We start from the raw sequence: 288,358 nt of genomic DNA, 5'->3' as shown, positions 1-288,358 counted from the left end.
TTGAGGGACTTTTTTGGCTCCATTGATCTTTTTTTGCTGTGTTTTAGGCTAGTAATTGACACTCTTTTGCTGTTAAAAAAAATAAAGGTCAGATAATTTCAAGTCTGGTATGTCTGTCACACGCCTCACCTATTTGTGGGCTAAAAATTGGGGGATTTTTAGGGCTGCATTGACCTGTTTTTGTTGTTTCTTAGGCTAGTTATTCACACTCTTTTGCTGTATAAAAAAATAAAGGTCAGATAATTTCAAGTCTGGTATCTCTGTCACACGCCTCACCTATGTGTGCGCTAATAATAGGGGCATTTTTGGTGCTCTATTGAACTGTTTTTTCTGTGTCTTAGCCTAGTTATTCACACTCTTTTGCCAAATATTTTAAACTGTGGTTTTCATGCACACGGATCACATATTCACTGCAAAGTAAGGCATTTGTAGTGAACGTGCAAAATATTACAGTGCATCTAAAATGGGCAAGGCACGTGCCAAGGGACAGGGAAGTGGACGTGATGATGATGGTGCATACAGAGGGCAATGCCAAGGACGCAGGCAAGCTGAAATTGGCCCACAACAACACCCACATCTTCTCGTTCGACCTTCCTGTCACAAATACTAGGGGACCACAGCAGCACACCACTATTAAACCTAGAGCAGTGTCAAAAGGTTGTTGGTCAAGTATGGACTGGACTGCCGTGAGTCTGGACTGCATATTCCTCACCCTGATCCTCTTTCCTCCCACCATGCTGAGCGCCCGGAGACAACTGATCCCACACTTGGACTCTCTGAAGAGCTATTCACTTTTCGATTTAGAGATTCGGGCCTCTTTCCCAGTGCAGTTAAAGTGGGGAAAGAGGAGATCGCATGTAGCGATGCCCAAATATTTGAGCAGTCACGTTCACACGAAGGTGATGGTGGGAACATGTCACAAGAGGTGGACGATAATGAGACACAATTGCCCAAAAGTCAGGAGGAGGATCAGGATGCAGAAGTGGAAGACAAGGTGTTGGATGATATAGTAACTGACCCAACCTGGCAGGAGGACATTCAGAGTGAGGACAGCAGCACACAGGGGGAGGGAGGTGTAGCACCCCAATAGGCAGGAAGAAGCATTGTGTTGGCTGCAGACAGAAGACAGACAACTGTTCCCCGTAACACCAACACGACGGAAGTTGCCAGTACAAGTGTTAGGTCTTCCCGAGTCTGGTTGTTTTTAAAGACTCTGCCGAAACCCCAAACAGGTCATTTGCACCACCTGCCATGCCCGCATCAGCAGGGATAGCAAAACTATCAGCCTGACCACCACCAGCATGATCAGGCACATGGCAGCAAAGCACCCGACTTTGTGGGCCGAATCCCAGGGTCCAGGAACAGTGTCTGCAGGTAACACCAATGCTTCTTCTGCTGTTGTGCGTGCAAGCCAATCCCCTGTACATGGTGCCTATGAAGATGCCTCCTGCCCCTGTTGTTGCACACACTCAACTAGCACCATCATCAAGCAAGTCCACGTCCTTGTCCCAGCGCAGCATTCAGTTGTCCTTACCCCAGTCCTTGGAACGCAAGTGGAAATATGCTGCCAACGCCCCACAGGCCACACTGCTAAATTAACACATTTCTCATCTGCTTGCACTCGAAATGTTGCCTTTATGGCTCATGGAGAAGGAAGCTTTTCGTAAAATGATGGCGGCGGCCATCCCAAGGTCCTCGGTTCCCAGCCGCCACTATATCTCCCGTTGTGTCGTCCCCGCATTACACAAGCACATGTCCCACAACATTAGCCGTGCCCTCAAAAATGCTGTTACTGAGAAAGCCCACCTAACCACAGACACGTGGACAAGTGCTTGTGGGCAGGGATGGTACATCTCACTGATGGCACACTGGGTTAACATAGTGGAAGCCAGGACCCAGTTGGACCTTGGGTTGGAACATATCCTCCAGATGCCGAGGATTGCAGGCCCTACGTGAATCAGGGTTGCCCCACAGTCTATAGCTCCTGCACATTCTCCTCCTCTTCAGCCTCCACCTTTGAACTGACCATATCATTTACAAGCTGAAAGCACTGCAGCACTGTTTTAGCCAAGCGGCAACAGGCTATTCTGAAGCTAATATGCTTAGGTGACAAACCGCACAATGCTGAAGAGTTAAGGACAGCTCTGAAAGAGCAGGCAGATCTGTGGCTGACACCGCTGAACCTACAGCCAGGCATGGTCATGTGTGACAGTGGCCAGAACCTAATGGTGGCTTTGAAGTGAGGCAAGCTCACACACGTACCATGCCTGGCCCATGTACTTAAGCTCGTGGTCCAATGGTTTCTCGAAAGCTACTCTGAGCTGCCAGATCTACTTGTCAAAGTACGCCACCTATGTGCCCATTTTAGAAAGTCAACTTCAGCTTCTGCCACCCTTGCTGTGCTTCAGCAGTGGCTGTACCTTCTGGCTCACCGACTGATGTGTGATGTTCCCACACATTGGAACTCTACACTGCAGATGTTGGAAAGGATTTTTGAGCAGAAAAGGGCAGTTGTTGACTAACAGCATCAACAAGGCCGTCGGTATTCAGTCCAGACTCCATATATAAGACCTCAGGAGTGGACATGGATGTCAGACATACAGTATGCACCATCCTATAAAACTTTGAGTACTCCACCACGATGGTGAGCAACGATGATACCATAACCACACTTCTCTGTGTTCTGAAACGCTCTCTGCTCACAATCAAAGAGGATGCATGGCAGGTGCAGCATGATGAGATGGAGCTAGGAAGAGGGTGACTACACACAACCCAGCCTCATCTCATCCCAGCATGGATTGGGTGACAATGAGGAAGAGGAGGAGGACTAACAGGAGCTACTTTCATGTGCTATAGACAGTACTATAAGCATGACTGTCATACCGTCTGTTCAGCGTGGATGGCCTGAGGACAGGGAGAAGGAGGATGAGAGCATGGTCAGTCATCCTCTTGGTGAGGACACAGAAGTCTTGCCTGTTAGCAGTCTGGCACGCAAGGTTGACTTTATGTTGCGCTGCCATTCCCGTGACCCTTGTATTCTCAAAACTTTGGGTGACATTCATTACTGGTTGGTGACACTTCTAGACCCACGCTACAAGGAGAACTTTCAATCTCTTCTTCCAGAGGCAGACAGGTGTATTATAATGGTGCAGTACCAGAAGGCCTTTATGGCAGAATTATTAAAAAATCTGAAACCGCTGGCGGCAGAGGTTACAGTTTGTTGGACAACCAAGGAGTACAAGCGAGAGAGACGCAACTGCAATCCAGCAGAGGCAGGGTAACACTGGTAAAGTTCTGGGAGAGTTTTCTAAGACCATCACATCGCTGTGGCCCTGAGGCATGGGGTACTCTCACAAGGAGTGCAAAGTTTTGGACGATGGTGAGGGAGGAACTTGCTGACCATACTAACATGCTCCAAGATTCCTCTGTGACTTATAATTATTGGGTATCCAAGCTGAACACGTGGCATGAACTGACTCTCTACACCTTGGAGGTCCTGGCCTGCCTTGCTGCTAGCATTTTATCAGAGCGGGTTTTTAGTGCCGCTGGTGGAATTATAACTGATAAGTGCATCCGCCTGTCAGCTGAAAATGCTGACAGGCTGACACTTATAAAATGTACAAGGGCTGGATTGGGCCAGACTTCTCGACACCACCGCATGATAACAGCAAAACATAACCTTAAATACAGTATCTTTTTTTAGGAGGTATATTCACATTCACCTCTTCACACCCACACATGGGTATACGCTTCCTGATTTTGGCTATTTGCTGTTATCCTCCTCCTTCTCCTCATGCTCATCATCCACCACCACTATATCACCAAGGTGAACGTGTTCCGTGATGCAATAGCCACGTTATTGTTTTCAAGGGTGTTTATGATGCTGTACAAAAAATGTTTACGCAGTATGTTGAGGTGTACTCCCAAGGGGGAAATGTTTAGCAGCCTGTAAACTTAGTGTATGGGCATTATAAGTATAGGAGACCCGCTCCTTTAAACTGGGAAAACATTTTTTGTAGGTCATCCTCCACATTTATTCCATGGGGGAATGGGGTGTGTGCAAATTTGGGGCAGGCCTTGCATTCACTTCATGGGCAAACTTTATGGGAGTACCAAATGACTAATAATGGAAACTTTGGTTTCATATGGCCGTCCAGTACCTTGGTTCAAAGGCTTATTGGGGTGCGTGTAACTTTGTTGCAGGGCAGGCCTTGCATTCAATGCATAGGCAAACAGTATGGGAAGACCAAATGAACAATAGGAACTTTGGTTTCATGTGGACATCCAGGACGTCATTTCAAAGGGTTATTGAGGTGCATGTAACTTTGGGTAGGGCAGGCCTTGCATTCAATGCATAGGCAAACAGTATTGAGGACCAAATGAATAATGGGAACTTTGGTTTCATGTGGACATCCAGGACCTCTATTCAATGGGTTATTGGGGTGCGTCCAAATTTTGAGCAGCCCTGCCACTCACTGCATATGCAATAATAGGAGTACAAAATGACTAATAATGGGAACTTTGTTTTCACATGGCCATCCAGTACCTCTGTTCAAAGGCTTATTGGGGTGCGGGCAACTTTGGTGAAGGACAGGCCTTGCTTTCAATGCATAAGCAAACAATATGGGAGTACCAAATGAATAATGGGAAATTTGTTTTCATGTGGCCATCCAGAATATCAGTTCAAAGGCTTCTTGGGGTGCAAGTAACTTTAGAGCAGAGCAGGCCTTGCATTCAATGCATAAGCAAACATTATGTGAGTACCAAATGAATAATGGGAACTTTGTTTTCATGTTCAATGGGTTACTATAGAGTGTCCATATTTGGAGCAGGCCTTGCAGTAGGTTCAAAGGCTTATTAGAATGCGTGTAACTTTGGGGCAGGGCAGGCCTTGCATTCAATGTATAGGCAAACTGTGGGAGTGCCAAATGAATAATTGAAACTTTGCTTTCATGTGGCCATCCAGTACCTCAGTTCAAAGGCTTATTGGAGTGCATGTAACTTTGGGGCATGGCAGGCCATGTATTCAATGCATAAGCAAACAGTATGGGAGTACAAAATGAATAATGGGAACTTTGGTTTCATGTTGCCATCCAGGACATCTGTTCAATGGGTTACTATAGAGTGTCCAAATTTGGAGCAGGCCTTGCATTCACTTCATTTGCAAACAGTAAGGGAGTACCCAATTTCTAATAATGGGAACTTTGGTTTCATTTGGCCATCCAGAAAGTCTGTTCAATGGGTTATTGGGGTGTGTCCTTGTTTTGGACAGCCCTACCACTCCCTGCATATGCAATAACAGTACAAGAGACCCACTGTTTAATAATGGGAACAACAAATCATAGCCGGTTGATGTATCTCTAAGACTACTGAGAGCCGACTGCTGGTCCTATAAAAATAGGCTTTGTGACTTTCAGAATCCCTCTTTCATAACTGAAACAGGATGTGTCTGATGATGTGTTACACACCACATGGCCAGATAAGGTTGTAAAATGTTCAAATGACATTTCCCAGTGAATGCATTTCTCTTGGTTGAAAGCAATGCTAAAGTTGAAATCGCATCAAAAACTCTACGTGTGAACATAGCCCAAGTGGTGGAGGAACATTTTTGTTTTGGGTTATTTATTTTGCCGCCTTACATACAAATCATTACCCTGGAAAGGATGTTCCTTAACATATTTCCCAGGAAAATCCATTTTGGTTTAGTTTTTGTATGTATTATTGTGATGAGCCTGTATATGTGGCGTAAGTCTCTGATAACATTGTTCACAGCTGTGACCTGGGAGTCAGAAATGCTTCCAGGAGTCTTCCCCATGATGTTCCCATGTCATTTGAGCACTGTTCCCATCGATTTCTGACATTTTTTAACCCTAAAAAGACACCCGCAAAAATGCTCGGGTTTCCCATAGACGAACATTGGGCTCATTGCTCGGGTCAAGTACCCTGAGCATTCCAATTTGCTCGACCCGCGCATCAAGCACCCAAGCATTTTAGTGCTCACTCATCACTAATTGTAACTGTTTGTGCAGTGGGAATTTCATTTAGCACAATCTCCCAATCTTCTTGACATTTATGTCCTTTAGAACGTCCTGTCATTGGACTTTTCCTACCCTCTTTCAGAGTTCATTAAAATCTGCCTTTCTGAAGTCCAACCTTAAAGTCTGAGTCCTTGCATGCCGTCCTCTTCTTGTAATCCAAAAGGATTGCATAGTCGCCCCTGTCTCCTAAAGGCCCAGCCACCTTTACTTCCTCAACCATTTCCTCCCTGTTGGTGAGAGTTAGGTCCAAGATGGCAGTTCCTCATGTGCTCTCTTTTCCCTTTTGAAATATAGAGTTGTCAGTGAGAGAAGATAAGAATTTTATGAACCCTTTACTTTTGTCAACAAATGATCACTATGTCATACTTCTTTTTTATAACAAAGACATCTAATGTTAAAACAGTTCATCCATATCTTCAGTCTATCCAGGTGGCCTATAGAAAACACCTACACTCTAGTCATATGGCTAGGTGTGGGTGTTTGGAGAGTGACCCTTTATCTGAATACAAGAAAATATGAAAGGACTGATTCATCAGGACTGGTGTAGAGCTCGTCTTGCTGGGGTATAAGGCTCTAAATTAATTAAGAGGCATAGAACACATAAATTTGGTGTCAGAAATGCTACTTAAGTCAAACAGTCAGGCATGGCAATGCTTTATCCTGTCCCAGCACCCCAGCTTGGCCAGCCCTAATGCAGAGCCAGTGTCAGTCAGTGACATGGATGCGGTTATAGCCGCTGCTCTCGATAGTCACTGGACCCTCGCCAGCACCGCCCCCACTGACTAGGAGCTGAATGCTGATGGGGGAATAAAGTTAATTTTCTCCTGACAGAGTTCAACTAAATGTGGGCTCCGGGCCATTTAACAACGTCATTAAATATGGGGTTAATCTGCAGGTTAACAGTGTTTTTTTCTGGTGACAGGTTCCCTATAAAGGGGTTCTTCAAAAATGAAATATAAATATCTTTATAGACATAATTGAAGTAGCTGACACCATGGAGTCTACTTCATATTATGTCTATGAGGTTTTTCTCTGAGAAGGGATGTCCAATCTTGGCATTCACTTAATCTGGGGTTTATCAACTGAGCCACTGCATTATGCATCAAAACAAGCATGACTAACAAGCAGTGGCTTCTTGTCTAATAGATTTGAATGGTCATTCTTTTCGATAGCTGTGTATAATACCTTTTAGTTTCTATAGTGAACACTAAAGGTAAAATGGGCAGCTGACAGCAATTTTCCCTAGCGAAATTAGCCCTCTTTGTGGGGTCTCATTAGCAGGTTTCAAATTATGAAGGACCTGGCACCAGGTCAAAAGTGGATAGTTTTTGTTTTTATCTAATTCTCACTTCTCCCCTGAGGCTGCGTTCACACGTAGTGTTTTTTTCGCTGCATTTTTAAACGCGTGATTTTGCGGAGAAATTGCAAAAAAACCATCCCATGCAATCCTATGGGATTCCGCAATGCTGTGCTAATGCTGCAAATTTTTCAGTGGCGGAAAAATACACAGCATGCTCATTAATTTGGCGGAATCGCGGCGATTCCGTCCACATACGAATACACTGTTCTGCTTACTTTTCGCATGTGGCTGTGCCCACCATGCGAAAAGTAAGCAGAACATTTGTGGATGGTACTCAGGGGGTGGAGGAGAGGAGATTCTCCTCCAGGCTCTTGGTACCATATCCCTGTAAAAAATAGAATTAAAATAAAAAAATCATCATATTCTCACCTTCCAATGTCCCACACAGCGTCCCCAGGCCTCAGTGATGCATTGCGATAATGACCTTTGATGACGTCGCGGTCTCGCGATACCGTAGCGGTCTCGCAAGACCGCGACATCATCAAAGGTCGTTTCGCAATGCATCTCTGGGAACGGGACCTTCCGGAGCATCGCAACGATCGGGAACGCTGCGCGGGACATCGGAAGGTGAGAAAAACACCATTTTTTATTTTTTTGTTATTTTTAACATTAGATCTTTTTACTACTGATGCTGCATAGGTAGCCTCAATAGTAAAAAGTTGGTCACACTTGTCAAACACTATGTTTGACGAGTGTGACCAACCTGTCAATCAGTTTTCCAAGCAATGCTACAGATCGCTTGGAAAACGCTAGCATTCTGCAAGCTAATTACGCTTGCAAATCGCTAGTTTTTCCGTGGGAAATAGGCGGAAATTAAAATGCGATTTGCTCGCATATTTCCAGCGGAATGGAATTCAGGAATTCCCGTGGAAATCTCCGTGGGAATTCCGCAACGTGTGCACATAGCCTGAGTGTTCTGTTCCTTTTTTTTAAAAACCACCATATGGTTCCAGAGACATGGGCCTTTCTTTTAATGCTATTTTTTTGGTCTGTATCAAGGAGGCATGGTTCATAGGGTAATTATGCAGAGCAGCCTAAAGACACAACCTAGAGGATCCTGTGAGCCACACACCTTTGTAAAGACCATACAAAATTTACATTAAAAAAGCCCCATATCTCTAGAATCACATGGTGGATTTTTGAAAAACAAAAAAATGGAATACTCAGGGTAGCTGCGGGAATAGAACTAGAGCAAATTCTGTCCACTTTTGAGCTAATGGCAGATCCTTGTTAAGGCTGGGGCTAAGCAGCAATTTTGTCTGCAACACAGTTGGTGAAAGTCTTGCTAGATCTCGCTGCTATATTGCAACCAAATACAATTGAATGGTTCGCATTTGATTGGATCAGTTGGATTTTTTGCGATTTGCTTTGTGGTCACATTACTCTCGTGGTCACTATGCCACCACATTCTCTTGTATTGCACTGGGATGTAGCAATACTTAACAAACTTTGGCCTCTTGGCCAATGTCGCCATATAGCCTAAAGGTGTTGTCTTTGAAAAGTCAAACTTTTATTTCCTGACTGATATAGGAAAAAACTTCAGTAAAAGCAAGCATAATAAAAGTGAGCAACTTTCTCACATACTCTTTAAAGTTACATGAAATCCAGTGTACCTACTATTGTCCTTGGAGCAATACAAGTCAGATTGACTTATATACTTGTGTTCTGATCGTGTACTGTTTTTAAAGCGATTTGTCAGATTTGAAATAGAAAAGTTAAGGAAATAAATACTGGCTGCTCCTAATGGTGACATAAGCGATAATATAAGAGGCTTTTGAAGAAGCATATATATTTTCACAAGCTTTCTCCCTGCTGATGTGACAGATCAATAACCTTTTTTTTGAGCAAGGGGAAAACTATTCCATTAAAATTCACATTTTGTTTGTAAATCTAAAAATACTAGAGTGGTTTGGAGTTGCATGAATTTTATTCTGGCTGAGTGCAGGGCAATGGGAAGAAAAACATTAGTAAAAAGCCATTTTTCCACCTTGTCTGTGGAATATATATAGCCTGCATTGCAGATGAAATTACCGGCATAAATAATACTTGATATTACTTATTAAATGTGTGCAGATTATTTTCTACACTGAAAAGAATGACTAGCAGTATGTATGTTAGAAAATGTGCATAAGTGGAACAAAAACTAAGAAAGTACAAAAAGCAACCAAAATATCTAAAAGCTTAAAACCTTGGGGGATAATGCAAAATCTGTAACTGGGGGCTACCTTGAGGTTTGGCTTCACATTGAATTAGGGACGTGAATGAATGACTTGGTGGCATCAATATTTTGTCTGTGGTGTGCCGCAGCAGGGGGAAGCCCAGGAATGTGGAAAGTTGAATATTTGAGGCATCTGAGAGATTTTCCAGTTGTCCACAGAATTTGGGAGATCTCTCCTTTTTTGGTAGTCTCCTGGACATTTCAGTAGATTATGCAAGTACATTACCATATAGTTCACCGGCAGAATTTCACTGAGGTGAATTTGAACTGCGGTGAACTTGCCTCTGAACCGTGAGATTTTGTCACAATGCTAGCAGGGATCTCATCTTAGCGCCGCTACTAACCTCTGGGCTTGATGTCACCTGACAATAGAAAGGTGACATCAATCCCCCCAATTGCTGTGGTCTGGACTCATTCTGGGTAAACTACTGTTTGGGTGTTAGGGGCCTCTGTGACATTTACACATGAATACTTTGCACTGATATTTATCTTGATCAATACAGCTTTCCCAGATCCCATTCTAAACAACTTTTTTGACTCTTCATCTACCCCCGGCCTACCTTCATGTCTCCTCCTCTTGTATATAATATGTATCTGTCTAATCTGTTTTTATTGTTCTTTTGATAATAAAGTTTATGTATTATTTTTATTTGTAACTTGCTGCTACTCATTTTTCTCTTAAGTCCTCAAAATGGTTCTACAGGAAGTAGTTTTTTTTTTCTCTGGGGGCACTCAACTTTATTAGCATTCCCAAAGAGACACAAATTAGCCCGAAAAATGAATAAAACCCCCCCACCAAAACTGCATCAAAACTGCAACAAAAATGCAGCTTCTTTCCTGCCAAGAAATCAGGTTTTGCTGCAGAGAAAAAGGAAACAAAAATGCCCATTGTGAACTTAGCCTAAGTATCAGTTATTTTTTAGGCTCACCAGGTGACGTGGATCCTCTAAGCCCCAGGTCCAGGTTGGCACAAAGACTCTGGGAGTTCATGCAGAAAGATGCATGGCACAAGGGCAGCAAGGACTTGGCACACTCGAGAATCTCAGCATCATCACGACAGATGAAGTGGAACTCAGTCATCATGGAAACTAGTAAAGCACAGTATGATTGGAAGGTGGTGCACACCAAACATAGCGGTCTAGAGACTCCCAAGTAGGGATGAGCGAGTAGTGAAGTATTCGGACTCGCTGTACTCGTTACGAGTACCTCCTAATAATCTGGTGCTCGTAGCGAGTAGCAAATCCAATGTAAGTCTATGGGAAATGCGATTAATGGGCTGTGTGTGTGTGCTGGGTTGGGCGGCGGGGACTGTTCAAAAGCTGTGCCGGGCTGTGCGGGACTGTGCTGGCCTGTGGGAAGACTGTGTCGGGCTGTGCGGCACTGCGCGAAGACTGTGCTGGGCTGTGCAGGACTGTGCTGGCCTGTGCGAAGACTGTGTCAGGCTGTGCAGGACTGTGCTGGGATTTGCAGGTACCGTGCGGGGCTATGCCGGGCTTTGTGGGACTGTGCTGGGCTGTGCGGGACTGTGCTGGGCTGTGCGGGACTGTGCTGGGCTGTGCGGGACTGTGCTGGGCTGTGTGGGACTGTGCTGGGCTGTGCAGGACTGTGCTGGGCTGTACAGGTACTGTGCGGGACTGTGCTGGGCTGTGCGGCACTGTGCCTGGCTGTGTGGGACTTTGCGGGACTGTGCAGGTACTGTGCTGGGCTGTGCAGGTACTGTGCGGGGACTGTGCTGGCCTGTGTGGGATTGTGCTGGGCTGTGTGGGGACTGTGCTTGGACTGAGCTGGGCTGTGCGGGGACTGTGCAGGCTGTGCCGAATATAGTGAAATACTCGCCAGGATTCAAGTATCGTGACTACCACATTACTCGCTGAGTACTGAATCCTAACAAGTATACTTGCTCATCCCTACTCCCAAGGCACAGGTGTGTGTGTGTCAATGTAAATTGGTCTAGAGAGATGATGTTATTGATCTAAACCAGGCAACCTGCAAAACCCAATGTGGAGCACAATAGAGGACAGCCGACCCTGGAGAAGGGAGCTAAGCCTGGGATTCTAAGGACAGGTGTGTAACATTAATATTAATGTTGTCAGAAAATGTTTAGTAGCTCTGATCCTGAGAGAGAAAGGACCTGTAGCGTCCCATTGGAATGGAATGATCATGTGTGCTATCACTCCATTCAGGCAGTCACATAGAGAATTAATTGAGCAGGGGCAAGCATGCATGGCAACTGCTATATTTTGATGGGGAATTTCTAGAGATTGATTGGGTCCCAATAGTTAGACCCCTATAAAACTTTTCACCTGTTTTTGTGTTGATGATAATGTTTAAAGGTAATCAGTCAACACGAAATGTGCAACTAACCTGCAGACAGTGTTATTCTGCAGGTAAATAGTGTTACAATGCTGCCCGGCTGCCTCTCTGAAAATAACGTGCACATTGCAGCTACATTCTCCGCTTATAGCATTGATCACTATACTGTGAGCCACGGCTGTAAACACACCCCAGAACTTTGATTGACAGTTGACTCTGCAGTACATCTGTACCGTGCAAGCTGTCAATCAAAGTGGGGGGCATGTTTACAGCGACGACTTATATTATAATGAGCGGTGTGCTGTGAGCGATGACTGTAGTTGCTCCATGCATGCTTCAATGACTGAAAGCCGGTGGCTCCAGGGAGAATATAAGTTAAAACACAGCTTCCAAATGGTCCAAAAAATATTTATTTGATCATGGATAAAACAGACTGTGACAGGCAAGTTCACATGATCATGTAGCAGCTACGCATTTCGAGCACACTGAGATGTTCTTTGACAAAGCTGTTTTGCAAGCATATAAGATCACTTTCTCCCACCAGCCACAATATTGTAATGTTGTTTTACTGCATATTAACCCTTTATCTGCAGGAAAATAGCATTTGCCAAAATGGCAGGTTCTCTGTAATACTTGAAATAAACCTTACAATTATTTTCATTCAGAATAACACATCTATAGCACTACAAATAATTGGTGCCGAGCTTATTTATAGAACTTTTCTCCATTGCTTTAAACTGTTAGGGTGTGTGCAGACGCTGCGGAATCCGCTGCGGATTAATCCGCACAGATTTTGCAAAAACCGCAGATAAACCGCAGGTCAAAAGACCTGCGGATTATCTGCGGTTTTGCCTGCGGTTTGGTCCTGCGGATTCACCATCTCCACAATGGTGGAGATAGGAACCCGCTGCGGATTCCGCAGAAAGAATTGACATGTCACTTCTTTCTGCGGTTTCAAAACTGCAGGAAATCCGCGCAGATTTTTCCGCAACGTCTACACAGCGGTTTTTGTTTACCATTCATTTGAATGGTACTGTACACCGCAGCTAAAACTGCTGCGGGTCCGCAGCGGCCAAAACCGCTGCGGAAACCGCAGCGTGTGCACATACCCTTAGGCTCCGAATCATCAAAGTGATTACACCAGAATTTTGACATAAAGGTGTGCTTCTAATTCTACCACAATTTTGGAAAATCTCGTCAATAAATAACAACACGCACACATCATGTGAACATGGCCTTACTGTTCACGTTTCAGCATTCTCAGTTGTTAATGGTGTCATAGTAGTTGTACGTCATAGCATTTAATGTACTTTGCTTTCACCCAAGAAGACAATAGGCACAATACAAGTGCATAATGCATGGTGTAATTTCAGACTCTTGGGTTGAGTGAAAAATCTGTAACAGGGCTCATATCGACTCATTTGCCATTTTGATACTTGTGGCATTACCTCACATGTGGCAGAGAGACTTTAAAACTTCTTCGAACATCATGACCTTGATATAATTCTGCGTTTCAAACACCTAACCAATGCCTTTGTGCACAAAAATTCACATGGTGCAATTTTTTTTTATGTTATCGTTTTCTTATTTTGTACATATCTTTCCAATGAATGTTCCAATTTTAAAAAAGTCACAGTATAGCAAAAGTCTATGGCCAGGTTTAGGCTGAATTTAGACATCCGTGTATCATGGTCCAAGTACAGAACGTAATGCATGGACTGACCGTGGAGTCTCTTGACCTGAACACGACAGCTTCATAGGGATATATGAGGTGGCTTTACAGTCCAGAACAGGAGACCTGAGCCCAGTTAATGCATTCAGGTCCGTACTTGGACCATGATACATGGACGTCTGAATTCAACCTTACTACTACAACTAGGAAATGATGAAATTAAAATGTTGCACCTAACATAACATCGTACAGCGGGCATAACACAGTGACATATTTTTATTGCGTGTGTAATACAGGTACAGATTTCACATTTGGGTTACTTCTAACTCTGTAACTTTAACTGAAAAGTCACTTTCTGTTCAGTGTTAACCCCCAGATCAATTTTTGCCTTGTTGATTTTAATGGCGCGATGAAAAACCATGGAGAATACAACCTGACAAACGCAATCGATAACCCAGAGAAAGGCATTTAATATAAGGTAACATTCTACATGATACAAAGTGCTTGCCGCTATGATAACTAACTTACCGGTATTATGGTGAAATAAAAATCTTTACTGTAATCTCTGAAAAGAAACAATGTGTGGCATTATTCTTTGTAGGAACTGTAAGGTAAATCTCCATGGACTGAAAATTGAATAGGTATAGGAGCATTGATTGTAAAATCTCTTATGTAACCTCTAACCCATGCATTTTCTTTTTAAATCTATAGAACACAAGTTAATAATAAAGCTGCTTCATATTAAAGAGCATTCAATATTTTTTATGGACATAAATATATATTTTCCCTGCAGACATATAAAAGTTTTGATAGTCAAGGGAAAATCCGCTCCTCCTATGAACGTTTTTAAGGGGTTTCCACCCAGAAATGGGCCAAGTGTGTTGTGAAAATAACAAATAGCACATACTCACCTACCGACTCCACTTAATTTCTCTGTCCCGTTGACTATGTTCCCTGACGGTGTCTTCTCCTTCTCTTGTGGAGTTGTCAGAGTGTGACCGCTGCAGCCAATCAGTGGCTGTGTAGGTCACTGCTGCAACAATTCTGGCAGAAAAGAAGAGGAGCCCGGCAGGGGATCAGTGGTTGAGTATGTGCTATTTGGTATTTTTATAGCGCACTCGACCATACAGTTGATTTCTCCCAAGACAATAACAGAGTCACAATGTTTTAATAAAACTCTTATGGATTATTTGCAAGAAATACCATGCTGATTTTTCCCTAAAGGGCAGATACACATTTTCTACTCATAATTAAAAGTCTTACTATGATTCTACTGTATTGCATAACTAACAAGAAAATATCTAACTTTACTTTTTCTTAGAAGATATATCCTTTTCTTTTTAATATCATTAAAGTGGACAAAGGTTCTGGAGAGAATTTGCTAAATTCTGTTTATGTCAAAGCTTTCGTAATATTATTTGTTATCACATTAACCCACTCTATGAGTATCATGGCAGTCCGATAAACGATGAATAGAGTGGTGGAACGCATGTTCATCTATCTCTCCATCGTAACACATTACTTTAGAGCTTTGTCATTGGAAACAGTGGTGGTCCCAACTATGGGATCTCCAGTGTTGAGTAAATAATCAGCTTTGTGATAATGTCAGGGAACTGCATTATCTGGCATGCTAAATTACACAATGGTTGGTCATTACATTTCCCAATGGGATGCCCCATCAAAATTTGATTTTAGGTTAATTCCATTGATATTGGCACAATCTGGAGGCGATTAATGGGGTTATCTGGGACTATTTAACCTTTCTCTTACAGCTGGTGAAATAATTATTGAATACATCACCAATTTTCCAAGTAAATATTGCAATTGACATGAAATTCTCACCAAATATTCGTAACAGCCCATCCAATCCACACAGGCAAAGAAATCACCCCATAAATGTCCATAAATTAAGTTATGTGTAATTAAGTTATTTCACCCACTCTATGTCCTAAGAATTTACATGCAAGTTGTTGCTTACTACCTGTCTATTTTGCCCAGAGCCAATCTCTGCCGGCTCAGAGAGGTTCAAAGGTCCTGCTGGCAATTCTGTGGCTTCCGGTGATGTCACATTAAAAGAGCAGCTGTTTCTCTTCTACTCTGCTCTGTTGACAGTGCATGACTGTCGATATCATGCTACTTGACAGCCGGCTCCCTACTGCATAACTTCAGCTGGCTGTCAAGCAGCATGATGTTGGCAAGTCACAATCCATCGACAGAGCAACCTGGAAGAGGAAGAGCTGCTCTGTTGTTGTGAGGTAGCACAATTGTTGACATTTCTTAGCCCCATGAAAAAAAAAATACTCCCAGATAACATGTTTAAAAGCAATAAGGTCTTTTCTTTCTAAATTCTTCATGACCTGTGCCTGTTGTGTGGCATAAATATGGAAATATCATTCATAAACAGTAATCTTAATAGACTATCTTTGTTGAGAGCCACATTGATGATATAACTGAGCTACAAAAGCTTTGATGTAAAACAACAAATTCTACAAATGATCCATGAACAACATAGTTTTTTTCTGTTGGAGGAAAGAAAGATATAGAAAACTGTGTTACTATGGCTTCTTGGCGTGACATCTACTGATTGCAATGCACATTATATGACAGTAACAAACTATTAGAAAAGCACAATACAGTAAATGTATACAATGGAGAATGGGATCTCCTTCAAATGTCAAAGCCCGAGTCCTTCTATATATGTCTCCCTACTCTACCACTACTACTCTACTTTATATTGATGTGTGATCTATTTTGCTTTTGCAACTTAGTGCTCGGAGATAATGAAAAATACCTAAATGTCCAGTTAGGATGCTAACTCAACACGCACCAATTCTAAAGGTCCATTGAATCAGGAAAGTTTTTCCTGTCCCTTACTTGAGCACTAATTGCTATCCCTAGTATTCACTCTACTGACTTTAGCTTTCTGCCTTGAGAGGAGCATTGCATTGCATTTAAAACTTCTTGAGCTGTCCAGTCACTCTCTACAAGGAAAAGCATACCCCACCTCTCACCGAGCCAAATCAGAATTTCTGCTTTGCACTAATGAGGAGCAAACACTCCGAAACAAGTGTCTGAAACTAGGATTCTTATCCTACATTATATGGCAAGGCTTGGTTAAAGGTCTATATTGAATTTTAGAATTTCTACATCCAATAGCTGGTATTAGAGGTCCCATCTTCTTCCTCTTCGAAGATGCTATTTTCTACAGTGATTATTCTGGGGACACTGACCTAAGAATTCTGCCAGAAAAGTCCATACCTCCTTGTAAAATTGATTGGGTAGAATTTAGGATTGAACTTGTGTTGTTCAATTATTTTGTATTCAATGAAAATTCAAATAATAATTTTAAACACTCAACTGGACTATGACGCTGACCTTCGGCTCGATCTGACTACTGACTCCAACATCACTGCTACAATTTTGCTGGAAATAAGTTGGAATCTGACTACTTCAGTCCAAAGTTCATTGCAAAGGGTTCCTGTTAAAGAGTGGTAGAAACTTTTGGAGTCCACACCCTCTAATGTCATATTTACTTTATTCTGCTGCCATGGTTCCTTTTATTGGGCTATTCCTGAGCTTGGTTCTGTGGGAAATCTTTTCATAACTCTTCTATGATATTCCATGTACCATACGTTTGAGTACTAAAAGCACCATTACACTGTGCAATGAATGGCATCCATTGGTCCATTCATAGCACTGGACACTTACACTTGAGTAATACTAATGACAGGATGATTTCTTGCAAATTATATGAAGGCTCTGACATGCTCTAAATGGTCCTTACTACCTCTTTCCCAGACGTGCTCTATAGGATTAAGATCTGAGAATGTAAAAGACAGGAAATCAAGAAAAAAGCGCTGCCATGTTCCTGTAGCTAATTCATCACTATGCAAGCTTTGTGACGTGGTGCATTGTCCATGTATAGGGTAAAAAGATGCAATTAAGGGATGCACTTGGTCAGTCGCAATGCTTAGCTAAACCCTACTGTTCAAAGGTGTAATCATAAGTTCCCAATGACTCAAGGTAATCCACATTATTCCAGCTCTACCAGCCTGAACTGTTTACAGCCGAATGGAAGGGTTCCTTGACTCATGATGCTTATGCCAAATTCTGACCCCCATCAGTATGATGCAACAGTAATCTGGCTTCATCTGCCCAGACAATGTATTTCCAATTTCTCCACTGGAGTCTTGCCATTCAACTTCCGTAAGACATCAATGGCGCTGGAACTGGTGTCAGCTGTCATAGCCTATTCATACTAAGGTGAAAACGATTCTTGACATTGACCTTTCTCTCCTTTTAATGACTTGCTAAGTCCACAGAATCCCTTTTCTTTAAATATTTTTCCTTGAGCACACTATTGTCCATACACCATTGGACGAGAAAACTTCAGAAGGCATTTATTTTTATAATAAAGATACTGATCCATGAAACACTTGCTCACTTGATTTTCTGCTACACTCAGGGGTCCCATTTCGAGTTTCCAAAGCTCCAATCGTAAATTGGCCAATATCCAACAAAAATATTGTGTAGTTATATATGATCAGTTTTTAGTTCACTGTTTTAAAGTCTTTAAATTCTTGTAAATGCTTTAACTTCCAAAGACATACTGATAGGGAATTTAAATTGTGAGTCCCATCGGCAACAGTGATGATAATGTGTGAAAACTGTAAAGTGCTGCGGAATATGCTAGCGCTATATAAAAATAAAGATTATTATTTATTTATTAACTTTTAGGCTATCGAATGGAACATTTTTATCTTTACGCTAGATTTCTCCCTCATTTTCCTGCATGATTTCCCATTGATGCATGTAAGATGAATAGTATTCTAGCATTCCTATTCAACGTTCTGTAAAACTGCTTTCCTATTCCCAGTGATTTGTAGTCTGCAGACAATAACATTGCTAACACATGAATACTAACTTAACATTTTAATTGGTCCCTTAACGGCTTGATTTTAATTCTTGATTAAATGTTAGTCCAAATTTCAGCCCTTGCTATGATTTTAACGTTGTCACTCTCATGTCAGCTTGTTGATCCACAACTAGTTCCCAGGGAAAACTAAAGCTGTAATTAAGGGGCCACCTAGTGCCACCGAACAGATAAGAACTCTACATAAGCCGTCCACCTATACACAAATTAATTGCATTTGAATAAGAAACCTGGATTCTATTTTTACCATAGAAGTTAAAAGGAATTAGTCAGATTACTACTTGTACTGTTATTCTTATCATTATGTCTAGTTAATTAATGGCGGGGCATAAAATTACAGGTGTGTGTTCTGCTCGATTTGAACAGACGCCTGTTTTGGCATCAGTGTTATTATGGGTAAACACAGGATTTAGAAAAGATGAATAATTGGCCTTAATAATGTTTGCTACAGCATACATAATGCATTCACATTAAATATGAATGTTCCCTAGAGAAATACCTATCATTTTATAGAGAATGAGACATTGTTAGACAAAAAAATGAATCTGTAATAAGGAAACTTTTAGTATTATTAACAGAGGTAATGTGCACATCCTCAGAATGCAACAGAGCTTCCTTGTATTGGAGTATTAATCATCCAGCGTGTTGTCTGCTATTTACTGATCTAAAGATACAATCAGAATGCAGCACTGGTCATAATACATCAGTGGAAATTTATCCAGTAGTAAGAAATAAAGGAGCATAGCCGAAATTAGATCTCCTTCAATACTCCCCTCTTATCTCCTCTTCTAACAATCGCATACAGGATTTCTCCCGCGCATCCCCCCTACTCTGGAACTCTCTACCACAACATATCAGACTCTCGCCTACCATGGAAACCTTCAAAAAGAACCTGAAGACCTACCTCTTCTGACAAGCCTACAATCTGCGGTAACCACCGATCCACCAAACCGCTGAACGACCAGCTCTACCCTCGCCTACTGTATCCTCACCCATCCCTTGCAGCCTGTGAGCCCTCGAGGGCAGGGTCCTCTCTCATCATGTACCAATCATGACATGTACTGTTTAAGATTACTGTACTTGTTTTTACTATGTATACCCCTCCTCACATGTAAAGAGCCATGGAATAAATGGCGCTATAATAATAAATAATAATAATAATTAGGAAATGAAGAAGGATAGCCAGTATGGGGAAGTGAAGAACGATATCCAATGGTAGGAAATGAAGAAACATACTGTATCCAGTAGTAGGAAATGAAGACGCATATCAAACAGAAGGAAATTAAGATGGATAGCCAATGGTAGGAAATAAAAAGCATATCTTGTAGTAGGAAATGAAGAAGCATATCCTGTAGTAGGAAATGAAGAAGTATATCCAGTATGAGAAAATGAAGAGACATATTTAGCAGTCATAAATGAAGAAACATATCCATCAGTGAGACACGAAGAATCATATTCAGCAGTAGGAAATGAAGATGCATGTACAGTGCTATCAAAATTAACAAGCATATCCAGGTGTAGGAAGTGAAGAAGCATATCCTGTGATAGTAAATGAAAAATCATATCCAGTAGTAGGAATCAAAGAAGGATATTAAGTCATAGGAAATGAAGAATGATATCCAGCAGTAGGAATTGAAGATGAAAACCGAGAAGTAGGAAATGAAGGAGCATATCCAGTAGTAGGAAATGAAAAACAATATCTAGTAGTAGCAGCAAAAAAGAATATCCAGCAGTAGGAAATGAAGAAGCATAATTAATACTAGAAAATGAACATTCTTTCTATTATTTGATGACTATCCAGGCAAAACAAAATGATTTTTTTTCTATGGGTTCATCTGGTGAGGTGTATACTCTAAACTGCAGGTGAGGGTGAGCATCACAACAGATCAAAGTTGATGGCACAGGAGCAGGATTTGCCTGATGGCAAATGGAACAACAAGGACCATGACAGCAGGGTCTGCTGAATGGCAGGTAGACGAGCAGAAAAGGGAACATCACAGGCACAGAGACAGTAATGACACACACAGGAACTCACGATGTACACACAATTCAGAACTTACAGCATTAGTAGTAGTGTGAACAGCTCTAGAGAAAAGTTCTTTATGTGTACTACAGAAGACGGGTTGGTCGGCACAGCAAACAAGTGAATATGACACTGACACCAGTGGTGAATAAGTAAATTAATGTCTAGAGACAATACACTCTGATGTAGAAATGTTTTAGTATGAACAAGTGCAGAAACTAGCTCAATATACTTACAATAGACAACAGGTTAATTGCAATGTTATCTAATACTCAGACACACATGAGTGTCTGAGATGGGCTTAAAGAGCCTTGGGCGATGACGTTACTGGAATTCACCAGGCAACTTCTGAAATACTGATATAGAGCACAGCAAAGAATAGCAGCCATAGCCGAAGGGAGCAGAGGCTGGCTGTGGAGCTGAGACCAGTGCGTAACAATTTTATTGATAACCAAATTATATTGCCAAAAAATATAGAAAAATAGTACAGAAACTTCCTGATAAAATGGCTTCATGCTTTATTCTTTTTGCATTTGCACCTATTTTGCCTATAAGTTCTTTCCTAAACAGGTACCCAGCTCAGCAGTAAATCTTTAGTGTTTGCATATTTGGTATATTCATGATAGCTTCTGTTGGAGAGCTCATTTGTACACTTTTCTCCTGTGGAGAACTGCCATTAAAGCGCTATGCTCAGTTCCTTTTAAGGACGGCCAACACATCTCCCAGCTTACAGAAAACGACTCGTTGTGGGCATGCTTTGTGTATTTTGCGTTACTTAGACAACAGATAGGGAAGGCGCAGCTGTTTTGTCACTTATTATGAACTAGCTGAAGAGCCCGGCGTTGCCTGGGCATAGTAACCAACTGTGGTTAGTTATAACAAATTATAATGATTTTATTGCACATAAAAACCGTGCATCTAATCCTATCCTGTGTGATACTGACTGCTGAGCCGTGTATCTAATCCTATTGTGTGTGATACTGTCTGCTGAGCTGTGTATCTAATACTATTCTGTGAGATACTGTGTGCTGAGCTGCGTATCTAATCCTATCCTGTGTGATACTGCCTGCTGAGCCATGTGTCTAATCCTCTCCTGTGTGATACTGACTGCTGAGCTGTGTATCTAATCCTATCCTGTGTGATACTGACTGCTGAGCCGTGTATCTAATCCTATCCTGTGTGATACTGGGCTCACCCTGCAGTCTGTGTCAGAGGGTGGTCTGTGTTGGCACGGTAATAAATTGTGTTATTTCCAGCTTTACAGAAGGACGATAACACCATAGAAATGATAAGAATAATAGGCCTCAGTTACCACAACTGTCTACAAAGAAAAGAGTTGCTGATAGCAACCAATCACAGCTCATTTTTCATCTTTTAAACAGCTCTGGGACAGCGTGGCGAGTTTTGAGTGGCAACTTTTGTGTTTCGACTTTTATGTGGAGAGGTTGGTGTATGTGTGGTGAAATGTGTGCTGAGGGTGGTATATGTGTTGAAGCACGTGGTAGTGTGTGGCGCATTTTGTGTGTGTGTTCATATCCCTGTGTGTGGTGAGTATCCCATGTCAGGACCCCACCTTAGCAACTTTACGGTATATACTCTTTGGCACCATCGCTCTCATTCTTTAAGTCCCCCTTGTTCACACCTGGCCGCTGTCAATTTGCCTCCAACACTTTTCCTTTCACTTTTTCCCCATTATGTGGATAGGGGCAAAATTGTTTGGTGAATTGGAACACGCAGGGTTAAAATTTCGCCTCACAACATAGCCTATGATGCTCTCGGGGTCCAGACGTGTGACTGTGCAAAATTTTGTGGCTGTAGCTACGACGGTGCAGATGCCAATACATACATACACTTTTGCCCAATTATGTAGATGGGGCAAAATTGTTTGGTGAATTGGAATGCGGGGGGGGTTAAAATTGTGACTCACAACATAGCCTATGATGCTGTCGGGGTTCAGACGTGTGACTGTGCCAAATTTTGTGGCTGTAGCTGTGACGGTGCGGATGCCAATCCCAGACATACATACAGTGCCTACAAGTAGTATTCAACCCCCTGCAGATTTAGCAGGTTTACACATTCGGAATTAACTTGGCATTGTGACATTTGGACTGTAGATCAGCCTGGAAGTGTGAAATGCACTGCAGCAAAAAAGAATGTTATTTCTTTGTTTAATTTTTTTTTTAAATTGTGAAAAGTTTATTCAGAGGGTCATTTATTATTCAACCCCTCAAACCACCAGAATTCTGTTTGGTTCCCCTAAAGTATTAAGAAGTATTTCAGGCACAAAGAACAATGAGCTTCACATGTTTGGATTAATTATCTCTTTATCCAGCCTTTTCTGACTATTTAAGACCCTCCCCAAACTTGTGAACAGCACTCATACATGGTCAACATGGGAAAGACAAAGGAGCATTCCAAGGCCATCAGAGACAAGTTCGTGGAGGGTCACAAGGCTGGCAAGGGGTACAAAACCCTTTCCAAGGAGTTGGGCCTACCTGTCTCCACTGTTGGGAGCATCATCCGGAAGTGGAAGGCTTATGGAACTACTGTTAGCCTTCCACGGCCTGGACAGCCTTTGAAAGTTTCCTCCCGTGCCGAGGCCAGGCTTGTCCGAAGAGTCAAAGCTAACCCAAGGACAACAAGGAAAGAGCTCCGGGAAGATCTCATGGCAGTGGGGACATTGGTTTCAGTCAATACCATAAGTAACGTACTCCACCGCAATGGTCTCCGTTCCAGACGAGCCCGTAAGGTACCTTTACTTTCAAAGCGTCATGTCAAGGCTCGTCTACAGTTTGCTCATGATCACTTGGAGGACTCTGAGACTGACTGGTTCAAGGTTCTCTGGTCTGATGAGACCAAGATCGAGATCTTTGGTGCCAACCACACACGTGACGTTTGGAGACTGGATGGCACTGCATACGACCCCAAGAATACCATCCCTACAGTCAAGCATGGTGGTGGCAGCATCATGCTGTGGGGCTGTTTCTCAGCCAAGGGGCCTGGCCATCTGGTCCGCATCCATGGGAAGATGGATAGCACGGCCTACCTGGAGATTTTGGCCAAGAACCTCCGCTCCTCCATCAAGGATCTTAAGATGGGTCGTCATTTCATCTTCCAACAAGACAGCGACCCAAAGCACACAGCCAAGAAAACCAAGGCCTGGTTCAAGAGGCAAAAAATCAAGGTGTTGGAGTGGCCTAGTCAGTCTCCTGACCTTAACCCAATTGAAAACTTGTGGAAGGAGCTCAAGATTAAAGTCTACATGAGACACCCAAAGAACCTAGATAACTTGGAAAAGATCTGCATGGAGGAGTGGGCCAAGATTACTCCAGAGACCTGTGCCGGCCTGATCAGGTCTTATAAAAGACGATTATTAGCTGTAATTGCAAACAAGGGTTATTCCACAAAATATTAAACCTAGGGGTTGAATAATAATTGACCCACACTTGTATGTTTAAAATTTATTAAAATTTAACTGAGCAGCATAACTTTTTGGTTTGTAAGATTTATGCATCTGTTAATAAATCCTGCTCTTGTGTGAAGTTTGAAGGCTCTAACTTATTTGCATCTTATCAAACCTGCTAAATCTGCAGGGGGTTGAATACTACTTGTAGGCACTGTACATACATAAATACATACACACCCACGTTGAGCTTTATATATTAGATAACGTGAGCTTATATTTCTCCTACTTTGGTAATAGAGTGTAATAATGGTAATTAGATGACTGCTGATCCTTCCCCCATATGTATGCAGCCAAGCTGAAAAGTGTTCTCTACTAAACAGGAAATTAGAGTAATGTTGGTGCACAGCAATATACAAGTTTCAAGTAATACTTTGAGAAGACATCTAGACATTAAAGGGAATCTGTCACGAGAAAAATTGCTATTAACCTGCACATATGGGGTTAATCTGCAGGTTAATAGCGTTCTGAACCTACCAGGAATCTGCACTGAGAGCCCCACTGCCTGGAGGAAATGAACTTTATTCATTCTGGTAGTATTCGGAGTTCAGCCTGAGGGGTGACACCGGTGAGAGTTCAATCAACATTCTGTGTGTAGTGAGTGGTGGCTGCAACTGCACACCCTGCACTGACTGACAACCAACCCTAATGCTGTTAGTCAGTGCCAAAGGCCTTTCAATATACGAAAAAAGAACTCACTTCAAAGGGCAATGCTATAAGAATAAAAATGTGTAGTTAAGAGTACAAAAATTCTTACCATGTCTAGTTATGCTAGGAGCACAATATCCAAATTAGCCTGTAGTTAAATGAGTGTCTGCCAGATCTCCCCTTGCGCAGGTTCCGCTTGTGGGTTTGTTATGCAGATAGTTAATAGTAGTGAAGTTAAAAGGATGGGAGTCATTGGTTGGTGCTCAGTCCATACAGAAGATTGTCAGGTGCAAGATGAACTTTATTGAGAGTGCAAAAGAAAAAGGCGCTTCAAAGACGAACAGTCTTCTTTGTTAGATAAGTTATACCACTTGGTGTAACCTGACCATTTTGTGATGAAGAAGAAGGTTTGTCTTCAAAATGTGTTGTCTTTCACTTCCAATAAAGTTCATCTTGCACCTGACGATCAGCTGTATGGATTGAGTGTGGACAAACTTCCATTTTCTCAACTTCACTACTACTACCTACTGGCCCATGTAAGAAGACCAATTCTATTAAAGACCTCTGATAGTTGGGAGCCCTATTGGTTATATTGCATTGGGACCCATGAACTTCAAAAAGATAGTCCACTGCATTTTTATTGATGGCCTATTCCTAGGCCATAAATCATCATGTACTTGTCTAGCAGGGGTTGCCATGCTCCATCACGCCCCACACCCTTTCTCACCCCAGCCCAACTCCATTTTGTCAGAGGTGAACAAAAATGCCAAAAGTTATGTTTTTGTGCAGCTTCACATTGTGCAAAAATTTTGTGACTTTTCAAAGTTAGTTATGCTGCTTTTCTGGCCTAAAAGCTTTGATGAATAGGGGTCATATTTTTTAAATAAAATAATTAGAAAATTGCCTATTTGGCATTTGTTTATCAAATGACATCAAGCTGTCTGAAGATACAGTGATCTTTAGGGTTAAAACAAACACGATAACCTCATACTGCAAATGCAATAATGTTACACGTGCAATGATGACAAAACCTATGATGTCATAGTTATGATGACATTATAATGGTTCATCTTATTGATATTGCCAATATAGTATAAAAACAAGTGATGACGTCAAAGGGCTGGTGTTTTGATGTCACCCTTCATAATGTCTTTGCTGCTGTGAGTTTAAATATTTTTAATATTACTGTTTACTGAGAAAATTGATTAAAAGAGATTTTCTCATCGTCTCTGCTCAGCAAGATCTTCTCATTGCTTAACTTAACTCCTTTACCCCCAAGGGTGGTTTGCATGTTAATGACCAGGCCAATTTTTAAAATTCTGACCACTGTCCCTTTATGAGGTAATAACTCTGGAACGCTTCCATGGATCCTGGTGATTCTGACAATGTTTTCTCGTGACATATTGTACTTCATGTTAGTGGTAAAATTTCATTCATATAATTTGTGTTTATTTGTGAAAAAGCAGGAATTTGGCTAAAATTTTGAAAATTTCGCAATTTTCCAACTTTGAATTTTTATGCCCTTAAATCACAGAGATATGGAACACAAAAAACTTAATAAGTAACATTTCCCAATTTTGGAACCAACATTTTTTTTTTTTAGGAAGTTATAAGGGTTAAAAGTTGACCAGTGATTTCTCATTTTTACAAAACCATTTTTTTTAGGGACCACATCACATTTGAAGTCACTTTGAGGGGTATATATGATAGAAAATACCCAAAAGTGACACCATTCTAAAAACTGCACCCCTCAAGGTGCTCAAAACCACATTCAAGAAGTTTATTAACTCTTCAGGTGCTTCACATGAATTTTTTGAATGTTTAAAGAAAAAAATGAACGTTTAACTTTTTTTAACAAAAAAATTAATTCAGGTCCAATTTTTTTTATTTTACCAAGGGCAACAGCAGACATTGGACTGCAAAAGATATTGTGCAATTTGTCCTGAGTATGCTGATATGAAAAATGTGGGGGGGAACCACTGTTTCGGCACATGGTAGAGCTCAGAAAAGAAGGAGCGCCGTTTGACTTTTTCAACGCAAAATTGGCTGGAACTGAGATCGGACTCCATATCACATTTGGAGAGCCCCTGATGTGCCTAAACAGTGGAAACCCCCACAAGTGACCCCATTTTGGAAACTAGACCCCCCAAGGAACTTATCTAGATATGTGGTGAGAACTTTGAACCCCCAAGGCTTCACAGAAGTTTATAACGTACAGCTGTACAATTAAAAATTCAGATTTTTTTCCACGTAATGATCTTTTCACCCCCAATTTTTATATTCACAAGGGTAACAGGACCCCAAATGTTATTGTGCAATTTGTCCTGAGTATGCTGATACCCCATATGTGGGGGTAAATGACTATTTAGGCACATGGCAGAGCTTGGAAGGGAAGCAGCGCCATTTGACATTTTTGGCTGGAATTGAGATTGGATGCCATGTCGCGTTTGGAAAGCCCCTGACGTGCCAAAACAGTGGAAACCCCACACAAATTACCCCATTTTGGAAACTAGACCCCCAAAGGAACTTATCTTGATGTGTGGTGAGAACTTTGAACCCCCAAGGGCTTCACAGAAGTTTATAACGTACAGCCGTAAAAATCAAAAAATCATATTTTTTCCACAAAAATGATCTTTTCACCCCCAATTTTTATATTCACAAGGGTAACAGGACCCCAAATGTTATTGTGCAATTTGTCTTGAGTACGCTGATACCCCACATGTGGGTGTAAACCACTATTTGGGAGCATGGCAGAGCTCGGAAGGAAAGCAGCACCATTTGACTTTTTGGCTGGAATTGAGATTGGGCGCCATGCCACGTTTGGAATGCCCCTGATGTGCCTAAACAGTGGAAACCCCCCAAAATGACACCATTTTGGAAACTAGACCCCCCAAGGAACTTATCTAGATATGTGGTGATCACTTTAAACCCCCAAGGGCTTCACAGTAGTTTATAATGCCCGGGCGTGAAAATAAAAAATCATATTTTTTCCACAAACATGATCTTTCAGTCCCCAATTTTTTTATTTTCCCAAGGGTAACAGGAGAAATTGGACCACAAAAGTTGTCCAATTTTTCCTGAGTATGCTGATATCCCATATGTGGGAGAAAACTACTGTATGGGCATATGTCGGGGCTCGGAAGGGAAGTAGTGATGTTTTGGAATGCAGACTTTGATGGAATGGTCTGCGGGTGTCAAGTTGCCTTTAGAGAGCCCCTGATGTGCCTAAACTGTAGAAACCCCCCCACAAGTGACCCTATTTTGGAAACTATACCCCCCCAAGGAACTTATCTAGATGTGTGGTGAGCACTTTAAACCCCAATTGCTTCATAGAAGTTTATAACGCCCGGGCATGAAAATAAAAAAATCATATTTTTTCCACAAACATGATCTTTCAGTCCCCAATTTTTCTATTTTCCCAAGGGTAACAGGAGAAATTGGACCCCAAAAGTTATTGTCCAATTTGTCCTGAGTATGCTGATATCCCATATGTGAGAGAAAACTACTGAATGGGCACACGTCGGGGCTCGGAAGGAAAGTAGTGACGTTTTGGAATGTAAACTTTGATGGAATGGTCTGCTGGTTGTCATGCTGCCTTTGGAGAGCCCCTGATGTGCCTAAACTGTGGAAACCCCCCACAAGTGACCCCATGTTGGAAATTAGACCCCCCCAAGGAACTTATCTAGATGTGTGGTGAGCACTTTGAACCCCCAAGTGCTTCACAGAAGTTTATAACGTAGAGCCATAAAAAAAAAAATTCCACAAAATGATATTTTTGCCCCCAATTTTTTATTTTCCCAAGGGTAGCAGGAGAAATTGGACCCCGAAAGTTGTTGTGCAATTTGTTCTGAGTAGGCTAATATCCCATATGTGAGGGTAAACCACTGTTTGGGTGCATGGCAGAGCTTGGAAGGAAAGGAGCACCGTTTGACTTTTTCAATGCAGAATTGGCTGGAATTGAGATCAGACGCCATGTTGCATTTGGAGAGCCCCTGATGTGCCTAAACAGTGGAAACCCCCCAATTCTAACTCGAACCCTAACCCCAACACACCCCTAATCCTAATCTCAGCCATAACCCTAGCCCTAGCCCTAACCCTAGCCCTAAACCTAACCCTAACCCTAATGGGAAAAAGGAAATAAATACTTTTTTTAATGTTATTATTTTTCCCTAACTAAGGGGGTGATAAAGGGTGTTTGATGTACTATTTTTACCGGGTTTTTATGTTTGGCAAAGACGCTTTTTATTGTGAAAATAGTTTTTGCATCACCACATTTTGAGAGCTATAATTTTTCCATATTTTGACCCACCAAATCATGTGAGGTCTTATTTTTTGTGGGACGAGTTGACGTTTTTATTGGTACCATTTTCGGGCATGTGACTTTTTTTGATCGCTTTTTATTCTGATTTTTGGGATGCAGAATGAACAAAAACCAGCATTTCATGAATTTCTTTTGGGGTGTGTGTTTACACCGTTCAGCATGTGGTAAAATTGATAAAGCAGTTTTATTCTTCAGGTCAGTACAATTACAGTGATACCTCATTTATGTCTTTTTTATGTTTTGGTGCTTTTATGCAATGAAAACAATTTTATATAAAAAATAATTATTTTTGCATCGCTTTATTCTGCGAGCTATAACTTTTTTATTTTTTCGCTGATGATGCTGTACAGTAGCTCATTTTTTGCGGGACAAGACGTTTTCAGCGGTACCATGTTTATTTATATGCGTCTTTTTGATCGCGTGTTATTGCACTTTTTGTTCGGTGGTATGATGATAAAGCATTTTTTTTTGCTTTGCTTTTTATTTTTATTTTTTAAGGGGTTCACTAAAGGGGTTAACTAGTGGGACAGTTTTATAGGGCGGGTCATTACGGATGCGGCGATACTAAATATGTGTACTTTTATAGTTTTTTTTATTTCCAAAAAATGAATTTATTAGGGAATTTTTTTTAAAAATTTATTTAGGGACTTTTTATAAATTATTTTTGCATGTAGTTTTTTTTAGCTTTTTTACTTTATTTTATTGTCCCCGGGGGGGGACATCACTATCTAGAGTCAGATCGCTGATCTGACACTTTGCACAGCGCTGTGTCAGATCAGCGATCTGACAGGCGCTGCTGCAGGCTTTCTCAGCACTGCTCTCTGCAGTCACTGAGGAATCCGCCTCACTGCAGGCCCCCGAAGGCCCCCACAGCCATCTTGGAAGCAGGGAAGGAGACCCTTGGAGCAGCACAGCACATCGTGCTGCTCCAGGGGTCTCAGGGAAGCACTCAGGGAGCACCCTCCCTGCCCGATGCTTCCCTAATCTCGCAGTACACTGCGATCATGTTTGATCGCAGTGTGCCAGGGGTTAATGTGCCAGGAGTGGTCCGTGATCACCCCTGACACATATTGTCGGGTGTCAGCTGTGATAATCAGCTGACCCCCGGCCGCGATCAGTGGCGCTCTCCCCGGGGCGCCGCTGATTGAGCTGACGCACTATCTGTCCCCGGTCTTATGGGCCCGGGTACCATGGACGGGATAGTACGTCTGATGTCAGAAAGGGGTTAAAGGGAACCTGTCAGCAGAACTGAGCAAAGTAACCTACAGACAGTGTCGGGTCAGCGCCGTTATACTGATTAAAATGATACCTTGAAATCTGTCTTGTGGTTGTTGTTTAGTCTTTATTTTCAGTTTTGGGTTAATGATATGCTCCTGCCCAGGGGAGGCCTGTGAGGGTTCTTCATGTGGTGCTCTGATTAGGTATTCATAATGCAGCCTGGACTTCTAGTTGGAGCTATTCGCCCATGGAACTGCTGTGGCCTGTAAGGAATCCTGACATCATCATCTCCTCTAGGTCTGTGTTTTGTGTGGTCTGGGGTGCTGGACATCAGCGGTACTTTCAGCCCAAAAGGTACACATAGTGACCTTCTCTTGCTAATGCCATTCCTGTATAAAGCTGGACTTTCATGTTTAAGTGCCGAGTGCATTCCCACCTTTATGATTGCTGGACTTCTACACTTTAGTGCTGTGTGCATGCTCATTCTTAGTATCACTGGACTGCCTCATTAAATGTGGTGTGCTTACTCATATTTTCTGCTGGACTCCTATGTTTAGTGACTTGTACACAACTGCTTTGTATTATTGTTGGACTGGTTATATTAGCAGTCGTGCTCCGCTCTTCAGTTACTCTGGACATTTCTATATTGAGCTGTGCATTTGTTACAATTGCAGGAAGTGCTCTGTTAGTTTTGCTTTACTTGCATCATTCCATATTGTGTGCTGTGCTATCGTTACAATTGCAGGAAGTGCTCTGTTAGTTTTGCTTTACTTGCATCATTCCATATTGTGCTGTTTTCGTTACTATTGCAGGAAGTGCCCTGTTAGTTTTGTTACACTTATTAAATATACATATTTGCATAAACTTTGGTATCAGTGTCATGTTATCCCACACAATCAGATTCCGTAGTACCTATATAATTGCTACAGACATGTTCAAAAAGTTATTCAGTGAGAAAAAAATCAATTTGAAAATGGCGCCCGCCGCACCTGCGCAGTAGCAGCTATTGATATATATAGCTATGATCTGATAGCTGCTACTGCGCACGCGCCGGCGGAACATCATCTTACTGGAGAAGAAGAAAAATCCTCCTCCAAGATGGCGCCGCCCGCACCTGCGCAGTAGCAGCTCTCGGAGATATTGCTGCTTAAGTGAGCATTGACTTGTATAATGCATCTCAACACGTGTGCGCAGAGCATTACTCCCATCATTCCTCCGTGATCAGCAATACATGTGGGACGCCAATCTTAACGTCTTGCACCTGCAATGTACACCTCTGGCAAAAATTAAGAGACCACTTCCATGTGTTCAGTTTGTCTGATTTTTCTCTTTATAGGTATATTTTTGAGCAAAATGTAAATTGTTCTTTTAGTCTACAAACTTCTGACAACATGTCTCCGAATTTCCAAGCAATAAATTTCATTTTTTATTTCTGAAAAGGAGAAATTGTCAAAATTTAAAAAAACAAACAGTGCTTTCAGACCTGAAATAATGCAAAGAAAACAAGATCATAATCATTTAGAAATAACAATACTAATGTTTTAACTCAGAAAAAGTTCAGAAATCAATATTTTGTGGAATAACCATGATTATTAATCACAGCTTTCATGCATCTTGGCATGCTTGCCACCAGTCTTTCACACTGCTTCTGGTGCAAAAATTTAAACAGTTCTTCTTTGTTTGATGGCTTGTGACTATCCATCATCCTCTTGATTACATTCCAGAGGTTTTCAATGGGGTTCAGGTCTGGAGAATGGGCTGCCCATGACAGGGATTTGATGTGGTGGTCTCTTAATTTTTGCCAGAGCTGTATGTAAGGTAATGATGATCTATTTACATGCTAATACTAGCCATTGGCAGCTACACTCTCACCCCTGATGAAGCCACAATTTTAGTGGTGATACCCATGAGATTTGTTCACCCCACTGTCTACTTGGATACTGCTATTTCAGGTATTATAACTTTGTCAACAGTAAGTCACTTTTAAAGTGTTTATTAGGCAAGATGGTATTAGTATTTATTGTATGACAGATAATCAGCGCCCTTGCTTGTATATATATTTCAATTTCTTTTGTTATCTTGAACTCATATGGTGATTCTTACTATCTAATTGTTGTTATTGATCACAATTGGGCTTTATTGGTCTCTAATGGTCTATTATCATCTCTGCTGGCACCCACTATATACAGTGCCTTGCAAAAGTATTCAGCCTCTGTGGAACTTTTCACCCTTTTCCCACATATCAAGCTTCAAACATAAAGATACCAAATGTAAATATTTGCTGAAGAATCAACACAATTGTGAAGTTGAACAAAATTTATTGGTTATTTTAAATTTTTGTGGAAATTCAAACTGAAAAGTGGGGCGTGCAATATCATTCGGCTCCTTTAACTTAATACTTTATTGCGCCACCTTTTGCTGCGATTACAGCTGCAAGTCGCTTGGGGTATGTCTCTATCAGTTTTGTACATCGAGAGACTGAAATTTTTGCCCATTCTTCCTTGGCAAACAGCTCGAGCTCAGTGAGGTTTGATGGAGATCATTCGTGAACAGCAGTTTTCAGCTCTTTCCACAGATTCTCGATTGGATTCAGGTCTGGACTTTGACTTGGCCATTCTAACACCTGGATACGTTTATTTGTGAACCATTCCATTGTAGATTTTGCTTTATGTTTCGGAGCATTGTCTTGGTGGAAGACAAATCTTCGTCCCAGTCTCAGGTCTTTTGCAGACTCCAAAAGGTTTTCTTCAAGAATGGTCGTGTATTTGGCTCCATCCATCTTCCCATCAATTTTAACTATTTTCCCTGTCCCTGCTGAAGAAAAGCAGGCCCAAACCATGATGCTGCCACCACCATGTTTGACAGTGGGGATGGTGTGTTCAGGGTGATGAGCTGTGTTGCCTTTACACCAAACATATCGTTTGGCAATGTTGCCAAAAAGTTCGATTTTGGGCTCATCTGACCAGAGCACTTTCCTCCACATGCTTGGTGTGTCCCCCAGGTGGCTTTTTGCAAAGTTTAAACAGCACTTTTTATGGATATCTTTGAGACATGGCTTTCTTCTTTCCACTCTTCCATAAAGGCCAGATTTGTGCAGTGCACTTCTGATTGTTGTCCTATGGACAGACTGTCCCACCTCAGCTGTAGATCTCTGCAGTTCATCCAGAGTGATCATGGGCCTCTTGTCTGCATCTCTGATGATTCTTCTCCTTGTTTGATGAAAGTTTAGAGAGACAGCTGGGTCTTGGTAGATTTGCAGTGGTATGATACGCCTTCCATTTCAAAATCGCTTGCACAGTGCTCTTTGGAAAGTTTAAAGTTTTGGAAATCATTTTGTGTCCAAATCTGGCTTTAACTTCTCCACAACAGTATTATGGACCTGAAGAGCAAAAAGGTTTACCCATCCAGGCCTCCAGACAAATGCAATATCAGGATGCAGTGGACCCATATAATTAAGATGGCAACACAGGTGCAAGAATACCGATGAATCAACCGCTCACAGCCTACCAATACATGGAGGGGGAGGTTGCCTGGTATGTTAATGCACAATTAAAAACTTGTATGCGGCGCTGTTCACACTATGGTCATACACAGCATCCAGGCCAGCCTAGTAGTGACACCCTTCTGTTAGCTCAGGCGGGCTGCCCAGCGCTATCAAAATGCATGCCATGTGAACAGACACCGCAGTTTACAAGACCAAATGGAAATCATTTTGTGTCCAAATCTGGCTTTAACTTCTCCACAACAGTATCACGGACCTGCCTGTTGTGTTCCTTGGTCTTCATGATTCTCTCTGAGCTTCAAACAGAACCCTGAGACTATCACAGAGCAGGTGCATTTATACAGAGACTTAATTACACACGGGTGGATTATATTTATCATCATTAGTCATTTAGGACAACATTGGATCATTCAGAGATCCACAATGAACTTCTGGAGTGAGTTTGTTGCACTGAAAGTAAAGGGGCCGAATAATATTGCACACCCCACTTTTCAGTTTTTGACTTTCCGCAAAAATTTAAAATAACCAATAAATTTAGTCGAACTTCACAATTGTGTTCCACTTGTTGTTGATTCTTCACCAAAAATTTACATTTGGTATCTTTATGTTTGAAGCATGATATGTGGGAAAAGGTTGAAAAGTTCCAGGGGGCTGAATACTTTCGCAAGGCACTGTAATCTTATTTTCATAATCAGTGGAGATCTTGTTTCATATCAACTTGATCCTGCTTAAACTTTATAGCCAGTTGTGCTTCTTAAATGTTTTCATATTGTCTACCCTTGGTTATTTGTTTATATCTCAATAAATATGTAAGATTTTATATTATTTGGTATGTCCCTGTATTCGCATATTTCTTTTCTTTTTTCTTTATATTTAATTTTATGTGCCCGTGACGTGATCGCGGGCTGCCAATGGGTTGCTATGTCAGCAGGGGGTCTGTTGAAGACGTCTATGTTAGTCATTATGGAACTTCTTTGAAACTCTGCCTGTGGTCAGGCTTCAAAGGAGACTGTGATTTTTATTATATGCAGCAATGCACCTGTATCGTCGCCATCTTTACTACATGGGTTTGCTGCATCCTGCATTGATAGTGCATTTGTTCGGAGACCTGGGCAGTTAAGGACTGCTACACCTTTTGTGCTGTACTAATTCTTGAATTTTTGGAGGATTTTTAGTCTTCTTTTTGTGGCTTTGCTATTAAGTTTAGTTAGGCCTCGCAAGCGTGAGGACCCTTGGTGTAGGTTGCGAGCTTGCATATCTTGGCCAAAATATCGACCAATACCTCACATATTTATATGTATTTTCTGCACTTTATTTTTCAGGGTGCAGTCAAGCTCGGCACTTTTGGTCTTGTAAGCTTGGGTGTCTATTCACATGGGATGCATTTGGATAGCGCTGGGCAGTCTGTCTGATCGAATAGTATGGACATCACTAATAGGCTGTAAACCAGAAACTGCGCATTACCTGCATGTGAACAGTGCCCTATACAAGTCGCTTTGTGCAGTCATATACTAAGCAATCACCCCTCCATGAATTGGTAGGCTGAAAGTGACGGTCTATTCAGTATTTTGCACCTGTGTCTTCACCATCTTTACTACATGGGTATGCTGCATCCTGAGAGTGCATTTGTTTGGAGACCTGGGCAGGTAAGCAGTGCTGTCCCTTTTCTGCTGTATTAATTCTTGGATTTTTGGAGGATTTTTAGTCCTTTTTTATGACTTTGCTATTAAGTAAAATGAATGGAGTCATTCAAAAGTACAACTCAGCTTGCAAAAACCAAACCCTCATAGATCTATGTGGACAGAAAAATAAAAAAAGCATGAAAGGGAGGAAAAAGGAAAGCGCAAAAATGAAAATTTGCTGCGCAGTGAAGGGGTTAATTTTATATAAAACAAGAACTGCATTTATACAGTATGTGATAGAAAAATACCATACAAGACCATTTTCCTGATGATATAGGGAAGTTATTTATTTCCATGTGCTAGGGCCTAGTCAGCATTCAGCTTGCTCTTTAATCATGGTTAACGTTTTCTGGTAGATAATTGTTAAACATCAGAAAATTTATGTTATTTGGAAAAATAATAAGCCTTTGTGGCGTGAAAAATCAATAGAAACTAGGGTTTTACTTTATATCATAGCTGGAATATTCGCTGTAATTTTTCTTAATAGGATTATTGGAGAACAGTGTTTTTTTCAGTATTCATGTGGAGGATAAAAATTACAGCTCTGTACAATTTATAATGGTGTCCATATATCGTGTCATCTTAAAGCAATAATACAATATAAAAAACTAGTCACATTGTGTGCTGGTTTTTATTGTTTTTGTTGGGTTCCATAGCGCACTTCATAGAATAAAAAGTTAAAAGAAGAAATCTTTTATACACAGGACTGTGGAAAAGTTTTAGGCTGGTGTGGAAAAAATCCTGTAAGGCAAGAATGCTTTCCAAAATAGAAGCTCTAATAGCTAGAGTTGAGCGACTTTTGGTTTTTTAGGGTCGCGTTTCGTTTCGTGAAACCCGACTTTTCCAAAAGTCGGGTCGAGCAAGATCGTCCGATTATAGGGAAAAGTCGGGGTCGTCCCGAAACACGAAACCCAATGTAAGTCAATGGGGAATAAAAGTCGGCAGTGAGAGGAGGACAGGAAACACACCTACAGTGCCCATTTGAATGCCAAAAGCATCAATTCTTCTTTCTTAAGCTTGTCAACCTTAATTAACTTCATATTACAAGTTACGCACTGAAAAATGGGGGTTATTTGGCTACAAACTGTGGGGGGGGAGGGCTGGCTCCAGGTTTTCATGTGCCCTGGGCGAAAGAGCGCCCCTTTAACACATACCACAACTCATCATGCTCCGATACGGCAGAGAAATATCGGTATAGTACAATGAAAAATACCTCACTTTTTACATCTCATGACGAGGCCCATCTATTTCTCCATACAGAATCATTGGTCCCATATAATGTTTGAAACAGTATATGATGAGCTCCACATAATGCTACAGTATATGTTGGTCCCCATGGATGAAGCTCCACTGTCTTATGGGCCCAAATAATGCTCCAAACATAATGGGCCCCATTTCTAATGCTCTAGTGTATAATGGGCCCTGTAAATGCTGCTCCAGTGTCTGATGTCCACCTTTGGAATGTTCCAGTGTATGGTGGGCCCCATCTATCATTCTCCAGAGTATAGTGCTCCCCAAAAATTGCTGTCCCAACATTGAAAACAATCAAATAAGTCTCCTCGCTAGGGAATCCCTGTACTTGTCTGGACAGGTGCTGTAGCTTGCTTAACGGCTCGCCAGCCGTTCTCACGCCCAGTATGGATTGCACGTGATTGCACAAAGGTTAGAAAGGGTACCGTATCCCTGGATAACATGTATGGATAGCGTACACATTCAAAATATATGTCTATACAGCATGAGGCAGGCTCAGACGGTGTTAGGCCCAGTATGGATTGCACGTCATTGCACAAAGGTTAGAAAGGGTACCGTATCCCTGGATAACATGTATGGATAGCGTACACATTCAAAATATATGTCTATACAGCATGAGGCAGGCTCAGACGGTGTTAGGCCCAGTATGGATTGCACGTCATTGCACAAAGGTTAGAAAGGTTACCGTATCCCTGGATAACATGTATGGATAGCGTACACATTCAAAATATATGTCTATACAGCATGAGGCAGGCTCAGACGGTGTTAGGCCCAGTATGGATTGCACGTCATTGCACAAAGGTTAGAAAGGGTACCGTATCCCCGGATAACATGTATGGATAGCGTACACATTCAAAATATATGTCTATACAGCATGAGGCAGGCTCAGACGGTGTTAGGCCCAGTATGGATTGCACGTCATTGCACAAAGGTTAGAAAGGGTACCGTATCCCCGGATAACATGTATGGATAGCGTACACATTCAAAATATATGTCTCAGGAGGCAGGCTCAGATGGTGTCAGGCACAGTATGGATTTGACGGCCCAGATTACACAGAGGAGGAGCAGGGAGAGGTAAAGATTGCAAATGCTGGGGCCCTGCCCAAGCAAGGGGGGCCCACTCGTGGGCGTCGGTACTGGCACTGGGCCCCTCATAGTACAGCGGTGTGTCTGACGGCGGGTGTGCACCACTGCCGTCAGAGACACTTGATTGCACTATGAGGGACCCTGTGCCAGTGCCCGCGCCCAAGAGTCGGCCTACCCACCTGTCCAGGGCAACGGCACTCGCACGGTGTCGTGCGCTAGGTGGTGACCCCGGCCATGGGGGGGGAGGCAGCACAGTTAGGGAGTTTTAGAAAGTGGCATATGTTGATGTTGGACATTCAGCTGATGCAAAAGGCGAAATAGGTGAAGTACCAGGAAGAGGTGGACCAAAGCAAGCCATTTTTCTGTCACCCTATGTGTCATCAGGGGAAGGTGGGACAAAATCCTTGGAAACCCATGCGTGGTTCATTTTAATGAAGGTTAGATCATAAACATTTTGGGTTGACAGACGGGTCCTTTTTTCTGTAAGGATTGATCCAACTGCACTGAAGACTCTTTCCGATAGCACACTTGCAGCTGGGCAAGCGAGCTCCTGTAAGGCATATTGGGCCAATTCAGGCCAGGTGTCCAGTTTAGCGGCCCAATAGTCAAAGGGGAATGACCTGTGTGGGAGAACATCGATATGGGAGGAAAAGTAGTTTGTAACCATAGTTGACAACTGCTGTCTCCTGTCACTTTCCATCGATGCAGTATTACCAGTTGTGTGAGCGGTATTTGAAAAATCAGTCCACAACATTGTCATGAAACCCCTGTCTCCAATGCCACTTCTGCTGTGTGCACCACGAACACCTCTGCCAAGTTGCCCCCGGCCCGTACGGCTCGTGTGAGAACCATCACCGCTGCTGTGTGCTGGGAATGCCTCAAGCAACCGATTTACCAGAGTTGCTTGTTTATTAGCCAATATTAGGTCAAGGTTCTCCTGTGGCATGATGTTTTGTAATTTGCCTTTATAGCGTGGATCCAGGATGCTGGCCAACCAGTAGTCGTCATCGTTCATCATTTTGGCAATGCGGGGGTCCCTTTTTAGGATCCGCAAGGCATAATCTGACATGTGGGCCAATGTTCCCGGTGTCAATGATGCACTGCGAGTGCTGGGTGGAGGAGCACTTTCTGGCAAATCCACATCCCTCCAGTCACACACAAACCCTGTACCAGACCTTGCCACGCCAACATTTTCACTTGCCCCACGAGATGCATCCTCCTCCCCGAAGTAATCATCCCCATCATCCTCCTCCTCCTCCTCCTCTTCTTCCTCCACTTCGTCCAGGAGAGGTCCCTGAGCAGACAATGGCTGAATGTCATCAAGGATTCCCTCCTCCTCTTCCTCCTCATCAACATTGGCTGCAGACGCCTGCTCCTTAAGGTGCGTCAAAGTTTGCATGAGCAGACGCATAAGTGGGATGCTCATGCTTAGGATGGCATCGTCTGCGCTTACCAGCCGTGTGCATTCCTCAAAACACTGAAGGACTTTACAAAGGTCTTTGAGCTTCGACCACTGCACGCCTGTCAACTCCATGTCTGCTCTCAAAGTGCCTGGCCGTGTATCCTCCCACAAATGCATTATGGCCTGCCTCTGCTCGCACAGCCGCTCCACCATGTGCAGGGTGGAGTTCCACCTTGTTGCAATGTCGATAATGAGGCGGTGGTTGGGAAGGTGGAGCAATCGCTGCAGCTTCTGCATACGAACGGAGTGTACAGGCGACCGGCGGATGTGCGCGCACAGTCTTCGCACCTTCTGGAGCAGGGCTGTTAACTCCGGATAATTTTTGAGGAAGCACTGCACCACCAGGTTCAATGTGTGAGCCAAGCAAGGTATGTGGCTGAGTTTTGAAAGGGCTATGGCTGCCACAAAATTACGGCCGTTATCACTAACTACCTTGCCTGCCTCAAGATGTACACTGCCCAGCTATGACTCAGTTTGTCGCTTCAAGTACTCGGCCAGCACCTCGGCGGTGTGTCTGTCGCCCAAACACATCATCTACAACACAGCCTGCTGACGCTTTCCACTAGCTGCTCGATAGGGGGACACATCGTGTGCAACAGTGGCAGCTGCAGATGGAGTGCTCGTACGACTGCGCTCTGTGGACGAGCTTTCGCTTCTGGAGGAGGAGGAGGAGGAGGAGGAGGGTGGAACGCCTACAGCCAACTGTTTCCTATACCGTGGGCTAGGCAGCACTGTCCCACCACCGCTGTCCCCTGTGGACCCTGCATCCACCACATTAACCCAGTGCGCAGTGATGGACACGTAACGGCCCTGGCCATGCCGACTGGACCATGCATCAGTTGTGAGGTGCACCTTTCCGCTCACTGACTGCTTGAGTGCATGGACAATGCGGTCTTTCACATGATGGTGGAGGGCTGGGATGGCTTTGCGAGAGAAGAAGTGGCGACTGGGTAGGTCATAGCGTGGTACTGCATAGGCCATGAGTTCGCGGAAAGCTGTGCTTTCCACCAACCGAAAGGGCATCATCTCAAACGAGATTAGTTTGGCAATGTGGGCGTTCAAACCCAGTGTACGCGGATGAGAGACTGAGTACTTTCTTGACCTACTCATAGTGTCTGGGAGGGTGAGCTGGACTTGAGAGCTGCATATGGTGGAAGTAGCGGTGGACAGGGCGGACTGAGAGAGGGTTGATGATGGTGATGGAGTTGGTGTTCTTTCTGATGGCCTAGAATCAGTCTTTCGTTGATATAACAGTGGGATTCCCTGACTGCTGTGGCCTTGCAACGACACCTCAACATTTGCTGCTGTGCTAACCGGTGGGCTTACAGTGGGGGAAACAATGTAGCGTTGCTGACTACCTTCGTTGTGATCAGTTGCACATGTGGCACTTGAGGTTTGGTGTTGTGTCCACGCTTGCAAGTGCATGCTGGTTAAATGTCTAAGCATGCAACTGGTATTCAAATTTTTCAGATTTTTCCCTCGGCTAAAGGTCTTTGCGCACTTCTTACAGATAACCTTGGCCTGATCATGAGGATTTTGTTAAAAAAAGTGCCACACTGCACTCTTCCTACTTTGGCAGACATTTTGCGGCCTAGCACGCTGTGATCTTTTGACCCTCTGGACAAGCTGTCCAGCAACTCTTTTGATGTTTGGAACCTGTCTTTGGAGTGCTCCGGGCCTGCCAGATAACAGCTGTTGCGATGTCGATGTCTGCTGTGGATGCTCCTCATCTGAGCTATTGGAAGCAGCACCCTCTTCCCCCAATGGATGCCAATCTGGGTCAACAACTGGGTCATCCATCACCTCCTCTTCTATGTCATGTGCACCTTTCTCTGTGTCACCGTGTATGGTGGTATAGTGTGCGGGAAGGGGCACCTGAGTCTCATCAGGGTCAAAATCTGGCTCTGTACACTGCGAGGACAATGTAGTGCTCTGAGTGAATGTACCAGCAGAATCATCCATCAGCGGCTGTGCATCAGTGCACTCCATGTCAGACTCATCTTGGCCTGGGTAATTCACCATTTGACTTGATAATCCAGGCATGGTATGTGAAAACAGCTCCATGGAGTAATCAGTAGTATGGCCTGCGTCATCCTTCAATCTTGGTTGGGGTGAAGGACACAAGGAAAGGTGTGGTTCATGAACATGAGCCTCCAATGACGACTCAGTGCTTTTACTTTTTACAACTGAAGAAGAGGAGGCGATAGAGCTGGAGGCTGAGTCAGCAATGTAAGACAAAACTTTTTCCTGATGCTCTGCCTTTAAAAGCGGTTTGCCAACTCCTAGAAAACTAAGCGTTCGAGGCCTTATGTAGCCAGACGATGACGCAGGGTCAGCACCTCCTGCATTCGGTCCTATTTTGCTCTTGCCACTACCATCAGATCCACCACCAACACCATCATTACCAGCTGCCAACCCCCGCCCAATTCCACGGCCTCTTCCACCAGCCTTCCTCATTTTTGGTAGAAATGTAGACAAAATCCAACAAACTATATAGTAATGTAAAACAAGGTAAAAGGTGTCTATAGGACAGGGGAGATTTAGAATTTCTGCACACACTTGTGGACAGTGGACACTTTTGGATTGTGTGAGGCCCACTGATATCTGAGCGCTATGTGACACGCTCGATGGCACAGCTGCCTGTGACCAAAGTGACGAGAGGATAATGGAGATTTTGAATCTCTGTGTACACTTTTGGACACTGGACACTTGTGGATTGTGTGAGGCCCACTGATATCTGAGCGCTATGTGACACGCTCGATGGCACAGCTGCCTGTGACCAAAGTGACGAGAGGATAATGGAGATTTTGATTCTCTGCGTACACTTTTGGACACTGGACACTTGTAGATTGTGTGAGGCCCACTGATATCTGAGCGCTATGTGACACGCTCGATGGCACAGCTGCCTGTGACCAAAGTGACGAGAGGATAATGGAGATTTTGAATCTCTGCGTACACTTTTGGACACTGGACACTTGTGGATTGTGTGAGGCACACTGATATCTGAGCGCTATGTGACACGCTCGATGGCACAGCTGTGACAAAAGTGACTAGAGGATAAGGGAGATTGGATTGCTTTTAAAAAAGCAGTTTGCGGAGCAGTGGGTAAACAGCAATGCCAGCGTGTCAGGAAGCCTTAGAAGGCAGCCCAACAACCAACACCACTGATACACCACAATATAGCCTCCCCTTGCACTGCACACACAGTGACTTGTGTGTTGTGCAGGCCAAATCGCTAGCAGCAGAAGCAGTTCTTTTGTCTTCTTCACTGCCTAACGCTCTCCCTACAGAATCAGCAGCAACCTCTCCCTATACTAAGATCGGCAGAAGTAAGATGGCGGTCGGCGTGCATGCCCTTTTATACCCCCTGTGACGCCCACCAAAGCAAGCCAATCACTTGCATGCCCTTCTGAAAGATGGTGGTGACCCATGCCTAGGTCATCACGTTGCCCACAGTGTCCGTGGATCCTGATTGGCTGAAAAAGAGCGCAAAACAAACTTTTGAAACGCGACTTTGGCGCGTAAGTCGCCGACCTCGTGGCCGACCTCATCCTAGGGTTGGGTTTCGTTTCATGAAACCCGACTTTGCCAAAAGTCGGCGACTTTTGAATTTTTTCGACCGGTTTCGCTCAACTCTACTAATAGCTTATTTATAGCAGTCAACAAAATGCAAAGTGGATGGACTAAAAGAGAAATCTAAATCAAATCAATATTTGTGACCCCACTTTGCCTTCCAACCACCATTAATTCTTCTATGTGCTTGTGACGTAAACACAGTTTTTCAAGTAACTTTGCATAGAGGTTGTTCCAGACATCTTGGAGAACTGACCACAGATCTTCTGTGGATGTCAATCGTACAAATCATTCTGTTTAGAATTGAGCGAAACGGGTCGAAAAAATTCAAAAGTCGCCGACTTCCGCCAAAGTCGGGTTTCATGAAACGAAACCCCACCTTAGCGTGAGGTCGGCCACGAGGTTGGCGAGCATCGCGCCAAAGTCGCGTTTCAAAAGATGCTTTTGCGCCCTTTTTCAGCCAATCAGGAAGAACGGACACTGTGGGCAACATGATGACATAGGCAGCGGTTACCACCATGTTTGTGAAGGGCATGCAAGTGATTGGCTTGCTTTGTGTGGCGTCACAGGGGGTAAAAAAGGGAGTGCACGCCGACCACCATGTTACTTATGCTGATCTCAGAATAGGGAGAGCTGCTGCTGCTGCTGATTCTGTAGGGAGAGCGTTAGGCAGGGAAGAAGATACCAAAAACTACTTCTGCTGCTAGCGATTTTGCCTGTACAACACACTAGTTACTGTGCAGTGTAAGGGGAGGCTATATTTCAGCACATCAGCTCTGTTGGTTATTAGGCTGCCTTTTAAGGCTCCCTGATAGCTGCATTGCTGTTTTCACACTGCTGAGCAAACTGCTTTTTTCAAAGCAATCCAAATTTTATTGTTTAGTCCTGGTGAGTTACTGAGCGTTCATTTTTTCACACACCGTACAGCGGTGTACGCACATCACACAGCACCATGTACCGGCTGTTATCACGGCCAAATTGAAGCTATCTATGTGTGACTCTGTAAGAAGAAGCCGAGGAGTTTGTCCGTTCTTACAGACCTACACTCTAGGGAGATTCCAATTCTTCCCAATTCTATATACACCTTGTAGTTAGTCATACACTAGTCAATTTCTGCCTGTCACATTGCGGTGTAATCTGTCCTGGGCCTGAAACAATAGTTCAGCTGCAAAATTGAACCCATCTGTGTGTGACTCTGTAAGAAAAAGTCGAGGAGTTTGTCCGTTCTTACAGACCTACACTCTAGTGAGATTTCAATTCTGCCCAATTCTATATACACCTTGTAGTTAGTCATACACTAGGCAATTTCTGCCTGTCACATTGCTGTGTAATCTGTCCTGGGCCAGAGACAATAGTTCAGTGTCCTCCAATCTACAGTGAGATTCAAATTCTCACCAATACTATATACAGCTTCTGCTTTCTCATACACCAGACAATTTCTGCCTGTCACATAGCGGTGTAATCTATACTGGGCCTGAGACAATAGTTCAGCGTCCTCCAATCTACATTGAGATTCAAATTCTCACCAATACTCTATACAGCTTCTGCCTTCTCATACACCAGACAATTTCTGCCTGTCACATAGCGGTGTAATCTATACTGGGCCTGAGACAATAGTTCAGCGTCCTCCAATCTACATTGAGATTCAAATTCTCACCAATACTCTGTACAGCTTCTGCCTTCTCATACACCAGCCAATTTCTGCCTGTCACATTGCTGTGTAATCTATACTGGGCCTGAGACAATAGTTCAGCGTCCTCCAATCTACGTTGAGATTCAAATTCTCACCAATACTATATACAGCTTTTGCCTTCTCATACACCAGCCAATTTCTGCCTGTCACATTGCGGTGTAATCTATACTGGGCCTGAGACAATAGTTCAGCGTCCTCCAATCTACATTGAGATTCAAATTCTCACCAATACTATATACAGCTTTTGCCTTCTCATACACCAGCCAATTTCTGCCTGTCACATTGCGGTGTAATCTATACTGGGCCTGAGACAATAGTTCAGCGTCCTCCAATCTACATTGAGATTCAAATTCTCACCAATACTATATACAGCTTTTGCCTTCTCATACACCAGCCAATTTCTGCCTGTCACATTGCGGTGTAATCTATACTGGGCCTGAGACAATAGTTCAGCGTCCTCCAATCTACATTGAGATTCAAATTCTCACCAATACTATATACAGCTTTTGCCTTCTCATACACCAGCCAATTTCTGCCTGTCACATTGCGGTGTAATCTATACTGGGCCTGAGACAATAGTTCAGCATCCTCCAATCTACATTGAGATTCAAATTCTCACCAATACTATATACAGCTTTTGCCTTCTCATACACCAGCCAATTTCTGCCTGTCACATTGCGGTGTAATCTATACTGGGCCTGAGACAATAGTTCAGCGTCCTCCAATCTACAGTGAGATTCAAATTCTCACCAATACTCTATAGACCCTTTACCTTGTTTTACAGTACCATATAGCTGTTGTTATTTTGGGTACCTTTTTCAAAAAAATGAAGAAGTATGGTGGAAGAGGTCGTGGAAGTGGGCGGGGGTTGCCAGCTGGTCCTGATGGTGATGTTGGTGGTGATGCTTCTGCTGGTTGTGGCAAAAGCACAATAGCACCTAAGGCAGGAGGTGGTGAGCCGGCGTCATTGTCTGGCTCCACAAGGCCTCGTAGGCTCCCTTTTCTGGGAGTAGGTAAGCCGCTTTTAAAGCCGGAGCTTCAGGAACAAGTTTTGGCTTACATTGCTGACACAGCCTCCAGCTCTATCGCCTCCTCTTCTGAAGTTTCAAAAAATAAAAGCACTGCGTCATCAGTGGACATCAGTCAGGAACAGCACCTTTCCTTGTGTCCTTCACCCACACCAAAAGTGAAGGATGCTGCAGGCCACACTACAGATTACTCCATGGAGCTCTTTTCTCATACCATGCCTGGGTTATCAAGTCAAATCGTGAATTCCCCAGTCCAAGATGAATCTGACATGGAGTGCACTGATGCACAGCCACTGCTAGATTTATCTGCTGGTACATTCACTCAGAGCACTACATTGTCCTCGCAGTGTACTGAGCCAGAATCTGACCCTGATGAAACTCAGGTGCCCCTTCCCGCATATTATACCACCATACACGGTGACACAGAAGAAGGTGCACATGACATTGAAGAGGAGGTGATGGATGACCCAGTTGTTGACCCAGATTGGCATCCATAGGGGGAAGAGGGTGCCGCTGCCAATAGCTCAGAAGAGGAGGAGGAGCATCCGCAGCAGGCATCGACATCGCAACAGCTGTTATCTGGCAGGCCCGGAGCAGTCCAAAAACGGGTTAGAAAAAGCAAAAGAGTTGCAGGACAGCTTGGCCAGATGGTCAAAATAGCACAGCGTACAAGGCCTCAAAATGTCTTCCATAGTAGGAAGAGTGCAGAGTGGCACTTTTTTCAACAAAATCCTAATGATCAGGCAAAGGTTATCTGTAAGGCTGGTTTCACATTTGCGTTTTTTTGCGCTGGAAAAAAACGCATACGTGCGCATGCGTTTTTTCCCCTATATTTAACATGGGTGCGCATACCTGCGCGCTGGCATGCGCACGTATGCGATTTTCATGCGCTGCGTTTTTTTGGGGTGTGCGTTTGTATTTTCCAGACGCAGCATGTTGCATTTTTTGGCCCTGCAAAAAAGCGCATGCGCACGTATGCGCACGTTTTGCGCTAAAAATGGCCATTATAGCCTATGGATGCGCATACGTGCGCACTGGCATGCGCATGTATGCGTTTTTTTAGCGCTGCGTTTTTTTGGTGGTGTCCACTTGTTGTCCTAGTTATAATCTTCTAAAGTAAAAAAAAAAAAGTCTATATAAAGGAGGTGCCTGCCAAAACTCTGCCACTACTACACTGACAGATTGGAGAGCAGACAGTCAACAAGGAACCCATCTTCTATCAGCGAAGAATGTGAGTATATTACATTATATGCCTGTCCTTTTAAATTATGTATGTACTAATGATTTTTATTATTTTTACATGCAGTATGTCTTCAGAATCCGAGTATTCCCCATCGCGGCAGGAATTGGCGCAAGCAGACCGTGAGGTGATTATTTTCGTGCATCTGGTAAGTATATCTGCTGCTTCTCCAAATCTCTTACGTTTTTTTCAACTTTTTTAAGACATCGTCATCATCATCTTCTGCGGACGGGACTAGTGAGGGCGAAGAGCAGGAGCAGCGAAGCCAAGTCCCGGTGGTGATACGGAATGTATGTATCAAATGATTTGTAATGTTCTTTATTTTTTATCTTCTATTTTTACTCTTTTTTATGTTTCTTTTTTTGTAACTTTTTATTCAATTTAAATTTGATTATTCTAATGAATGTGTTTTGTCTAGGTTCCACAACGGGATGAAGACGTCTACCTGGATAATGAGCAGCTCATCAGCCTGGTCCAGGAGCGTTCGCCGTTGTGGGACAGCCGTGACCGGCTGCACAAGGACATTGTGGTGACCCGGCGGCTATGGAATGAGGTGGCCGCAGCGTTGATGGATGGCTGGGACAGCGCCACAGCATCCTCCAAAAAGGCGTTTAGTGAGTATTTCCCTGCTCTGTATTGTGCCGCAGTGACTGTTGTCCTTGACGGCACTGTTGGGTTTCGTGCTAGGCATATTCTCCAGGTCCTTCCTCGGACGTCCTCTGACCCGTCCCAGCCATCCGACAGCCAGGAAGCACCTTGCAGGTCAACCACACACACAGGTGGTGACCAGGAAGCTGGGCCATCAGGTGTTCCCCTGTCCCAGGTCTTTGCCACTGGTTATGCGGGCACTACCCGCCAGCGGCAGAGGGCCTTGGACAGGAATGTCTTGCCCGAGTTTATGCATTTGAGCGAGGCCTTTAATTCCAGCCTCAAGTCACTGTCCGACAGAGTTGAAAGCGGTTTTGCACTCATGGAACGTGGTTTTAACCACTTTGAACACCGCTTCAATTCTGTAAAACAGCGCCTTGACCGTCTGGAGGCCGACCTCAACAGACCAGCACACCATTTTTTTAGTAAGATTGAAAAGGGCATGGCAGAACACCTTAGTCCTGAGCAACAGCTGAATGTGCTGCAGGCCTGCAACAATGCTTTCTTGCAGGCTATGCAGCATAATCGGTACGGTCAGCAGTCAGTGGTGTCATTTCCACCTGTGCCACCATTGACTCGCTTCACCTCACTACCGACTTGTGCTGCATACCACTGCACGGACACCTCTATTCAAAGCCAGGACACCCACCGTTACACCACCACAAGTCTGAGTGCAGCTGGTCACTTCACCGACACCACCATGGCAAGTGCTGCTCCTGTCTGGAGCACCACCGCCACTCCCATGCATGCGTGGAGCTCAGCCACCACTAGGCAAACATGGAACAGCCCTGCCGCTACAACAACATGTAGTAGCCCTGCCACCACCACTCTGCAAACCTGGACCATCACTGCCGCCACCAGTCCTCCTGCAAGGACGAGCACTGCCAACGAAGAGCAGCAGCAGCAGCCACCTCAGCAGCAGCAGCCACCTCAGCAGCAGCCACCTCAGCAGCAGCAGCAGCCACCTCAGCAGCAGCAGCAGCCACCTCAGCAGCAGCAGCAACCACCTCAGCAGCAGCAGCAGCCACCTCAGCAGCAGCAGCAGCCACCTCAGCAGCAGCCGCCACCTCAGCAGCAGCAGCAGCCACCTCAGCAGCAGCAGCAGCCACACCAGCAGACGGGGGACCTACATTCAATATTTGCCCCTAGTTCAAGGCGAAATCTATCAAGGCGGGCATTGGGCCAAAGTCGGTCCAGGCACACAAGTCTACGGCGACATGCCATTACAACTAATGTACCTGAACAGATTTCCTCTCCTCCAAGTGTTCCTAGTTTAATTCCCTTAACTGGACTACCTTCCCCCACAAGTTTTGTTGCCCCTTCCCCTCAAACACCGTCTTCAACTGCAAGTGTTGCATATTCCCTGCACACCCCCAAATTGAAACCATCTGCCCCCAAACGCCGGAAAAAATAATTTTTTGGTTTATTTTTGTGATTAAAAATAAATTTACATTTGTGGTTCACCATTACAAAGTTTCATTAATGTTGTTTGCGCCGCTCACACACACTGATGGGTAAATACATGTTAAAAACCAACCCAAGGCCTAGTATAGTCATATGTGAAATAACACGGACTAGTATAGTCATACCAAGGCCTAGTGTAATAACTCTAGTTTTACCAACTTGGATCTGGTTTCATGAAAAGCAAACTGTTGAAACTTGTCTTAAAAATAAGTTTCTTTCTAGTTTCACCAGTTTGTTTTTTGTGAAACAAGATGCTAGTTGTTAAAAATCGAGTTATTACAGTAGGCCTTGGTATGACTATACTAGGCCGTGGTATTTCACATATTACTATACTACAAGCCCCAAGGCATACTATACTCATATTTGAAATACCACGGCCTAGTGTAGTCATTACAAGGCCTAGTGTAATAACTCTAGTTTTACCAACTAGAATCTGGTTTCATGAAAAACAAACTGTTGAAACTTGTCAAGTTTCACCCGTTTGTTTTTCGTGAAACAAGATCCTAGTTGGCAAAAATCGAGTAGGCCTTGGTATGACTATACTAGGCCGTGGTATTTCACATATGACTATACTAGTAGGCCCAAGGCCTACTATACTCATATTTGAAATACCACGGCCTAGTATAGTCATTCCAAGGCCTAGTGTAATAACGTGTAAGTTGGAATGGAGCAGATTACATTCATCCACTCAATGCTGACTTGTATTCCCCATGGACTTTCATTGGGGTTGGGTTTTGAGGGTTGTGTTTTGAGAAAATCACATACTTTTTTTTCAACTAGTTGCACAATTTTCTCTTGAAAAAAAATGGTTTCCTGATTCATGGCCTGCAGCTTTGCTCGTTCCAATATATTTCACGCAGACTAGCAATGCTGCATTTTAACTCATATGTCTATTTACCTGCCCAGGTGTGTGAACATCAAAAAATTCAGTTATACATGGGAAGTTTTTTATTTAATTGGAGTTTAAAAAATATAGTGCACTCAGTTATGGTATCAAATAAGGTTTTTTATTACCATAAACAAACAAAAACATTACACCATTTCATCTTGCCAGTGCACCCGTCCTACATCAGAAATAAAGTAGGCCGCAAATTGGTCCCTCATTTGGCCAACTTCAACGGATGACCTGAGAGTGTGCTGAGTGAATTCAGGCAATGGGTTAGGAGCATCATCGTCCAGTTCAAAGGTCGGGTGCTCTTTAGCCATCACAAAGTTATGTAGAACCACACAGGCCTTCACCACCTCATCGACTGTTTCAAGTTTAAGATTAATGGCCGTGCCCAGAATTCGCCATCTGGAGACAAGAATCCCAAAAGCACACTCGACAGTTCTTCTGGCCCTGGTCAGCCTGTAATTAAATATTTTTTTGGTGTGGTCCAAGTCCCGGCTGGAGTAGGGTTTCAGTAAGTTTCCGCACATTTGAAAAGCCTCATCGCCAACCATTACAAAGGGCAGTGGCGGAGCTTCGGTGTGAGGAAGAGGCCGTGGCATAGGGAAATTAAATTGGTTGCCATACAACCTCCGGCCCATGTCTGAGTTTTTAAAAGCCTGTGAGTCATTACCACGGCCAAATGCTCCAATGTCCACTGCTACAAACATACATCCGGCATCCGCAATCGCAATGAGTACTATTGAAAAGTACTTTTTGTAATTATAGTACTCAGATCCCGTTCTTTGGGGTTTGATGATCCGTATGTGTTTACCATCAACAGCTCCCAAACAGTTGGGAAAATTGCATACTGTCCAGAATTTGTCAGCAATTTCCATCCACTTTTCAGCGGTGGGCAGGGGCATAAATTCTGGACAAAGAACATTCCAGAGAGCCCGGCAGGTGTCAGCAACAATACCAGACAAGGTAGAGATTCCAATACGGTACTGGAAGTGTAGTGAAGATAGGGTTTCTCCAGTCGCCAGGAATCTGTGAACAGACAAAGAAGTAAAATTAATATTTATGTATATTATTTTAAAAAACTATAAAATAAAATATTAGTACATTCACGAAAACTAATTACCCAAGGTTTTGAATACTAAGTTTAAAAAAAAAACATCAGACCGCACCCCTTGGTTTTTAAAACATACCGTAATGTCACCAGTAGCCGTTCCTCAGGAGGAATCGCACGACGGAGCTGTGTGTCCTGTCTCCGGATGGATTGTTGGACACGAGCAAGCAAATCCATGAAACTTTCGTGGGACATCCGGATATAATCTGTAAATTTCTCCGGGTTTGACTGGAGCTCGCTGTAGAGGGTGTGGTATGCCCCACGGCTCTCCCGGAGTTCAACAATCGGATGTATCCACATACGCCGCCGTCTTCGCTGCCTCTCTCTCTTCCTTTGTTCATGGCAAGCAACTGCATACGCCTGAGCCATCGCGATGTCCAAATCCAAGTTGAAGTGAAAACTCTTCCAGCGCAGATCCATGGTCACGAGAAGAATCAAGCAAATGTGAAGAATACTGTAGACAGGGTCTATATATTAACATACCACACCCACAATGAAGTCCCATTGGTCTTGTGTGTTGTTGAATGGTTGTTTTTTCTTTTTTGTTGGGTTTTTCCAAAATCTGTAAAAAAACGCAAACGCACAAAAAACGCATACAAACGCGCAAAAACACTGCGTTTTTTTCCTGCATGCGCATAAAAATGCTTGAAAAAAACGCAGCATTTGTATGCATTTGTATGCGTTTTTTCAATGCGTTTTTTTGCGGGAAAAACGCGCTGCAAAAAAAAGCAAGTGTGAAGTGCACAAAGACCTTTAGCTGAGGGAAAAATCTGAGAAATTTGAATACCAGTTGCATGCTTAGACATTTAACCACCATGCACTTGCAAGCGTGGACGGACTACCAAAACTCACGTACCACATGTGTGACTTCTCCCAAAGAAGGTAGTCAGCAACGCTACATTGTTTCCCCCACTGTAAGCCCACCATTTAGCACACCACGAGCAGCAAATGTTGAGGTGTCATTGCAAGGCAAAAGCAGTCAGGGATTCACAATGTTATATCAATGAAAGACTGAATCTAGGCCATCAGAAAGAACACCAACTCCATCACCATCATCAACCCTCTCTCAGTCCGCCATGTCCACCTCTAGTTCCACCATATGCAGCTCTCAACTCCAGCTCCCCTTACCAGAGACTATGAGTAGGACAAGAAAGTACTCATCCTCTCATCCGCGTACACTGGGTTTGAACGCCCACATTGCCAAACTAACCTCGTTAGAGATGATGCCCTACCGGTTGGTTGAAAGCGCGGCTTTCTGCGAACTCATGGCCTACGCAGTACCACTCTATGACCTACCCAGTCGCCACTTCTTTTCTCGCAAAGCCATCCCAGCCCTCCACCTTCATGTGAAAGACCGCATTGTCCATGCACTCAAGCAATCAGTGAGTGGAAAGGTGCACCTCACAACTGATGCTTGGTCCAGTAGGCATGGCCAGGGCCGTTACGTGTCCATCACTGCGCCCTGGGTTAATGTGGTGGATGCAGGGTCCACAGGGGACAGCGGTGGTGGGACAGTGCTGCCTAGCCCACGGTATAGGAAACAGTTGGCTGTAGGCGTTTGACCCTCATCCTCCTCCTCTAGAAGCGAAAGCTCATCCACAGAGCGCAGTCGCACGAGCACTCCATCCGCAGCAGCCAGTGTTGCACACGAGGTGTCCCCCTATCGATCAGCTAGTGGAATGCGTCAGCAGGCTGTGTTGCAGATGATGTGTTTGGGCGACAGACACACCACGGAGGTACTGGCCGACTACTTTCAGCGACAAACTGAGTCATGGCTGGGCAGTCTACATCTTGAGGCAGGCAAGGTAGTTAGTGATAACGGCCGGAATTTTGTGGCAGCCATAGCCCTTTCAAAACTCAGACACATACCTTGCTTAGCTCAAACATTGAACCTGGTGGTGCAGTGCATCTTCAATAATTAACTGGAGTTAACAGGCCTGCTCGATATGGTTCGAAGACTGTGCTCACACATCTGCCGGTCGCCGGTACACTCCAGTCGTATGCAGAAGCTGCAGCGATTGCTCCACCTTCCCAAGCACCACCTAATTATCGACGTTGCAACAAGGTGGAACTCCACCCTGCACTTGGTTGAGCGGCTGTGCGAACAGAGGCAGGCCGTAATGCATTTGTGGGAGGATACACGGGCAGGCACTTTGAGGGCAGACATGGAGTTGACAGGTGTGCAGTGGTCGAAGCTGAAAGACCTCTGTAAAGTCCTTCAGTGTTTTGAGGAATGCACACGGCAGGTAAGCGCAGACAATGCCATCTTAAGCATGAGCATCCCACTTATGCATCTGCTCATGCAAACTTTGATGCACATTAAGGAGCAGGCGTCTGCAGCCGAGGTAGATGAGGAGGAAGAGGAGGAGGGAAGCCTTGATAACAGTCAGCCATTGTCTGCTCCGGGACCTCTGCTGGACGAGGTGGAGGAAGAAGAAGAAGAGGAGGAGGAGGATGATGGGGATGATTATTTAGGGGAGGAGGATTCTTCTCGTGGGGCAAGAGAAAATGTTGGCGTGGCAAGGTCAGATACAGGGTTTGTGCGTGACTGGAGGGATGTGGATTTGCCAGAAAGTGCTCCTCCTCCCAGAACTCGCAGTGCATCATTGACACCGGGAACATTGGCCCACATGTCAGATTATGCCTTGCAGATCCTAAAAAGGGACCCCTGCATTGCCAAAATGATGAACGATGACGACTACTGGTTGGCCAGCATCCTGGATCCACGCTATAAAGGCAAATTCCAAAACATAATGCCACAGGAGAATCTTGACCTAATATTGGCTAACAAACAAGCAACTCTGGTAAACCGGTTGGTTGAGGCATTCCCAGCACACAGCAGTGGTGATGGTTCTCACAAGAGCCGTAGGGGCCGGGGGCAGCTTGGAAGAGATGTTCGTGGTGCACACATCAGAATTGGCGTTGGAGACTGGGGTTTCATGACCATGTTGTGGACTGATTTTTCAAGTCCCGCTCACACGATTGGTAATACTGCATCGATTAAAAGTGACAGGAGACAGCAGTTGTCAAGTATGGTTACAAACTACTTCTCGTCCCATATCGATGTTCTCCCGCACAGGTCATTCCCATTTGACTATTGGGCCGCTAAACTGGACACCTGGCCTGAATTGGCACAATATGCCTTACAGGAGCTCGCTTGCCCAGCTGCAAGTGTGCTATCAGAAAGAGTCTTCAGTGCAGCTGGATCAATCCTGACGGAAAAAAGGACCCGTCTGTTGACCCAAAATTTGGATGATCTAACCTTCATTAAAATGAACCATGCATGGATTTCCAAGGATTTTGTCCCACCTTCCCCTGATGACACCTAGGTTGCCAGAAAAATGACTTGCTTTGGTCCTCCTCTTCCTCGCACTTGCCCAATTTCGCCTTTTGCAGCAGCTGAATGTCCAACATCAACATATGATGCCATTTTGTAAACCTCTCAAACTGGGCTGCTCCCCCCCCCATGGCCGGAGTCACCACATAGCGCACCCAACTATGCAAGTGCCGTTGCCCTGGACAGGTGGGTGGGCCGACTCTTGGGCGCGGGCACTGGCACAGGGTCCCTCATAGTGCAATCAAGTGTCTCTGACGGTGGGGGTGCACACCCGCCGTCAGACACACCGCCATACTATGAGGGGCCCAGTGCCAGTACCGACACCCACGAGTGTGCCCCCCTTGCTTGGGCAGGGCCACAGCATTTGCAATGTTTACCTCTCCCTGCTCCTCCGCTGTGCAGTCTGGGCTGTCAAATCCTTCACTGGGACTGCCACTACAAATTTGTTGAACTGATAGATGATGGTTAAGACATAGCTATGCCCTGTCCCGCTTGCCGGGCTCTAGCTTCAGATGATCAATGGCTTCCATTTCTTATGGACCTCGACTCACAATGACATGCAGTGGTGGTTTATCATCAGCTTTCACAGTTTTCCTACTCACAGACGCGTGACATTCCGGCGCACATTTTTAAATGTGCCCTCTCATGCTAATCCCATAGAATCGCCTACGGCCTGTGGCTTCTGTCTTTTGCGCTCCAAAGTTACGTGACAGATCATGATAGGCAGTGAGCAACATGTTTACATCTCTCCCTGTGATTAAAATTTGATGGAGATGAGTAATGCTGATGGGATCAACAGTACTGCGATACAGCAACACTTTCTTCACAAAGTTATGTTTTCGCTGTCTCCACGCACAAATTAATTGAGGGTCAGCATCGCCTCTGAGAATTGTGACGGAAGTTTTTCCTGTGATTGTTAATTCCTAGATTTCGGCAATCACTAGACTTGATGTCAGTAATTGTATGCATCTCATTTCCTATGTCGGAGAGGCTAGACTGTCTTACTGAGACAGAAATATATATGAAGATTTAAAAATACCACCAAAAGTGTATACTGTTGTGCACTTCAAAAACATTTCCTTTTTTCTACTTTTTAGATTGTTGTCTAATCCATACTGAGAACACGGAGATTTTAAATGTTTAAACTATGCTATATATACCTGCTATCCAGTGATAATGTACCCTTTCTCACCTTTGTCCAATCACGTCTAATCCATACTGGGCCTGAGTCCGTCTGAGCCTGCCTCCTGATCTATAGACATAGGTTTTTAATGTGTAAACTATGCTATACATACCTGTAATCCGGTGATATATTACCCTTTCTCACCTTTGTCCAATCACGTCTAATCCATACTGGGCCTGAGACTGTCTGAGCCTGCCTCCTGATCTATAGACATAGGTTTTTAATGTGTAAACTATGCTATACATACCTGTAATCCGGTGATACGTTACCCTTTCTCACCTTTGTCCAATCACGTCTAATCCATACTGGGCCTGAGACCGTCTGAGCCTGCCTCCTGATCTATAGACATAGGTTTTTAATATGTAAACTATGCTATACATACCTGTAATCCGGTGATACGTTACCCTTTCTCACCTTTGTCCAATCACGTCTAATCCATACTGGGCCTGAGACCGACTGAGCCTGCCTCCTGATCTATAGACATAGGTTTTTAATGTGTAAACTATGCTACATATATACGTGTTATCCGGTGAAACTGTACCCTTTATCAACTTTCTACAATGTTGTCGAATCCATACTGGGCCTGAGAACGGCTGCCGAGCTGTTAAGCAAGCTACAGCACCTGTGGTTTGGACACGTAATTTTTTCATTTTGTCAGGAATGCCGGTTAGGCCTAATTCCGTAATTGCGGTTGACATGCACTTACTGGGAAATCATCGTTCGCGGGGAATAATTTGAATCCCAGATCCCCATCACTAACGGTGTTCAGCGGGTTATCAGCACCTGTAAGCGACAAAAGCTGGTCCTTTCAGTGTAGCGCGCATGCAGTCCCGGACATGTAAGGGCATGATAGACCTGTTATTGCTCGATCTCGCGTGCCAGAGCCTCGTTTATCCCTCTAGTGAGCTTGACGCGTACCGTGGGGGCATGCCGGAGTCTCGGTTGTTAATGGAATAAAGCTGAGCAATCGCTAGCACAACTACAAACGGACATACCACACCACACACAGAAACGACAAAGCTTGCAATCTGTCCATCTTTTCTGTAGCTTGTATAGTTGTGGTTTCCCGGGTGGAGTCCAATTAAGCCACAGGCTCCACTCCTGGTGGTGCCCTTTTGGACATTCCTTTAAGGTTCAGCTTTGCAATCATACAGCCCCCAGAAACCAAACACTTTGCCTTCATGAACGCTGTTTGGAGGTTCGTGGGAATAACGCCGCCCCATCGGCAGTTGCCATAATTTATTGGTGGGCAGTCCGACGGTATATGATCGTGTTCGATTTCAGAATTTTTTTTTGGGGGGGGTTTGTATTTTACATTTTTATTCCAGCCTTTCTTGACTTCATAAGGGCATGACAAGCCTATATCTGTGTCTCCTCCACTTCCTATTTTTACTCCTCCACCTCTTTTCTAAATGTAGTTGCCCTTTTCCATATGTTATTTTTGTCTTCTGAGCATTTTGTCTGCTTTGGGACACCTTTAAAGGTGTTTTGTAATTGTTTTCTATATGTTTGTATGTGTTTGTGTTTGCCTGCCATTGTTTTGAATGGGGTTCGACGGTGTTCTTCGAACGTTCGATGAACATTCGACGAACTTGCCTCCTGTGTGACGAACCAAAACACTAGCGGGGTGGCTCAACACTACTCCTGATATATCGAAGTACATTGTTAATGTTTAAACTATGCTATATATACCTGGTATCTTGTGATACTGTATCCTTTCTGCCAGGAATTACTCCTCCAACCAACACTCTGAGTGTATCATTGACACCTGGAACATTGTCCCACATGTGTGATTATTTCTTGCGGATCTTCTTGTTATATTGTGGTGTGATCCATCCTGAGCATGTGAGTGTCTATGGGTAGCTCCTGCTATTTAGATGTACATTTAAAAATTACCCCAACACTGTATACAGCTCTATGCTTGGGATACATTACCCATTTACTGCTTGTTATATTCTGGTCTAATCCAAACTGACCAAGTGAGAGTTATTTTCTGACTGTGGAAATAAATACTGAAATTGACAACAATGACACCTACACTGTGTACAGCTGTACTCTTGAGATCAATTACCGTTTTACGGCTTTTTAGATTGTGTTGTAATCCAATACTGAGCCTGAGAGTGTCTGTGTGTGCCTCCTCAAATATCTACGGAGATTTAGAATGTTTAAACTATGCTATATATACCTGCTATCTGATGATACTGTACACTTTGTCTAATTTTTATATTCTTGTCTAATCCATGCTGAGCCTGTGAGCGTCTCTGTGTGACTAATGGAATATATAGGGAGATTGACAATTATCCTTTGACTGAATAGAGCTGTACGCTTCTGATGCCATATATCTGATGTTATTTTGGGTCTATTTTCTGCAAAATTTTGAAGTTTGGTAGAAGACGTGGGCGTGGGGGGGCCAGCTCGTGCTGATGGTGGTGGTGCATCTGCTGGTAGTGGCAAAAGCACAATAGCAGCTAAGGCAGGAGGTGTTGAGCCTGCATCATGGTCTGGCTCCGGAATGCCTGGAAGGCTACCTTTTCTGGGAGTAGGTTAACCGCTTTTAAAGGCGGAGCATGAGGAACTGGTTTTGGCTTACATTGCCGAAACAGACTCCAGCAAATATGCCCTCCTCTTCTGCAGTTTCAAAAAATGCAAGCACTGAGTCATCAAGTGCTGGCTCCTGGTCAGGAAGGACCCCTTTCCTTGTGTCCTTCACACCCACCAAAAGTGAATGATGCAGCAGGCCACACTTCACATTAGTCCATGTAGCTCTTTCTATCATACCATGCCTGGGTTATCAAGTCAAATTGTGAATTCCCAAGTCCAAGATGAATCAGACATGGAGTGTGGGTGGCCAGCCAGGGCAGTGGGGTTAATTGGTACCAGGCCGGTGTCTCACAGGGATGTGTCACGGTGGTGGTGACCCGTTCCGTGGCCCTGGGCGTCCATGCAAAGGGGTGAATTACGTTTATAGGTTAATGATACATGATGCCACCTGTGGTTTCTGATTAGATTGACCAGTGCTGCAGTGTCGCTTCTCTGGGACAGATGTTGTGGTGCAGCTAAGTTGTAGAAGCCCTGCACAGGTAGGGCCGTAGTCGCAGGGCAGATGAAAGAGTTGGTAGATGGTGTGCAGTGCAGGATGTAGCAGAGCCGTGTGCCAGGCGCAGGAGAAAGATGACAGACACAGTCATGCAGTTCCTTTACCTGTACTTAAAAAAAAAATGTGGTGCCCAAAAGGCACTTACTTGCTTGGTAAGTGCCGTCCAGGACCAAGAGTACAGATGGAGAAGGAGTTGGTCAGCCTGGAAGCCAATTTGGAATTCTCTCTCTGCAGATAGGTAGTGTGGCCTTCGTTCTATCTGAGATATTCGCAGTGCTGAGTTCAATGAAGTTCCCCCCTGTTGACTCTCTTTTGAAACTTTCTCGTATGGCAGGCAGCCATAGCCTTTTCCTTCTGGCTCCCACACGTCGATGCTGGGGCCTCTGAGCATTAGTTTGGTACAGAGCATTTACAACTGCTACTTCCTCCGGTTTCGGCTGCAGGAACGTCAGTGTCCCTACAAACTCAGAGACCGGAATCCGGACCATGCGCTCCAGCTAGGAGTGAGCCTTAACTCTGCTCATCATCCAGCTCCCCTTCTCACGTCCACACACTTCCCCTTCCCTGCACAGAGGGCCCTACCTTACCTCCTCCCGACCACAGAGAGCAGCTCCTTGGCAGACAGGTTCAGAGGTCTCCCTGCAGGCCTGGAGTGGGAAATGTGTTGTGTGTTGGTTGAACTGCTAGAGAGATCCTTCGTTGCTCCCAAGCATGACATCACACTCCCTTGGAGGAAGGTAATGCCACTGTGGCGACCGTACTCCTGGGGACGCCACAAGTGCACTGATGGCCAGCCACTGCTAGATGATTCTGCTGGTACATTGACCCAGACAACTACATTCCCCTCACACTCTACACAGCTAGAATGTGACCCTGAGGAAACTCAGGTTCCCCTTCCCGCATATTATACCACCTTACAAGGTGACAAAGAGGAAGGTGCAGATGAAAGTGCAGGTTCCTTGAGCAGGTGGGGGTGGCATACTCATGGGCGATGGCACTGGCACAGGGCACCGCATAGTACGCAAAAGTGTCTCTGCCGGTGGGAGGGCCTAAACAGCCAAGTGCAGTGAGATGGAAGATGGGGACGACAAGGAGTTCAGAGTAGTGCAGGGATTCCCTAGCAAGGAGACTTATGTAATTGTTTTCAATGTTGGGACAGCAATTTTTGGGGAGCACTATACTCTGGTGAATGATATATGGGGCCCACCATACACTGGAGCATTCCAAAGGTGGACATCAGACACTGGAGCAGCATTTACAGGGCCCATTATACACTAGAGCAGTAGAAATGGGGCCCATTTTATACAGTATGGAGCATTATTTGCGCCCATAACACAGTTTGTTCTACACTGTATACAGCAGAACGCTTCTGATACAGTAACCTTTTTTGCTATTTAGATTCTGTTGTAATCCATAATGAGCCTGTAAACGTCTGTCTGTTACTCTGGCAATATATTTGGAACTTTAAGATTACCCCAACACTGTATACAGCTGTACACTTGTGTTACATAACCCATTTACAGCTTTTCATATTCTTGTGTAATCCATACTGAGCCTGTGAGCGTCTGTGTATGTCTCATGAAATATATATGGAGATTTACTGTTATCCATAGACTGTATAGAGCTGTACGCTTATGATACAGTACCATATATCTGCTGGTATTTTCGGTCCATTTTCCAAAACATGAGGAAGTATGGTGGAAGAGGATGCGGATGTGGGCGTGGCGGGCCACCTGGTACTGATGGTGGTGGTGGTGCATCTGCTGGTAGTGCTAAAAACACAATAGCAGCTAAGGCAGGAGGTGTTGAGCCAGCGTCATGGTGTAGCTCTGGAAGGCCTGTAAGGCTCCCCTTTTCAGGGAGTAGGTAGACTGCTTTTAAAGCTGGAGTATCAGGAACTGTTTGTGGCATACATTGCTGAAACAGCCTCCAGCTCTATCGCCTCCTCTTCTGAAGTTGTAAAAAATGCAAGCACTGAGTCGTAACTGCAGGCTTCTGGTCAGGAGCAACCCCTTTCCTTGTGTCTTCACCAACACCAAAAGTGAAGGATGTGGAAGCACACACTTCAAATTACTCCATGGAGCTCTTTTCACATACCATGCCTGGGTTAATTAAAAATAAAGCCCATCATGTACTGGAGCAATGTAAATGGGGCAGATCAGACAATGGAGCAGCATCTAAGGGGCCCATTATACACTGGAGCATTACAAAAGGGGCCCATTATATATGGAGCATTATTAGGGCCCATGATACACTGGAGCATCATCCATGAGGCCCATCATGTACTGGAGCATTGTAAATGGAGCAGATCAGACACTGGAGCAGCATCTAAGGGGCTCATTATACACTGGAGCATTACAAATGTGGCCCATTATATATGGAGCATTATTAGAGCCCATCATACACTGGAGCATCATCCATGAGGCCCATCATGTACTGGAGCAATGTAAATAGGGCAGATCAGACACTGGAGCAGCATCTAAGGGGCCCATTATACACTGTAGCATTACAAATGGGGCCCATTATATATGGAGCATTATTAGGGCCCATGATACACTGGAGCATCATCCATGAGGCCCATCATGTACTTGAACATTGTAAATGGGGCAGATCAGACACTGGAGCAGCATCTAAAGGGCCCATTATATACTGGAGCATTACAAATGGGGCCCATTATATATGGAGCATTATGTGGAGCTAGACATATACTGTATGGAACATTATATGTGACTAATTATTTGGTATGGAGAAATATATGGGGCTCATTATCCTGTATGGCGCACAATGTGGTGGCCATAACACTGTATGGAGTAATATACTGTCCTGTTTTTGAGCTATTGTACAATTTAAAATAGATCAGTCATGTCATGTAAGCAGTGAAGTATGTGTCATTGTACTATACCTATATTTCTGTGGCGTATCGGAGCATCATGAGTTGTGGTATGTGTTAAAGGAGCGCACTGACACTCTTTGGCCCAGGGCACACGAAAACCTGGAGCCAGCGCAACCCCCCCCACAACTTTAGCCAAATAACCCCCAGTTTTCAATGCGTAACTATTATTAGGATGTAAATTAAGGTTGACAAGCTTCAGTTATAAGAATTGATGTTTTTGGCATTGAAATGGGCACTGTAGGTGTGTTTACTGTCTTCCACTCCCTGCCGACTTTCCTTCCTCATTGACTTGCATTGGGTTTCGTGTTTCAGTCGGCCTCCGACTTTTCCCTATAGTCAGCCGATTTCGTTCCACCCGACTTTTGTGAAAGTCGGGTTTCATGAAACCCGATTCGACCCGAAAAAAGGCAAAGTCGCTCATCTCTAGTCTGCGAGTGTCATGTCGTGTTTGGGGAACCCCTGATGTGCCTAACTGTGAAACCCCCCACAAGTGACCCCATTTTGGAAACTAAACCCCCCAAGGAACTTATCTAGATGTGTGATCAGCACTTTGAACCCCCAATTGCTTCACACTAGTTTATAACACAGAGCCATAAAAATAAAAAATCATATTTTTTTCCACAAAAATAATATTTTTTCCCCCAATTTTATATTTCCCCAAGGGTAACAGGAGAAATTGGACCACAAAAGTTGTTGTGCAATTTGTCCTGAGTAGGCTGATACCCCATATGTGGGGATAAACCACTGTTTGGGCTCATGGAAAGGAAGGAGCACCGTTTGACTTTTTCAACGCAGAACTGTCTGGAATTGAGATCAGACGCTATGTTGCGGTTGGAGAGCCCCTGATGTGCCTTAACAGTGGAAACCCCCAATTCTAACTCCAACCCTAACCCCAGCACACCTCTAACCCTAGCCCTATCCCTAACTCTAACCCTAGCCCTATCCCTAACCCTAACCCTAATGGGAAAATGGAATTAAATACATTTTTTTTATTTTATTATTCTTCCCTAACTAAAGGGGTGATAAAGGGTTTTTTTTATGTTTGGCAGCTGTCTGTGGAAACTGTTTGGGTAAGAATACAAGGACAGAACAATGGAAAGGACACCATTGTAGGCATTTACTACAGACCGCCTGTGCAAGCTGAAGATATGGATGAACTATTTATGCATCAAATGGCCAAGTTCTCCAAAAAATATGACATAGCTGTCATGGGAGATTTCAACTATCCAGACATTTGTTGGGAAAGTCTCAGGCAAAACTAACAGGTCAAGGAAATTCTTTTCATCTCTTGCTGACAACTTTATCTTCCAAAAGTTAGGGGAGAAAACAAGGGGAACTGCTACCTTGGATCTAATCCTTATAACCAGGGAGGAAATGGTTGAGGAGGTAAAAGTGGCTGGGACCTTAGGAGGTAGCAACCATGCTATTTTAGAATTTTGGATAACTAGAGGAGGAAGACCTGTGAAGACTCAGACGTCAAGGTCAGATTTCAGAAAGGCAGATTTTAAGGGATTCAGAAAGAGAATTGGAGGGATCCAATGGCTGGATATCCTTGAGGACAAAAATGTCCATAAAGGATGGGAAATCTTGAAAAATGAAATTCTCAAAGCACAATTGTTAACAATTCCGAAAAGAGGGAAGAATAGGAAGTGTTTAAGGAAACTAGGATGGATGAACACAGAACTTAAGCACATGCTAAAAAGGAGGAATGAAATGTTTATTAAATGGAAAGAGGGAGGCATATCTAAATAAGAATATAAAGCTGTCTGCAGAACCTGCAGGGCACAAATCAGATTATCTAAAGCTGACAAAGAATTGAGGCTTGCAAGAGTCATCAAAAGCAATAATAAAGGATTTTGGGGATATGTCAAAAGTAAAAGAAAAGTCAAAGATGCTATAGGATTTTTACAGGATGAAAATGATAAAATGGTAAGACAGGATGTTGAGAAGGCCGAACTTTTAAATTCCTATTTTGCATCTGTTTTCTCTCAGAAAGGAAATGTAACATCAACTATTCTTCACTGTCCTATTAAGGGGATAGAAATTTCCAGGATATCTATAAGTAGAAAGCTAGTGAGGAAACACTTAGCTAACCTAAATGAATTCAAGTCTCCAGGTCCAGATGAATTACACCACAGAGTACTGAAGGAGATAGCAGAAGAAATTATTGAACCCCTCTCCATAATCTTTGAAAATTCATGGAGAACAGGAGAAATCCCAGAAGACTGGAGAAGAGCAAATGTTGTTCCTATCTTCAAAAAGGGGAAGAAGGTGGACCCAGGCAACTATAGGCCGGTGAGTCTGACTTCTATACCAGGAAAGATCTTTGAACAAATTATTAAACAACATGTATGTCAGTACCTGGATAAGAATGAAGTGATTAAACAGAGTCAGCATGGGTTTGTAACTAATAAGTCATGTCAGACTAACTTAATTTCCTTCTATGACAGAATCACTGATTGGATGGATCAGGGAAATGCTGTAGATATAGAATATCTTGACTTCAACAAAGCATTTGACAAAGAATCTCACACAATCTTTATTGAAAAAATGACTAAGTATGGAATGGACAAGGCAACTGTTAGCTGGACTCATAACTGGCTCAGTGATCGGACCCAAAGAGTGATGGTAAATGGCTGCACATCCAGTTGGAAGAATGTCTCAAGTTGGGTATCACAGGGCTCTGTCTTGGGCCCTGTATTGTTCAACATCTTTATCAACGATTTAGATGAAGGAATTGAGGGTAAACTGATTACATTTGCTGATGACACAAAGCTAGGAGGGATAGCTAATACTAGAGAAGAGAGAGGATTCAAAAAGATATAAATAAACTGGAGCAGTGGGCAGCAGCTAACAGAATGGTTTTTAACAGGGAAAAATGCAAAGTACTACATCTGGGCAATACAAATGAGAAAAGCATATACAGAATGGGAGGAATAGGGCTAAGCAACAGCACATGTGAAAAAGACTTGGGTATACTAATAGATCACAGACTGAAAATGAGTCAACAGTGTGATGCAGCAGCAAAAAAAGGCAATTGCAATTCTAGGATGTATTAACAGAAGCATACAGTCTAGATCACGTGAAGTCATTATTGCCCACTACTCCTCTTTGGTCAGCCCTCATCTGGAATACTGTGTCCAGTTTTGAGCGACACATTTTAAAAAAGACATCAACAAACTCGAGCAAATTCAGAAAAGAGCGACCAGAATGGTGACCAGTCTGCAAACCCTGTCATATGAGGAAAGGATGCAGGATTTGGGAATGTTTAGCTTGCAAAAGAGAAGACTGAGAGGAGACTTAATAACTGTCTACAAATATCTCAAGGGCTGTCACATTGTAGAAGGATCATCTTTATTCTCATTTGCACAAGGAAAGACTAGAAGCAATGGGATGAAACTGAATGGGAGGAGACACAGATTAGATATTAGAAAAAACTTTTTGACAGTCAGAGTGATCAATGAGTGGAACAGGCTGCCAAGAGAGGTGGTGAGTTCTCCTTCAATAGAAGTCTTCAAACAGAGGCTGGACAGATTTCTGTCTGGCATGATTTAGCGAATCCTGCTTTGAGCTGGAGGTTGGACCAGATGGCCCAGGAGGTCCCTTCCAACTCTACGATTCTATGATTCTATGATTCTAAGACGCTTTTTATTGTAAAAATAGTTTTTGCATCAGTATATTTTGAGAGCTATATTTTTTCCATATTTAGACCCACAGAGTCATGTGAGGTCTTATTTTTTGCTGACGTTTTATTGGTACCATTTTTGGGCACATGACATTTTTTGATCGCTTTTTATTCTGATTTATGGGACGTAGAATGAAGAAAAACCAGCATTTCATGAATTTCTTTTGGGGGAGGCTTTACATCGTACTACATGTGGTAAAATTGATAAAGCAGTTTAATTCTTCGGGTTAGTACAATTTCAGTGATACCTCATTTATATCTTTTTTTGTGTTTTGGTGCTTTTATATAATAAAAACAATTTTATATAAAAAATAATTATTTTTGCAACGCTTTATTCTGCGAGCTATAACTTTTTTATTTTTTTGCTGATGATGCTGTATTGTGGCTCGTTTTTTGCAGGATAAGATGACGTATTCAGCGGTACCATGTTTATTTTTATCCGTCTTTTTGATCACGTTTTATTGCACTTTTTGATCGGCGGTATGATGTTAAAGCATTGTTTTTTGCCTTTTTTTGAAGGGGTTCACTAAAGGGGTTAACTAGTGGGACAGTTTTCTAGGGCGGGTCATTACGGATGCGGCGATACTAAATATGTATGCTTTTATTTTTTTTATTTACAAATAAAATAATTTATTAGAGGTTTTTTTTTAATGTATTTAGGAATTTTTAAAAAATTCTTTTTACATTTGTGTTTTTTTTTTTTGCTTCATTATATTGTCCCAGGTGGGGACATCACTGTAAAGTGTCAGATCACTGGTCTGACACTTTGCAGTGCATTGTGTCAGATTAGCGATCCAACAGGCACCGAGGAGGCTTTCTCAGCGCCTGCTCTCAGCAGGCACTGCGAAAGCAGCCTCCCTGCAGGACCCCGAAGGCCCCCATGGCCATATTGGATCCGGGGGCTTGCTGGGAGGAGGCCCTCGGAACAGAGTGATCACATTGCGCTGTTCCAAGGAGCTCAGGAAAGCACGCAGGGAGCCCCCTTCCTGCGCGATTCTTACCTGTGCCCCCGGTACATGTAATCATGTTTGATCGCAGTGTGCCAGGGATTAATGTGCCAAGGTGGTCCGTGACCACCCCTGGCACATAGTGCCGGGTGTCAGCTGTGATGATCAGCTGACAACCGGTTGTGATCAGCGGCGCTCCTTCCGTGAGCGCCGCTAATCGCGTGTGACGTACTATTCCATCCATGGGACTTAAGTCTCAGGTCACATGGACGGAATAGTACGTCCAATGTAAGGAAGGGGTTAAGTACAATGCAACAAATGAATTATACCAAAGATTGAGCAGGCACATAAAAAATGTTGCAGGGTGATAGGCAGCAGATGACACAGCAATCATAGTTGTAGAGCTGTACCATTAATAAATGTTGCAGGGTGATAGGCAGCAGATGAGACAGCAAGCAGAGTTGTAGAACTGTACCATTAATAAATGTTTCATGGTGATAGGCAGCAGATGAGACAGAAAGCAGAGTTGTAGAGCTGTACCTGTGTGAAGAGAGGAGGTGGATGCTAATTCCCGGCCGTTGAAATAACTGCAGCTTTTGTATACTTAGCTGCAGGCATGCTTTGCTGCAGAGGGACACGTGCCAGACCCCACATTTAATGACAGAAAGTTTGGTTTTGAACATTTTCCGTCCTACTCCACCCCAACAAATCATGAAGGCTATCAACCAGTTGTTCTACTGCAAAACACTGGGAATGCATTCTAGTTTTAAATGGAATCATTTCACACTCATCGTATTTCAGGGCAACCCCTGCACCAAAGGTTGTGATTAAACATTACAAAGTAAATTAAACATCCTCCCGTTATATCCGCTTATATTATACTGTGCAGCTCTTATTGTCACTTTTATTGCACAGTACAAGAGAAACGTAATACAAAAATGGTATTACAAAGCATAAAAGAGAAGCAGCAGTGACAGTTTTTCTTGGATACATAGAAAGCGGTTGCAATTGTGGATTCACACTTCTTTTTTGTATATTGCACACTAATACTTTTTTTTCTGTTATAATGACGATTGAGCAAAAGCTGTTTTTACTAAATGGGGAATTTGTAAAATGTGTCTGGAATGCTGAATATAACAAGGATATTTGCATCTGACTATTTTATTCTACATTGTTGTCCAGTTTTTATAGGATTTTGTTTTGCACACCCTGCTATGCTAGATGTCAATGTATAATGATCTGTGGTTGCGTGTGCACAACATCCTGTCTGATTAAGGACCCCCGATTAACCAGCTCTCTCTTGGTGGGATCAGGTGTTTGCTTGAGTAAACTACTTATAGCTTGACATTTATTCTACAGCAGCCACTGCTGGAAAAGTTTGGTATTGCAAGATGTCCATTCATGCAGTCTTCCAGAGCATGAGCCACTCTGTGCATTGACTCTCCACACTGGTCCCATTTATGTCCCTAGTAGGGCATATAAAAAAGGGTAAAAAGAAAACACCGTATGCATTACTAATAGGTAGGTGCTCAAGTAGGTTCACACAACGTTTATAGATAAAAATAGACTTAGCACTCAACTTAGTTATGAAGTTTTAATAAGGTCAAAGTACTCAACAAAAAACGTTTCGGCCACAATCGTCCTTCCTCAGTTACTACAGAAAAATAGAAATAATAAAACAAAATAAAATCAATAACCAAATATTGTGTATCATAATGCAAACAAAAGTATTTACAACATGAGAGAGAACAGGTCATACATTATTGTACTTCAAGTATATGCAGAGTATTTCCAATAGTCTTAGCTTATGGCTAGTAGATTGGTGGGAAATGGTACAATTTGAAAGTTGTAATGAAAAAGAGAAATATTAAGATAACCTACCAGACTATAGAGGGAGGAGGTGCCTCCGCCCACAAGAGGTCTCTGTCGTTTCTTGCACAGACTCTATTTTTAGACCTCACGGTGTAGTCAGAACTCTGATAGAGCTGAAAGGGTGACGACTTGCATGAGCAAGATCCGTTGCCATCCTTAGAGCTTTGTGCCATTGGGATGACCACCCCAGAACATGGCCTACAAGTCCACCACTGGGTGATCGGAGATCAGTGGTTCTAAGTGCAGCACAGTCAGGAGCAGGAATGCTGATATGTGAGGCAGAGATAGATTCCATCTCCAGGTTCACTGGTTAAGTGAATTAGATACATCATATTAAAACAAAATATATTATTATTGTGGTCTCTCTCCCCACTTCCTTTCCAACTTGGGAATTTATTTGTTGGAAATAATAATAATAACAATTTCTAAATACATTAGTTAGACACCTCAGCGGGGTGGGCCCATTCTGAGTTTTGTCTACGCCCCCACTTAGGTTATATATTTCAGCCCAGAATGCCCAATATTATAACTGTAACATTCTAGTGTGCATCTCAGCTGTTGTACTGTACCTGTTGCCTTTCTCTTTCATAGCTTTCTCATGACACAACCAGGTTTGAAATATGCATTTAAAAGCTTATCCTGCAAGGCATGCAATGACAACACACCGCTCCTGGGACATCCTTTATTCATTGCTCTGACATAGTGTATCCAATAATACCAGATAATATAGTGTATGCCTTCACAGGTAGCAGGCCTTTCAGCACATCCATTGACTTCAGAGTATACCGCCAACGGCTGTCCAATAAATCTTTTTATTCTCTTCACTGAGGAATGGAAGACACAGATCAAAAATATCCAAATTGCAGCCTGTTGACAGACTGGTAGTCTATTGAAATAAACCTGGATTATCTTCACTGGGAAGGAATTTTATTTGATGTATGTGAATCCTTCAGAATTTTATATCAAACAATAAAATACAAGTTAATAGAAGTTTGCAGAAACAATGACAGTCGACCTTTTAACTCCACAACTTCACTACAGCACTGGGATGTATTAAATTTGCACTGGAAGCAATGGGACGCCGTCCCTATTTTTTTGCACTACGTGTGTGAACAGAAGCAAATCAGCTTCAAATGCAGACCTGATATTGGACACATGACGAGTTGTTTGCCTCCCGCTTGTGCCAGGCCATCTTTTAGTTGTATGTTATTACGTAAATGCTAAGAAAGCCTCATGCTTTATTTATAAGCCAACTAAACTGCAGTCACCATGGGCTAAAGTGAAAAATTTGAATTGCATTGCTGCCTTAAAGCCACAGAGAGAGACACTTTGTTTGCAAATGAATTAGAAAACTTCTGTTAGAAACAGACATGTTAGCATTTACTGGTATTTCCTAGGTGAAATAATTAAACTTTATATGCCTGCGCTAAAATATCTGTGAACCCAGATGTTGAATTTACTCCTAGCAATCAAAGAATATGTGATTTTCAGATTTAAGAAATTGGGCTAGATTATAAATGATGGTATGAAGCCATGATGTAGATAGGTTATCAATATAAGATCGGTGGGGGTCCGACACCTGTCGAGTATTTCAGATCAGCTCCTATTCTTTTCAGTAGGTGTCGGCCGCTACACACTGTAAAGAGAACACTCAGCGGTCCAAAATGGGAGGTTCCCTGGAACCAAAAGAACGATAGGTTAAAACTTACCCTCTAATCATACAGAATTAAAAAGTAGGCCGAATGTGCACATATTAAAATAAGTCTATTATGCTTATGTGGGTTGGAAGGGCCTCTCTACCCGAAATGCGTAACACTGATGAATTTTTTAATATGTGTACATTTGGCCTATTTTTAATTCTGTATGATTAAAGGCTAAGTTTTATCTTACTGATCTATTGGTGCTGGAGAGCATCCTATTTTAGACCGCTGAGATAGTTGGCCTGGTAGCCAGTCCAGTGCATACCCAGTGTGCCAGAACACAGAATGCCTATTTTGGAAGTTTCCCTTGATAATTATCGTTAATATCAGAATGATCAACTGAACTAACCCGTTTTTCATCATTTTAGTGTACAGAGAAGCATTGTTCCCCTCTGAATGTATTCTTTACACCTGGAGGTGGAGGTGTAGAGTTTCAGACTTCCATGTTAGATTGATGACATATCCGAAGCTGATATATTAGACCACACTACCGTCTGCTATGATCCAGCTCTGATGTTCATGTATTATTTAATTTAAGTAGTACCAGGATTTTTTATGCTATAGACACAAAAGTGCTGTATAATGACCCCAAAAATAGAACATTTTGTCCATTCTCTGTTGAAATCTATAAACTGCAAGAGAAATTAATTTCTTTTCCACCAAAATTGGTATGCTTGGATTGACTGCCACAGCCTTTGGCATGTAAAGCCCTTCCAATAAGCTATTTTTAACCCCTTCACTACCAAGGGTGGTTTGCACGTTTACGCCCGGGCCAATTTTTACAATTCTGACCACTGTCCCTTTATGAGGTTATAACTCTGAAACGCTTCCATGGATCCTGGTGATTCTGACATTGTTTTCTCGAGACATATTGTACTTCATGTTAGTGGTAAAATTTCATTCAAATAACTTGCGTTTATTTGTGAAAAAAATGGAAATTTGGCGAAAATTTTTAAAATTTCGCAATTTTCCAACTTTGAATTTTTATGCCTTTAAATCACAGAGATACAGCACACAAAAAACTTGATAAATAACATTTCCCACATGTTTACTTTACATCAGCACAATTTTGGAACCAAAATTTATTTTTGTTAGGAAGTTATAAGGGTTAAAAATTGACCAGCGATTTCTCATTTTTGAAACACCATTTTATTTTTACGGACCACATCACATTTGAAGCCACTTTGTGGGGTCTATATGATAGAAAATACCCAAAAGTGACACCATTCTAAAAACTGCACCCCTTAAGGTGCTTAAAACCACATTCAAGAAGTTTATTAACCCTTTAGTTGCGTCACCACGTGGGCGCCGCAGATCGCATTAGACGTAATATTCCATCCATGGGACTTAGGGCCCAGGTCACATGGACAGAATATTACGTCCAATGTAGGAAAGGGGTTAAACAGTACATCACCAGGTCAAAATTGGTCAGTTTTTGCTCCTATTTTATTCACACTTCTTTCCTGAGTATTGCACATCATTTTTTTTACATTTCTGCCATACAGTTCCTGAGATAGGAGCCTTTTAAGTTAGTGCTAATTTTTATCATGTTTACGAAAGGGGCATGGCCCACTGGGTAATAATGTACAGCAGAGTAAAGCCATGCCCCAGAGTATCCTGTAGGCCACGCCCCATTGGTAAAGACCACAAAAGGTAGCATTAGACAAAAAGGTCGATATCTCTAGAACCATTTGGCAGAATTTATAAAAAAAAAAAAAACGTAACAGTCAGGGGAGGAGTGGGAATGAAATAACAGCAAAAACTGGAGACTTTTGACCCAGTCACAGGTCCTCTTTTTAAGTTGCAGCCACATAATATTTAGAACAAGTATAAACTGCACAAAACTTGCAGCTTAACCTTCCCCACATTCACATTAGGACATAAATTCACATATTTGGCATCGCTGTTTCTGTAAAGGTCCAATCTATCAATATATATAGTTGTGGCCAAAAGTATTGACACCCCTGCATTTCTGTCAGATAATACTCAGTTTCTTCCTGAAAATGATTGCAAACACAAATCCTTTGGTATTATTATCTTCATTTAATTTGTCTTAAATGAAAAAACACAAAAAGAATTGTCCTAAAGCCAAATTGGATATAATTCCACACCAAACATAAAAAAGAGGTTGGACAAAAGTATTGGCACTGTTCGAAAAATCATATGATGCTTCCCTAATTTGTGTAATTAACAGCACCTGTAACTTACCTGTGGCACCTAACAGGTGTTGGCAATAACTAAATCACACTTGCAGCCAGTTGACATGGATTAAAGTTGACTCAACCTCTGTCCTGTGTCCTTGTGTGTACCACATTGAGCATGGAGAAAAGAAAGAAGACCAAAGAACTGTCCGAGGACTTGAGAAACCAAATTGTGAGGAAGCATGAGCAATCTCAAGGCTACAAGTCCATCTCCAAAGACCTGAATGTTCCTGTGTCTACCGTGCGCAGTGTCATCAAGAAGTTTAAAGCCATGGCACTGTGGCTAACCTCCCTAGATGTGGACGGAAAAGAAAAATTGACAAGAGATTTCAACGCAAGATTGTGCGGATGTTGGATAAAGAACCTCGACTAACATCCAAACAAGTTCAAGCTGCCCTGCAGTCCGAGGGTACAACAGTGTCAACCCGTACTATCCGTCGGCATCTGAATGAAAAGGGACTGTATGGTAGGAGACCCAGGAAAACCCCACTTCTTACCCCGAGACATAAAAAAGCCAGGCTGGAGTTTGCCAAAACTTACCTGAAAAAGCCTAAAACGCTTTGGAAGAATGTTCTCTGGTCAGATGAGACAAAAGTAGAGCTTTTTGGGCAAAGGCATCAACACAGAGTTTACAGGAGAAAAAAAGAGGCATTCAAAGAAAAGAACACGGTCCCTACAGTCAAACATGGCAGAGGTTCTCTGATGTTTTGGGGTTGCTTTGCTGCCTCTGGCACTGGACTGCTTGACCGTGTGCATGGCATTATGAAGTCAGAACACTACCAACAAATTTTGCAGCATAATGTAGTGCCCAGTGTGAGAAAGCTGGGTCTCCCTCAGAGGTCATGGGTCTTCCAGCAGGACAATGACCCAAAACACACTTCAAAAAGCACTAGAAAATGGTTTGAGAGAAAGCACTGGAGCCTTCTAAGGTGGCCAGCAATGAGTCCAGACATGAATCCTATAGAACACCTGTGGAGAGATCTAAAAATGGCAGTTTGGAGAAGGCACCCTTCAAATATCAGGGACCTGGAGCAGTTTGCCAAAGAAGAATGGTCTAAAATTCCAGCAGAGCATTGTAAGAAACTCATTGATGGTTACCGGAAGCGGTTGGTCGCAGTTATTTTGGCTAAAGGTTGTGCAACCAAGTATTAGGCTGAGGGTGCCAATACTTTTGTCTGGCCCATTTTTGGAGTTTTGTGTGAAATGATCAATGTTTTGCTTTTTGCTTCATTCTCTTTTGTATTTTTTCATTTAAGACAAATTAAATGAAGATAATAATACCAAAGAATTTGTGTTTGCAATCATTTTCAGGAAGAAACTGAGTATTATCTGACAAAATTGCAGGGGTGTCAATACTTTTGGCCACAACTGTAGAATTCATTAACCCCTAAAGTAAACATCATAAAAAAAAATCTGCTGCCAGAATTGCACTTTTCTTGGTCACCTCACCTCTCTAAAGAAAATACAATAAAAAGCAATCTAAATCTTTTATGTACAACAAATTGGTCTCAATAAAAATGTCAGCTCTCCATGCAATAAACAAGGATGTTCTCAGCTCCATCAGCAGAAAAATAGAAATCTTACAGGTTTGGAGACATAAAGCAAAAAAAAAAATTGTTTTAGAAATTAAAATTGCTTTTCATCAATTAAATAAAAAAAAAATAAAATTGATGCAAGTTTGGTTTCGCAGTAATCACACTGACCTGGACACCCATGATACCAGGTTATTTTTACGGCACAATGAATGCTGTCAAAACTACGGTAAATGCAAAAAGAAATTTTTTTCATCATTTCATCTCTAGAGTTGAGCGAAACGGGTTGGTCATATTCAAAAGTCGCCGACTTTCGCTGAAGTCGGGTTTCATGAAACGAAACCCGACCATAGCGCGAGGTCGGCCACGAGGTCGGCAACCAGAGCGCCAAAGTCGCGTTTCAAAAGATGCTTCCAGCAACCTTTTTCAGCCAATGATGGAGGACGCACACTGTGGGCAACGCAATGACATAGGCATCGGTCACCACTATCTTTGAGAAGGGCATGCAAGTGATTGGCTGGCTTTGTGTGGCGTCACAGGGGCTATAAAAGGGCGTGAACGCCAACCGCCATCTTAGTTATGGCAATCTTAGCATAGGGAGAGCTGCTGCTGCTGAGTCTGTAGGGAGAGTGTTAGGCAGGGAAGAAGAACCAAAAAACTGCTTCTGCTGTTAGTGATTTCCACTTACAACACAACACTTTGTGTGCAGTGACAGGGGAGGCTCTATTTTTGTGCATCAGCTCTGTTGGTTATTAGGCTGCCTTATAAGGCTCCCTGATAGCTGCATTGCTGTTTGCACACTGCTGTGCAAACTGCTTTTTTAAAAGCAAAAATACTTTTCTTCCTCTTTTCTGCACAGTTACCAAGGGTTCATTTTTCCACCCTTTTGTGTGTGCACTGTGCAGCAGTCCTGCTTATTAGGCTGCCTGCGTCCATATTTGGACTGAGAACATCATTGTCAGCGTCCTCAAATCTGTAGTGAGATCCAAATTCTCACCAATCCTAGAGACACACTCCACCTTGTCATACACCATCCAATTTCAGCCTGTTACATTGAGGTGTAATCTCTACTGGGCCAGAGACAATAGTTCTGCGTCCTCAAATCTATAGTGAGATTCAAATTCTCACAAATCCTATAGGCACCCTACACCTTGTCATACACTATCCAATTTCAGTCTGTTACATTGAGGTGTAATCTCTACTGGGCCAGAGACAATAGTTCTGCGTCCTCAAATCTATAGTGAGATTCAAATTCTCACCAATAGTAGATACACCATCTACCTTGTTTTACCGTACCATATAGCTGGTGGTATTTTGGGTACATTTTCACAAAAACGAGCAAGTATGGTGGAAGACGCCATGGAAGTGGGCGGGGGTTGCCAGTTGGTCCCGATGGTGGTGGTGGTGGTGTTGCATCTGTTGGTAGTGGCAAAAGCACAATAGCACCTAAGGCAGGAGGTGTTGAGCCTGCATCATCATCTGGCTCCACAAGGCCTCGAAGGCTCTTTTTTCTGGGAGTAGGTAAACCACTTTTAAAGCCGGAGCTTCAGGAACAAGTTTTGGCTTACATTGCTGACACAGCCTCCAGCTCTCTCGCCTCCTTTTCTGAAGTTTCAAAAAATAAAAGCACTGAGTCGTCATTGGAGGCTCCTGGTCAGAAACAACACCTTTCCTTGTGTCCTTCACCCCTACCAAAAGTGAAGGATGTGGCAGGCCACATTACCGATTACTCCATGGAGCTCTTTTCACATACCATGCCTGGGTTAGCAAGTCAAATCGTGAATTCCCCAGTCCATGATGAATCTGACATGGAGTGCACTGATGCACAGCCACTGCTAGATTTTTCTGCTGGTACATTCACTCAGAGCACTACATTGTCCTCGCAGTGTACTAAGGCAGAATCAGTCCCTGATGAAACTCAGGTGCCCCTTCCCGCATACTATACCACCTTACACGGTTACACAGAGGAAGGTGCACATGAAAATGAAGAGGAGGTAATGGATGACCCAGTTGTTGACCCAGATTGGCATCCATTGGGGTAAGAGGGTGCCGCTGCCAATAGCTCAGAAGAGGAGGAGGAGGATCCGCAGCAGGCAGCGACATCGCAACAGCTGTTATCTGGCAGGACCGTAAAATGTGTTACAAAATCTAAAAGAGTTGCAGTACAGCTTGGCCAGACGGTCAAATTACCACAGCGTGCAAGGTCTCAAAATGTCTTCCATAGTAGGAAGAGTGCAGTGTGGCACTTTTTTGAACAAAATCCTAATGATCAGGCAAAAGTTTTCTGTAAGAAGTGCGCAAAGACCTTTAGCCGAGGGAAAAATCTTAGAAAATTGAATACCAGTTGCATGCTTAGACATTTAACCACCATGCACTTGCAAGCGTGGACGGACTACCAAACCTCACGTATCACATGTGCACCTGCTCCGAATGAAGGTAGTCAGCAACGCTACATCGCTTCCCCCACTGTAAGCCCACTGGTTAGCACAACACTAGCAGCAAATGTCGAGGTGTCGTCGCAAGGGCAAAGCAGTCATGGAATCACAATGTTATTGCTACGAAAGACTGAATCTAGGCCATCAGCAACACCACCAACACCATCACCATCACCAACCCTCTCTCAGTCCGCCATGTCCACTGCTAGTTCCACCATATGCAGCTCTCAAGTCCAGCTCACCCTACCAGAGACTCTGAGTAGGACAAGAAAGTACTCATCCTCTCATCCACGTACACTGGCATTGAACGTCCACATTGCCAAACTAATCTCGCTAGAGATGATGCCCTACCGGTTGGTTGAAAGCAAAGCTTTCTGCGAGCTCATGGCCTACGCAGTACCACGCTATGACCTACCCAGCCGGCACTTCTTTTCGAGAAAAGCCATCCCAGCACTCCACGTGCATGTGAAAGACCCCATTGTCCATGCACTCAAGCAATCAGTGAGTGTAAAGGTGCACCTCACAACAGATGCATGGTCCAGTAGGCATGGCCAGGGCCATTACGTGTCCATCACTGCGCACTGGGTTAATATGGTGAATGCAGGGACCACAGGGGACAACGGCGGTGGGACAGTGCTGCCTAGCCCACGGTATAGGAAACAGTTGGCTGTAGGCGTTCGACCCTCCTCCTCCTCCAGAAGCGAAAGCTCGTCCACAGAGTGCAGTCGCACGAGCACTCCATCCGCAGCTGCCAGTGTTGCACACGAGGTGTCCCACTATCGAACAGCTAGTGGCAAGCATCAGCAGGCTGTGTTGAAGATGATGTGTTTGGGAGACAACAGACACACCGCGGAGGTACTGGCCGACTACTTTCAGCGACAAACTGAGTCATGGCTGGGCAGTCTACATCTTGAGGCAGGCAAGGTAGTTAGTGATAACGGCCAGAATTTTGTGGCAGCCATAGCCCTTTCAAAACTCAGACACATACCTTGCCTGGCTCACACCTTGAACCTGGTGGTGCAGTGCTTTCTCAATAATTATCCAGAGTTAACACCCCTGCTCCACAAGGTGTGAAGACTGTTCTCGCACATCCGCCGGTCGCCCGTACACTCCAGTCATATGCAGAAGCTGCAGAGATTGCTCCACCTTCCCAAGCACCGCCTAATTATCGACGTTGCAACAAGGTGGAACTCCACCCTGTGCATGGTTCAGAGGCTGTGCGAACAGAGGCAGGCTGTAATTCATTTGTGGGAGGATACACGGGCAGGCAGTTTGCAGGCAGATATGGAGTTGTCTGGTGTGCAGTGGTCGAAGCTGAAAGATCTCTGTAAAGTCCTTCAGTGTTTTGAGGAATACACATGGCTGGTAAACGCAGATGAGGCCATCAAAAGCACTTATGCGTCTGCTCATGCAAACTTTGACGCACATTAAGGAGCAGGCGTCTGTAGCCGAGGAGGAAGAGGAGGAGGGAAGCCTTGATGACAGTCAGCCATTTTCTGGTAAGGGAAGTCTCGTGGACGAGGTGGAGGAAGAAGAGGAAGAGGAGGAGGATGATGGGGATGATTATTTTGGGGAGGAGGATGCTTCTCAGAGGGCAAGAAAAAATGTTGGCATGGCAAGGTCAGGTACAGGGTTTGTGCGTGACTGGAGGGATGTGGATTTGCCAGAAAGTGCTCCTCCACCCAGCACTCGCAGTGCATCATTGACACCTGGAACATTGGCCCATATGTCTGATTATGCCTTGCAGATCCTAAAAAGGGACCCCCGCATTGCCAAAATGATGAACGATGACGACTACTGGTTGGCCAGCATCCTGGATCCACGCTATAAAGGCAAATTCCAAAACATCATGCCACAGGAGAACCTAGAGCTAATATTGGCTAACAAACAAGCAACTCTGGTAAACCGTTTGTTTGAGGCATTCCCAGCACACAGTGGTGGTGATGTTTTTCCAGCAAGCCGTAGGTGGCAACATGAAAGAGGTGTTCATGGTGCACACAGCCGAAGTGTCGTTGGACACAGGGGTTTCATGACCATGTTGTGGACTGATTTTTCAAGTACCGCTCACACGACAGGTAATACTGCATCGATCGAAAGTGACAGGAGACAGCAGTTGTCAACTATGGTAACAAACTACTTATCCTCCCATATCGATGTTCTCCCTCACCGGTCATTCCCCTTTGACTATTGGGCCAGTAAACTTGACACCTGGCCTGAATTGGCACAATATGCCTTACAGGAGCTCGCTTGCCCAACTGCTAGTGTGTTATCTGAACGAGTCTTCAGTGCTGCTGGATCAATCCTGACAGAAAAAAGGACCCGTCTGTCGACCCAAAATGTTGATGATCTAACCTTCATTAAAATGAACCATGCATGGGTTTCAAAGGATTTTGTCCCACCCTCCCCTGCTGACACGTAGGTTGCCAGAGAAATGGCTTGCTTTTGTCCTTCTCTTCCGCGGACTTCTCCAATTACTCCATTTGCAGCTGCTGAATGTCCAACATCAACATATGCCAATTTTTACACCTCCCTAACTGGGCTGCCTCCCCCCACAGGGCCGGGGTCACCACCTGGCGCACGCACCCGTGCGAGTGCCATTGCCCTGGACAGGTGGGTGGGCACACTGTTTGGCAACGGCACTGGCACAAGGTCCTTCATAGTAGAATCAAGTGTCTCTGATGGTGGGGGTGCACACACGCCGTCAGACACACCGGCGTACCATGAGGGGCCCTGTGCCAGTGCCGTCGCCAACGAGTGGGCCCCCCCTGCTTGCTCAGGATCACAACAATTGCAAAGTTGAAATACTTACCTCTCCCTGCTCCACCGCCGTGACGTCTTCCGCGTTTCCTGACAGTGACATTCTGGTCAGAGAGCATGATGACATCACGTCTGTGCGCCCTCTGCCTAAACAGTCCAAGTGCAGTGAGATGGAAGATGGGGACGAAGAGGAGTCCAGACTAGTACAGGGATTCCCTAGCGAGGAGACTTATTTAATTGTTTTCAATGTTGGGACAGCTATTTTTGGGGAGCACTATACTCTGGAGAATGATATATGAGGCCCACCATACACTGGAGCATTCCAAAGGAGGACATCCGACACTGGAGCAGCATGTACAGTGCCCATTATGCACTGGAGCATTAAAAATGGGCCCCATTATATATGGAGCATTATTTGGGCCCATAACACAGTGGAGCTTCATCCATGGGGACCAACATGTACTGTAGCATTATGTGGAGCTCATCTTATACTGTTTCAAACATTATATGGGACCAATGATTCTGTATGGAGAAATATATGGGCCTCATTACTCTGTATAGCGCACTATGCGGTGGCCATAATACTGTATGGAGTAATATACTGTCCGTTTTTGGAGCTATTGGAGAATTTAAAATGGATATCAGTCATTAGATGTAAGAAGTGAGGTATTTTTCATTGTACTATACCACTATTTCTCTGCCGTATCAGAATATCATGAATTGTGGCATGTGTTAAAGAAGCCCATTGACACTCTTTGGCCCTGGGCCCACGAAAATCTGGAGCCAGCCCTACCCCCCCCACAACTTTAGCCAAATAACCCCCAGTTTTCAATACCTAACTATTATTATAAAGTAAATTAAGGTTGACAAGCTTAAGTAATAAGAATTGATGTTTTTAGCATTAAAATGGGCACTGTAGGTGTGTTTCCTGTCCTCCACTCACGGCCGACTTTTCTTCCCCATTGACTTGCATTGGGTTTCGTGTTTCAGTCGGCCTTCGACTTTTCACGATAATCGGCCGATTTCGTTCGACCCGACTTTTGAGAAAGTCGGGTTTCATGAAACCCGACTCGACCCGAAAAAAGGCAAAGTCGCTCATCTCTATTCATCTCATTTGGATTTTTTTCTTATATGTCAGTACATTAAATGGCAAAATAAATAATGTCAATTACAAAAAAAGCTTTAGCTGTAATAAATAAGCCACTATATGTGTATGTCACTCGAAAAAAAAAATATAAAATGATGGCTCTTGGTAAAAGGTGTGAAAAAAACAAAAATGAAAGTATAAAACCAAAAAATTTCCAGTGCCTAAAAGGGTTAAACTGTGAATTACAATGCAGCAATACAAAAGCTTTATCATGAAATATTTAACTACATGTGCAGCTAGTGAATAATGTGTCTTCAAGTACACAACACAGCCTAAACACCTTAACATCAATTTACACATCACCATGTCGGGAAGAATCACCCAGGATGGTAATAGGTTTTATCTATTGCTCAGCGGAGGTGGAAACCATGATAGATTGTTTTTCAGCTAGTGTCCTTTTGGAGCTGTCTGCTTTATACTGTCATATCTTGTTGACACACAGCAAAATATTATTTAACACTGCAAAAAAAAAAATCTTCAATGAATATTATTCTATTTTCTTAAGTTTCTGTCCTATAATTTTTTTTTTTACTATTTTTTATTCTGCTGTGGAGGTAAGAATACTGGTAATTATTATTAAATGGGATATCTAGGACTATTTTTTAACTATGGACCTAAAAACTAACAGGCAGGTTAGTTGCTAACTAACAATATAACCTACTGAGTGCAAAAAGAGATACTGGGATCCAAATAAACAAAAACACTATCAAAGTCTATTAGCAGGTAGTACTACAAAAAATAGTATAAACAGTGGTATGCCTAAATAGGTGACCACTTTAGAAATCCACAAATAATTTTAGGCAGAGAACAGAATAAAAAATATTATATACTCCAATATTAAAATAGCATATATTCTCAAATCATATGGACAGTTACATAGAATATATATGGCTAACACATACAAAATATGCTAGACATTATTTAAAAAAATAGGTATCTACTGTGGATTGCTAATGTGGTCACCTATTTAGGCATACCACTGTTTATACTATTTTTTGTAGTACTACCTGCTAATATACTTTGATACTGTTTTTGCTAATTTGGATCCCAGTATTTCTTTTTGGACTCAGTAGGTTATACAGTATAGGTTCTTTTGAATGATGAAATTCTATTTGTATAGGGGGCTATTAAAGGGAATCTGTCACCAGTTTTTTGGGTTACCAGGTAAAAATATCATTCAATTTAGTGTCCCCTATGCATTACACAAGTACTTTTGATACCCCTTGACTCCCCATGTATGATCCATAAATACCGTTTTTATTCCTCCCATTCTGTATGTAAATATGCTCAGTCCGGTCTGATGGATGGGGCTTATTGTCCGTCTCTCCCCCCTCCTGGTTTGCTCTATGCATTCCTTTCGGGGCATTTCTGCATTCGCGTAGAGTTTTGGCGCATGCGCATTCAAATGGCCTCTCGCGCGTGCGCAGTATGCTTTGCTCAACTGCGGGCAAGCATAAAATCATTATTGATTTCATTATTTACTTATTATTTTACTTCTGGGCCATAGAACGCCATGGCGTATGCCTGCGCATGCGTATTAATGATTTTATGCTTTGCCCGCAGTTGGGCAAAGCATACTGCGCATGCACGATAGGCTATTTGAACGCGTACGCGCGGAAATCCTACACGATCTGTGATATTCATAGAAATGAAAATGTACAGCAAGCCAAGCAGCAGGGGGAGACAGACAATAAGCCACACCCATTGGACCAGACCGAGCATATTTACATACAGCGCAGGAGGAATAGAAACGGTATTTATGGATCATACCTGGGGAGTCAAGGGGTATCAAAAGTACTTGTGTCATGCATAGGGAACACTAAATTGATTGATATTTTACCAGGTAACCCAAAAAACTGGTGACAGATTCCCTTTAAATGTTCTATAGTTGCTAACTACCTGCCTGTTCTACCCGATGCCGGTTCAGAGCATTCACTCCTGCCAACATTTCAGCTGTCCCACATCAAAAGAGCAGCATTTTGTCTTCTAGGCTGCATTGTTGATGGGGCATGACTACCCATATCATGCTGATTGACAGCCAGATCTCCACAGTTAGGCACAATGGAGCTAGCTGTTAACCAGCATGATGTCGGTAGTTATAGCCTGTCAACATAGAAAAGCTAAAGAGAAGCCGCTACTCTATTGACATTGTAAGGGAATGAAGGAACGTACTTCCCTTTGTTCCTCCCTCTTAACAGGTTCTGATATAGTTTGCTGTAATGTAATGTATAGTTAATATTATTGTTATGGTACTGCTATGCTTATAGTGTATTACCACTCATATGGAAGGGCATTGCTACACCTATTGGTGTATTACCTTAGAAGTTAAATCTATAATGTGTATATATGTTCTGCTATGTCTTTATATATACTGTCTTATATCTTGTTGCTGCTATGTACATAGCTTGTGCACTGTGGTTTATAGGGAGAACGTAGTACCTTGATTTGGCCACAAGAAGGGGAGGGATTTCGGCTCACACACTTCTTAGATTAATAGACAAGTCAGGACATGTTTAGCTTAGGAGGGGCTTGCTGTAAGTTAAGCTGCAGGATATCCTGTATTGAGTCAGTCGGGCTAGGGAGCTGAAGGAGCTCAGTTGGGGCCAGAGAGCCCCTCATCGTACAGAGGGCTAGTGCCCTGGAGACAACGCAGTGGCCCCGTAATATTTGAAGCTTAAGCCCAGCCATCCATGGCCAGTGCAAAGAAGACTGCAGCAGTGACAGCCGTAAGAGCAGTGTCAGTGCAAGGAGACGCTGGTGCTCTAATTGTGTACACAGCAGAAAGGATGGGCAGGTCACTCAATGTTGAGTGCATAATTTGTGACTTTGTTGTGTCATATCCTCTTGTACTACACATTATGTTTGGGATATTGACAGCACTGTGCTCCTGTCATCTGTTTGTAATTGACAACTGATTGAAATAAAGCCATAAAAGAACTGAAACAACTGCCTAAAGATGAATTTCTTTAAAGGGGTTATGTAGGACTATTTTTCTACTACAGGCATAAAAGTTAACAGGCATGTGGTTGCTACCTACCTGCCTATTTCGCCCGGGACCTATCTCTGCTGACACAGAGTGATCACAGACCACTCCTGCCGGTGATTCAGCAGCTTCTGCTGATGTTACGTTGCAAGGGAGGGCCAGGGCTGTAGTCATGGCTGCACACTTATTCATCTCTGTGCCCTGGCCTCCTCTTACATGAAAATAATGCCCATTAATCAGCATACCTGTGTCTCCAGGTCCAGCTGTAGCAACAGGACAGGTGACAATAATTGTCAGGACTCGAACCCTGCAGTTCTTGTGCACCAGTTGGCAGCTGTTCCCTCTGAACTATTCAGCTTGCTAGACAGTTCTGTGCTAACCCAAATACTTGTGCTTATGTTGCTTCTGATTGTCTACACCCGGAGTTCCTGAATGGCTCCACTCTGATTTAACACCTTATTTAAATCTGACATTGCTGTCATTATCCCAGTGCAGGTTGCTAAGCTGCATGTCAGGGGTTAATGTCTGGAGCTCAGTGCAGGTTTTGACCTGCACACCTGGGGTTAATGATTGTGGCCTCTTTTTGGTTCTGGGAGAGCTTCTTAAACCCCTGGGAAGCTCCAATCCCTGTCAGTTATACTTTTGCCTTTGGCCGAGTGTGGTGACCTCTGTGTGCCAGTTCGTTGTTATAGCTTGTTTATATGGTTCTGACCCGGTTCCGTTCCCCGCTGTGAGTTTGCCTGTTGATTCTGTACTGCGCTTCCCTCTCTGTGTATGACTCATTGCCTGTCATCTGACTACTCTCTGCTCGCCCCTCTTGAACCTTGCAGCTATCTCTGTGTATGACTCATTGGCTACGTCCTGACTATCCTCCCTGTCTATGCCCCTTGGTAACTTTGTCTCGCAGTTACCCTGCTAGGAGTTATCTTGCAGCTCCTATCTCTCTGGAGTATAGGCCACGCCCCTAGCAGTCTCTTGCTTCAGGTCCTGCTGCTCTGAAGTACGCATCTACTCGACTGCTGCCCGCTCCACAGGTATCTTTGAGCACAGTTTGCTTTACTCAGGACACGCACTGGCTCAGTGAGCAAGTTCAGTGCGGTGTTCCTGACATTATAACTGACCTTGAATTTTTTTTTTCTCCTCACTTCTGCAGCATGGATCCAACGTGTGCTTTATCTGAGCAGGTGAATTGCTTGACTCAGTCCCTGCAGAAGCTTAGTTTGGAACACCAAGCTCTGGCCCAGTCCCAATGGCGGGTTGAGGACTCAGTTCAGGGGGTACTTTCCGCAGGCTTTCAGCAGGTAGGGAATAGAGATGTCATTTTAGTCCCACCCGAATCCCCGGTTAAATTGCCTGATAAGTTTTCTGGTAACAAAGATGAATTCAAAGCATTTAAGGAGGGCTGTAAGCTCTTTTTCTCTTTGAGATTCCGCTCATCTGGGGATGAGAAACAGAGGGTGGGGGTGGTTATGTCCCTGCTTAGGGGGTCCCCTCAAGTCTGGGCATTTTCGCTTTCCTCTTCTGCCCCTGAGAGAATGTCTGTGGATGCGTTTTTAGAAGCCTTAGGGCTTATTTATGATGAGCCTGATAGAGTGCGTTTGGCTGAGGACAAGGTGATGAGTGTCTGTCAGGGGGAGCACTCGGCTGAGTGGTTATGTACTGAATTCAGACGTTGGGCAGCTGAGATTTCTTGGAGTGATGCCGCCCTTCGGGGGCTGTTCCGTAGAGGCCTATGTGAATGTCTGAAGGATGCCTTGGCACTCCATCCTCCACCTGACTCCCTGGAGGATGCCATTGGGTCGACCTCCCAGGGCTGTGGGGTACTCGGTACAAGGCCGGTCTCTCAGATGGGGATGTCACAGCAGCAGTGACCTTGTCCGTGGCCCTGGGCGCCCATGTAAAAGGGGGTTGAGTTGGGAATAAAGTCTATAGATGAATAGTTTGTGACGCCACCTGTGGTGTTCGGCAATTAAGGTGTTAAGCCGATGCTGCCTACAGATCCTCTGGGACTGGTGGTGTGGTGCAGCCAAGATGTTGAAGCTCCCCACAGGTGGAGCTGTAGTCCCAGGGCAGTGTAAAGGGGATGATAACAGGGAGACGTGGATGGTGCAGAAATGTAGCAGTGTTGAGGATGTTGGCGCTGGAATGAATGGAGGACACAAGGGCTTGTAGTTCCAAAGCTATACTCACAGTCTGTAGTGAGTACAGGTGCCTGCCTCCGTGTGGTGTCCTCCGGGTCAGGGGCCCAGTCAACCCCCAAGCAAGATGGAATGCTCCCTTCCAACATTCCGCCAACATGTGCCTTTCTGAACGTCTCCTCTATAGCGCCTTTGAGTGAAGTACTCCCAGTACTGAGTTACACAGGAGTTCCTCCTGTCAGATGTTCCCAAGAACTATACTTGTACGGCAGACAGCTGTAGCCTGTTTCGGGGACTTATTACTTCTAAGTCCCGGCTCACTATCAAGGTTGCTGCTGTGCCCTCAAGTCTTAGATGGGAGTAGTGCATTTACAGCCCACTACTCCTCCGGTGTCTGCTGTAGGACCCTTAGTATCCATACAACCTCGGGGACCGGGCCCCGGCCTTGTGCTTAGAACTTCTAGGCAGGGTTCTTTCCTAACCCATGTCCTCTGTTCCCTTTTACTCCTACGTTCCGTACTCGTCTTTCCTTCTTATGGAAGATCAGGTTTCTCTTGAATGTCTGTCTCTCTTTCTTTCCTTTCCCGTGCCAGCAGACCCAGGTCACTGTGATCTGCTGCAGCACTTCCTTCTCCCATCCCTCTCCCAAAGATCTTCTCTCCTCCACACTCCACTGACTGACTCTGACTGACTCACTGACTGACTGAACTCCTAACCCTTCCCGCTCTTTCATGTATTCTAACTCCACCCGCCTCCCAGCACGTTTCGTGTTCCAAGCAGGGAGCCGCCAAAGGTGCTCTGCTGCACTCCAAGCAGGGAGCCGCAATGTGACTTTGCTACACTACTTTGTGATGATGGGTGCAGGTGCTGGAGCGTGGTCAGGAGCTTCCAACTTACCTGGATGGTGGGGTACCACACCTCAGGAGGAGGTGCAGTACCTCTGTGGCAACTGAACCCTCAGGGGCGCCACACCATGACCCAAGTGGTTCACATGAATCGCAGACTGTAGGCTAGAGGCGTTATGCAACTGGAAACATCATTATTCTCCAGTGAAGATGACACCCGGACTCTTCCTGTGGCTATGGAGGTGAGCGCTGTCACCTGTGAGGAAAAGGAAAGAAGACGCCGCCGGGAGAAGCAGTTGTGCTTCTATTGTGGGGAATCTGGACACTGGAAGAAGGACTGCCCCTTCTGTCCATCATCCTCCAAGATGGCGGGAAATGACTAGGTCTGGGTAGTAGTCGAGGAGGCTACCCAGACCTTCAGGTACAATTTTCCTCACGTGCAAAAATGGTGCTGCAGGTGGAACTGGAACTTGGTAATGGTCCGGTTCAGACTACTGCTTTTGTTGACTGTGGTTCTGCTGTGAACCTGATTGATACCAAAATTATAACTCTTAATAAGATAGGGACAGTCTGGCTTCAGGATCCTGTTAAACTTGTGGCAATTGACTCGTCCCCTCTTACCCAGGATGGTATCTGTTGCAGGTCTGAACTTTTTTCTCTAAAAGTGGGTTCCACTCATGTGGAAAAACTAAGTTGTCTTGTGCTAGATAACTTGCCTGCAAGACTGGTACTGGGGATGCCTTGGCTTCAATGCCATAATCCTACCATTGATTGGGTTACAGGGGAGATCACTCAATGGGGATGCAAGGATAAATGTGGTAACCTGGGACATCTTGTTAACGCTGTTAAATCCGTATCTGTGTCGTCTGTCGGTCTGGAAGGTATTCTGGAGTACCTGAAGGATTTTGAAGCCGTTTTTTCCGAAAGTGAGGCTGAGGCGCTGCCACCACATAGACCCTACGATTGTGCCATTGCTTTAGTACCCGGAGCCAAGTTACCTAAGGCTCGATTGTTCAATTTGTCTGGGCCTGAACGCCAAGCCATGAAGGAGTACATAGTCTCCGCAAAGGGCATATCAGGCCTTCTGTGTCACCTGTGGCAGCAGGATTCTTCTTTGTGAAGAAGAAAGATGGTGGTTTGCGACCGTGCCTCGACTTTCGGGAACTGAACAAGATAACGGTTAGGAACACTTACCAGCTTCCCCTCATCCCAGGCTTATGTAACCAGTTAGCTGGGGCCCAATGCTTCTCCAAGTTAGATCTTCGGGGGGCCTACAATCTGATAAGGGTTCGGGAAGGGGACGAGTGGAAAACTGCGTTCCTCACATCAGAAGGACTCCTTGAAAACCTGGTTATACCATTTGGGTTAACTAATGCACCCGCTATTTTCCAGAATTTCATCAATATTGTGTTTTCTGACCTATAGGATGTTTTGTTATTATTTATTTGGATGACATTTTGGTGTATTCCCCGGACAGCCAATCTCACTTGCAACATCTACAGACAGTTCTCCAGAGACTTAGGGAGAACCAATTGTTCACTAAATTGGAAAACTGTTCGTTTTTTGTACAGGAACTGTCTTTTTTGGGGTTGATTATGTCCTGTGAGGGGTTTCTTATGGATCCTAAGAAGGTGCTGGCAATCGCTTACTGGGTTCAGCCTTGAGATCTCAAGGGGCTCCAGCACTTCTTGGGATTTGCAAACTATTATTGGAGATTCATTAAAGGTTTCTCACAAGTGGTTAAACCACTCACGGATCTTACCCAGAAGGGCGCTGATGTAAAAATTGGTCTGTACTCGCTAAGGAGTCCTTCTCAGCTATTAAGAAATGTTTCATGTCCTCCCCGGTGTTGGTACAACCAAACCCGTCCAAACCATTCATTGTGGAGGTGGATGCTTCTGAAGGGGGGGTGGGGGCTGTGCTGTCCCAGGGTCCGGCCACCCTTACCAATCTCAGACCCTGTGCCTTCATATCCAAGAAGTTCTCTTCAGCTGAGGGAAACTATGATGTATGCAATAGGGGACTTCTTATGGTCAAGCTGGGTTTTGAGGAATGGAGGCACTTTTTGGAAGGGGCGGCTCACCCTATCACGGGTGTCACGGATCATAAAAATTTGGCATACCTTGAATCTGCTTAGAGGCTTACTCCTAGACAAGTCCGTTGGTCACTTTTTTTTTCACGATTTCAGTTCTCCATTACTTTTCGACCAGGGTCCAAAAATGTTAAAGCGGATGCCCTGTCCAGAAGTTTTGACCCAGTGTCTCCCCCTGAGCCGCCGTAATCCATTCTTCCCCCAGGGGTGGTAGTGGCGGGGGTCTCATCTGAGTTGGAACAAGAAATTCTAAGGGCTCAGGCCCTCGCTCCGGCAACCAGGCCAGGGGATAAATAGTTTGTTCCAGATTTATTGCAGCTTAGACTTCTGCAGGAGTTTCATGAGTCTAGGCTGAGTGCTCATCCAGGTATCACGGCCACTAGAGAGGCAGTAGCCAGGGGTTTTTGGTGGCCTTCACTAAGGTCCGATGTCAAGAAATTTGTTTCTGCTTGTGGTGTGTGTGCCCATTCCAAAAGCTCGCATAACCGGCTGGCTGGGGTACTCATACCGTTACCGGTTCCTGATAGGCCATGGACTCATCTTTCCATGGATTTTATTACCGACCTTCCACCTTCCAGGGGCAATACCATGATCTGGATGGTGGTGGATAGGTTTTCTAAACAGGCCCATTTCATTCCCTTGGCAGCATTACCCTCAGCAGAAACATTGTCAAGGTTGTTTATGCAGCATGTGGTCCGATTGCATGGGGTACCCCTGAATGTTGTATCTGACAGAGGTGTGCAGTTTATGGCCACATTTTGGAGGGCGTTTTGTATGAAATTGGGCATCTCACTCTCCTTCTCGTCGGCATATCACCCGGAGAGTAATGGTCAGATAGAAAGCACCAATCAATCCCTGGAACAAATTCTCAGGTGTCTGACCTCCACCAGACAGGAGGATTGGTGTGATGCGTTACCGTTGGCGGAAATCGCTTTTAACAACCAGGTGAGTCAGTCCACCAACATGTCCCCATTCCTGATTAACTATGGGTTTCATCCGCATTTTGGGGAGTTTTCACGGGTGGATTCCGGTTGTCCAGGGGTAGAGGGGTCCGTTCAACTGTTAAAAAACCTCTGGGCTGAAGTCCTGCGTAATATCTCTCGGACCCAGGGGAGGTACAAATATTTTGCTGACAAAAAGAGAGCCTCGGGAGACATGTTTCAGGTGGGAGAGAAGGTTTGGCTATCCACACGTAACATCAACTTAAAGGTACCATCAGCTAAGTTGGGACCAACGTTCATTGGTCCGTACGAGATTATGGAGATAGTCAACCCAGTGGCATATAGGTTGCGTCTCCCCGCCTCCTTTAAAATATCCAATGTGTTCCATAAATCTCTGCTGAAATCCGTTGGGTCTGTCAAAGAGGACTCCGAGCCTGTTGTTCCTCCAGTACTGGTGGAGGGTCAATTGGAGTATGAGGTCGGGCATATTGTGGACTCTCGGCGGGTGCGCCGCTCTTTGCAGTACCTGGTCCACTGGAAGGGATATGGACCAGAGGAGTGCTCATGGGTCCCTGCTCGCTCTGTACATGCAGATCACCTGGTTCAGGCTTTCCATGCCAAGTACCCGGGGAAGCCTGGGGGGTCCAGAGGCCCCCCGTTGAGAGGGGGGTACTGTCATGATCCCAGTGCAGGTTTTTGAGCTGCACGTCAAGGGTTAATGTCTTGAGCTTAGTGCAGGTTTTGACCTGCACACCAGGGGTTAATGATTGTGGCCTCTTTTTGGTTCTGGGAGAGCTTCTTAAACCCCTGGGAAGCTCCAATCCCTGTCAGTTATACTTTTGCCTTTGGCCGAGTATGGTGACCTCTGTGCGCCTGTTCGTTGTTATAGCTTGTTTATATGCTTCTGACCCGGTTCTGTTCCCCGTTGTGAGTTTGCCTGTTGATTCTGTACTGCGCTTCCCTCTCTGTGTATGACTCATTGGCTACATCCTGACTATCCTCCCTGTCTATGCCCCTTGGTAACTTTGTTTCGCAGTTACCCTGCTAGGAGTTCTCTTGCAGCTCCTAACTCTCTGGAGTTTAGGCCACGCCCCTAGCAGTCATGTGCTTCAGGTCCTGCTGCTCTGAAGTACGCATCTACTCGGCTGCTGCCCGCTCCACAGGTATCTTTGAGCACAGTTCGCTTTATTCAGGACACACGCACTGGCTCAGTGAGCAAGTTCAGTTCGGTGTTCCTGACAATTTCACTCCCTTCCTTACAAGATTATTGAGCTTCCAGCCACTAGTCAACCTTCCTTTCACCTGCTTCTTATCCTTATGATTCTTCTGCTGCTCCATGTACTGATCCCAGGATAGTCCTGAATAAGCTGTGTGCTGCTCTTTTAAACTACATTGCTGTTCCAGTGTACCGACTCATTGGCTGCTAGTGATGGGTGAGCAATAAAATGCTCACGTGCTCGTTGCTTGGGTCGAGCAAATTGGAATGCTCGGGTGCTCAATCCAAGTAAAAAGCTCAAAGTAAGTCTATGGGAAACCCGAGCACTTTTGCTGTGACCTACCTCCCCGGGGGTCTTTTTAGGGTCTAAAAATGTCTGAAATCGATGGGAACAGTGCTGAAATGACATGGGAACATCATGGGGAAAACACCTGGATGCATTTCTAACTCCTAGGTCACTAGTGTGAACAATGTTGTCAGAGTCTTATGCCACTTGTCCGGGCGCACAATAAAGCATACAAAAAAAAAACAAAAATGATTTTCCTGGGAAATATGTTAAGGAACATCCTTTCCAGGTTAATGATTTGTATGTAAGGCCAAATAAATAACCCAAAGCAAAAATGTTCCTCCACCACTTGGGCTATGTTCACACGTAGCGTTTTGAATGCATTTTTCAAATTTAGCATTGCTTTCAACCAAGCCAAATGCATTCACTGGGAAATGTCATTTTAACATTTTACAACCTTAGCTGGCCATGTGGTGTGTGACACATCATCAGACATATCCTGTTTCATTTATAAAGGATGGACTGTTAAAGGCGGAAGGCAGACTTTAATCTTCTTAAAGGGACAGCAGTTTGTCCTCACTATTCTAAGGGTCCCGTTTCACATAGCGACGCACCAGTGATCCCGACAACGATACGACCTGGTAGGGATCACTGGTGCATTGCTAAATGGTCGCTATTAAGCTGCCAAACAGGTAGATCTCTTCAACGACGCACCAGCAATCCCGACAACAAAGCGACCTGGTAAAGATTGCTGGTACGTTGTAACACAGCAGCTATTCTGAACGATTCCAGCCTGCGTCCCTGAGTACTGCGTGGCCAAAGAGGTCACGCATCGGCTTCAAACACAGCAATGCATGCTGGCCAGCAGGATGCCGATGATGAAAAAATGGCCCAGGACATTCAAGCAACATCAGCGATATCCAGCAGGGGCGCCGGTCGCCGCTATGTGTCACATGTAGCGAGATCGCAGGCGAGATTGCTGTTGTGTCACAAAATGGGTGACGCATCAGTGATCTCGCTAGCAATCTCGCTATGTGAGACGGGGTTTTTAGAGTGCCATCAGCTGGCTATGCTTTGTTGTTCTCATTATTAAACAGTGGGTCTCCTATACTGTTATTGCCTATGCATTGAATACGAGGCCTGACACAACTTTGGATGCACCCCAATAACCCATTGAACAGACATCCTGGTCGTGTCACACTGGGCCAGTCACTCCATGACAGTGCATGGGCAGACAAACATTTCCCCCTGGGGGGTAGACATCAACATACTGTGTAAACTTTTTTGTTACGGGAATCCAAAACACCCTTGAAAAAAAAGCCATGGGTGTTGCATCACAGAACACGTTCACCCTGGTGATCTAGTGGTGGTGTCGAAAGAGACGTGGAGATTCGTCTACTTAAATTCTTTTCCAAATTTAAAGGAGCGGGTCTCCTATGGTTGCAATGCCCATACACTAAGTGTATGGGCTGACAAGCATTTCCCCCTGGGGGGTACACATCAACATAATGTGCAAAAATTTTTTTTACAGACATCAAAAACACCCATTAACATAATAATGTGGCTGTTGCATCACGGACCACTGTCACCATGGTGAGATAGTGGTGGTGGTTGATGAGGATGAGGAGAAGGAGGAGGATAACAGCAAATAGGCAAAATCAGGAAGCATATACCCATGTGTGGTTGTGAAGAGGTGCATGCAAATATACCTCTCAAAAAATGACACTGGATTTGAGGTTATGATTTGCTGTTATCATTCCGTGGTGTAGAGAAGGCTGTCCTAATCCTGCCCTTGTTCATTTTTATAATAATGAGCTTGTGATTGTGGATGATGAGGATGAGGATAAGGAGGAGGATAACACCAAACAGACCAAATCAGGAAGTGGATACCCATGTGTGGTTGTGAAGAGGTGCATGAGAATACACATCCACAAAAAAAGACCATGTATTTGAGGTTATGTTTCGCTGTTTTCATTTGGTGGTGTACAGAAGTCTTGCCCAATCCAGCCCTTGTTCATTTTTATAAGAGTCAGCCTGTCAGCATTTTCAGTTGACAGGCGGATGCGCTTATCAGTTATAATTCCACCAGCGGCACTAAAAACCCACTCTGACAAAACACTAGCAGCAGGGCAGGTCAGGACCACCAAGGTGTAGAGGTTGGTATGGTCAGCAAGGTACTCCCTCAGCATCTTCCAAAACTGCAATTCTTGTGAGAGTACCCTATGCCTTAGGGCCAGTGCGATGGCAGGGTCTGAGAAAAACTCTCCCAGAAATTTGCCAGTGTTCCGCTGCCTCTGCTGGATTGGAGTTGTGTCTCTATTGCCTGTAATATTTTTAATAATTCTGCAACAAAAGCCCTCTGCTACTGCACCATTTTAGTAGACCTGTCTGACTCTGGAATAAGAGATTGAAAGTTCTCCTTTTTGCATGGGTATAGAAGTGTCACCAACCAGTAATGAGCGTCACCCAAAATTTTGAGAATGTGAGAGTCACGGGAAAGCCAGTGCAACATATAGTCAGCCATGTGTGCCAGACTGCTGACAGACAAGACTTCCATGTCCTCACCAAGAGGACAACTGACAATGCTGTCCTCCTCCTCCTCCCTGTCCACAGGCCATCCATGCTGACAGGCAGTATGACAGTTGTGCTTGTAGTGCCATCTATAGCGCATGAAACTAGCTCCTGTTCTTCCTCCTCCTCTTCTCATTGTCAGCCAATTCAAGTTGGGATGACATGTGCTGTGTGTAATGGCCCTGTATGGTTCCTTGCTCCATCTCAACATACTCCGCCTGCAATGCATCCTCTTTCACTGTGAGCAAAGAGCTTTTTAGAATACATAGAAGCGAGATGGTGATGTTAATTATGGTGTCATCGCTGCTCACCATCTTGGTGGACTCCTCAAAGCTTTGTACGATGGTACATATGTCTGACATCCATGTCCACTCCTGAGGTCTTATGTGTGGAGTCTGAACTGAATACCAATGGCCTTGTTGATACTGGAAGTCAAAAACTGCCCACTTATGCTCACAAATCCTTTCCAACATATGCAGTGTAGAGTTCCAATGTGAGGGGACATCACACACCAGTCGGTAAGCGGGAAGCTGCAAGCGCTGCTGAAGCATGGCAAGGGTGGTGGAAGCTGTAGCTGACTTTCTAAAATGGGCACACAGGTGGCATACTTTCACAAGCAGATCTGACAGCTCCAGGTAGCTTTTAAGAAACCATTGAACAACGAGGTTAAGCACATGGGCCAGGCATGGTACGTGTGTGAGCTCGCCTCGCCTCAGAGACGTCACCAGGTTCCGACCATTGTCAAACATGACAAAGCCTGACTGTAGATTGAGCGATGTCAGCCACAGATCTTCCTGCTCTTTCAGAGCTGTCCACAACTCTAGCATTGTGCAATTTGTCACCTAAGCATATTAACTTCAGCGCAGCCTGTTGCCGCTTGGCTGAGGTAGTGCTGCAGTGCTTCCAGCTTGTGGCTGATGTGGTCATTTCGGAGATTGAGGCTGAAGAGGAGGAGGTGCAGGAGCACCCTGATTGACGTAGGGCCCACAATCCTCGGCGTCGGGAGGAAGTGTTCCATCCCAAGGTCCGATTGGGTCCCGGCTTCCACTATTTTAACCCAGTGTGTCGCCAGCGAGATGTACCTTCCTTGCCCACAAGCACTTGTCCACATGTCTGTGGTTAGGTGGACTTTCATAGTAACAGCGTTGTTGAGGGCACGGGTAATGCTGTATGACACGTGTTTGTGTAATGCCGGGATGGCACAGCGGGAGAAATAGTGGCGGCTGGGGACCAAGTAGCTTGGGATGGCCGCCGCCATCAGGTTGCGGAAATCTTCCATCTCCATGAGCCTAAAAGGCAACATTTTGAGTGCAAGCAGGCGAGAAATGTGTGAATATAGTACTGTGGCTTGTGGCTGTGTCTATACATTTGCGTTCCAATGACTAGGGTATGGACAACTGAAGGCTGCGCTGGGAAAAAGACGTGGACATGCTTGATGATGGTGCTAGTTGAGTGTGGGCAACGACAGGTGCAGGGTACCCGCAGACATTGCTCCTGGAGCCTTTCGTTCGGCCCACAATGTCGGGTTCTTTGCTGCCATGTGCCTGATCATGCTGCCGGTGGTCAGGCTGGTAGTTTTGATACCCCTGCTGATGCAGGCATGGCAGGTGGTGCAAATGGCCTGTTTGGGGTTACTGGAAGATTCTTTGAAAAACAACCAGAATTGGGAAGATCAAACAGTTGTACTGCCAACTTCCGTTGTGTTGGTGTTACAAGGAACGGTTGCCCTCCTTCTGTCTACAGCCACCACACTGCTTCTTCCTGCCTGTTGATGTGGTATACCTCCCTCTCCCTATGTGCTGCTGTCCTTGCTCTGCATATCCTCCTGCCAGGTTGGGTCAGTTACTATATCATCCACTACATCGTCTTCCACTTCCGCACCCTGTTCCTCCTCTGCTGTCCAGACTCACAGCTACTCAGACTTAACTGTGTGGAAGACAGGGTGGTGGTGGTGGCAAAGTGACTGAAAGCATGATCCGCTATCCAACCAACAACCTTTTGACACTGCTCTGGGTTCAATAGTGGTGTAAAATATGTGGCCTGTATTTTTATTTTTTACAGGAAAATAGTTTCAAGAACTAGAGTAACACACAGCAAAAACAATTTAATGGAGGCCTCAAATGCCACAATTTGTAGCCCACAGGTAGATGAGGCGTGTGACGTAGATGCCACACTTTCAAATATCTGGCCTGTATTTTTTTTTGGGCCAATAAAATTGTGTCAATAAGTAGGCTAAGACACAACAAAAACAATTCTATGGAGGCCTGAAATGACACAAATTTGACCGCAATGATATGCAATCCGTGTGGCGGACAAAACCCCATGGAAAATATCTGCCCTGTAGCTAAATACACTCCAAAAAAAATTTACAGTACCACAAAAATGGCAGACTGCACACTGAGTTGTGATCGCTGGGATGGGCAAACCCGTTTAAAATAACTGGATTTTCACGCTGTACTATCAAAAGGATTTGGCTGAATTCTGCAGTGTCAAAACCCAAATGGAGAAAAAAAAGTGTGCTCAGGATTGCTTTTGAATAAAGTAATCAGGATTAAGATGCAAGAAAAAATTATTCCTGGCCTCTGATACCAGAGGCTATGTATATATGGTCAATATATGTAATAGGCAGCAGCAGCAGCAGACAGTAATGGAATGGACCCTCTTGATGGATGCAATGAAGTATGCCACATACAATGTCTGCCTGATTAGCAATGATATCTATATTCTCACATACAGTGCATGCATGCCTTGCACTGATATGTATATACCCACATACACTCCCTGCCTACCTAGCACTGCAATCTATATACCCCATAATTAATCCTTAGAAGTACTGTTGATTAAGCTGGATTTGTGTATTCATTTATGGTATACCCACAGTAACAGATACCCCTCCTATTCTGTCCCTATCGTTGCAGCAACTCTCCCTACCCTGGTGATTCCGGAGCTGACTGGGATGAGCAGGATGGTGCCAGGTCCGATATAGACCTGATGATGCTGTGCAGCCAGCCAATCACTTTAATACCTTAACCAACTTGTCTGCGGCATTACAGTGTGTGGCAGACAATCCCTACATGTTAATTGGCAGTCTAAAGAGCGCCAAACATGCAGGGCAGGGACCCGAACTCCAGACGAACAATCCCGGAAATGCTCAGCGCTCGCCGAGCAACACGAGTACTGCGATGCTGGGGCGAGCACCGAGCATTACCAAGTATGCTCACTCATCACTAATGACTATGCTACCTGCTGGTGCTGCTCCTGGTGGTTGGAATACTACTACTCCAACCCAGGTCAGTCCATAACAATAATGTATATTATTTTTATCTCTTCCCCACATTCCGTTTATTATGCTATGCGATTATAGAGTCCTCGGACCATAATAAAAGTCTTTTTGGGCCCTTTTTAATTTGTGATGATTATTGAATGTTTCGGGCGACTCGGACACATCAAACACAAATCAAATTTTTTTAAATCTCTACTATGCACTTTTGGGCGTTGAAAAATAAATGCTGGAGAATTGATCCAATCTATATGCTGTATAAAAAAAATCTGTATCTGCTTGTTTATAAAATGTTGACTAGACAGCATACTGTTATGGAATATAATAGAATCAATATCAAAGTTCAATAAGAAAAAATCATTTCATGCATTAAGTAGCATCCTTGTCTATTAAATCGTCCTTTCAAATAAGCGTCAAATGCAAACTCCAATTAATGTATTTTGAGATTTTTGAAATGTTAATCAGTGAACTTACAAATTAGTGTAACAAATAATGTTCTTAATTAGACAGAATAACAATAATCACAGCATTTTCCCCATTAACATGTCTTTATTCGGAGCTTAATAAAGGTCACAAAGTCATTAGATCCGATTAAAGGCTGGTGGAACCCACAGAGATTAAATTAATAATCATTCCAGGTTTGATGAATCACCACTAAGAGAATGTATTCATTTATGAGGATTTTCCAGAACCTTGATATTGATGACCTAATGTTAAAGTCACTATTAGTAGATCATTGGGGTCTGACTGAAGGTGCCGCAACAAACCAAAAGTGTACGGTGTATAGTGGCTGTGTACGGTACTGCAAGCTTTTTTCCATTCTTTTACAGTATATAGAAATAAATTAGTTTATGGTTATATTAGAACCTAAGTATATTATTTAAATTCTTCTAAAATATTCATTTAGATTGTTTACTACTAATGAGTAGTGATGGGCGAGCACTAAAATGCTCTTGTGCTCGATGCTTGGGTCGAGCAAATTTAAATGCTCGGGTGCTCGACCTGAGCAAAGAGCCCAATGTTAAGGGCATGTCACACTAAGAGATATCGCTAGCAATATCGCTATAACTAGTGACGTTATAGCGATATTGCTAGCGATATCTCTATGTGTGATACTTACCTACGACCGGCTCCCCCGCTGGTTATCGCTGATCGCGCGAGAACGAGATCGTTTCTCGTCGTCAGCCTCCTGCGGCGCTTCCTGCTGTGACGACGAGTGACGCGTGGAGGCGGGCGGGAGGACGCAGGATCGCCTGGTGTGACAGGTAAGTAGCGACCCCCGTCCCCAGCGATGTCGCTAGTGAGATCTGCCTATGTGGCAGCTCACTAGCGACCACTTAGCGATGTACCAGCGATCCTGACCGCGTCTCGCAGGAAACCCGAGAATTTTTCTCAGAAACCCCCGGGCCGTGGGTCATTTTAGGGTCTAAAAATGTTGGAAATCAATGGGAACATCGTGGGGAAGAACCCTGGAAGCATTTCTGACTCTCAGGCCACAGCTGTGAATAATGTTGTCAGAGACTTACCCAAATTTCACAGAAACGAAACCAAATTGGATTTTCCTGGGAAATATGTTAAGGAACATCCTTTCCAGGGTAATGATTTGTATGTAAGGCCAAATAAATAACCCAAAACAAAAATGTTCCTCCACCACTTGGGCTATGTTCACACATAGCGTTTTTAATGCGTTTTTCAACTTTAGCATTGCTTTCAACCAAGACAAACGCATTCATGGGAAATGTCATTTTAACATTTTACAACCTTATCTGGCCATGCTGTGTGTGACACATCTTCTGACACATCCTCTTTCATTTATGAAGGAGGGACTCTGAAAGTCACAAAGCCTATTTTTACAAGGCCATCAGGTGGCCTTTACTATTCTTAAAGGGCCAGCAGTCGGCCCTCACTATTCCATCAACTGTGCTTTGTTGTTCCCATTATTAAACAGTGGGTCTCTTATACTGTTATTGCATATGCAGTGAGTGGCAGGGCTGCCCAATATTTGGACACACCCCAATAACCCTTTGAACAGACGTCCTGGATGTCAACATGAAACCAAAGTTCCCATTATTCATTTGGTACTCCCATAATGTTTGCCCATGAAGTGAATGCAAGGCCGGCTCCAAATTTGGAAGCACCCCAATAACCCTTTGAACAGACATCCTGGATGGCCACATGAAACCAAAGTTTTCATTATTATTCTTTTGGTACTCCAATACTGTTTGCCTATGCATTGAATGCAAGGCCTGCCCTGCCCCAAAGATACACATGCCCCCAAGACCCTTTGAACCGATGTACTGGATGGCTACATGAAAACAAAGTTCCCATTATTCATTTAGTACTCTCATAATGTTTGCCCATGAAGTGAGTGCAAGTGTTGAGGCAAAAGAACCTCTATTGGAGCATTGCAGTGTTGAGGCTGAAAAAACTGCTGTGGAGCATTTCAGTGTTGAGCCTGAAGAACCTGCATTGGAGAATTGCAGTGTTGAGGCAGAAGAAACTGCAGTGGAGCATTTCAGTGTTGAGGCTGAAGACCCGACAATGGAACATTTAAGTGTTATTGCTGAAGACCCGACTTTGGACCATTGCATAGTTGAGGCTGAAGAAAGTGCAGTGGAGCATTTCAGTGTCTGAAGAACCTGCATTGGAGAATTGCAGTGTTGAGGATGAACACCCAGCAGTGGAGCATTTCAGTGTTGAGCCTGAAAAACCTACAGTGGAGAATTGCACTGCTGAGGCTGCAGAAACTGCAGTGGAACATTGCAGTGTTGAGGCTGAAGACCCGACAGTGGAACATTTAAGTGTTGAGGCTAAAGACCTGGCTTTGGAGCATTGCATAGTTGAGGCTGAAGAAACTGCAGTGGAGCATTTCAGTGTTGAGCCTGAAGAACCTGCATTGGAGAATTGCAGTGTTGAGGCTGAAGAAACTGCAGTGGAGAATGGCAGTGTTGAGGCTGAAGAAACTGCAGTGGAGCATTGCAGTGTTGAGGCTGAAGACCTGACAGTGGAACATTTAAATGTTATGGCTGAAGACTTGGCATTGGAGCATTGCATAGTTGAGGCTGAAGAAACTGCAGTGGAGCATTTCAGTGTTGAGCCTGAAGAACCTGCATTGGAGAATTGCAGTGTTGAGGCTGAAGAAACTGCAGTGGAGAATTGTAGTGTTGAGGCTGAAGAAACTGCAGTGGAGCATTGCAGTGTTGAGGCTGAAGACCCGACAGTGGAACATTTAAATGTTATGGCTGAAGACTTGGCTTTGGAGCATTGCATAGTTGAGGTTGAAGAAACTGCACTGGAGCATTTCAGTGATGAGCCTGAAGAACCTGCATTGGAAAATTGCAGTGTTGAGGATGAACACCCGGCAGTGGAGCATTGCAGTGTTGAGTCTGAAAAACCAGCAGTGGAGAATTGCAGTGTTGAGGTTGAATAAACTGCAAAGGAGAATTGCAGTGTTGAGGCTGAAGACCCGGCAGTGGAGCATTGCATAGTTGAGGCTGAAGACCAGACAGTGGAACATTTAAGTGTTGAGGCTGAACATCCGGCAGTGGAACATTGCAGTGTTGAGCCTAAAGATCCAGCAGTGGAGAATTTCAGTGTTGAGGCTGAAGAGCTGGCAGTGGAGAATTGCATTGTTGAAGCTGACCAACCATCAAAGTTCATATTATTAGGAAGTGGGTCTCCAATACTGTTTGTCTATGCAGTGAATTCAAGGCCTGCCACAAATTTGGGCGCAACCCCATACCCCCTTCGAAGGAGCGGGTCTCTTATACTTGTAATGCCAATACAGTAAGTGTATGGGCTGACAAACATTTTCCGGTGGGGGGATACAGTAACATACTGTCAGTCTGTATCTATAAGGATATCTCTTTAAGGATAACAACAGAAATATGCCAGAAAAATAACTCCCTGCTATAGATGCTTCATTTTTATTATTACTATGCTTCATTATTACTATAAATCTGACAATCGATCTGCTTCATCCTCAGGTATGTCCCCTGGCTGCAATACCATCATCACTCATCTTTCCTGAACCCCAATCACCCCTGTATCTGTCTGCTATCAATGGTATATTTTTTTCCCTGAATGCTTTCTCATCCTATTTCCTTGATGCTAACACACTTTGCTTCATCTGTCCTTTTGGATCTGACTATTTGCTTTTTTTTTCTTTTTTCTTTTCTGACTTCTAATTAATCCCCTCCTGTGTCTGTGACCAGTCTCCCTGCTGCCCCTTCCTCCTGTTCACAAGTGGTCTACTTAATGTGCAGTTAACTCATTATAAATTCAGAGTCATTGGTCTGTCTTGACCTCGGTCTGTCTCTATAGGGATGTCACTTTAAGGATAGCAACAGAAGTATGCCAGAAATGAGCCAGAAGTAAACAGAAGATACGACTACCCACTGTGTTTAAATATACAAAATTTCTTTCTCTTTTCTCCACACTTACTCACATCATGCTGAGATACACTCTAAAAGTTTTGGCTCCATTAGTCTTCACTCTCCGCTATCTACAAACCCCAGCACCCTCTAACCAAGTAATAATCTCTCCTTCCCTCTTGCCTCCCCACCTGACCTCCTCCGCTGACCTGCTCATCAACCTCAGATCTCTCCTAATAAAACACAAAACAAGTCACCCACTCTCCTCCCACGTGCTCTGCCTCTCTCTGCTTCTCCTCACTGCTGGCAACATATCTCCCAATCGTAGACCCCCACAGCTCATACCTTCCATTATTAGGCAATATAGAATTAATCTTCAGCTCACCTGGTCCAGCCTGCCCAGTCCTTCTTTCCATGATCTCGGTGCACGGAATGAATCCATCCCCTTCTGGGAGAAAATTCTTGGTGAAAAAAAAAACTTTTGTAGTTCCAGCACACGATATAGGAAAATTAAAAAAAGCCTTTATTTAGTCCATCATTAAAAATTACAATACCATGTAATAAAAGCATGTGTAGGCTTACGCGTTTCGGATCATATTTGACCCTTAATCATAGCATAAAATACTGGATAAATGTAGCACTTATCAAGGAAAAGCAACCAAAGAAGGCTGCCTTGGGTAACACCCACCAGAATCAGCTGTAATACCAGCTTCACTAATTCAAGGTTAGCAATAGTACCTCACTGGATTAACCCTATGATGCATCCATCTTATACAAACATGTTACAATGTGAATTCTCACTTACTGATAATCTAATGGTTTAGTCACTTTTTAACCAAATTTTTATATATATAAATTCATCAGGAAGGGATGGGATTACAGGCGCACACCACCGCACCCAGCGAAAAAAAAACCTTTCCCAATCGTAGACCCCCACAGCTCATACCTTCCATTATTACCCCCTTCTATCGCTCCCAACCCAATATAAACACCTGAAATCTTTCCAACCTCAAACCTGTGCCCTTCACGCCCACCACCCTGCTCCCTCTCTCTGGATCACACTGGAATGCCCGCTCCATCTGCAATAAACTCCATCTGATTCACAACCTCTTTATCTCTCCCAATATTTCCTTCCTTGGCCTCACTGAAACATGGCTGACACCCTCCGACACCACCTCCCCTGCTGCGCTATGCTACGGCAGCCTCCTCTTAACCCACACTCCTCGCCCTGGCAACAGACATGGTGGAAGAGTGGGCCTTCTCCTTTCTTTCAACTGCACCTTCAACCCAATTCCACCTCTTCCCTCTCTTATCCTCCCCTCTTTTGAAGTCCACTCTGTCCGCATCTACTCTCCCTCCAACCTCCAAGTGGCTGTCATTTACCGACCTCCAGGCCCGACCATTACCTTTGTTGACCAATTCTTTACCTGGCTCCTTCACTTTCTCTCTGCTGACATTCCCACCATCATCTTGGGTGACTTCAACATCCCCATTGACACCCACCAGTCGGCAGCTTGCAAACTCCTGTCCCTTACTTCATCCTTTGGACTTACTCAGTGGTCCTCCTCAGCCACCCACACAGACGGACACACATTAGACTTGGTGTTCACCCATCTCTGCTCCCTATCTAACTTTACAACCTTCCCTCTCCCTCTATCTGACCACCATCTACTCTCTTTCTCATCCTTGTCCTCCTCACCTGTCACCCATGTCCAGCAACACGCGCACCCCCACAGAAGCCTCGCACACCTAGACACTCGCACACTCTCTGACTCTATTCTATCACTGTCCTCCATATTTTCACTCCATGCAACAGACACTGCTACTAGTTTCTACAATGCCACTCATGCATCAGCCATCGACTCGGTCACCCCTGTCATGCATAACAGAGTGCGACAAATCAATAGACAACCCAGGCACAATAACAACACTAAAAAATTTCAGCAGACATCCAGAATTGGTGAACGCCACTCTAAGAAAACGCACTCTCAAGACAACTTCAATGCACTCAAAAAAGCAACAATTGCATTCAAATCAGCTCTCACCTCTGCTAAAAAGGCCTTCTTTACATCCCTTGTATCTTCCTTATCCCACAACCCTAAACAGTTGTTCAATACTTTTAACTCCCTCCTCCACCCACCACTGCCCCCTCCAACTTCCCTAATCTCTGCTGAGGACTTTGCCATGCACTTCAAAAACAAGATAGACCAAACACAGCAAGGATTTAAAGTTCAACCACCACAACTCCTTTGCATACCAGACCAATGCCCAAACCCCATAACCTCCTTATCCAACATCACTGAAGGGGAGCTTGCTCATCTTCTCTCCAAATCACACCTCACCACTTGTGCACTCGACCCCATCCCATCTCACCTCCTCTCCAATCTCGCCACCACTCTTATCCCATCCCTAACTCACCTCTTCAACCTATCACTAACTTCTGCTACCTTTCCTTCTGCTTTCAAACATGCCACAATCACGCCTATCCTTAAAAAGCCAACTCTCGACCCAACCGCTATGTCCAGCTATCGCCCAATATCGCTGCTCCCATTCACTTCCAAACTCCTGGAGCAGCACGTCCATGCTGAACTTTCCTCCCATCTCACATCTAACCTGCTCTTTGACAATCTACAATATGGTTCCCGCCCTCACCACTCCATTGAGACAGCCCTGACCAAAATTACTAACAGCCAAAGCGAACAGACAATACTCTACACTGCTTGATCTTTGACAATCTACAATCTGGTTTCTGCCCCCATCATGCCACTGAGACTGCCCTGACCAAAATTACTAATGACCTACTTACAGCCAAAGCTAACAGACAATACTCTATATTCTTCATTCTAGACCTGTCCTCTGCTTTCGACTCAGTTGACCATTGCCTCCTACTACAGATCCACTCTTCCTTTGGTGTCAAAGACCTCACTCTATCCTGGATCTTCTCATACCTCTCCAACTGCACATTCAGCGTCTCCCACTCCCACACTACCTCCTCATCCCACCCTCTCTCGCTGTTGGAGTCCTCCAAGGCTCTGTTCTAGGGCCCCTACTCTTCTAAATATATTCACTTGGCCTGGGGCAACTCACAAAGTCCCACGAATTCCAGTACCACCTTTATGCCAATGATACTCAGATTTACCTCTCTGACTCAGACGTCACCTCTCTGCTCTCCAGAATCCCGGAGTGTCTATCAGCTATATCCTCCTTCTTCTCCTCCCACTTCCTCAAACTGATTGTGGACAAATCTAAACTGATCATCTTTCCCCCATCTCACAGATCTTCCTTCCCTGACCTATCTATAACAATTGACAACATCATGCTTTTCCCGTACCGGAGGTCCGCTGCCTCAGAGTAACCCTTGACTCTGCCCTGTCCTTCAAACCACACATCCAAGCTCTCTCCACCTCCTGCCACCTCCAGCTCAAAAATATTTTCAGAATCCGTCCCTTCCTCAACCCTCACTCTACTAAAATGCTTGTGCATGCCCTCATCATCTCCCGTTTCGACTACTGCAACATCCTTTTCTTTGGCCTCCCTGCTAAAACCCTCACACCTCTCCAGTCCATCCTTAACTCTGCTGCCCGACTAATTCATCTCTCTCCTCGCTACTCCTCCGCTTCTCTCCTCTGCAAATCTCTTCATTGGCTCCTACTCCCTCAACATATCCAATTCAAATTACTAATACTGACCTACAAGGCCATCTATAATAACCTGTCTCCTCCATATATCTCTGAACTAATCTACCGATATCTTCCCTCATGTAATCTCCGATCCTCCCAAGATCTCCTTCTCTCCTCCACACTTATTGCTCCTCACCCAACTGCCTCCAAGACTTCTCCAGTATAGCCCTCATCCTCTGGAATTCCTTGCCCCAATACGTCCGGCTATCAATCACACTCGGATCCTTCAGACGTAACCTGAAAACCCACCTCTTCAGGAAAGCCTACAACTTGCAATGATCCTCGCTGCCTCCTCACCACTACTGGAGCTACCGCCTCACCATCACTGGAGCTTCTGCAACCCCCCAACCGACAGTCTCATTCCCCACCATCCTGTAGAATGTAAGTCCGTAAGGGCAGGGTCCTCTCTCCCCTCTATATCAGTCTGTGATTATTAGTTTGTTTACTGTAAGTGATATCTGTAATTTGTACGTAACCTCTGCTCATGTGCAGCGCCATGGAATCAATAGTGCTTTAGAAATAATAATGATAATAATACTGTCAAATTTTTTTTTTTACGGGCATCATAAACACTAGAGATGAGCGACTTTGCCTTTTTTCTGGTCGAGTCGGGTTTCATGAAACTCGACTTTCGCAAAAGTCGGGTCGAACGAAATCGGCCGATTATCATGAAAAGTCGAAGGCCGACTGAAACATGAAAGCCAATGCAAGTCTATGGGGAAGCAAGTCGGCAGGGAGTGGAGGACAGGAAACACACTGACAGTGCTCTTTTGAATTCCAAAAACATCAATTCTGATTACTGAAGCTTTTCAACCTTAATTTACTTCATAATACTAGTTACGCACTGAAGAATGGGGGTTATTTGGCTAAATTTGTGGGGGGGTAGGGCTGGTTACAGGTTTTCATGTGCCCTGGGCCAAAGAGCGCCCCTTTAACACATACCACAACTCATGATGCTCCGATACCACAGAGAAATAGCTCCCCAAAAATTGCTGTCCCAACATTGAAAACAATTAAATAAGTCTCCTAAAATAAGTCTCCTCGCTAGGGAATCCCTGTACTAGTCTGGGCGTACAGACGTGATGTCATTGCCCTCTCTGATCAGAATATCACTGTCAGGAAACGCGGAAGACGTCATGGCAGTGGAGCAGGGAGAGGTAAGTATTTCAACTTTGCAAGTGCTGTGATCCTGAGCAAGCAGGGGGGGCCCATTCGTTGGCGACAGCACTGGCACAGGGCCCCTCATAGTACGGCGGTGTGTCTGACGGCGGGTGGGCCGAACCTGCACTTTCATCTGCACCTTCCTCTTTGTCACCGTGTAAGGTGGTACAGTATATGAGAAGGGTAACCTGAGTTTCATCAGGGTCAGATTCTGGCTGTGTAGAGTGTGAGGGGAATGTAGTGGTCTGGGTCAATGTACCAGCAGAATCATCTAGCAGTGGCTGGGCATCAGTGCACTTGTGGCGCCCCCAGGAGTACGGTCGCCACAGTGGCATTACCTTCCTCCTAGGGAGTGTGAGGTCATGCTTGGGAGCAACGAAGGATCTCTCTAGCAGTTAAACCAACACCCAACACATTTCCCACTCCAGGCCAGCAGGGAGACCTCTGAACCTGACTGCTGAGGAGCTGCTCTCTGTGGTCGGGAAGAGGTAAGTTAGGGCAGTCTGTGAAGGGAAGGGGAAGTGTGTGGATGTGAGAAGGGGAACTGGAGGATGAGCAGAGTTAAGGCTCACTCATAGCTGGAGCGCATGGTCCGGATTCTGGTCTCCGAGTTTGTAGGGACACTGACGTTCCTGCAGCCGAAACCGGAGGAAGTAGCAGTTGTAAATGCTCTGTAGCCAACTAAGGCTCGGTGGCCCCAGCAGCGACGTGTGTGAGCCAGAAGGAAAAGGCTACAGCTGCCTGCCATACGAGAAAGTTTCAAAAGAGAGTCAACAGGGGGAACTTCATTGGACTCAGCAGTTCGAGTACCTCAGATAAGCGCTAGAACGGAGCCCACACTACCTATCTGCAGAGAGAGAATTCCAAATTGGCCTCCAGGCTGACCAACTCCTTCTCCATCTGTACTCTGGGTCCTGGACGGCACTTACCAAGTACAGGTAAAGGAACTGCACGACTGTGTCTGTCATCTTTCTCCTGCACTGCACACCATCTACCAACTCTTTCATCTGCCCTGCGACTACGGCCCTACCTGTGCAGGGCTTCTACATCTTAGCTGCACCACAACATCTGTCCCAGAGAAGCGACACTGCAGCTCTCGTCAGTCTAATGAGAAACCACAGGTGGTGTCACGTATCATTCACCTATAAACGTAATTCACCCCTTTGCATGGACGCCCAGAGCCACGGAATGGGTCACCACCACCGTGACACATCCCTGTGAGACACCGGCCCGGTACCAATTAACCCCACTGCCCTGGCTGGCCACCCACACTCCATGTCAGATTCATCTTGGACTGGGGAAGTCACGATTTGACTTGATAACCCAGGCATGGTATGATAGAAAGAGCTACATGGACCAATGTGAAGTGTGGCCTGCTGCCTCATTCAGTTTGGGTGGGGGTGCAGTACACAAGGAAAGGGGTTCTTCCTGACCAGGAGCCAGCACTTGACCACTCAGTGCTTGCATGTTTTAAAACTTCAGAAGAGGCAGGCATATTTGATGGAGTCTGTTTCGGCAATGTAAGCCAAAACCAGTTCCTCATGCTCCGCCTTTAAAAGCGGTTAACCTACTCCCAGAAAAGGTATCATTCCAGGCGTTCTGGAGCCAGACCATGACGCAGGCTCAACACCTCTTGCCTTAGCTGCTATTGTGCTATTGCCACTACCAGCAGATGCACCATCACCATCATCACCAGCTGGCCCCCCGCGCCCACTTCCACGGCCTCTTCCACCAAACTTCAAAATTTTGCACAAAATAGACACAAAATAACATCAGATATATGGCACTGTATCAGAAATGTACAGCTCTTTTCAGTCAAAGGATAATTGTCAATCTCCGTATATATTCCATCAGTCACACAGAGACGCTCACAGGCTCAGTATGGATTAGACAAGAATTTAAAAAGTAGGCAAAGTGTACAGTATCATCAGATAGCAGGTATATATGGCATAGTTTAAACATTAACAATGTACGTCTAAATATCAGGAGTAGTGTTGAGCCAGTGTTTTGGTTCGTCACACAGGAGGCAAGTTCGTCGAATGTTCGTCGAACCCCATTGAAAACAATGGCAGGCAAACACAAACACATACAAACACATAGAAAACAATTACAAAACACCTTAAAAGGTGTCCCAAAGCAGAGAAAATGCTCAGAAGACAAAAATTACATATGGAAAAGGGCAACTACATTTAGAAAAGAGGTGGAGGAGTAAAAGGAGGAGGTGGAGGAGACACAGATATAGTCGTGTCATTCCCTTATGAAGTCAAGAAAGGCTGGAATAAGAATGTAAAATACCAACCAAAAAAAAAAATTCTGAAATCGAACACGATTATATACCGCCGGACTTCCCACGAATAAATTATGCCAACTGGCGATGGGGCGGCGTTATTCCCACGAACCTCCAAACAGCGTCCATGAAGGCAAAGTGTTTGCTTTCCGGGGGCAGTATGATTGCAAAGCTGAACCTTAAAGGAATGTCCAAAAGGGCACCACCAGGAGTGGAGCCTGCGGCTTAATTGGACTCCACCCGGGAAACCACAACCATGCCACCTCAAGAAAAGATGCACATATCGAAAGTTTTGTCGATTGTGTGTGTGGTGTGGTATGTCCGTTTGTAGTTGCGCTAGCAATTTGTCAGCTTTATTCCGTTAACGAACGAGACTCTGGCATGCCCCCGTGTTACGCGTCAAGCTTACTAGAGGGATATGCGAGGCTGTGGCACTATCATGGTCTATCATGGCGTTACATGTCCGGGGCTGCATGCGCGCTACACTGAAAGGACCAGCTTTTGTCGCTTACAGGTGCAGATAACCAGCAGAACACCGTTAGTGATGGGGATCTGTGATTCCAATTATTCCCCGCGAACGATGATTTCCCAGTAAGTGCAGGTCAACCGCAATTCCTGAATTAGGCCTAACCGGCATTCCTGAAAAACTGCAAAAAATTACGTGTCCAAACCACAGTTGCTGTAGCTTGCTTAAATGCTCGGCAGCCGTTCTCAGGCCCAGTATGGATTCGACAAGATTCTAGAAAGTTGATAAAGGGTACAGTTTCACCGGGTAACACGTATATATGTAGCATAGTTTACACATTAAAAACCTATGTCTATATATCAGGAGGCAGGCTCAGACGGTCTCAGGCCCAGTATGGATTAGACGTGATTGGACAAAGGTGAGAAAGGGTACCGTATCACTGGATAACAGGTATGTATAGCATAGTTTACACATTAAAAACGTAGGTCTATACAACAGGAGGCAGGCTCAGACGGTCTCAGGCCCAGTATGGATTAGACGTGATTGGACAAAGGTGAGAAAGGGTACCATATCACTGGATAACAGGTATGTATAGCATAGTTTACACATTAAAAAAGTAGGTCTATATAACAGGAGGCAGGCTCAGACGGTCTCAGGCCCAGTATGGATTAGACGTGATTGGACAAAGGTGAGAGAGGGTACCGTATCACTGGATAACAGGTATGTATAGCATAGTTTTCACATTAAAAACCTATGTCTATATAACAGGAGACAGGATCAGACGGTCTAAGGCCCAGTATGGATTAGACGTGATTGGACAAAGGTGAGAAAGGGTACCGTATCACTGGATAACAGGTATGTATAGCATAGTTTACACATTAAAAACGTAGGTCTATATAACAGGAGGCAGGCTCAGACTGTCTCAGGCCCAGTAAGAATTAGACGTGATTGGACAAAGGTGAGAAAGGGTAATGTATCACTGGATTACAGGTATGCATAGCATAGTTTACATATTAAAAACCTATGTCTATAGATCAGGAGGCAGGCTCAGACAGTCTCAGGCCCTGTATAGATTTGACCAGCTTGTACAAAGTTGAGAAAGGGTACATTATCACTGGATAGCAGGTATATATAGCATAGTTTAAATATTTAAAATCTCCATGTTCTCAGTATGGATTAGACAACAATCTAAAAAGTAGAAAAAAGGAAATGTATTTGAAGCGTACACCAGTATACACTTATGGTGGTATTTTTAAATCTTCATATATATTTCTGTCTCAGTAAGACAGCCCAGACTCTCCGCAATAGGAAATGAGATGCATACAATTGCTGACATAAATTCTAGTGATTGCAGAAATCTAGGAATTCCTATTCACGGGATAAACTTCCGTCACAATTCTCAGAGGCGATGCAGACCCTCAATTAATTAGTGTGTGGAGACAGTGAAAACCTTTCTTTGTGAAGAAAGTGTTGCTGTAGTCGCAGTACCGTTGATCCCAATGCCATTACTCATATCCATATAATTTTGATCACAGGGAGAGATGTAACATGGTGCTCACTGCCCATCATGCTCTGTCACGTAACTTTGGAGTGCAAAAGACAGAAGCCACAGGCCGTATGCGATTCATTTGGATTGGCATGAGAGGGCACATTTAAAAATGTGCGCTGGAATGTCACACGTCTGTGGGTAGGAAAACTGTGAAAGCTGATGAGAAACCTCCACTGCATCTCATTGTGAGGCGACGTCCAAATGGAAGCCATTGATCATCTGAAGCTAGATCCCAGCCAGCGGTACAGGGCATAGCTACGTCTTAACCATCATCTTCTATCAGTTCACCAAATTTGTAGTGGCAGTCCCAGTGAAGGATTTGACAGCCCAGACTACACAGCAGAGGAGCAGGGAGAGGTAAACATTGCAAATGCTGGGGCCCTGCCCAAGCAAGGGGGGGCCACTCGTGGGCGTAGGTACTGGCACTGGGCCCCTCATAGTACAGCGGTGTGTCTGACGGTGGGTGTGCACCCCCACCGTCAGAGACACTTGATTGCACTATGAGGGACCCTGTGCCAGTGCCCGTGCCCAAGAGTCGGCCCACCCACCTGTCCAGGGCAACGGCACTCGCATGGTTGCATGCGCTAGGTGGTGACCCCGGCCATGGGGGGAGGATGCAGCCCAGTTAGGGAGGTTTACAAAATGGCATATGTTGATGTGGGACATTCACCTGCTGCTAAAGGCGAAATTGGTCAAGTCCCAGGAAGAGGCGGACCAAAGAAAGCCATTTTTCTGTAAACCTACAGTTGTGGCCAAAAGTATTGACACCCCTGCAATTCTGTCAGATAATCCTCAGTTTCTTCCTGAAAATGATTGCAAACACAAATTCTTTGGTATTATTATCTTCATTTAATTTGTCTTAAATGAAAAAACACAAAAGAGAATGATGCAAAAAGCAAAACATTGATCATTTCACACAAAACTCCAAAAATGGGCCAGACAAAAGTATTGGCACCCTCAGCCTAATACTTGGTTGCACAACCCTTAGCCAAAATAACTGCGGCCAACCGCTTCCGGTAACCATCAATGAGTTTCTTACAATGCTCTGCTGGAATTTTAGACCATTCTTCTTTGGCAAACTGCTCCAGGTCCCTGATATTTGAAGGGTGCCTTCTCCAAACTGCCATTTTTAAATCTCTCCACAGGTGTTCTAAGGGATTCAGGTCTGGACTCATTGCTGGCCACCTTAGAAGCCTCCAGTGCGTTCTCTCAAACCATTTTCTAGTGCTTTTTGAAGTGTGTTTTGGGTCATAGTCCTGCTGGAAGACCCATGACCTCTGAGGGAGACCCAGCTTTCTCACACTGGGCCCTACATTATGCTGCAAAATTTGTTGGTAGTCTTCAGACTTCATATGCCATGCACACGGTCAAGCAGTCCAGTGCCAGAGGCAGCAAAGCAACCCCAAAACATCAGGGAACCTCCTGCATGTTTGACTGTAGGGACCGTGTTCTTTTCTTTGAATGCCTCTTTTTTTCTCCTGTAAACCCTATGTTGATGCCTTTGCCCAAAAGCTCTACTTTTGTCTCATCTGACCAGAGAACATTCTTCCAAAACGTTTTAGGCTTTTTCAGGTAAGTTTTGGCAAACTCCAGCCTGGCTTTTTTATGTCTCGGGGTAAGAAGTGGGGTCTTCCTGGGTCTCCTACCATACAGTCCCTTTTCATTCAGACACCGACGGATAGTACGGGTTGACACTGTTGTACCCTCGGACTGCAGGGCAGCTTGAACTTGTTTGGATGTTAGTCGAGGTTCTTTATCCAACATCCGCACAATCTTGCGTTGAAATCTCTTGTCAATTTTTCTTTTCCGTCCACATCTAGGGAGGTTAGCCACAGTGCCATGGGCTTTAAACTTCTTGATGACACTGCGCACGGTAGACACAGGAACATTCAGGTCTTTGGAGATGGACTTGTAGCCTTGAGATTGCTCATGCTTCCTCATAATTTGGTTTCTCAAGTCCTCAGACAGTTCTTTGGTCTTCTTTCTTTTCTCCATGCTCAATGTGGTACACACAAGGACACAGGACAGAGGTTGAGTCAACTTTAATCCATGTCAACTGGCTGCAAGTGTGATTTAGTTATTGCCAACACCTGTTAGGTGCCACAGGTAAGTTACAGGTGCTGTTAATTACACAAATTAGAGAAGCATCACATGATTTTTCGAACAGTGCCAATACTTTCGTCCAACCTCTTTTTTATGTTTGGTGTGGAATTATATCCAATTTGACTTTAGGACAATTCTTTTTGTGTTTTTTCATTTAAGACAAATTAAATGACGATAATAATACCAAAGAATTTGTGTTTGCAATCATTTTCAGGAAGAAATTGAGTATTATCTGACAGAATTGCAGGGGTGTCAATACTTTTGGCCACAACTGTATGTGTCATCAGGGTAAGGTGTGACAAAATCCTTGGAAACCCATGCATGGTTCATTTTAATGAAGGTTAGATAATCCACATTTTGGGTCGACAGACCTGTCCTTTTTTCTGTCAGGATTGATCCAGCAGCACTGAAGACTCTTTCCGATAGCCCACTTGCAGCTGGGCAAGCGAGCTCCTGTAAGGCATATTGTGCCAATTCAGGCCAGGGAGAACATCGATATGGGAGGAAAAGTTGTTTGTAACCATAGTTGACAAGTGCTGTCTCCTGTCACATTCAATTTATGCAGTATTACCAGTCGTGTGAGTGGGACTTGAAAAATCAGTCCACAACATGGTCATGAAACCCCTGTCTCCAACGCCACTTCTGATGTGTGCACCACCAACACCTCTTCCAAGTTGCCCCCGGCCCCTACAGCTCGTGTGGCAACCATCACCGCTGCTGTGTGCTGGGAATGCCTCAACCTACCGGTTTACCAGAGTTGCTTGTTTGTTAGCCAACATTAGGTCAAGGTTCTCCTGTGGCATGATGTTTTGGAATTTGCCTTTATAGCATGGATCCAGGATGCTGGCCAACCAGTAGTCATCTTCGTTCATCATTTTGGCAATGCAAGGGTCCCTTTTTAGGATCTGCAAGGCATAATCTGACATGTGGGCCAATGTTCCCGGTGTCAATGATGCACTGCGAGTGCTGGGTGGAGGAGCACTTTCAGGCAAATCCACATCCCTCCAGTCACGCACAAACCCAGTACCAGATCTTGCCACGCCAACATTTTCTCTTGCCCCACGAGAAGCATCCTCCCCCCCTAAATAATCATCCCCATCATCATCCTCCTCCTCCTCTTCTTCCTCCACCTCATCCACGACAGTTCCCTGAACAGATAAAGGCTTACTGTCATCAAGGCTTCCCTCCTCCTCTTCCTCATCATCCTCGGCTGCAGACGCCTGCTCCTTGATGTGCGTCAAAGTTTGCATGAGCAGACGCATAAGTGGGATGCTCATACTTATGATGACGTCGTCTGCGCTTACTAGCCGTGTGCATTCCTCAAAACATTGAAGGACTTTACAGAGGTCTTTCAGCTTCGACCACTGCACACTTGTTAACTCCATGTCTGCCCTCAAAGTGCCTGCCCATGTATCCTCCCTCAAATGCATTACAGCCTGCCTCTGTTCGCACAGCCACACAACCATGTGCAGGGTGGAGTTCTACCTTGTTGCAACGTCGATAATTAGGCGGTGCTTGGGAAGGTGGAGCAATCGCTGCAGCTTCTGCATACGACTGGAGTGTACCGGTAACCGGCGGATGTGCGAGCACAGTCTTTGAACCTTATGGAGCAAGCCTGTTAACTCCAGATAATTAGTGAGGAAGCACTGCACCACCAGGTTCAAGGTGTGAGCCAAGCAAGGTATGTGTCTGAGTTTTGAAAGGGCTATGGCTAGGGCAGTCTCCAATAAAGGACACCACCTATGCCAAAACATGGTATCCATCCACAGACAGCTGTTTCGGGGTATTGTCCCTCATCAGTGTGGAGTAGGAAACTGGCTGGTAGGAGCAATGCCTAGTAAAAGACTGTGAAAAATGAGGATGAATGAACTCATGGAGATCAACATCCAACACTGCGGAGACACCATCACGTGCTTCTCAACGCAGTGATTCTAGAGCACTGCCCCCATCCCTTATGGGAAATATGCAAAACATGCAAAACAGAAGCCGCGGAGACACCATCACATGTTTCTCAACGCAAGCAATGACCAGCCAGGTCTTTCCCCGGGAAGGAACAACCACGGGAAGGGCAGTCTCCAATAAAGGAAACCACCTATGCCAAAACATGGTATCCATCCACAGACAGCTGTTTCGGGGTATTGCCCCTCATCAGTGTGGAGTAGGAAACTGGCTGGTAGGAGCAATGCCTAGTAAAAGACTGTGAAAAATGAGGATGAATGAAGGTTGTTCCTTCCCGGGGAAAGACCTGGCTGGTCATTGCTTGCATTGAGAAACATGTGATCGTGTCTCCGCGGCTTCTGTTTTGCATGTTTTGCATATTTCCCATAAGGGATGGGGGCAGTGCTCTAGAATCACTGCGTTGAGAAACACGTGATGGTGTCTCCGCAGTGTTGGATGTTGATCTCCATGAGTTCATTCATCCTCATTTTTCACTGTAAGAACGGTCAAACTCCTCGGCTTTTCCTTACAGAGTCACATACTTAGATAGCTTCAATTTGGCCATGATAATAGCCGTTACACAGTACTGAGAGAGGAGCGTGCACGTACACCGCTGTACGGTGTATGTACAATTGTCAAGCTCCGTGTTTTTGTATACGGACTGACACACGCTGTCTCTATCTAGTTTTGAATGTAATCAAACAGCAAATATACTAAACTGTTTGAAAAACAGGCAAAACTATAAGGTGTAGGTCTGTAAGAACGGACAAACTCCTCGACTTTCCCTTACAGAGTCACACACGTAGATGGCTTCAATTTGGCCATGATAACAGCCGTTACACGGTACTGAGAGAGGAGCGTGCACGTACACCGCTGTGCGGTGTATGTAAAATTGTCAAGCTCCGTGTTTTTGTATACGGGCTGACACACGCTGTCTCTCTCTAGTTTTGAATGTAATCAAACAGCAAATATACTAAACTGTTTGAAAAACAGACAAAACTATAAGGTGTAGGTCTGTAAGAACGGACAAACTCCTCGACTTTTCCTTGCAGAGTCACACACGTAGATAGCTTCAATTTGACCATGATAACAGCCATTACACGGTACTGTGTGAGGAGCGTACACCGCTGTACGGTGTGTGAAAAAATGAACGCTCACTACCTCACCAGGACAAAACAATACAATTTGGATTACATTTAAAAAATCAGTTTGAACACCAGTGTGCACACAGCAATGCAGCTAGCCTTACAGGGCAGGCTAATCACCACCAGCGCTGCTGCACAAAAGCAAAAATCTTCACCTTTCACTGCACAGTAACTACAGTGAAAAGCGCTAGCAGCAGAAGCAGATTTTTTTCTTTTTGCCTTCCTAACGCTCTCCCTACAGAATCAGCAGCTGCAGCAGCTCTCCCTATTCTGGGATCAGCATGAGTAACATGGCGGTCAGCGTCCCCGCCCTTTTATACCCCCTGTGATGCCACACAAAGCAAGCCAATCACTTGCATGCCCTTCTCCAAGATGGTAGTGACCGCTGCCTATGTCATCACGTTGCCCACAGTGTCCGTTCTTCCTGATTGGCTGAAAAAGGGCACTAAAGCATCTCTTGAAACTCGACTTTGGCGCTAAAGTCGCCGACCTCGTGGCCGACCTCATGTTAAGGTCGAGTTTCGTTTCATGAAACCCGACTTTGGCGAAAGTCGGCGACTTTTGAATTTTTTCGACCCGTTTCGCTCAAGTCTAATAAACACCCATTACAACAATAATGTTGGTGTTGCATCATGGAGCACAGTCACCCTGGTGATCTAGTGGTGGTGGATGAAGAGACGTGGAGGAGGGCCTCCTAAAAATCTGTTCCAATTACAAAAGAGCAGGTCTCCTATACTTGTCATGCCCATACAGTAAGTGTATAGGATGACAAATGTTTCCCCCATGGGGGGGATACAGCAATAGACTTTCTAAAAAAAATTTTTATGGGCATCATATACAGCCTTTACAACAATAATGTTGGTGTTGCATCACGAAGCACGCTCAACCTGAGGGTATAGTGGTGGTGGATGATGAGGATAAGGAGAAGGAGGAAGACAACAGCAAATAGGCCCTGCGTTGGTGTGAAGAGGTGCATGGGAATAGACCTCCCAAAAAAAGACACTGGATTTGAGTTTATCTTACACTGCTATCATTCAGTGGTGTAGAGAAGTCTCACCCTTGTTCATTTTTATAAGAGTCAGCCTGCCAGCATTTTCAGTTGACAGGTGGATGCGCTTATCAGTTATAATTCCACCAGCGGCACTAAATACCCGCTCTGACAAAACCCTAGTGGCAGAGCAGGGCAGGACCTCTTAAGGCTTATAGAGCAACTTCACGCCATGTGTCGAGCTTGGATAGCCAATAATTATAAGGCACAGAGGAATCACGGAGGACGTTGGTATGGTCAGCAAGGTACTCCCTCAGCATATTCCAAAACTTTGCACTCCTTGTGACACTACCCTGCGCCTCAGGGCCTGTGCGATGGGAGGGTCTGAGAAAACTCTCCCAGAACTTTGCCAGTGTTCCCCTGTCTCAGCTGGATTGGAGTTGTGTCTCTCTTGCCTGTAATATTTTTAATAATTCTGCAACAAAGGCCCTCTGCTACTGCACCATTTTAGTACTGTAGACCTGTTTGACTCTGGAATAAGAGATTGAAAGTTCTCCTTGTACACTAGTAAATGGGTCAGATGGATCACTTTATATCCTCTAAGTTAAAGACATATTGTATCTGCGTTTTTCTAAGTCTCTTGATTTAAGCTGTTGATTACTGCTCTATGTAGTTACTGGATTTCCTTACATGACTGCATAACTTACTGTTTTGTTTCACAAAATGATATTTGATCGGAAGTTTAACAGGACCACTTGGTCCTTCCCTTTTCAACCCTCTCTCCATCCCCTCCCCCCCTTCCCTTCCTTGCCCTCCCTCCCCATTATTGTTGAAAATCATTCAATAAAATTATTTGGAAAATAAATTTCTCCTTGTAGCATGGGTCTAGAAGTGTCACCAACCAGTAATGACTGTCACTCAAAATATTGAGAACACAAGGGTCACGACCTCACGGTCAAGGCAGCATAACATAAACTCAGCCATCCGTGCCAGACTGCTAACAGGCAAGACTCCCGTGTCCTCACCAAAAGGATGAGTGACCATGCTGTCCTCCTCCTCTTCTTCCTCCCTGTCCTCAGGCCATCCACGCTGAACAGACGGTATGACAGTTGTGCTTGTAGTACCGCTTATCACCAATGAAACTCGCTCCTGTCCTTCCTCCTCCTCTTCCTTATTGTCACCCAATCCATGTTGGGATAAGATGAGGCTGGGCTGTGTGTAATCACCCTTTATGGTTCCTTGCTACATTTCATCATGCTCCGCCTGTAATGCATCCTCTTTGATTGTGAGCAGAGAGCATTTCAGAACACAGAGAAGTGGGATGGTGACGCTAATAATGGCATCATCACCACTCACCATCTTGATGTAGTCCTCAAAGTTTTGGAGGATGGTGCATTGTTGTGAGTTCATTTTCCCCTCCGTCACTGAGGCCTGGTGAACTCCCTATTCTAGTGAAGGAAGGTAGTGAGCCTGATTATCAGACACCTGGGACTAATGAAGACGATTGGCTGAGTGGAGTCACTGACTGGATTTAAGGCAGCTTACGCCCTTTCTGCCCTGCGGGTGATTTCTCTGTGGACTCTTGGACACCAGTCTGATTCCTGCTCTCCTAAAGCTAAGTTTTCTGTTTTGCCTTTTGCATGTAAGATTTGTTTTTGTTTTTCTTGCTTTTTGGATTCTGCCACTCCCTGCTGGAGTGTGCAGTGTTCCTTGAGCTCTGTCTTCTGAAAGTACCTGAGCGCTGATTTAGTTTTTGAAGCTTAATTGCTTCAGGGCCATTTTTATATCAGCTTGTTGGCTTTTGTCTCTGATAGGGTTTTGGCAGATTGCAGACAGCAGCCTTCCTATCCGTTCCTATCTAGGTAGTTTTTGGGCCCCGTCTTTGCTCAGCCTGTCTTTCTGTCTGTGTAAGTGTTTTCATCTTGCTTCACCGTCATTATATGTGGGGGGCTGCCTATTGCTTTGGGGTCTGCTCTGGGGCAGTTAGATTTCCCCTTTCTTCTTGTGTAATGCGGGGATGGCACACCGGGAGAAATAGTGGCGGCTGGGGACTGAATACAGAGGGACGGCCACTGCAATCAGGTTGCGGAAAGCTTCCGTCTCCATGAGCCTAAAAGGCAACATTTCGAGTACAAGCATTGGGGAAATGTGTGAATTTAGTAGTGTGGCCTGTGGGGTGTTTGCTGCATATTTGCGCTTGTGTTCCAAGGACTGATGTATGGACAACTGAACGCTGTGCTGGGACAAGGACGTGGATGTGCTTGATGATGGTGCTAGTTGAATGTGTGCAATGACAGTTGCAGGGTAGGAGGTATCTTTGCAGGCACCATGGACAGTGGAATGGCTTGCATAAACAACAGCGGAAGAAGCAGTAGTGTCACCCGCAGACACTGTTCATGAACCCTGGGGTTTGGCCCACAAAGTCGAGTGCTTTGCTGCCATGTGTCTGATCATGCTGGTGGTAGTGAGGCTGGTAGTTTTTCTACCCCTGCTGATACTGGCATGGCAGATTATGCAAATGGCCTTTTTGGGATTATCGGCAGAGTCTTTAAAATACCACCAGACTCGGGAAGACCTAACAAATGGACAGGCAACTTTCGTTGTGTTGGTGTTACGGGGAATGATTGCCCACCTTCTGTATGTGACTACCACACTGCTTCATCCTGCCTGTTGGGGTGCTACACCTCCCTGCCCCTGTGTGCTGCTATCCTCGCTCTGCATGTCCTCTTGACAGGTTGGGTCAGATTCTATATCATCCACCACCTCCTCTTCCACTTCCGCACCTTGGTCCTCCTGATTTTCTGGCAATTGTGTCTCATCATTGTCCAAATCTTGTGACACTTTCCCACTGTTGCCTTCATGTGACTAGCTGCTCAAATAGTTGAGCATCGCTACATGCGATCTCATCTTGCCCCGCTTCAAATGTATCGGCCGCAAGGCCAGAATCTATAAATGGACAAGCAAACAGCTCTTCAGAGTTTCCAAGTGTGGGATAAGTTGTCTCCGGGCGCTTGGCATGGTGGGAGGTAGGAGGATCAGTGGTGGCGACATGCATCGGGTCTCTGCTCTGCCTATTCTCACTCCACATGGGTCCCTCTACCAGATGAACACCACTCTGTGCTACTATACACGGGTGGTGTCTCAGCTTCTACCATTAACCTCTTGTGCACCCCTATATCGCATCATTGATGTCTAGCCACATGGGCCCATATACTTTGCATTTTTTAAGTACTGTTTATCGGTAAGCTGCTTATGCTATTGTGCTCAGACACACCTGCATAGACTTTTTGTACTCTGTGTGGTGTGCTTATAGGTGGCTGCCAGCATTGTGGACCAGGTGGGCACTTATCAATTATTATTTATGCTGTTTCTATTTTGTAAATATGTTGTATATATGAATAATTGCCGTGCACAGGTATTTTCTAGATGGTATACTGGTTATATGGCCATTAGGACTGTATTCACATTTTACTGTTGTGGAGTTTATTTTAGGTGGTTGGCCCTATTACGAGCCCAGTAATTATCTACTTGTATCACATGTATGACCAGTTTTAATGTTTTTAAATGTTTTTTGCAAGTTTTTTTTTGTGTCCAATAAACTTTAATATTTTGTACGCTATTTTTCCTGTCTGTGGTGATCCCCTTGTATAGCCTGTTCCTTTCTTCTTTGTTTTTTGTGTGAATGAGATAAATGACTTTAAAATATCTGGCCTGTATTTTTTAACAGCAAAATAGTGTTAATAACTAGGTTAAGACACAGCAAAAACAGTTCAATGGAGCCCAAAAATGTCACAATTTTTAGCCCACAGATAGGTTATGTGTGTGATGGAGATCCCCCTCTTTTTAATATCTGGCCTGTAATTTTTTACAGCAAAATAGTGTCAATAACTAGGCTAAGACACAGCAAATAAAAATTCAATGGAAGGCTGAAATGGCACTATTTTGAGTGCAATGATATGTGATGCCTGTGACGCAGATACCCCACTTTGAAATATCTGGCCTGTATTTTTTTTTAGGCAGCAAAATGGTGTCAATAATTAGGCTACCATACAGCAAAAAAAATAAATGGAGTCCTGAAATGCCACAATTTTGAGCACAATGATATGAGATCCATGTGCCGGACAAAACCCTGTGTAAAATATCTGCCGTGTAGGTAAATATTTTTTTTTTTCAGCAAACTGGTGTCAAGAACTTGTATAAAGCAGTCCAACAAAATTTTACAGTACCACAAAAATGGCAGAATTTTCTGCACGCTCAGATGTGATCGCTGTGATTGCCAAACCCTTGTTTAAAATAGCTGGAGTTCACGCTGTATTATGGAAAGGATCTGTCTGTATTCTGCAGTGCCAACAAGCAAATGGAGAAAAAACACTGTGTGCTCTGGATTGCTTTTGAATAAAATTAGCTTGATTAAGATGTAAAAAAATATTCCTGGCCACTTACACCTGGGGCTTTGTACTGTATATACGGTCAATATCTGTAATAGGCAGCAGCAACAGGCAGTAATGGAATGGACCCTCTTGCTGTATGAAATGAAGTATGCCACATACAATGCCTGCCTAGCACTGATATCTATATACCCACATACACTGCCTGCATGCCTAGCACTGATATCAATAGACCCACATACACTGCCTGCTTCCTAGAACTGATACATATATAGCCACATACACTGCCTGCCAACCTAGCACTGATATCTATATACCCTGTAATTAGTCCTTAGAAGGACTGTTTATTCGATTTGTGTATTCAGTAATAGTATACCCACACTGACTTAAAAACCACCAATTCTGTCCCTATCTCTGCAGCATCTCTCCCTACACTGGTGATTCCGGAGCAGACTGTGATGAGTAGGGTGGCGCCAGATCTGATATAGACCTCATGATGCTGTGCAGCCAGCCAATCACTGTTATGCCACAACCAACATGGCTGCAGCATTACAGTGCATGGCAGACAATCCCTGCATGGTGATTGGCGCTCTAAAGAGTGCCAAACATGCAGGGCGGGGACCCGAGCTCCCATCGAGCAAACCTGGAAATGCTCGCCACTCACCAAGCATCCCGAGCACAGTGATGCTCGGGAGAGCACAGAGCATTACCGAGCATGCTCGCTCCTCACTACTAATGAGCCAATCTGACCAAATTAAAATTGACGAGTTTGTTCGAATTTTGCAACGAAATTAAATTTGCATAAAAGTTATGATAAGCGAATATTCCTTTATGATGCCTAGACCCCAGAGCATATTAATTATAGGGTTAGAAATTAATAATTAATACTCCCCACACTGCTCAGCTTTGCCAAGTCCACCACAGTTCACCCACCTTCCAATCTTCAGCTTGTTCCTGTTTCTTCTTCCCTTCGGCTTGTGACATCTTCTTCGGTCATCTCTCTATATGTTGGCTTCTGTCTATGCCAGTGAAGCATTAATTTGTTTAACTAGTCCTCTGCAAATCAGCAAAATGGAGGCTAGACAGTAGAATCTGAATTTTCTGTTAAGACACACTCAATTCGCCTTGAACAAATTTACTCATCTCTACTATTTATATATATATATATATATATATATATATTAGCATTTTATTGAGAATATACATCAAAGATCTTACTTGAATATTGGAACTATAAAGCTTTCACACCACTAATCTTATCCAATTAAGGATTCAGTCTTTGAGCTCAGTTTGTTTGTTTATGTAAATGTTCATTTATTATACTATGTCTCTTTTTTTGCGTTTGGTTGTTTGTGCGTATACGGTATTTGAATTTCTTCAGAACCTTTGTCATGCCATGCCTGAGGAAGTTACCTAAGAAGTCCTGAAAGCTTGCTTTGTAACATCATTTATTTTATTTTTGTTAGCCATTAAAATGTATCATAGCTACAAGATTATCTGGTTTTTCACACTGAGAGCATTACAATGTTAAGGCTAGGTTCACATTGCGTAAGGGGCATCCGTTTAAAGGGATGCGCTAACGTAGCGTATGGTACCATTTTGTTACCATGCGCTACCATGCATTAGCCATACAGGTCTATGCACAGCGAACGCGTCCGTTCACTGTGCGCTAGACCTAACGCACCCTCGAATGCTGTAGACCGCGTTCAAGGGTGCATCACAAAGTAACGCATCATCGCTAATGCATGCGTTAGGCATGCGTTAGGATGCGCTACTATAATGGCGGCCAATGGTTAACGCATCCGCTACATAGCGTTAGTGCCTAACACCATGCAGGATGCTTGGCATTTGCCACAGAACACCAGGATTGGCAAATTTGCCACTGGCGCCCTGTGCTTTTCACAGATGAAAGCAGGTTCACACTCAACACATGTGACAGAGTCTGGAGACACTGTGGAGAGCGATCTGCTGCCTGCAACATACTTCAGCATGACCAGTTTGGCAGTGGGTCAGTAATGGTGTGGGGTGGCATTTCTTTGGAGGGCCTCACAGTGTTGGGCTGTGAGCACAACCCCCATCTGTGGACACTCAGACCATCCTCATGGAGTTGTTTTCTAACCGTTTGTGCAGACACATACACATTTGTGGCCTGCTGGAGGTCATTTTGCAGGGCTCTGGCAGTGCTCCTTCTGTTCCTCCTTGCACAAAGGTGGAGGTAGCGGTCCTGCTGCTGGGTTGTTGCCCTCCTACGGCCCCCTCCACATCTTCTGGTGTACTGGCCTGTCACGAGTGTGAAAGCACAGCCATCATTCAAAAGTGACCAAAACATCAGCCAGAAAGCATTGGTACTGAGATGTGGTGTGTGGTCCCCACCTGCAGAACCACTCCTTTATTGAGGGTGTCTTGATAATTGCCAATAATTTCCATCTGCTGTCTATTCCACTTGCACAACAGCATGTGAAATTGATTGTCAATCAGTGTTGCTTCCTAATTGGACAGTTTGATTTCACAGAAGTTTGATTTACTTGGAGTTATATTCTGTTGTTTAAGTGTTCCCTTTATTTTTTTGAGCAGTGTATTTAGCAGTGGACTGTAAAGCCCTAATCCCTGCCTAGAGGCTGTATTCTGCCATGCCTTCCAGCCCCAACAACTGTCCTTATGCTAAATGCAGAATGTATCTGATACAAACAGCAAAGCACAAGATTAGCCCTTAGAAGGACTGTTAGTATGATGGTTCAGCATCAGCACCAGTATCAACAATAGAGGACTCTGAATAGTTATACTGTGCACACACATACCTAAATAACTGCTGTCTCCCTTCAATCAAAACTGTCTCTGAGCTGTGCAATGCGTGAGTAAACTGAGCGTGGTGGCATCTGTCCTTTTATAACCTCTGATGAGGTAATGTGGCCAGCCAATCACAGTAATGCCACTACCAAGATTGCTACGGTATTACAGGCAATCCCTGCATGCTTATTGCCTGTGTAACAGGGGTTAAACATGCGAGGCCGGGATTTAAGCTTTAAATACAAGCAATGCTCATTGAGTGCTGAGCACATCCGAGTAACTAGATGCTCAAGCAATATTCGAGTAACCTCGAGCATGTTTGCTCATCCCTACTCTGTATAATCAGTCTCAATTACAAGCTTGCCTACAATGGAAGTCATGAGTAAGATCTCTGTCTATATTAGACCGCAATCTGCTTTGCAGAGAAAAGTAAAATTATGTACTTTGCCCTTCTATATTCCAATTCAAGATGAAAGAGAGATGAGGGTCACCATAAACAATAATGGCCCCATGTGGCAATGTGTTTGTTATGGCAATACATTTTTCATAGCAATACATTTGTTATGTATAGTTACCAAACTTGTTTCCCACTATTTGTGTCTCCTGCCTCCTTTGCTTAGAAAGACATTTTTTTCATCCCGCTTCCATGATAGCCATCACAGTGGCACAGAGTACTATATATTCAGTAGGTACATGTATTAGAGGGAACAGATGCTGATTGGGCCTATTATATACACTTATGTCAAATAGAGGTCACAATATTGGGAACCAGGTTTGCTCATCATCACCTATTAAATATTTAATTTTTTAAGTGAAACTGCACTGCTTTATGTATAGAAAGTGGTTGGCAGTGCAGAAGTGTGTTGAAACCTCTAATATATTGGGTCAATGGTAGTAGCACCAAGGCCCTAGATATAATAATTTGGTTGAGAACTGAAAATGGCTCATCTAATGAAAAGATATTGGACAGCACGGTGGCTCATTGATTGGCACTGTTGCTTGGCAGCACTGGGGTCCTGGCTTCAAATCCCCCCAAGGACAACATCTTCAAGGAGACTGCTTGTTCTCACTGTTTTTACGTGGGTTTCCTCCAGGTTCTACAATTTTCTCACACCCTCCAAAGAAATACTGATATTGATTGTGACCCCCATTAGAGGCAGTAATGATGTTATCTGTAAAGCGCTGAAGAATATGATGGTGCTATATGAGTAAAATTAATAAATTCTACATTTTTTTTTGTGTAACTAATTCCAAACAAGTGTTAGGTCTAAGTGGAGTTTGTTTCGTTACCTACTCTGGTTTCCTTGTATACTCCAAAAGCATATTGATAAGTTCATTGGCTTTCTTTAAAATCAATCCTATTGCGTGCGATTTGGGAATGTTAGATTTCGAGCCCCATTTACTGATGGAAATGGTGACAACTGTTAATAAGTAGAAAACAACATATGGATTTTATATGGAAAAGAAAACCTAAATGAATTTTGCCTTTACAGGATCAATAATGCATTATACACAAGTGGCCATACAAAAATGTGGCAAGTACAAAGGCAAATATGGGTTCCTTTGATCTTGGTAATTTCCGGTAATCTCATGAATGGAAATTAGAATATATTTTATATAACAAATACTTATTTACACGTTTCAGGACCATACCATATATAACAAACAAGCTTTCTACGTTACATTTTCCCCCATTTATATTTTGGACATGAACAAAAAGAATAATTGGGTAGCAGTGGGGTGGGCATAAATCGTACATTAGGAACACAATGATCTTGCAGATGCTTTGAAAGTACATGTATAAAGTAATTTGCTGGATAATTTATATTCATTTTGCAAAGACATGCTGTGTGTTATTGTTTCTGGAGAAAAAATACGAAAGCATGTTTATATCCCCCAACTGCAAATCTTTGTTATAGTCACCTTTAGAAATCCCTAAATAGGATCAAAGGAATTCTCCTGAATGGCAATTACGGCTAAGTAATGGCTCCTAATATTTAATACAGGTAATGGAATAAGGCTCCAACATAGAGGAATACAATTCCACAGAGAAAGGGTTAATTACTGTACTAGGTACAGTCATATGTAAAAGTTTGGGCACCCCTATTAATATTAACCGTTTTTCTTTATAACAATTTTGGTTTTTGCAACAGGTATTTCAGTTTCATATATCTAATAACTGATGGACTCAGTTATATTTCTGGATTCAAATGAGGTTTATTGTACTAACAGAAAATGTGCAATCTGCATTTAAACAAAATTTGACCGGTGCAAAAGTATGGGCACCCTTATCATTTTCTTGATTTGAACACTCCTAACTACTTTTTACTGACTTCCTGAAGCACTAAATTGGTTTTGTAACCTCATTGAGCTTTGAACTTCATAGCCAGGTGTATCAAATCATGAGAAAAGGTATTTAAGGTGGCCACTTGCAAGTAGTTCTCCTATTTGATTCTCCTATGAAGAGTGGCATCATTGGCTCCTCAAAACAACTCTCAAATGATCTGAAAACAAAGATTATTCAACATAGCTTTTCAGGGGAAGGATACAAAAAGTTGCCTCAGAGATTTAACCAGTCAGTTTCCACTGTGAGGAACATAGTAAGGAAATGGAAGAACACAGGTACAGTTCTTGTTAAGCCCATAAGTGGCAGGCCAAGAAAAATATCAGAAAGGCAGAGAAGAAGAATGGTGCGAACAGTCAAGGACAATCCACAGACCACCTCCAAAGACCTGCAGCATCATCTTGCTGCAGATGGTGTCACTGTGCATCGGTCAACAATACAGCGCATGCATAACGCCTTTTTGTATGACCAAACAACTCAATCTTTGTTTCATCAGTTCACAGGACCTTCTTCCAAAATGTAACTGGCTTGTCCAAATGTGCTTTTGCATACCTCAGACGACTCTGTTTGTGGCGTGCTTGCAGAAACGGCTTCTTTCGCATCACTCTCCCATACAGCTTCTCCTTGTGCAAAGTGCGCTGTATTGTTGACCGATGCACAGTGACACCATCTGCAGCAAGATGATGCTGCAGGTCTTTGGAGGTGGTCTGTGGATTGTCCTTGACTGTTCTCATCATTCTTCTTCTCTGCCTTTCTGATATTTTTCTTGGCCTGCCACTTATGGGCTTAACAAGAACTGTACCTGTGTTCTTCCATTTCCTTACTATGTTCTCACAGTGGAAACTGACAGGTAAAATCTCAGAGAAAACTTTTTGTATCCTTCCCCTGAAAAGCTATGTTGAATAATCTTTGTTTTCAGATCATTTGAGAGTTGTTTTGAGGAGCCCATGATGCCACTCTTCATAGGAGAATCAAATAGGAGAACTACTTGCAAGTGGCCACTTTAAATACCTTTTCTCATGATTTGATACACCTGGCTATGAAGTTCAAAGATCAATGAGGTTACAAAACCAATTTAGTGCTTCAGGAAGTCAGTAAAAAGTAGTTAGGAGTGTTCAAATCAAGAAAATGAAAAGGGTGCCCATACTTTTGCACCGGTCAAATTTTGCTTAAATGCAGATTGCACATTTTCTGTTAGTACAATAAACCTCATTTGAATCCAGAAATATAACTGAGTCCATCAGTTATTAGATATATGAAACTGAAATACCTGTTGCAAAAACCAAAATTGTTATAAAGAAAAAAGGTTAATATTAATAGGGGTTCCCAAACTTTTACATATGACTGTATCATTCTTTAATAGACATATAACATAAGTCTTTTCTTTTAAAAGTAGAACAGCATACAGTAATTTTATGGAAATGGTTGATGTTTACTTTTTTTTCATCTTCCTTTCTGTCATTTATTCCCTTTTTGTGCTGTTAAACAGTAACTTTTTTATTTTATTATACTTCAGCATTGCAAAGTTATGAATTCTTATCATATACTTTATTACCCTATTTTGCTTCCTCCTCTCTCAAACTGTATATTATTGTACAGTTTCAATGCTCACTATATGCCCCTTTAGAAGCTGCTTTGAACTGCTGCTCATCACGATCACGATCTATACAATGCGTTCAAGCAATATCTCTACTACACTCTTTTGTACTCAGACAGGGGAATTCCTGTACTCTGATTTTTTGTGCATAGTATATTAATCTTATTGAGCTGCAGTTGCAAGAAGCTTCTAAAAGAGCATAAAGTGCATTAAAACAGCACTGTAACATAATGTTTGAGACAGAAGGAAGCAAAATAAAGTAATGAAGTACTGGATATCACAAAAATTCACAACTTTACTATGCCTGGAGGATAACTAAATATAAAAAAACAGTTTAGCTATAATTAAAGCTATTCTAACTAGAGGTGATCAAGCAATTTCTAAGACTATTTATAAGCTATGCACAATTTTGCACAATTTTTTTAAATTGTTAATTTGCCTCCTAAATGCAAATTTAATATAGTCTTCATTAAAAAATGAATTGTCTTGTTGCTGCTACAGAGATTTTATAAGTCATTTCTCAAACTACTGTAGCTGGTCTGCAAAACTGACACAAATCTTTCAGAGCTCTGCTCCTTGGCCTGATGGCTCACTCTGGTCCTACATTCTCTCAATGTTAGAGATAGCAACAGGGAGGCAGAGGGCACCAGCACAGTTCACTTTGGCGGAAGTAGGCAAAATTGGTGTGAAAATTCAAAAAGCCACAATTTTTTTGCAATCTCAAGTTGTGTAAAAATTTTGTGACTTATCAAAATGTTTGACAAATCTGGGCCTATGTTCTCAATGAGGTCAGTCAAAATTAAAAGTAGAAAAGAAGGAAAGAACATAAAGAATTAATTACTACAGCAGTAGAGTTTTTGCTGGTACATAAGAGCTAATGAAGTCAGCATAACTGGAAACAAAGGCCACACAGATCCAACATGTATTACAGGGAGGGACACTCCAAGAAGAGATAAGTCTGAAACTACGAGCAGACTGAAAGCAACATATGCACCTTAATTTGAAGGAATAAAGTTTGGAGACGGAAGCTTAATTTTGTAACTATTAATGACTAGTGATGAGCGAGCACTAAAATGCTCGGGTGCTCGTTGCTCAGATCAAGCAAATTGAAATGCTTGGGTGCTTGACCCAAGCAACGAGCCCAATGTAATCGGAAACCCAAGCTTTTTTGTCGCAACCTTTTTAGGGGCTGAAAACGTCTGAAATCGATTGGAACAGTGCTCAAATGACATGGGAACACCATGGGGAATACCCCTAGAAGCATTTCTGACTTTTAAGTCACTGCTGTAAACAATCTTGTCAGAGTGTTATGCTACTATTACAGGTGCACACTAAAACATACAAAAAGGAAAACAAAATGGATTTTCCTGGGAAATATGTTAAGGAACATCCTTTCCAGGGTAATGATTTGTATATAAGGCAAAATAAATTACCCTCCAAAAAAAGGTACCTCCACCACTTGGGCTTTGTTTACATGTAGAGTTTTTGATGCATTTTTCAACTTTAGCATTGCTTTCAACTAATACAAATGCATTCACTGGGAAATGTCATTTTAACATTTAACAACCTTAGCTGGCCATGTGGTGTGTGACACATCATCAGACACATCCTATTTCATTTATGAAGGAGGAACTCTGAAAGTCACAAAGCCTATTTTTATAGGGGCATCAGGTGGCATTAATATTCTTAAAGGGCCATCAGCCGGCTACGCTTTGTTGTTCCCATTATTAAACAGTGTGTCTCCTTTACTGTTATTTCTTATGCAGTGAGTGGCTGGGCAGCCAAAAATTAGGACACACACCAATACCCCTTTGACGAGACGTACAGGAACACCTCATAAAAATATTCCCATTATAAGAAAGAGGGTCTCCCATAGTGTTTGCCTATACATTTAATGCAAGGCCTGCCTTGCCCCAAAGTTACACGCACCCCAATAAGCCATTGAACCGACGTACTGGATGGCTACATGAAACTAAAGTTTCCTTTATTATTTATTTGGTACACTAGCTTCCATTATGCTAATTCTTTTTACTCCCATAAAGTTTGGCCAAAAAGTGAATGCAAGGCCTGCCCTGCCACAAATTTCCATGCACCCCAATAACTCCTTGAACTGACATACTGGATGGCCACATGAGAGCAAAGTTCCCAATTTTTCACTTGGTGCTGGCATACTGTTAGCCTACGCATTGAATGCAAGGCCTGCCCTGCACCAAATTTAGACATACCCCAATACCTGAAGAGGCGTGAAGGAGGGTCTCATGAAAAAAGGTTTCCATTATGAGAAAGTGGGTCTCCCATAGTATTTGCCTATGCATTGAATGCAAGGCCCGCCTTGCCACAAAGTTACAAGCACCCCAATAACCCATTGAACCGACGTAGTGGATGGCCACATGAAACCAAAGTTCCCATTATGCTTATTTTTTTTACTCCCATACAATTTACCCATAAAATGAATGCAAGACCTGCCCTGCCACAAACTTAAATGCACCCCAATAACCCTTTGACCCAACGTACTGGATGGCCACATGAAACCAAAGTTCCCATTTCTCTTAATTAGCTACTCCCATAATGTTTGCCCATGAAGTAAATGCAAGGCCTGCTCCAAATTTGGATGCCCCCCAATACCCCTTGGAAGAGATGTGGAGGAGGACCTACTAAAAATCTTTTCCCAATTTAAAGGAGCGGGTCTCCTTTGGTTGTAATGTGCATACACTAAGTATATGGGCTGACAAACATTTCTCCCTGGGGGGTACACATCAACATACTGTGTAAACTTTTTTTTATGGGCATCATAAGCACCATTTAACACAATAACGTGGCTGTTGCATCATGGACCACGGTCACCATGGTGATCTAGTGGTGGTGGTTGATGAGGATGAGGAGAAGGAGAAGGACAACACAACAGCAAATAGGCAAAATCAGGAATCGTATACCCATGTGTGGGTGTGAAGAGGTGCATGGGATTATACCTCCCAAAAAATGACACTGGATTTGAGGTTATGTTTTGCTCTTATCATTCGAAGGTTTAGAGATGTCTGGCCCAATCCAGCCCTTGTTCATTTTTATAAGAGTCAGCCTGTCAGCATTTTCAGATGACAGGCGAATGCGTTTATCCATTATAATTCCACCAGCGGCATTAAAAACCTGCTCTGACAAAATGATAACGGCAGGGCAGGTCAGGACCACTGAGGCGTAGAGAGCTAGTTCATGCCATGTGTCCAGCTTGGATATCCAATAATTAAAAGGCACAGAGGAATCACTTAGGACATTGGTACGGTCAGCAAGGTACTCCCTCAGCATCTTCTGAAACTTTGCACTCCTTGTGAGAGTATCAGGGCCAGTGTGATAGGAGGGTCTGAGAAAACTTTCCCATAGTTTTACCAGTGTTCCCCTGCCTCTGCTGGATTGGAGTTGTGTCTCTCTAACCTGTTCTCCTTGGTTGTCCAATGAACTGTGACCTCTGCCTCCAGCATTTTCAGATGGGAATTTTTTCAATAATTCAGCAACAATGGCCTTCTGGTACTGCACTATTTTAGTACACCTGTCTGCCTCTGGAAGAAGAGATTGAAAGTTCTCCTTGTAGGGTGGGTCTAGAAGTGTCACCAACCAGTAATGACTGTCACCCAAAATTTTGAGAATATGAGTGTCATGGGAAAGGCAGCGCAACATAAAGTCAGCCATGCGTGCCCGACTGCTAACAGGCACGACTGACCATGCTCTTCTCCTCTTCCTCCTCCCTGTCCTCAGGCCATCCACTCTGAACAGACAGTATGACAGTTGTGCTTGTAGTACCATCTATAGCGCATGAAAGTAGTTCCTGTTCTTCCTTCTCCTCTTGCTCATTGTCAACCAATCCACGCTGGGATGACATGAGTCTGGGCTTTGTGTAATCACCCTGTATGGTTCCTTGCTCCATCTCATCATGCTCTGCCTGCAATGCATCCACTTTCATTGTGAGCAGAGAGCTTTTCAGAATACAGAGAAGTTGGATGTTGATGTTAATTATGGCGTCATCACCGCTCACCATCTTGGTGGACTCCTCAAAGTTTTGTAGGATGGTACATATGCCTGACATGCATGCCCCTTCCTGAGGTCTTACGTGTGGAGTCTGATCTGAATACCGACAGCCTTGTTGATGCTTGTAGTCAACAATTTCCCTCTTCTGCTCACAAATCCTTAGCAACATATGCAGTGTAGAGTTCCAACATGTGGGGACATCAAACACCAGTCGGTGAGACGGAAGCTGCAAACGCTGCTGAAGCATGGAAAGGGCCGCTGAAGCTGTAGCTGACTTTCTAAAATGGGCACACAGGCGGCGTACTTTCCCAAGCAGATCCGACAGCTCCGTGTATCATTTGAGAAACCGCTGAACAGCGAGATTAAGCACATGGGCCAGGATGGTACGTGTGTGAGCTCACCTTGCCTCAGAGCTGCCACCAGGTTCCTGTTATTGTCACACAAGACCATGCCTGGCTGTAGGTTCAGCAGTGTCAGCCACAGATCTGCCTGCTCTTTCAGAGCTGTCCACAACTCTTCAGCATTGTGCAGTTTCTCACCTAAGCATATTAGCTTCTGCATAGTCTGTTGACGCTTGGCTGATGCAGTGCTGCAGTGCTTCCAGCTTGTGACTGATGGGGTCATTTTGGAGATGGAAGCTGAAGAGGAGGACGTTCAGGAGCTATAGACTGTGGGGGCAAACCTGATTGACGTAGGTGTCGGGAGGACGTGTTCCATCCCAAGGTTCGACTGGGTCCTGGCATCCACTATGTTAACCCAGTGTGCTGTCAGCGAGATGTATCGTCCCTGCCCACAAGCACTTGTCCATGTGTTAATGGTTAGGTGGACTTTCCCAGTAACAGCATTGTTGGGGGCACAGGTAATGCTGTGGGACACATGCTTGTGCAATGCAGGACGGCACACCGGGAGAAAAAATGGTGGCTGGGGACCGAGTACCTTGGGACGGTAGCCACCATCAGGTTGCGGAAAGCTTCCATCTCCATGAGCCTAAAAGGCAACATTTTGAGTGCAAGCAGATGAGAAATGTGTGAATTTAGTACTGTGGCCTGTGGGGCTTTAGCTACGGATTTCTGCTTGCGTTCCAGTGACTGGGATATGGACAACTGAAGATTGTGCTGGGGCAAGGACGTGCACGTGCTTGATGATGGTGCTGGTTTAGTGTGGGTGGACAGGTGCAGGGCAGGAGGCATCTTCACATGCACCGTGAACAGGGGATTGGCTTGCACGTACAACAGTGGAAGAAGCAGTGCTGTCAACCGCAGACACTGTTCCTGCAGCCTGGGGTTCGGCCCACAAATTCGGGTGCTTTGCTGCCATGTGCCGGATCATGCTGGTGGTGGTCAGGCTGGTAGTATTGCTACCCCTGCTGATGCGGGCATGGCAGGTGGTGCAAATGTCCTGTTTGGGGATATCGGCAGAGTCTTTAAAAAACAACCAGACTCAGGAAGACCTAACAGTTGTACTGCCAACTACCATTGTGTTGGTGTTAAGAGGAATGGTTGCCCGCCTTCTGTCTGCGGCCACCACAATGCTTCTTCCTGCCTGTTGTGGTGCTACGCCCCCTCCCCCTGTGTTCTGCTGTCTTCGCTCTGCATGTCATCCTGCCAGGTTGGGTCAGTTACTATATCATCCACCACCTCGTTTTCCACTTCTGCACCCTGGTTCCTCTCCTGAATTTCTGGCAATTGTGTCTCATCATCGTCCACCTCTTGTGACACATTCCAACAGTCGCCTTCATGTGACTGTGGCTGCTCAAATATTTGGACATCGCTACTTGCGATCTCATCTTGCCCCGCTTCAAGTGGACCGGGCGAGAGGCCCGAATCTACAAATGGAAAAGTGAACAGCTCTTCAGAATGTTCAAGTGTAGGATCAGTTGTATCCGGACACTCGACATGATGGGATGAAGAAGGATCAGGGTGAGTAATATGCGGTCCAGATTCACAGCTACTCACACTTGATGATGTGGAAGACAGGTTGTTGGTGGTGGCAAAGTGACTGGAAGCATTATCTGCTATCCATCCAACAAACTTTTGACACTGCTCTGGGTCCAATAGTGATGTTCTGTGGACCCCTAGTAATTCGGACAGGAAGGTCGGGCAATAAGATGTGGGTGTTTATTGTGGCACAATTTCAGCTTGCCCACCGCCTTGGCCTCTGCATGCACCATCACCATCAAGTCCACTTCCCTGTCCCTTGCCATGTGCTTTGCACATTTTAAATGGACTACAATATTTTCCACGTTTACTACAAATAGCTGAATATGGAGTGATCTTATATGTGATCGGTGTGCCAGAAAATCACAGTTTAAAATATCTGGCCTGTAGGTAACATTTCTTTTTTCAGCAGACTGGTGCCAATAACTAGGCTGACACAGGAAAAACAGTTGAATGGAGGCCTAAAATGCCACGATTTGTAGCCCACAGGTAGATGAGGCATGTGACGGACATACTGCACTGTAAAATATGTGGCCTGTATTTTTTTTACAGCAAAATAGTGTTAATAATTGGAGTAACACAGAGCAAAACAGTTGAATGAAGGCATGAAATGCCACTATTTTTAGCTCACAGATAGATGAGGCATGTGACAGAGATATCACACTGTAAAATATGTGGCCTGTATTTTTTTTAAAGCAAAATAGTGTCACTAGCTAGGGTAGCACACAGCAAAAACAGTTCAATGTAGTCCTGAAATGACACAATTTTTAGCCCACAGATAGATGAGGTGTGTGATGGACATACCAGACTATAAAATATGTGGCCTGCATTTTATTTTTTTTACATGAAAATAGTGTCAAGAACTTGGGCAACACACAGCAAAAACAGGTGGTTGGAGGCCTGAAATACCTCAATTTTTAGCCTACAGATAGATGAGGAGTGTGATGGACATACCAGACAGTAAAATATGTGGTCTGTATTTTTATTTTTTTACAGAAAAATAGTGTGAAAACTAAGGTAACACACAGCAAAAACAGTTTAATGGAGGTTTCAAGTGCCATAATTTGTAGCCCACAGATAGATGAGGCATGTGACGGAGATATCACACTGTAAAATATGTGGCCTGTATTTTTTTTAAAGCAAAATACCGTCACTAACTAGGGTAGCACACAGCAAAAACAGTTCAATGTAGTCCTGAAATGCCACAATTTTTAGCCCACAGATAGATGAGGCGTGTGACGAGATACAACACTATAAAATATGTTGCCTGTATTTTTTTTTACAGCAAAATAGTGTCACTAACCAGGGTAGCACACAGCAAAAACAGTTCAATGTAGGCCTGAAATGCCACAATTTTTAGCCCACAGATAGATGAAGCGTGTGATGGAGATAATAGACTGAAAAATATGTGGCCTGTATTTTATTTTTTTACATGCAATAGTGTCAAGAACTTGGGTAACACACAGCAAAAACAGTTTATTGTAGGCCTGAAATGCCACAATTTTTAGCCTACAGATAGATGAGGCATGTGACCGAGATACCACACTGTAAAACATGTGGCCAGTATTTTTATTTTTTACAGCAAAATAGTATAAAAACTAGGGTAACACACAGCAAAAACAGTTTAATGGAGGCCTCATATTCCACAATTTGTAGCCCACAGATTGATGAGGCGTGTGTCGGAGATACCACACTGTAAAATATGTGGCCTGTATTTTTATTTTACAGCAAAATAGTGTCACTAACTAGGGTAGTACACTGCAAACACAGTTCAATGCAGTCTTGACATTCATTAATTTTTAGCCCACAGATAGATGAGGCATGTGTTGAGATTCCTCACTGTAAAATATGTGGCCTGTATTTTTTACAGCAAAATAGTGTCACTAACTAGGGTAGCACACAGCAAAAACAGTTCAATGTAGGCCTGAAATGCCACAATTTTTCACCCACAGAGAGATGAGGCATGTGACGGAGATACCAGAATGTAAAATATGTATCCTGACTTTTATTTTTTAACATGAAAACAGTGTCAAAAACTTGGGGAACACACAGCAAAAGCAGTTGATTGGAGGCCTGTAATGCCACAATTTTTAGCGTACAGATAGATGAGGCGTGTGATGGAGATACCACACTGTAAAAAGGTCCAGTAGAAAAGCGTGGTGTCTAGAGATGAGTGACTTTGCCCTTTTTGGGGTTGAGTCGGGTTTCATGAAACCCGACTTTCTCAAAAGTCGGGTCGAACGAAATCGGCCGACAATAGGGAAAAGTCAGAGGCCGACTGAAACACGAAACCCAATGCAAGTCAATGGGGAAGCAAAGTCGGCAGGGAGTGGAGGACAGTAAACACACCTACAGTGCCGATTTCAATGCCAAAAACATCAATTCTTATTACTGAAGCTTGTCAACCTTAATTTACTTCATAATAATAGTTACGCATTGAAAACAGTGGGTTATTAGGCTAAAGTTGTGGGGGGGTAGGGCTGGCTCCAGGTTTTCGTGTGACCTGGGCAAAAGAGTGTCAGTGCGCCCCTTTAACACATACCACAACTCATGATGCTCCGATACGGCACAGAAATATAGGTATAGTACAATGACAAATACTTTACTGCTTACATGACATGACTGATCTATTTTAAATTGTACAATAGCTCAAAAAAAGGACAGTATATTACTCCATACAGTATTATGGCCACCACATTGTGCGCCATACAGAATAATGAGCCCGATATATTTCTCCATACAGACTAATTGGCCACATATAATGTTCTATACAGTATATGATGAGCTCCACATAATGCTACAGTATACGATGGTCCCCATGGACGATGCTCCAGTGTGTTATGGGCCCTAATAATGCTCCATATATAATGGGCTCCATTTCTAATGCTCCAGTGTCTAATGGGCTCCATAAATGCTGCTCCAGTGTCTGATTTCCCCCATTTGGAATGCTCCAGTATATGATGGGCCTCATGGATGATGCTCCAGTGTCTTATGGGCCCTAATAATGCTCCATATATAATGGGCCCCATTTCTAATGCTCCAGTGTATCATGTGCCCCATAGTTGCTGCTCCAGTGTCTGATCTGCCCCATTTGGAATGCTCCAGTATATGATGGGCCTCATGGATGATGCTCCAGTGTCAAATGTCCCACATTTGGAATGCTCCAGTATATGATGGGCCCCATAAATGCTGCTCCAGTGTCTGATCTGCCCCATTTAGAATGCTCTAGTATATGATGGGCCTCATGAATGATGCTCCAGTGTCAGATGTCCCCCATTTTAAATGCTCTAGTATATGATGGGCTCCATTTTTAATTAACCCAGGTATGATATGTCAAAAGAGCTCCATGGACTAATCTGAAGTGTGTGCTGCCACATCCTTCACTTTTGGTGTGGGTGAAGGACACAAGGAAAGTGGCTGCTCCTGAACAGAAGCCTGCACTTACGACTCAGTGCTTGCATTTTTTTAAACTTCAGAAGAGAAGGCGATAGAGCTGGAGGCAATGTAAGCCAAAAACAGTTCCTGATGCTCCGGCTTTAAAAGCAGTCTACCTACTCCCAGAAAACGGAGCCTTACAGGCCTTCCAGAGCTACACCATGACGCAGGCTCAACACCTCCTGCCTTAGCTGCTATTGTGTTTTTGGCACTACCAGCAGATGCACCACCACCACCATCAATACCATGTGGCCCCCCACGCCCACGTCCGCATCCTCTTCCCCAATACTTCCTCATGTTTTAGAAAATTGACCCAAAATACCAGCAGAGATATGGTACTGTATCAGAAGCGTACAGTTCTATACAGTCTCTAGGGATAACAGTAAATCTCCGTATATATTTCATGAGTCATACACAGACACTCACAGGCTCAGCATGGATTACCCAATAAAATAAATAGGTGAAAAAGGGTACAGTATCACCAGATACAAGGTATATATAGTATAGTGTAAACATTCTGAATTTCCGTATACATTTCAGGAGGCAGACACAAATGCTCTCAGGCCCAGTATGGATTACACAAGAATATGAAAAGCTGTAAATGGGTAATGTAACACAAGTGTACAGCTGTATACAGTGTTGGGCAAATTTGAAATCTCGGTATATATTTCCAGAGTCACCCTCAGAAGCTCACTCAGTCTGGGGTTGACCATAACAAAAAATTACAGGGTACAATTGAAATCTCCGTATACATAGTCCCGTAATCAGTCTCAGATGCTTACTCAGTATGGATTTGACCGTAATACTAAATGTCGAGCAAAGGTACTGTATAACAAGATACAAGCTGTATCGAGTATAGGGTAAAAATTGGTAACTCAGATTCACCGTATATATAGAAGGTGTAAACCACACATGCTCACTCACTATTGATGATACCGTAATACAAAATTTGGAACAAAGGTACTGTATCAGCACATACCAGGTGTATCCAGTCCAGGGGCAATTGTAAATTTCCGTCTATACTTCCGAAGTCAGACACAGACACTCACAGGCTCACTATGTATTACACCAGAATTTAACAAGTAGAAAAAGGGAAAGGTAGTCGAAGCGTACAACTGTATACAGTGTTGTGGTACTTTTAAAACTTCATATATATTTCAATCTCAGTAAGCCAGTCCAGACTCTCCACTACTGGAAACTACATGGATACAAGTACAGACAGAAAGTCGAGTGTTAGCAGAAATTTGGGAATTACTCATCGCGGGAAAACCTCCCACTAGATGTTGCAGAGGCGATGCAGACCCCCAATTACTGTGTCTGTGGAGACAGCAAAAATGGTTCTTTATCGCAGTAGCGTGGATCACCTCACCGTTACTCATCTTCATCAAACTGTGATCACAGGGAGAGATGTAGACATGGTCCTCACTGCCTATCATGATATGTCTGGTCATTTTGGAGTGCCAAAGACAGAAGCCACAGACCGTAGGCGATTCTATTGGATTGGCATGAGAGGAGACATTGAAAAATGGTGGCAGGAATGTCACACGTCTGTGACTATCACAGCTGTGAAAGGTGATCATAAAGCACCACTGCATCCACTTGTAAGTTGATGTCCATTACAAATGGTAGCCATTGATGATCATCTGAAGGTAGAGGCCAGCAGGACAGGACATAGCTACATCTTAACCATCATCGATCAATGTACCAAATTTCTAGTGTCCGTCCCTGTGAAGGATTTAACTGCCCAGACTACACAGCGGTGGAGCAGGGAGAGGTAAGTATTGCAACTTGCAAGTGCTGTGGCCATGACCAAGCAGGGAGGGCTGTTGTGAGTTCATTTTCCCCTTCACTACTGAGGCCCGAGGAACTTCCTCTTCTGGTAAAGGAAGTTAGTGAGCCTGATTATCAAACACCTGAGGCTGATGATGATGACTGGCTGAGTGGAGTTACTGACTGGATATAAGGCTGCCGACACCCTTCTGCCCTGCGGGTGATTTCTCTGTGGGATCCTTGGAGACCAGTCTGAATTCCTGCTCCTCTAAAGCTAAGTTTGCTGCTCGGCTTTTTACATTTGTGCTTTGACTTTGTTTTGCTTTGTTTTTCTGGATTTCTGCCATTCCCTGCTGGGGTGTGCTGAATTCCTTTAGCTCTGTCTTCTGAAAATACCTGAGTGCTGATTTAGTTTTTGAAGCCTAGCTGCTTCAGGGTCTTTTTCATATCAGCTTGTTGGCTTATGTCTTTGATAGGGTTTTTGCAGATTGCAGACAGCAGCCTTCCTGTCCTTTCCTATCTAGGTAGTTTTGGGCCCCGGCTTTGCTCAGTCTATCTTTCTGTCTGTGTTAGTGTTTTCATCTTGCTTCACCGTCATTATATGTTGGGGGCTGCCTATTGCTTTGGGGTCTGCTCTGGGGCAGTTTAGATTTCCCCTTTCTTTCTTTAGGCCTATTTAATTCTCCGGCTGTGATCGAGGGGTCTAGGGCATCGTAGGAACCCCCCACGGCTACTGCTAGTTGTGTTGATAGGTTCAGGGGTCTGCAATCTGATAGTTGCCAACTTCTCTGGTTTTCTGGACTTAGCTTGTATTTCTGCTTTTGCCTCCTACGGTGACTCAATCATAACAGAGGGCACACTCGTGGTCGACGGTACTGGCACAGGGCCCCTCATAGTACGCTGGTGTGTCTGACGGCGAGTGGGCCCCCCCACCATCAGAGACACTGTATTGTACTATGAGGGGCCCTGTGCCAGTGCCGACGGCCATCTGTGGGCCCCCATCCACCTGTTCAGAACAACGGCACTTACCCGGGTGCACCAGGTGTTGACCTCAGCCATTGGGGGGGTGGGCAGCCCACTTAGGGAGGTTTAAAAAATGGCATATGTTGATGTGTTGGCTAGACATTCAGCTGCTGCAAAGGGCAGAATTGGGCAAGTCCGAGGAAGAGGAGGACAAAAGCGAGGCAGTTTTCTGGCAACCTATGTGTCATCAGGGGAAGGTGGGACAAAATCCTTTGAAACCCATGCATGGTTCATTTTAATAAAGGTTAGATCATCAACATTTTGGGTCAACAGACGGGTCCTTTTTTCTGTCAGGATTGACCCAGCAGCCCTGAAGACTCTTTCAGATAACACACTAGCAGCAGGGCAAGCAAGCTCCTGTAAGGCATATTGTGCCAATTCAGGCCAGGCATCCAGTTTAGAGGCCCAATAGTCAAAGGGGAATGACTTGTGAGGGAGAACATCGATATAGGAGGAGAAGTAGTTTGTAACCATAGTTGACAACTGCTGTCGCCTGTCACTTTTAATCGATGCAATATTAGCAGTCGTGTGAGCGGTACTTGAGAAATCATTCCACAATATCGTCATTAAACCCCTGTCTCCAACGCCACTTCTGCTGTGTGCACCACGAACACCTCTTCCATTGTGCCCACTACGGCTCATGGTAGAACCAGCACTGCTGCTGTGTGCTGGGAAAGCCTCAAACAACCTGTTTACCTGAGTTGTTTGTTTGTTAGCCAATATTACCTTTAGGTTCTCCTGTGGCAAGATGTTGTGTAATTTGCCTTTGTAGCATGGATCGAGGATGCTGGCCAGCCAGTAGTCGTCATCTCTCATCATTTTGGCAACGCGGGGGTCCCTTTTTAGGATCTGCAAGGCATAATTGCACATGTGGGCCAATGTTCCACGTGTCAATGATGCACTGCCAGTGGTGGGTGGAGGAGCACTTTCTGGCAAATCCACATCCCTACAGTCACGCACAAACACTGTACCTGACCTTGGAATGCCAACATTTTCTCTTGCCCCCTGAGAAGCATCCTCCTGCCCAAAATAATCATCCCCCTCATCCTCCTCCTCTTCCTCCACCTCGTCCAGGAGAGTTCCCTGACCAGACAATGGCTAACTGTCATCAAGGCTTTCCTTCTCCTCCTCCTCCGCTGCAGACGCCTGATCCTTAATGTGCGTCAAACTTTGCATGAGCAGACGCATAAGAGGGATGCTCATGCTTATGATGGCGTCTTCTGCGCTTACCAGCCTTGTGCATTCCTCAAAACACTGAAGGACTTTACAGAGGTCTTTCAGCTTTGACCACTGCACACCCGACAATTCCATGTCTTCCCTCAAACTGCCTGCCCGTGTATCCTCCCACAAATGCATTACTGCCTGCCTCTGTACGCACAGCCTCTCCACCATGTGCAGGTTGGAGTTCCACCTTGTTGCAACGTCTATGATTAGGCGGTGCTTGGGGAGGTGGAGCAATCGCTGCAGCTTCTGCATACGAGTGGAGTGGACGCTTGAGCGACAGATGTGCGAGCACAGTCTTCGCACCTTATGGAGCAGGAATGTTAATTCAGGATAATTATTAAGGAAGCACTGCACCACCAGGTTCAAAGTGTGAGCCAGGCAAGGTATGTGTGTGAGTTTTGCACGGGCTATGTCTGCCACAAAATTACGGCCATTATCACTGACTACCTTGCCTGCCTCAAGATGTAGACTGCCCAGCCATGACTCCGCGGTGTGTCTGTTGTCGCCCAAAGACATAATCTTTAACACAGCTTGCTGACGCTTACCACTAGCTGTTCGATAGTGGGGCACCTCGTGTGCAACACTGCCAGCTGCGGATGGAGTGCTTATGCGACTGCGCTCTGTGGACAAGCTTTCGCTGATAGAGGAGGAGGAGGGTCGAATGCCTACAGCCAACTGTTTCCTATACCGTTGGCTAGGCAGCACTGTTCCACCACTGCTGTCCCCAGTGGAGCCTGCATCCACCACATTAACCCAGTGCGCAGTGATGGACATGTAACGGCCCTGGCCATGCCTACTGGTCCATGCATCTCTTGTGAGGTGCACCTTTCCACTCACTGACTGTTTTAGTGCATGGACAATGCTGTCTTTCACATACTGGTGGAGGGCAGGGATGGCTTTTCGAGAAAAGAAGTGCCGACTGGGTAGATTATAGCGTGGGACAGCGTAGGCCATGAGGTCGCGGAAAGCTTCGCTTTCAACCAAACGGTAGGGCATCATCTCTAATGAAATTAGTTTGGCAATGTAGGTGTTCAAAGCCAGTGTACACGGATGAGAGGATGAGTCTTACTCAGAGTGTCTGGTAGGGTGAGCTGGACTGGAGAGCTGCATATGAGGGAAGTAGCGGTGGACCGGACAGAGTGAGAGGGGCTTGGTGATGGTGTTGGTGGTGATGGCCTAGATTCAGTGTTGTGTTGCAAAACCGTTGTGATTCCCTGAGTGCTTTTGCCTTGCGACGACACCTCCACATTTAGTGCTGGTGGTGTGCTTAACGGTGGTGGTGGTGGTCATACAGTGGGTGAAGCGATGGAGCGTTGTTGGCTACCTTCAGTCGGAGCAGGTGCACACGCAGGGCTGCCACTAGGAATTTCGGGGCCCCATACTGGCAAAATTTTTTGGGCCCCCTTTAGACTCCGCCCAGGCTCCACCCCAGCCCCGCCTCCACTCCTCAAACTGTCCACAGTCCCACCGCTCTCTTGGAAAAACTCCACTTCTCACCAATCGTACATTAACAGTTCCCATCACCAGATCACACATATAGCCGGCAGCTTTTGCTTTGGACAAAAGATTTTTTAAGCCGCCATCATAACACTGTAGACTCTTTTGGCCGAGCCCTACTCTACTGTAACCTATTAAATATTTGTTAAAATATGCAATACAATTTAGGTACAGCATATTTTTATTTATTTTTCAATTTTTAAAATGACCAATAATATCACATACAAGGGAAAAATACCATCGCACCATGTCCAGACCACATATTACCACCACATAGCGACCTATAATACCACATACAAGGAGCAGATACCGCCACACCATGACCAGACCACATATTACTACCATAGTGACGAATAATATCACATGCAAGGAACAAATACCACCGCACTATGACCAGACCACATATTACCACCACAAAGTGACCAAATAATAGCACATACAAGGGACAAATACCACAACACCATGTCCAGACCACATATTACCACCACATAGTAACTGAATACGACAATGCTGATCAGTAATAAAAAACACAATACCATCACCACAAGTGCCATTATACACAGGAGATCTGTACTTAGTATGCAGTGTCTGTGTACAGGTAATACACAGGAGCTCTGTATATAATGCACAGGTAATACAGTGATCACACTGATCACTGGTGACATTATACACAGGACCTCTGTATATAGTATACAGTATATAGTGTCAGTGTATAGGTAACATACTAACTCACCAGTAATGTATCTAGGTGAAGTCCTTCATCTTTGCTTTTCATCTTTCATCCAGCACAGACCGCCATCACATCTGCCAGCCAGGACTAGTCTCTGCAGAAATTAACACAGTTATCTAGAGCTCCGCTTGCAGAACACATTACTTATTTTTTTCCCAACTTCTACATTACATCACATGAAGAAAAAAAGGCAACATAGTGTCACTCTACACAGTAACAGGACCATCCCCCCATTTAAAACAGTATACTCAAAAAATAAAATAAATACATTACTGCAGTAATAATATCCCTTAATTAGCCCCTATGGTAATAATATTCCCCATCCTGGCTTCAGCCATATGTTCTCCCATCCCACCCTCATGAGTATCCATTGTGCCCCATATGATCTCCCCATCTGCCTCCATCGTATCCATCCTGCCCCATGATCCTGCACCCTTCCTGTGTCTTACTGCCACATTCTGCCCCCTCCTGTGTCTTACTGCCACATTCTGCCACCTCCTGTGTCTTACTGCCACATTCTGCCCCAGTGCCTCACATTCTGCCACCTCCTGTGTCTCACTGTCACATTCTGCCCCATGTACATTCTGCCCCCTCCTGTGTCTCACTGTCACATTATGCCCCCATCATGTCTTGCATTCGGCCCCCATGTCTGCATTCTGCCCCTCTCATGTCCAGCATTCTGCCCCATCATGTCCAGCAATCTGCCCCATCATGTCCAGCAATCTGCCCCGTCATGTCCAGCAATCTGCCCCCATCTTGTCCAGCAATCTGCCCCATCATATCCAGCAATCTGCCCCATCATGTCCAGCATTCTGCCATCATGTCCAGCAACCTGCCCCATCATGTCCAGCATTCTGCCCCATCATGTCCAGCAATCTGCCCCTATTATGTTCAGCAATCTGCCCCATCATGTCCAGCAATCTGCCCCCATCATGTCCAGCAATCTGCCCCCATCATGTCCAGCAATCTGCCCCATCATGTCCAGCATTCTGCCTTCATGTCGAAGCAATCTGCCCCATCAAGTCCAGCAATCTGCCCCATCATGTCCAGCAATCTGCCAGATCATGTCCAGCATTCTGCCCCCATTATGTCCAGCAATCTGCCCCATCATGTCCAGCAATCTGCCTCATCATGTCCAGCATTCTGCCATCATGTCGAAGCAATCTGCCTCATCAAGTCCAGCAATCTGCCCCATCATGTCCAGCAATCTGCCAGATCATGTCCAGCATTCTGCCCCCATTATGTCCAGCAATCTGCCCCATCATGTCCAGCAATCAGCCCCATCATGTCCAGCAATCTGCCCCATCATGTCCAGCATTCTGCCCAATCATGTCCAGCATTCTGCCCCATCATGTCGAGCAATCTGCCCCATCATGTCCAGCATTCTGCCCCCATTATGTCTGCAATCTGCCCCATCATGTCCAGCATTCTGCCATCATGTCAGCAATCTGCCCCATCATGTCCAGCATTTTGCGCTCCCTCCACGCTGCTGAAGTGCGCACTCGCCGGCGACTGAACGTGACGTCAGACGCTGCCGATGGACGCACTGCGGCTGACGTCAGCTGCCAGCCTCCGATTGGCTGGCGGCTGTTAACTATTGATGTGCAGGCCGACAGGCCCGCATGTCAATAGCGTTCAGCTGCCACAGCGCCGCTAAAGACCCGGTTTAGCGTGCTGGTAGGGGCCCAGTGAGCAGATGAGACGGGGACCGATGTGGACCCCCTCTGCCCAACGGGCCACATATGCCAGTCAGGGCAGTAATGCCCTGAAGGCGGCCCTGTGCACACGTGCTACCTGAGGTTTTGTAGTCTGTCCACGCTTGCAAGTGCATGTTGATTAAATGTCTAAGCATGCAACTGGTATTCAAATTTCTGAGTTGTTTACCTCGGCTAAAGGTCCTTCCGCACTTCTTACAGGTAACCTTTGCCTCATCAGTAGGATTTTGGACAAAGAAGTGCCGCACTGCACTCTTCCTACTATGGTCTACGTTTTCTGGCCTTGCACGCTGTGCTAAGTTGACCGTCTGGCCAAGCTGTCCTGCAACTCTTTTAGTTTTTGTTCCACGTTTTTGGACAGCTACGGGCCTGGCAGATAACCGCTGCTGTGATGTCAATGCCTGCTGCAGATCCTTCTCCTTATCTGAACTATTGCCAGTGCCACCCTCCTCCCCAATAGATTCCATTCCGGGTCCAGAACTGGGTCATCCATCACCTCCTCTTCAAAGTCATCTGCACCTTCCTCTTTACCTTCCTCTGTGTCACCGTGTAAGGAGGTATAGTATACGGGAAGGGGTCGATGTACCAGCAGAATCATCTAGCAGTGACTGTGCATCAGTGCATTCTATGTCAGATTCATCTTGGACTGGGGAATTCTGGATTTGACTGAATAACCCAGGCATGGTATGTGAAAAGAGCTCCATAGAGTAATCTGAAGTGTGGGCTGCCGCATCCTTAACTTTTGGTGGAGGTGAAGGACACAAAGAAAGGTGTTTTTCCTGACCAGAACCCTGCACTGACGACTCCATGCTTGCAGGTTTTGAACGTTCAGAAGAGGAGGCAATAGAGCTGTTGGCTGTTTCGGCAATGTACGCCAAATCCTGTTCCTGATGTTCCGGCTTTAAAAGCGGTGTTCCTACTCCAAGAGAAGGCAACCTTAGGCTGGTTTCACACTTGCGTTTTTTTGCGCAAAAAAAACGCATTCTTTTTTTTCCTATTCTTTACATGGGTGCGCATACACATGCCATTTCCGCTATAAGGTGTGTGAAAAAATGAACGCTCAGTAACTCACCAGGACAAAATAATCACAAGTTGAGGATCAAGAAAAGCACTTCTGAGCAACCGCGCTGCTACAGTGACACGAATTCTTCAGAAAGCCATATAAATCTTTCAAGTTCTTTATTGAATATACTACAAAAACTACGCGTTTCGAGGAGACAAACCGAAGAAGAGGTGCGGTTTGTCTCCTCGAAACGCGTAGTTTTTGTAGTATATTCAATAAAGAACTTGAAAGATTTATATGGATTTCTGAAGAATTCGTGTCACTGTAGCAGCGCGGTTGCTCAGAAGAGCTTTTCTTGATCCTCAACTTGTGATTCTTAGTGGACGTTTCCACCTGCACGAGCTCTGCAGCAGCTATACAACTGCAGAAAATGTTGTGAGTGGTTGTGTCTGAACACAACCCAAAAAGGGTGAGTACTTCAGAGTACTTTTTTCATTTTCATTGATTTATACCAGGTGAAGCCCTATGTCTGCGCCCCCTCCCTTGTTTATCCTTTGCAGGACAAAATAATAAAAGTTGAAGTGCGTTGAAAAAAAGCAGTTTGAACAGCAGTGTGCACACAGCAATGCAGCTAGCAGGTAGCCTTAAAAGGCAGTCTAATCACCACCAGCGCTGCTGCACAAATGAAAAATCCTCCCCTTTCACTGCACACTAATTGTACAGTAAAAAGCGCTATCAGCAGAAGCAGTTTTTTATTCTTCTTCCCTGCCTAACGCTCTCCCTTATTCAGAATCATCATCAGCAGTAGCAGCACCTCTCCCTATTCTAAGATCGGCAGAAGTAAGATGGCGGTCGGCGGTCACAGCCTTTTATATCCACTGTGACGCCACACAAAGCCAGCCAATCACTTCAATGCCCTTCTCTAAGATGGTGGTGGCCGCTGCCTATGTCATCGCGTTGTCCACAGTGTGCGTCCACCATCATTGGATGAGAAAAGGCGCTGGAAGCATTATTTGAAACGCGACTTTGGCGCTCTGATCGGCGACCTCATGGCCGACCTCATGCTATGGTCGGGTTTCGATCGGCGAAACCAAACTTTAGCTAAAGTCGATGTTTTTTGAATTTGACCGACCCGTTTCGCTCAACTCTAGTGGTGTCTTTTAAGAAAACTAGAAGGAATCCGTACATCAAAACACAAAAGGAATGCTGTAGCTTCAAACCAAATCGCAACACATATTGTGAACACCTCAAGAGCTCCGAAAGACTGAGCTTATACTATAGTAGTTAAAAATAAGTTTAAGCTACTAAAATCATCTGGAGCACCAACTGAAGAATACGCCCATCCTTTTACCACTTGTGACATTGAAATTGCCCTTGTTGATACTAAAAGTAACAAAGTTCCTGGATTTGATGGGATTCATCCCAAATTTCTTAAAAACTGTGGACCTTATGCAAAAAAATGGCTGGCAAATTTCTTCTCAGATATCATGGAGAATGCTCAAGTCCCTAGTAAAGGAAAACACGCCAAGATCATTGCATTGTTAAAACCTGGGAAGCCTGAAGATAATCCATCAAGTATAGACCCATTGCTTTATTGAGTTGCCTATATAAGCTTTTAGAACGCTTAATCTATAATAAGATCAATGCAAAGATTTTTGACTCAATACCCATAGAGCAAGCCGGCTTTAGACCTGCTCGAAACTGCAGTGACCAAGTTTTAGCCTTGACAACTCTCATTGAAGATGAATTTCAAAAGAACAAGAAGGTTTCAGTGGCGTTCATTGATCTTTCTGCTGCATATGATACTGTGTGGAGGGAAGGACTTCTATACAAGTTTCTGAAGGTGATTCCATGTAAGAAAATGATGTACCTCTTGAATAATATGATTGCAAATCGAACCTTTCAACTTATCATGGGTGATTCAACCAGTTGTAAGAAAACCTTAAACAATGGTTTGGCCCAGGGATCAGTGCTGACACCTCTCTTGTTTTTTTTGTACCTAGCTGACCTTCCAGATACAGTATCACAGAAATTTGGATACGCCGATGACTAGGCACTTGCTACAGTGAGCAAAACAATGGTGGAAGCAGAGGAAGATCTAACAGAAGATCTTAGTGTAATGGGAAAGTATTTTCGACAATGGAGGCTAAATCCCAATCCATCAAAAACGGAAGTATGCTGCTTTCAATTACACAACGCAAGCGACTATGACTGAACTCAAAGTACATTTTGAAGGTCAACTTGTCAAAAATAATTTAAATCCTAAGTATTTAGGTGTAATCCTTGATTGAACCCTAACCTTCCAATCTCACTTGGATAAGACAGCACAGAAATTGAAAGCATGGAATAATATTATTCAGAAACTCTGTGGATCCCCCTGGGGTTCTTTAACACCTGTCTTGAGAACGTCTTCCCTTGCCTTGGTGTACTCTGCCACAGAATATTGTTCTCCAGTATGGTTGAATAGTTGTCATGTGAATGCAATCGACACCCAGCTGAACAATTCTATGTACATAATATCTGGTGCCATCAGACCTACGCCCATCCACTGGTTACCTGTCTTGAGCCATATTGGACCTGCAAACCTGAGAAGACAAAAGCTCCTACTTAAAGAATACACTAAAGTAGTGAATAATGAAAATCTCCCAATACATCAAAATATCCAAGATGTTCAAATACAGCAACTGAAATCAAAACACCCACCCATCCAAACCGCAATTACCCTGTATGAACATGATTTCAATTTAAAAGAGAAATGGCGAGAACTTTGGGTCAGTGCAGTAGATGGTGAGCTTCAAATGTTTCATCACTTATAAAATCCACCACCAGGCTTCAATCTACCAAGGAAAACCTGGGTTACTCTGAATCGTATCAAAATAAACTTTGGTGTCTGTGCAGATCTTATGCATAAGTGGGGAAAATCTGACTCTCCCGCATGTGACTGTGGAGCTGATCGTCAAACAGTTCAGCACATTGATGAGGAGTGTCCCATCAGATCTTATACTGTTGACAAGAATGATTTCTACACTGGAAATGACAATGTTATTGCATATATACAAAACCTTGATATTCGACTCTGATTTATGCTCCTTTGTTCTTTACAATCACTGTTTATTGTTCGTTGTTTATTCTTATATGATATTGAAAGATATGCTCATACGATTAAACTAAATAAACACACTGTAAAATATGTGGCCTGTATTTTTATTTTTTTACAGCAAAGTATTGTCAAAACTAGGGTAACATACAGCAAAAATAGTTTAATGGAGGCTTCAAGTGCCACAATTTGTAGCCCACAGATAGATCAGGCATGTGACAGAAAACCACACTGCAATATATGTGGCCTGTATTTTTTTTACAGCAAAATAGTGTCATTAACTAGGGTAGCACACAGCAAAAACAGTTCAATGTAGACCTGAAATTCCACAATTTTTAGCCCACAGATAGATGAGGTGACGGAGATACCACACTGTAAAATATGTGGCCTGTATTTTATTTTTTTACATGAAATAGTCTCAAGAACTTGAGTAACACACAGCAAAAACAGTTGATTGAAGGCCTGAAATACCACAATTTTTAGCCTACAGATAGATGAGGCGTGTTACAGAAATATAACACTGTAAAATATATGGCCTGTATTTTTATTTTTTTACAGCAAAATAGTGTCAAATCTAGGGTAACACACAGCAAAAACAGTTTAATGGAGGCCTCAAATGCCACAATTTGTAGCCCACAGATAGATGAGACGTGTGACAGAGATACCACACTGTAAAATATATGGCCTGCATCTTTTTTTTTACAGCAAAATCGTGTCACTATCTAGGGTAGCACACAGCAAAAACAGTTCAATGTAGGCCTGAAATGTCATAATTTTTAGAACACAGATAGAGTCGTGTGACAGAGATACCACACTGTAAAATATGAAGCCTGTGTTTTATTAACAGCAATATAGTGTCACTAACTAGGGTAGCACACAGCAAAGACAGTTCAATGGAGGCTTCAAATGCCACAAATTCTAGCCCACAGATAGATGAGGCTTGTGACGGTGATACCACACTGTAAAATATTTGGCCTATATATTTTTTTTACAGCTAAATATTGTCACTAACTAGGGTAGTACACAGCAAAAACAGTTGAATGTAGGCCTAAAATGCCATAACTTTTAGCCCATAGATATATGAGGCATGTGACGGATATATCACACTGTAAAATATGTGGCCTGTATTTTTATTTTTTTACAGCAAAATAGTGTCAAGAGCTAGAGTAGCACACATAGCAAAAACAGTTTGGAGGCCTGAAATGCCACAATTTATAGCCCACAGATAGATGAGACATGTGACAGAGATACCACACTTTCAAATATCTGGCCTGTATTATTTTTTTGAACAGTAAAATTGTGTCAATATGTAGGCTAAGACACAACAAAAACAATTCTATGGAGCCTTGAAATGGCACAATTTTGACCACAATGACGTGATCATTGTGGCAAACAAAACCCCCTAGAAAATATCTGCCCTGTAGCTAAATATTTTTTGGCAGCAAAATGGTGTCAAGAAATTGTGTAAGACACTCCAAAAAATTTTTACAGTACCACAACAATGTCAGAATTTTCAAATATCAAATGTGATCACTGGGATGGGCAAACCCATTTAAAATAGCTGGATTTTCACGCTGTACTATGAAAAGGTTCTGGCTGTATTCTGTAATGTCAACAAGCAAATGGAGAAAAAAAAATGTCTGCTCTGGAGTGCTTTTGAATAAAATAATCAGGATTAAGATGCAAACAAAATTATTCCTGCCCACTGATACCTGGGGCTAGATATATACGGTCAATATATGTACTAGGCAGCAGCAGCAGACAGTAATGGAATGGACCCTCTTGATGTATGCAAGAAGTATGCCACATACAATGCCTGCCTGACTAGCAGTGATATCTATATTCTCACATACAGAGCCTGCATGCCTTGACTGATAAGTATATACCAACATACACTCCCTGCCTACCTAGCACTGCAATCTATTTACCCCGTAATTAGTCCTTATAAGGACTGATGATTTAGCTGGATTTATGTATTCAATTATGGTATACTCTCAGTAACTGTATACCCCACCTATTCTGTCCCTGTCGCTGCAGCAACTCTCCCTACACTGGTGATTCCGGAGCTGACTGGGATGAGCAGGGCGGTGCCAGGTCTGATGTAGACCTGATGACACTGTGCGGCCAGCCAATCACTGTAATGACACAACCAACATGGCTCCGGCATTACAGTGCATGGCAGACAATCCCTGCATGTTGATTAGCATTCTAAAGAGTGCCAAATATGCAGGGCGAGGACCCAAGCTTCCGCCAAATAATGCCAGAAATGCTCACCGAGCACCGCTAGTACAGCGATGCTCGGGCGAGTACTGAGCATTACCTAGTATGCTCGCTCATCACTATTCATAAACTCTAACATAGAGTATGTAAAATTCATTTTTATATAACAAGGGTGTTCATCGTTTTTAAGTAGTTTTTATGCCATTAAATTAATGATAAATGGGAATGAAATTCTACTTAATAATTTGTTTTTCCAAATTGTACTTTTAATGAATCAGAAAAAAAAAATACATTTTTACACTTGTAAAGTTCAAAAGGTAGAAAGGAATACTAGAATAAAATCTATATTTTATTCTATCATCTTTGCTGTGTATCAAAATGCCAACAAGAACTGCACTGGAGTCTGGACTTTGCATGTGAGATGGGTGGGTGAATATGAAATGCGAAGTTATTTACCACTGTGGTTTTCAATCAACATTTAACAAAGTGTTCAATGTAATAGCGGAAACACACCAAAATTGCTCTGTAGCCATTACAGATCTCACAAGTCATGCAATCCATACTTTTCACTGCAGTAATTTCAATACTGTTCATCAGTTATCTGCAGTCTTATCTGGAATAAGAAATAGAGGACAGAGAATAAAAGGAATCATAAAATACACGCTCACTCAAGCTGTAATTTCTACCTTCTCTGAAATACATTGAAATTGTTTTTTGAACTCTTGAGATATGATGCATAAATAGGTAATCCTGGCTTTATGTTAGTAAAGAATTGGCAGGTATGCTTTTATTTCAGGATTTGAACTGTAGAATTTATCTGCCATATTATTTATTTAAGAGTAACAATCTTACTGAGTAAATGACACTGAGTATGTAAAATGTGTGTAAAAGAAATGTACTGTAACTCTTCTTACTTTCAGCAATGAGAGTGCAGTAACCCTTAATTCTGTATTCATTCATTCATCCATTAATTCATTCATTCATTTATTCATCCATTTCATAGTGATAAATGCTAACAGCATCTATTAAAGATGTCTCATATTATAGTGTTAAGTAATGTAATTTCTTGTTAGACCTAGTTTAGAACACGCTATAATACCGTATAATGGTGCAGCTATAGCAAGTCAAGGGAAGTAAGCCTCACCAAGACCTTGGCACTCAGTGTAGCCATGAAGCACTTATGGCACACCAAATAAATAGGTTTTCAAAGAGGTAGTCCATACATATGTTTGTGTTACATAATACCCTGTAATTACACAACAGTCTAATAATTGTAGAATGTGATATCTTAAGTGATAGTGTAAGGAGGAAGACCGGGCCACGGGTACTTGCACGCTGCAGGGTCCGGAAGTTTTGAGGTTGTGCCTAGTGTTGTCGGTTGGAGAGAATGAGGGGCTGGACAGGGCCCATGACCTAAGAGGAAGGGGTGTGGCAAAACCAGGGAGAGGGCAGGAAGCAAGGGAAAGAGTCCTCGGTTTATTGCCGGCAGCGAGGCCAGAGTCTAGCATGCAGCGCACTCTGCAGGGTGAGACAATGCCGGGTTAAGCTGTGGCAGAAACTTCGCGCATGCGCCAGTTATCCAGTGAGGGAGCAATGCGTTGAGCGCCCAGCTAAGCAAGAGACAGTGCTCACATGGAGGAGCAGGTGCCACATGCAGGACCCTGAGTTGCGGCCCTCATTGATCACAGACGCACAGCAAGATCTGTGTTGGACAAAGATTCTTGCAGCGATTTCCACTTTGGCTGCACAGATTTATGGACTAGGGGCTCAGCGGGCAGAACCCGTAACCAACCTTTGCCGCCAGAAGCCAGACCGAGATCTGTTGAGAGTCAACTTGAAGACTTCATATCGGCTGTAGCTGGTACTACCACCCCCCAGTGGACTGAGGAACCTACAGACACGATAAGTTTAATAATTGCAAAATAAATTAACAGACCGACAGCGCTAGCGCCACAGACTACTCAGCAGCAAAATATTAGGACAATTACCACCAAATTAATCCAAATAAATAAATAATGTATAAACAATTCAATATTTGCGCTCAGAGTTGGTGCTATGGCAGAGGTTCATTGATGATATTGTCTTCATTTGGTCTGGTGGACCTATTTTATTGGAAGAATTTTTAACTGAACTGAATACAAATCAATATTTTTTAAAATTTACAGCCACCACCAGTCCTAGGGAGATCAATTTTCCAGATTTAAATTTTTTTTATAGAAAATGATCATATAGAGACCCAGGTTTTTCACAAACCAACAGACTCTAATAATTTTATTTCCTTGGATAGCTGTCACCTTCCAAGTTGGCTTTTGAATGTCCCTAAGAGCCAACTTATAAGGGCCCATAGGAATTGTTCCAAAATACAAGATTTTGACAAAGAGGCGGAGCTTCTGACTAACAAGTTTATTTGAAAAGGGTATGATGTTGACTCTTTGCGTGAAATTAAGGAGACTGTAAGAAGTATGCCAAGGGAGGATTTATTGGTACCAAAGAATAATATCGAGTGTCCCATGTTAGAAGATATTCCCATTATTATACAGTATAATGCCAATACTAAAATCCTTAGAAAGATTGTGAATAGACATTGGAACATTCTGAAGAATGATAAAGTGATTGGTGAATTGTTACCATCTTATCCTCGATTTATTTTTAAAAAGGCAAATAATCTTGGTAATGCAATAGCCCCCTCTATTCCTAAACCTATGTTGGTGAATCAGGCTTATTTACAGACATTACCAAAGGGGTTTTTTCCATGTAGAAGATGTGGACCTTGTAGGAAATTAGGGTCCAAAAAACAATTTTTTATTGTAAATAAATCTCTAGAGGTTAAAATTAAGGACTTTATAACCTGTGAGACCAAGGGGGTTATCTATGGCATTGCCTGCCCCTGTGGAAAATTGTATATTGGTCGTACCATATGCCCATTACATATAAGAATAGCGGAACACTTGCGGAACATCAGGAATAAATTTAGTGGTCACCCCCTTTCAAATCATTTTTTACTCCATCATGGTGGTTCTATGAAAGGCATAACAATCACTGGCATTAAAGTGGTTAAAAAGAGTTGCAGGAAAGGGAACTTTATTCATCAGATGTCAAAAGAGGAAAGTAAATTGATTTTTGCGATGGGCACACTGATTCTCAATGGCTTGAACAGCGAAATTGAGCTTTTTGCTTTTAATATTTAAATTGCAATTCTAGATGCCTGAGGGTATATAAAAAAGCTGCCTATCTGCTCTGGAATATCCCTGAGGATGGAATCCGTGGATTCAGAATCGCGTTGGATGTTTTTTGAGCCTCTCTGCTCTCCATAGCCAGTCACGTGAGCAATCACATGACCGTGACATCACGCAAGGTCCTGTGTACCTTGTCGGCTACAGTCTGTGTGCGCTGTCACTGCCCACCAGCTAGGGCAGGCGCCTTGCAGACAGGAAGTCTGTTTCCGGCCGGGACAGGTCCATTACCCAAAGCATCTATTTTTCATTCTGTTAATCAGTGACTACATTCCTGGACTATACAAGGGACATCACTACTTCCTCATAAGAATTTCTCCTCCACAAGACCGGTGCTGGTAAGCACTCCAGTGTTAAGCTGCTGATTTGTAATGCCAATCCTTACTATCTCATGGCAAGATTCTTCTATTCAACACATGAGTGAATCCTCTATATGCTGCATGTGAATGCAAGTTTGAATTCACCCCTCTATATTATATCTCTCTGTGAAAGAGTCAAGGGGGCAGTTTCTGACTCTTAATGTTCACCTGCCTTGCCCTGAACCTTTTATATCTTCTCTGAGTGGAATATAGTTTTTATACAGACTTAATTTTGAGTGCAAATATTTAGTCAAGGGGGCGGTTCTGGACTCTTGGTGTTCACCTGCCTTGCCTTGGACCTTTTATGTCTCCTCTGAGTGGAGTATAGTTTTTATACTGACCTAATTCTGAGTGCAAATATTTAACCAGGGGGTGGTTCCTGACTCTTAACGTTTATCTGTTTTGTTTTGAACTTTTAATATCTTCTCTGAGTGGAGTATAGCCTCTATACAGACACAACTCTGAGCGCAAATATTGAATTGTTTATACAAAGTTTAATACTTGGACTGTTTTTATATTACAATTCCTGTTTTCACGTTAACTGTTATCTTCCTGTAAGGAGGTGGCTGGTCCCCTCAGTTGTGCTTCCTCCTCCTTCCATATGACATAGTAGCATAGTTATTAAGACTGAAGGAAGATTTTAAGTCTATCTATTTCAACCCATATCCTAACCTAACTTGCCCTAACATGTTGATCCAGAGGAAGGCAAAAAACCTATGTAGCAAACAGTAAGCTTCACGTTGCGGAAAAAAATTCCTTCTCGACTCCACATACGGCAATCAGACTAGCTCCCTGGATCAACGCAATATTAAGGAAACTAGTGTATATACCCTGTAACGTTATGTTTTTCAAGAAAGGCATCCAGTCCCTTCTTAAATTTTAGTAGGGAATCACTCATTACAACATCATACAGCAGAGAGTTCCATAGTCTCACTGCTCTTACAGTAAAGAATCCGTGTCTGTGATTATGCTTAAACCTTCTTTCCTCCAGATGTAGAGGATGTCCCTCTCTCAGGTCTATGAGTAAAAAGGTCATTAGAAAGGTCTTTGTACTGTCCTCTTATATATTTATACATTAAAATAAGATCACCCCTTAGCCTTCGTTTTTCCAAACTAAATAACCCCAAGTGTAATAACCTGTCTTGGTATTGCAGACCCCCCAGTTTCCTAATAACCTTGGTCGCTCTTCTCTGCACCTGCTCCAGTTCAGCTATGTCTTTCTTATACACCGGAGACCAGAACTGTACACAGTATTCTAAGTGTGGTCGCACTAGTGACTTATATAGAGGTAAAATTATGTTCTCCTCATGAACATCTATGCCTCTTTTAATGCATCCCATTATTTTATTTGCTTTGCAGCAGCTGCCTGACACTGGCTACTAAATGTGAATTTGTCATCCACCCATACACTCAGGTCTTTTTCATTGACGGTTTTGCCCAGTGTTTTACAAATAAGCACATAATTATACATCTTATTTGGTCTACCCAAGTGCATGACCTTACATTTATCCCCAATAAAGCTCATTTGCCATTTATCAACCCAAGCTTCTAGTTTACATAAATTCTCCTGTAATATAAAATTGTCCTCCTCTGTATTGATTACCCTGCAGAGTTTAGTGTCATCTGCAAATATTGAAATTCTACTCTGTATACCCCCTACAAGGTCATTAATAAATATGTTAAAAGAAGCGGGCCCAATACTGACCCCTGTGGTACCCCACTGCTAACTGTGACCCAGTCCGAGTGTCCTCCATTAATAATCACCCTTTGTTTCCTATCCTTGAGTCAGCTCTTAACCCACTTACATATAGTTTCCCCTATGCCCATTGTTCTCATTTTATGTATCAACCTTTTGTGTGGCACAGTATCAAAAGATTTTTAAAAGTCCATATACACCATGTCCATTGCATTTCCTTGGTCCAGTCTAGAACTTACTTCTTCATAGAAGCTTAACAGATTAGTTTGAGAAGAACAGTCCCTCATAAACCCATGTTGATTTTGGGTCATGAAGTTATTCTTCTTCAGATACTCCAGTATAGTATCTCTTGGAAAACCCTCCAGAATTTTACCCACAGTTGAGGTTAAGCTTACTGGCCTATAAATTCCAAGTTCAGTTTTTGTCCCCTTTTTGAATATTGGCACCACATTTGCTATACGCCACTCCTGTGGTACAGACCCTGTTATTATGGAATCTTTTAAGATTAAATAAATGTAATATCTATGACTGTACTAAATTCCTGCAATACTCGGGGGGTGTATCCCGTCCGGGTCCTGGGATTTGTCAATTTTAGTGATTTTTAGACGCCATCGTACTTCCTGCTGGGTTAAGCAGGTGACATTTAATGGAGAATTTTTTTTATCACTGATCATGTTGTCTGCCAAGGGATTTTCTTGTGTAAATTGTTAGGGCTGGTGGAACGCACCAAATAATAATATAATAGTAAGGTGCGTTCGCAGCCCAGGGTCCACCGTGCAGGGGTGGTAAACTGCTGCTTAGTAATGGAGGAAGTATAAAGCGGTATACAAAAGGTCACGCGTTGGTTAACATCACCCAGTGTGAACAGGGTGAACTCTGTTACCTCACAGAGCCACACTACCGCAGAACATAAATGCCGGAGCCTGTTTAGCTCACAGAGCTCGGCAACGGAGCGCACAGAATGCGGTCACAGAACTCTGCCCCATGGACACGGTGTCAGAGTCCCTCTAGACCTTCTGAGCGTGCGATGTCACACCTACGGACGCCACTATAGATGCTGACTATGGTGGAGTGTCGAGCACGTGCACCGTGGCGTGCAGAGCCATCGGTGGACACTGATGCCAGTCTCAAATTCTGCCTCTACCTACACCTAAGCCTGTGCAATTAACAGGCTAGGCTGCACAACACATGCATACCAAGGGTAGGGGTTTCTTAATGAGTCATTCACCAGAGACATTCATACATGCATACAACACTCACTCCTCATAGTCTGGTAATGCAGTCTATAATAGCGCATGGCTGAGCAGCCATGCAAACCTTTTACAGCAGCGTCCTTCCGGGACCTTCCTGACCTTCCTGATGGTCCAATCCGAGCTGGAGAAGGACCTGAGCATATGACCTCCGATCTCCAATGAGAGATTGTCCCATGGGCATGCTCAGTGGACAGAAAGGAGGACTTAGTCCCTGGAGTAGCTCACTGCTGACCAGCATGTGTTGCTATAGCTGGACCAGAGGTGGCAGCAGTAGCCGAACCAACAGAGCTGGTCTGAGCTGAGTGCCGGGATCGATGAGTCTGCTGCGCAGCCTCCTCTGCGGCCGGAGAGGAATGGGAGACTGCTGAATGCAAGGCTCGGGATACCTCCTGTGCAGCGACAGTAACCTGATGCCTAACATAAATACTGTCGGAAAAAAGTCATTTAGCATATCGGCTTTTTCCTCATCCACCATTTCACCCACACTATTTTTAATTGGACCAACACTATCATTTTTTAGTTTCTTACTATTTATGTAGTTAAAGAATGTTTTGGGATTATCTTTAATTTCTCTGGCAATGAGTCTCTCTGACTCATTCTTTGATGCCTTGATTTTCTTTTTACAGAATTTATTTAATTTTCTGTATTTATTTAGTGCCTCATCACTACCTACTTGCTTTTATTCTCTAAATGATTTCTTTTTGTCACTTATTGCATCCCTTACAGCTCTATTTAGCCATAGTGGTTTCCTCCTATTTCTAGAATGTTTATTCCCATGCTGTATATATTGTGCACAGGTCCTATTCAGGATGCTAATAAACGTCTCCCATTTTCTTTGTGTATTTTTGTATCTCAGGATATCGTCAATTGCACCAAGATCATCTCTCATCCGTTGGAAATTTGCCTTCCTGAAGTTTAGTGTCCTGGTAACCCCTCTACTACACAACTTATTAAAGGATACATGAAAACTTATTATTTTGTGATCATTCTTACCCAAGTGTCCCCCAACCCTTATATTTGATATGCGGTCTGGCCTGTTGGTTAATATTAGGTCTAGCAGTGCCCCCCCTCTTGTTGGGTCGTGGACCAGTTGTGAAAGGTACAGTAATTGTCTCTCATTGTTTTCAAATACCTATTACCTTTGCTGGAACTGCAGGTTTCGGTTCCCCAATGTATTTCAGGGTAGTTGAAGTCCCCCATTATAATGACCTATTTTGAGTCGCTGTTTCATCTATTTGCTTTAAGAGGATATTCTCCGTTGCTTCCATTATTTTTGGATACTTATAACAAACCCCTATCAGTACTTTATTATTTTCTCCCCCCTCCCCTTACCTCCACACACAAGGACTCCACATTTTCATTAGATTCGCATATATTATCCTGCAGGATGGGTTTTAAGGATGATTTTACATATAAACACACACCTCCCCCTCGCTTATTTGTATGGTCATTTCTGATCAGACTATAGCTCTGTAAATTAACCGCCCAGTCACGGCTCTCGTCCAGCCATGTCTCAGATATCCCCACCATGTCATAATGCTCCAACAAAATTAATTCTAATTCCTCCATTTTGTTGGCGAGGCTTCTGGCATTAGTATACATGCACTTTATGTATCTCTCTGTACCTCTATTCTTTCTTAAATTATTAACTGTTCTAACTCCACCACCCCATGCCACCCCCACCCCCAATTTCATTATTTGTGCCCAGGTCTCTATCTGCACTGTCTTCCCCTCCTATAAACGGAATACCCCCCCGTCCTAGTTTAAACATTCCTCCAACCTTCTAGCCATTTTCTCCCCCAGCACAGCTGCACCCTCCCTATTGAGGTGCAGCCCGTCCCTAGCGTAGAACCTTTAGCCAACTGAGAAGTCGGCCCAGTTCTCCAGGAACCCAAACCCCTCCTTCCTACACCAATTCCTCAGCCACTTATTAACCTCCCTAATCTCCCGTTGCCTCTCTGGCGTGGCACGTGGTACAGGAAGTATTTTAGAAAATACCAAATTGGAGGACCTTGCTTTTAGCTTGCAGCCTAATTCCCTGAAACAATCTTTAAGGACCTTCCACCTACCTCTAACTTTGTCATTTGTGCCAATGTGTACCATGACCCCTGGGTCCTCACCAGCCCCTCCCAGTAATCTGTCAACATGAGCGCCAAGTAGGCAGCACACCGTTCGATGATCCCTGTCTTTGTGACAGATTATCTGTTCTCCTAATAATTGAGTCCCCCACTACCAGCACCTGTCTGGCCTGCCCTGCTCTCCTATTTCCCCCCTTACTGGAGCAGACACTCCTCAGCTTACAGAGGACATGCCTTGCTGCAGCAGAGCTACCCCTGTACTGGCACCCCCCTCATCCTCCAACTTAGCAATCTTATTGAGGTGTGCCAGATCAGGACTAGCCTCCCTGGCATTCTTCCCTTTACCCCGCCTACTGTCACCCAGCTAGATGCCTCATTGTCCTGCAGCTCCATACTACCATCCTCCCCCACATCTATCCCATTCAGCATCTGCTCAGTGAGCAGAACACTCCTTTCCATATTGTCTATGGATCTCAGTGTTGCCAGCTGCACATTTTGATCCAGTATCTGGGTTTCCAAATGCACAACATGCTCACATCTCGCATAGTAGTATGCTCATGTGGCACCCCTGAGGGTTCAGTCACCACAGAGGTACTGCACTTCCTCCTGAGGTGTGGTACCCCACCATTCAGGTAAGGTGGAGACACCTGACCACACTCCAACACCTGCATCCCACACAACATAGTAGTGTAACAAAGCACCTTTGGTGGCTCCCTGCTTGGAACACGAAGAGTGCTGGGAGGTGGGTGGAGCTTAGTCTGCACAAGAGAGCTGCAGATGATTAGGACTAGGTCAGTCTGTGAGAGAAGATCCCCTGAGTGGGATGGATTGAAGGAAGTGCTGCAGCAGACCTCAGTGACGTGGGTCTGCTGGCAGAGGAAAGAGATACTTAGAAAGCCTAATTCTCCATAAGAAGGATAGTTTTGTACGGAACGTAAGGAGAAGAAGAGAACTAAGGATTAGGGTTAGAGCAGAGAACTTCCTCAAGTTCTCAGCGCATGGCCGGGGTCCGGTCCCCGAGGTTGTATGGATACTAATGGTCCTGCAGCAGACACCGGAGGAATGGAAGTTGTCACCACTTTATTCCCACACAAGACTTGGGGGCACAACAGCAATGAGAGTGAGCCGGGACATAGTAGCATGGAGTCCCCGAAGCAGGCTACAGCAGTCTGCTGTACAAGTAGAGTTCTAAGAACATCTGAAAGGAGGAACTCCAGTGTAACTCAGTACTGTGAGTACTTCAAATAGGCGTTAGAAGGGACACGTTCAGGAAAGGCATTCTTTGGTGGAGTGTTGGGACGGAGTACTTCATCTTGTCTGGAAGTTGGCTGAGCTCCTGACAGGGAGGACACGGCACGGATGCGGGCACCTGTACGCACAACAGACTGTGAGTAAAGCTTTGGAACTACATGCTCTGGTGTCCTCCACTTATTCCTGCGCCAACACACTCAGCACTGCTACATCACTGTGCCTAACACGGCCCCATCTACACTGCCCTGGGACTACAGCCCTACCTGTGGAGGGCCACAACATCATTGCTGCACCACACCATCTGTCCCAGAGGATCTGTCTGCAGCATCGGCTTAACATCTTCATTGCCGAACACCACAGGTGGCATCACGAATCTTTCACTTATAAACTTTAATCATCATCAGCCACGCTTAGCACCATTCCTTTTTACAATGGGCGAACAGGGCCACGGACCGGGTCACCACTGCTGTGACGACTCCCATTGAAACCCACGTGCCCGGTACCGAGTACCCCACGGCCCTGGGAGGGCGACCCACTCCCTCGACCGGCTGTTCAAGGATTGTATACATGTGGCAGGATGTACACTGGTTGGCATTGTCAATATTGGAGCACATTTCCTAATGGAAATTGCAACAGACAGAAAAGTTAAATAAAAATAAATGCAAAGTATTAATAAAATACAAACTACAATTCAGTAATACCTCCCTTGTAACTCCCTGAATCCAAAGTCACTGAATCACAAGTCACACACCACTTACACTCCGGTCACACGCAGCTCGTTCACACTCGCTAAAGCAGAAGATTTAAATAGATTTTTTATTTTTTTTCTCTCCTCAGCAATCCACCCTGCTGTTCAATGCACTTCCAAAAAAAGGCTTTGTGTACTGTGATGTAATGTATTATGTTGAGCTGTGTTTGTCTGGTTCTAATGTTAAGTATATGCTGTATTTGTATTGCAATGTATTAAGATGTTTTCCTTTAAGTGTGTATAATGTTCCTATGTGTGTCACTATTATAGAGTCAGGGCCAGAAATAGTTAAACTGATGGGCTGGTCCAGCAGTAGTAGGGAGGCAGGACTTGCAGCCACAAGGAGAGAGGAAGCTGCTGCTTCCGGAATACTGCCTGGGACTCTGGTCAGGGCAGACGTGTTTCAAGATGGGGCACTGCCAGATGAGGTCTGTTGCCTCCAACATCAAGGACTCAATGGACCCCAGAGACTCAGGAAGAGTCCCGTAGACAAACAAGGCTAAGGAATGAAATATGGGCCCCAGGACTCTGGAATGGCCCCTGTTCTGCCCTCTGAATATAGGGCAGCCTGTTGTGTTATGTGCTCTGAATAAAGCAATCTGTTGGTATTATTGCTGGGTTAATTATAGCACCATCTAGTAGTGGCTGAATTTATAGCTGTGCCTTAAACAGCATTCACAGCCTGTGCCTTTAACTGAAGCAATGCACTTTGGGATTGAAGCAATGCATTGTGGGAAGTACGCAGTGTATTCTGGGATGAAGGAGACTCCATCTTCTTTTTGTGTATCTCATAGGATGTACATGTGAATTTTGTCCTCCTGTTTATCTTTGTTTTCCTGTGACTTCTCTATTTGAGTTGCTATCTGGGTAAAACATATCTGGTAAGAATCAGTGTTTTCTTACAATGCAGTGATTTACAGAGGTGTTATTACTGTCTAGCAGCTAGGAGATGTCATTAATAGTGTTGAGCATTCCGATGCCACAAGTATTGGGCATCGGCCGATATTCACTGTATCGGAATTCCGATACTGAGTTCCGATACTTTTAGCATATCGAATACCGGAATCGGAAGTTCCCATAATGCTATGAGCCAGTTTGATTTGATTCAGCCAATGACAATCCTCAGAAGTGTGGGCACATCCTGTTAGGCATATAGGCATGTTAACTAATGGCATGGCTGTGATTGGCTGCTGAAATGATGTCATGATGCACTATAAAAGCCGCCGCAGCAGCCATTTCTGGTTCACTCTGCTGTGAATTCAGTTAGGGACAGGCTGCTGTTCAAGACTGTGAGGGACAGTTAGAGATAGCGATTTTCACAATCATAGTGTGCTTTACCCAGGCTACATAATCCACCACTGTAGCTTTCTTTTGCCTTGCAGCAGTGTTCACAGCTGTCTGCAAGGTTTGTGTGAGTGCAGCTCACGCTGAGTAGTGTGTCCTGCAGCCACGTCTGGTTGTAGGACGCTCAGCGTGTCACTGCCTCATACATATTTTTATTTTTTTGCTGCTCATTTTTCATTCTCCTATTAGTGTGCACTGTGCGTCCATCCGTATCCATATACGTTGGTTGCAAACACAAAACTATAGGAGTTGACAGCGGAGCCTCTCTGCAGCCTTTCAGTGCTAGTGCCCAGTTTGCTGCACTGTTCACGGCTGTCTGAGAGGTCACTGTGTGTGAGTGCAGCTCACACTGAGTAGTGTGTCCTTCAGCTACATCTGGTTGTAGGCCGCTCAGCGTGCGTCACTGCCTCACACATATTTTTCTTTTATTGCAGCTCATTTTTTATTCTCCTATTAGTGTGCATCCATCCATATCCATATACGGTGGTTGCAAACACTATAGGAGTAGACAGCGGACCCTCTCTGCAGCCTTTCAGTGCTAGTGCCCACTTATCTGCACTGTTCACGGCTGTCTGAGAGGTCTCTGACTGTGTGTGAGTGCAGATCACGCTGAGTAGTGTGTCCTGCAGCTATGTCTGGTTGTAGGCCGCTCAGCGTGCGTCACTGCCTCACACATATTTTTCTTTTATTGCAGCTCATTTTTTATTCTCCTATTAGTGTGCATCCATCCGTATCCATCTACATTGGTTGGTTGCAAACACTATATAGGAGTAGATAGAGGAGCCTTTTTTCTGGCTTGTGCCCTTCAGCTGCAGCCAGATTAGTATTACCCTATTTTTTGGAGCCTCATCTTTTGCATTGTAGGTTACCTTCCTGCATTGTAATAGCTGAAAAAGTTAGTGATACTATCACTTTCAAATCTTTGGTAACATCCTTTTAGTTTTTTTAAAAAAACAAAAACAAAATAAAGTTCACCAAACACTCCATTTGACAATTGTGTAGGCCACATTAGCTCCTATTAAAGTGTAGTCTACACACACGCTTCATAAAATTAGTGTTTCTTATACCTGTTACCAGCTGTTCAAGAATAAGCACACTAAGCCACCCCTTTGTACTTTTCTGCCTATCTTTATCAGTCTCTCAAGATGAAGAAGGCAGGGAGTAAGGCATGTGGGCATGGAGTTTCAGCAGGGAGAGGACGTGGGGATTCTGCAGGGAGAGGACATGGGGATTCTGCAGGGAGAGGACGTGGGGATTCTGTGCCTGCTGCGGGCACCAGTGAGTAAGCATCCCCCAGTTGTAGCAGGCAACAGTCCTTTATGCGCAGCTTTGTAGGACCTCGCCGTACCCCACTGCTGCGGGAGGAACAAATTGAAGCCGTTGTCGGATGGATGGCAGCTAACGCATCAACTTTAATGACTTCCATGTCCTCTCAGGGCCAGAGCACTGAAGAGCAACCATCTGTCTGTCCACCACCTGCCCAAGTGCCCAGGCAGTCAGAGAGCCCTGGACAGGAGCCATCACAGTCTCTACTTCTGTTCTCTGAATCTGTTGGCTTGGAAAGAGGGGGACAGCCAATCAGCATTCAAGAATGTGAAGAAGAGGGAGTATGCAGTGATGCGCAACTTCTTTGTCCCTCTGAATCTGAAGAGGCGGGTGGGCCAGTGCCTATGGTCAGCACACCTCAGTACGCATCAGATGATGACGAGTCTCAGGTGCCACTTTCTGGTGCATACGGTGCTGGCGAGACAACCCAGGAGAAGCAGGTGTTTGAAGAGGGGAGTGTAGATGATGAGGTCCTTGACCCATCATGGCGTGAGGAACAGGAAAGTGGTGGGAGCAGCTCTGAGGAAGAGATTCCCCGAACAGCTAAAACAGGAGGGAGAGGGAGGGGGCAGACATGGTTGCCTGCAGCCTCCACTTCGGCACCTGTTAGGAGCATTCCTCTTTCAAAAGCCAAAAAGGGTGCTCCCAAGACTTGCAGTGCGTGGTCCTTTTTTGACACAGTTGCAGATGACATTTGCTTTGTCAAATGCAAGCTGTGTCATCAGAAAGTCAAAAGAGGTAAAAATGTCAGCAACCTCAATACCACAAATATGTGGAAACACGTGCGGGCCAAGCACGAGATGGAGTTACACAGACACACTGAAGACGTAGACCAATGTACAGCACCACCTACCACCTCTTCAGCTCATGTTGGGGCCTCTTCCTCCAGCTCACATACAGCTGGTTCGGCTTCCTCACAGGATCGCCAAGGAAGAACCTCTGGCACTGTTGTCCGGAGACCCAGTGACATTCCACCCACAGCACCACGTTCCCAGTCATCCTCAAACTCCCAGGCCACTCTACAGCCATCGGTAGCACAGACATGGGATAAAAGGCGGCCATACTCGGCAAACCATCCCCGAGCACAGGCTCTGAATGCTGGCATTGCCAAACTACTGGCCCTTGAAATGCTCTCATTCAGGCTGGTGGAGACTGACACCTTCCGGAACTTCATGGCATTGGCAGTCCCACAATACACCGTGCCCAGCCGCTTTTATTTCAGTAGGCAAGCCATCCCTGCCCTGCAAAAACATGTGGAGGGAAAAATAAAACATGCGCTACTAAACGCCGTCAGTAGCAAGGTCCAACTGACCACCGATGCGTGGACCAGTAACCATGGACAGGGAAGATACCTTTCCCTCACTGCCCATTGGGTCAATGTTGTGGAGCCGGGTACAGATCTGGAGAGTGGCGCTGTACGTGTTCTGCCAACTCCATGGATTGCAGGAATCCAGTCTGTACACATTGACTCCTCTTCCTACTCAAGTTCCTCTGAAACAGCGCAGCAGGAGCCTGTTATGACCGATATGAGCACAGCCGTGGCCAAACGTCAACAGGCCATACTGAAATTAATTTCTTTGGGGAATCGAAGCCACACAGCGCAGGAGCTCTGGAATGCCATCAAGCAGGAGAGCGACGTGTGGTTTGTGCCAGCGAATCTCCAGCCGGGCTTGGTAGTGTGTGACAATGGCCGAAATCTGGTGGCAGCTCTGGGCCTAGGCAACCTCACTCACATCCCATATCTGGCACATGTGCTGAACATGGTCGTGCAGAGCTTTCTGAGGGACTATCCGGATCTTGATGCACTGCTGCACAAGGTCCGCATAAAGTTCCAACACGGCAAGATCGCGCCTTGCTGCTCTGCAGCGCCGATTACGCCTTCCGGAAAATCGCATTATATGTGACCTACCCACCAGGTGGAATTCAACGTTACATATGTTGGAGTGGTTGTGTGAGCAGCAGGCAGCAGTAATGGAGTACCAGCTGCATCAGGCGCAAACAAGTCGCACTGTGCGCCGGTCACACTTCAGCACCACTGAGTGGGCCTCTATGAAGGACATCTGCCTCGTTTTGCATGCCTTCGATGATTCCACACGGATGGCGAGTGCAGATGATGCACTAGTCAGCATGACTGTCCCCCTTATCTGCCTGCTTCAAAAAACACTGCAAGCACTAAGGGAGGAGGTTTTGGAAGAGGTGGAGGATGAGGAGTCACAAATGCCATCTGCTTCTGGACAGTCTGCACAACGTGGTTCCTCACAAAGGCCTAGGCAGGGGACACTTTGTGAGCAGGATGAGGAGGACTCAATGGAGGAGGAAGACATCTCTCCAGAGGAGGGAGGTACACAATGCTCTAGTCAGTATGTACAGCGAGGGTGGGGTGATGCAGAGCAGGCAGAGTTGACGACTCAAGCAGGGGACAGCATTTCGTTGGCAGTTGGGAGTCTGCAGCACATGGTTGATTTCATGCTGCAGTGCCTGAGAAACGACCGCCGCATCACCCACATTCTTAACACGACTGATTATTGGGTGTACACTAGGGTGACCGCAAAAAATCGATGTCGGAATTTTGTTCGTCTGGACCCCACAAAACGATTCCCCTTTCCAGATATTGAGATAGCCAAAATTTGAGCTCGATCAAACGACATTAACCCGTGCCGCTCGTCGCTCAAAGTTTGAAAAAATTCAAATTGAGGTATTTTAAGATTTAGGTATTTTGCATAGTCTGTTAGACTATAAAGAATGTGACAACAACATTGCAGAAATAGCCCTGACCAAATTTTCGAACCATTTGTGGTATTTGAATGCAGAGTTGGTGGGATTATCGTTTTTTGATCCCACCATTACAGACAATGAAAAGTTGTTAATGGCTAATAAATTGCTCAGTAGCACAGATGAACCATCAGAGCACTCTTGCTTAGCATGGTTTGGGAGACCCCACCCCTCTCCTGTGTGAGGTGTACAAAAGAGCTGTCTCAGACCATAAGCCCACACTGTGGAGCAGCCTGTCTGAATCCTGTTCATGTCAAGACACTGTTCAGATGTTCAGGTATTAAATACATTAGATAGGGACCGCTTCGACACGGGTTACCTTGACATTGATGAGGCAGCTTGGTATACATTTTTACCACATTACTAGTAGTGGGAATGTGGACAGAGCAGGAGACCTTGCCGGACACACATCAGGGGATCAACTGACGTGACTGAGCCCCAGTAACACAGGAACAAGTGTGGATTGTGCAGACGCCACTTCAGAGCAGCAACTGGCGGGGTTGGAGGCCAGGGGAAATACTAGAGACAGCGGAGCCAGAGGCCATAGTGGAGCACGGTTAAAAATCAGTAGTAGTCTACAACCTATATCAAATTTGCTGAAAGTTGGCCTCCGCCTGCTGCATGATTGATCCTGGGCTTCAACACAGCCAGTTGTCGCTCGGAAGTGCTGTCCGTACAGAGAAAAACACTAGCTCCTGTGCTAGTGGGGTTCAGTAACGTCTGCTGTTCCCCTGCTGTGTGGACGGCAATATCTCCTGCTGCCTCCATATTCAAAACACATCAGGCCTCAGCCTGCTCCTTGCTTGATCCTGGGCTCCAACAACACCAGTTGGTGTTCAGAAGTGCCGTCTTCACAGAGAAAAACACAGTAGCTCCTGTGTTAGTGGGGTTCAGTAACGTCAGCTGTTCCCCTGCTGTGTGGACGACAAAGTCTCCTGCTGCCTCCACATTCAAAAACCATCAGGCCTCAGGCTGCTCCATGCTTGATCCTGGGCTCCAACAACGCCAGTTGGTGTTCAGAAGTGCCGTCTTCACAGAGAAAAACACGAGCTCCTGTGTTAGTGGGGTTCAGTAACGCCAGCTGTTCCCCTGCTGTGTGGACGACAAAGTCTCCTGCTGCCTCCACATTCAAAAACCATCTGGCCTCAGCCTGCTCCATGCTTGATCCTGGGCTCCAACAACGCCAGTTGGTGTTCAGAAGTGCCGTCTTCACAGAGAAAAGCACTAGCTCCTGTGTTAGTGGGGTTCAGTAACATCTGCTGTTCCCGTGCTGTGTGGAAGACAAAGTCTCCTACTGCCTCCACATTCAAAAACCATCAGGCCTCAGCCTGCTCCATGCTTGATCCGGGGCTCCAACAACGCCAGTTGGTGTTCAGAAGTGCCGTCTTCACAGAGAAAAACACAGTAGCTCCTGTGTTAGTGGGGTTCAGTAACGTCAGCTGTTCCCCTGCTGTGTGGACGACAAAGTCTCCTGCTGCCTCCACATTCAAAAACCATCAGGCCTCAGGCTGCTCCATGCTTGATCCTGGACTCCAACAACGCCAGTTGGTGTTCAGAAGTGCCGTCTTCACAGAGAAAAACACTAGCTCCTGTGTTAGTGGGGTTCAGTAACGCCAGCTGTTCCCCTGCTGTGTGGACGACAAAGTCTCCTGCTGCCTCCACATTCAAAAACCATCTGGCCTCAGCCTGCTCCATGCTTGATCCTGGGCTCCAACAACGCCGGTTGGTGTTCAGAAGTGCCGTCTTCACAGAGAAAAACACTAGCTCCTGTGTTAGTGGGGTTCAGTAACGTCTGCTGTTCCCCTGCTGTGTGGAAGACAAAGTCTCCTACTGCCTCCACATTCAAAAACCATCAGGCCTCAGCCTGCTCCATGCTTGATCCTGGGCTCCAACAACGCCAGTTGGTGTTCAGAAGTGCCGTCTTCACAGAGAAAAACACACTAGCTCCTGTGTTAGTGGGGTTCAGTGACGTCAGCTCTTCCTCTGCTGTGTGGACGAAAAAGTCTCCTGTTGCCGCCACATTCAAAAACCATCAGGCCTACAGCCTACTCCATGCTTGATCCTGGGCTCCAACAACACCAGTTGGTGTTCAGAAGTGCCGTCTTCACAGAGAAAAACACGAGCTCCTGTGCTAGTGGGGTTCAGTAACGTCGGCTGTTCCCCTGCTGTGTGGACGACAAAGTCTCCTGCTGCCTCCACATTCAAAAACCATCAGGCCTCAGCCTGCTCCATGCTTGATCCTGGGCTCCAACAACGGCAGTTGGTGTTCAGAAGTGCCGTCTTCACAGAGAAAAACACTAGCTCCTGTGTTAGTGGGGTTCAGTAACATCTGATGTTCCCCTGCTGTGTGGACGACAAAGTCTCCTGCTGCCTCCACATTCAAAAACCATCAGGCCTCAGCCTGCTCCATGCTTGATCATGGGCTCCAACAATGCCAGTTGGTGTTCAGAAGTGCCGTCTTCACAGAGAAAAGCACAATAGCTCCTGTGTTAGTGGGGTTCAGTAACGCCAGCTGCTCCCCTGCTGTGTGGAAGACAAAGTCTCCTGCTGCCTCCAAAATCACACTACATCTTATTTTCTACTCGCTCCAAGTAGGCCTCAGCCTGCTCCATGATTGATCCTGGGCTTCAGCACAGCAAGTTGTTGCTTGGAAGTGCCGTCCGCACAGAGAGAAACACTAGCTCCTGTGTCAGTGGGATTCAGTAACGCCAGCTGCTCCCCTGCTGTGTGGATGGCAAAGTCTCCTGCTGCCTACACAGTCACACTACTACTGATTTTTAACTGTGCTCCACTTAGGCCTCTGGATCCACTGTCTCTAGTATTTCCCTGGCCTCCAACCCCGCCAGTTGCTGCTCTGAAGTGGCATCTGCACAATCCAAACTTGTTCCTGTGTTCCTGGGGCTCAGTCACGTCAGTTGATCCCCAGATGTGTGTCCGGCAATGTCTCCTGCTCTGTCCACATTCCCATAACTAGTAGTTGTCCAGTCGTGTTGCGGTCGGGTTAGCCGACTCTATGGTGCCTGCAGTTTAGGTGCTTCCTATGTGGGCTGCGGGTTCTGGTAATAAAGGCTGGTTCTGTAGTGCCAATAGGACAAGCACCCCCTGTAGGACTGTGGGTTTCAGTAACTGTGGCCGGCTCGCGGCCTTGCAACGTTGTTTTTCAGGTGTAGCTTCTGCTAGCCATCCGGGTTCCAGTACCGTCAGCTGGTTCTCGGCAGTGCCTTTGGCCTAGGTGCCTCCTTCTTGGTATCCAAGTTCCAGCAACGTCTGCTGGTCCTTGGTAGTGCTTTATAGCACAGGTACCTCCTGCTTAGTAACCGGGCTCCAGCACCGTCAGCTGGTCCACGGTTGTGCCATTGGCTCTTGTTCCTTCTGCTGCCACTCTGGGTACAAAGAACATGAAGACAACCACCAAGATGCAGAACAACAATAGACAGAAGACCAAGAAGCAGAAGAACAAAAAGCAGAAGGACCAAAAGCAGAAGAACATTAAGCATAAGACTAAAAATCAGAGCAAAAGATATTATCTAAATTATAAGCAGAAGAAGACTAAGCAGTGTATGGGGGTGAGTCCGTTCCTCCTCATGGTGCCCCTGGAAAATGCCTGCTACTGCAGGCCAAACTGAACGCGGACAAATCCTGTTGTAAATCTTTTGTGACAGGCAGAACAGAAGGTGTAATCTTCAAACTTTTATAGATAACAACTACAGGAATGCCTGTCACAAATAAGAATATGATGAAGAAGAAGAATAGGAAGAAGATGAATAAGAAGAATATGAAGAATGTACAAAAAAAGAATAATAGGAAGAAGATGAAGAATGTAAAAAAAAAGAATAATAGGAAGAAAGTGAAGAAGAAGAAGATGAATAAGGTGAAGAAGAAGTTGATGAAAAAGATGCTGCTGCTGAGGATGATGAAGGAGAAAGTGTTGGAGAAGTAAAAAAGAAGGTGATGAGCATGGAACTAGTGAAACATACAGTGGGGCAAAAAAGTATTTAGTCAGTCAGCAATAGTGCAAGTTCCACCACTTAAAAAGATGAGAGGCGTCTGTAATTTACATCATAGGTAGACCTCAACTATGGGAGACAAACTGAGAAAAAAAAATCCAGAAAATCACATTGTCTGTTTTTTTTTCATTTTATTTGCATATTATGGTGGAAAATAAGTATTTGGTCAGAAACAAGCAATCAAGATTTCTGGCTCTCACAGACCTGTAACTTCTTCTTTAAGAGTCTCCTCTTTCCTCCACTCATTACCTGTAGTAATGGCACCTGTTTAAACTTGTTATCAGTATAAAAAGACACCTGTGCACACCCTCAAACAGTCTGACTCCAAACAAAATATACAAAAGCTTAACATAGTCAATATCTTTGTAAATCCGAACATCTTTAAAGAAAAAATTTATTCCTGCTATTCCATTTGATTGGGCTAAACCTCTATGCCTTTAATGTCTCCTCCCCCTCCCCCAATACATTCTACATTATTCTTAGTTATTTTTCTTCATGTAGAATTAAACTACAAGGAAAGAAATGTTTTTTTTTTTAATTCCGATATTTCTGTTCCATTGACTTGAATGGGACTTCCGGGATCGGAATCGGCGATACCCGATACTTTTTTGATATTGGCCGATCCAATCCGATCCGATATTTTTGAATATCGGGTGGTATCGCTCAACACTAGTCATTAACTGTTTAGCTACCAGTTCACAGTGAATGTAATCAGGGACTCATGTATTCTCATGTAATGTTTGCATCACTGTACACTTTCTATGTGTTAGCTGTGTCATCATCTGCCGAATACTTAAGGCCCCATCACACATAGCGATCTCGCTAGCGAGATCACTGCGGAGTCACAATTTTTGTGACACAACAGCGATCTCACCAGCGAGATCGCTGTGTGACAGCGATCAGCGACCGGCCTCCCTGCCGGTATCACTGATCGCTGCAGGAAAGGCGAGGACTTTTTTTGGTCGCTGGTCTCCCGCTGGCCAGCACGCATCGCTGCGTGTGACAGGCGGGAGACCAGCGATCTGCTGGTAACTAATGTACACATCGGGTATCCAAGGGACGCGCGTCCCTTAGCTACCCGATGTGTACGTTAGTTACCAGCGTGCTGATGCAGGGAGCTGGTAACTAATGTACACATCAGGTATCTAGGGATGCGCGTCCCTTGGATACCCGATGTGTACGTTAGTTACCAGCTTCCTGCATCAGCGCGCTGGTTACTAACGTGCACAGCGACGCCGCGCGCTCGGCTTCGCTGTGCTGATCGCTGGTGAAGCTGTCTGTTTGACAGCTCACCAGCGAACACATAGCGATTCACCAGCGATCCTGACACATTGATATCATTGTCAGGATTGCTGGTGAGTCGCTATGTGTGACTCCAGCCTTACCTATGTCATTTTGTATTCCTTGTAGTTTTACCGCGCATGTTCTATACTGTTCACCAACAAACAAGTTAGACTACAGAGAACAGTCTGCTTATTTGGAACACAGAACAGTGATTTATGCTGACTTGCACACCGTGACAACGTGTATGAAGGCAGAACAGCCCCCGCTTCTGTAGGGGTTATCCCCAGCTTGTGGAATTCCACTACTCTTTGGTGGCTGCAACTGCTGTGGGGGCAGATGGAAATTGTAACAGGGAGAGAGTAGGAAATCCAGTATTGTACTCATGCCTTTCTTCTTTTCTTCTTCATTACTGTTCAATAAAAAGTTATTTTCCCCGTTGAAATATGTAAGAGGGTGAAGCACAAGAAAACTCATAGGGGGGTTACTTTCTCCGCGCCTGATCTGGAACCACTTCGCCAGACAGCAGGCTTGCTAGGGGGAAGACTTTCTGCCCTGGACGTGCTGGGTCATGTGACTGCTGGGAGGAGAGAGGAAAAGGAGGGAGGGCAGCCTGAGAGCGCGCAAAGCTCAGAGCAGCAGGTTGCAGCTATATGCAGTAGAGAAGAGAGAACTCCCGTTCAGAGTACAAATCCAGGGGGACTGTGCAGAGAGACTGCGTCTTGTGAGTACGTGAGACCAGAGCCTGCAGTGACTGGAGAGGTGCGCTCTGGCCCTGTGCAGAGACAGTGACCCCCGTGCGTAGCCCCGGCACCTGCGGTGTTGGTGCAGAGCCCCTGACTCCTGTTGAGAGACTTATAGAGACACAGAGCCCTTGATTCCTGCGGAGAGACTGTTTAGTTTTGGGGCATAGACTCAGAGCAGGGGACACCCGGAATGCCTTGTGTTCCCCTTGCCTTTCTTCATTAACCCCCGAGACCTCTGTTGTGGCTTCTTAGAGACTGCAGAGCCTGCAGTGACTAGAGAGATGACAAGTGCCGCTGCTGACGGTGCCAACGCGGGCGAAGATGACCCTACAAGCAAGTACTCAGCAGACTGATAAGTTCCAAGAACACCTGTTTCTAACTGTTATTCTTTTTGACAGTTTGATATACTGCTTTAAAACCAGTTTAACCCTCACTGCTTTCTCCCTGCAAGGAGTATCATATCCCTGTAAATAAAACCCTTTAACTTTTGATCTGTCTCGGTTCAGTGGTGACATACCAGCACCTGCACGTTTATTTCAAATACAGCTGCCTTCCGGACCCTTTATTTGCCTGGACTGCTGTGACCCGAAGAGAAGGTAATCTGTGGGGAAAGAATTGCGTTGGACTCGTCTGTCTATGTGCAAGGGACCGGGGGGTGCTCGCTGATACTGTGCTCAGTGGACTCTGTGTACTGTGCCTTTAGATAACCCAGCCACCACTACCCCCCAGTTCCCTTCCTACATCCCTGCAAAGAGTTCCCTTATTGTTATAATTAAATTATTCCACTGTTAACCCTTGCTCTGCCTTCCCTGCGTCACTGCATCCCACAACCTCCTTACAATATCTTCTAAAGTGTGTGTCAAGGAGTTACCGTGAAAGCATGGAGCATCTGATTGCTCCTACTCTGGCGCTGAGGAGAAGCACTTTTCCGGCTTATTAAATGTGTTTATTTCTTCTGGCAGAATAGGTGTTAATCGGCCATGTTGGAAATCTCTGTGCTAAACTGTGTATGGTTAGCCACTTCTTTTCCCTGGGCTTTGTTACCAATCCTAGTCAGAGCCGGCTTTATTGCTGCATGCCAAACAAAGGCAGGGGAGTTGGTATAAGAAGGAGAGTTGGAGGAGTAACTAGCGACTGTTGTTTGGTTTGTACTCATGACTATTCCTTTGCCTTCTCTATTTTGTTTTTTTCCCCTTCCAGTGGATTCCTCTGTTATATGTGAGTGAATATTTTGTATGTCTGGAGTTTTCTATTAGCCCTTGTCTGTGTTACCCTGTTCGTCAGGTTGGTGTACTGTGGTGCACAGTAGCGCCCCCTCTTCCCTGGGTGGGGGAAGAGAACAGACGGAGGGCTAACTATAAGGCTAGGGTAGATGCCCCAACATCTTCACCAACAGGGGAACAAGGTGAGCTAGGGCACCCCCTAGTGTTAAAAACAGGAAAGGAGCCCCTGGTCCTGTGTCATCCGACAGCTATGCCGTGACATTAGCTCTGACCGCTACCATTTTGTCTGATTCATGATGGATCCAATCTCTGCTCTGACAAGGCAATTGCAACAGCTCAGTCTGGAGGTGGCGGATTTACGTACGGTGGCTTTGCAGCACCCTGATACATCTGGTGTGGGACTCCCATCGCCCCAGCAAACCACAGTGGAGCCCAAGATCGCATGACCGGACAGGTTCTCTGGGGGGACATAACAAGTTTGTTGTTTTCCAAGAAGCCTGTAAACTATACTTCACGTTACGGCTTGTTTCCTCAGGTACAGTGGAACAATGTGTAGGGATAGTTAACTCGCTCCTTTAGGAGGACCCTCAGACATGGGCATTTTCTCTCCCGTCTAACTCACAGTCGCTTCAGACGGTGGAGGGATTTTTTCAGGCACTACGCCTTGTGTATGATGACCCTGATCGTGTCTCCTTAGCTTAGTCCACACTGTGCCAACTTCAGCAAGGAGACAATATTGGAGTGGAGGAATATTGCTCTGAATTCTTGAGGGTGGCCACTGATACCAAGTGGAATGACTCCGCACTCCATAGTCTGTTCTGTGAGGGGCTTACAGTAAGGGGTAAAGGTGCCTTAGCTCTGTATGAGACCCCTGACTCCCTTGAGGCAGCCATTTCTCTGTCAATCTGAGTTGATCGCTGTCTTCATCAGAGACTTAGGGAGTCACCTCTAGATGCGGGAGGTCCAGGGTCAGCATTGAGTCTACTGAGGAACCCATGCTGGTGGCTGCAGCATCACATTCTGGTAAATTGTCTGTTGTCCGGCATAAGGGGAGTATGTGTTTCCTTTGTGCTAAAAAGGGACACTTTGTTGGCACGTGTCCATCCTTACCATGTATTAAGCAAACCGCCGTAAAACATGGCTCTAGGTTGCGGGGAGGTTAGCAACCTGGGTGTACATGTCACCTCTGTGGGTAGGACACAATTTCTTCTACCAGCTTTAATACATGTGGGTGGAATTAAGGTGGACACGTCTTCATTTTTGGATAGTGGGGCAGGGTTTAATTAGATCGACACAAGGTTCAGCCAGGTCCAAGGTCTCATGCCATATACTCTGTCCAGACCCATATCCTTAATTACCATTGACTTTGCCCCCTTAAGACAGGGACACTTTACTCAAGTTGTCTGAGACTTGCGGCTTCAGGTGGGGGCCATGCACACAGAGGTGTTGGACTGTTATGTGCTAGAGGGTCGGCTTTCACCTGTGGTACTGGGACTTCCTTGGCTCGCTCTGCACAATCCTGTAATAGATTGACAGACTCAGAATCTTGCTAAATGAAGTATGTGCTGTCAAGGACACTGCTTGGCTATCTGGTTGGCTCGGGTGTATACCCAGTCTGTGCCTAGTTACCTGTCAGATTTTGGGGATGTGTTCTCTTAGCAGGGGAGCCAAGAACTCCCACCCCATTGTCCATATAATTGTGCCATCAATCTCGTTTCTGGGGCCAAGCTGCCCAAGGGCAGACTCTATAATATCTCTGGTCTAGAGAGACAGACCATGAGGGAATACATCATGGAAAGCCTAACTAAGGGTCATATCAGACCATCCTCAACCCCCATTGTCATGGGGTTCTTTTTTGTGAAATGGGGGTTACGCCCTTGCCTGGATTTCCAGATACTCAGTGCGATCACTGTCTGTGATCCATATCCACTCCCTCCCATCCCTGATCTCTTTAATCAAATTACAGGGGCAAAATGGTTCTCTAAGATGGACCTCAGGGGGACGTATAATCTCATTCGCATTAAAGAGGGGGGATGAGTGGAAGACTGCTTTCAATATGCCTGAGGGACATTATGAGAATTTGGTGATGCTTTATGGGTTGACAAACGCACTCGCCGTCTTTCAGCACTCTATAAATAACATCTTTAGTCACATGGAAGGCAGATTTGTTGTGATCTATCTGGATGACATACTGTAGCGCCCGCATCTCTGCCTAAAATCCCTCTCTCCCTGCAGAGACATCAGCGTACTCACCGCCAAGGATCCCGTCTTGCCCCTTCCGGGTATGCTGCTGCCCGGGGGGCACGCATTCCTAGCAGGTCTCCAAGCACTGTGCTTAGAGCATGCGCGCACCCTTCCTCTTTCTTAAAGGGGCCGCGTGCGTTTCTCTAAAGTGTCCCCAACCAATGGCTGGAGGTCTCTTTCTATTAAAACCGCCTCCTCCAACATGGAGGTGCCTGTGCAATGTTGTGAGTTTGTTCCTAAAACGCTTGTCAGGTCTCAGGTCCCTGTACTTGTATCCGAGTCTGCTGCACCCACCAATGCTCACCTCAATGGTAGCTGAGCCAGCTGCACCCGTCATTGCTCATCTGTCCATTAGACTGTCCTGTCTGCACCTGCGGTTCCTGTCATCTCTGCCTGTTTGCATCTGTTGGACATTTCCCTGGGCCATTCCAGCTATACACTCCTACGAGTCAGCCGCCATCTACCCAAGGTCAGTCCTGGAGTAGCACCTGGATCACCTCCCTTGTCTCTCCATGGACTGCGGTGTCGTTAGCTGCTGCGTGTCCATGGTCGGATTGGGTGAGGCTCCTAGTCATGCCCCTCCAGGTCTTACTTTGGCTTTGGCACAGTGGTTCCAGCAACCAGCCCGTTTCACATACTAATTTATTCACCTGACCATGAGTTACACCAGGTACATGTCAGGCAGGTCTAAGGGCACACATAGCGACTCACCAGCGATCCCGACAACGATATCAACTTGTCAGGATCGCTGGTGAGTCGCTACATGATCGCTGGTGAGCTGTCAAACAGACAGCTTCACTAGCGATCAGCACCAGCGACGCCGAGTGCGCGGCGTTGCTGTGTACTTTAGTTACCAGCGCGCTGATCCAGGGAGCTGGTAACTAAGGTACACATTGGGTTTCTAAGGGGCGTGCATCACTTAGAAACCCGATGTGTACCTTGGTTACCAGCTCCCTGCATCAGCGCACTGGTAACTAAGGTACACATCGGGTTTCTAAGCACCGCCCGGTGCTTAGAAACCCTGCGTTTACCTTAGATACCAACGCGCTGATCGCTAATCGCTGGTCTCCCGCCTGTCACACACAGCGATGCATGCTGACCAGCGGGAGACCAGCGACCAAAAAAATGTCCAGGGCTTTCCATCAATGATCAGCAATACCGGCAGGGGGGCCGGTCACTGATAGATGTCACACACAGCGATCTCGCTGGTGAGATCGGTGTTGCATCACAAAACTTGTGACTCAGCAGCGATCTCGCTAGCGAGATCGCTATGTGTGATGGGGTCTTTACACATACTGCATGACAATAAATTATATGTCAAACCCCAGAAGTGTATGTTCTCGATTGAAGAGATCAATTTCCTAGGATATGTATTGTCTTCCACTGGTTTTCTCATGGATCCAGCAAAAGTCTGGACAGTATTGGATTGTATTGGATCGTCCTGAGAATTTGAAGTAGTCCAGTCCTGTCAGGGAGACATTTTGAAAAGGTGATTTGCTTCTGCACCGATTCTTATTGAGCCTGATGTCTCTCAGCCTTTCATAGCGGAGGTCGATACGTCTGAGGTGGGAGTGGGTTCTGTATTATCACATGGTGTCTCTTGGTATATGGCAACCATGTGCTTATTTCTTGAAAAAACTGTCACCGACTGAGAGAAATTATGATATTGGTAACATGGAACTCTTAGCAATCAAATGGGCTTTCGGGGAGTAGCATCATTTTTTGGGGGGAGCAGTTCGCCCTGTGATGGTAATCACAGATCATAAGAATTTGGTTTACTTGGAATAGGAGAAACATCTAACACCTCGACAAGCAAGATGTACATTGTTCTTTACCAGGTTTAACTTTTTGTCACTTTCTAGGCTGTGGAACAAAAACATTAAGGCAGATGCCTTTTCTCGTTGCTCTCCTGGGGGAGGAAATAAGTGTGAACTGGTACCTATTCTTCAAAAAGGGGTGGTTGTGGCATCTATATGCTCTGATCTGGAAAGAGAGGTTGTTGTCGTTCAGGGGGATGCCCCTGCTGCCTGTCCACTTGGTAAACTGTTCGGTCCAGTTAATCTCCATCTTAAGAGTCCTAGCCGCCTGCACTGTCTGCCCGCATTGTAAGACCTCTCATACTCGTCCGTCGGGGGCTCTCTAACTATTGGAGATCCCCAGCACACCATGGACCAGTCAATTTTATCACGGACCTAACCGTGTCTGCGGAAAATACTGTAATTCTGGTGGTGGTGGATAGATTCAGTAAAATGTCTCATTTTATTGCTTTACCAGCGATACCAAATGCCAAATACTTGGCGCAAGTTTTCATCAGGGAAATAATTAGGTTATATGGGATTCCAACTGATATTGTTTCTGATCAGGGGGTGAAGTTTGTCTCCAAGTTTTGTAGGGCATGTTGCACTCATCTGGGGATCCATTTGTCATTTTCTTTCGCTTTTCATCCACAGTCTAAGGGACAGACTGAGCGGGCTAACCAAAATCTAGAGATGTATCTCAGATGTTTTGTTTCTGAAAATCAGGAGGACTGGGTTACCTATTTACCGTTGGCCAAATTTGCGGTAAATAATCGCTGTCACTCAGGAATCAACCGGTAAGTCCCCATTTTTCAAGACATATGGGTTCCATCCTCAGTTTAGTTCTTTTAAAGGTAATCACCATTCTGGATTACCGGAGAAAGAACAGTTTTCATCTTCCATTTCTACCATAAGGCAGGGGTTACAAATAATTTGAGGAACATTTGTTTCAAATATAAGAGTATGGCTTATCGGAGAAGTTTAGTTGGTGCGGACGTGTGCGTTGGTAACTTGGTGTGGTTGTCCCCTAGGAGCATTAAGTTGAAGGTTCCGTATTGGAAACTGGGTCCAAGGTTTATCGGTCCTTATAAGATCATAGCAATCGTCAATCCCATGGCATTCCGCCTTGCTTTGCAATCTACCTTTAGGATCCATAATGTATTTCATCCTTAAGCAGTATGTTGCATCTTCAGTACCATTGCCTCTACCACCATCTACTGTCATTGTTGATGGTAATCCAGAGTTTCAGATTGCAAAGATCTTGGACTCTCGTCTTGTCCATCGGTCGCTTCAGTATCTGGCACATTGGAGGAGGTATGGACCTGAGGATAGGATGTGGGTAACAGCATCTGATGTTCATGTGGCCAGAATGGTCCGGGCTTTTCACATGGCACACTCTGATAAGTCTGGTCCTTAGGTTCCAGAGGTGCCTTGTAGAAGAGGGGGTACTGTCATGGGGTACAGTGTGGAGCCAGAAGACCACAGCATCTGATTGCTCCAACTCTGATTCTGAGGAGAAGCACTTATCTGGCATATTAAATGTGGCCATGTTGGAAATCCATATGCTAAACTGTGCTCGGTTAGCCACTCCTTTTCCCTTTAGAATCTGGGCTCTGTTACTAATTCTCGTCAGAGCTAGCTTTATAAATAAATAATCTTTAAGAATAATATTTATTTTTATATAGCGCTAACATATTCCGCAGCGCTTTACAGTTTGCACACATTTTCATCACTGTCCCCGATGGGGCTCACAATCTAAATTCCCTATCAGTATGTCTTTAGAATGTGGGAGGAAACCAGAGTGCCCGGAGGAAACCCACGCAAACACGGGGAGAACATACAAACTCCTTGCAGATGTTGTCCTTGGTGGGATTCGAACCCAGGACTCCAGCGCTGCAACGCTAACCACTGAGCCACCGTGCTGCATATATCTGAAAAAGAACACATATGAACCCAAAAATCACAAAAATATAAATCTTTATTAAACAGCCAAAAAGACGGATCCTCCGTCGAAACGCGTTGTAGTTTAAACCCATCTCTTGTCTGAGTCTCTTTCCTGCGCTCCTAAGACCGTTTTCCATTTTCTCAAAAAGACATACATAACATGCAAAGCTAAAAAGTGGGAAACCCAAAGTAAGGCACCACTACCCACATTTAAAACAAAAAGAGGCTGCACATATCTAAAGAACCTCAATCTTCAGACGCTACATAGCTGTAAGAGAGTGCCACAAAGACACAGTGATTCCATACTAATAACCAATAGTCCTATACAGATAGTACATATAGTGCAGAGATTAGTTTTTACCTCCTGTGGGTGATGATGCCAGCCCCCTTTATTGCTGCATGTCTGTACGTGTGGTTATTCCTTATCATTCTCTATTTTGTTTATTCCCCTTCCAGCACACCCAATGGATTCCTCTGTTATATGTGAGTGAATATTTGGTATGTCTGGAATTTGCTGTTAACCCTTGTTCTGTTAACTCTTGTTTGTTAACCCTTGTTCGTTGGGTTGATGTACTGCGATGCACAGTAGCGCCCCGTCTTCCCTGGATAGGGGAAGTGAACACATGGAGGGCTAACTTATGAAATAAGGCAAGGTTTGAGGCCCCAGCATCTTCACAAGTTTCATGGGGAGCATGGCGAGCTAGGGCGCCCCCTAGTGTTTGGCACAGGAAAGGAGTCCCTGGTCCTTGGTCACCTGACAGCTGTGTCATGACAATGTGAAGTCATTGCACATAGCAGCATTAGACCAGCAGCAGATTTAGTCTATGGGCCCAGTAGACCTGAAAAAGGTGTATAAATATGTTAAACAGGTTGTCCTTTTGTCAGACAACACCTTCTCAATCCCAACATTTTCCCTTGTTAAAATAATAACACCTAAACTCACTTCTAGTGCTGGCACCATTCCAGTGGTGTCGGCAACCGTAAAGAAATCCCTTCCCCACTATGCATCCACTGACGCCTCATCTGAGGAGATGGACATGCGGCATGTCTCTCCAGACCGCAGCATGTCAATTTCTCTTGCAGAGATGCTAGTCTCCGCAAGAGATATTTCACCAATAGGATGTATTGAACGCGGTGAAGCAGTACTTCACCTGAAGATGTTAACCTGTTAATTCCTTCTGTCATTCACTGACAGAGGGATTTAACATGTGCTGTCTGAAAGTGCATAACAAATCGGCATCCCTGTCACGTGATGGTGGGGAGCCGATGGGTTGTCATGACAGCCGGGGGTCTGCAGAAGACCCTCGTACCTGTCACTACGATCCTCCTGTGAACACCAGCTCGTGGCCGGAGTTCATGAGAGTTCTGAAGTGCTGCTATCCATAGCGCCAACGATTGAACAATCGCAGCTTCATGTTTTCTAAGGGGACTACTGAAGTCAGTAAAAATTGTCAAACAAAAAGGTTTTAAAAAGATGAAAAATAGTTAAAATCACCCCATTTTGCCCAATTGAAAATAAAACAATTAAATTAATTACACATATTTGGTATCGCCGCATTCAGAAATGTCGGATCTATCAAAATAGAAAAATAATCTGATCGGTAAATGACGTAGTGAGAAAAAAAATCTACATGTCAGAATTAATTTTTTTTGGCCGCCACAAAATTGCAATAAAATGCAATATTAGGAGATCAAAACATCTAATCTACCCCAAAATGGAATCAATAAAAATATCAGCTCAAGTCGCAAAAAAATAAAACCCTCACTCAGCCGCAGATCCTGAAAAATGAAAATGTTACAAGTCTCGGAAATTGGTAACTGAAGCAAAAAAAATTTTCTTACAAATTTCAGAATTTATTTTCACCACTTAAAAAAAACTATACATGTTTGGTGTCTGTATTCTTAAACTAACCTGAGGAATCATATTGCCAGGTCAGTTTAACTATAACATAGTAAATAAAAGCCCTAAAAACAATCGTAGATTTGCACTTTTTTGTAATCTCACTGCCCTTGGATTTTTTCCCGTTTTCCATTACATTATATGGTTAAATCAATGATATTGTTCAAAATTACAACTAGTTCTGTAAAAAAAAAGTCCTCATTTGGTTATATTTATGGAAAGATAAAAATGTTATGGCTCTTGGAAATAAGGGAAGGAAATAACGAGAGTGCAAAAATGAAAAATCGTAAGCTCGTTAAGCGGTTAAAGTCTGTACTGCATTGTCAAATACACTGCATACAAAGCAATTTTTAAAGTGTTTTTAGCTTTTTGGCATTTTTGGCATGTATGACATTTTATTTCTGCCTTTTTCCCTATAAGCCTACAAAAAAGACTTGTCACTAGAGTTGAGCGATACCAGCCGATACTTGAAAATATCGGATCGGAATGGATCGGCCGATCTTAAAAAAAAGTATCGGTATCGCCGATTCTGATACCGGGAACCAATGCAAGTCAATGGGGCCAAAATATCGGAATTAAAAAAAACCCTTTCTTTCCTTGTAGGTTAATTCTACATGAAGAAAAACAACTAAGAATAATGTAGAATGTATTGTGGGAGGTGGAGGAGACATTAAAGCCATAGAGGTTTAGCCCAATCAAATGGAATAGCAGGAATTAAACTTTTTTTTTAAAGACGTTAGGAGTTACAAAGATATTGACTATGTTAGCCTCATTTATATTTTGCCAGACATGTATGTCTTCTTCTTCTTTCTTCTTCTTTCTTATTCTTCTTCCTTTTTTTACCTTCTTCTTCTTCTTCTTATTCCTTTTTTTACATTCTTCTTCTTCTTCTTCTTCCTTTTTTTACATTCTTCTACTTCCTTTTTTACATTCTTCTTCTTATTCCTTTTTTTACATTCTTCTTCCTTTTTTTAAATTCTTCTACTTCCTTTTTTTACATTCTTCTTCTTCTTCCTTTTCTTACATTCTTCATATTCTTCTTATTCAACAATTATTATTCTACATATTCAACTTCTTCATCTTCTTCCTATTCTTCTTCATCATATTCTTATTTGTGTCAGGCATTCCTGTAGTTGTTATCTAGAAAAGTTAGAAGTTTACACCTTCCGTTCTGCCTGTCACAAAAGATTTACAACAGGATTTGTCCGCGTTCAGTTTGGCCTGCAGCAGCAGGCCTTTTCCAGGGGCACCATGAGGAGGAACAGACTCACCCCCATACACTGCTTAGTCTTCTTCTGCTTATAAATAAGATAATATCATTTGCTCAGAGTATTAGTCTTATGCTTAATGTTCTTCTGCTTTGTTTTTTTATGCTTCTTTGTCTTCTCTCTCTTGTTGTTCTGCATCTTGGTGGTTGTCTTCCTGTTCTTTGTCCTCTTGAACCAGCTGACGGTACTGGCACCCGGAGGGGCAGCAGAAGGAACAAGAGCCAATGGCACTACCGAGGACCAGCTGACGGTGCTGGAACCCGGTTACTAAGCAGGAGGTACCTGTGCTACAAAGCACTACCAAGGACCAGCAGACGTTGCCGGAACTCGGATACCGAGATGGAGGCACCTAGGCCAAAGGCTTTGCCGAGAACCAGCTGACAGTGCTGGAACCCGGATGGGTAGCATAAGCTGCAAGAGCAAATGGAAATAGCGAGGACCAGCTGACAGTGCTGGCACCCGGAGGGGCAGCAGAAGAAATAAGCCAATGGCACAACCGAGGACCAGCTGACGGTGCTGGAACATGGTTACTAAGCAGGAGGTACCTGTGCTACAAAGCACTACCAAGGACCAGCAGACGTTGCCGGAACTCAGATACCGAGATGGAGGCACCTAGGCCAAAGGCTCTGCCGAGAACCAGCTGACGGTGCTGGAACCCGGATGGGTAGCATAAGCTGCAAGAGCAAATGGAAATAGCGAGGACCAGCTGACAGTGCTGGCACCCGGAGGGGCAGCAGAAGGAATAAGAGCCAATGGCACAACCGAGGACCAGCTGACGGTGCTGGAACACGGTTACTAAGCAGGAGGTACCAGTGCTATAAAGCACTACCAAGGACCAGCAGACGTTGCCGGAACTCGGATACCGAGATGGAGGCACCTAGGCCAAAGGCTCTGCCGAGAACCAGCTGACGGTGCTGGAACCCGGAGGGGCAGCTGAAGTTACCCCTGAAAAGCAAAGTTGGCATGCCGCAAGCTGGCCGCAGTTACCGAATCACACAGTCTTACAGGGGGTGCTTGTCCTACTGGCACTACGGAACAAGCCTTTCTTACCAGAACCCGCAGTCCACATAGGAAGCACCTAAACTGCTGGCACCCTAGCCTCGGCTAACCCAACCGCAACACGACATTGCAACTTGGGGTGGCAAACTGACATTGACACTTCCCGGAAACAGCAGGCAGGGCTGGAACAAAGCTGGGCAGGAGGGAGAACCCGTGCCAAAGTCAGTTATGAGCAGCAACTGGCGATGTTGGAGCCCAGGGACAAGCACTTAGCAGGCTGAGGCCTGATGTGCTGTCAATTGGGAGGCAGCAGGACAGATTGCCATCAAAACAGCAGGGGAACAGCTGACGTTACTGAACCCCACAAACACAGGAGCTAGTGTTTTACTCTGTGAAGACGGCACTTCCGAGCAACAACTGGCTGTGTTGAAGCCCAGGGACAAGCACGGAGCAGGCTGAGGCTGCATTGAAGAAATTTTAAGATCGGTTGTAGACTTCTACTAATTTTAACCAAGCTCCACTTAGGCCTGTGGCTTCACTGATTTTCGTATTTCCCCTGTCCTCCAACCCCGCCAGTTACAGCTCCGAAGTGGCGTCTGCACAATCCACACTTGTTCCTGTGTTACAGGTGTTCAGTCCGGTCAGTTAATCCCCTGATGTGTGTCCGGCAATGTCGCCTGCTCTGTCCACATTCCCATAACTACTTATGGGAATGTGGACAGAGCAGGCGACATTGCCGGACACACATCAGGGGATTAACTGACCGGACTGAACACCTGTAACACAGGAACAAGTGTGGATTGTGCAGACGCCACTTCGGAGCTGTAACTGGCGGGGTTGGAGGACAGGGTAAATACGAGAGACAGTGGAGTCACAGGCCTAATTGGAGCACGGTTAAAAATCAGTAGTAGTAGGACTGTGTAGGCAGCAGGAGACTTTGCCATCCACACAGCAGGGGATCAGCTGGCGTTACTGAACCCCACTGAGACACGGGAGCAAGTGTCTCTTTCCGTGTGGATGGCACTTCCGAGCTACAACTGGCTGTGTTGAAGCCCAGGAAATAGGAGGGTGTAGGCAGAGGCCTACTGTCTTTGGAATGCGGAGACAGCAGGAGAGACTGCCATCCACACAGCAGGGGATCAGCTAGCGTTACTGAACCCCACTGAGACACGGGAGCAAGTGTCTCTTTCCGTGTGGACGGCACATCCGAGCTACAACTGGCTGTGTTGAAGCCCAGGAAATAGGAGGGTGTAGGCAGAGGCCTACTGTCTTTGGAATGCGGAGACAGCAGGAGAGACTGCCATCCACACAGCAGGGGATCAGCTGGCGTTACTGAACCCCACTGAGACACGGGAGCAAGTGTCTCTTTCCGTGTGGACGGCACTTCCGAGCTACAACTGGCTGTGTTGAAGCCCAGGAAATAGGAGGGTGTAGGCAGAGGCCTACTGTCTTTGGAATGCGGAGACAGCAGGAGAGACTGCCATCCACACAGCAGGGGATCAGCTGGCGTTACTGAACCCCACTGAGACACGGGAGCAAGTGTCTCTTTCCGTGTGGACGGCACTTCCGAGCTACAACTGGCTGTGTTGAAGCCCAGGAAATAGGAGGGTGTAGGCAGAGGCCTACTGTCTTTGGAATGCGGAGACAGCAGGAGAGACTGCCATCCACACAGCAGGGGAACAGCTGGCGTTACTGAACCCCACTGAGACACGGGAGCAAGTGTCTCTTTCCGTGTGGACGGCACTTCCGAGCTACAACTGGCTGTGTTGAAGCCCAGGAAATAGGAGGGTGTAGGCAGAGGCCTACTGTCTTTGGAATGCGGAGACAGCAGGAGAGACTGCCATCCACACAGCAGGGGATCAGCTGGCGTTACTGAACCCCACTGAGACACGGGAGCAAGTGTCTCTTTCCGTGTGGACGGCACTTCCGAGCTACAACTGGCTGTGTTGAAGCCCAGGAAATAGGAGGGTGTAGGCAGAGGCCTACTGTCTTTGGAATGGGGAGACAGCAGGAGAGACTGCCATCCCCACAGCAGGGGATCAGCTAGCGTTACTGAACCCCACTGAGACACGGGAGCAAGTGTCTCTTTCCGTGTGGACGGCACTTCCGAGCTACAACTGGCTGTGTTGAAGCCCAGGAAATAGGAGGGTGTAGGCAGAGGTCTACTGTCTTTGGAATGCGGAGACAGCAGGAGAGACTGCCATCCACACAGCAGGGGATCAGCTAGCGTTACTGAACCCCACTGAGACACGGGAGCAAGTGTCTCTTTCCGTGTGGACGGCACTTCCGAGCTACAACTGGCTGTGTTGAAGCCCAGGAAATAGGAGGGTGTAGGCAGAGGCCTACTGTCTTTGGAATGCGGAGACAGCAGGAGAGACTGCCATCCACACAGCAGGGGAACAGCTGGCGTTACTGAACCCCACTGAGACACGGCAGCAAGTGTCTCTTTCCGTGTGGACGGCACTTCCGAGCTACAACTGGCTGTGTTGAAGCCCAGGGACAAGCACGGAGCAGGCTGAGGCTGCATTGAAGAAATTTTAAGATCGGTTGTAGACTTCTACTAATTTTAACCAAGCTCCACTTAGGCCTGTGGCTTCACTGATTTTCGTATTTCCCCTGTCCTCCAACCCCGCCAGTTACAGCTCCGAAGTGGCGTCTGCACAATCCACACTTGTTCCTGTGTTACAGGTGTTCAGTCCGGTCAGTTAATCCCCTGATGTGTGTCCGGCAATGTCGCCTGCTCTGTCCACATTCCCAAAAGTAGTTATGGGGGTTGGAGGACAGGGGAAATACGAAAATCAGTGAAGGCACAGGCCTAAGTGGATCACGGTTAAAAATCAGTAGTAGTAGGACTGTGTAGGCAGCAGGAGACTTTGCCATCCACACAGCAGGGGATCAGCTGGCAGTGCTGAACCCCACTAACACTTGAACGAATGTGTTTGGCTCTGTGGAGATGACACTTCTGAACACCAACTGACGCTGTTGGAGCCCAGGATCAGGCGTGGAGCAGGCTGGGACCTACTGGATTTTGGCTGGTGTAGGCAGCAGGAGACTTGCCATCTCCACAGCAGGGGAACAGCTGGCAGTGCTGAACCCCACTAACACTTGAACGAATGTGTTTGGCTCTGTGGAGACGACACTTCTGAACACCAACTGACGCTGTTGGAGCCCAGGATTAGGCGAGGAGCAGGCTGGGGCCTGTTGCTTTTGGCAGGTGAAGGCAGCAGGAGACTTGCCATCTCCACAGCAGGGGAACAGCTGGCAGTGCTGAACCCCACTAACACTTGAACGAATGTGTTTGGCTCTGTGGAGACGACACTTCTGAACACCAACTGACGCTGTTGGAGCCCAGGATTAGGCGAGGAGCAGGCTGGGGCCTACTGGATTTTGGCAGGTGTAGGCAGCAGGAGACTTACCATCTCCACAGCAGGGGAACAGCTGGCAGTGCTGAACCCCACTAACACTTGAACGAATGTGTTTGGCTCTGTGGAGACGACACTTCTGAACACCAACTGACGCTGTTGGAGCCCAGGATTAGGCGAGGAGCAGGCTGGGGCCTACTGGATTTTGGCAGGTGTAGGCAGCAGGAGACTTGCCATCTCCACAGCAGGGGAACATCTGGCAGTGCTGAACCCCACTAACACTTGAACGAATGTGTTTGGCTCTGTGGAGACGACACTTCTGAACACCAACTGACGCTGTTTGAGCCCAGGATTAGGCGAGGAGCAGGCTGGGGCCTGTTGCTTTTGGCAGGTGAAGGCAGCAGGAGACTTGCCATCTCCACAGCAGGGGAACAGCTGGCAGTGCTGAACCCCACTAACACTTGAACGAATGTGTTTGGCTCTGTGGAGACGACACTTCTGAACACCAACTGACGCTGTTGGAGCCCAGAATTAGGCGAGGAGCAGGCTGGGGCCTACTGGATTTTGGCAGGTGTAGGCAGCAGGAGACTTGCCATCTCCACAGCAGGGGAACAGCTGGCAGTGCTGAACCCCACTAACACTTGAACGAATGTGTTTGGCTCTGTGGAGACGACACTTCTGAACACCAACTGACGCTGTTGGAGCCCAGGATTAGGCGAGGAGCAGGCTGGGGCCTGTTGCTTTTGGCAGGTGTAGGCAGCAGGAGACTTGCCATCTCCACAGCAGGGGAACATCTGGCAGTGCTGAACCCCACTAACACTTGAACGAATGTGTTTGGCTCTGTGGAGACGACACTTCTGAACACCAACTGATGCTGTTGGAGCCCAGGATTACGCATGCCGCATGCAGAGGCCAATGGGCAGCGGTTTTTATGGAGGTTGTTGACTACTACTGATTCTAACCATGCTCCACTTAGGCCTCTGGCTCCACTGTCTCTACTATTTACCCTGGCCTCCAACCCCGCCAGATACATCTCTGAAGTGGCGTCAGCACAATCTACACTTGTTCCTGTGTTACTGGTGCTCAGTCCCGTCAGTTGATCCCCTGATGTTTGTCCGGCAAGTTCGCCAGCTCTGTCCTCATTCCCACTACTGGTTATGGGAATGTGGACAGAGCAGGAGACCTTGCCGGACACACATCAGGGGATAAACTGATGGGACTGAGCCACAGGAACAAGTGTAGATTGTGCTGATGCCACTTCAGAGATGTAGATGGTGGGGTTGGAGGCCAGGGGAAATAGTAGAGACAGTGGAGCCAGAGACCTAAGTTGGGCACGGTTAAAAATCAGTAGTGGTTTGAATGTTGATGGAGCTGGTGACTTTGCCGTCCACACAGCAGGGGATCAGCTGGCGTTACTGAACCCCACTAACACAGGAGCTAGTGTGTTTCTCTGTGCAGACGACACATCTGAGCGACAACTGGCTGTGTTGAAGCACAGGGATTATAGTTCAGGTGGTAGAAAAATGAACACACCAGCAGACCTGGATACAGTTGCCAACCACTAATTTAGTCTGTAAGAGGAATGGCAAAGTCTTTGGAGATCCAGGCCTTGTTCATTTTCAGAAAAGTCAGCCGGTCAACATTATCGGAAGATAGTCGCGTGCGACGGTCTGTTAGTACACCACCTGCGGCACTAAAGACGCGTTCCGATAATACACTGGCAGCAGGGCAAGCCAGCACCTCCAATGCATACTGGCTAAGCTCTGGCCATGTATCCAGCTTAGAGACCCAAAACTTGAAGGGGGAAGAGCCATCTGGGAGTACAACGACAGGGCAAGACATGTAGTCTGACACCATCTGACGGAAGCGTTGCCTCCTGCTGACTCGAGGCGTCGCTGATGGTGTAGACAATTGTGGTGGACACACAAAACTTTGCCACATTTTGGCCATAGTGGTCTTGCCTTGTGCTGTGGCGCTGCCTCTGCTCCCTCTTTGTGCAGAGTTTCCTCCACTGCCTCGACGCACAGAGCTGCTTTGTAAAGCACTAGCAACAATGCTGTCGGGTGGAATGGAAAACATTATGGACTGCACCAGTGACTCTTCGTACTCCCGCAGTTTACGCTCCCGGTTCAACGTTGGTATGAGCCTTTGTACGCTGTCCCGGTAGCGAGGATCTAGGAGGGTGTACACCCAATAATCAGCCGAGACGAGAATGTGGGCGATGCGGCGGTCGTTTCTCAGGCACTGCAGCATGAAATCAACCATGTGCTGCAGACTCCCAACTGCCAAAGAACCGCTGTCCCCTGTTTGAGGCGTGACCTCGGCCTGCTCTGCATCACCCCACCCTCGCTGTACATACTGAGTAGAGGTTTGTGTACCTCCCTCCTCTGGAGAGATGTCTTCCTCCTCCATCGACTCCTCCTCATCCACCTCTTCCAAAACCTCCTCCCTTAGTGCTTGCAGTGTTTTTTGAAGCAGGCAGATAAGGGGAACAGTCATGCTGACTAGTGCATCATCTGCACTCGCCATCCGCGTGGATTCATCGAAGGCACGCAAAACGAGGTAGATGTCCTTCATAGAGGCCCACTCAATGGTGCTGAAGTGTGAACGGCGCACAGTGCGACTTGTTTGCGCCTGATGCAGCTGGTACTCCATGACTGCTGCCTGCTGCTCACACAACCGCTCCAACATATGTAACGTTGAATTCCACTGGGTGGGTAGGTCACATATGATGCGATGTTCCGGAAGGCCAAATCGTCGCTGCAGAGCAGCGAGGCGCGATCTTGCCGTGCTGGAACGCCGCAAGTGAGCGCACTCTATGCGGACCTTGTGCAACAGTGCATCAAGATCCGGAGAGTCCCTCAGAAAGCTCTGCACGACCAAGTTAAGCACATGTGCCAGACATGGGATGTGTGTGAGGTTGCCTAGGCCAAGAGCTGCCACCAGATTTCGGCCATTGTCACACACTACCAAGCCCGGCTGGAGATTCGCTGGCCCAAACCACACATCGCTCTCCTGCTTGATAGCATTCCAGAGCTCCTGCGCTGTGTGGCTTCGATTCCCCAAAGAAATTAATTTGAGTACAGCCTGTTGACGTTTGGCCACGGCTGTGCTCATATCGGTCGTAACAGGCTCCTGCTCTGCTGTTTCTGAGGAACTTGAGTAGGAGGAGGAGTCTATGTGTACAGACTGGAGTCCTGCAATCCGTGGCGTTGGAAGAACACGTACAGCGCCACTCTCCAGATCTGTACCGGCTCCACAACATTGACCCAGTGGGCAGTGAGGGAAAGGTATCGTCCCTGTCCATGGTTACTGGTCCACGCATCGGTGGTCAGGTGGACCTTGCTACTAACGGCGTTTAGTAGCGCATGTTTTATTTTGCCCTCAACATGTTTCTGCAGGGCAGGGACGGCTCGCCTGCTGAAATAAAAGCGGCTGGGCACGTTGTATTGGGGGACTGCCAATGCCATTAAGTCCCGGAAGGTGTCAGTGTCCACCAGCCTGAATGACAGCATTTCAACTGCCAGAAGTTTGGCAATGCCAGCATTCAGAGACTGTGCTCGGGGATAGTTTGCCGAGTAAGGGCGCCTTTTATCCCATGCCTGTGCTACCGATGGCTGTGATGGATGGGAACGTGCTGCTATGGGTGGAATCTGACAGGGTCTCCGGACAACAGTGGCAGAGGTTCTTCCTTGGCGATCCTGTGAGGAAGCCGAACCAGCAGTGTGTGAGCTGGAGGAAGAGGCCCCAACACGAACTGAAGAGGTGGTAGGTGGTGCTGTACGTTGGCCTACGTCTTCAGGGTGTCTCTGCAACTCCAACTCGTGCTTGGTGCGCACATGTTTCCACATATTTGTGGTATTGAGGTTGCTGACATTTCTCCCTCTTTTGACTTTCTGATGACACAGCTTCCATTTGACAAAGCAAATGTCATCTGCAACTGTGTCAAAAAATGACCACGCACTGCAAGTCTGCTGAAATAAAAGCGGCTGGGCACGTTGTATTGGGGGACTGCCAATGCCATTAAGTCCCGGAAGGTGTCAGTGTCCACCAGCCTGAATGACAGCATTTCAACTGCCAGAAGTTTGGCAATGCCAGCATTCAGAGACTGTGCTCGGGGATGGTTTGCCGAGTAAGGGCGCCTTTTATCCCATGCCTGTGCTACCGATGGCTGTGATGGATGGGAACGTGCTGCTATGGGTGGAATCTGACAGGGTCTCCGGACAACAGTGGCAGAGGTTCTTCCTTGGCGATCCTGTGAGGAAGCCGAACCAGCAGTGTGTGAGCTGGAGGAAGAGGCCCCAACACGAACTGAAGAGGTGGTAGGTGGTGCTGTACGTTGGCCTACGTCTTCAGGGTGTCTCTGCAACTCCAACTCGTGCTTGGTGCGCACATGTTTCCACATATTTGTGGTATTGAGGTTGCTGACATTTCTCCCTCTTTTGACTTTCTGATGACACAGCTTGCATTTGACAAAGCAAATGTCATCTGCAACTGTGTCAAAAAAGGACCACGCACTGCAAGTCTTGGGAGCGCCTGTTTTGCCTTTGGAATGAGGAATGCTCCTAACGGGTGCCGAAGTGGAGGCTGCAGGCAACCATGTCTGCCCCCTCCCTCTCCCTCCTGTTTTAGCTGTTCGGGGAATCTCTTCCTCAGAGCTGCTCCCACCACTTTCCTGTTCCTCACGCCATGATGGGTCAAGGACCTCATCATCTACACTCCCCTCTTCAAACACCTGCTTCTCCTGGGTTGTCTCGCCAGCACCGTACGCACCAGAAAGTGGCAACTGAGTCTCGTCATCATCTGATGCGTACTGAGGTGTGCTGACCATAGGCACTGGCCCACTCGCCTCTTCAGATTCAGAGGGACAAAGAAGTTGCGCATCACTGCATACTCCCTCTTCTTCACATTCAGGAATGCTGCTTGGCTGGCCCCCTCTTTCCAAGCCAACAGATTCCGAGAACAGAAGTAGAGACTGTGATGGCTCCTGTCCATGTCTCTCTGACTGCCTGGGCACTTTGGCAGGTGGTGAAGAGACAGATGGTTGCTCTTCGGTGCTCTGGTCCTGAGAGGCTGTGGAAGTAATTGAAGTCGATGCGTTAGCTGCCATCCATCCGACAACGGCTTCAATTTGTTCCTCCCGCAGCAGTGGGGTACGTTGAGGTCCTACAAAGCTGCGCATAAAGGACTGTTGCCTGCTAAAACTGGGGGATGCTGATCCACTGGTGCCCGCAGCAGGCCCAGAATCCCCACGTCCTCTACCTGCAGAATCCCCACATCCTCTCCCTGCAGAATCCCCACGTCCTCTCCCTGCTGAAACTCCACGCCCACGCCCACGCGCCTTACTCCCTGCCTTCTTCATCTTGCCAGACTGCTTAAGATAGGCAGAAAAGTACAAAGGGGGGCCTTAGTGTGCTTATTCCTGAACAGCTGGTTACAGGTACAAGAAACACTAATTTTATGAAGTGTGTGTGTGTGGACTACACTTTAATAGGAGCTGATGTGGCCTACACAAGTTCCAAATGTAGTGTTTGGTGAACTTTTTTTGTGGTTTCTTTGTTGGAAACAAACTCAAAATATGTGAACAAAGAATTGAAACTGATAGTATCACCAACTTTTTGGAGCTATTACAATGCAGGCAGGTAACCTACAATGCAAAAGATGAGGCTCCAAAAAAATTGGGTAATACTAATCTGGCTGCGCTGGCAGGGCACAAGCCAGATAAAAAGGCTCCTCTATCTACTCCTATATAGTGTTTGCAACCAACCAATGTTGATGGATATGGATGGATGCACACTAATAGGAGAAGAAAAAATGAGCTGCACTCAAAGACAAATATGTGTGAGGCAGTGACGCACGTTGAGCGTCCAACAACCAGACGTAGCTGCAGGACACTCTACTCAGCGTGAGCTGCACTCACACACAGTCAGAGACCTCTCAGACAGCCGTGAACAGTGCAGCTAAGTGGGCACTGGCACTAATAGGCTGCAGAAAGGCTCCGCTGTGTACTCCTATATAGTGTTTGCAACCACCGTAGATGGAGACGGATGGATGCACACTAATAGAAGAAAAAATGAGCTGCACTCAAATAAAAATATGTGTGAGGCACTGACGCACGCTGAGCGTCCTACAACCAGACGTAGCTGCAGGACACACTACTCAGCGTGAGCTGCACTCACACACAGTCAGAGACCTCTCAGACAGCCGTGAACAGTGCAGCAAAGTGGACACTAGCACTGAAAGGCTGCAGAAAGGCTCCGCTGTCTACTACTAGTGTTTGCAACCAACGTATATGGATACGGATGGAAGCACACTAGATTGAAATTATGTAAAAAATGCAGCTCAAAAAATAAAAGATGTATGAGGCAGCAGTGATCACACTGGGTGGCCTACAGCCTGACGTGGCTGCAGGACCCACTCCACAGCGTGAGCTGCACTCACACAGCCCTTGCAGACAGCTGTGAACACTGCTGCTAGGGCAAAGAAGGCTACAGTGGTGGTTTATGTAGCCTGGGTAAAGCACTAGATGTTTGGTGGAATCGCTATTTCTAACTGTCCCTCACAGTCTTCTACAGCAGCCTGTCCCTAACTGAATTCACAGCAGAGTGAACCAGAAATGGCGGCTGCGGTGGCTTTTATAGTGCATCATGACATCATTTCGGCAGCCAATCACAGCCATGCCAATAGTTAACATGCCTACATGCCTAACAGGATGTGCCCACACTTCGGAGGATTCCCATTGGCTTAATCAAAGCAAGCAGGCTCATAGCATGATGGGAACTTCCGATTCCGGTATCCGATATGACAAAAGTATCGGAAGTCAGTATCGGAATTCCGATACCGCTAATATCGGCCGATACCCGATACTTGCGGTATCGGAATGCTCAACACTACTTGTCACTTGACTTAATTACAGTATGTGTCTCCTTTACATAGGGAAACCTTACCTTGTTACTTACTAGAAATTCCTAAGATGAATCTGAAACATGTAAACTAAAGATGGGAATATTGTTTCAAAAGATTCAACATTTTTTTTTCGATGATTTGTTACTTGGGTTAACATGGGGGAATAAACTTTTTTATGTTTTGCTCATCTTTACTATGTAAATTCTTCTTGTTTTCACACTCATTATTTTTGCATTCATCTATTAACCCTAGTAATAATGAAGTTGCTCTGGAACGCAATATATTTGCTTTTAAACTTTTCATCGTCAAAACTATGGATGCACAATTTGCTTTTGTGAATAAATGGATATCTTTTTTCTTGAGATCAATGTTTGGTCTGAGAAATACAGGATCAAGGCAAATAACACTTGAGGGGATAGGAAGCTGCACGAATTCAGCAATATCTATGCTTTATTCTCTGAGCATTTTTTAGGAACGTGACAAAACTACTGAGGTCGGAGATTGGGTAATTCCTCAGCTGAAGATCACATTCTAAGCTGGTTTTGACATCTAACGGCACAACGTTCTCGTTATGTTTTAGCAATCAGCATTTCTTTCCTTGGCTGTAAATCTAATGTTTTTTTCTAGAATTTATTATAATATAGTATAAAATGATCTGTAAGGTTGTCCAAATGCTACAATGTAAATTCAGACAACTGTTTTAACTTGATAAAACAGTGAAACTTCTGTGAGATGGGCACCCAAAATTGCATTTAAAAGTTGCCTTCTGCGGGTTGGTCTACTGAAAAAAGATTGCCATTATCCATAATATTAAATTCATACACATGAATTCTGATATGGATACGGATTTGCTGCTTCCATTATTATGAGGTTGGTATAGTAAAGGGTAAAAAGGTTACTGTTGATAGTACTAGCCTTAATGGTCAAAACTAAACAACCAAGCCAGCCAATGATAAGAACTTTGGAAGCAGGGCAGTTATAACCACCATGACCAACAGTGCCCAGTTATCTCTGTCAGTGCAATGTCTTTAAATTAATCATCAATAAACAACCCGAACCCTACTGAACCCCTCTTTGTCGCTCTATTGTGGCTGAAAATTGAAGACACAAGTCCGCCATTCTAGCAATTCATGAGGTCTCAAGGATTTGACCATTACCAATCTAACAATTGTAGACTATTCGGTAGATATGTGATCCATTATGAATCCCAAAATGCTCTTTTAACCCCTTTATGACCTCCGCCATACTAGTACTGAGGAGGCTGCTTCCCTCCCTTTTATATGGGTTCCAGCACTTAGCCCACATCTTTCCCTGGACATGTCAGCTATTTTCAACAGCTGACATGTGCCTGGAATAGCAGCGGGTAGAATCGCAATCCACCCACGACTATTAACTATTTAAATGCCGCTGTCAAACTCTGACAGTCAGTAAACATGTGGGGATTGCCTGCCAGTCACTGTAATGTCATAGTCATCTTGGTAATGGCATTACTGTTATGGACTGGCCGCATTACCTCAATAGAGGTTAAAAAAGGCCTGTTGCCACCACGCTGGCATACTGACACCACTGCATAGCTCATGGACAGTTCTCATTGGAGGGAGAGAGTAGTTGTCCAGGCCTGTATGCACAGTTTTAGGAATAAGAGTCCTCTAGTGGTGATACTTTGCTGAGCCATCACACTAAAAGTCCTTCTTTGGGCTAATCTTGTGTTTTGCTGTTTCTATGCATTACATTCTACATTAGCCTAGACTCTAGGCAGGGCTTAGGGCTTTGTAGTCTATTGATAAATATATAGCTGCTGCAGGTGACCACTTTTTTGAGGGGAGTGGAAAAATTGACTGTATTGTCATTCATATAGTTTATCCTGCTTTGTGTCAAATTGCGGTGGTTTGAAATAAAAAAGCATGTCCTGCTACAGATGACCAAACTTTTTTGTTCCAAAAATTGACATTGTCATCCGTACAGTTTAATGTGCTTGTGTGAAATTACAGTGATATGCACTTTTTAGAAACCGCTTGGCCTGCTACAGGTACAGTTTAATGTGCTTTGTATGAAATTATGGTATTAAAAAATGCTTGTCCTGACAAAGGTGACCACATTTTTTTTGTTCCAAAAATTGACTATTGTCATCAATACGGTTTAATCTGCTTTGTGTGAAAATATGGTGGTTTGAAATTTTTCAAAACCGCTTGGCATGCTACAGGTGACCAAATGATTTTGCTCCAAACGTTGACTATTGTCATTTATACCATTTAATTTGCTTTGTGTGAAAATATGGTGGTTTGAAATAAAGAAAAAAACAAACACTTGACCTGCTACATGTTACCAAAGTTTTTGTTCTAAAAATTGACTACTGTCATCCATACCGTTTAACCTGCTTTGTGTAAAATTACAATGGTTTGAAATAAGAAAAAAAGCTTGGCCTGCTACAGGTGATCAAATTTTCTTGTTTCAAAAGTTGACTATTGTTATCTATACTGTGTAACTTGCTTTGTGTGAAATTACGGTGGTTTGAAAAAAAAACAAAAACGATTGACCCTACTACAGTTGACAATTTTTTTATTTAAATAATTTACTTTCAATTAATTAAGGAAACTTGATTTCCAGAGATATAGCAATTAAAAAAATGCATAAGAGTGTGGTAAGGGATGGGGAAGTGGAAGTGCTGATGGTGGTGGCACATGCAGCTGTGCATGTTGCTGAAGCACAAACAACATGCTCATCCATAACACATAGCTTCCTGTCCCACTTTTCAGGGAGGCATTGAACACCACTTCTGAAGCCAAACCACTGCAAAAAGATGGTCATTTCAAAAGCAGAAATTGCTTCAGGCATGCTTTCCAGCACCACCCATTCTTCCACACTGTCTAGGCCCCCCAGCTAACAGTCTGGATGACGTAATCCTCAACCTGGGATCCCACACTAGAAAACTTTGAACAGCTATTTACATAATCATTTCTTAATTGTGGTCTCTTACCCTGCATGTTCCAAAAGGGATAGGAGGACATGCTGTTTAGTGATGCATAAAACTTAGAGCAACCATGGTCACAAGAATATGACAGTGGGGAATGACAAATTTTGTTTAAGAAGTTAGATGATGGATGATGATGAGATACAATTATTGCTAAGTCTTGTTGTTAAATCATCAAGTCAGGAGGACCAGGGTGCAGTGGTGAAAGACGAGGTGGTGGATGATGAAGTCACTAACTCGATCTGGGAAACTAGCATGCAGAGCGAGGCCAGCAGTGCTGAGGGGGAGACAACACCAAAACAGGCAGGAATAGGCAGTGGGGTAACCAGAGGGAGAAAGTGGGTAACTCATGAATTTCTCCATCAAAGACTTGCCATATATAGTCAAGTATAAGCCGACCCAAGTATAAGCCGAGGCCCCTAATTTTGCCACAAAAAACTTGGAAAACATATTGACTAGCGTATAAGCTGAGGGTGGGAATTGCAGCAGCTACTGGTAAATTTCAAAAATAAAAATAGATACTAATCAAAGTATACTGTGGCCCCATAAGATGCTCCATATTAATATATGCCCCATATACTGCTGCACAAAGGTTATTGGTGGCCCATAACATGCTCCATATTAATATATATGCCCCATATAATAATGCTGCTGCTGCGATTTAAAAAAAATGACATACTCGCCTCACATTGCTGCCCGCTGCTCCTCAGCGTCGCTGGCTCTCTGCAGTGACTCTTCAGGCAGAGGGCATGCACTAAACACACCATCGTGCCCTCTGACCTGAACATCACAGCCAGAGGACCTGGGAGACTGAGAGCAGCGGTAGAATGGGACAGGTGAATATGGCATGGTTGGCTCACCCTCCCCCAGTCCTACTCACCCTCCTGGCATCTGCATATCCGGCTCTGCTATATCTCAGTCCTGGCGCCTGCATCTCCCTATGGGAGTGGAGAGGCATCCATATTCATGACATTAATAAGCGGTACCATGTGACCAGCACAGGAAGACGGGAAGGGAGATGCAGATGCCGGGACTGAGATGTAGCAGAGCCTGATATGCAGATGCCAGGAGGGTGAGTATCATGTCTCCTGCTCCTCCGCTCCCAAAAAAGGGGCTGAAAAACTCAACTTAGGTAGGTGTTGCCCAGTCTGGGATATTTTAAACATAATTATTAGACAAAAAATGGTCATTTGCAACATGTTCCATGCCAAGATCAGCAGGGGCCTGACCATTAAGAGCCTAACTACCACCAGCATGATCAGGCACATGTTATCTAAGCACCCAAATTGGTAGGCCAAACGCCTTGGTCCACAATTGGTGCCAGCGGGTGACACCACTGACTCTTTCCCTGTGTTAGGTGCTTGTCAAAACCCTGCCCATGACACTGGTGCAGATGCCTTCCACCCTGCACCTGTGCTTGCACATTCTGAGGCATCATCGTCAGACACTTCCAAATCCTTGTCCCAGCACAGCATTCAGCTGTCCCTACTCCAGGACTTGGAATGAAAAAGAAAGTTCCCAGCCACCTACCCACAGGCCCAAATGCTAAATGGACACATTTCCAGGCTGCTTGTCATGGAAATGTTGTCATTTAGGCTTGTCCACACGGATAATTTCCACTGAGTCATGGCGGCAGCTGACCCTCAGTACTATCACTATTTCTTAGGAGTTAGTAGCGCCAACAATGGCTGATGCAGTGTTTGTCCAGAAAGGTCCTGCTGGTAATGGTGGTTCATCTTCTGGCGGCAGCGGTCGGTCTCCGGCACCTTCCGCTGAGCCCCTAGTCTATAAGCATATGCGGCTGGAACAAATATGGCCACAGCACTATCAGACAGTCGCAGTGCTAGAGGGATGGAGCACTCTTCTTTTCCTGCTGCATGCTGCCTGTTCCCGCCAAGACTGACTGCTTCCATGTACGCTGTGTCTGTTGCCCCTTAGCCACACCCCCTGCTTTCAAGTGCAGAGGTCTGTCCGGTCTCTTACTCTTTCCCCCGGACAACAGATGAGACAGCCCCAACAGTTCTGGACCCTGCAACGGACAGGTACCCATGGTACGGTTCTCCTCCTTACACATGGACAAGTGCTGATGGCACACTAAGTGAATATTGTGGAGGTCAGGCCTGAATCCCACCCTGGTACAGCACATGTGCTACCGATGTCAAGGAGTGCTGGCCCTACTTCTATCAGTGTTTACTCCACCTCCTACACTAGTTCATGCAATCCCTCCTACTCCTCCTAATCCTCCAGTTCTGATGTGCTGGAAGTTCTGCAGCACTACCTCAAGGAGGTAACAACAGGTTCTGCTGAACCTAATTTGTATATGAGATAAACCACACACCACTGCAGAGTTATTTAAAGGTATAACAGACCACCATATCTCTTTTTTTGCCACTGAACCTTCAACCAGCCATAGTGGTGTGTGATAATTATTGAAAGGAATAACAAACCAGATAGATCTGTGGCTCTTGTCACTGAATCTCCAGCCAGGCATGATTGTGAGTGATAATGGATGTAACAAGGTGGCTGATGTGAATGAAGCTTGACAAGCTCACAGGCATATCATCCTTGGCCTACGTGCTCATCTTTGTAGCTCAGCGGTTTCTAAAAATGATGTGACTACACTCTGGAACTCCACTATGTACATGCTGCAAGTGAGGCCAGCTGTTGAATACCAGCTGCAACACGCCCGTTGGTATTCTGGTCAGCCTCCACACATAACAATTGAAGAGTGGGCATGGATATAAGACATTTATGCGGTTCTCCAAGACGTTGAAGACTCCACAGAATTGGTTAGCAGTAGTGTTGAGCATTCCGATACCACAAGTATTGGGTATCGGCCGATATTAGCGGTATCGGAATTCCGATACTGACTTCCGATACTTTTATCATATCGGATACCGGAATCGGAATTTCCCATCATGCTATGAGCCTGCTTGCTTTGATTAAGCCAATGGGAATCCTCCGAAGTGTGGGCACATCCTGTTAGGCATGTAGGCATGTTAACTATTGGCATGGCTGTGATTGGCTGCCGAAATGATGTCATGATGCACTATAAAAGCCACCGCAGCCGCCATTTCTGGTTCACTCTGCTTAGGGACAGGCTGCTGTAGAAGACTGTGAGGGACAGTTAGAAATAGCGATTCCACCAAACATCTAGTGCTTTACCCAGGCTACATAAACCACCACTGTAGCCTTCTTTGCCCTAGCAGCAGTGTTCACAGCTGTCTGCAAGGGCTGTGTGAGTGCAGCTCACGCTGTGGAGTGGGTCCTGCAGCCACGTCAGGCTGTAGGCCACCCAGTGTGATCACTGCTGCCTCATACATCTTTTATTTTTTGAGCTGCATTTTTTACATAATTTCAATCTAGTGTGCTTCCATCCGTATCCATATACGTTGGTTGCAAACACTAGTAGTAGACAGCGGAGCCTTTCTGCAGCCTTTCAGTGCTAGTGTCCACTTTGCTGCACTGTTCACGGCTGTCTGAGAGGTCTCTGACTGTGTGTGAGTGCAGCTCACGCTGAGTAGTGTGTCCTGCAGCTACGGCTGTTTGTAGGACGCTCAGCGTGCGTCAGTGCCTCACACATATTTTTATTTGAGTGCAGCTCATTTTTTCTTCTATTAGTGTGCATCCATCCGTCTCCATCTACGGTGGTTGCAAACACTATATAGGAGTACACAGCGGAGCCTTTCTGCAGCCTGTCAGTGCCAGTGCCCACTTAGCTGCACTGTTCACGGCTGTCTGAGAGGTCTCTGACTGTGTGTGAGTGCAGCTCACGCTGAGTAGAGTGTCCTGCAGCTACGTCTGGTTGTAGGACGCTCAACGTGCGTCACTGCCTCACACATGTTTGTCTTTGAGTGCAGCTCATTTTTTCTTCTCCTATTAGTGTGCATCCATCCGTATCCATCAACATTGGTTGGTTGCAAACACTATATAGGAGTAGATAGAGGAGCCTTTTTATCTGGCTTGTGCCCTGCCAGCGCAGCCAGATTAGTATTACCCAATTTTTTTGGAGCCTCATCTTTTGCATTGTAGGTTACCTGCCTGCATTGTAATAGCTCCAAAAAGTTGGTGATACTATCAGTTTCAATTCTTTGTTCACATACTTTGAGTTTGTTTCCAACAAAGAAACCACAAAAAAAGTTCACCAAACACTACATTTGGAACTTGTGTAGGCCACATCAGCTCCTATTAAAGTGTAGTCCACACACACACACTTCATAAAATTAGTGTTTCTTGTACCTGTAACCAGCTGTTCAGGAATAAGCACACTAAGGCCCCCCTTTGTACTTTTCTGCCTATCTTAAGCAGTCTGGCAAGATGAAGAAGGCAGGGAGTAAGGTGCGTGGGCGTGGGCGTGGGCGTGGAGTTTCAGCAGGGAGAGGACGTGGGGATTCTGCAGGGAGAGGATGTGGGGATTCTGTAGGTAGAGGACGTGGGGATTCTGGGCCTGCTGCAGGCACCAGTGGATCAGCATCCCCCAGTTTTAGCAGGCAACAGTCCTTTATGTGCAGCTTTGTAGGACCTCAACGTACCCCACTGCTGCGGGAGGAACAAATTGAAGCCGTTGTCGGATGGATGGCAGCTAACGCATCAACTTCAATTACTTCCACAGCCTCTCAGGACCAGAGCACCGAAGAGCAACCATCTGTCTCTTCACCACCTGCCAAAGTGCCCAGGCAGTCAGAGAGACATGGACAGGAGCCATCACAGTCTCTACTTCTGTTCTCGGAATCTGTTGGCTTGGAAAGAGGGGGCCAGCCAAGCAGCATTCCTGAATGTGAAGAAGAGGGAGTATGCAGTGATGCGCAACTTCTTTGTCCCTCTGAATCTGAAGAGGCGAGTGGGCCAGTGCCTATGGTCAGCACACCTCAGTACGCATCAGATGATGACGAGACTCAGTTGCCACTTTCTGGTGCGTACGGTGCTGGCGAGACAACCCAGGAGAAGCAGGTGTTTGAAGAGGGGAGTGTAGATGATGAGGTCCTTGACCCATCATGGCGTGAGGAACAGGAAAGTGGTGGGAGCAGCTCTGAGGAAGAGATTCCCCTACCGGCCAAAACAGGAGGCAGAGGGAGGGGGAAGACTTGGTTGCCTGTACCCTCCACTTCGGCACCCGTTAGGAGCATTCCTCATTCCAAAGGCAAAACGGGCGCTCCCAAGACTTGCAGTGCGTGGTCCTTTTTTGACACAGTTGCAGATGACATTTGCTTTGTCAAATGCAAGCTGTGTCATCAGAAAGTCAAAAGAGGGAGAAATGTCAGCAACCTCAATACCACAAATATGTGGAAACATGTGCGCACCAAGCACGAGTTGGAGTTGCAGAGACACCCTGAAGACGTAGGCCAACGTACAGCACCACCTACCACCTCTTCAGTTCGTGTTGGGGCCTCTTCCTCCAGCTCACACACTGCTGGTTCGGCTTCCTCACAGGATCGCCAAGGAAGAACCTCTGCCACTGTTGTCCGGAGACCCTGTCAGATTCCACCCATAGCAGCACGTTCCCATCCATCACAGCCATCGGTAGCACAGGCATGGGATAAAAGGCGCCCTTACTCGGCAAACCATCCCCGAGCACAGTCTCTGAATGCTGGCATTGCCAAACTTCTGGCAGTTGAAATGCTGTCATTCAGGCTGGTGGACACTGACACCTTCCGGGACTTAATGGCATTGGCAGTCCCCCAATACAACGTGCCCAGCCGCTTTTATTTCAGCAGGTGAGCCGTCCCTGCCCTGCAGAAACATGTTGAGGGCAAAATAAAACATGCGCTACTAAACGCCGTTAGTAGCAAGGTCCACCTGACCACCGATGCGTGGACCAGTAACCATGGACAGGGACGATACCTTTCCCTCACTGCCCACTGGGTCAATGTTGTGGAGCCGGGTACAGATCTGGAGAGTGGCGCTGTACGTGTTCTTCCAACGCCACGGATTGCAGGACTCCAGTCTGTACACATAGACTCCTCCTCCTACTCAAGTTCCTCAGAAACAGCAGAGCAGGAGCCTGTTACGACCGATATGAGCACAGCCGTGGCCAAACGTCAACAGGCTGTACTCAAATTAATTTCTTTGGGGAATCGAAGCCACACAGCGCAGGAGCTCTGGAATGCTATCAAGCAGGAGAGCGATGTGTGGTTTGGGCCAGCGAATCTCCAGCCGGGCTTGGTAGTGTGTGACAATGGCCGAAATCTGGTGGCAGCTCTTGGCCTAGGCAACCTCACACACATCCCATGTCTGGCACATGTGCTTAACTTGGTCGTGCAGAGCTTTCTGAGGGACTATCCGGATCTTGATGCACTGTTGCACAAGGTCCGCATAGAGTGCGCTCACTTGCGGCGTTCCAGCACGGCAAGATCGCGCCTCGCTGCTCTGCAGCGACGATTTGGCCCTCCGGAACATCGCATCATATGTGACCTACCCACCCGGTGGAATTCAACGTTACATATGTTGGAGCGGTTGTGTGAGCAGCAGGCAGCAGTCATGGAGTACCAGCTGCATCAGGCGCAAACAAGTCGCACTGTGCGCCGTTCACACTTCAGCACCATTGAGTGGGCCTCTATGAAGGACATCTGCCTCGTTTTGCGTGCCTTCGATGAATCCACGCAGATGGCGAGTGCAGATGATGCACTAGTCAGCATGACTGTCCCCCTTATCTGCCTGCTTCAAAAAACACTGCAAGCACTAAGGGAGGAGGTTTTGGAAGAGGTGGATGAGGAGGAGTCGATGGAGGAGGAAGACATCTCTCCAGAGGAGGGAGGTACACAAACCTCTACTCAGTATGTACAGCGAGGGTGGGGTGATGCAGAGCAGGCCGAGGTCACGCCTCAAACAGGGGACAGCGGTTCTTTGGCAGTTGGGAGTCTGCAGCACATGGTTGATTTCATGCTGCAGTGCCTGAGAAACGACCGCCGCATCGCCCACATTCTCGTCTCGGCTGATTATTGGGTGTACACCCTCCTAGATCCTCGCTACCGGGACAGCGTACAAAGGCTCATACCAACGTTGAACCGGGAGCGTAAACTGCGGGAGTGCGAAGAGTCACTGGTGCAGTCCATAATGTTTTCCATTCCACCCGACAGCATTGTTGCTAGTGCTTTACAAAGCAGCTCTGTGCATCGAGGCAGTGGAGGAAACTCTGCACAAAGAGGGAGCAGAGGCAGCGCCGCAGCACAAGGCAAGACCACTATGGCCAAAATGTGGCAAAGTTTTGTGTGTCCACCACAATTGTCTACACCATCAGCGACGCCTCGAGTCAGCAGGAGGCAACGCTTCCGTCAGATGGTGTCAGACTACATGTCTTGCCCTGTCGCTGTACTCCCAGATGGCTCTTCCCCCTTCAAGTTTTGGGTCTCTAAGCTGGATACATGGCCAGAGCTTAGCCAGTATGCATTGGAGGTGCTGGCTTGCCCTGCTGCCAGTGTATTATCGGAACGCGTCTTTAGTGCCGCAGGTGGTGTACTAACAGACCGTCGCACGCGACTATCTTCCGATAATGTTGACCAGCTGACTTTTCTGAAAATGAACAAGGCCTGGATCTCCAAAGACTTTGCCATTCCTCTTACAGACTAAATTAGTGGTTGGCAACTGTATCCAGGTCTGCTGGTGTGTTCATTTTTCTACAACCTGAACTATAATCCCTGTGCTTCAACACAGCCAGTTGTCGCTCAGATGTGTCGTCTGCACAGAGAAACACACTAGCTCTTGTGTTAGTGGGGTTCAGTAACGCCAGCTGATCCCCTGCTGTGTGGACGGCAAAGTCACCAGCTCCATCAACATTCAAACCACTACTGATTTTTAACCGTGCCCAACTTAGGTCTCTGGCTCCACTGTCTCTACTATTTCCCCTGGCCTCCAACCCCGCCATCTACATCTCTGAAGTGGCATCAGCACAATCTACACTTGTTCCTGTGTTCCTGTGGCTCAGTCCCATCAGTTTATCCCCTGATGTGTGTCCGGCAAGGTCTCCTGCTCTGTCCACATTCCCATAACCAGTAGTGGGAATGAGGACAGAGCTGGCGAACTTGCTGGACAAACATCAGGCGATCAACTGACGGGACTGAGCACCAGTAACACAGGAACAAGTGTAGATTGTGCTGACGCCACTTCAGAGATGTAGCTGGTGGGGTTGGAGGCCAGGGTAAATAGTAGAGACAGTGCAGCCAGAGGCCTAAGTGGAGCATGGTTAGAATCAGTAGTAGTCAACAACCTCCATAAAAACCGCTGCCCATTGGCCTCTGCATGCGGCATGCGTAATCCTGGGCTCCAACAGCTTCAGTTGGTGTTCAGAAGTGTCGTCTCCACAGAGCCAAACACATTCGTTCAAGTGTTAGTGGGGTTCAGCACTGCCAGCTGTTCCCCTGCTGTGGAGATGGCAAGTCTCCTGCTGCCTTCACCTGCCAAAATCCAGTAGGCCCCAGCCTGCTCCTCGCCTAATCCTGGGCTCCAACAGCGTCAGTTGGTGTTCAGAAGTGTCGTCTCCACAGAGCCAAACACATTCGTTCAAGTGTTAGTGGGGTTCAGCACTGCCAGCTGTTCCCCTGCTGTGGAGATGGCAAGTCTCCTGCTGCCTTCACCTGCCAAAAGCAACAGGCCCCAGCCTGCTCCTCGCCTAATCCTGGGCTCCAACAGCGTCAGTTGGTGTTCAGAAGTGTCGTCTCCACAGAGCCAAACACATTCGTTCAAGTGTTAGTGGGGTTCAGCACTGCCAGCTGTTCCCCTGCTGTGGAGATGGCAAGTCTCCTGCTGCCTACACCAGCCAAAATCCAGTAGGCCCCAGCCTGCTCCACGCCTGATCCTGGGCTCCAACAGCGTCAGTTGGTGGTCAGAAGTGTCATCTCCACAGAGCCAAACACATTCGTTCAAGTGTTAGTGGGGTTCAGCACTGCCAGCTGATCCCCTGCTGTGTGGATGGCAAAGTCTCCTGCTGCCTACACAGTCTTACTACTACTGATTTTTAACCGTGATCCACTTAGGCCTGTGCCTTCACTGATTTTCGTATTTCCCCTGTCCTCCAACCCCGCCAGTTACAGCTCCGAAGTGGCGTCTGCACAATCCACACTTGTTCCTGTGTTCCAGGTGTTCAGTCCGGTCAGTTAATCCCCTGATGTGTGTCCGGCAATGTCGCCTGCTCTGTCCACATTCCCATAAGTAGTTAACTGGCGGGGTTGGAGGACAGGGGAAATACGAAAATCAGTGAAGCCACAGGCCTAAGTGGAGCTTGGCTAAAATTAGTAGAAGTCTACAACCGATCTTAAAATTTCTTCAATGCAGCCTCAGCCTGCTCCGTGCTTGTCCCTGGGCTTCAACACAGCCAGTTGTAGCTCGGAAGTGTCGTCTTCACAGAGTAAAACACTAGCTCCTGTGTTTGTGGGGTTCAGTAACGTCAGCTGTTCCCCTGCTGTGTGGATGGCAGTCTCTCCTGCTGTCTCCGCATTCCAAAGACAGTAGGCCTCTGCCTACACCCTCCTATTTCCTGGGCTTCAACACAGCCAGTTGTAGCTCGGAAGTGCTGTCCACACGGAAAGAGACACTTGCTCCCGTGTCTCAGTGGGGTTCAGTAACGCTAGCTGATCCCCTGCTGTGTGGATGGCAGTCTCTCCTGCTGTCTCCGCATTCCAAAGACAGTAGGCCTCTGCCTACACCCTCCTATTTCCTGGGCTTCAACACAGCCAGTTGTAGCTGGGAAGTGCCGTCCACACGGAAAGAGACACTTGCTCCCATGTCTCAGTGGGGTTCAGTAACGCTAGCTGATCCCCTGCTGTGTGGATGGCAGTCTCTCCTGCTGTCTCCGCATTCCAAAGACAGTAGGCCTCTGCCTACACCCTCCTATTTCCTGGGCTTCAACACAGCCAGTTGTAGCTCGGAAGTGCCGTCCACACGGAAAGAGACACTTGCTCCCGTGTCTCAGTGGGGTTCAGTAACGCCAGCTGATCCCCTGCTGTGTGGATGGCAGTCTCTCCTGCTGTCTCCGCATTCCAAAGACAGTAGGCCTCTGCCTACACCCTCCTATTTCCTGGGCTTCAACACAGCCAGTTGTAGCTCGGAAGTGCCGTCCACACGGAAAGAGACACTTGCTCCCGTGTCTCAGTGAGGTTCAGTAACACCAGCTGATCCCCTGCTGTGTGGATGGCAGTCTCTCCTGCTGTCTCCGCATTCCAAAGACAGTAGGCCTCTGCCTACACCCTCCTATTTCCTGGGCTTCAACACAGCCAGTTGTAGCTCGGAAGTGCCGTCCACACGGAAAGAGACACTTGCTCCCGTGTCTCAGTAGGGTTCAGTAACGCCAGCTGATCCCCTGCTGTGTGGATGGCAGTCTCTCCTGCTGTCTCCGCATTCCAAAGACAGTAGGCCTCTGCCTACACCCTCCTATTCCCTGGGCTTCAACACAGCCAGTTGTAGCTCGGAAGTGCCGTCCACACGGAAAGAGACACTTGCTCCCGTGTCTCAGTGGGGTTCCGTAACGCCAGCTGTTCCCCTGCTGTGTGGATGGCAGTCTCTCCTGCTGTCTCCGCATTCCAAAGACAGTAGGCCTCTGCCTACACCCTCCTATTTCCTTGGCTTCAACACAGCCAGTTGTAGCTTGGAAGTGCCGTCCACACAGAAAAAGACACTTGCTCCCGTGTCTCAGTGGGGTTCAGTAACGCTAGCTGATCCCCTGCTGTGTGGATGGCAGTCTCTCCTGCTGTCTCCGCATTCCAAAGACAGTAGGCCTCTGCCTACACCCTCCTATTTCCTGGGCTTCAACACAGCCAGTTGTAGCTCGGAAGTGCCGTCCACACGGAAAGAGACACTTGCTCCCGTGTCTCAGTGGGGTTCAGTAATGCCAGCTGATCCCCTGCTGTGTGGATGGCAGTCTCTCCTGCTGTCTCCGCATTCCAAAGACAGTAGGCCTCTGCCTACACCCTCCTATTTCCTGGGCTTCAACACAGCCAGTTGTAGCTCGGAAGTGCCGTCCACACGGAAAGAGACACTTGCTCCCGTGTCTCAGTGGGGTTCAGTAACGATAGCTGATCCCCTGCTGTGTGTGGATGGCAGTCTCTCCTGCTGTCTCCGCATTCCAAAGACAGTAGGCCTCTACCTACACCCTCCTATTTCCTGGGCTTCAACACAGCCAGTTGTAGCTCGGAAGTGCCGTCCACACGGAAAGAGACACTTGCTCCCGTGTCTCAGTGGGGTTCAGTAACGCCAGCTGATCCCCTGCTGTGTGGATGGCAGTCTCTCCTGCTGTCTCCGCATTCCAAAGACAGTAGGCCTCTGCCTACACCCTCCTATTCCCTGGGCTTCAACACAGCCAGTTGTAGCTCGGAAGTGCCGTCCACACGGAAAGAGACACTTGCTCCCGTGTCTCAGTGGGGTTCAGTAACGCTAGCTGATCCCCTGCTGTGTGGATGGCAGTCTCTCCTGCTGTCTCCGCATTCCAAAGACAGTAGGCCTCTGCCTACACCCTCCTATTCCCTGGGCTTCAACACAGCCAGTTGTAGCTCGGAAGTGCCGTCCACACGGAAAGAGACACTTGCTCCCGTGTCTCAGTGGGGTTCCGTAACGCCAGCTGTTCCCCTGCTGTGTGGATGGCAGTCTCTCCTGCTGTCTCTGCATTCCAAAGACAGTAGGCTTCTGCCTACACCCTCCTATTTCCTGGGCTTCAACACAGCCAGTTGTAGCTTGGAAGTGCCATCCACACGGAAAGAGACACTTGCTCCCGTGTCTCAGTGGGGTTCAGTAACGCTAGCTGATCCCCTGCTGTGTGGATGGCAGGCTCTCCTGCTGTCTCCGCATTCCAAAGACAGTAGGCCTCTGCCTACACCCTCCTATTTCCTGGGCTTCAACACAGCCAGTTGTAGCTCGAAAGTGCCGTCCACAAGGAAAGAGACACTTGCTCCCGTGTCTCAGTGGGGTTCAGTAACGCCAGCTGATCCCCTGCTGTGTGGATGGCAGTCTCTCCTGCTGTCTCCGCATTCCAAAGACAGTAGGCCTCTGCCTACACCCTCCTATTTCCTGGGCTTCAACACAGCCAGTTGTAGCTCGGAAGTGCCGTCCACACGGAAAGAGACACTTGCTCCCGTGTCTCAGTGGGGTTCAGTAACGATAGCTGATCCCCTGCTGTGTGTGGATGGCAGTCTCTCCTGCTGTCTCCGCATTCCAAAGACAGTAGGCCTCTGCCTACACCCTCCTATTTCCTGGGCTTCAACACAGCCAGTTGTAGCTCGGAAGTGCCGTCCACACGGAAAGAGACACTTGCTCCCGTGTCTCAGTGGGGTTCAGTAACGCCAGCTGATCCCCTGCTGTGTGGATGGCAGTCTCTCCTGCTGTCTCTGCATTCCAAAGACAGTAGGCCTCTACCTACACCCTCCTATTTCCTGGGCTTCAACACAGCCAGTTGTAGCTCGGAAGTGCCGTCCACACGGAAAGAGACACTTGCTCCCGTGTCTCAGTGGGGTTCAGTAACGCTAGCTGATCCCCTGCTGTGTGGATGGCAGTCTCTCCTGCTGTCTCCGCATTCCAAAGACAGTAGTCCTCTGCCTACACCCTCCTATTCCCTGGGCTTCAACACAGCCAGTTGTAGCTCGGAAGTGCCGTCCACACGGAAAGAGACACTTGCTCCTGTGTCTCAGTGGGGTTCCGTAACGCCAGCTGTTCCCCTGCTGTGTGGATGGCAGTCTCTCCTGCTGTCTCCGCATTCCAAAGACAGTAGGCCTCTGCCTACACCCTCCTATTTCCTTGGCTTCAACACAGCCAGTTGTAGCTTGGAAGTGCCGTCCACACGGAAAGAGACACTTGCTCCCGTGTCTCAGTGGGGTTCAGTAACGCTAGCTGATCCCCTGCTGTGTGGATGGCAGTCTCTCCTGCTGTCTCCGCATTCCAAAGACAGTAGGCCTCTGCCTACACCCTCCTATTTCCTGGGCTTCAACACAGCCAGTTGTAGCTCGGAAGTGCCGTCCACACGGAAAGAGACACTTGCTCCCGTGTCTCAGTGGGGTTCAGTAACGCCAGCTGATCCCCTGCTGTGTGGATGGCAGTCTCTCCTGCTATCTCCGCATTCCAAAGACAGTAGGCCTCTGCCTACACCCTCCTATTTCCTGGGCTTCAACACAGCCAGTTGTAGCTCGGAAGTGCCGTCCACACGGAAAGAGACACTTGCTCCCGTGTCTCAGTGGGGTTCAGTAACGCTAGCTGATCCCCTGCTGTGTATGGATGGCAGTCTTTCCTGCTGTCTCCGCATTCCAAAGACAGTAGGCCTCTGCCTACACCCTCCTATTTCCTGGGCTTCAACACAGCCAGTTGTAGCTCGGAAGTGCCGTCCACACGGAAAGAGACACTTGCTCCCGTGTCTCAGTGGGGTTCCGTAACGCCAGCTGATCCCCTGCTGTGTGGATGGCAGTCTCTCCTGCTGTCTCTGCATTCCAAAGACAGTAGGCCTCTGCCTACACCCTCCTATTTCCTGGGCTTCAACACAGCCAGTTGTAGCTCGGAAGTGCCGTCCACACGGAATGAGACACTTGCTCCCGTGTCTCAGTGGGGTTCAGTAACGCTAGCTGATCCCCTGCTGTGTGGATGGCAGTCTCTCCTGCTGTCTCCGCATTCCAAAGACAGTAGGCCTCTGCCTACACCCTCCTATTTCCTGGGCTTCAACACAGCCAGTTGTAGCTCGGAAGTGCCGTCCACACGGAAAGAGACACTTGCTCCCGTGTCTCAGTGGGGTTCCATAACGCCAGCTGATCCCCTGCTGTGTGGATGGCAAAGTCTCCTGCTGCCTACACAGTCCTACTACTACTGATTTTTAACCGTGCTCCAATTAGGCCTGTGGCTCCACTGTCTCTCGTATTTCCCCTGTCCTCCAACCCTGCCAGTTACAGCTCCGAAGTGGCGTCTGCACAATCCACACTTGTTCCTGTGTTCCAGGTGTTCAGTCCGGTCAGTTAATCCCCTGATGTGTGTCCGGCAATGTCGCCTGCTCTGTCCACATTCCCATAAGTAGTTTTGGGAATGTGGACAGAGCAGGCGACATTGCCGGACACACATCAGGGGATTAACTGACCGGACTGAACACCTGTAACACAGGAACAAGTGTGGATTGTGCAGACGCCACTTCGGAGCTGTAACTGGCGGGGTTGGAGGACAGGGGAAATACGAAAATCAGTGAAGCCACAGGCCTAAGTGGAGCTTGGTTAAAATTAGTAGAAGTCTACAACCGATCTTAAAATTTCTTCAATGCAGCCTCAGCCTGCTCCGTGCTTGTCCCTGGGCTTCAACACAGCCAGTTGTTGCTCGGAAATGCCGTCTTCACAGAGTAAAACACTAGCTCCTGTGTTTGTGGGGTTCAGTAACGTCAGCTGTTCCCCTGCTGTTTTGATGGCAATCTGTCCTGCTGCCTCCCAATTGACAGCACATCAGGCCTCAGCCTGCTAAGTGCTTGTCCCTGGGCTCCAACATCGCCAGTTGCTGCTTTTAACTGACTTTGGCACGGGTACTCCCTCCTGCCCAGCTTGGTTCCAGCCCTGCCTGCTGTTTCCGGGAAGTGTCAATGTCAGTTTGCCACCCCAAGTTGCCATGTCGTGTTGCGGTTGGGTTAGCTGAGGCTAGGGTGCCAGCAGTTTAGGTGCTTCCTATGTGGACTGCGGGTTCTGGTAAGAAAGGCTTGTTCCGTAGTGCCAGTAGGACAAGCACCCCCTGTAGGACTGTGTGATTCGGTAACTGCGGCCAGCTTGCGGCATGCCAACTTTGCTTTTCAGGGGTAACTTCAGCTGCCCCTCTGGATTCCAGCACCGTCAGCTGGTTCTCGGCAGAGCCTTTGGCCTAGGTGCCTCCATCTCGGTATCCGAGTTCCGGCAACGTCTGCTGGTCCTTGGTAGTGCTTTGTAGCACAGGTACCTCCTGCTTAGTAACCGTGTTCCAGCACCGTCAGCTGGTCCTCGGTTGTGCCATTGGCTCTTATTCCTTCTGCTGCCCCTCCGGGTGCCAGCACTGTCAGCTGGTCCTCGCTATTTCCATTTGCTCTTGCAGCTTATGCTACCCATCTGGGTTCCAGCATCATCAGCTGGTTCTCGGCAGAGCCTTTGGCCTAGGTGCCTCCATCTCGGTATCCGAGTTCCGGCGACGTCTGCTGGTCCTTGGTAGTGCTTTGTAGCACAGGTACCTCCTGCTTAGTAACCGGGTTCCAGCACCGTCAGCTGGTCCTCGGTAGTGCCATTGGCTCTTGTTTCTTCTGCTGCCCCTCCGGGTGCCAGTACCGTCAGCTGGTTCAAGAGGACAAAGAACAGGAAGACAACCACCAAGATGCAGAACAACAAGAGAGAGAAGACAAAGAAGCATAAAAAAACAAAGCAGAAGAACATTAAGCATAAGACTAATACTCTGAGCAAATGATATCTTATTTATAAGCAGAAGAAGACTAAGCAGTGTATGGGGGTGAGTCCGTTCCTCCTCGTGGTGCCCCTGGAAAAGGCCTGCTGCTGCAGGCCAAACTGAACGTGGACAAATCCTGTTGTAAATCTTTTGTGACAGGCAGAACGGAAGGTGTAAACTTCTAACTTTTCTAGATAACAACTACAGGAATGCCTGACACAAATAAGAATATGATGAAGAAGAATAGGAAGAAGATGAAGAAGTTGAATATGTAGAATAATAATTGTTGAATAAGAAGAATATGAAGAATGTAAGAAAAAGGAAGAAGAAGAAGAATGTAAAAAAAGGAAGTAGAAGAATTTAAAAAAAGGAAGAAGAAGAAGAATGTAAAAAAAGGAATAAGAAGAAGAATGTAAAAAAGGAAGTAGAAGAATGTAAAAAAAGGAAGAAGAAGAAGAATGTAAAAAAAGGAATAAGAAGAAGAAGAAGAAGGTAAAAAAAGGAAGAAGAATAAGAAAGAAGAAGAAAGAAGAAAGAAGAAGAAGACATACATGTCTGGCAAAATATAAATGAGGCTAACATAGTCAATATCTTTGTAACTCCTAACGTCTTTAAAAAAAAAGTTTAATTCCTGCTATTCCATTTGATTGGGCTAAACCTCTATGGCTTTAATGTCTCCTCCACCTCCCACAATACATTCTACATTATTCTTAGTTGCTTTTCTTCATGTAGAATTAACCTACAATGAAAGAAAGGGTTTTTTTTAATTCTGATATTTTGGCCCCATTGACTTGCATTGGTTCCTGGTATCGGAATCGGCGATACCGATACTTTTTTTTAAGATCGGCCGATCCATTCCGATCCGATATTTTCAAGTATCGGCTGGTATCGCTCAACTCTAGTTAGCAGCAATGAGGTCATAATCAGCACAACAATCCTGCATCTGCGTCTACTTAAACAGTCACTGCTCACAATTAAACATTGAGCTTTGCATGCAGATCAGGTGGAGATGGAGGAAGACATGAAACAGGGCGATACTATCCATCCCAGCCTCATCTCATCTGCTCTTTGCGCATTGGGCAACAATGAGGAGGTTTATGCTGAGGAGGAGGAAGAGGAACAGAAGCTGGTTGTTAGCACAACAGAGGCTAGCATCCACACAATCTTCATCCCTTCTCTGCTACGTGGTTGAGCTGAGGAAGGGAATGAGGAGGAAAAAAGGAGTAGGAGGAAGAGGAGCTGGAGAGTCGTCACAATGGTGGAGACAGAGAAGTGTTGGTTGTAGGGAGCTTGGCACATGTGGCCAACTTTTTGTACCACTAACTTTCTCGTGACTCTCGCGTTATATGCTTATTGGCCAAAAAAGAGTACTGGTTGTTCACCCTGCAAGACCCACGCTACAAGGAAAACCTTTGATCTCTCTATCCTGAGGTGGAGAGGTCTACTATTGTGGAAAATATGTTGAAAAAATTCCCATCAGACAATGTTTTGTGCAGGGGGCAAGTTTCCTTACCCAGTCAAGGAGAGGTAAGGAAGATACACACCAGGTACAGAAGAGTCAAGGGTACACTGTCAGAGGCCTGGGCTAATTTCATGACAATCTCCTAGTGTAATGGTCAGGTCCTGATGACTGGGTATTTTTGACAAAGAGGGAAAAGTTTTTCAAAATGGCCAAGCAATACCTGACCAACAAAACAAGTGTACTCCCTAATTCCTCTGTTACCTTCAACTACTGAGTCTTAAATCTGAACCACCTGGTATGAGCTGTCCCTCTTTGCCTTAAATATTGGTGCTGCACTGCCCCTAGGGTCTTGGCTCACCTGGTTTTCAGTGCCACCGGGGGTCATAATAGACTGCCCCCAAACCTCCCTGTAGGGTCTGCCGGAAAAGTGCTCATATTTCCTAGTGACTCCCATTATACTTGTTATTTGAAACAAGCATCTGAGCATTAGGAATTGCTTAGTAAGGGTAATGAGCATCCAAGCATTTCATTACTAGTAAGAGCCACCTGGAACTGTTGTTAAATGAATGGGCAAGAATCACAGAAACATTACAGTAAAATACTTAGTACAACTGAGTTTGCATTAAGTGATTTTATAACAGCAATGTTTTCATAAGATCCTTTCCCAATCAGCCCCATATTAAAAATATCTCACTTCTTATTGAGTCATTGGACATATGTGACTGTGTGCCAGTTGAGCTGTAGATAGGCTGCTGTCCATGAAAGTGGTGCTCATGTCTGATAAATATTATTTTCTAGTTTTCAAAAAAGTTTTGCCATTTTTATATTGCTGTAAATTAAATTGCTGTCATCTTGAAAACACTTCAATCTATTAGCAGCACAGTATTCAACAGGACCAAAATATTGATATATACTATATATAGGTTGGAAAAAAGTCATAGGAAATCAACGATAAAGGTCATGCATCACCCATTCAGGTAATTTATCCAGAAGGAAGAGAAATATCTCTAATTGGCCACCCCAAGGTAAATACCCTATAGGTCACCTAGACTGCATACTTTTTCCCGGGGAGCATTGCCTGTAACCCTCCCTATGCCAGCTGGATCTCTGCAAAGAAAAAGTAGTGCACCCTGAAAGCTATCACCAAGGTGTCACAACCAACCATCCAGTACCCTTTTTTTAAAGAGATATGATTTAAGCTTTCTGTTTCGGGTTGTTTTCTCCTTTTGGATGAAACCTTGGTTTGGCTAACATCAAGTTTCAAGGATCTTTCACTAGTTAGATATTGACTTAAGGCCATATTCACACAGTCAATATGCTTTCAGTATTTAGCAAGTAATTTATATCAGTATTTGTAAACGAAAACCAGAAATGGTGCACGTTTCTATTATACTTTTCTTCTGATTGCTCCACTCCTGATTTTGACTTGCAAATAGTGATGTAAAATACTGACCAAACACTGAACGTGGGAATTTGGCGTAAAAGATTATTTAACCTAGGTGATACCTGAGATATTTATCTCGATTCATCATCTCTGGGATTTTCTAAAATCACTTGTCTTTTTTTTTTTTTTTGGTATTTATTGACATTTTTTGCACCAAACTATTCATGTGTGATTTATGAATTCTGTGCAAAATAAAAAATGCTCTTTATTTTCATGTTATTTTGACTTTTTAGCATATAAAAAGGCTCATAATCAGCTAAAATGTCTCGTAACTAGAGCATAAATAAAAAAATATATCAGACGTACATAAAATCACTGGTGGGGAGGAACTGGAGAACGTTTTTTGATGAGTCACCTGGAAACCCCAAACCCTGTCAACAACGATTAACATAAAAACAATTGGGCACAAAGTTTTCATCCTTTTTGGGGGAACCAATCTACATCTTGAGAATAAAGAGAAGTGCTACTACAATGCCTTGAATAAGCATTCATACTCTGCGAACTTTCCAAATTGTTCATGCTATACCCGCAAACTTAAATGTATCTTATTAGAATTTTATGTGATATGGAGCCCAAGCTCTGAACATCTGACTGTTCAATCCATCATCCAAAAATGGAAGGAGTATGGCACAACTGTAAACCTACTAAGACACGGCAGTCCACCTAAATGGACATCCCAAGAAGGAGAGTACTAATTAGTAGAGAGCAACTTTGCCTCCGGGAGGGTCGAGTCGGGTTTCGGACCACCCGACTTTACCAAAAGTCGAGTCGAACGAAATCGGCCGACTATCGGCAAAAGTCGGAGTTCCGACCAAAACCCGACCCCAATGCAAGTCAATGGGGAATAAAAGTCGGCAGTGAGTGGAGGACAGGAAGCACACCTACAGTGCCCATTTCAGTGGCAACAACATCAATCATCAATTCTTATTACTTAAGCTTGTCAACCTTAATTTACTTTATAATAATAGTAATGCATTGAAAACTGGGGGCAAAAGTTGTGGGGGGGGGTACAGCCCAGTTAGGGAGGTGGAAAAACTGGTATATGTTGAGGTATAGGCTGGACGTTCAGCAGCTGTAAATGGAGGAATTGGAGAAGTCAGAGGAAGAGGAGGACAAAGCGAGCCATTTTGCTGGCAACCTATGTGTCATCAGGGGAAGGTGGTACAAAATCCTTTGAAACCCAGGCATGGGTCATTTTAATGAAGGTGAGATCACCTACATTTTGAGTCGACAGCCGGGTCCTTCGTTCTGTCAGGATTGATCCAGCAGCACTGAAGACTCTTTCTGATAACACACTACCAGCAGGGCAAGCGAGCTCCTGTAAGGCATATTGCGCCAATTCAGGCCAGGTGTCCAGTTTAGAGGCCCAGTAGTCAAAGGGGAATGAACTGTGAGGGAGAGCATTGATAGGGGAGGAGAGGTAATTTTGAACCATAGTTGACAACTGCTGTCTCCTGTCTGTTGCAATTGATTCAGTATTACCATGTGAGCGGTACTCGAGAAATCAGTCCATAACATGGTCATGAAACCCCTGTCTCCAATGCCACTTTGGCTGTATGCACCACGAACACCTCTTCCATGTTGCCCAGTATGGCTCGTGGTAGAACCTGCACCGCTGCTGTGTGCTGGGAATGCCTCTAACAAACGGTTTACCAGAGTTGCTTGTTTGTTCGCCAATATTAGCTCTAGGTTCTCCTGTGGCATGATGTTCTGTAATTTGCCTTTATAGGGTGGAACGAGGATGCTGGCCAACCAGTAGTCATCATCCTTCATAATTTTGGCAATGCGGGGTCCTTTTTTAGGATCCGCAAGAGATAATCACACATGTGGGCCAATGTTCCAGGTGTCAATGATGCACTGACAGTGGTGGGTGGAGGAGCACTTTCGGCCAAATCCACATCCCTACAGTCACGCATAAACCCTGTACCTGACCTTGGCAAGCCAACATTTTCTCTTGCCCCTGAGAAGCATCCTCCTCCCCAAAAAAATCATCCCCCTCATCCTCCTCCTCTTCCTCTTCTTCCTCCACCTCGTCCAGGAAAGTTCTTCCCTGAGCAGACAATGCCTGACTGTCATCAAGGCTTCCCTCCTCTCCTCCGCTGCAGATGCCTGATCCTTAATGTGCATCAAGGTTTGCATGAGCAGATGCATAAGTGGGATGCTCATGCTTATGATGGCGTAGTCTGTGCTTACCAGCCGTGTGCATTCCTCAAAACACTGAAGGACTTTACAGAGGTCATTCAGCTTTGACCACTACACCCCCGACAACTCGATGTCTGCCCTCAAACTGCCTGCCCGTGTATCCTCCCACAAATGCATTACAGCCTGCCTCTGTTCGCACAACCTCTCAACCATGTGCATGGTGGAGTTCCACCTTGTTGCAACATCTTTGATTAGGTGGTGCTTGGGGAGGTGGAGCAATCACTGCAGCCTCTGCATACGACTGGAGTCTTCGGGCGAGCGACGGATGTGTGAGCACAGTCTTTGCACCTTATGGAGCAGGGCTGGTAACTCCGGATAATTATTTATGAAGCACTGCAACACCAGGTTCAAGGTGTGAGCCAGGCAAGGTATGTGTCTGAGTTTTGCCAGGGCTATGGCTGCCTCAAAATTACGTCTATTATCACTGACTACCTTGCCTGTCTCAAGATGTACTGTAGACTGCCCAGCCATGACTCAGTTTCTCGCTGCAAGTAGTTGGCCAGTACCTCCGCGATGTGTCTGTTGTCACCCAAAGACATCATCTTTAAAACAGCCTGCTGTTTTCAGATTCATATTTATTTAAAAAATGTAGAAAACCATGTATCATTTCCTTTACACGTCACAAATACTTGTTACTTTGTGTTGGTATATCAAATAAAATCCAGATAGGTGTAATGTATAAAAATTTAGAAAAGTTCATGGGGGTATGAATATTTTTTTCAAGGCACTGCAGCTTTATCATCTATCCTTTCTCATATAGATTTATATTTGAAGAGTTTCTGTTCTCTGGCCCTTTAACAATCACACGCTATGTAATCATTAATGGGAAGGAACTGTCCAGAGACACTTTTAATAACCTTGTTGTTTCTGATCACTATTGGAAACTGTTCGCTTGAAAGAACATTTGTAGAAAAAAAACCGTCTTAGTACAGATCCTGAATAATAATAGGGGAACTCACTCATTTCTGAAGCATGAAATGACTAACTAACATCTGCTTACAGGTTCTAAGCTAAACCGGGATTTATTATGCATACATTTACATAGCAAATTAAAATTAATCATTGCTAAGAATACTACATGGCTGCTGTCATTTTTATTTTGCCTTAAATAGAGGAAAGATTAGTCACATTCATACGTCAAATGGATAAAATAATGTCACATTTTGTCAATTACTCGAAACTTTATTTTTTTTGTCCTCTTGTGCATAAATATGTAACTCTTCAGATGTTGTATTAGTCTATGCCTGATGAAGAGACCTGAGTAGTCTCAAAAGCTTGCAATTTGTTACCATCTTTACAGTTAGCCATTAAAAGTTATCAACCACTGAGGACTCTCAAATTGTAATTTTTGCACATTCTATCCAACTTTTAAAAAATGTATTTAGAATGAACAAAAGAAAGTTACTGTACATTGGTATAGATGTGAATTGTACTCGTTCTGCAACCGTGCAGTATATTTTAGGGCTGATTGATGAAATTTGGCAAAAAAAGTTTGAAATGTCGCAAAATTTCAGGGCAATTGGAGGCTTTATGGTGCTTTCAATGCACGATGAAACAATCAGCTGCAAACTGAATTTTTAAAATATAATTGATGCAGATGGCAAACTCGAATATCAACAGATTCCTTCATCTTTAGTAGGAATAGAAATTTGGTTCTGTATTGTAATATACAGATTAGTTTTAATATATGATATTTGTGCATGAAGCTCTAAGGCTAATAGGCAGAGATGGAGGGAATCCAGCAAAATTCAAAATCACTTGTCTTTTTCCTTAAAAATTTGACTTGCAGAGTTACTCACCTTGAATTTAAAGTCCCTTAGTATGCTTTAATACCCCATAAACATAATGAACATAATACATTAAAAATAATAATAATAATCACCTGACCACTCACCTCTCTATTCCCTTTGCTCTTTACAAATCCCCATACCTTACTTTTTACATCTTCAGATCCCCACCACTCGAATTTAAATTTCTGGGTCTCTCACACTGAGTGAGGGCTTTTGACTCTGATTAGGCCCAGGAGGGTACTGCACAGGCTCTTTAGTGGTCATGATGTCACAACATGCACCGTGACCATGCACACACATAGGGATTTTGGTGCGAGCGTCAATGATCTGAAGATATGAGGATGACTGAATTTGTGATGGTGAGGAGCAAGAAAGAGCCTGAGAGGTGTATTTTTTAATTTTTCAGAAATTTTTGATGGCCATTTACAATTCAGAAAAATGACATCCGGCAGTTGTCAATTTACTGAATACATGCAGAAGCGAATGACTAAAATCTTTGTTTTGGTGAATGGGGATTTTGTAAAATTCGAGAAGAATTCAATTCAAGTCGAATCTATTCATTCATCTCTATTAATAAATACACAGAAAAACACACAGTATGACAAACGTGCATAAATACTCTGCTGTAAAATATATGTAACAGTAAGCAGCAAGTGCTAGTAAAAGATGTTAACAAAACCAGGGTATTTTGTTGATAGTTTTTTTGCAAAAAAAGTACGCTAAGCCACTCCACCACGTCACGGTATACCCTTCTCGGAGCAGTTCTATCTAATATATTTAAAACCTGAACATGTGAACAATACCTTCATGAGCAGGGTTCAGAAAGGTGCAGCCCGGTATGGGCTCGCTGGGCAAAATGGATTTTTATGTGCATGTCCCAAAGGAGATAGGCGGGGATCTCTCAAAGCTTGCATAAGCAAGAAATCAATAGATTCAGAACACATGACACATGCACAGAAAATGAACAGGTCAGTAAGACCCTGTTCACACCACCCAAGAACGAAGACACAGAAAAAACACACAGTATGACAAACGTGCATAAATACTCTGTTGTAAAATATATGTAACAGTAAGCAGCAAGTGCTAGTAAAAGATGTTAACAAAACCAGGGTATTCTGTTGATACTTTTTGATACTTTTTTGTAAAAAAATGTACGCTAAGCCACTCCACCACTTGATGGTATACCCTTCTCGGAGCAGTCCTGTCTAATATATTTAAAACCTGAACATGTGAACAATACCTTCATGAGCAGGGTTCAGAAAGGTGCTGCCCGGTATGGGCTTGCTGGGCAAAATGGATTTTTATGTGCATGTCCCAAAGGAGAGAGGCGGGGATCTCGCAAAGCTTGCACAAGCAAGAAATCAATAGATTCAGAACACATGACACATGCACAGAAAATGAACAGGTAGGTATTTTACAATAGAGTATTTATGCACGTTTGTCATACTGTGTGTTTTTTCTGTGTCTTAGATCTTGGGTGGTGTGAACAGGGTCTTACTTACCTGTTCATTTTCTGTGCATGTGTCATGTGTTCTGAATCTATTGATTTCTTGCTTATGCAAGCTTTGGGAGATCCCCGCCTCTCTCCTTTGGGACATGCACATAAAAAGCCATTTTGCCCAGCGAGCCCATACATGGCAGCACCTTTCTGAACCCTGCTCATGAAGGTATTGTTCACATGTTCAGGTTTTAAATATATTAGATAGGACTGCTCAGAGAAGGGTATACCGTGACGTGGTGGAGTGGCTTAGCGTACATTTTTTTGCAAAAAAAGTATCAACAAAATACCCTGGTTTTGTTAACATCTTTTACTAGAACTTGCTGCTTACTGTTACATATATTTTACAACAGAGTATTTATGCACATTTGTCATACTGTGTGTTTTTTCTGTGTCTTAGTTCTTGGGTGGTGTGAACAGGGTCTTTCTGACCTGTTCATTTTCTGTGCATGTGTCATGTGTTCTGAATCTATTGATTTCTTGCTTATGCAAGCTTTAGGAGATCCCCGCCTCTCTCCTTTGGGACATGCACATAAAAAGCCATTTTGCCCAGCAAGCCCATACCGGGCAGCACCTTTCTGAACCCTGCTCATGAAGGTATTGTTCACATGTTCAGGTTTTAAATATATTAGACAGGACTGCTCCGAGAAGGGTATACCGTGACATGGTGGAGTGGCTTAGTGTACATTTTTTGTATCAACAAAATACCCTGGTTTTGTTGACATCTTTTACTAGCACTTGCTGCTTACTCTTACATATATTTTACAACAGAGTATTTATGCACGTTTGTCATACTGTGTGTTTTTTCTGTGTCTTAGTTCTTGGGTGGTGTGAACAGGATCTTACTGACCTGTTCATTTTCTGTGCATGTGTCATGTGTTCTGAATCCATCTCTATTAATAGTCATAGCAGAGCTCAGTTTGACCTTTGTCTTGACTGGTCATGAAATGTCATGCTCTTTCGGAGTGTGTTGTTCCCAAAGTGACAGCTGGAGTTCTCCAGTTCAGTTGTGCTGTTCCTACCACAGCCTACTTCTTCTAAATGACATCAGTTTTGTATGAGTCACTTAGCTTGTATATTGCCCTGCGAATCCATGGGTCCTTTTGATTGCCACAGCGATACCTTCCATAGGTGCTTGCTGTAAGTATACAATGTGAATTATGATGTTGCACATGCTCTGCACAACAGGATTAAGATCTCATACTATAGCATGCCTATTCTGATATACCTTAACAAAAAGTTTGTGAATCTGGCATAAAAATGACGACAGTTGGAAACAGTTTGCACAATTACAACATTGGAGGACTCATAGGCGCATCCATTAACAAAAAAAATAAATATCGGTCAGAGTTGGTTAGGTTCTCCTTCCACCATTTTTGTATCATTTTGACAATAAATATAATTTCCAAATATTGTACAGCTAAATTTATCAAATGGTTTAGAGGTAGCAGGTAACCCAGTCCTGGAAAGCACATGATTTCATGATCAGTCAGGACAAATGTCAAAAGCTCTGCTATTCTCATGAACGCTTGCATTTCATACACAAAAATCATACAATACAATTAATCTATAGATTACTGTACAGCACGGAATTTCTCTTACTACTTGAGATGGAAGACTCTTTTGAGATTGCTATTCGCCAGCTTCCCCAATTTTTTGGTGGTAGTTTCAATTTTTCTGAGTTAAATGAATTCCTAAAAATTTGACACGAATTTAATTTGCATCGAATCTTTTCATTTATTCTCTACGTATTACCATTACAATGTAAATTTTTCACCTCTTAATGTGTTCCATACAAAACCGCAAAACCTTCATATTTCTGATCAAAACACTCAGACTTCACCTTTTCTCAAGGACGTTACTGAATGACTTAGTTTGGATACAGAGCTTTCGCATGCCCCATAAATTTGGCTCCCGTCTGAAATCTCAATCTTCCATTGCTTGGATTAGAAATAATGCATGGAGAATGGAATTGGTATTCATTGTTTGGGAGAACACAGGCTGTTATGTCAGAATATTAGATTTACTACGGCAGTGGCATTTCATTCAAATAATAGGATGCAGAAACTTATTTAGCAAACATGCCCTTTACAAAGACAAGTGCTCGCCGGCCTAAGGCATTGGAAATATTATGAAATTCCTTGAAAATGTGTCCATCTATTATCTATCTATCTATTTATCTATCTATCTATAGATCTATCTATCTATCTATCTATCTATCTATCTATCTATCTATCTCTACAGTGTCTATTAGGGAAGAGTGAATTGATTCAAACTTTTTTGAGATTCAGTTCACACCAATATGTCAAAATGTCAGCTAGCCGGCCTTCATTTTACTTGATTCAAAAGAATTGGAATGGGGTTAAAAAAATACTCACCTTTTCTTGACCCTGTCCATACCTGCCCTGCCTCTACCTTCTGTCTTCTGTCTTCAATTAGCTATGTTCTATCTTTGTTCTTGGCTGCCACCTTGCAGTCACTACTGGCAGGATCTCCAATACACAGTATGATGACTCTACACTCCACAACACACAGTATGATGCCCACCCAGTCCCCTAATACACAGTATGATGACTCTACACTCCACAACACACAGTATGATGCCCACCCAGTCCCCTAATACACAGTATGATGACCACACAATTCCTCCACACACAGTATGATACCCTTCACTGCACTTCCATACAAAGTATGAGGCTCCCCCCACAGTTCCCCCAAACAGTATAAGGAAGGCTTCATGAGATAAAATAAATTTACTGGGAATAATTTTATTTTCTCTGAGGAAACTCCCTGCAGAATATTTGGGATATCTTGAAGAATGATTTTTTGGAGAAGTAAAGTTGAGTGCTACCATGAGTCCTGTGTCGTGGCAATATTAAAGCATCCTGGAAACATTCTTGTGTGGGAAAATGTTATTTAGTGGAGGGGGCTCATTCACATCTTTGCCTAAGAACACTGCCATGAATATAGAATGGCATGTAAACATCCTCCAAGAGTAACTTCTGCAACGATCCAGGTGAAATTTGGTGATGAAAAATGAAGGTGACAATCCTGAGTGGGACAAAAAAATGAACCTCAGTCAAAGGTAAACCCTTGATAAAGTCCAACAAAATCTGTTTTTTGGCTCCTATGATTTATCTTCAAGCACACTAAAAAATGGTTTACACAGTCTTTTGTAATTTTAACCAGCAACATCTAATCAGAAATTATCACTTTTTTGTCTTATCATACAATAGTTGTAAACATGAATCATGAATGGCAACACCATATTCCCCGCGGAGCACGGCTGTCCGAAGAGATTTGAAATATAAAATCTTTAAGAAAATCAATTTATTTAGCCACTCCATGCAGAGAAGAAGTAGTTCTTGGTTCATTAATGCGACGCTTCAAGGGAATTTCCTGTTTTTTCAAGCATACAAGTATGCATAGTGAACTTAGAAACAGCTAGTTCTGAAATGCAATCAGTATGATCTCGTTGTAGATGAGTTTTCCATAGCTACCAGTATAAATTAATGGAATAAAGCAACTATATTTATAACTGCGAGCAATGTCTTACATTTTGTCCCAGCAGATCTATAGCCCAAGGATGCAACACCTGCATAATGATAAATGATGACATGACCGTAATTTTGCATTAGGCCCATCAGGTGGTAGAGGACACAGGAGAGGTAGAATAATCGTATCTGCAATACATGAGGTTGTTTGTAGGTGATGAGAATTAATGTCTTATTAATACATAACAGATTCCGTAGTGAATTTACCAAGTATTGGCTGTGCATACATAACACGGTGATAAGCCGATGGGCACATTGTTTGGTTAGTAACTGTAAACAGCTCCAAGGAACATTATGGTAAGGAGTGATTCTTGAATTTCTGAAGAGCTGAGGTCTGTCAAATAGAAGAATGCTTAAAAGACGAGTGAGACAGAGATCAGGGAACATGCTGATGAGAAATTGCACCAAACCTATCGTGTTTAACTGGAAGACTGTTTCATTGCTGAGTACAATAATGCATGACATGGAAGGTAAAATAACAAATAAAAATAATGAATCGTGATGATAATGTCATAATTATAGAATTTTTACAAACTGATTAATGTCTAATTTATCTATCTAGAAGCAGCAAGAAAATAAAGCAACATAAGCTGTCAAGAAATAAGTGTGATGCCAGTCTACAGGTTGTAACTAAGTGATGAGCAAGCACTAAAATGCTCGGGTGCTCGTTGCTCGGGTCGAGCAATTTGGAATAATCGGGTACTCGACACGAGCAACGAGCCCAATGTAGTCTATGGGAAACCCGAGCTTTTTTGCCGCAACCCCCCCCAGGAGGTCTTTCTAGGGTAGCAAAATGTCGGAAATCTATGGGAACAGTGCACAAAACGACACAGGAACATCATGGGGAAGACCCCTGGAAGCATTTCTGACTCCTAGGTCACTGCTCTGACCAATGTTGTAAGAATGTGACACCACTTTTACAGGCACACAGTATAACATACAAAAATGAAATCAAGATAGATTTTACGGGGAAATATATTAAGGGACATCCTTTCCGGGATAATAATTTTGTATGTAAGGCAAAAGAAATATCCCCCAAAAAATGCTTGACTTTGACTATGTTCACACGTAGCGTTTTTGATGCGTTTTTCTACTTTACAATTGCTTTCAACCAATACAAATGCATTTACTGGGAAATGTCATTGTAGCATTTAACAACCTTAGCTGGCCATATGGTGTGTGACACATCATCAGACACATCTTGTTCATTTACGAAGGAGTGACTCTTAAAGTCACAAAGCCTATTTTTATAGGGGCATCAGTCGGCATTACTATTTCTTAAAGGGCCATTATTAAACAGTGGGTCTCCTATACTGTTATTGCCTATACATTGAGTGGCTGGCTGCCAAAAATTAGGATGCACCCCAATACCCCTTTCACGAGACGTACAGGAGGGCCTCCTGAAAAAATGTTCCCATTATAAGAAAGTGGGTCTCCCATAGTGTTTGCCTATGCATGGAATGCAAGGGCTGCCTTGCCCTAAAGTTACATGCACCACAATAACCCTTGGAACAGACGTCCTGGATGGCCACATGAAACCAAAGTTCCCATTATTTTTCATTTGGTACAGCCATACTGTTAGCCTATGAATTGAATGCAAGGCCTGCCCTGCACCAAATTCACAAACACCCCAATAAGCCTTTGAACACACATACTGGATGGCCACAGGAAAACCCACTTCATATTATTCATTTGGTACTCCGATATTGTTTGCTTATGCACTGATTGCAAGGCCTGCCCTGCACCAAATTCACACTCACCCCAGTAAGCCTTTGAACCTACAGTACATACTGGATGGCCACATGGAATAAAAGTTCCCATTATTTTTCATTTTGTACTGCCATACTGTTAGCCTATGCATTGAATGCAAGGCCTGCCCTGCCACAAAGGCACATGCACCTCAATAATCCTTTGAACCCACGTACTGGATGGGCACAGGAAAACCAAGTTCACATTATTCTTTTGGTAATGCCATACTGTTAGCCTATGCAATGAATGCAAGGCCTGCCCTGCCCCATTTCACTCGCACCCCAATAAGCCTTGAACCAACGTACTGGATGTCCACAGGAAAACCAAGTTCACATTATTCATTTGTTTCTGTCATACTGTTAGCCTATGCATTGAATGCAAGGCCTGCCCTGCCACAAAGTCACATGCACCCTAAAATGCCTTTGAACACACGTACTGGATCACCACAGGATAACCAAGTTCACATTATTCATTTGGTACTTCGATACTGTATGCTTATGTATTGAATGCAAGGCCTTCCCGGCACCAAAGAAACACGCACCACAATAAACCTTTCAACAGACTTACTTGAGGGCCTCATGTATTTGAAGCCCTTATTAGAAGGAAGTGTGTCTCCCATAATGCTTACCTATACATTAAATGCAAGGCTTGCCCTGCCACAAAGTTACATGCACCCCAATAAGCCTTTGAACCCACGTACTGGATGTCCACAGGAAAACCAAGTTCACATTATTCATTTGGTTCTGCCATACTGTTAGCCTATGCATTGAATGCAAGGCCTGCCCTGCACCAAAATTACATGCACCACAATAACCCTTGAAACAGACGTAGAGGTGGGCCTCCTGAAAACAATGTTCCCATTATTACGAAGTGGGTCTCCCATAGTGTTTGCCTATGCATTGCATGCATGGCCTGCCAAAAATTAGGATGCACTCCAGTGCTCCTTGAAAGAGACATGGAGGAAGGCCTCATAAAAAAAATTCCCATTTTAAAGGAGCGGGTCTCCTTTACTTGGAATGCCCATACACCAAATGTATGGGCAGACACACATTTCCCCTGTGGGGTACATATTTTTTTACATTTTTTGACGGGCATCATAAACACCCTTTCAAAACACTAGAGTGGCTGTAGCAGCACAGAACACGGTCACCCTCGTGTTCTAGTGGTGGTGGTCTGGTGGATGATGAGGAATAGGAGAAGGAGGAGGATGACACCAAATAGCCAAAATCAGAAAACATATACCCATGTGTGGGTGTGAAGAGGTACATGGGAATACACCTCCCAAAAAAAGACACTGTATTGGAGGTTATGTTTCGCTGTTATCATTCAGTGGTGTAGAAAAGTCTTGCCCAATCCAGCCCTTGTTCATTTTTATAAGAGTCAACCTGTCTGCATTTTCAGTTGACAGGCGAATGTGCTTATCAGTCATAATTCCACCAGCAGCACTAAAAACCCGCTCTGATAAAACGCTAGCGGCAGGGCAGGCCAGGACCTCCAAGGCATAGAGAGCCAGTCCATGCCACACGTCCAGCTTGGATACCCAGTAATTAAAAGGCACAGAGGAATCACGGAGGACGTTGGTACGGTCAGCAATTTACTCAGCATCTTCCAAAACATTCCATTCCTTGTAACATTACCCCGTGCCTCTGGGCCAGGGTGATGGGAGGGTCTTAGAAAACTCTCCCAGAACTTTGCCAGTGTTCCCTTGCCTCTGCTGGATTGGAGTTGTGTCTCTGTCGCCTGCACTCCTTGGTTGTCCAACGAACTGCGACGTCTGCCGCCAGCCTTTTCAGAATTGTTTAAATAATTCCGTAACTAGGGCCCTCTAGTACTGCACCATTTTAATAAACCTTCTGCCTCTGGAAGAAGAAATTGAAAGTTCTCCTTGTAGCATGGGTCTAGAAGTGCCACCAACCAGTAATGAGTGTGACCGTAAATTTTCCTATTGTGAGGGTCACGAGAAATGCAGTGCAACATAAAGTCAGCCATGCGTGCCAGACTGGTAACAGGCAAGCCTTCCGTGTCCCCACCAACAGGACGACTGACCATGGAGTCCTCCTCCTCCTCACTGTCCTCAGGCCATCCATGCTGAACAAATGGTATGAAAGTTGTGCTTGTAGTACCGTCTATAGCACATGAAAGTAGCTCCTGTTCTTCTTCCTCCTCCTCTTCCTCATTATCAACCAATCCACATTGGGATGACATGAGCCTGGGCTGTGTGTAATCACCCTGTATGGTTCCTTGCTTCAAGTCCTCATTGTTGTGAGCTCATTTTCTCGTCCACCTTTGATATCCGATGAACTCCCTCTGCTGGTGAAAGGAGGTGGTGAAGCTGATTTGGATGTTAGAAACCTGTCACCTGAACAGGTGGATTGCGATTGGACATCCGGAATCTCTGAGTGGATATAAGGCAGCCGACGCCCTGTAGGGTTGCTGGTGATTTCTCTGCTCTGAGCTCTGGCCTCCAGTTCAGTTCCTGTCTTCTAAAGCTAAGTTTTGCTCTGTTATTGTTCCATGAGATTTTGTCTGATTTGCTTAGTTTTGTGTTCTGCCAGCCCCGGCTGGGGCTCTGCTGAATTTCCATTTTTGTCCCTGATCGGATAAATCTCTTTTGCTCTGTCTTCAAAATATATCGGAGTGCTTATATAGGGATTTTTAAGTCTAGTGACTTCAGGGCCGTTTTTCCTATCAGACGTGTTGGGACATTTTTGGTAGGGTTTTTGCGGATTGCAGCCAGCATCTTTTCTGTCCTTTCCTATCTAGTTAGTTGGGCCCCATTATTTGCTCTGCCTGTCTTTCTGTCTGTGTTTGTGTTTTCATCTGTTTTCACCGACAATACATGTTGGGGGCTGTCTATTGCATTGGGGTCTGCTCTGGGGCAATTTAGATTTCCCCTTTCTTTCTTTAGGCTTATTTAGTTCTCTGGCTGTGAAGAGGCATCTAGGACAACCGTAGGAACGTTCCACGGCTACTGTTAGTTGTTGTGAATAGGATCAGGGGTCTGCAATCCGCTAGCTACCAACCTCTCTGGTTTTCTGGACTTAGCTTGCATTTTTGTTTTTTCCTCCTCCGGTGACTCATTCATAACACTCATACTCTGCCTGCAATGCATCCTCTTTCATTGTGAGCAGAGAGCTTTTCAGAAGCAGAGAAGTGGGATGGTGATGCTAATTATGGAGTCATCACCACTCATCATCTTGGTGGACTCATCAAAGTTTTGTAGGATGGTACATTTGTCTGACATCCATGACCACTCCAGAGGTCTTATGTGTGGAGTCTGACCCAAAATTAAGACAGCCTTGTTGAGCCTGATAGTCAATAACTGCCTTCTTCTGCTTACATATCCTTTCCAACATATGCAGTGTAGAGTTCCAACAGGTGGTGAGCTGGAAGCTGCAAATGCTGCTGAAGCACGGCAAGGGCAGCAGAAACTGGAGCTGACTTTCTAAAATGGGCACACAGGTGGCGTACTTTCACAAGCAGTTGTTGAAAAATGAGGTTAAGCACATGGGCCAGGCATGGTGCATGTGTGAGCTTGCCTCTTCTCAGAGCTGCCACCAGGTTATGGCCATTGTCACACATGACCAGGCCTGGCTGTAGGTTCAGCGCTGTCAGTCACACATCTACCTGCTCTTTCAGAGCTGTCCACAACTTTTCAGCATTGGGCAGTTTGTCACCTAATCATATTAGCTCTAGTACAGCCTGTTGACTCTTGGCTGAGGCATGAGGCAGTGCTGCAGTGCTTCCAGCTTGTGACTGATGTGGTCATTTTGGAGATGGAGGCTGAAGAGGAGGAGGAGGATGAGGTGCAGAAGCTGTCGATGGTGGGGGCAACCTTGTTTGACATAGGGCCTGCAATCTTCGACGTCGGGAGGATGTGTTCCATTCCAAGGTCCGTCTGGGTCCCAGCTTCCACTATGTTAACCCAGTGTGCCATCAGCGAGATGTAGTGTCCCTGCCCACAAGCACTTGTCCATGTGTCCGTGGTAAGGTGGACTTTCCCAGTAACAGCATTGTTCAGGGCATGGGTAATGTTGAGGGACATGTGCTTATGTAATGTCGGGATGGCACACCGGGAGAAATAGTGGTGGCTGGGGACCGAGTACCTCGGGACGGCCACCACCATCAGGTTGCAGAAAGCTTCCATCTCCACAAGCCTAAAAGACAACATTGTGACCACAAGCAGACGAGAAATGTATGACTTTAGTACTGTGGCCTGTGGGGAGTTGGCTGTGTATTTATGCTTGCATTCCAATGACTGGGGTATGAACAACTGAAGGCTGCACTGGGACAAGGACGTGAACGTGCTGGATGATGGTGCTAGTTGAGTGTGGGCAATGACAGGTGCAGTGCAGGAGGCATCTTTGCATGCACCGTGGACAGGGGATTGGCTTGCACGCACAACAGTGGATGAAGCAGTGTTTTCACCCACAGACACTGTTCCTGGAGCCTGGGGTTCAGCCCACAAAGTTGGGTGCTTTGCTGCCATGTGCCTGATCATGATGGTGGTGGTCAGGTTTTCAGTTTTGCTACCCCTGCTGATGTGGACATGGCAGGTGGTGCAAATGGCCTATTTGTGGTTATTGGCAGAGTCTTTCAAAAACAACCAGACTCTGGAAAACCTAACAGTTGTACTGCCCACTTCCATCATGCTGGTGTTACGAGGAACGGTTGCTCGCCTTCTGTCTGTGGCCAAAATACTGCTTCTTCCTGCCTGTTGGAGTGCTACACCTCCCTCCCCCTGTGTGCTGCTGTCCTTGCTCTGCATGTCCTCCTGCCAGGTTGGGTCAGTTACTATATCATTCACCACCTCAGATTCCACTTCCGCACCCTGATCTTCATGTGACCGTGGGTGCTCAAACATTTGGGCATCGCTACATACAATCTCCGCTTGTCCCGCTTCAAGTGGACAAGGCGAGAGGCCCGAATCTATAAATGGGAAAGTGAACAGCTCTTCAGAGTGTCGAAGTGTGGGATCACTTGTCTCCGGGTACTCGGCATGGTGGGAGGAAGGAGGATCAGGGTTAGGAATATGTGATCCAGACTCACAGATACTCAGACTTGACTGTGTGGAAGACAGGGTGCTGGTGGTGGTGGAAAAGTGAGTGGAAACATTATCCGTTATCCAACCAACAACCTTTTGACACTTCTCTGGTTTCAATAGTGCTGTTCTGCGGTCCCCTATGAATTCGGACATGAAGGTCATGCTTGAAGATGTCGTTGTTTGTTGTGGCACAATTTCAGCTTGCCCATGGCCTAGGCCTCGGCCTCTGCATACACCATCACAATCACGTCCACTTCCCCGTCCCTCACCACATGCCTTGCCCATTTTAAGTGGACTACAATGTTTTCCACGTTCACTTCAATGGCTGAATTGATAGCGAACTTGTATGTGATCAGTGCGCGGGAAAACCACACTTTAAAATATCTGGACTGTAGGTAAAAATTTATTTTTGGTTATCAAACTGGTTTCAATAACTAGGGTAAGACACAGCAAAAACATCAGAATGTAGATTTGAAATGCCACAATTTGTAGCCCACATATAGATCAGGTGTCTGATGGAGATACCACACTGTTCAATATGTGGCCTGTATGCTTGTTTTTTACAGAAAAATATTTAGCGCAATGATATGCGATGAATGTGGCAGACAAAACACACTGTTAAATAGATGAACTGTAACTAAATATATTTTGGGCAGCTAAATATTTTTTGAGCAGCTAAATATTTTTTTGGCAGCTAATTTTTTTTTTTGCAAACTAAATTTCTTTTGGCAGCTAAATGTTTTTTTGCCGCCAGCTAAATATTTCTTGGGCAGCTACATATTTTTTTGGCAGCAAAATTGTGTCAAAATTTTTTATAAGATGCTCCAAAAAATACTACAGTACCACAAAAAAAGTCAGAATTTTCTGCACACTCAGATGTGATGCCTGGGATGGGCAAACCCATTTAAAGTTGCTAGATTTTCACGCTGTAGTATTAAAAGGATCTGGCTGTAGTCTGCAGTGTCAACAAGCAAATGGAGAAAAAACAAGGGGCTCTGGATTGCTTTGGAATAAAATAATCAGGATTAAGGTACAAAAAAAGATATTCCTAGCCACTGATACCTGGAACTAGGTGTATATGTAATAGGTAGGCACAGCAGCAGACAGTAATGGACCCTTTTGATGTATGCAATGATATCTATATACCCACATACAGTGCCTGCATGCCTTGTACTGATTTGTATATACGCACATACACTCCCTGCATATGTAGCTCTGCAATCTGTTGGTTTAGCTAGATATGTGGATTCAACTATGTAATACCAACACTAATAAAAACACAAATCTGTCCCTATCTCAGCAGCAGCTCTCCCTACAATGTCTGATTCCGGATGTGACTATGACGAGCAGGGCGGTGGCAGGTCTCTTATAGACCTGATGATGCTGTGCGGCCAGCCAATCACTGTAATACTACAATAAAGATGGCTGCGGCATTACATTGCGTTGTTGATTGGCGCTCCAAAGAGTGCCAAACTTGCAGGGTGGAGACCTGAGCTCCCGCCAAATAATCCCGGAAATGCTAGCACCGCGAGTATAGTGATACTTAGGCGAGTACCGAGTAGTGGCGAACATGCTCGCTCATCACTAGTTGTAACCCAACAACCTATAAAATGTAGACAATCCCAACAAGCAGGCAGCACTAAATATCTGATTTTGAATGGCAAAGTAGATATTTTATTGGCCCATGTGAACAGTTGGCAATATTTGAGCTTAAATGAGCCTTTGTCAATCTTGACAAAAATACTGCCCCTTTTTTTGGATGTTTTTGTCTGTTTGTCTAAAATACCAAAGCAAGGTGTCTATAACAGCACCAATTGAAAAGTCCAGGTGCAAGCCTCAGAGTCCAAGCCTCAGGACTATAAAATACAAACAATGAAGAATGGCAGCATTCCAATTCCAAAAAAGTGAAAAAGTGCATTTATTCCTAGACCATTTACTCAGTGTGTGAGCTCTGGCCATGAGCCATTCTTTATCCTATCAATGTATGTTCACTAACCAACATTGAAATTGCCACACCGAAAAGGAAAAGTTGTGGAGATATGGAAATCATGGAATAAATAGACATGATAATGAAATGCAAATAATTAAAATGAAAACAAAATGTTCTAAGCAAGTCAATTTATTCAATATTGATTATGAACACCACGTGTAGAAATAAATGAACTTACAGCCTTGGCTGCTATCATTGATATTATTATTGGTTGTCTGAGGAATGTTCTGCCAAAGTGAATGCATTTGGGCATCAAAGGCATCAAAATCTGCTGCTGGCAGCTACCTTTTGTTATTGCCGACCAACGATGTCCCAGATGTGCTCAATGAAAGACAAGGCTACTCGCGATATCACGAGCGGCATGTGTCTTTGGTGTTGTCAGGCCGTACCACTGGTTCCACAACTAAATCATTGTAATGCTGAGTTGCTAATGTACCTGAAATAAAGATTTGAGGGGTCTGGCTAAAGTACACTACGCCGCCAACGCCATAATCACTGGAGTAGGACTGGTGTGATGTTCCCTTGTGAAAGTCTCTCCATGGCATTTCCATGGCTCCGGCTATCATTGCATCCAAATGAAAAGCAGGACTCATCAAGAAGAGGACAAAAAGGAGAGACAGACCTCTATTTTAGCCTCCATTGCCATCTTGCTCTGCACCATGTTAGACTTTGAGAGTGGTGGCATGAGGACAGCTGAACACCTGTAGTTGGACATCTGACTCCTTGCTCAATGTTGTGCAAGCACCTTTTAATGTGGTACACTGCTGCTAGATAATGGCGGAAGTATAAAGCGGTGTGGAAAGGTCACACGTGGGTTACGTCACCCAGTGTGAACAGGAGCGAACTCTGTTAATTCACAGAGCCGCACGACCGCTGAACGTAGATGCCGGAGCCTGTTTAGCTCACAGAGCCCGGCCAAAAGAGCGCACAGTGTATGGCCACAGAACTCTACCCCAAGTACACGGGGTTAGAGTCCCTCTACGCCCACTGTGCGCGCGGCATCGCTGCCGCGAACGCTGCTATGGACGCTGGCTAAGGAGTGTGGAGCACGTGCAATGAGGCGTGCTGAGTCACTAGTGAGGACTAATGCCTCACACAAATACTGACCTACCTACGCCAAAGCCTGGGCGCTAGCAGGCTAGGCTGCACAACACATGCGTACCAAGGGTAGGGGTTTCTTAATGAGTCATTCACCAGAGAGTCATACGTGCATACATCACTCACTCCTCATAGTCTGAAAATACAGTCTATCCTAGCGCATGGCCGAGCGGCCATGAGAGCCTTTTATAGCCGCGAGCATCCGGGACCTTCCTGGCTTCTCGGATGGGCCAATCCGAACACGATCAGGACCTGAGCACGTGACCTTCGATCTCCAATGGGAGATCACTCCACAGGCATGCTCAGTGGCCCGACATGGGGACTTAGCCCCTGGAGAATCTCACTGCTGAGCAGCATGCATTGCCATAGCTGTGCCAGAGGTGGCAGCAGCAAGCAAACCCACGGAGCTGGTCTGGGCAGAGCGCCGGTTCCGACGAGTTTGCTGAGCAACCTCCTCTGTGGCTGGAGAGGAATGGGAGACCGCCTGAAGCAAGGCTTGGGATTCCCGCTGTGCAGCGACAGGAACCCGACGCCTACCAGACTGTAACTGTAGTACATGTGCCAACTGAGGGGTGGTCCCTTTCAGCTGCGAGACGGACTGACGACAGACGCAGAAACTCGTTCAATCAGGTCCAACTTTATTGGGTGTCCACTTGACATCCACAGCAAACACAACAGCTTCTGCTCCTAGGCCCGAGTACCTGTCAGCTCCTCCTACTCCTGTTTGGCGAAGACCTCTGGGTTCTTTCACCGTGGCTGCCATTAGGCCCATGCCCACAGCGCTTCCCCCGACCGAGTCTGCCCGCTGTGACACTTACTGCTCCTTCGGTGTCCAGCCGTTCGGTACCCTGGGCGTCCTTTGTCCTTCGTTCTGCAGCTGACCTGTCAGGACCATCCCCCGACTATCTGTTTCTCTCCTCTGTCTCTTCCTGGGCTCTGCTCTCTTCTATGTTCTCCTGAGCTCTTCTCTGTCTCTGTCGCCCCCTGAAAGCGATCTGTCTAACCCTGGGACTCTCTTTAATTTATTTCTCCTTATTCTGGAAATCTCCTTCTCAGTCCTGTAACTCCGCCCACCTTGACTCTGCGAATTCAGCTGCTGTTAGGTTGCTTTACTCATCTCATGCTTTGTCTCCATCTAGTGGCCAAAACCTGGTACTACACCGTCTCTCCCCAATTCTTGCTGTTGTCCCACACATATACATTCAAGTCAGAATAAAGCATTGTACACATCACCTTTTACATTTTCCTTCTTCATCAGACAGGTCCACAAGTCAGTCCACTCTCCTACATAACTATGAGAATGGAGCCACTGTATTGTGTAGAAGATGGACAAGTAGCATGTATAACCTGTAATCCCCTGTTCATCAGTACATAAAATGTACATGTTTTATACCGACTGGTCTTGCTTATTGAATTGTTTCATGGGAGTGGGACTGCACTAAGCGCAATATAGATGATGATGGAAGCAGCAGATCCAGGTAGAATGTTGCACACACCCACCAACGACATTACATTTTCTGTAGATGGCAATGGAGTGGAGAGAGCGGCCCTCTCTGTTTACATGATCAGTTGAATAGCCATAAGCTGTTTTTCAACATAATACCAGTTCACATGTTGCTCGTGCTACTGTGAGCACTGCAGCACATTCTACCATGGCCTGTAGGGTCCCAGAACTAGTCTCCCATGGAGCACATTAGTTAGTAATTGCAACGGGAGCTTCCAGTAGTGGATCTTTATGATTTTAATGCCAAAGTCCTGATCAAGATCAACTGGAATTTCATGTGGCACAGCAAGGAGTGCTTATTTTCTCTCCTATAGCAGTGTGGTAGAGCGAAATCTTACAATCAAAAGCATGAGGTAAATCCTTGTTGTGCCTTGCTGGATTTAGATGCAAACTGCAAATTAATGTGCCAACCATTATAATACGCTTTCTATGCTTATGGTTCACAACAGCATAATTGAGAGCCTGTTTTTACTTTTGAGTCTATACTACGTCTAGGGTTTGATAACCCTATAAAGGATACTTCTAGCACAAACACTTATTATTAATTTTAGTACATTTGAGTCTGACAACTTTGTGGTGTGTTGTTCTGTTTGCAGCTGGTAACTCTTCCTCTTTACTAGTGCCCCTTATCATTTATCATACTGTTTTAAATTTGGCGTTATATACAAGTCAAGTCTTTATACAGGAAAAAATGATTCTTAACATTTTTTTTCATGTAAAATGCAATTTTGCGTCGGTTTGGAATGTTTTAATGGCACTCCTTAAAGTGGAGTAAAACACCATTGTTCTCAGCAGGGATCTGGGAGTCAGTGATGCTTCCAGGGGTTTTCCCCATGCTGTTCTCCTTCAATTCAGCACTTTTCCCACCATTTGAACATTTTCACCACCCCCCAGACCTCTTTGTGGGCTCTGTTGGAAAAAACAAAGCTTTCCCATTGATTCTCATTATGTTATGGTTCAGGATGAGATTTCCTTCCCTGTCGTTGGTTTGTTGGGGTAAGGCTAGTTTCAGACTAGCATTCGGAGGTGCAGCGCAGTGCAGCTACTAAGCTCTGCCCCCATCCGCGCCTCCTCCGGTCAGCTCCTCCTCTGATCGCATGACACAAAATGCAACACAGTCTGTTTTTGTGCACTCGGCGCAGCGCCAAAAGGGCGCAAGAGCTGGCCAAATCGGCCCAGCGCATGGCCAGTGTACCCAACGCTAACTATAGGGTACGCTGATCGCATGCAGTGTCATGCGATCAGAGGAGGAGCTGACTGGAGGAGGCACGGTCGGGGGCGGAGCTTATCGGCAGCCCTGCGCTGCGCCTCCGAACGCTAGTCTGAAACTAGCCTTAACTCTGCATTTTAACCTACTCTGGAGCTGGGCTCTTTGTCAGTGATACTTCCGTTCTTGGCTGAGCAGCTGTACCAAGTTATACTTGTGTATACAGTTTGTTCCTCTGTGTGCTTGTACCATGTATAATTCGGCTTGTCCCATGTATAATTCGGCTTGTCCTTCATTTTTGTGTCTGTATTGTGATTCTGTACCATTGATTTCTCTCGGGTTCTGACCCCTGGCTAGTTTTATGACTTCCCCCTCATTTGTGCCCCTGGTCACTGCGTTCCTGTCTGGCTTCTGACTTCGGCTCGTATTTCACCATTCTCCTGTGTCATCCCTAAGATACTGCATTACCCTCTGGTTACTGACATCATCGGCTAGTCTGACTATTCTCCCAGCGCCAACGGCTCTCGCTCTCACCTCTCCTACTGGGGTTAGCTCCACCTCACACCACTCCCCGGCTGGTCACGTGTCTCACCAGGTCCTGCTCTGGTGAGGCTCTACACACAGTGGCGGCTGCACGCTCCTGTATGAGACTTCTGCCCCCTATACAACACTCCCTCTGGTCTGTACACTTAAGACACACAATCAGTGTGTCTTTACACATGATACTCGTTACTCAAAATGAGCATTCAAATTTTAAGAATTGCTTGGTACAAGCAACGAGCACTAAGCAATTTTACTGCTTTCTCATCTCTAGTTATTTAATTTCCTTTAAAAAATGCAATTAGTAGGGAATATTTAAACGCATTTTCCACTAGTCTCTCTCTGTTAACTTTATAAAATACTAGCTGTAGAGCCCGGCGTTTCCCGGGCATAGTGTCTAACTGCCGTGCCACGCTCTCCCTCTGCAACCCTGCTCTTCGCTCGCCGTCCCACTCTCTCCCTCTGAAGCCCAGCTCTCCATCCGTGTCCCGCTCTCTCCCTCACAGCTCCACCCTCCACCTGTGTCCCACACTTTCCCTCTGCAACCCTGCTCTCTATCCGCCAGTGATCATGGCTATGTGGATTGGGCGTGACTTGATACATACACAAACAGACACATACATACACTCAGCTTTATATACTGTATATAGATAGCAGGAAAAACAATTTAAAGGCCTTTGTTATTTCAGCAAACTTTTCAAAAAAAAATAGTATAGGAAATTTATAATATATCTTATGACAGAAAATTGCATCTTTCTTCACTTATGAGCCATTTCATCTTCTGTCCCTTGACTCCTGATCTCATCATTCATTCTGAAAATCAGTTTCACAAGATAAAGTGAACTGCAAGCTCACTAAGATATCCAAAGCTCTTACTAAAGTATTTGGAAAGAGGAGAGTGCGGAAGGATCAATACAGGCCTTAACATAGGCACAAATAGATAGATCAGGCTGCAGATTGAGAGTGCGGAAGGATCAATAGAGACCTTAACATAGGCACAAATAGATAGATCAGGTATGGTATGGCCACATCTGTAATATATAATAATTTCACTCATATGATAAATAGTGTTGAGTGATACCTTCCGATATTGGGAAATATCGGATCGGATTGGATCTGACCGATACCCCAAAAATATCGGATATCGCCGATTCCGACACCGGAATCCAATGCAAGTCAATGGGACACAAATAGAAAGAACACCGTGAGCACAACTCAAGATGGTGCTAAGGTTAGGTTCCCAAACCATTAAAGCAACAAATATGAACCTAGCACTTAACTTAAAGGTATTTGTAAGGCGGTTTATTGTAGTACACGAAAAAAGACGTTTATTTTATTATTCTTCTGTTATGGACACCGCATCTGGAGGCACGTTTGCCCCTCTCCTATATAATGACAAGCTCATTACCTTAGAGAGATCATTCTCCTCAATGCCTAAAGCACCATCGTCCTTTCTGATAGATGCCTATAAGCTCTACACAATCTATATACCACACGTAACTGAAGAAGGTCACATTGACCGAAACGTCTTTTTTCGTGTACTACAATAAAACGCCTTACAAATACCTTTAAGTTGAGTGCTAGGTTCATATTTGTTGAATGGGACACAAATATTGGAATGAAAATAAACCCTTACTTTCCTTGTAGGTTAATTTTACATGAAGGAAAACAACTAAGAATAATGTAGAATATATTGTGGGAGGTGGAGGAGACATTAAAGGTGTAGAGGTTTAGCCCAATCAAATGGAATAGCAGGAATTAGTTTTTTTTTTAAGACGTTCGGAGTTACAAAGATATTGACTATGTTAACCTTTTTTATATTTTGTCAGATATTTATGTTTCACTACTTCCATGCTCTTCACCTTCTTTTTTACTTCTCCCACACTTTCTCCTTCATCATCCTCAGCAGCAGCATCTTTTTCATCAACTTCTTCTTTACCTTATTCCTATTATTCTTTTTTTTTACATTCTTCATATTCTTCTTATTCAACTATTATTCTTCTTCATATTCTACTTCTTTATCTTCTTCATATTCTTCTTCTTCATCATATTCTTATTTGTGACAGGCATTCCTGTAGTTGTTATCTATAAAAGTTTGAAGATTACACCTTCCGTTCTGCCTGTCACAAAAGATTTACAACAGGATTTGTCCGCATTCAGTTTTGCTTGCAGCAGCAGGTATTTTCCAGGGGCACCACGAGGAGGAACGGACTCACCCTCATACACTGCTTAGTCTTCTTCTGCTTATAATTTAGATAATATCTTTTGCTCTGATTTTTAGTCTTATGCTTAATGTTCTTCTACTTTTTGTTCTGCAGCTTCTTGTTCTTCTGCTTCTTGGTCTTCTGTCTCTTGTTCTTCTGTATCTTGGTGGTTGTCTTCTTGTTCTTTGTCCTCTTGGTCATCTTCTTCAGGGTCATCTTCTTGGTCTTCTTCAGGGTCGTCATCTTCGGGGTCATCGTCTCCAGGGTCGTCGTTTTCGGGGTCGTCGTCTTCTTCGGGGTGGTCTTCAGTGTCGCCGTCTCCAGGGTCGTCGTTTTCATGGTCGTCGTCTTCTTCGGGGTGGTCTTCAGGGTCGTCGTCTTTAGGGTCGTCATCAGGGAGATCCAGAGTGATTACCAAAAACCATTTCAAAAAGCTTGAACTTGGAATTGTAGCAGAAGGTACAAGAAGGCTGATGAACTGCTGAGAACCAGCTGACGGTACTGGAACCTGGATGGGTAGCCGAAGGTACAAGAGCCAATGGAACTACCGAGGACCAGCTGATGGTACTGGAACCCGGTTACTAAGCAGGAGGTACCAGTGCCAGAAAGCACTACCAAGGACCAGCAGACGTTGGTGGAACTCGGATACCGAGAAGGAGGCACCTAAGCCAAAGGCTCTGCCTGGAACCAGCTGATGTTACTGGAACCCAGGGGGACATATTCAAGATTGACTTCCAAAGAACCAGCTAATGGTACTGGAACTCAGATAGGTAGCAGAAGGTAAACATGAAAAAAAAGTTGCAAGGCCGCGAACCGGCTGGAGTTACCAAAACCCACAGTCCTAGAGGGAGAGCTTGTCCTATTGGCACTACGGAACCAGCCTTCATTGCCAGATCCTACAGCCCACATAGGAAGCACTTTAACTGCAGGCACCATAGAGTCGGCTAACCCGACTGCAACACGACAGGACAACGTATTGGAGGCAAAGTGACGTTGACACTACCCGGAAATAGCTGGCGTGCTGGAACCAGGCTGGGTAGGAGGGAGTACTCGTGCCAAAGACACTTCTGAGCAGCAATTGGCGTTGTTGGAGCCCAGGGATTACAGTAGAAACAGAGTGTAGCCAGAGGCCTAATTGGAGGAAGTTTAATATCTGTAGTAGTGTGAATGTGGACAGAGCAGGCAAAATTGCCGGACACACAGCAGGGGATCAGCTGACGCTACTGAACCCCAAAAACACTGGAGCATGTGTTGACTGTGCAGACGGAACTTCTGAGCAGCAACTGGCAGTGTTGGAGCCCAGGGATTACAGGAGAAACAGAGTGTAGCCAGAGGCCTAATTGGAGCAAGTTTAATATCTGCAGTAGTGTGAGTGTGGTCGGAGCAGGAGAAATTGCCGGACACACAGCAGGGGATCAGCTGACGTTACTGAACCCCAATAACGCAGGAACAAGTGTTGACTGTGCAGACGGCAGTTCTGAGCAGCAACTGGTGGTGTTGGAGCCCAGGGATTACAGTTCAGGTGGTAGAAACATGAACACAATAGGAGACCTGGATACTGTTGCCAACCAATTATTTAATCTGGAAGAGGACTGGTAAATTCCTGCGAGATCCAGGCCTTGTTCATTTTCAGAAAAGTAAGCCGGTCAACGTTATCGGAGGATAGTCACATGCGACGGTCTGTTAGTACACCACCTGCGGCACTAAAGACGCGTTCCGATAATACACTAGCAGCAGGGCAAGCTAGGAGCTCCAATGCATACTGGCTAAGCTCTGGCCATGTATCCAGCTTAGAGACCCAAAACTTGAAGGGGGAAGAGCCGTGTGGGAAAACACTGAGAGGGCAAGACATGTAGTCTGTCACCATCTGATGGAAACGTTGCCTCCTGCTGACTGGAGCCGTCTGTGATGGTATAGACTTTTGTGGTGGGGACACAAAACTTTGCCACATTTGGGCCATACTGGTCTTGCCTTGTGCTGAGGCGCTGCTTCTGCTCCCTCTTTGTGCAGAGCTTCCTCCACTGCCTCGACGCACTGAGCTGCTTTGTAAAGCACTAGCAGCACTGTTCTCAGGTGGAATGGAGAACATGATGGAATGCACCAGTGTGTCTTGGTACTCCTGCATTTTACGCTCCCGGTTCAACGGTGTTATGAGGCTTTGTAAGTTGTCCCAGTAGTGAGGATCTAGGAGGGTGTACACCCAATAATCAGCCGTGTTGAGAATGTGGGCGATGCGGCGGTCGTTTCTCAGGCACTGCAGCATGAAATCAACCATGAGCTGCAGACTGCCAACTGGCCAAGAGACGCTATCCCCTGCTTGAGGCGTCATCTCTGCCTGCTCTGCATCACCCCACCCTCGCTCTACATACTGACTACAAGAGCATTGTGTACCTCCCTCCTCTGGACAGATGTCTTCACCCCCAAATTGACTCCTCCTCATCCTCCTCACAAAATGTCCCCTGCCTAGGCCTTTGTGAGGAACCACATTGCGCAGACTGTCCAGAAGCAGATGACATTTGTGACTCCTCATCCTCCACTTCTTCCACAACCTCCTCCCTTAGTGCTTGCAGTGTTTATTCAAGCAGGCAGATAAGGGGGATAGTCATACTGACTAGTGCATCATCTGCACTCGCCATCCACGTGGAATCATCGAAGGCACGCAAAACATGGCAGATGTCCTTCATAGAGGCACACTCAGTGGTGGTGAAGTGTGAACGGCGCGCATTGCGACTTGTTTGCGCCTGATGCAGCTGGTACTCCATTACTGCTGCCTGCTGCTCAAACAACCTCTACAACATAGGTAACATTGAATTCCACCTGGTGGGTAGGTCACATATGATGCAATGTTCCGGAAGGCGGAATCGGCGCTGCTGAGCTGCAATGCGCGATCTTGCCATGCTGGAACGCCGCAAGTGAGCGTACTCTATGCGGACCTTGTACAGCAGTGCATCAAGATCCGGATAGTCCCTCAGAAAGCTCTGCACGACCAAGTTGAGCACATGTGCCAGACATGGGATGTGAGTGAGGTTGCCTAGGCCCAGAGCTGCCACCAGATTTCAGCCATTGTCACACACTACCAAGCCTGGCTGGGGATTCGCTGGCACAAACCACACGTCGCTCTCCTTCTTGATGGCATTCCAGAGCTCCTGCGCTGTGTGGCTTCGATTCCCCAAAGAAATTAATTTCAGTATGGCCTGTTGACGTTTGGCCACGGCTGTGCTCATATCGGTCGTAACAGGTAAGCATTCACGGGTCCATGTGGAGGTAGACTGTGACGGCTCCTGTAGTGCTGATTCAGAGGAACTGGAGTATGAGGAGGAGTCAATGTGTACAGACTGGGTTCCTGCAATCTTTGGAGTTGGCAGAACACATACAGCACCACTCTCAAGATCTGTACCTGGCTCCACAACATTTACCCAGTGGGCAGTGAGGGAAAGATATCGTCCCTGTCCATGGTTACTGGTCCACGCATCGGTGGTCAGGTGGACCTTGCTACTGACGGCGTTTAGTAGCGGATGTTTAATTTTTCCCTCCACATGCTTTTGCAGGACAGGGACGGCTTGCCTGCTGAAATAAAAGCGGCTGGGCATGTTATATTGTGGGACTGCCAATGCCATGAAGTTACGGAAGGTGTCAGTCTCCACCAGCCTGAATGAGAGCATTTCAAGGGACAGTAGTTTTGCAATGCCAGCATTCAGAGCCTGTGCTCGGGGGTGATTTGCCGAGTATGGGCGCCTTTTCTCCCATGCTTTGCTACCGATGGCTGTAGACTGGCCTGGGAGTGTGAGGATGACAGGGAACGTGGTGCTGTGGGTGGAATGACACTGTGTCTCTGTACAACAGTGGCAGAGGTTCTTCCATGGAGATCCTGTGAGGAAGCCGAACCAGCTGTGTGTGAGCTGGAGGAAGAGGCTACAACATGAGCTGAAGAGGTGGTAGGTGGCGCTGTAGGTTGGCCTAGGTCTTCAGTGTGTCTTTGTAACTCCACCACGTGCTTGGTCCACACATGTTTCCACATATTTGTGGTATTGAGGTTGCTGACACTTTTCCCTCTTTTCACTTTCTGATTACACAGCTTGCATTTGGCAAAGCAAATGTTATCTGCAATTGTGTCAAAAAAGGACCAGGCACTGCAAGTCTTGGGAGCGCCCATTTTGGGTTTTGGAAGAGGCATGCTCCTAATGGGTGCCGAAGTGGAGGCAATAGGCAACCGAGTCTGCCCCCTCCCTCTCCCTCCTTTTTTGGCTGTTCGGGAAATCTCTTCCTCAGAGCTGCTCCCACCACCTTCCTGTACCTCACGCCATGATGGGTCAAGGACCTCATCATCTACATTACCCTCTTCAAACGACTGCTTCTCCTGGGTAGTTTCAAAAGCACAGTACACACCAGAAAGTGGCACCTGAGTCTCATCATCACATGCTTACTGAGTTGTGCTGACCATTGGCCTTGGCTCACCCGCCTCTTCAGATTCAGAGAGACAAAGCTGTTGCGCATCACTGCATACTACCTCTTCTTCAAATTCTCGAATGCTGCTTGGCTGGCCCTCTCTTTCCAAGCCAACAGATTCAGAGAACAGAAGTAGAGATGGCTCCTGTCCACGGCTCTCTGACTGCCTGTTCAATTTGGCAGGTGGTGAAGAGACAGATGGGCGCTCTTCAGTGCTCTGGACCTGAGAGGATCTGGAACTAATTGAAGTCAATGCGCTAGCTGCCATCCATCCGACAACGGCTTCAATTTGCTCGTCCCGCAGCGGTGGGGTACGGCAAGCTCCTACAAAGCTGCGCATAAAGGACTGTTCCCTGGTAAAACTGGGGGATGCTGAGTCACTGGTGCCCGCAGCAGGCACAGAATCCCCACGTCCTCTCCCTGCAGAAACTCCATGCCCACGACCACGTGCCTTACTCCCTGCCTTCTTCATCTTGGTAGAATGATAGAGATAGGCAGAAAAGTACTAAGGGCTTAGTGTGCTTATTCCTGAACAGCTGCTAACAGGTATAAGAAACACTAATTTTATAAAGTGTGGACTAGACTTTAATATGAGCTAATGTGGCCTACACAACTGTAAAGTGGAGTGTTTGGTGAACTTTATTAACTTTTTTTTTTTCACAAAAAGACATTGGATGTGCCCAAAGATGTAAAACCGATAGTACCACAAACATTTTGTAGCTATTACAATGCAGAAAGGTAACCTACAGTTGTGGCCAAAAGTATTGACACCCCTGCAATTCTGTCAGATAATACTCAGTTTCTTCCTGAAAATGATTGCAAACACAAATTCTTCAGTATTATTATATTCATTTAATTTATCTTAAATGAAAAAAAACAAAAAGAATTGTCCTAAAGCCAAATTGGATATAATTCCACACCAAACATAAAAAAGAGGGTGGACAAAAGTATTGGCACTGTTCGAAAAATCATGTGATGCTTCTCTAATTTGTGTAATTAACAGCACCTGTAACTTACCTGTGGCACCTAACTGGTGTTGGCCATAACTAAATCACACTTGCAGCCAGTTGACATGGATTAAAATTGACTCAACCTCTGTCCTGTGTCCTTGTGTGTACCACATTGAGCATGGAGAAAAGAAAGAAGACCAAAGAACTGTCTGAGGACTTGAGAAACCAAATTGTGAGGAAGCATGAGCAATCTCAAGGCTACAAGTCCATCTCCAAAGACAAGAATGTACCTGTGTCTACCGTGCGCAGTGTCATCAAGAAGTTTAAAGCCCATGGCACTGTGGCTAACCTCCCTAGATGTGGACGGGAAAGAAAAATTGACAAGAGATTTCATCGCAAGATTGTGTGGATGTTGGATAAAGAACCTCGACTAACATCCAAACAAGTTCAAGCTGCCCTGCAGTCCGAGGGTACAACAGTGTCAACCCGTACTATCCGTCGGTGTCTGAATGAAAAGGGACTGTATGGTAGGAGACCCAGGAAGACCCTACTTCTTACCCTGAGACATAAAAAAGCCAGGCTGGAGTTTGCCAAAACTTACCTGAAAAAGCCTAAAACGTTTTGGAAGAATGTTCTCTGGTCAGATGAGACAAAAGTAGAGCTTTTTGGGCAAAGGCATCAGCATAGAGTTTACAGGAGAAAAAAAGAAGCATTCAAAGAAAAGAACATGGTCCCTACAGTCAAACATGGCGGAGATTCCTTGATGTTTTGGGGTTGCTTTGCTGCCTCTGGCACTGGACTGCTTGACCATGTGCATGGCATTAAGAAGTCTGAAGACTACCAACAAATTTTGCAGCATAATGTAGGGCCCAGTGTGAGAAAGCTGGGTCTCCCTCAGAGGTCATGGGTCTTCCAGCAGGACAATGACGCAAAACACACTTCAAAAAGCACTAGAAAATGGTTTGAGAGAAAGCACTGGAGACTTCTAAGGTGGCCAGCAATGAGTCCACACCTGAATCCCATAGAACACCTGTGGAGAGATCTAAAAATGGCAGTTTGGAGAAGGCACCCTTCAAATATCAGGGACCTGGAGCAGTTTGCCAAAGAAGAATGGTCTAAAATTCCAGCAGAGCATTGTAAGAAACTCATTGATGGTTACCGGAAGAGGTTGGTCGCAGTTATTTTGGCTAAAGGTTGTGCAAACAAGTATTAGGCTGAGGGTGCCAATACTTTTGTCTGGCCCATTTTTGGAGTTTTGGGTGAAATGATCAATGTTTTGCTTTTTGCTTCATTCTCTTTTGTGTTTTTTCACTTAAGACAAATTAAATAAAGATAATAATACCAAAGAATTTGTGTTTGCAATAATTTTCAGGAAGAAACTGAGAATTATCTGACAGAATTGCAGGGGTGTCAATACTTTTGGCCACAACTGTACAATGCAATAGATGAGGCTCCAAAAAATAGGATAATACTAATCTGGCTGGGGCTGCAGGGCAAAAGCCAGCAGAAAGGCTCCTCTATCTACTCCTATATAGTGTTTGCAAATATTCTAGCTGGATACTGATGGAACCACACTAATAGGAGAAATCTGGAAAAATGAGCAGCACTAATGCAATAAAGGACAATGTATGAGGCAGTGACGCACGCTGAGCGGACTACAACCAGAGGTGGTGCAGAACACACTACAGCGTGAGCTGCACTCACACACAGAGACCTCACAGACAGCCGTGAACAGCGCTGCAAGGCTACAGAAAAGCTTCTCTATCTACTCCTATATAGTGTTTGCAACCAATCTAGCTGGATACGGATGGAAGCACACTAATAGGAGAAATCAGGAAAAATGAGCTGCACTAATGCAAAAAAGGACAATGTATGAGGCAGTGATGCACGCTGAGCGGACTACAACCGAAGGTGGCTGCAGAACACACTACAGCGTGAGCTGCACTCACACATAGAGACCTTGCAGACAGCCATGAACAGCGCTGCAAGGCAAAAGAAAGCTTCTCACACAGCGGTTGCTAAAGTAGCCTGGGTAAAGCACAATAAAGCAAATCGCTAGCTCAAACTGTCCCTCAGAGTCAGAACAGCAGCGTCCAGTCCCTAAGTAAATTCACAGCAGAGTGAACCCAAAATGGCGGCGGCGGCTTTTATAGTGCATCAGGACATCATTTCAGCAGCCAATCAGAGCCATGCCATTAGTTAACATGCCTAACATGCATAACAGGATGTGCCCACACTTCTTATGATTCCTCATTGGCTGAATAAAATCAAACTGGCTCATTACATTATGGGAACTTCCGATTCCGGTATTCGATATTCTAAAAGTATCGGAACTCAGTATCGGAACTCCAATACCGCGAATATCGGCCGATACCCGATATTGCAGTATCGGAATGCTCAACACTAATGATAAATGCTATAAAGCAAAATATATCTAGAACTGCTGTTTAATAGTCTCTTCATCTCCTACAAAATAACCAATAAAAAGGATCAAGACATCATATGTATCCCAAAATGGTATAACAAAAAACTATAGTTCACAACTCAAAAAACAAGCTCTCATACAGATCATTCAACAGAAAAATAAAAATGTTCTAAGTGTAAGAAAATGGCCAATTTTTTAATTATTAATTCTTCCTTTTTCTCTACTAAATTACAAAAAAAGACAAGGTTCTTTTAAAAGCACAATGCATGCTGCAAACACATACTCCCCAAAACCCAATGGCAGACCAGTGTTGTTTTTGCCATTTGATGCACTTGAATTTTTTTTTCTCATTTTTCAGTACTTTTTATGGTAAAATGTATAGAGCCATTAAAAACAACAACTCATCCTGCAATAAAGAAGCCCTTATGTGGCTATGTAAAGTTTGTAGACAGAATCATAGAATCATAGAATCGTAGAGTTGGAAGGGACCTCCTGGGCCATCTGGTCCATCCCCCTGCTCAAAGCAGGGTTCGCTAAATCATCCCAGACAGATGTCTGTCCAGCCTCTGTTTGAAGACTTCCATTGAAGGAGAACTCACCACTTCTCGTGGCAGCCTGTTCCACTCATTGATCACTCTAACTGTCAAAAAGTTTTTTCCAATATCTAATCTGTGTCTCCTCCCATTCAGTTTCATCCCATTGCTTCTAGTCTTTCCTTGTGCAAATGAGAATTAAGATGATCCTTCTACAAAGTGACAGCCCTTGAGATATTTGTAGACAGCTATTAAGTCTCCTCTCAGTCTTCTCTTTTGCAAGCTAAACATTCCCAAATCATGCAACCTTTCCTCATAAGACAGGGTTTGCAGACCGGTCACCATTCTGGTTGCTCTTTTTTGAACTTGCTCCAGTTTGTTGATTTTTTTTTAAAATGTGGTGCTCGAAACTGGACACAGTATTCCAGATGAGGTCTGACCAAAGAGGAGTAGAGGGCAATAATGACTTCACGTGATCTAGACTGTATGCTTCTGTTAATACATCCTAGAATTGCATTTGCCTTTTTTGCTACTGCATCACACTGTTGACTCCTATTCAGTCTGTGATCTATTAGTATATCCAAGTCTTTTTCACATGTGCTGTTGCTTAGCCCTATTCCTCCCATTCTGCCTATGCTTTTTTCATTTTTATTGCCCAGATGTAGTACTTTGCATTTTTCCCTGTTAAAAACCATTCTGTAAGTTGCTGCCCCCTGCTCCAGTTTATTTATATCTTTTTGAATCCTCTCTCTCTCTTCTCTAGTATTAGCTATCCCTCCTAGCTTTGTGTCATCAGCAAATTTAATCAGTTTACCCTCAATTCCTTCATCTAAATAATTGATAAAGATGTTGAACAATACAGGGCCCATGACAGAGCCCTGTGGTACCCCACTTGAGACATTCTTCCAACTGGATGTGCAGCCATTTACGACCACTCTTTGGGTCCGATCACTAAGCCAGTTATGAATCGACCTAACAGTTGCCTTGTCCATTCCATACCTAGTCGTCATTTTTTCAATAAGAATTGTGTGAGATACTTTGTCAAACGCTTTGCTGAAGTCAAGATATACTATATCTACAGCATTTCCCTGATTCACTCAATCCGTGATTCCATCATAGATGGAAATTAAGTTAGTCTGACATGACTTATTAGTTACAAACCCATGCTGACTCTGTTTAATCACTTCATTCTTATCCAAGTACTGACATACATGTTGTTTAATAATTTGTTCAAAGATCTTTCCTGGTATAGAAATCAGACTCACCGGCCTATAGTTGCCTGGGTCCACCGTCTTCCCCTTTTTGAAGATAGGAACAACATTTGCTCTTCTCCAGTCTTCAGGGACTTCTGTTCTCCAAGAATTTTCAAAGATTATGGAGAGGGGTTCAAAAATTTCTTCTGCTATCTCCTTCAGTACTCTGGGGTGTAATTCATCTGGACCTGGAGACTTGAACTCATTTAAGTTAGATAAGTGTTTCCTCACTATCTTTCTGTTTATAGATATCCTGGATTCTTCTATTCCCTTAATAGGACAGTGAAGAAAAGTTGATGTTACATTTCCTTTCTGAGAGAAAACAGATGCAAAATAGAAATTAAAAAGTTCGGCCTTCTCGACATCCTGTCTTGCCATTTCATCATTTTCATCCTGTAAAAATCCTATAGCATCTTTGACTTTTCTTTTACTTTTGACATATCCCAAAAATCCTTTATTATTGCTTTTGACGTCTTTTGCAAGCCTCTTGCAAGCCTCAATTCATTGTCAGCTTTAAATAATCTGATTTGTGCCCTGCAGGTTCTGCAGACAGCATTATATTCTTCTTTAGATATGCCTCCCTCTTTCAATTTTATAAACATTTCTTTCCTCCTTTTTTGCATGTGCTTAAGTTCTGTGTTCATCCATCCTGGTTTCCATAAATGCTTCCTATTCTTCCCTCTTTTTGGAATTGTCAACAATTGTGCTTTGAGAATTTCATTTTTCAAGATTTCCCATCCTTCCTGGACATTTTTTTCTTTAAGGATATCCAGCCGTTGGATCCCTCCAATTCTCTTTCTCCAATTCTCCAATTTTGTTTCAGAAAAAAAAATTGCCTTTTACAACAGGGGAGGAAATTAAAATACAGGGTGGGCCATTTATATGGATACACCTAAATAAAATGGGAATGGTTGGTGATATCAACTTCCTGTTTGTGGCACATTAGTATATGGGAGAGGGAAACTTTTCAAGATGGGTGGTGACCATGGCAGCCATTTTGAAGTCAGCCATTTTGGATCCAACTTTATTTTTTCCAATGGGAAGAGGGTCATGTAACATACAGTATCAATCGTATTGAGAATTTCACAAGAAAAAAATGATGTGATTGGTTTTAATGTAACTTTATTCTTTCATGAGTTATTAACAAGTTTATGACCACTTATACAATGTGTTCAAAGTCCTGCCCATTGTGTTGGATTGTCAATGAAACCCTCTTCTCCCACTCTTGACACACTGATAGCAACACCGCAGAAGAAATGCTAGTCTAAGGGGGTCAGATTCCTTGTAGGAAAGCTCGGACCTGACACCCATAATGTGGGGAAAGTGCCATCTTCAGTGCATAAAGAGGGCAACATATCATCATGTAGCAATTTCAGATATCCAGCGGCATTGAGGTTTCCATTGATGAAGAATGGCCCCACTATCTTTGTACCCCATATACCACACCATACCATCAATTATGGGTGTCAGGTCCGAGCATTCCTACATGAACAGTTTCCTGGAAAGTGGATTGGTCATCATGGGCCAGCTGAATGGTCACCAAGGTCTCCCGATCTGACCCCCTTAGACTTTTATATTTGGTGTCAATTGTCTGTGCTGTGAAGATACGAGATGTGCAGCATCTGAAACAATGGATACTGGAAGCCTGTGCTAGCATTTCTTCTGTGGTGTTATCAGTGTGTCAAGAGTGAGAGAAGAGGGTTGCATTGACAATCCAACACAATGGGCAGCACTTTGAACACATTTTATAAGTGGTCATAAACTTGTAAATAACTCATGAAAGAATAAAGTTATGGTACAACCAAGCACACCATTGTTTTTCTTGTGGAATTCTCAATAAGTTTGATGTGTCACATGACCCTCTTGCCATTGAAAAAAATAAAGTTGGATCCCAAATGGTCGACTTCAAAATGGTCACCATGGTCACCACCCATCTTGAAAAGTTTCCCCCTCCCATATAATAATGTGCCACAAACAGGATATCACCAATCATTCCCATTTTATTTAGGTGTATCCATATAAATAACCCACTCTAAAAAATTAAAATGGTCAGCAGAGGGAAAAACTTAAAGAGGAACTGTCACTTACTCCAAAAAATTAAATTACATACTATATAAAATATCCCTGAAATCTCTTGATTCTGTTGCCTTTTTAATTTTATGCTATGTCACTCCTTTGCAGAGATATTCACATTTGCTACTTTTGGCGTGCAAGATGTGAAATCTCTGCTTGTACTGCAACTGGGCATTTCACCCCTCCCTCCCAAAAACTACCAATCACAGCCACAGCTTGACAGTATCTGAGACTGCAAGATTGCTAGATGATCCACCAAGCTAGGATTGGCAGCATCTGGGAGGGAAGGGTAAAAACACACGCCTTTAGAAAAGGCTCTAAATAAACTCCAGGTTGCACTACAAGCAGAGATTTCACATATTGTGCTTCAAAAACAATAAATGTGAATATCTCTGTAACGAATCAACGGAGCGCAAAACAGAAAGAAGCTGCAGAATCAGGAGACCTCAGGGATGTATACAATGTATTAAATTAATTTTTGGGCGCCAGTGACAGGTCCTCTAAAAAGTTTTTTAGCATAACCTTTGAGACACTCATCTTTGTATATCATGCCTTTCGGAGATGTTGCTTCTATCCACAGCTCACAGTTGCTTAGTGCCATTGAAATTAATGGGAAAGAGATGCAGTACCAGGTACAAACACCTTTATATCAATCTTAAATATCAAATATATTGATAGCTTCTCCTAAGAGGGTCTTTTCCGATTTAATTAATACAAGAGGCTCAGAAAACCTCTTTCATTGCAGTGCACATTGTGTTTTAGGAACATAAAAACAAGCTGTTTTTTTTTCATAAATATCTTCCTTCTTTTCAATGGGAAGTATCTGTTTTTGCCGCTGAAACCAAAGGTGACTAGGTTTCTGGTAAATAATTAGATCTTTTTCCTAACCCAAGAAGCTCAATTGCATCTTTACAGTCTTTTTTTTTTACAGAAAATTGCTTCTTTGACTGGCTTTCATAATACTTGTGAATTGATCCACTCCATTGGAAGTAATGCACTCACTTTTTATGTTCTCCTGCCGAGGCCATCTGTGTTATAGGTTTAATTAGATGGTGTAGTATCACAACCACTGTTTCTGTTATTGAAACTGATGCTGATATCAGTGTTAACATGCAATGATGGTTTTCGCTTTTAATACAAGGCACAGCCAGATAAGGCACTAAGAGACTCTTTTATGGCAGTGTTCCACATTTGCTCTGCATATATAATGTATGTGTTCAGTATATTAATAATGAAAATGGAAAGAGAACAAAAACTAGATGTTGTCTCTCAACCTCTGGCAGTGTATCCAGCAACTATTACCACAATTACATTTACCAGGGTATCAAGATGTTGTGGGAGCTGTTATGAATGGGTCTCCGAGGAGGAAAAAACAAGACAAGCTAAGTCACAGAAAACCAGAGAGGTTGGTAACTATGCAGATTGCAGATCCCTGATCCTAACCACACAACTAGCAGCAGCCGTGGAGCATTCCTACGATGAACCTAGATGCTTCGTCACAGACGGAGGACTAAATAAGCCTAAAGCAAGAAAAGGGGAAAACTAACTGCCCCAGAGCAGACCCCAAAGGAAAGACAGCCCCCACACATGTATTGCTGGTTAAACAAGATGAAAACACAAACACTGGAAGATAGGCTGAGCAAACGATGGGGCCTAAATTAACTAGAAAGGATAGGAAAGGAAAGACTCTGTCTACAATCTGCCAAAAACCCTACAAAAATAATGTCCAACACTCCTGATAACAAAATTAACCCTGAAGTCACTAGACTTCTCCAACTATATCAGCACTCTGAAATATTTAGAGACAGAGCAAAAAGAGACCAATCTAATAAGGGGCAAAAAGCAACTTGGCAAATACAGATATATAAGAGTGGAAATTCAGCACAGCCCCAGCCGGGGCTGGCTGACCACACAAAAAACTGAATAGACCAACAAAATCAAGTGTGAACATTAGCAGAACAACTTAGCTTGAGCTGACTGGAACAGAGCTGAGAACCAAGACCTAACAAGCCAGAAGGAATCACCAACACCAGAATAGGGCATCGGCTGTCCTAAATCCATTCTGAGATTCCTGAGGTCCAATCGTCATCCTCCTTATCAGGTGGCAGATCTCCACTGATTAAATCAGCCTCCCTACCTCCTGTTACCACCAGAGGGAGCCTGGAAGGAGAACTCACAACTGGTAGACCAGAAAATGAACTCACAACAGTGAGCACAATAAGTGAAGAGATACATATGTATTCAAAGGTACGGTGCATCCATGGCTATGGATGATGGAACAGAACTGTGAAAAATTCTGTAATTAACCATTCTAAATTTGACCATAGGTTTCCAAAGTTGCATACTAGTTGCATACTCTGCAGCTGATTTAAGTTTTATTATTTTTATATTTCTGCATTGTGATAACAATAATTACATTATTTCTGTAATATGTCATCACTTTATCCCTGTACTGTGACGTTACTATGCTCTGTATTTATGTACCTTAACTTCACCTTGCTTTTTCTTTGCTGTATAGGTTACTTTTGTTCTTCGTCATCACTGTAGTAAATATCTGCATGCTGTGACACCACTATGGGAATTATGTCTTTGCTATGACATTACTATGTGCATGTGGCAACTGCTTGGCTGAATCACAGAGGGCTTGAAAAAGGTTAAAAAAATTACCATAATATTCACCTCACCTCTCATCCATCTTGAAGTCCCCAAAGACCTTTGTCTGATTCTTTGCAGCTTTTCTTTCCGCCATCCCTTCACGCACAAGTCTTCTTTGGCCTTAGGCCTCTGACATCATTTCATGCCGTGCCCTCACAAAGCATGTAATCACCAATGCACATCCCTAGAGATGTTGACAAGGCCTTGCGAGATGCTGTGACATTGGGATGTTATTACTTGCGCCACTACTGCACGGCGTCCAGCGAGAGCTTGGGACAGGTGAGCAGTGAGATATATTTTTTTTTTTGTTAGATCCTACATTTATTGTGCTCTAGAGTCAGATCCGACAGTATGATTTAAGAGGAACATTTAATTTGTGACAAATAACTTCGATGCAAATTGAATTTCCCTGTAAAATCAGTATGATTTGGCAAATGTTGGCAGATGCAATCATCTCTATTAGTAATAGAACTCCACAAAGTTACCCCACCTTCACTCATCTTTGCAGTTTCCATAGAAGGATAATTACAGCACTACAAACAGGCATGTACTTATCATAACTAAGTTTTTTTTTTACTTGGTCTAAATGCTGGTGTTCCCCTGAACCTAGGCTTTTTTCTTTTTCCCATGTCTGTTCTTAAGATATAGCTCCCCTTTTGCCTTTTTGATGAATGTCTGTAAATCTAATCTTTTTTATCAAAAATAGAAATTGTTCCAGAAAATGGAGTATTTCTCCCGGAAAATTATTGCAATTATACATATTATATTATATGGGTGTTTATTTCCTAAGTGTGTATTGGAAGAACACAAAAACCCTGAAAAAAATGCATATTGGAAAAAATTTCACACACAGTCTCAAAAAAAAGCTGGACAAAATTGTGGGTAAACAACTTTGTTTCAAGTATGCAATGCTTTTTCAAGCTCACCTGTGGCAAGTAAGAGGTGTGGGAAGTATGAAAAGCACACCTGAAACCAGATAAAAAGGTGAGAAACATTACTCAGTTTTTGCATTGTATGTCTGTGTTTGCCACACTAAGCATGGAGAACAGAAAGAGGAGAAGATAACTTTCTGTGAACTAAAATTGTTGAAAAATTTCTACATATCCATTTTCAGAGAACTAAATGTTCCTTTGTCCACAGTACCCAACATAATCAAGAGCTTTTCAAACCATGGCACTGTTGTTATTCCTCCTAGTTGGATGGCAGAGAAAAATAAAAATTGATGGAAGGTTGCAACGCAGCGTAGTCCAGATGGTGGATAAGCAGCCCTAATCATGTTCCAAAGAAATTCAAGCTATCCTGCAGGCTCAGGTGTATTAGTGTCAGCACAAACTATTGTGGCGCCCCTGAGGGTCCCATCTCCATAGAGATACTGCACCTCATCCAGAGGTGTGGTATCCCACCCTCAGGTAAGGAAGGAGCACCACCCAGGACTCTAACACTCATACCCAACGCAAACCAGTTCAGTCAGGGCATCTGGGTGTACTCTTAGGGAGGAAGGACTCACCCCAGGCTAGCTAGTAAAGGGTGTTGGGAGGTGAGTGGAAAGGTAGGAAAAAGGGGAGGAGCATAGAATGTGAGAGTGAGTGAGCAGTGACAGTTAGTGGGAGCAGTTAGTGCTGAGGTAAAAAGATTGTTCTTGAAGAATTCAGTCAGTCATTCAGAGGGGAGTGAGAGAAGGAGTGAGGGCTGACAGAATCTGTGGAGAGTTGGTGGCGGGACAGCGGAGGAGAAGGACAAAAGTAGGAAGAGTAAGAGCCAGAGTTTAGTGAGGAAAATCCGAAGGAAGCTCCTAGGAAGACAGAAGGGGTTCTTGGGGCACGGGAAGTGCGGAATCCTCCCGTGGGGCCTGTATCCAGAAGTGGAAGGACCAGGTCGCAGTGGGGGAGCCAGCCCCTAAGACTATTGGAGAATAACCAGGCACAGCTAGCAAGCTGGAGGCTGGGGTAACTGTAAGTGCCTCAGCCGCAACCATATTCATTCCCTAAAAAGTCAGTCATATAGGAGCAAGGGGACACCAAGAGCGTCGCCTGACAAGGTCCGCAGCTGCTGGCTTGGGGACACTGTTTGTGAAGGAGCAGGGCAGAAGAGGTAGAGATCAGCGCAGTGAGACAGCCAGGAAAGCGAACATCAAAGGGAGTCCTGGAAAGGGGTTTCCCAATCTACTTGGGAGTTTGCTGGACCCCTCACCTGAAAGACATGGCACTAAGCGTCACCTGTGCACAAGTGAACTGTGAGTATATCTCTGAAATTGCACACCTCTGTGTCCTTGTGTCATTCATGTCTCACCTGCCCTGCACCACATGCACCACCACAGCCACCATATAGCTGATAACACCTTAACTGCCCCGCGACCAAGCTCTGCCTGTGGAGAGCTATAACAACTCGGCTGCGTTACCATTGGTTCCAGAGGACCTGCCCTGCAGCGCTGGTCACCCCTGACCAGAAATCACAGGTGGTGTCACGACAAACATCCCTTGCAAACTACTCCTACACCTTCATCATTATCATCTTTCAGCTACCCCATCATCATCATCCTTTATTAACTTTACTGGACGCCCAGGGCTGCTGACCGGGTCACTGCTTCCGTGACATCCCCTTTAAGAACCTGACAGGCCCAGTACCAAGTAATCTAAGGCCCTGTGGGGGGAATCCACTATCCCAGGAGGACCCTACTGCTGACACAAAGACATATACTACAATTTGCCAAAATTTAAGTGAGTAAGCCAAAATCCTTCTGGGAAAGCGTCTTGTAGACAGATGAAACCAAAATTTTTTGGTAAAGAACATCATTCTGCTGTTTACTGAAAACAAAATGAGGTCTACACAGCAAAGAACAAAATGCCTACAGTCAAATTTGGTGGCGGTTCAAAGATGTTTTGGGTTTTTTTTTTCTGTCTCTGGCACTGGGTGCCTTGACTGTCCAAGGCATCATGAAATCTGAAGATTACCAAAGGATTTTGGGTCTCAATGTTGTGCCCAGTGTCAGAAAGCTGGGTTTGCATCCTAGGTCATGCGTCTTCCAGCAAGGCAATGACCACAAACATACATCAAGAAGCACCCAGAAATAGATGGAAACAGCGCTGGAGAGCTCTGAAGTAGCAGCAATGGGTGAGGATCTAAACCCATTTATCACCTATGGAGAGATTTAAAAAATTGCTATTGGGCAAAGGTGCCCTGAAATATGAGAGACCTGAGCAAGATTGCGAGAGAAGAGTGGTCCAAAATTCCAGTTGCATGGTAAAAGATGCTTTTTGACGGTTATAGGAAGTGAATGATTGCAGTTGTTTATTCCAAAGGGTCTGAAGCCAAAAATTAAGCTTAGGGTTCCAACAGTTTTGTTCAGCTCATTTTTAGTGTTTTGTTTGAAATTATGTCCAACTTGCCTTTTTCTCTGTTTTTTTTTTATGTTGATCCAATACACACAAAGAAAATAAGCTTGTATATAACAAAATATGTGAACTGAAACAATTTTCGGGAGAGATAAACTTAATTTTCTGGAACAATTACAAGGGTGCCAACACTTCCGGACATGACAGTAATTATGACAAGTAGGTCCTCTTTAGTCATTGAGAACATTTTCAAAATTAAAAATGTGATTATTTAATGCTCTTTCTGTTGAGTATCTCCAATGTTATTACATTGGACAAATACCTTTATTTGAATGGATCAGAATAATAGAATTGCAAAAATAGATTGGAGTTTAATAAAGCAATTGTTTTGTCACCTTGTGTTTTCATCCTTACATTTTTTTCTGATCTTGAATTTTATCTGACTTAATTATTCTTTTTATGTACTGTATATTGCAATGGTTTTGTAGAAATGAGACATTTTGAGGACTCCATCTACTAGAAGGCTACGCATTAAAGTCAGATAAATGGTTTCATGCTCTTTCATTCTCATTCCTAACATTTTGTTTAAAACCAGTATATGGAAAAAGTTGAGGAGTTGACCTTAAAAGCCAATATAGCTGGAATCTGATTGGTTACCAATGAAGGCTGCTCCACTTTTCCCTTGCAGTAGTTTGATTAATGTGTCTATTTCTATGAAAATGGTAGATAATAAAGAAAATGAAGAAAACAGAGTCTGTTGAAAGTATATTGTGTTTATTCAGCATAAACTCTGGTTAATTACTATGTTTCAAGTAGAAAGATCTTAAGTAATGAGGAAGGCAGTCTTTTGATAAAAATCTGCATGTATCTCAGCAAATCTATGGAATGTAAACTCATCTACTTTACAGAAATTATTGGATTTCTTTTTTTTCTCAAACAAAATTTGTAGTTGTAGAACAAATAATGGCATTTTAGAAGACATCAGTGCATTGGCAAAATAAATTGAAGTTTTCCACCCATTTTTTTTGATCATCACCATCTGTGCTTTGTAGTAACTGAGCTAAGATAACGCACTAATTTTACCTGAAGTCATATTGAAATCCACAGACAGAGAACTAAGCACAACTGAATCCAGCTATTTGATTGCAGCTTTTTATTATAAAGCACCATTAACCCCTTTCTGACCTTGGACGCAATAGTACATCCAAAGTCAGATCCCCGCTTTGATGAGGGCTCTGGCGGTGAGCCCACAGGTAGAATCGCGATCCACCCACGCCTATTAACTAGTTAAATCCCGCTGTCAAACGCTGACTGCGGGATTTAATAAGTTCTTCCGGTCGCGGGGCAGGAAATACGTGCATCGCCGACCCCTGTCATGTGACTGGGGGTCAGCAATGCGTTGCCGTAACAACCAGAGGTCTCCTCGAGACCTCTATGGTTGTTGATGAGGCATTGCTATGAGAACCACCCGGTACTCAGCGCTCATAGCACTGCTGTAATTCTGCTACATATAGACGATCTGCTCATCACCTACAGTGGGGAAAAAAAGTATTTAGTCAGTCAGCAATAGTGCAAGTTCCACCACTTAAAAAGATGAGAGGCGTCTGTAATTTACATCATAGGTAGACCTCAACTATGGGAGACAAACTGAGAAAAAAAAATCCAGAAAATCACATTGTCTGTTTTTTTTTTCATTTTATTTGCATATTATGGTGGAAAATAAGTATTTGGTCAGAAACAAAATTTCATCTCAATACTTTGTGATATATCCTTTGTTGGCAATGACAGAGGTCAAACGTTTTCTGTAAGTCTTCACAAGGTTGCCACACACTGTTGTTGGTATGTTGGCCCATTCCTCCATGCAGATCTCCTCTAGAGCAGTGATGTTTTTGGCTTTTCGCTTGGCAACACGGACTTTCAACTCCCTCCAAAGGTTTTCTATAGGGTTGAGATCTGGAGACTGGCTAGGCCACTCCAGGACCTTGAAATGCTTCTTACGAAGCCACTCCTTCGTTGCCCTGGCGGTGTGCTTTGGATCATTGTCATGTTGAAAGACCCAGCCACGTTTCATCTTCAATGCCCTTGCTGATGGAAGGAGGTTTGCACTCAAAATCTCACGATACATGGCCCCATTCATTCTTTCATGTACCCGGATCAGTCGCCCTGGCCCCTTTGCAGAGAAACAGCCCCAAAGCATGATGTTTCCACCACCATGCTTTACAGTAGGTATGGTGTTTGATGGATGCAACTCAGTATTCTTTTTCCTCCAAACACGACAAGTTGTGTTTCTACCAAACAGTTCCAGTTTGGTTTCATCAGACCATAGGACATTCTCCCAAAACTCCTCTGGATCATCCAAATGCTCTCTAGCAAACTTCAGACGGGCCCGGACATGTACAGACTTAAGCAGTGGGACACGTCTGGCACTGCAGGATCTGAGTCCATGGTGGCGTAGTGTGTTACTTATGGTAGGCCTTGTTACATTGGTCCCAGCTCTCTGCAGTTCATTCACTAGGTCCCCCCCGCGTGGTTCTGGGATTTTTGCTCACCGTTCTTGTGATCATTCTGACCCCACGGGGTGGGATTTTGCGTGGAGCACCAGATCGAGGGAGATTATCAGTGGTCTTGTATGTCTTCCATTTTCTAATTATTGCTCCCACAGTTGATTTCTTCACTCCAAGCTGGTTGGCTATTACAGATTCAGTCTTCCCAGCCTGGTGCAGGGCTACAATTTTGTTTCTGGTGTCCTTTGACAGCTCTTTGGTCTTCACCATAGTGGAGTTTGGAGTCAGACTGTTTGAGGGTGTGCACAGGTGTCTTTTTATACTGATAACAAGTTTAAACAGGTGCCATTACTACAGGTAATGAGTGGAGGAAAGAGGAGACTCTTAAAGAAGAAGTTACAGGTCTGTGAGAGCCAGAAATCTTGATTGCTTGTTTCTGACCAAATACTTATTTTCCACCATAATATGCAAATAAAATGAAAAAAAAACAGACAATGTGATTTTCTGGATTTTTTTTTCTCAGTTTGTCTCCCATAGTTGAGGTCTACCTATGATGTAAATTACAGACGCCTCTCATCTTTTTAAGTGGTGGAACTTGCACTATTGCTGACTGACTAAATACTTTTTTTCCCCACTGTATATATAGCAGAGCCAATCGAGTTGTGGATGCTTCAAGCATCCCATACAGGCTATTGAGGCATGCCAAAATTAAAAAAAATGTTATGAAAAAAGTAAAAAAAATAAAAGTTTAAATCACCCCCCTTTCGCCCATTCAAAATAACACATTAAAAAAAAATCCCACATACACATATTAGGTATCGCCATCTTCAGAATCGCCCGATCTACCAATAAAAAAAGGATTAACCCAATTGCTAAATGGCGTAGTGGGAAAAAAATCGAAACGCCAGAATTACGTTTTTTTGGTCGTCACGACATTGCATTAAAATGCAATAATGGGCGATCAAAATATCGTATCTGCACATAAAAGGTATCCTTAAAAACGACAGCTCAGCGCACAAAAAATAAACCCTCATCCAACCCCAGATCATGACAAATGGAGACGTTATGGGTATCGGAAAATGGCACAATTTTTTTTTTTATGCAAACTTTAGAATTTTTTTCGCCACTTAGATAAAAAAGAACCTAGACATGTTTGGTGTCTATGAACTCATAGTGACCTGGAGAATCATAATGGCAGGTCAGTTTTAGCATTTAGTGAACCTAGCAAAAAAGCCAAACAAAAAACAAGTGTAGGATTGCATTTTTTTTTGCAATTTCACCGCACTTGGAATTTTTTTCCCGTTTTCGAGTACATTTCATGCTAAAACCAATGATATCGTTCAAAAGTACAACTCGCCCCGCAAAAAATAGCCCTCACATGGCCATATTGATGAAAAAATAAAAAAGTTATGGCTCTGGGAAGAAGGGGAGCGAAAGATGAAAACGCAAAATCGAAAAAAGCTGGGGTCATTAAGGGGTCAATTACAAGGTCCTGGACTTGTGAAGAGGGTTTACATACTTATATGTATAAAATACAAGCAACAGTGACAGAACTGGAACAGGAAAAGAGAGGACCCTGTTATCAAAAGGTATTGAGGATAAAGACGGCAAGTTAAAGTGAATCTCCAAGAATGTAATGAAATTGCCCTCGTCACGTAATTCAAACAGCAGCCTGTCCTAGTCACATCTGAGGACAGACTGCAGTCTGAAGAAACAATGCTCTTGAGACCTGTGTCTCCTATTGTAAGCATATATACAACAGTTGCCAGAGAAGTGTGTGACAGAAGAATAAAGAAAAAAAGGGGTTTGGTACCCTGTTAGCCAGTTGAAAAAATAATGCTCTCAATGGGAAAAACAAGTTAATTTTGTAGTTATGATACCTTTTAATGGCAACCAAAAATAAAATAAATTATGTTACAAGGTAAACTTTAGAGACTTTTTAGATCCCTTCCTCAGGCATGGTATAAGAAAGTTTTGGAAGAAACACAAATATATGCACAAACAAACAAAAGAAAAATAAGAGGCAACGTATAATAACTAAACAAATAAATAAACAAACAAACTGGGCTCAGATAAAGAATCCTTAATTGGATTAGATTAGTGGTGTGAAAGCTTTATAGTTCCAAGTAAAGGCCCCGTCACACTAAGCGATGCACCATCGATCCCGACAATGATATGACCCGGTCAGGATCGCTGGTGCATTGCTAAGTGGTCGCTAGTGAGCTGCCAAACAGGCAGATCTCACTAGCGATGTAGCGACGCAGCAGCGGTTGTTACTTACCTGTCAGACGCGGCGATAATGACATCCTCCCGCCCACTTCTATGCGCTGCTCGTCGGCACCTGCAGGAAGCCCAGCATGAAGCGCCCAGCGAGAAATGGCCCAGGATGTTCTCGCGCGATCAGCGATAACCAGCGGGGGGAGCCATTCGGAGGTTAGTATCACACATAGCGGTAGCGATATTGCTAGCGATATCGCTTAGTGTGACGGGGCCTTAAGATCAGGGGCCTCGTGCCCTCAATGTCTTTGGAGCAGATTCCTCAGATTCTGTAGTGAATCATAAATCCTGATAGATTTAGTCGTGTGTGGCGGGAAAGACTCTAATAAGACCCTGTAATGTTTTTTCCTTTTAATATGACAACTTTCCTATTGTTTAGGTTGTGTCCTGGAACACAGAAATGTTTGGCCACTGGTAAATGTCTTTTTTTTATCTGTAACTTGCTGAAGAGCCTGAGGTTGCCCGGGCATAGTAACTAACTGTGGTTAGTTGTGAGCCCCAGTTCCCTTGCAGTGTGAGCACCCTTCCCCTTGCAGTGTGAACCCCCTCATGTATTGTGAGACCCCTCCTGTTATGAATGGGTCACCGAGGAGGAGAGCAGGTCCAGGCTAAGCCACAGAAAACCAGAGAGGTTGGTACCTAAGCAGATTGCAGACCCCTGATCCTGTCCACACAACTAGCAGTAGCCGTGGAGCGTACCTACGATGATCCTAGACGCCTCGACACAGCCGGAGAGCTAACTAAGCCTAAAACAAGAAAGGGGAAATCTAAACTGCTCCAGAGCAGACCCCAAAGGAATAGATAGCCCCCAAACATATATTGTCGGTGAGACAAGATGAAAACACAAACACAGGCAGGAAAATAGATTGAGCAAATGATGGGGACCACACTGACTAGACGGGACAGGAAAGGAAAGACACTGTCTGCAATCACGCAAAAAACCCTGCAAAAAGTCTGATGCAAAAAACACTAAAGTCACACGACTTCGCCCCCCACTATATCAGCACTCTGGTATATTCTGAAAGCAGAGCAAAAAGAGACCAATCTAACAGGGGATAAAACAAACTGGCACAAGCAGTAACATATGGGCGGTGATTCAGCACAGACCCAGCCAGAGCTGTCTGACCCACACCAAGAAGAGATAGACAAAACCAGATCAAATGCAAACAGAATAGCAAATAATCCACTTAGCTGAACATGCAGGTACAGAGCTGGAGACATCAGACCTCAAGAGGAACAGGAAGCAAATCACCAGCAGGGATAGAGGGAGTCGGCTGTCTTAAATCCCGATCTGAAACCCCAGATCTCCAATCGTCATCATCATTATCAGGTGGCAAGCCTCTGTCAATCAGATCAGCTCCATTACCTCCAGTAACCACCAGAGGGAGCCCAGAAAGAGAACTCGCAACCCCTCTGTCGATCTGACCAGCTCCACTACCTTCAGTAATAACCAGAGGAAGGCCAGAAAGCGAATTCACAACACCCTCCCCTGTGCAGTGTGAGCCCCCTTGTGTATTGTGAGCACCTTTCCATTTTCCTCCTTACATCTCTCATTTTCCCCTCACTCCCATCACGTGTCTAGGTGAAGAGCATTAAAGTGTTGTCACAGTTTGTGAAGATCTAATCAGTTATAAATGGAAATTAAGATGTGGTTACCCAAATAGTCCACTTGATGTCAGTAGAGAGCTAGAGATGGCTTGATACATACACACACACACACACACACATACACTCAACTTTATATACTGTATATAGTGTGGAGATGAGACTTCATCCTTGTTCTTAATTTCTGTCCTATTTCTCCCACATAGAGACCCCCAATAGCACATATAGTACACAGAATTAAGTACACCACATTGGAAGAAGGACATGTGAATGCCCTGGGAATCTTATAGTCATGCTATATGTTGGGAATCTGTATCATGTCTTTGGTCTCTACATGAGTGCAGGTTTTGCAGCTCTTCACGTTGCAAGGAAAAGTTCCTATGGGTGTATCTGAGGTAACTGAACTTTGGATCACGATGTTTCTTAAATTTGGAGGTTGCGGGTAGCACAGCAAGGGAGGGTCTTTGAATATTGTCTTTAGCTGGTCATCCTTGTGTAAATTGTGGTGAAGTTTTTTTAGCAGTTTTTCTCAGTACCTCAAGCTGTGGGTTGTAGGTCACTACCAGAGGTACATGATTATTTTCCTCTTTTTCTCCATATTGAAGTAATTGACTTCTAGGGATCATTGTGGCTTTAATGATCTGATCATCAATGGAGGTGGGGTGGCAGCCTTGACTTAAAAATGTCTTTTTAAGATGGGTTAAGTGTTCATCCCTGTCCTTTGGGCTGGAACAGATACGATTATATCAAAAGGCCTGACTGTAGATGATAGACTTTTTAATGTATTTCAGGTGGAAGCTGTCCCTTCTGAGGTATGTGGGATGGTCAATTGGTTTTTGATGCACAGATGTCTGGATTGAATCATTTTTAATTTTTATCGTGGTATGCAAAAAGTTTATTTTTGATTTTGAGTGGTCCAATGTCAAGTTTATTGTGGGATGAAATGTATTGAATTTTTCATGGAATTTTTAAAAGTTCTTGCTCAGAATCAGTACAGATAATTAAGGCCTCTTTCACACATCAGGTTTTCGCCGTCAGGCGCGATCCGGCGCTTTTGACAGAAACCGGATCCGGCGAAATGCAATGCCGGATCCGGTTTCCCCCCCATTGACTTGCATTTGCGCCGGATCGCGCCGGATGGCCATGCGTTTCATCCGGTTTTCGCCGGATCCGGCAATGTGTCGCGATCCGGCGTCTGGAAAAAACGCCTACTGTAACGTTTTTTGTCTCCGGCGAAAAAGCCGGACACGCCGGATCCGGCGCATCCGGCTTTTTCACACAATGAAAGCCTATGAGCGCCGCAATGAGCCGGATCCGGCGAAAGCCGGATCCGGCGGCCGGATCCGGTTTTTTGGTCTGAGCATGCTCAGTAGCTCTGCCCACAGGAGATATATAAAAGCAAGACAATGGGACCCTCAGCCACACCCAACATGCCACCCAAGCCAAGAACCAGGAGCAGGAGAAGGCAGCAGACATCTGCAGCAGCAGCACCATCAGCACCACCCCAAATGGAGCAGCAAATGGAACATGCTGAGGAGGGGAGTCCAGCAGCAGATGAGAGACGGTAATTATCAAATCCCCCATTCCTCCAAACTATGGCCATGGAATATCAAGATATTCATTGGCCCTTTGTTTCTCTTTATTCAACAGCCACCAAAGAGATGCAGCAGCAGCAGCAGAAATGGCATCACTGGCAGCAGCAACAGCAGCAATACCCACAGCCATGGAGTCTGGCCATCAACAGGACAGCACATCTTCTTCTGGGAGCCCTCCCTCGCATCGTCAGCGTTTGACGGTAAGTTTTTATTTCCAAAATCCATCATCTCTGTAATATATGTCTATTCATTGCCTTTTATTTCAAAACAGGAATCACAAGATGAAGAGGAGCTCCCAGAAGAAGAAGGAAGGGGTGGACAGACACCTGGAGTGGGCTCACAATTGGTAAGTTTTTTGCATCAAACGCAGAAACACAACATCACACTACACACAACACATAGAAAACAATGTTCTGCAGACCACACACAGCAAACAAATGCCTACATCCAAAGACATAACATTTTTTGTTTTCTTCTCTAGTCTTCCCAATCTGGTGCTCGGCCAAGAGGTCCTTGCAGTGCCTCCCAGGGTCGTCGGTGACAGCAACGCGGCGGTCACCAGCGTGTAAGTATAAATATTTTTGCTTTGTTTTTTTGCACTTTTTATTTCATTTCTTTTGTGGAGGCTAATTATGTTATTTTTGTCTTTTTCTTTAACAGCCTTCACAGCGTGCTCCCGACTCTGACGGTGAGGATGGAGGGATTGATGTGGACCGCCTCATCGATCTCGTCAGAGAAAGGGAGCCGCTCTGGAATATGGCTGACCGCCGCCACGCTGACCTGATCGTTACCCGACGACTCTGGGAGGAAATCTGTTCTCTCCTTGTGGGCCGCTGGGAGGACCTCGAAGCTCGGGCCCAGATTAAAGAGCGTAAGTATATACAGTACCGGTTGCTTGATGTAAACCAGTGTTTCCCGAACTCCAGTCCTCGTGGTCCCCACGGATCATGTGTTCAGGATTTCTATTTACTATGGAAATCCTGAAAACATGACCCCTGGGGACCATGAGGACTGGAGTTTGTGAAACACTGATGTTGTATACTAACCACTCCTTTCTCGTTTCAGGGAACAGAATTGTGAATCGGTGGCGGTCTGTGAGGGATCGTTTCAAGAAGGAGTTCAATAAAGAGATGCAGGCCCCAAGTGGATCTGGAGGACGCAGGAGCAAGTACAAGTACGCACAAGCCCTGTCGTTCCTCCGGGAAACAATGCTCACCAGAAGGTAAATATTACACACCACATGTGAAAAAAATGTTAGATGTAACTTTTTTTTTTCAGCCAGGGCCATACCATGTCAGTATTTTAATTGATTTTTTTCTCTTTATTACACAGCACGGTGAGCAGCACTCGGGAGCCTGCACGATTGGACCCTTCTGAGGCGATCCCTGAGGAGACCGGCACCGAGGGACACTTCGACCGCCCCGGTACATCTGCACCTTCCCAGCCTTCCCACACATTCGACCCATCTGTCCCATCCACCAGCACAGGAGCATTGTGGCCGCCTACATTACATGAAGCTGCTGGTGAGGAGATCGCTTTCCCTTTACCCCACCCTTCTGCCCCTGCCACCTCTAGTACACCTGCGGGTACTGGGCGGCAGCGGCAGAGGGGTCAGGAAAAGAGTTATGCGCAAGAGTTCTTGCATCTGAATGCATCTTTCCAGAACTGTCTCAAAGTCTTGTCAGAGCAAATCTCCGCAGGCTTTCAGCAGATCAACTCCAGCATTCTGGAGGTGAAGACACTTCTGCAAACCATGCATTCAGAAGCAAGATCTTCGCCAAACCACACCTTTTTCAGGTCTGTTGTGGAGCGCATGGCAACACTATCTCCTACCCAGCAGATGCATGTAATGCATTCGTGCCACGGTGCTCTACAGCAGGTTACCTCCCAACCTCCACCTCCCACCACTGTAGTTCCTCCACCTGCACCCCCTCCAGCCACTTTCCATCCTCCCCCTCCTATTACATCTGCACCCCCTCCAGCCACTTTCCATCCTCCCCCTCCTATTACATCTGCACCCCCTCCAGCCACTTTCCATCCTCCCCCTCCTATTACATACCAGCAACCTCACCAGTACCAGCAACCTCCCCAGTACCAGACATCTCCCCACTTCCAGCAACCTGCCCCGTACCAAACTCCTTCCCCATACCAAACTCCTTCCCCGTACCAAACTCCTTCCCCATACAACTTTCCATCAACATCATCTGCTCCTACTGTCCCTGCCCAACCCTCCACTCCACCGCCCACCACCTCTTCTGCCTCCCACATGTCCACCCATTCTGTAGCTTTTTCCACACCTTCACCTCTAACTGTTCCTTCCCCACCACGATCCCAGTCCTCTCTCCACACACCCAGTGTCGAAGTGTCCCGCAGCCCCTCCAGCAGTATTTCCACCCCACAGTACACAGATTTGTAATGTGTGTTTTTTGTAATAAAAATGCCCATTGGGTTTAAAACCTTTATTAAAAAAGTTTTTTGCACTTTAAAAACATTTTACAAAAAAAAAAAAAAAATTTAAATAAAAGTTAAATTATCGTTTCACAATGGTTGTCTGTCATTCCTTTCTGCGGCGAACTATGTTTTAAAAAAAGGTTAAATACAGGGTATTTCAAAGGTAAAAAGGTATTCAAAACCAGGTATATAACTGTGGGTAAATTTTAGCTTTTTGCCACAGTTGTGTTCCTGGTTGTGTTTGAAGCAAAGTATTTCACCTAAAAAGTTGTGTTTATTGTTGGTGATTTCCTACCAATGTACACAACTTTTGTTAAAAGGTGAAATACTTTGCATAAAACACAACCAGGTACACACCTGTGGCCTAAAGGTAAAAATAGTAAGACCATGACAAGATAGCCAACTTTGGTTGGCAAAGGTATATACTGTTGGTCCAGAAGGTACACAAGTTTAGGGCACAAATCTTTCACACTCTGTCATCCCAGTGTACTCTGCCTTGAGGTGACATAAAGTATAGTGGAAAATTGTCCCTGAAACCGTCACAGAACTTCTAGTGGTAATATTTCCAATGACAACATCCATCTTCGCCAGTAACTTGCTCTTCTCTCCAACCTGCACTTTCTTCTCTACAACCTGTCAAAGAAGGGCTGTAGGAACATGCTATATCTAGTTTTCCAGTAGCCAATCCCGTTCGGAAGGCCACAAGGGTCAATTTTAAAAACCGGATCCGGCGTAATCCGTCGAAAAACGGATAGAAAAACGGATAGAAAAACGGATGAACCGGATGAGACGGATCCGGTTTTGTCTGTCAAGAACAAGACGGATTCGGCAGAAAACCGGATCCGACACTTCAGGTTTTACAAAACATTTGCCGGATCCGGCATTCCGGCACGACGCCGGATCGCGCCTGACGCCGAAAACCTGATGTGTGAAAGTAGCCTAAGATGTCCTCTTTGGCTGACTGAGCATGGTGTAGTGAGGCTGGAGAAAAAATCCTTTGTGCTCAAAAAGCTTAGGAGAAGATTTATTTCTTCTGATGTCACAACTATTCTGATTGTTTGACTGAGTGTACTTATGAGACTGGTTTTCTGTCAGTTAAGACAGGTCTCAGGAGCTAGGTTTCTTCAGACTGCAGCTTATCCTGACACAAGACTAGGATGGGCTGCCATTTGAATTGCATGATGGTGGAAATTGTTACATTCTTGGAGAACCCATTTATGGGATATAAGTATGGCAACAGTGTTCCTGCAGGTTATAGGCCTTCCTGAAGAGGTGGGTTTTCAGGTTGCATCTGAAGGGTTCAATCATGGAAAAAAAATCTGACATTCTGAGGCACTAAGTTCCAATGAATGGGTAGATAGATACTTAAGAAAAATCTAGAACACAGTTCTCTGAAAAATATGGAAAGGTAGATGAAAAGAGATGTTTTGAGTACCAGGGGAAGGAATCGGGGGATTAGGGTAGATATGTATGGAGGGGACATATTCTGGTTGGCTTCTTATGTGATTGTTAATATTTTAAATTGGATTCTCTGGATAATTAATAGTCTGTGAAGCAATTAGCAGAGGTGAGAGGTGGAGAAGTATTAAATGGAGAGGTGAATGGAATGAATTGGACACCAGAGTTAATGCTACATCAGAAGGGTGCAAGATTGTTAGACAGGAGGCAACAGGGGAGTAAATTGCAGTAAATAAGGCAAGAGATGATGAGAGTGTACTAACATTTATATTTATTTGTGGCTGAGGATAGAGTGGATTCTGGAAATAATTTTAAGTTGGAGGTGGCAGGAAGTTGTAAGAGCTATATGTACGGTTTGAAGGATACAACATCATGTAAAGGTTAAATCCAGGCAGCTGACTTGTGAGACAGGCACAAGTGTGGAGTCATTTACTGTACTAGATAGGTCTGGTAAAGGAATTGAGTGAGTTGATGGAAGGATGATTAGTAGTATTGAGCATTCCGATACCGCAAATATCGGGTATCGGCCGATATTCGCAGTATCGGAATTCCGATACTGAGTTCTGATACTTTTTGCATATCGAATACCGGAATCGGAAGTTCCCATAATACTATGAGCCAGTTTGATTTGATTCAGCCAATGACAATCCTCAGAAGTGTGGGCACAACCAGTTAGGCATGTAGGCATGTTAACTAATGGCATGGCTGTGATTGGCTGCTGAAATGATGTCATGATGCACTATAAAAGCCGCCACCATTTTGGGTTCACTCTGCTGTGAATTCAGTTAGGGACAGGCTGCTGTTCAAGACTCTGAGGGACAGTTAAAGATAACAATTTTCCAAATAATATTGTGCTTTACCCAGGCTACATTATCAATCAGTGTAGCTTTCTTTTGCCTTGCAGCGCTGTTCACAGCTGTCTGCAAGGTCTGTGTGAGTGCAGCTCATGCTGTAGTGTGTCCTGCAGCCACGTCTGGTTGTAGGCCGCTCAGCATGCGTCACTGCCTCATACATATTTTTTTTTATTGCAGCTCATTTTTCATTAATTCTCCTATTAGTGTGCATCCATCCGTATCCATATACACTCACTGGCCACTTTATTAGGTACACCATGCTAGTAAGGGGTTGGACCCCCTTTTGCCTTCAGAACTGCCTCAATTCTTCGTGGCAGAGATTCAACAAGGTGCTGGAAGCATTCCTCAGAGATTTTGGACCATATTGACATGATGGCATCACACAGTTGGCGCAGATTTGTCGGCTGCACATCCCTGATGCGAATCTCCCGTTCCACCACATCCCAAAGATGCTCTATTGGATTGAGATCTGGTGACTGAGGAGGCCATTTGAGTACAGTAAACTCATTGTCATGTTCAAGAAACCAATCTGAGATGATTCGAGCTTTATGACATGGCGCATTATCCTGCTGAAAGTAGCCATCAGATGTTGGGTACATTGTGGTCATAAAGGGATGGACATGGTCAGCAACAATACTCAGGTAGGCTGTGGCGTTGCAACGATGCTCAATTGGTACCAAGGGGCCCAAAGAGTGCCCAGAAAAAATTCCCCACACCATGACACCACCACCAGCCTGAACCGTTGATACAAGGCAGGATGGATCCATGCTTTCATGTTGTTTACGCCAAATTCTGACCCTACCATCCGAATGTCGCAGCAGAAATCGAGACTCATCAGACCAGGCAACGTTTTTCCAATCTTCTACTGTCCAATTTCGATGAGCTTGTGCAAATTGTAGCCTCAGTTTCCTGTTCTTAGCTGAGAGGAGTGGTACCCAGTGTGGTCTTCTGCTGCTGTAGCCCATCTGCCTCAAAGTTCGACGCACTGTGCGTTCAGAGATGCTCTTCTGCCTACCTTGGTTGTAACGGGTGGCAATTTGAGTCACTGTTGCCTTTCTATCAGCTCGAACCAGTCTGCCCATTCTCCTCTGACCTCTGGCATCAACATGGCATTTCCGGCCACAGAACTGCCGCTCACTGGATTTTTTTTCTTTTTCGGACCATTCTCTGTAAACCCTAGAGATGGTTGTGCGTGAAAATCCCAGTAGATCAGCAGTTTCTGAAATTCTCAGACCAGCCCTTCTGGCACCAACAATCATGCCACGTTCAAAGGCACTCAAATCACCTTTCTTCCCCATACTGATGCTCGGTTTGAACTGCAGGAGATTGTCTTGACCATGTCTACATGCCTAAATGCACTGAGTTGCCGCCATGTGATTGGCTGATTAGAAATTAAGTCTTAACACACAGTTGGACAGGTGTACCTAATAAAGTGGCCAGTGAGTGTACATTGGTTGCATACACTATAGGAGTAGACAGCGGAGCCTTTCTGCAGCCTTTCAGTGCACTGTTCACGGCTGTCTGGGAGGTCTCTGTTGAGTGCAGCTCACGCTGTAGTGTGTCCTGCAGCCACGTCTGGTTGTAGGACACTCAGCGTGCGTCACTGCCTCACACATATTTTTCTTTTTTTGCAGCTCATTTTTCATTAATTCTCCTATTAGTGTGCATCCATCCATATCCATATACATTGGTTGGTTGCAAACACTATATAGGAGTAGATAGAGGAGCTTTTTTTCTGGCTTGTGCCCTGCAGCCGCAGCCAGATTAGTATTACTCTATTTTTGGAGCCTCATCTATTGCATTGTAGGTCACCTTCCTGCATTGTATTAGCTCCAAAAAGTTTGTGATACTATTGCTTTCACATCTTTGGTCACATCGTTTTTGTTTTTTTGAAAAAGTAAACAAAATAAAGTTCACCAAACACTCCACTTGACAGTTGTGTAGGCCACATTAGCTCATATTAAAGTGTAGTCCACACACTTTATAAAATTAGTGTTTCTTATACCTGTTAGCAGCTGTTCAGGAATAAGCACACTAAGCTCCCCCTTTGTACTTTTCTGCCTATTTTTATCAGTCTACCAAGATGAAGAAGGCAGGGAGTAAGGCACGTGGTCGTGGGCATGGAGTTGCAGCAGGGAGAGGAGGTGGGGATTCAGCAGGGAGAGGACGTGGGGATTCTGTGCCTGCTGCGGGCACCAGTGAGTCAGCATCCCCCAGTTTTACCAGGCAACAGTTTAAATGTGATAGGAAGAGCCAAACGAAAAGAGACCGGATTAATAATCTCCAAAATCTTGTAAGGTCCAATAAATCTAGGCTTAAACTTAGGAGAAGCCACCTTCATAGCAATATTTTTTGATGATAACCACACCATATCACCAATCTTAAACTGGGGACCAATGGTCCTATGTCGATTGGAAAACCGCTGAGCCTTTTCCTGGGAGAGAGATAACTTATCCACCACTTGGTCCCAGATCTGGTGCATTCTCTCCACCACAGTGTCAACACCTGGGCAGGCAGAATGCTCCACCTGCCCTGAAGAAAATCGAGGATGAAACCCAAAGTTTCAAAAAAAAGGTGACATCAAAGTGGCAGAACTAACTCTATTATTTATAGCAAATTCGGCCAATGGCATTAATGAAACCCAATCATCCTGATCAGCGGAAATAAAACATCTCAAATACGACTCCAAGGTCTGGTTTGTTCTCTCTGTCTGCCCACTGGTCTGAGGGTGAAAAGCAGAGGAGAAGAACAACTGAATTCCCAGCTTGGAACAGAAAGTCCTCCAAAATCTAGACACAAACTGAACTCCTCTGTCAGATACAATGTTCTCAGGAATCCCGTGCAAGCGAACCACCTGTTGCAAAAACAGGGGCACCAACTCAGGGGAAGATGGCAACTTAGGGAGTGGTACAAGATGAGCCATCTTAGAGAACCTATCACAAATCACCCAAATAACAGTCATTCTTTGAGAGACCGGCATATCAGAGATGAAATCCATTGAAATATGGGTCCATGGCCTCCTGGGGACCGGCAAAGGCATCAACAACCCACTAGAGCGAGAACAAGATTTACACCGGGAGCAAGTCCCACAGGACTGCACAAAATTCCTGACATCATGAGACAAGGTGGGCCACCAAAAAGAGCGACTCACCAGATCTCTAGTACCAAAAATACCTGGATGACCAGCCAATAGAGTTGAGCGAAACGGGTCGAAAAATTTCAAAAGTCGCCGACTTTTGGCAAAGTCGGGTTTCATGAAACGAAACCCGACCCTTGGATGAGGACGGCCACGGGGTCGGCGACTTACGCGCCAAAGTCGCGTTTCAAAAGTTTGTTTTGCGCTCTTTTTCAGCCAATCAGGATCCACGGACACTGTGGGCAACGTGATGACATAGACGGGGTCACCACCATCTTTCAGAAGGGCATGCAAGTGATTGGCTTGCTTTGGTGGGCGTCACAGGGGTTATAAAAGGGCGTGCACGCCGACCGCCATCTTACTTCTGCCGATCTTAGCATAGGGAAAGGTTGCTGATTCTGTAGGGAGAGCGTTAGGCAGGGAAGAAGAAAAAAAAACTGCTTCTGCTGCTAGCGATTTTGCCTGTACAACACACCAGTCACTGTGTGTGCAGTGCAAGGGGAGGCTATATTGTGGTGGATCAGCGGTGTTGGTTGTTAGGCTGCCTTCTAAGGCTTCCTGACAGCTGAATTGCTGTTTACCCACTGCTCTGCAAACTGCTTTTTTAAAAGCAATCCCAATTTTTTTTCACACCATACAGCGTCAGTGGGCCTCACACAATCCAAAAGTGTCCAGTGTCCACTAGTGTGTGCAGAAATTCAAAATCTCCCTTATCCTGTAGTCACTTTTTTCACACCTGTGCCATCGAGCCTGTGACATAGCGCTCTGGTATTCAGTGGGCCTCACACAATCCAAAAGTGTCCAGTGTCCACTAGTGTGTGCAGAAATTCAAAATCTCCCTTATCCTGTAGTCACTTTTTTCACACCTGTGCCATCGAGCCTGTGACATAGCACTCTGATATTCAGTGGGCCTCACACAATCCAAAAGTGTCCAGTGTCCACAAGTGTCTGCAGAAATTCAAAATCTCCCATGTCCTATAGACACCTTGTACCTTGTTTAACATTACTATATAGTTTGTTGGATTTTGTCTACATTTCTACCAAAAATGAGGAAGGCTGGTGGAAGAGGCTGTGGAATTGGGCGGGGGTTGGCAGCTGGTAATGATGGTGTTGGTGGTGGATCTGATGGTAGTGGCAAAAGCAAAATAGGACCGAATGCAGGAGGTGTTGAGCCTGCGTCATCGTCTGGCTCCACAAGGCCTCGAAGGCTTAGTTTTCTAGGAGTTGGCAAACCGCTTTTAAAGCCAGAGCTTCAGGAAAAAGTTTTGTCTCCATGGAGCTGTTTTCACATACCATGCCTGGATTATCAAGTGAAATGGTGAATTACCCAGGCCAAGATGAATCTGACATGGAGTGCACTGACGCACAGCCGCTAATAGATGATTCTGCTGGTACATTCACTCAGAGCACTACATTGTCCTCGCAGTGTACAGAGCCAGATTCTGACCCTGATGAGACTCAGGTGCCCCTTCCCGCACACTATACCACCATACACGGTGACACAGAGGAAGGTGCACATGACATTGAAGAGGAGGTGATGGATGACCCAGTTGTTGACCCAGATTGGCATCCATTGGGGGAAGAGGGTGCTGCTTCCAATAGCTCAGATGAGGAGGAGCATCCACAGCAGACATCGACATCGCAACAGCTGTTATCTGGCAGGCCCGGAGCACTCCAAGGCAGGTTCCAAAAATCAAAAGAGTTGCTGGACAGCTTGTCCAGACGGTCAAAAGATCACAGCGTGCTAGGCCGCAAAATGTCTGCCAAAGTAGGAAGAGTGTAGTGTGGCACTTTTTTGAACAAAATCCTCATGATCAGGCCAAGGTTATCTGTAAGAAGTGCGCAAAGACCTTTAGCCGAGGGAAAAATCTGAAAAATTTGAATACCAGTTGCATGCTTAGACATTTAACCAGCATGCACTAGCAAGTGTGGACACAACACCAAACCTAAAGTGCCACATGTGCAACTGATCACAAAGAAGGTAGTCAACAACGCTACATTGTTTCCCCCACTGTAAGCCCACCGGTTAGCACAGCAGCAAATGTTGAGGTGTCGTTGCAAGGCCACAGCAGTCAGGGAATCCCACTGTTATATCAATGAAATACTGAATCTAGGCCATCAGAAAGAACACCAACTCCATCACCATCATCAACCCTCTCTCAGTCCGCCCTGTCCACCGCTACTTCCACCATATGCAGCTCTCAAGTCCAGCTCACCCTCCCAGACACTATGAGTAGGTCAAGAAAGTACTCAGTCTCTCATCCGCGTACACTGGGTTTGAACGCCCACATTGCCAAACTAATCTCGTTTGAGATGATGCCCTATCGGTTGGTGGAAAGCGCAGCTTTCCGCGAACTCATGGCCTATGCAGTACCACGCTATGACCTACCCAGTCGCCACTTCTTCTCTCGCAAAGCCATCCCAGCCCTCCACCATCATGTAAAAGACCGCATTGTCCATGCACTCAAGCAGTCAGTGAGTGGAAAGGTGCATCTCACAACTGATGCATGGTCCAGTCGGCATGGCCAGGGCCGTTACGTGTCCATCACTGCGCACTGGGTTAATGTGGTGGATGCAGGGTCCACAGGGGACAGCGGTGGTGGGACAGTGCTGCCCAGCCCACGGTATTGGAAACAGTTGGCTGTAGGCGTTCGACCCTCCTCCTCCTCCTCCTCCAGAAGCGAAAGCTCGTCCACAGAGCGCAGTCGTACGAGCACTCCATCTGCAGCTGCCACTGTTGCACACGAGGTGTCCCCCTATCGAGCAACTAGTGGAAAGCGTCAGCAGGCTGTGTTGCAGATGATGTGTTTGGGCGACAGACACACCGCCGAGGTGCTGGCCGAGTACTTGAAGCCACAAACTGAGTCATGGCTGGGCAGTGTACATCTTGAGGCAGGCAAGGTAGTTAGTGATAACGGCCGTAATTTTGTGGCAGCCATAGCCCTTTCAAAACTCAGCCACATACCTTGCTTGGCTCACACCTTGAACCTGGTGGTGCAGTGCTTCCTCAAAAATTATCCGGAGTTAACAGCCCTGCTCCAGAAGGTGCGAAGACTGTGCGCGCACATCCGCCGGTCGCCTGTACACTCCGTCCGTATGCAGAAGCTGCAGCGATTGCTCCACCTTCCCAACCACCGCCTCATTATCGACATTGCAACAAGGTGGAACTCCACCCTGCACATGGTGGAGCGGCTGTGCGAGCAGAGGCAGGCCATAATGCATTTGTGGGAGGATACACGGCCAGGCACTTTGAGAGCAGACATGGAGTTGACAGGTGTGCAGTGGTCGAAGCTGAAAGACCTCTGTAAAGTCCTTCAGTGTTTTGAGGAATGCACACGGCTGGTAAGCGCAGACGACGCCATCCTAAGCATGAGCATCCCACTTATGCTTCTGCTCATGCAAACTTTGACGCACCTTAAGGAGCAGGCGTCTGCAGCCAATGTTGATGAGGAGGAAGAGGAGGAGGGAATCCTTGATGACATTCAGCCATTGTCTGCTCAGGGACCTCTCCTGGACGAGGTGGAGGAAGAAGAGGAGGAGGAGGATGATGATGGGGATGATTACTTAGGGGAGGAGGATGCATCTCGTGGGGCAAGTGAAAATGTTGGCATGGCAAGGTCTGGTACAGGGTTTGTGCGTGATTGGAGGGATGTGGATTTGCCAGAAAGTGCTCCTCCAACCAGCACTCGCAGTGCATCATTGACACCGGGAACATTGGCCCACATGTCAGATCATGCCTTGCAGATCCTAAAAAGGGACCCCCGCATTGCCAAAATGATGAACGATGACGACTACTGGTTGGCCAGCATCCTGGATCCACGCTAAAAAGGCAAATTACAAAACATCATGCCACAGGAGAACCTTGACCTCATATTGGCTAATAAACAAGCAACTCTGGTAAATCGGTTGCTTGAGGCATTCCCAGCACACAGCAGCGGTGATGGTTCTCACACACGCCGTACGGGCCGGGGGCAGCTTGGCAGAGATGTTCATGGTGCACACAGCAGAAGTGGCGTTGGAGACAGGGGTTTTCTTGACAATGTTGTGGACTGATTTTTCACGGACCGCTCAAACAACTGGTAATACTGCATCGATGGAAAGTGACAGGAGACAGCAGTTGTCAACTATGGTTACAAACTACTTTTCCTCCCATATCGATGTTCTCCCACACAGGTCATTCCCCTTTGACTATTGGGCCGCTAAACTGGACACCTGGCCTGAATTGGCACAATATGCCTTACAGGAGCTCGCTTGCCCAGCTGGAAGTGTGCTATCGGACAGAGTCTTCAGTGCAGCTGGATCAATCCTGACAGAAAAAAGGACCCGTCTGTCAACCCAAAATGTGGATGATCTAACCTTCATTAAAATGAACCATGCATGGGTTTCTAAGGATTTTGTCCCACCTTCCCCTGATGACACATAGGGTGACAGAAAAATGGCTTGCTTTGGTCCACCTCTTCCTGGAACTTGACCTATTTCGCCTTTTGCATCAGCTGAATGTCCAACATCAACATATGCCACTTTCTAAAACTCCCTAACTGTGCTGCCTCCCCCCCCCATGGCCGGGGTCACCACCTAGCGCACGACACCGTGCGAGTGCCGTTGCCCTGGACAGGTGGGTAGGCCGACTCTTGGGCGCGGGCACTGGCACAGGGTCCCTCATAGTGCAATCAAGTGTCTCTGACGGTGGTGGTGCACACCCGCCGTCAGACACACCGCCGTACTATGAGGGGCCCAGTGCCAGTACCGACGCCCACGAGTGGGCCCCCCTTGCTTGGGCAGGGCCCCAGCATTTGCAATCTTTACCTCTCCCTGCTCCTCCGCTGTGTAGTCTGGGCCGTCAAATCCATTCTGTGCCTGACACCGTCTGAGCCTGCCTCCTGATATATAGACATATATTTTGAATGTGTACGCTATCCATACATGTTATCCGGGGATACGGTACCCTTTCTCACCTTTGTGCAATCACGTGCAAGCCATACTGGGCCTAACACCGTCTGAGCCTGCCTCCTGATGTATAGACATATATTTTGAATGTGTACGCTATCCATACATGTTATCCTGGGATACGGTACCCTTTCTCACCTTTGTGCAATCACGTGTAATCCATACTGGGCGTGAGAACGGCTGGCGAGCTGTTAAGCAAGCTACAGCACCTGTGGTTTGCACACGTAAGTTTTTCATTTTTTCAGGAATGACGGTTAGGCCTAATTCCGGAACTGCGGTTGACCTGCACTTACTGGGAAATCATCGTTCGCGGGTAATAATTGTAATCAGTGATCCCCATCACTAACGTTGTTCAGCGGGTTATCTGCGCCTGTAAGCGACAAACGCTGGCCTTTTCAGTGTAGCGCACATGCAGCCACGGACATGTAAGGGCATGACATACCAGTTATTGGCCATTCTCATGTGCCAGAGCCTCACGTGTCCCTCTAGTAAGCCGGACTCGGACCGCGGGGCATGACGGAGTCTCGTTCGTTAACGGAATTAAGCTTGCATTGTGTGCACCTGTTCTGTAGCTGGCATGGTTGAGGTTTCCCAGGTTGAGTCGAATTTAACCGTAGGCTACACTCCTGGTGGTGCCCTTCTGGACATTCCTTTAAGGTTCAGCTTTGCAACCATACTGCCCACGTAAAACAAACACTTTGCCTTCATGAACGCTGTTTGGAGGGTCATGACTCGTGGGAATAACGCCGCCCAATCAGTTAACCTGCTAGAGAGATCCTTCGTTGCTCCCAAGCATGACATCACACTCCCTAGGAGGAAGGTAATGCCACTGTGGCGACCGTACTCCTGGGGGCGACACAAGTGCACTGATGCCCAGCCACTGCTCGATGAATCTGCTGGTACATTGACCCAGACCACTACATTCCCCTCGCACGCTACACGGCCTGAATCTGACCCTGATGAAACTCAGGTTACCCTTCCCATATACAGTTCCATCTTACACGCTGACAAAGAGGAAGCTGCAGATGAAAGTGCAGGTTCGGCCCACCCGCCATCAGACACACCACCGTACTATCAGGGGCCCTGTGCCAGTGCCATTGCCAACGAGTGGGCCCCCCTGCTTGCTCAGGATCACAGCACTTGCAAGGTTGAAATACTGTGCAGTGAGATGGAAGATGGGGGCGACGAGGAGTCCAGACTAGTACAGGGATTCCCTAGCGAGGAGACTTATTTGATTGTTTTCAATGTTGGGACAGCAATTTTTGGGGAGCACTATACTCTGGAGAATGATAGATGGGGCCCACCATACACTGGAACATTCCAAAGGTGGACATCAGACACTGGAGCAGCATTTACAGGGCCCATTATACACTAGAGCATTAGAAATGGGGCCCATTATGTTTGGAGCATTATTTGGGCCCATAAGACAGTGGAGCTTCATCCATGGGGACCAACATATACTGTAGCATTATGTGGAGCTCATCATATACTGTTTCAAACATTATATGGGACCAATGATTCTGTATGGAAAAATAGATGGGCCTCGTCATGAGATGTAAAAAGTGAAGTATTTTTCATTGTACTATACCGCTATTTCTCTGCCGTATCGGAGCATGATGAGTTGTGGTATGTGTTAAAGGGGCGCTCTTTCGCCCAGGGCACATGAAAACCTGGAGCCAGCCCTACCCCCCCACAACTTTAGCCAAATAACCCCCATTTTTCAGTGCGTAACTTGTATTATGAAGTTAATTAAGGTTGACAAGCTTAAGTAAGAAGAATTGATGCTTTTGGCATTCAAATGGGCACTGTAGGTGTGTTTCCTGTCCTCCTCTCACTGCCGACTTTTATTCCCCATTGACTTACATTGGGTTTCGTGTTTCGGGACGACCCCGACTTTTCCCTATAATCGGCCGATCTTGCTTGACCCGACTTTTGGAAAAGTCGGGTTTCACAAAACGAAACTCGACCCTAAAAAACCAAAAGTCGCTCAACTCTACCAGCCAATGCTGAGCAATGAACTTCAGACATCACTCTCTTCTTCCACTGGTCAGGAACATACAACTTTCCACTGGGACAACGCTCAGGTTTGTCCTCCTGGAACTCTTGCAGAGCAAGTCTCAAATCGGGCGAGATGGCAGAAAGAACTATCCCTTCGCCTAAGATGGTAGCAGGCTTGGTCACCACAGGAGAATCAGCAAAGAAACTCCTAGAGAGGGCGTCTGCCTTTTCATTCTTAGTTCCAGGAAGAAAAGAGACCACAAAATCAAAATGTGTAAAAAACAAGGCCCACCTAGCCTGTCTAGGGTTCAAGCGTTTAGCCGACTCTAGGTAAATCAAATTCTTGTGGTCAGTGAGGACCACAACTTGATGTTTAGCTCCCTCCAACCAATGTCTCCACTCCTCAAATGCCCATTTCATGGCCAACAGTTCCCGATTCCCCACATCATAGTTACGTTCGGATGGACAGAACTTTCGGGAAAAGAAAGCACAGGGATTCATTTTAGATGTTACAGGATCCTTTTGGGACAAAACAGCTCCTGCACCAATCTCAGAAGCATCCATCTCTACCTGGAACGGGAGTGGGACATCAGGTTGCCGCAAAACCGGGGCGGAGGTAAATCTTCGCTTCAGCTCCTGAAAGGAAGCAACAGCCTCCGGAGACCAATTCAACACATCAGCACCCTTCTTAGTCAGATCAGTCAATGGCTTGGCAATACTAGAAAATTTTGCTATAAATTTCCGATAAAAATTAGCAAAACCCAAAAACTTCTGGAGGGCCTTCAAAGAAGTGGGCTGAACCCAATCATAAATGGCCTGTACCTTGGCCGGGTCCATTTCAATAGTTGACGGAGACAAAATAAATCCCAAAAATGAAATCCTCTGTACTCCAAAAAGGCATTTCGATCCTTTGACATACAGGGAATTCTCCCTCAAGATCCGGAACACAGTCCGAATATGTTCCACATGAGAATCCCAATCCTTGGAGAAGATCAAAATATCATCCAGATAGATAATCAAAAATTTATCAACAAAGTCTCAGAAAATATCGTTCATGAAGCACTGGAAGACAGAAGGGGCATTAGTGAGCCCAAAAGGCATCACCAGGTACTCAAAATGTCCCTCCGGAGTATTAAACACCGTCTTCCATTCATCCCCCTGCTTAATGCAGATAAGATTATACGCCCCCCCCTGAGGTCAAGCTTGGTAAACCAGCAAGCACCTCTAACTCTAGAGAATAGATCCGAAATCAGGGGTAACGGATACTGATATTTAATAGTAATTTTATTGAGGGCACGATAATCAACACAAGGCCTTAAAGAACCATCCTTTTTGGCCACAAAAAAAAAACGGCACCTAAGGGTGAAGAGGATGGTCTAATATGACCCTTCTCCAACGCCTCCTTAATATAGGACCGCATAGCCTCGTGCTCGGGTACAGATAAATTGAAGAGCCGACCCTTGGGAAATTTACACCCCGGGCTTAGTTCAATTGCACAATCATAACTCCTATGAGGAGGCAAGGACGCAGACTCATTCTCACTAAATACATCATAAAAGTCCGCCAAATAGTCAGGAACATCATGCGACTGAGGAGAGGTGGAAAAAACCGGAGCCTCACTAAAGGCACACCGACAACCCCAACTAACCACAGACACAGACTTCCAATTCAAAACTGGATTATGAATTTGCAACCAGGGAAACCCCAGAACAACGGCATCATGCAGACCATGCAACACCAAAAATCTGCAATTTTCTTGATGGTCTGGGGCGACCCGCATGACCACCTGGGTCCAAAACTGAGGTTTATTTTTAGCCAAAGGAGTAGCATCAATCCCCCTCAAAGGGATAGGCGTCTGCAGAGGTGTCATCGGAAATCCACAACGTTTAGCAAACTCCAAGTCCATTAGGTTTAGCGCTGCTACCGAATCCACAAAAGCCTTGGCGGAAAATGTGGACAGGGAGCAGATCAGAGTAATTGCCAGAAGAAACTTAGGTTGAACACCACCAACAGAAAACGTGTGTGCAAAGCGTTTCTCTCATTTAGGACAAACAGAAATAATATGCGAGGCATCTCCACAGAAAAAACACAGCTTATTACGCCTTCTGAACTCCTGACGTTGCGCCTTAGACAAAACTCTATCACATTGCATAGGTTCAGACGTCTGTTCAACCGGTGGCAACACCTCTCGTGCAATCCTGCGTTCACGTAAACGCCGATCAACCTGAATGGCTAATGACATAGAATCGTCCAGACCAGAGGGAACAGGAAATCCCACCATAGTATCTTTTACGGCTTCTGACAAACCCTTCCGAAAGAGAGCAGCCAAGGCATTATCATTCCAGGTAGTAAGGACCGCCCACTTTCAGAACTTTTGACAGTACAACTCTGCAGAATCTCGACCCTGGTTTAATGCCAACAGGGTCTTTTCAGCCTGATCAATAACATTAGGTTCGTCATACAACAACCCCAAAGCTTGAAAGAATGCGTTCAAATTAGTCAGAATAGGATCATCTGGTTTCAAAGAAAACGCCCAATCCTGGGGATCGCCACGCAGCAAAGAGTTGACAATTTTAACCTGCTGCGCGGAGCTCCCTGACGAGTTAGGCTTCAAGGCAAAAAATAATTTACAATTATTTTTGAAACTCAAAAATTTAGATCGATCCCCAAAAAATACATCAGGTGTAGGGATCTTTGGTTCAACAGCATGCGAACGAGCAAGGTAGGCGGAAATTCCCCGCACTTCCGCAGCGAGCTGCTCCACACGATCAGACAATTGCTTTATCTCCATTGAGAGAAAAAAAAAATTCCCCCTACGGCCTCAGAGATATAGAGGAAAGAATATACAAACACTTTTTTTTTTTTTTTTAAACACGATTCTTTCCTGCTATTGAGTACCCTAGGATCTGCGGTATGGCGGGTGATTCTGTTATGATTGAGTCACCGTAGGAGGCAAAAACAGAAATGCTAGCTAAGTCTAGAAAACCAGAGCAGTTGGCAGCTATCGGATTGCAGACCCCTGATCCTATCACAACAACTAACAGTAGTCATGGGGGGTTCCTACGATGCCCTAGACCCCTCGATCACAGCTGGAGAATTAAATAGGCCTACAGAAAGAAAGGGGAAATTTAAACTGCCCCAGAGCAGACCCCAAAGCAATAGGCAGCCCCCAACATATAATGACGGTGAAGCAAGATGAAAACACTAACACAGACAGAAAGATAGACTGAGCAAAGACGGGGCACAAACTGCCTAGATAGGAAAGGACAGGAAGGCTGCTGTCTGCAATCCGTGAAAAACCCTATGAAAATAAGAGCCAACAGACTGACAGTGAAAAAGGCCCTGAAGACGCTAGGCTTCAAAAAAGCTATATCAGTACTCAGGAATATTCTGAAGACAGAGCAACAGGCAAAAGGAGATTCAGCTCACCCCAGCAGGGAATGGCAGAATCCAGAAAAGTAAGGAAAACAAAAACAAAACATAAATGCAAACAGGCAAAGCAGAAAACTTAGCTTTAGGGAAGCAGGAATCAGACTGGTGTCCTAGAAGTCCACAGAGAAATCACCCGCAGGGCAGAAGGGCGTTGGCAGCCTTATATCCAGTCAGTGACTCCACTCAGCCAGTCATCCTCATTAGTCTCAGGTGCCTGATAATCGGGCTCATTACCTTCCTTTACCAGAACAGAGAGTTCACCAGACCTCAGTGACGAAGGGGAAAATGAACTCACAACAGGCCAGTGCCTATGGTCAGCACACCTCAGTACGCATCAGATGATGAGACTCAGGTGCCACTTTCTGGTGCATATGGTGCTGGCAAGACTACCCAGGAGAAGCAGGTGTTTGAAGAAGGGAGTGTAGATGATGAGGTCCTTGACCTATCATGGCGTGAGGAATAGGAAGGTGGTGGGAGCAGCTTTGAGGAAGAGATTCCCCAAACGGCCAAAACAGGAGGGAGCGGGAGGGGGCCCCCGTTAGGAGCATTCCTCTTCCAAAAGCCAAAACGGGCGCTCCCAAGACTTGCAGTGCGTGGTCCTTTTTTGACACAGTTGCAAATGATATTTGCTTTGTCAAATGCAAGCTGTGTCATCAGAAAGTCAAAAGAGGGAAAAGTGTCAGCAACCTCAATACCACAAATATGTGGAAACATGTGCGGACCAAGCACGTGGTGGAGTTACAAAGACACACTGAAGACGTAGGACAACCGACAGCACCACCTACCACCTCTTCAGCTCGTGTTGTAGCCTCTTCCTCCAGCTCACACACAGCTGGTTCGGCTTCCTCACAGGATCGCCATGGAAGAACCTCTGGCACTGTTGTCCAGAGACCCAGTGACATTCCACACACAGCACCACGTTCCCGTTCATCCTCACACTCCCAGGCCACTCTACAGCCATCGGTAGCACAGGCATGAGAGAAAAGGCGGCCATACTCGGCAAACCATCCCCGAGCACAGGCTCTGAATGCTGGCATTGCCAAACTACTGGCCTTTGAAATGCTCTCATTCAGGCTGGTGGAGACAGACACCTTCTGGAAATTCATGGCATTGGCAGTCCCACAATACACCGTGCCCAGCCGCTTTTATTTCAGCAGGCAAGCCGTCCCTGCCCTGCAAAAGCATGTGGAGGGAAAAATTAAACATGCGCTACTAAACGCCGTCAGTAGCAAGGTCCACCTGACCACCGATGCGTGGACCAGTAACCATGGACAAGGACGATACCTTTCGCTCACTGCCCATTGGCTCAAAGTTGTGGAGCCGGGTACAGATCTTGAGAGTGGTGCTGTACATGTTCTGCCAACTCCAAGGATTGCAGGAATCCAGTCTGTACACATTGACTCCTCCTCATACTCCAGTTCCTCAGAATCAGCGCTGCAGGAGCCTGTTACGACTGATATGAGAACAGCCGTGGCCAAACGTCAACAGGCCATACTGAAATTAATTTCTTTGGGGAATCGAAGCCACACAGCGCAGGAGCTCTGGAATGCGATGTGTGGTTTGTGCCAGCGAATCTCCAGCCAGGCTTGGTAGTGTGTGACAATGGCCGAAATCTGGTGGCAGCTCTGGGCCTAGGTAACCTCACTCACATCCCATGTCTGGCACATGTGCTCAACTTGGTCGTGCAGAGCTTTCTGAGGGACTATCCAGATCTTGATGCACTGCTGCACAAGGTCCGCAAAGAGTGCACTCACTTGCGGCGTTCCAGCATGGCAAGATCGCGCATTGCAGCTCTGCAGCTCCAATTACGCCTTCCGGAACATCCCATCATATGTGACCTACCCACCAGGTGGAATCCTACGTTACATATGTTGGAGCGGTTGTGTGAGCAGCAGGCAGCAGTAATGGAGTACCAGCTGCATCAGGCGCAAACAAGTCGCACTGAGCGCCGGTCACACTTCAGCACCACTGAGTGGGCCTCTATGAAGGACAGCTGCCTCGTTTTGTGTGCCTTCGATGATTCCACGTGGATGGCGAGTGCAGATGATGCACTAGTCAGCATGACTGTCCCCCTTATCTGGCCTGCTTCAAAAAACACTGCAAGCACTAAGGGAGGAGGTCTTGGAAGAGGTGGAGGATGAGGAGTCACAAATGCCATCTGCTTCTGGACAGTCTGCGCTACGTGGTTTATCACAAAGGCCTAGGCATGGGAAACTTTGTGAGGAGGATGAGGAGGAGTCAATGGAGGACGAAGACATCTCTCCAGAGGAGGGATGTACACAATGCCCTAGTCAGTATGTACAGTGAGGGTGGGGTGATGCAGAGCAGGCAGAGTTGATTCCCCAAGCAGGGGACAGCATTTCTTGGGCATTTGGGAGTCTGCAGCACATGGTTGATTTCATGCTGCAGTGCCTGAGAAATGACCGCCACATCGCTCACATTCTCAACACGGCTGATTATTGGGTATACACCCTCCTAGATCCTCGCTACCGGGACAACTTACAAAGCCTCATAACACCATTGAATCGGGAGTGTAAAATGCGGGAGTACCAAGAGTCACTGGTGCATTCCATCATGTTCTCCATTCCACCCGAGAGCAGTGCTGCTAGTGCTTTACAAAGCAGCTCTGTGCGTCGAGTCAGTGGAGGAAGCTCTGCACAAAGAGGGAGCAGAGGCAGCGCCTCAGCACAAGACAAGACCAGTATGGCCCAAATGTGGTAAAGTTTTGTGTGCCCGCCACAAATGTCTACACCATCATAGATGGCTCCAGTCACAGGAGGCAACGTTTCCGTCAGATGGTGACAGACTACATGTCTTGCCCTGTCGCTGTACTCCCAGACTGCTCTTCCCCCTTCAAGTTTTAGGTCTCTAAGCTGAATACATGGCCAGAGCTTAGCCAGTATGTATTGGAGGTGCTGGCTTGCCCTGCTGCTAGTGTATTATCGGAACGCATCTTTAGTGCCGCAGGTGGTGTACTAACAGACCGTCGCACGCGACTATCCTCCAATAATGTTGACCGGCTTACTTTTCTGAAAATGAACAAGGCCTGGATCTCGCCAGAATTTGCCAGTTCTCTTCCAGAATAAATAATTGGTTGGCAACAGCATCCTGGTCTCCTGTTGTGTTCATGTTTCTACCACCTGAACTGTAATCCCTGGGCTCCAACACCGCCAGTTGCTGCTCAGAAGTGCCGTCTGCACAGAGAAAAACGCATGCTCCAGTGTCCTACTAGTAGTGGGAATGTTGACAGAGCAGGAGACATTGCCGGACACACATCAGGGGATCAGCTGACATTACTGAACCCCAGTAACACAGGAACAAGTGTTGATAGTGCAGACGGCACTTCTAAGCAGCAACTAGCGGTGTTGGAGGTCAGGGGAAATACTAGAGACAGAGTGGAGCCAGAGGCCTAATTGGAGCACGTTTAAAATCAGTAGTAGCCTACAACAGATATTAAACTTGATGAAATTAGGCCTCAGCCTACACCCTGATTGACCCTGGGCTCCAACATCGCCAGTTGTTGCTCGCAAGTGCCGTCCGCACAGAAAAAAACACTAGCTCCTGTGTCAGTGGGGTTCAGTAACGCCAGCTGATCCCCTGCTGTGTGGACATCAAAGTCTCCTGCTGCCTCCACATTCAAACTACATCCGATTTTCAACTTGCTGCAATTAGGCCTCAGCCTGCTCCATGATTGATTCTGGGCTCCAACATCGCCAGTTGTTGCTCGGAAGTGCAGTCCGCACAGAAAGCAACACTAGCTTCTGTGTTAGTGAGGTTCGGTAATGCCAGCTGCTCCCCTGCTGTGTGTATGGCAAAGTCCCCTGCTCCCTCCACATTCACACTACATCACATATAAAACTTCCTGCAATTAGGCCTCAGCCTGCTCCATGATTGATCCTGGGCTCAAACATCGCCAGTTGTTGCTCGGAAGTGCCGTCCGCACAGAAAACAACACTAGCTCCAGTGTTAGTGGGGTTCAGTAACGCCAGCTGCTCCCCCGCTGTGTGTACAGCAAAGTCTCCAGCTGCCTCCACATTCAAACTACATCCGATTTTCAACTTGCTCCAAGTAGGCCTCAGCCTGCTCCATGATTGATCCTGGCGTCCAACATCGCCAGTTGTTGCTCAGAAGTGCTGTCTGCACAGAGAAAGACACATGCTCCACTGTTAGTGGGGTTCAGTAATGCCAGCTGCTCCCCTGCTGTGTGGACGACAAAGTCTCCTGCTGCCTCCACATTCAAACTACATTCGATTTTCAACTTGCTCCAAGTAGGCCTCAGCCTGCTCCATGATTGATCCTGGGCTCAAACATCGCCAGTTGTTGCTTGGAAGTGCCGTCTGCACAGAGAAAAACACATGCTCCAGTGTTAGTGGGGTTCAGTAACGCCAGCTGCTCCCCTGCTGTGTGTACGGCAAAGTCTCCTGCTGCCTCCACATTCAAACTACAACCGATTTTCAACTTGCTCCAAGTAGGCCTCAGCCTGCTCCATGAATGATCCTGGGCTCCAACATCGCCAGTTGTTGCTCGGAAATGCCGTCTGCACATAAAAAAAACACTAGCTCCTGTGTTAGTGGGGTTCAGTAATGCCAGCTGCTCCCCTACTGTGTGGACGGCAAAGTCTCCTGCTCCCTCCACATTGAAACTACATCACATA

Source organism: Dendrobates tinctorius, unplaced genomic scaffold (genome assembly GCF_039654945.1).
Source record: "Dendrobates tinctorius isolate UK_male_01 unplaced genomic scaffold, ASM3965494v1 ptg000133l, whole genome shotgun sequence".
Classification (NCBI taxonomy): domain Eukaryota; kingdom Metazoa; phylum Chordata; class Amphibia; order Anura; family Dendrobatidae; genus Dendrobates; species Dendrobates tinctorius.
This window is presented reverse-complemented; position numbering follows the sequence as displayed.